The following is a 288,358-nucleotide window of genomic DNA, read 5'->3' on the forward strand; positions in this document are numbered from 1 at the left end:
CTGTGTAGTTTTCCTGCAGATGATCCAGACAGACTGGACCAGTGGAAAGTCAACATGAGGCAGAACTGAACTGGGCTCATCCCTTCAGCACTGACCCCAGGTCCACATATGGTTTGTGAATAACTTAATGGTCATATTTTTCCCAAGTGAAACATGAGAACAAAGGTGCCCGTAAGCTTTGATGACAATTAAATATTCTATACATACTGTACTGTACAGTCACTGTGATGGTAGCACTCTGTTAAATCTAAAACTACATTCAAATACAGTTGAATATCTACAGAACACAAGCACACTAACCTCTTTATTTACAAACCTATCATTCTATTTTTTATTTGTGTCTTTGTTAATAGGGAAGGACCTGCCTGAAGGACTCCACTGTGCTGACCATGTTCTGTCTCCAAGAGCAAAGAAGAAAAATGAATCACTCAGTTCTTATCATTACATGCACTGTTACAAAGCTTTTAAAATATATTTAAATCAACCAAACCTGTTATTGCTTAAGGTTTTATCTGCAGTTTATGAGTTATTTGTCAATTTATAGTCAGATTTGAATGTGAAATCTAACATATTCAGTCAGTATTAAAGACACAAATAGTTATGATATCAACATAATTCATTAGCCAGAACTAGAAGTTATAGATTAACTCTCAGATTTATTTTTAGTGAAGGTACAAAACACAAAAAGGTGGACAATATTTAAATTATAGAACACATTTAATATACAGACTGGGCCTGTGCAAGCAGTAACAGCTGAGCTCAGAATGAGCCCAGAGGTGCAGAGTCCATGTGGTGGGAGGAGAAGGGGATACAGTGTGGGACTGTAGGGGAGGATGAGAGCAGAGGTAATAAGTGTTGTAGCTATAGTTGGTATTTTATTATCAACATTGATGTACATAAAATAAACTCAACATTGTCCATGATAGTCAGGGACATGTTTAGACTTAGCAAAGTGTGTCCTGAAGGCCAAATTCAATAGCAGTGACGCTGCCAACTGTAGCAGTTCCAGGTCCCCTTCACAAGGTGCTGGAGGTGAGTCTGCTGCAGGTCGTCTTCATGTGGACCAGCCTGATGCTACTGATCTCCCTCAGGTTGTCGTCACCACAGGGATGATGAGGACGTCAGCTGCTGCTCTTCCTCACAGAGTGGAAACAGAGTGGAAGAAGACTTTTTTTCCACCCCAGTCCACCAGCCAAACACAGCACGCCACGGTCTGCAGCTCTCTGGACACCTCGCCGGACAAACTCATCACCACGTCCATATCGTGACTGTAGGATTAAAATTAATAAATGAGTGTGATAAATGCTTCAGATAATGAAAAATGTGAAGTCCACTAAAGAGTGTAGCTCACACTTTTATGTTGACAACACTGCTATGTCACATCTGTAGGATTAAATGGAACTAAAGAGCTACATCTCAGAATATGGATGACAGTCTCTAATACTTCATATTTTAATAAAACATTTACTGTATGCCAAGAACACTAACCATCACATGTAACTTCTGTTTAGTTAACGTTTATTTGATTTAATTTATTAGAATCAAAATATAGTGGTGCAAACTACCACTAATACAAATAAAAAAACCCCGTAATTTTTAAGACTTATAATGTCAGTCACAAATATTTATTTCAAACGTTGTTGCAGTGTTACCAACCACATGTCACGTTGGCTGGGACGACTGGTACCGGAGCGCACAACACAGTCTATGGTCGTTGGTTTACGTTGCACGTGGTGTGTCTTTTAGTATTCAATCGGCTGTGATATAATCAATCACTTTGTACTCACATCTGTTTTTTATTTATTTCTCGCACGGGCATGGAGGTTTTGTTGAATGGTGTCAATGTATACTTTTTTTTCGTTGTTGTTGTTTTTTTTTATCAAATACATATTCCACTGTTGTTCTAAAGGACAGTAAGATGAGTATTACTTTCTCTCTCTGCCCCCCACCGTGATAATAACACGGTGACGGCGGGACTCAGCACCCGCGGACCGCTCCGGCGCACCGTCTCACCGTCGCCCCGCCCCTTGCGCCGCGCCGCGCCGCGCGCGCGCGCGTCTCGCCGACCAATAGCTGCCGCAGCCGCAGCCGAGGCACTGGATGCGACCGAGGGGGCGCCTCAGACGAGCCCGTCCGCCACCGGAGAGCACCGGGAACCTCGGCCGCGCGCTGTGCTGGGATGCGTAAAGCGGCGGCTCTGCGGGCTGAACGACGCGTCGACGGGATCACAGAAGCCTCCGGCTCAGGTCCGAGCTGCTCGCTGTGCGCGCGTGCGTGTGTGCGCGCCCGCCCGCCCGCCGCGCGCGTGAGTGTGCCCCTCTGTGCGTGTGCGCGTGTGTTCCACGAGGACTAAAAGAAAACGGTCCAATGACTGCGTGCTCTGTTTTCTTCTTCACGTGAAAAGGCTCAAACTTGGAGCCGTTTGGACGTTGAGTAAGTTGTTTTTTTTTCATATCGTTTACTTGAAAGGAAGAAAAAAACCCAACATTTGAGTCGTTTTACTCGGAGCCCCGAGGTCCAGGACGAGATGGAGAGCGAAAAGTACTTGCCGGAGCTCATGGCAGAGAAGGACACGCTGGACCCGTCCTTCCAGCACTCCCTGCGGCTACTGGACCAAGGTAAACACGCGTCGTCCATCAGCTGAGCTGATGTGCGAAAAGTGTTCGGAGTCCACACACACACACACACACACACACAGACACACACACACGCACGCATGAACACGCGCACCCGCACGCCACAGTGTTGCGGTGGCACCACCAGTCCGCCGTGCGTTACTGTACGTACTCATTGTTGGGACACAATTACGCAGTGAGGTGCTTCTTTGTGGCACCCTGGCAGTTCTACACCTAAGGTATACAGCCCAGTCCTCTGCTGTGTACGACTAAAGACAAAGAAAAGACTGTACCCGATCCAAAAGATGAACCAGAGGATGCCAACTTTTTTTTGCATTTGATCTAGAAGATCAGAGGGCAAACATGGGAACAACGAAAATTGATTAAAAAAGAAAAGAAAAGAAAAGAAGAAGAACAACAAAAAAACTCATGTTGTTTGCACTTGTAGTTCGATTGCTCGGTTAAACTTGCAAAAAACAGAAAACGTTGATGAAGGTAAATGATGGCACACACACACACACATACACGGTTTATGAATGGAGGCAGCAGTGAGGTGAAAACCTCTGAAGACTAAAACCACTTTGACATCCTCAGCGATTTTCAGGCTGCACCTCCTCTCTAACCCAGTGCAGACACGTGTGTGTGTGTGTGTGTGTGTGTGTGTGTGTGTGTGTGCGCGGTGTGTGGTTCAAGCACATAGTGGAATAATCTCACTCGTATTCAAATAGTAGTACATGTGTTTTCCTCCCTTGAAGAGGTGGACGTGACCAAAATGGAATTCTGAAAGGATGGAGTGGCGGCGGCGGCGGCGCTTTAATTAATCCGTGGCACAGCCTTCTCTGCTTTGAAGCTGTCCGAAATGTTTGTGCAAAAGCACTTCCTCGGAGCTCCTCGTGTGGGGAAAATGCACTGCGATAGCAATCTTGGGTTTACCACTCGTGGGCTTTTGTCTTGGACCCACAGTCGACCGGTAGTCGTTGGCTTCTGAAGGTAACAGACAAGGAGCATTATAGTTCACTGTGAACGGTCCTGCTGCTGCTGCTGCTGCACTGTAACTAATTTCAGTGAACCTCCATGATGCAGCCGGTGCACCAGACTGTTTTTCTTTTTACTCTTACAGCCGTGTCCCTTCTGCTGCCCGGGGGACCTCGAGGGGTCCGTATAAAACATTCCAAAGGGCCCCCAGCGGCGCGAGGCGCCCTTTATTTTGAATCTCCTTTGCTCTCTTTGAGTTTCGGTGACAAACAGAATGACTTTTCCCCCTATATGGCTACACTGCCACATTCTGAACTGAAATATTGTCTCCATTAATTGATCCGGCGTGAAGTTATAAAAAAGTCTGAATCGGAAAATGGTGACAGTTGTCCCTCACCAATTGTCCCAAAGGCCAAGTTGCCTTTAAGCGTCTTTTGTCCGACGCGAGGACGCGAAAAAAGAAAATCGAGAGAAACCGCAAAATGCTCACACAGCGACTCGTTGCTAATCAGTCGTGACTTTAAGGACTCGTAGTTCGCCAAAACAGTCGGCGGTTGATTTTCTGTCGACGGAACTGACGATTAAGTGACTAATCGTTTCAGCTCCGAGTCCATCACAGCATCACATATGCAGATCTTCTCCTCTGACTTAATCGAATTGAATCACCTTTAATTGGGTTTTCGTGGCCAAATGAATTGCATTTTGAGCGCTGCCGACAGTTCCTGCTCTGTCCTCCAATGGCCCCGCCGCTAAAACAGTTGTGATGAATGAGTTTTAAAAACTCTTTTTGAAAAGGAAATATGTCAGACCCGCATGCATCCAGTTCCCATGCATCCGGCATCGTGACATTAGAATCACTGTCCTCTGTAGGAGTCATCGATGACACCCTGACAGACTTTGGTCAATGTATCTTTCAGCGAGCTGTGAATCCATTCCGGCATGCGAGGCAAACGAGGCCGCTTTGCTCAGCATTTTTTATTTTCCCCGTTTTCAGCTGGTTTCTTTATTCGAATCTGGGTTAGTCGTTTGTTTTTATTCCCCCCGCTGACAGAGAGAAGAGCGCAACACCGACTACTCGCTGTCATTCGAAAGACACTTACCTGCCACTTTTCTCTCAACAAACATTTACCATTTCCCCCCCCCTAAAAAAAAAAATGGAATAAAAGTGATGGAATACTCCGAATGCGAATCAGGACAAGCCCACAAAGAATATTTAGAGTAAACGCTCCCCCTCATGTTTTACATTGAAGTAGTTTCGCCGAACACAAGTTCCAGATAGAGAGGCTCCACTGTAGTTAGTTTGTGATATTTCTGGCGGGGGGGGGCAAAGATTGCTGTTGGACACCATCGCAGGCGGCGGCGCTAATCCGTGACATTTCATGAAGTACGGGGGAACTCTGCGGCGCACAAAAATTTGGCCGAAACAGTGTGCCGCGATTCCAAAAACTGTAAATACTGTTATCTCTCTCTCGCACAACAGATGGAACACGACGCAGCTTAATAGAGCACTTCTTCTGCCATCTTGCTGATGAGTTCTGGACTCGATTATGCAATTGGCAGGGGGGTGGGGGGGGGTGGGGGACAGAGCTAGAGCAACTAGAGTTGCTGCACTCAAACGGCACGAGTGTGTGAGATTACTCCGGGTACCGCAGAGACTTCCATTCAGGAGAAATTAGGGGAGCATTGTGTTCGCAGCTTGGGGGACGGGGCGGACGGCTTTGATAAGTGTTGGGCCATTCGCAGGGCTCTTCTCCCGCAAGGGCCGTATCTCTGCCCCTGTGACGAGCTTCATACAGTCAGCGGCAGACACTTGGAGCTGGAGAAATTTCCTCGAACCCAAAATAAGAGACGGGCAGGCCCAGCGGCCTACAAGGAATGAAAACCCCATCAGCAGCATACTAATGAGAGGCTCCTAGGTAGGGAAACACCTCGGGTGAGGCAAAGTGCAGCTGTTATTTACATTAAATCAGTGCAGCCCTGCCAAGTACCTGTCCAGGGCTGCAACTCACATGTATTTTTAATATTTATTTGTGTTTTTCTAACATTTCTTCTTGAACACAGCAGCTTGAGAGAGAAATAAAGATTAAACCACAGATCACAGTTCAAACGTGCAAACAGCCGATCCTGACCCATTGTCTGGCCCCTTTGCCCTCCGTAAACCAGTCCGTCGTCGTCATTGTCTTCGCCAAGACATACAGGAGGTCGTGACACCGGAGCATCTGAGTGGGTTTTATCTGGGCAACGTTCGCGAGGATCCTGAGATGTGGCTGAGCTCACCGGACAAAACAAGGAAGGGATATTTTCGATTCAATCGATTTAGTCAAGAACATTTTAAGGAAATAAGGAAAAATTATTTAAAAAAATAGTCTATATAAGATCCAATGAGCTGATAGACTCTAATAATAGATTTGATTCCAGATCCTTACAACCAAAGGTTTAAATAAGTAACCAGCAACATAAAGCAAGAGCACTCGGAAAGCTCCGCCAGGGCTCAGCGGTTTTCTCGCAATGGTGAAGAATCCTCCAGAGAAATTCCTGGATACAGATAGTGTAAATCATCTGTTACAGACCTATCTTTGATGAAATATTCGTACAAATTTTTCAATCAAAGGATTCAAGGTGCATAGAATTAAAAATAGAATATAATTAGTACATAAAAAAATTAAAGCTGCAACTAATGACTATTTGATCGTTTTTCCCATATGAGATATAAGGTTTTTCACATTAACGTCAAAGAGGAGCAAAGAAACCAAAAAATATTCACAGTTGAGAAGCTAAAATGTGAGAATTTAGACAATTTTTTATCTTCAATCTTGAATCTTTCTATAATCGATTATCAAAATGGTTGCTGATTAATTTACCAGTCAATTGCCAATCGATTTAATTGTTGCAGCTTTAAAAAATATTTATTATAAATATGTATTTTCGCCATATAACATTGACTGAAGTCTTTCTGTCTTGTACATTCTTTGGTTTTCTAGAGGCAGGTGTCATGTGCAGCTGCTACTCTCTCCGTCGATGCCACACGCCAGTCGTCGTGCACCTGCGTGCGCATGCGGCTGCGCGTCACCTTGCAGCTTCTGATGAAACCGATGCCGATTGAATCGAACTGCTCAGGCTCCGGATTGAAATGAAAGCCTGTATGATAGAAAAGCAAGAGAATCAATTGTTTGATGTTGCACTTTTGTATTGAATCCGTCATCTCTTGAGCTTCGCTCCCTCGTCACGCAGGCAGAAAGTGGAAAACACTGCATAAGTATTGTTATTAAGATTATTCGATTTTTTTTTCATCCTTTCTTCGTCATTCAATTGGAATTGCTCTAAAGTGTGACGAATTGCTCGGCTCCGCCGGGAGAGACTGTGGTTAACACTACCACGTTAAAAAAAAAGAAAAAGAAGTGTCCTTGCGCACCAGATGTATTCTGTTTGTTAAGTGTGTGGATTGCAGAGCAGCGTGGAGCGCACTCTGGCCCAGTTTGGACGTTGTAAACCTCAGTGCTACACTTAAGCCCCATATCGGGTGCTTTTTAATTGGACATTCCACAGCAGGAGCCCGGCGCAATGTTTGAATTACATTTACAGCCTCGGTCTGCTTACCCACAAAGAAAAACAAGCAAAGAAAAAAACAAGAAAAAAACATACACTATCTGCACGTACTGAGAAGGGCAAAGTGTCCTCATTTCAGACACGATGCCTCGCTGTAAATTCATACATCTCCATCGCACAAACAGCGCGGAAGGGGCATATTTTGAGCCGGGCTTGAGTCTTTGCGCCCAAGCGGTGGCAGTTCCTGGGTCGGAAAGCCCAGAAGCGAACCAAAAAAAATCAGCTCTGGCGTGGGATCAAGGGCAGAGATATCGTTTTGTTGGGGAAACATCGCCTGACGGCGATAAGGATCTGCGGATCCGCGGCAGGCTCCGACACGCCGAGCCACGCGGCGAGGTGCAGGCGCTGCCACCGCGGCGCTTGGACCAGGCGGAGGCCGAGGGCCGGCCGGTGATTTGACCCGCAGATGAAGTGAGCTCGCAAGTGAACCTGTAAGAAGGCAGATTGGAGCGGGGGGTGGGGGGCGGGGGGGGGTCCAGGAAAAAAACCCACTTCGCATTCGGTCGAGCATGGGAAGGCCGCAGAGGTGTTTGCAGAGCTGCGTCTTCGCTCTGCTGCAGCTCCCTCTGGAATCCAGGGGTGAAATGAGGGCCACGGTGAACACAGGCAGACTCCGGCTGTAAAACCCGGCTGCAACTCGCTTACAGACGCGGGGCGAGTCGCGCGGCGGCATTGATTTCGCTGCTAATGAGCGAAACGTGTTCTCACTCCGTATGGCAGGCGTAATGAGCCAATGATGCTGTCATTTGGCTCATCTGTCACTCAGATACGTCACCCGCGAAGCTTCAACAGGGTTCAAATACGAAACCTGAAGCACAGCCGCGAGTCGCCCGTGTTCCTCCGCACATAGTCAAACAGACGCGGCAGTTATCAATGAGAAGGCATCAAATTTATCGTAACGTACCCGTAACATCCTCGGAGGAAACTGCAGTCTTTTAGCTTGGACGGGCATACTTTTGTGCCTGACAACTGGGACGTAGCCTGAAAGATAAAAAGGTGGCTGAAATATATAAGCTTGACATGTACTGTGAACATATACTCAAGGTGCACTGATCAATGGTTTTCTATGACCCAATGAAAATCATATATTGAAGTAAGGAACCTTGTGAAAATTTTGTCCTCCTTCTAAATTTTTTTTAGAACCTTTCAGTATTGCGAACATAAACTGGATATAAAATGCACGCCGTCGCGGCGGCTGTAAAATGAAGCCAATGCGAACGCGCCAGTAGAGGGCGCCTCACTGGTGGCAAAAATAAGTCCATTTCTTTAGAAGTCTATCTACTTCTCACTTGCTTTTTAACGCCAGTACACGTTTTCCTAAGGATTTTATGGTCTCAACCTCCAGTGTCAAGTGTTCTTCATACAGCGCGATGATCATTTGGTAAATTATGGACCAGTTTAGGGTAAAATGGACGATAAATCACGGTTATGCTTTGGAGCGTGGCTACAGCGCGGCTACTTGGCTGGTCTGGCCAATCGCGGCACGGTTGCACGTGCAGTGGACGAGCTTCGCCAAATATGGTTCGTTCTGATTTAAAAAAAACAACAACAAGATGGCGTCGGCCCAAATGCCAAACTCGAGGCTTCCAAAACGACAGTTCACAAATCAACGGGCGACGTCACGGTGGGTTGTCACTCGATCGCGATCTGCCAGGCAGTGACAGTTGGCAGTAAAAACCTTCTCATTTAAATGTCAACAGTGAACAGTTTTAATTAAGGAATATCTCACTCTCCCTTAAATACGTGTTTTCTCGACTTGTTTGTCTGCTCAAACCATGTCTAAAAGCCACGCCGGGATCCGGCACTTATTTATTTGCGTTCGCTCCTCCTCCATCTGGTGGTCCACCGGTCTTTTCCCCCGCATATCTGTCATCATCCCCGCAATCTCATTGCCCCACATCGGCGTGCCGCTCTCCACCACCTGGCACGCGGCTCGCCTCCGGCACAGCTTGTTCATCTGATGTCGAGACTGTCAGACCTCCGTGTAGAACATGCTGCTCCGGAACAATTGCTGCATTCATATTTCAAATGCCACAAAGGGTGTGCATCCCCCGGAACCCCTTCCTTGAGCTGTCTCTGCCTGGACAGCTATCCAAGAGGACGCTCTCCAATTAAAGCGGCCAGCCAGGGCAGGTTAAATAATGCAAACTGCACTTGTTTGGGCAAGAGAAGTGCTGAAAGCTGATTCCGCATCTCCAGGAAGGAGATCATTTAGAGAGTGTGCGTGACCAGGTCTGGGTCTGGTACTGCTGGGTATAGTTTTTGATATAGCAATACAGTTTTTGTGACAGTTTCCTTGACAGTTTTTCCACAAACCCTTGTTTTTCAAATTTAAAAAAACCTGAGCATTGTTTCAAAGGCAACCTTTAAAAACCTGAGGGTGTTCAGAAATATTCAACACCGACTAAACCCCTTTATTTCTCAGCCTCTGAAGCAGATAAAAACATGAAACGGAAACAGTTTGAGGGGCTTTCATAGTGAATCATTACCGTTGCCCCGGGAACTCGACACGACTGGAAACAACAAGCGCATTTGTCAACATTTTCTGTTCTTCGGTTCAACCTCCTTTTTTAGTTTGTCCATGTTTTTTCATGTTGGTGAACACTCGGGCTACAGGCAGTGATTTGCAATGAATGTCAACGGTTTGAGCTCTTAAAAAGGTTTTTATTCCATGTTTCTATCTGCTTCGGAGGCAAAGGTGGCATCGTATTGGGTCAATCCCTACATCTGGCTTGAGGTGATACTCACAGAAATCCTGTGTCTCTCACCCTCACACCTCAACATCTGTCTACGAGTCTTCCAAGTCCTTATCGTCGTTTTCGTCCAAGTGCTCTGCCTCAGTGTCGCTCCCCTCCCTCGGGTCATCGGCCATTGTCTGAACTTCGCGTCTTCGGGAAAACTTTTTGATGGCTCAGGCCGCCGGAGAGAACAAGCAAAAATACCCCGTGCGTATTTTACAGCGAATCACAGTGCATCAGTCAAGTTTCTCCAAAAAAGAAAAATCCTATTAAACGTGCAGCACTGGAATTTCGGCTCAAGCGGGAGAAGCGAGCAAACGTTGCATACACGCTTGCTGCATCCAGTCTTAATGTGTTAACAAAGAGTCCTCAATGTTAAACATGGTCTAAACCCTTTGAAATGGGATTTAAATTAGTTTATTGAGTAAACAAGACAAGCTGGCGTTAAATCTTGGCCTTTTCACTTGACCTTTGTTCATACTTGACTCTAAAACCCTAGTGTTCTGCCTTGGCCAGACAGGGTAGGAGCCCAAACCATCACCTACACGATCCGAGGACGATTACGCATCCATCAATCATCGTCTCATTGGATGATAACGCGCGCCGCACTGTCGCCAAAGACGGGTCGCAGGCAGACTAGGATTACGCTGGATTAGTTTGAGGAACAGCCCAAAAAAGACTGCCAGACCGTGTCAATCTGCTTACTGTGCCTGAGGCACGAGAGACAAAGGGAGTTGGGGGATAAAAAAAGAGAGGAGCGGGTTGGCAGGTGGCTGCAGAGAAGGTAAGAGTCTCTTTCTCCCCCGGGGAAAGGTTATTTGTAAGGGGATTGTACCAAAGGCAGTGACAAAAGGGTAAATGCAATCTTGCGCGGGGGGTAGAATGGGAAGAAAGAAAGAAAAAAAAGGGTTATGAGGGTGACAGGTACAGGTGTCGGAGATAAATATGACAAAGTTCAGATGTCTCGGAAGAAAATATAGAAGCTGCCTGCTACTGTCAAATTAAAACCCATTTCTTCCGAACCACTGTCTTGACTGCCGTGAGCGGAGACGAGTGAGATTCCCCCCTCTCTCTTGCGGGACAGGGGCTGGTGTCAAATTGTCGCTTCTTCATTTCTGACACCGCGGAAGCCTTCCAAACACAGCCTGCGCCCCGCACTCGTACAGTAAACAGGCCCGTTTGAAATGAAATACCGTATCACTCGAGTTTCTCATACACTCCGCTAAACTGCAGTTGACTGTTTGACTTTGGAGCGTGTGTGTGTTTTTTTTCCCTGCACTCGACGGGGTCCTTTTTCCCCGTGCCCCCGCCTTGGTCCCCCTGTGACAGCCGCTTGCTCTCCCCTCCTCTTTATTTATGTCGTTTTGTGCGGTTGGCACCTCTATAGAGAGGATTGCACTGGATTAGCTTCTCCGCCTTCCCCACTGATCCGATCCATTTTGTGTAATCCAACTCAATTTAATTATGTTTATCGTTCCACCTCGCTGGTGGCGAGGAGCAGCGGCGGCGGCGGCGGCGGCGGCGGCACACCTCAGCCGAGATAAGCCCGGGGACCTTGTGCCTTTTATTTATTTATTTTTCTGGCAGAGTGTCTGCCTGCGCCTGTTGCCTTATAAACAGATGGTGTAAGTCACCCACGCCCTCAGTAAATAGGTACAATATTGTGTTGCGGAGCTCATCTCAAACATCACCGCGACATGGGGGGAAAAAAAAGGAATATCCAAGGTTGAAGATCACAACCTCTGGTAATGGGGCATTTGCGCGGTTAAGCAGCTGGCTCCACATCGCTCACCTCCTCTGAGAATTACAAATGCCCACTCTGTATACAGTCCTCTTTATTACGTCTGAGTCTAGTCCTCCGCGTTGGATATCAAAAGCTCACAGTAAAAGTATACATTTTCTCAAAGCACAGTAGAGGCACAGTTCAGGGGCTCACGGGCCGCCGGGCCTTTCTCTGAACGAAGCAGTTATGGAGCAAAACTGTAGAACAATTTGTTGAGAGGTTTTTTCGAAGAAATGCCTCCGATCCACTCGCGGACACTCGTCGGGCACCGTCGACTGCAGTGAGCTGCCCAGCGAACGCTGGGGTCAGAAAAAGGCCCTGCTCTGCTTTCTGTCCTGGATGCTGCTCCATCATTCACGCCGATGACTCTGTAGCGACTCCGGTCTAATGCCCTGCGACTAATCTATGATTCTAGACCGGCGCTGTCAAGAAAAAGCCTGTTTTATGCTACTCTCCTTTTCTAATTTTATTCCATATTCTAATAGTTAATCTAATAATAATCTTTTATTCTTCCCCAAAGGATCATTGTAATAGCACATCACACAAACAAACATGAGTTGTTTTTCCGTCGACAGAAAGTAGTCAGACCCCTTCAACTTTAGCACACTTTATTGTGCCGTTTTTATATAGCTGTGATTTAATTTTAAATCAACCAACCAACCACATTTTTTTGCATTGAAGGCCTATTCAGAGCCTTTTCAGCGGCGCTTCCCGTTGGCTTTGATTTTTCTTTGAGTCCACCTGTGACTCGATCGGACGTCGCGTGGCAGCGGGACAGGCCCGAGCGCACGAGGTCCCACGGTGTCAGCCTGGACCGACAGGATGACTGACAGGATGACTGACCCGATGCAGAGAGGAAAAAGCTGCTCCTGGTCTGTAGAGAGAGAGAGAGAGAGAGAGAGGGAGAGAGAGAGGGAGAGGGAGAGAAGGAGACGCCATGGGATGAACTGGCCGAAAAAACTGACACCACAAGACTCTGAGGCTGTAATCGCTGCCAACGGCTCTGCTGCTCCTGCTGCGAGCACAGGAGGAAGACTGCAAATAAGAGATTTCACTGATTACACAATGTTACAATCAAACACAGAACACTGTCTTTCCGTTATTGAGTTCATAGATACATTTTTAAACATTTCAAAAGTTAGAAGCCATTTTGATGCAATGGCAAGAAAACCATACCACTTTCAAACGCTGTTCCGTGCTCACTCTCACAAATAACGATCGACGGCGTCAATCCCTCTCATTGGTGCGTTAAGTACCGAACGAGCCTCTCCACCTTTTGCGGAACCAGACGGGGGGAAGCGCGGGGCTCTGGTGGCCGGCGGACATGAATCTTTAATGGGGTTCGGGGGGGGGGGGCATCAGTAAGGGAAAGTTTAAGTACATTTTTTCTGGGTTTTTGGAGCAGGAAGAGTTGTCCTGCGACGGGCCTGTGTGTGTGTGTGTGTGTGTGTGTGTGTGTGTGTGTGTTTGTGTGTGTGTGTGTGTGTGTGTGTGTGTGTGTGTTTGTGTGTGTGTGTGTGTGTGTGTGTGTGTGTGTGTGTGTGTGTGGGGTGCTCATTTACCACCGGTGCCAACCGAGACCCTTCCTCGTGTCGCACTGGGCCGCTCGCTTCGCCGTGTGTCCCGTCTCTATTTTAAGAGACCCGCTATTAAAGCCTAATTGTGTTCTGAGTTTTCAAGGGACAATCGCCCTCTGTTTTCCTGTGCCCCCCCCCCCCCCCCCCCCTTTTATATTTTCCTCTCCTACGGCATACCAACTAAATCTTTAAAAATAACATATAAACTGTATGTATTTACAGCAGTTTTAGTTTTTTTCCACTGAATGATCTAATCTCCTCATTTCCATTAGTGCAGCACAGACAACATGGTTCTTTTCTTAGCCCCCGGAGATGTGTCGCTGTCGCGATTGGCCATGAAGCATTCATTAAGTCTTATAGGCAAACCATAAACAAGGGGGTCAAGCCGGGATATATGACCCTCCTTAACAAGCCTAGTTATCAGCTCTCTCCGCTCGGCAGTAAAACAACACACCGCCCTCTGCCGTTCCCCGCTCACGCCCGTGGCTCGTGTGTGTCTCCTTCCCTCCGCCATGTGGCCGCACTTCTTGTTAAAGTTTGACCCGGGCTCTGCCCAATAAGAGTCCTGTTAGAGTTTGACCCGGGGGTGGGTTTCCCTGTCGGTCCTCTCGTTAAATCCATGTCTCCGTCTCTGCGGCCGTCATTAGTCCGCGGGGAACGTTTGGGGGTTGTCTTCCTTGTTTCCTTTTTGTTCCATCATCGACAAAACTCCTTGTCCTTGCAGCACACTGCGAGGAATGTACGGCTCTCACAAAAGCCACAGATTGGGCTTTTAATAACGCAGGCGCAGCGGAAATGATCTTGGCAAAGAACTTTCGTTTCTTGTTTGTACGTCGCGTAATGCCGAAAGAATTATATAGAAACTTAACAATATTTGAGGTGATTTAATATGCTAGATGCCCAGTGCGGTTCTCCTTGGGAGCCACATGAAACCATTAAATAGCACTTGAGCCCACTTGCTTTTGTCCCGTTTGACTTTGACATCCTACCGCTCACGGAGTTGAATGCATTCGTTAGAATGGTGCTGGGAGCGAACCGTTGTTTCACGAACACAGTGAACGGGTTCAAGGAACTAATTCACTAAGCACTCGACCGTCGGCGAGATGCGTTCAGACAATGGGAAATGGGAATGACGCGTGACAGGTTGAAGGATTCGGAGAAATCCTCGGGGAAATCCCCCATCCATAACACCCGGGCAGGCAGACCCCTTCAGGAGCCCTTCAGGAGACGAGGAAGAAAAGGCAGAAACAAAGGGGTGGTTGGGTAGCAAAGGTCTTCTCCTAGTGAAGACTGAAATTAAATATGCTATTTCACAAATATATATTTTTTGAAAGGCTGGGTAATTTTCGTCAAAAGCTGGGCACTGTAGTTTTTAAGCAAATTCAGATGGGAAAATAGAGCATTTCTTTTGGGCGGGGGGGGGGGACTTTTTTCAGCTGCGAATGAGTACACTTTTTGGGGGCTTTACCACCGGGCGGCGTGGCGTCTGAGCGATTGTGCTCACGGCGGAGTAACAGCTCTGTCGGGATTCGAATACACGGACAGTACTTTTAATAGGATCAATGCGTTGTTGTCAATAGTAGAAGTGTAGAAACCCCCCCCCCCCCCATAATGTCGCCATTCTCATCATCTCAGCATTATGGTTGCCCTCAAAAGGCAGATTGTAACTGTAATTATAAATGAAAAACTACTCTCTAACATATTGTTAAATATACGTCTGCATTTGATTATTATTTATTCAAGTGTACAAATACTGTACCTGCATTTACGTAAATGTAAAAAAATATATGTAAGCACATAGCTCTGTGTTATTATGACATAGATCCCTTTGATTTAGCAGGCTCAGAAACCCACATTACTCCATTCACTTTTCAAATGAATGACAAAGACAAATATCGAACACAAGTTATTACATTAAATCTGTTTAAAACTATTAATATCATGTAGATTCTAAGTGAAATGAATTACTTCTCTTTCGTGATTTAGATTGGTAGCTTTTTTTGCCGCGGAGAGCATCTCTGTCACAGACACGTATTTGTGAAACGTAAAACTGTTCATGAGGCAAAGTCATTAAATTGGCATCACAATCACAGCTCAATTCTTTGCCGTCATATGAAATGCATCTCCAGGCAAAATGTGATTGTAATTACGTCGAGCGGTCGGTCCCACACAGTCGATGCCTCCCGAGGTGGCGTGTCGATGGGAGGGCTGCAAGAGGTGAACGGATAGGAATCAAGTTTATAGATCTGCGGTTCGCACGCCGTCCAACCCCTCCCCTTTAATTGCTGTCTGACCAGGGTTGGTTCTGTGTGAAGATGGGCCCCGTTGATACGAGGAGTAGTCGGTCGGGGGGGGAGGAGGGCACGGTTTTCTTTTTCTGTGGTTGTTGTATTGACAGCTTCTCATCCTGGAGGAGCTGATAAGAACACGGGATCCGGGGAGACGCGCAGGGGGGAGTGGATTGCATTTCAGGGCCGGGAATCTGAGCTGTTTTTTTCCGGGGGAGCGGCGAGCCCCTCAGAGGTCCTGCGCTGACGGTCATACCCCGAGCGTCTCCGGGACACAGGAGGCTCGCGGATGTCTCCGCGGGCACACGGCTCGGGGACAAAGTGCGCAGGCGTGCAGGAGCAAAGGGCTCGTAACCCTGTGACATGAATGAAACGTCGTATTCAAAATCGATGAGGGGGGAGAGTGCATCGATCGGCGAGAACAAAACGCAAACGCTTTTGTGTCCTGTCGCTGCGTCGTTTTGCTCAGAAACAAAGGCGTATTAATGTCCCCATTCCCCGTTACTTAAATCAACACTATTATAAGTTTCAATGAAAGCTGATTGCCAATCATTTCTGAGTCTATCTCGGCAGTCATTACGTTTGACTGTGTTGCCAATGAAGGCTGACACCAATAATTTGATCTGCCGTCGTCGAATCTAATGTGCTGCTTCTCATCTTTGCCTTTTGACCTTGTTCCTGTATATGACACATTTTTTATTCTCGTCGCAGTGGAAAAAAGCCTCTGACAACTGCTTGTAGAACATCACAATAAATGCACAAAAACGTGCGATGAATTAATTGACTGAACAGTTTTGATTTAATAAAAAAAAAAAAAATGTGAGGAGAAGAAAACAACATTTCCCTGCGGACAAATTTTTTTTTAGGCCGATTCAGCCGCGCTCCGGTCGTGGAGGATCATATATCAGAGCAGGATCACATCACCGATCGATATTTGATGTGTAATGAAAGCCAAATATCTGGGAACAATAATACATGCACGCTAACCCTGTCATAAAGTGACATCACTCCAAACACTTGACTTATGGCTCTTTTGACTCTCTCACACACACACACACACAACGCCTCCGAGGCTTTTGCTGCCGCACGTGTCACCGATCTCACCATGAGTCGCTGATCTCCTCGGGTTGTCCGGCGAGAGGTAATTGTGACCCCCCCCCCCCCCCCCCGCCGCCGAGAGGGAGAAGCCTAAACTCACATCGCAAAGCAATCGTTCAAAATCCTTTTCCCTGAGAGTAGTTGGTGCGGCTGCGGTCCGGATCAGGCCTCTCTCATAACCGTTCCATTTTTGCCGGTTGTCACAGGTACAGTGGCCCTCTGGAGTCAGCGGATTTCCAATTCAGCTTTTTTAATTAACAGTATGCGTGGAAATTCAAATTTCGCGATTCTACCTCCTGTGAGCTATTTTAATCCTCGGCTGTCGACTTTGGAGCTTTATTCGATTTCCGCGTACCATATAAAAAAAAAGTTGCAGATGTAGCGCGTCCATGTCAGAATTATTTGTTTGCAAGAAAAGCACGTTTGATATTTTAGCTTAAAAAGAAAACTAATGAAGAAAGAAAAGGTTCCCCCCCTCCCGAAGAAAAAAAGAAGTAATGATATTCATCTATCCCACTGCTCCTTTCTTTTGTATTCATTCAAGTCTGCCAGTAGAAGATGCACTTTTATATTACATTTGGCCAATATTTACAAAAGGACGTCATGCAAATCCACTTGAGAACCTGAAATTGGATTTTTCTGTAATCTTACATGAGGATTGATGCATGTCTTTTTCCTCTTTAATGCAAGACTATATATCTCCATCCATCATCTACCGCTTTATCCACTTAAGGGTCACGGGGGGGGGGGCTGGAGCCAATCCCAGCTAACAGTGGGCGAGAGGAGGGGTTCACCCTGGACAGGTCGCCAGCCTATCGCAGGGCCACATACAGAGACGGACAACCATTCACACCTACGGTCAATCTAGAGTCCTCAATTAACCTGACCCCATTCTGCATGTCTCTGGACTGTGGGAGGAAGCCGGAGAACCCGGAGAGAACCCACGCATACACGGGGAGAACATGCAAACTCCACACAGAAAGGCCCATATCGGTTTGAACCGAGATTCGAACCCAGAACCTTCTTGCTGTGAGGCGCAAGTGCTAAACACTACACCACCGTGCAGCCGACTATATATCTGTTGATTAAAAAAAAAAAGAAGAAGAAAAAACACATTCTACCTCCTTTTAACAATTCTGACTCTTGAGCAATAAAAAAAGGACCTGTGATCAGTACATGCTGCCGCTGCCGCCTTATGGTCTGATATATGGCTCATGGTACCTGACGAGAAGATAAATGTAGTTCATGAACCCGTTTGTCACGCGGCCACTTCAAAAACTACTCAACCCTCTTTTGCCTTTCAAGAGAATCAAATGTCCTGTTTCCACTTTTTTTTTTCGCAGCACTAATAATAGCACTATACTTTACTATAATGAAATAGTATATTGTGTTATATCTTTCACAGTGAGCTGCAGTTTAAAAAAAAAATTCTCAAATAATTTGACCCCACCGGGTGACTTTTGTAATTTCACAACGCGCACCATGTGATTTTCAAAACGCAACGAGCTCATTCACACATCCGCTCCCCGTCTTGACTCAGTGGGCCACTCTCCGCTCTGACTGTGGCAGCATTATTCACCTCCAGTCCTACGTACAGCACCGCTCTCGCCCGCGCAACACAAATAACCCCCCTGGCAATCGCCGGTGTCTGCCTCATTATCATATTTATTTAAAGGATCGTGTGACCCACTTCGTTCCAACATGGGTTCCTCTCGTCATGATTGAGTAGTCCCATATTTAAGGGTAGTCTCCGGAGGATGCCGCCTTGTGCATAATGGGAACGTTACTATAAAGCGTAGTCGCGGGGCCTCGTCCTTGTCATTAAAACGAAAAGACAAACGCCGGTTCCGTTCCTAACTAAGCCTTGTTTTAGGTTACAATGACCGCATCATTACAGATATATAACAAGAGTATTTTTACGAGCCTGCCAAACTGTAAAAAAAAGAAGAAGGAAAGAATAGAAAAACGGAGCCCTCGATCTTTCCACGGAGCGATTGTTGGAAATCCAACTCACTCGATCAATGGTCTGTCATGTAAGCAATATGAGATGAAATAGTGAATGTGTTCGCCCCGCTGGCTGGTGATGTAGTACACGGAGTCGTGTTGGTGAAAGCACGGGGCCACGATGCTGCCCTATGTAACGTGACCACGCTAATGGACCACATCTGATGAACGGCCGTGATTGCGCCAATAACGCGTGGAGAAATCCGTGCTGATCGTCAGGTGCACACATCGGCGCGGGCTTTTAACGGCCGAATCTGTCACCGGACGTCTCAAGCCCCTTCTCACGACTGGCCCCGTGGCTGGTAATGGAAGATTAATGGCCGGGCTGCCGGCCCATCTCCGATCAAAGTTATCGAATGCTTTCCCCCTGGATATGTTTCCCAGGACTCGGCCGCGTCTGGGCCGTATCGATCCTCCGCTCGCAAAAATTTATGGTTATGTTTCGTCAATTTGCACAAAGGCAAAAACATCGCTGCCTCCGCTGGCACCAGTCATCGACTCCCTGCAGATCTGGCTGTGACAGTTGCTCTCAACTCTATCTGGCCCCTTCAGGTCCCAGAGAGTCCGGACCCTCTCCCTCTGTGACAACATAAATGTCATCACTGTTATTGCATACGACAATTGACCGCATGACCTTCTCGACTCGTTGCATTTAGCAGACATTTATTGATAAGCGTTGCTTTAAGTATGGCGCATGTTGATATGATATGGCAGTCGGCATGGGGAGAGGCAGCTCGGTGGTTTGTTTCAGGCATTCGCATTCGCGATGTGATCGGATCTCATGACGCGCTTGTGCTTAGAGCTGTCCGCCTGTGATCACTCGGGGCTGATGCTATCACCAGGTCTTAACGGGGTCTTGAGATTTTTCCGGTGCTTCAAAAAGCACACAACATCCCGAGTGCTCGTGCTCTACTTGGGCTGGGTTGATGAGAGTGTGTTAAAGGCTTTTGGCAAACCAAAGCCGTAACGTTGTCCCTTGGAAAACCCATAGCCTAACCCGCTCCACCCTATCCCTCCTAAACTCTATCCTCCCTTTGATTGAACCTCAGCTCCGGCTTAAGCCGCGGAGTTTCCCTCCTACCAACCTGGCAAACCGCCTTGTCCCGCCTTCCGTCTTCTTCGGCTCCATCGCGCCGGGGTTTCGTTGCCTTACCGATGAAACATCAGTCCAGATCTCCCATTTGCCATTTGACTGAGACATAATCACTGAGATGTGCACGGCTGGTTTCTTCTCTCTCTCTTCTTAGCAAAAGCACTGGGAGGTGTCTGCTGGGAGTGCGGTGACTAAGAGCAGCAGGAAGAGACGCATGAGAGTCTCAACGCAGCCACTGAGGCGCAGCGACGCTCGAAGCGCGATAACGAGCCATGTCATGTGTTCTGCAAGAGCAAAAGAGAAAAAACAGGCGAAACTGCATGGGTCTTTGAATTGCTTAACACACTTGTGCTGGTTAAGGACTACCTGTGCCTTGGAAACTGGATCTGGCTGGAGACAACCAGCGCAATAGTTGACATTTTCAGTGATAAAACTGAAATGTTTTAACTTTTCAAATCTGCTTCAGAGGCTGAGAGATGAAGGCTTTAGTGACCCTTTAACGGCATCATCATCATCACCATCGGGTCAATCTTTATCGCTGGCATGTTTTTATGCCGTTTTCCCAAATCCTCGTCCTCCTCCTCCTCCTCCTCCTCGTCTCTCTCACCCACTGAGTCTTGGCTAGCGGCTCGGCAGGCGCTTTGAAGTCTGACGGAATCTTCAGAGTCATTGTCGTTTCTTGTTTTACATCCCGGGTGGCTGCTGCACTCTGCTTCAGGTGGTCGGCCATTGTCTGACGCCACGACTGACGAAGGAAGTGCAGATGTGGAACCCGGGCTCAAGGGAGCGGCGTGGCATCCAGACTTCATGAAAACCCGAAGCCTGGATGGACTGTTCATTGCCCCCTTTATTTATGAAAAGTATGAATGAGTATGAATCAATTGTCCTTATAGAGTATTAGGTTTCATCACAATCTGTCATTATCGCCCTGATGAAGACACTGCAAGGTAAAAAATGGTTGGCAGTATGGGGTCGACCCATATGGCTTTTCCTGGTCCGATACCGATTATCAATAATCCAATAGACCGATAACCGATATTTGAAACCGATATTTTTTTTTTACAATTTTTTTGTTGAAATGCCTTTAAAGCATATGTTTAAGTCACCTTTGAACCTTTCATCGTGACCCTAACAAACAAAGCGCAGGGAGCTGTCAGCAGGATTATCATGAAGTTGAGCAGACAAACATGGACCGGACATCGCTGAAGTCCAGAGAGCCGTGACCGCGACTGCATCAGAGACGAGGTAGCGCGTTTTTAAAAGTGACATTATCTTATCGGCAAATCGGCTTGGAAAAAAATGAACGATGCCGATAATCATAAAAATAGTGAATATCGCGACCCATGGTTGGCAGTCAAAACCATTATGCCTGACCAACTCAACGCTCTTCATGTATCTTTTTTCCCCACCGTCTTCTGTGTTAGTGTCACAGTGCGAAGAATATTTTCTTCTTTGTGACCACAATTCCTGTATGAAACTAAGCTCTGTTTTCTGTCTTCAGTGAGAAAGGGTAACACGGCAGATACAGTTATTTATGGGCTCCGGCTCTGATCGGCGGCGATGCAAACATGAGAGCTGGGTGGACGTGTTCATTCTTGCCCCCTTGTTGCGTCGTCTTTCGGTGGACACACCCTGTAAACACACCTGTCACTGACCGAAGGTGTTGGATTCTTTTTTTTTTCATTTTTGTTTGCGGAACTGCTGCCAGTTATTCAGATCCAGGAATATACTGTAAGTTGTGAAACATTGCCATTGTGTGTTCCTTGTATTGAAAGCCAGCTGCAGTTCTTGGAGGTGGAGAGTGGCAACAGTCCAAAACAAGTTTTTATCATCAATATTTCATTCAGTGTAGACTGTCCCCCGCTTTTTTCTGCACAGTGTTGTAGTTGTTTTGCTCGTGTAGTTCAGTCATTGAGAGCTCTGGGAAGCAGGATGGTTAAAAAAAAACAAAACACAACAAATACAACAAAGCAACGTTCGCACAATGACTAAAACCCCGTAGCAGTGCTGAAATCATCATAAACAGCATGTGCTATGTTTTTCTGCATAATAATATGTAATGAGGGTTTTGGCACTGCTTAGCAGCCCCGTTCACAAGCAGTTTCTGGCCCCTAATCAACATTCCTTTTTCAATTTCACCAAATGACACATTGACACAATGTTTAAAATTTTTTGCGAATCTGAATTAGATACAAACACAGCTTATGAGATAGACTTTCACGAGTTCCACGCTTGTTTACTCCCGCCGCGTCAAGGACGAGTTCATCATTTGCAGAAGATGTGTGAGAGTGTTTGATGTTTGGTGGGGAATTGATCTTAAAGATCTGAAGATGCTTTTATAAAGTGTTTAAGGAGGCAGTGGCGTGTGTTAAAAAAAAAGAAGAAGGTTTATTTGGTTCTTTTTTATCTTGCACAATTTAAAATGGAGTAAATTGGAGTCCATTCTCCCCCAGCAGCGTGGTTAACAACACAAGGCGTGTGTGTGTGTGTGTGTGTGTGTGTGTTTGTTTGTGACCTTTAGCTGCTGAGATTCCATCCCATTATCACCTGCCTACAGTTGGCACGCACTTGCTTCAAAGGGATGTCTCACACACGGGCTCACAGCGATCATTTGAATGAGAGGGTTATTTCACTGCCAATTTTCATGCAAAACACGCTTTCTATTATTATGCCATTGTAGCGGCACAACAACATATGTCCCATATGTCTTGTGCCGATTTTTAAATAACCAGTTGCAACTTTTTACTTCTGAGCCACGGCTCAGACCCCGAAGCGGGTGAACTTGGACGACAGGCGGCGGCGGAGGCGGACGGCCGCCCTCCTGTGTTTTGTCCGACCTCGGAGCATGCCGTGCTAACGATGTGCAGTGGATGCTCGATGCACTGAGGCGTTACGCGCGCCGCTGGCATGGCGCGAGAATGGATTCTCACTTTCAGATGACATGAAAAGCGGCGTCTTCAACGTGTCACACTGCGAACTGTCATCCTGAAGAGTATGCATACCCTTCACAGTCCCCTGTTTTTCCATATTTGTTTTTCTTTCTCATTTTCACAGCCTAATTTGCTTGAATGCGTCTCAGGTCGCGGGTCTGACATTGACGTCGCCATCAAATATCACTGTCAGACAATTTACCCAGAGCTCGAGCATCGGCGTGCTTCTATACGATAAAGGACACTGGAGGGAACACGGACATATCTAACCTGGTGGTTAAGCCGCTCAGTAATTGGGAAACAAGACCCCCTTTATTTGAGCTTTTCCTTCCCTTTGGATTGTTACTCCTGCCGCCGTCTCCCCTGCTCTGGTCGCCTCACACAAGTAACGAGCCGCTGGGTGACAACACGCAGCAAAGTACGGTTTTTACATGCTTAATGTGACACTTCAATTTCCCATGTGTCAATCATCGCCGCCGCCGCCGCATCCCTCTCACTGCACTGCAGGACCGACAGCTCGCGATGTATCCAGTTCCCGGTTAGCGGCAGAGAAGTGTGATTACACACACAAACATGTCCAAACACATGTATGTGCAAGGGTGGCCTACGCGCACACACCTGCTCGTACAGCATATGCACCCGCATATTCTAAAAAACAATCCATCATAACAAGTCATTTGTGTCAGGATTGAGTGGTGTGATAGATTTAAAGCAAGACACCGAGGGTTGAATCGGACAATTGACTCCTCAATTCTAGCAGTGAGTATATTTAAATCCAGCATTGGATTACCTGCTATTTTTTTTTGTAGCGTACAAAAGGGCACTACCGCGATTTTTGTCAACATGGCTTGTTGTAAAGAAATCTGGAATCCCCCTCAGAATGGATTTTGTTTACAGTAAATCCGGCGCAGTGTGGGCACGGAGGTGACGGCTCCTGGGTCCTCCTGTACGCCCGCACTGGCCTCGCAGAGACTGTCATGAAAATGGCGCGTGCTGGAGAGATGGCCGGCGGCGTTGCTGAGTCGACAGCCCCCACTGTGTCCTCGAGTAGTCCATTAGCTCCACCTTCCCCTTTTTTCTCCACAGGATCCCCACAGCTCTAGAATGAAGCCGGGCCTATTTTCATCTTCCTGACAGCCGCGGCTGCAGGTGCAACCATGGGAGATGGAGGTCCGTGTCAGCCTGCACACATTCTGCCAAATTTCTGTTGGCACGATTGGCCCAGATGCTGATGCACAGACCACTTCATCATTTATTTTTTTTTTGGTTGCTTTTTCAGAGCCACAGATTTTTATTACAGTAGGGAAAAGGAAGCCGTGGTCACCACAATCCCTCCTGTGTAGCTTGTACTCTGCAGAAGAATGACATTGCGGAACACCTTGACGGTTTTATGTCTTTCGATGATGAAGTGCTCTGAAATTATGTAATTTCTAATGTTAAAATTCAAATAGAAATACCACATTAAACACAGTTTGTCTCCTTCTGTGCCATTGCAGAATTCCAAGGAAAAAGGCAAGAGGTTTACTCATTCCTTTAAACGTTTTCCCTTGCGCTGAAATGAGAACTGCTGAGTTGTCCAAGTTAGCTTGTTAACTTCTGAGTTCAAATGAGACGCACCGGCCTACAGCTACAGTGTTTGGGCAACATCGGAGAAGGGGAAGTTGCTGCACGTGTTCGCGAACCACCTACTCGTGATGTGTGATTTTTAGTTCTGTAGCTCATTTCAGTTCCATACTCGACGTATACTTCTAAAAAGATACAAGACTTCCACGGAGCTCTGGAAGGGGGTCATTGGAGGTCGAGCTGGCGCTTTTGTATCGTGTTTTAGCAACGCTTTGTGTTGACCCTGCATGCTGACCACTCGTGATGGGTTGAGCCAACTTCAACGTGAACAGATCAAAACCGGCATTGATTTCTGTTGTTGTTGCCATACGAGTGCAGCCCATCAAGCTAAAAACCCATTAGCAGCAGAAAGCATTCAATCAGAGTCATGTTTCTGTGGAATCTTGTTAATAGCATTTCAATATCCCCTCTCATCTTAGCTCTGTTTTGGGAGATATTGCATCGGGCCTGTAGAGCTAATGGGAAGTAGAACTTCAATGGGATTATGGCGAGGCCAAGAGAGGTAAGGAAACATAAGATATTTGGAAATGGTTCACATTTGTACCAAAGAAGACTGGAAACCTAACAAACCAATCCACCGTTTGAAAAATTGACTACAATTGTGTACAGAAAGCCGAAGCCCGCCTTGTTCCACTCCAGCAACCCAACGTTGTGGACACGGCGAGTGCAGTTTCATATTATATGACAGAACACGCGATACCAGTTACAGAAATACAGATTTCCCAACCAAATGAAGGTATTAAAGTCCCAGGATGAAAAGTGATAGAGCAGCTTTACAGGACTTTGCCACCACCCCTGAGATGTACCTGAGAGCCTTACATGAGCCCGACGAGCATAAATGTTATACCATATTGGTTTTGGAGCGTATCGAAACTGAATTCCACCCGACTCAGACCCGACACAGATGTTCACTTGGATTTAAGAATGAAGAATTCCATGCTCTAATTATGCTAACAAATTATTATGATAAAAGGAAGACAAGCGATGACCTTTTAATAGCCAAAGTGTTTAAAGAGCCTTGATGCATCGAGGCTCAGGCGTTCATTTGCACCTGAACACAGGTGATGAAAAACTCTAGGCCGACTTTGAGGCACATTAACTTTATGAACTAACGGTGTTGCTGTAGGTAAAAATGTTGGCGGCATTTGCATAGAGGGATACTTCCACCGCAACAGTGTTGCATTTTCATTTATATTCTGACAAAACGTTCTCCCTGCTGCCATTTTAACCTCACGTACCCCCACAGATTTCCCTCCGCCCCCCGCACACTGCGAGCTAACCAAAAGCACCTGCCACCAGCTATACCTGGAGTGTTTATGTTTGTAGCTCCGAGCTGCAGATGCTCGGAGAGAGAAAAGCTCTCCGCGGTGTGAGGAGGAGTCGGTGCGTCCGCTCCATCTCGGGCCGCGGCGGCCTTTGCGAAACGAACCGCCTACTCAAGTTGGAGATACATTTTAAATGTGCATTTGCCAAAAAAAGAAAAATCAACATTAAGTAAGAGGGTGAAAAGAAAAGAGTGTGCCCAGTCACGAGCGCACATTCACACTTCTCTGCGATGTTTCAACTACCAGAGAGGGTACAGTCAGTGCCTCTGCTAACAATTCACCATTTCTCCTCCCGTGAAAATGCGTCGATCATCTTTCTCCCGATGCAGCCCCTTCCACGATTATCACGAGTGAGGTTTTGTGCCATTGTGAACACAAGACACTTTCAGAGGTTTTCAAGCATACATAGACTCATGTCCACTTTGGGTGTTCGGTCAACATTGGAGCCGTCGATTCACAGGGTGAACGGGTCCTTACTGCCGCTACAGCCCCCCCCCCCCCCCCCCCCCACCGCCGTCGCTCCCTCTCCTGGTTCGGTTACATCTTTAATTTTCTTCCTCCTGATATTGTATGGAGTCGTGGCAAACGTAGCGGAGGAGGCAGGTGCAGAGAGCCACAGTGTCATTCCCTCCGGTGTGTGGTCCATAATGAGACTGGGGGAGCGGCATGAATAACTCCGTGAACTTCTTTTTCATTTTCTTAATCTCTCCCCGCAGGCCAGTCCGGTGACACAGAGTCATTATTTTCCATCAGTTTGCCCGCTACTTGATCACACACACATCACCTCGTATGGGGTGGGATAGAGAAGGGAAGAAAATCCACTGCACGAATGAAAAGCGCTCCGTAATTCAATATCTTTAATAAAGATGGTGAACAAATCTCCTTGTTAAGCCCCATGTAGGACGATTAATGGCAGACTTCTTTGCAACTTCAAGCCCGCGAGCAACTTGTGACCTCCTGGCCACCAGACCATAGAGGTGTAAGCGGCCGCCGGGCAAGCATACCCTCCGCTTCGGGCGGTGGCCAAGCGGAATGAAACCTCACAAAGGCCATATTCTTTTTTTAATCACTTTTTTTTTTCCTTCCTAATTTTCTTCCCCTTGTCACCAAGCCGGCTCCCCGCCGTGCTTCTCTGCAGTATCCTCTTTCATACCATCTCAGGTTTTGATGTGCTTCCCGGGGATGTGGTAGGTGCTTGGCAGAGCGCGCCGGGTGTCCCAGCGTGCAGCGGATTCAGAAGGCCGTCGCTATCGCGCCTACAGCACGGGCCCGGGGCGAGGCTAAGCACTCGCAATTGATTTAATCACTTGGAACGGGAAACGAATGTAAGGGAAGCTCTGGTCATCTCTCCCCACTGCTTACTTAAAAGCTTGGCCTCGGACAAAAAGGTTAATCAGATACGGTGACCTGCTGGAGACCGTGCTATCAAAGTAGCAAGGGGTTATTTTCAAAAAGAACAGCAGATTAATCAATCAATAATGCCATTCACTGGGTCCCTCTGAAGCGCCCGCCACAAAATACGCAGAGGAGGCGAGTAAGGCAAGTGAAAGTGGACGATGAGGGGTTAGATACATCAGATCATAAGACATTAGCAACACAGGAAGCGGACTGACCTTTTATTAATACCTGCTGGTATACCTGCTCAGCAGCAAGACACAGTTAGCGATGAGCTGGTTAGTAAAGTGGAGCCTGATATTAAATTCAGCTAGTTGAGCTAAAGGGACATAAATTCAAAAGACACCTGTCTCCAAATGAAAGTAACTGGTGCTGGCTATTCAAATAAACAGCCGCTTACTGACAATAGCAAGTTCACAATTTCAGCTTCAAATGTGACGCCTTCAATTTGCCAAAGAAACACTTATTGCATGTTTAAAGTAATCCATCAAGTACAAGCTCAGCATGTTCTTTTTCTATTCTGTCCAATGGGAGGATTTGCTTTATTCTGTCACGGTGCATTGAACGTCTTTGACTTTGGGCCTTTTGGTCTGATGGGAAAAAGAGCAATTTGACATCACTTAGGGCTGTGGAAATTTCGAAATTGGCATTTTTCGCCGTTTCCTGTCACTTTACAGGAGACTGTCCCACTGAGAATAAAAATAATAATCACTCAAAATGGATGAATGGATTTTTTTTTTTGGAAAATGCCTATGAGCTGTCAGAGTTGATGAGGCGGAGGGAGCATGGTTCTGAAAGAGCCTTACAGTCTTTGACAAAAACCTTGACATCCACTTTTTTGGGGGGGGGTTAAATAAATGTATATTTGTTTAATGATTTTTATCAATTAATGCAGCAGTATGCAAAGTATCAATATTAACTAACTTATTACTGTCCAGGCTCCATTATGATTTACAGTTAGCAATTAAAAAAGCATCAGAGAGGCAATGCATACCTTGCGCTTGTGTCAAATAAAAAGCTTTATACCTGCCACAATTTCATAATGATGAAACGTTTTTTAACATAACATCAAAGATCTCTCACTTAGCGTTTTGCGCCGTTGCTTCATTGCTACACAAACACACACACACACACGCACACACACACAGGAGTGTGCGCAGGGTAACTATGTCTGAGCTGTTGACTGGTGCCGAGGTGTCCTTCAGTATTGATGAACAGCCATTTAGTGTTGTTCATGAAAACCGTCTGTTCCAAACTACCCAGTGATGTTCATAATTGTTTCATCTATAATTTTATAGCTCCTTTGCCTCGAGGCAAACTCATAGGGAATTGGAGGAAATAACTATTAAAGCTTGTTTTTCCCCCCAGAATTATTATAATTAGTACTATATATTTTGAAATTTGGATCAACTTAAATAAAGGGTAGTAGTTAAATTGCACTAAGTGTAATTTGTTTCTCTCAAACCCAGCAGAGGAACCTGTTCAGACAGGGGCCGTGGGATTTGCCAGTTTTGAATCTCGATGAAGCAGTTGATAAAATGTCAAGGGCTTCACTGAGGTCGCAGTTTGTAGCTGTGAAACATGCGGGTAGTCCCTCGACATAGACACCATGAGAGGACACGTGAAAGCGCATGTGTGTGTGTGTGTGTGTGTGTGTGTGTTTGGCGCCGTTTTGCTTTTGCACCTTCCCATTTCTCATTATTTATTTAGTCGGAGAACACTCTTAAGCAGCGTGACCTTTTAGCGCAGAGCTGATTGAGGGCGGCCTGTGTCCGTATCAGCGGGCTCCTGAAATGCTTCCCTCATACCAGGGGAGGCAACGATGATCCCCGGTGTCACAACCTGTAAAACCACATGCCAAGCCACGGCCAAAGGAGTGACCGCGCGCGTAGCTGAACTGCAAATGACAACGGGATAGGAAAATATACGTATGAAAACAATACGGCCCCCTTTCCCGGCAATTAGTCTTGACTTAATCGATGACCAGCTGGACTGTCTTGTTTTTCCGCCCCGCTCGGGGCTCGCAGATAATATTTTGGTATCGGTTGGACAAGTCATTTCTGCGAAAAAATGATATCGGATTTGTTTGGAAAAATATCTTTGTGATCTCTCGAATCCACTGCCTTGTGGTGGAAAATGTAGCCCCTCAGATTAAGTGGCTCAGCTGCATGTTCACCTCCATCTTTGGAGACGTTTCAATGACGATACAGGCTGAGACATTGTTAAAAGGGGAGGGGTGGCGGTGTCCGTTTACCCAGGAGAGAGCCGGTGTAATCCATCAGCCTGGCTGCTGCCCGTTCAGCACTGCCGGCCCCAGCTGCCTCCTGCTAACCACCCCTCTGCCTCGCTCGCTGACTTCCCCTCCCCCCAACCCCAACCCCTCGATCAACATCTCTATTTTTTTTTTTGTCATTCTCTGCCTCCCTTGGCCTCGCTGCAGCCATGGCGCACACTGAAAGCTTCCTCAGATTGTAAGGAGTCACCAAACCCGATAATCTGCGGCCGCTAGCAACCGGAGAAAAAAATTCTCCGGGCTGGTTTGCAGCAAATCTTCATCACCAGTGGGAGTGAGATGAATGCTACTTTTGCCTACTCAAACCGAAATCTGACATTTTCCCAAATTTCCGCAGGGAAACACCAAAACGCCTCATCCTTGGCGCACAGCTTGTCTGAACGTGACCATTTTTCAAAATGGCTCACAATTTTTCAATTAAATTCATGAGTAATTACACCAAAGCAGCTGAACATTGCACTTTTTTTGCTAAACATTAAAAACGTATTATTGATGAACAGCGTAAGGAGCACCGGGAGTTAATCCTCTATATTTGCGAGGAATATTGTGTGTAACTTTATATTTACAAGCTAAAGTAAAGTAATTTGAGTGACCAAATAATTAGAAATTCCACCCCTGAATTAATGATTCATGGGTTAATGTCCAATTTCCTAATTTGTGTCCCCCCCCGCCTCGGATGTGGTCCCTTTGGTTTCCTGTACTGGAGACGGTCCCCAACGTCTGCTCCTCCGGTTAAATTTAGCATCTGGGCGCCATTGTCGGTGGCCTCAGTTTCAAAGTGAAAGCTGCACAAAAAAAAAAGTAAAAGTGAACAATGCTTTCAGTGTGCGTGCTTGGAAACAGGAGAGTGGCGGGTTTCAATTTCTTGTCCATTCAAGGATATCACTGACTGTAACCCTATACGCCGCCATGGGACGCTGAGTCGGCGCTCAAGTACTTTTCCCTGTTGTCCAAACTGTGTCCAAGGCTGCAGGGGGGCACATATGAACAGTAATGTAACATTCTTCAAAAAATATCTCTGTTGAATGGCTATGACTTAAGAGATGATCATACACATAATGAACTGTGCCCGCATGAATCCCGTCTTCAGACACAATCTTCATCTCGAGTAATTTGGCCCCGCTCCTTCACTGAGGTCATGGTTCTCGCAGACAAATGATATGCAAGTGGAAAAAATATCCCGTACAAGTCAACTTATTATGAAGAAATATGAGGGGCCTGGGAGGAATGATCACGCTGGCTGTATTAATATTTGATCGCTGCAAAATCATTTTAATCTCCTTTTTTGTAATTACAATTTTGACAGTGCCTTAATGCAGGGTTCGGCGAAAGAGAAATGTGGAAAATATCGCATGATTATTTAATTAGTTCCCAAACTCATTAGAGAGTTTCCGTATGTGCATCACCAGTCGATCTGATCGTTCCCCGGGGAATGACACGGTGGGCCTTTTTGCAGAGAAAAATGAAAATACTCAACACTGATCTCCTTTCTGTGTCAACGTTGAATAATTAAGATAAGTGCAAATAAATAATTACTCATGAACGAATCTATTGGAATGGGGGGGGAAAGGGCGGTAAGACAGGTGCATGTGCAACAAGCAGCTTTAATGGTCTCCTTTCCCCCCTGCTCCGCTCCGCTCCGTCTTGTGGCAGTCTCCGAAGGGACAACCTGCCGCAGGGCTACAGGAGAAGAGACACGAAATAGAGCTGTTGGGTTGTTTTTTTCTCCCCCGTCCACTGCGGAGCGGAGTTCATGGTCAAAACGTTCTCCTTCCGCGCGGAATCCATGAAACTGTAAGCCTGAGATTTGTCCCGCTGCGCACCCAGGAGCTCAGATCATGACATCCTCCACTTATCAGCGATGACAATTTTTATTTTATTTTTCACATTTTCGGCTGCCGCCTTCATCCCGAGTGACTTTGCCCCCGTCGACAGAGAGAGAGAGAGAAAAACGAGCAAGGAGTAAACCCAAAAGTACCTAGCCAAAAATGCTTTGGAGCCTTAGTGGCCGTAAAATATTCATGTGACCAAAGAAGGATCATGCCAGCGCAAAGTGAGAGGGGAGGAAGGAAAAGAAATAAAATAATAGCAAAGGAGGGGTAGAAGAGATCCCCCCCCCCTCCATCTGTGTAGCTGGACTACGCAACTCTGTTCAGGCAGCAGCATTGAGTCTTTCTTCGCTCTTCCGAGGCTTCGGAGACTCATTAGGACCTCTCCCCCGTAGCTGTGGAACTCGTCGCGGTCCGCTCTGCGAGCTGTACGCCTGGATTCCTTTTAGGCATCTGGATTCAAAAAATGTGGGCGCTGCCGATGGAGAGATGGAGGGAGAGAGAGAAGGAGGGAGACAGTGGAGAAGCAAGACGGAGAGGGCAAGTGAGAGTGGCAAAGATTTTTCATTTTTTTTTCATTTTTTTAAGTTAACTACTAGACTGCACATGATGGATTTCACTATCTATCCACGGCTACTTTCTAAACCTCAGCACGTTTGTCTGGTTAAGTGACCATCAGGGGCAGGGTTTAAACATTTTTTTAGGGCCCCACAAGCGAAGCCGGATCTGAGGCCCCTTCTCCGTTTTGTTTAATACAATCAATGTTAGTGCACATGATTGGAGCGTATTGGCGCGTGTGTGAAACCGTCTGATGTAGGCCAAAATTCAGCTCTGTTGCCTGGTTGGTGTCTTACTTTGACGGCCCAGTACAGATCTGAAGAGCTTAGACATTCCTCTACTTAGAGTAAACACAACCTACTGGGTTGGACCTGGAGAGACAGAGATTGGAATAGCAACACGAGGCAAAGGTAAATAACTCAAAGAAAAAAGGGGTCACATCACATTTACAATATCTCAAAGAATAATAAAAAAAAAAACCCACCTGAGGTTGTTTTTTTTATGAAGGGGAAGTGCACAACGGTTTGTGGTTTTGCTGTGATGTGCAGTTTCTCTGGTCCCTGACCTTCCACACCTGGACCCATATGGTCGAGGCTGCGCTGCCCTGCTGTCGGGTCGTGTGTGTTTCTTCTCTCGGTGCAGTTGTGCCCTCGATGTGTTTGCCGTTGTCGTCTGATCCGTTCGATTGAGTCAGTTTTGCGCGACTTGACACGAATCCCGTCCCGCGCCACAAGTCCTGAGGTTCTCTACGTTTCTACTCATTCGCAGGAGGTTCTGCACGTTCCCTCTGGTTCCATTCTACTTTGCTATGTGCTACTATAATTATCGTCCTCTGTGCTGCTCCGTTCAGTTCTCTCCTGCCGTCGGACCGCTACGAGAATTTCATCGGGGCAGGCAAACTCTCTGGGCCGCTTCCTTTTCTCGAATCCACTTTGAGAACGCTTAATTGTTATGGAGATGGTGACGTCAATTGATTTTAAGTACATTATGCAAAGGGACGGGGAAGTCAAGGCGGCATATGCCATTAAATGTGAAAAGTTGGCGACAATAGCAAATATAGATATTTCATTTGATAGTGCTCGTATTTACATGTAGGGTTGTATTTTTGTTCTATCTGTGACGGACTTACATTTGTTTGGATCGACAAGACAGGAATTATGTTTACACTGTTTTTTTAAAAAAAGGAAACAAATTCACTTTGCTCAGTGATTGCCTAGCTACTCTGTGCCATACGGTTCAACTACCTATGTTGAGAGTTTATGAATGAGATTACAAGTTCATATTTTTGGCCTAATGTTGGGCCAGTTGGAGCCATCGTGCATAATGTATGTAAATAATATCACGCGTCACGGACATGTGTGTTGCACCGACTGCAGCTCGCGGACGGATGCTGCCTCTGCCGCTGCAGTCGAGGCCGACGGGTCGCGTGTGTGTAACACCTGGAGCAGCAGAGGAATATTTCTCCTTTGTGGATTTTAAATAGCATTTTGGATACTGTACTTTCCTAACAGCCAACGATAAAGGTTGACACATATTGAAAATATGAACTTATCTTATACGCTTTCTAATGTATGGTTAGTTTGCACTTTTTCTTTTTCGCGGGCGGTCCACAGGGCCTGGGTTACTTTTAAAGGGGCATTCCGCCCGATTGAGCGCTGCATTTCTGTGAAGAGGAGGTCAAAATAAAAAAAAACAGGAGAGGTCGAGATAGCCTGACCTTTCGTTCCTGGTATGAGGCAGTTTCCATAAATTCTCCCATAATGCAATTTATTATTCCGACCTAGTAAAATGCCCACCTTTCTCAGACCTCACGCTCCCAGTTTGTAACTCTTACACTCTGGTAAAAAGCTGAGGCTGCGCTCTTCTCAGAGCACAGCTCCCTTCAGTAACGCTGGAGACACTCTAGGGCTATTTTCTCACCGACACTGCTTCACACCGAGTAAACTTTGCGTGTTTAATTGAGAGTGCTGCTTTGCGCTGCACTTCGGTTACTGAAAATGTTTTCAGCGTGAAAAACGCTGGATCTTCGCTTCTGCACGGTGAAATTGAGCCGGGCTGTTTGCGACTCCCAGAAGTCTCAGTTCATCTGCTGTGAATCATCTGTTCCTCTGTGAAGGAGCTAACGCAATTTGTTTCCTGAGTAAATAGAAAAAAGAACAATCTTTATTAGAGCCGCTTCCCTGCCTCGCTCTTACAGTCAGAGGGCGCTCGCTTAAATTAATAGAATAGGCGGATAGATTCGGACGTGCGGGTCTCCCCGTGCGACGGTGTACTCAGCAGCATCGACCCTTAATCCCAAATACGGAACTGCCGGATAATCTGTGGCAATAAAACAACAGAGGATGTGTTTGCAACAGCTGATCCAGAGTCTTTGCAGGCCCTCCCTCGCAGCTGATGCCAAACACCGTCTCTGCCTCTGTGCAGAAATGAGTGAATCTCCACTGAAGAAAACATCAAGTGCCTTATTTCGTTTGCAATATTGATCCCCCCCCCCCCCCCCCCCCCCCCCCCCCACCCCCACCCCCACCCCCATTCTTGAATTGTTTGAGGCACATGGGCACGGAGAGACGACAAACTGCATGGTAATTGATTTGGCCCAGTTAGGAACGAGAGGTTTGACGGAGCTTGTTGCGATCAGAGGACGAGCGATGCCGAGAGGCGGCATGTCGGCTAAAAAACCCGGCCTCGCCAAATGTCAAAAGATTGATATGCATGTGATCATTTCATAGCCGCTTGCGCGCTCGCCTTTTAATGCTTCCCTCATGCTCGCCGACTTGGTGTGGAAAGAATTTCTCTGTTTACCAGAATCGGAGACGCGGAGTGTGTGTGTCTCGCAGCTCCAGACCGGAGCCGAGCGCTTTTTTAAGAGGCACTTGCCCTGCCTTTAGTTTTTGCCAGACACACGATGAGTAATTCAAATAAGAAATGAAAGGTGGTCTGGTCATCACGAGTTACGATGATTCAGTGTATTTTGATAATGCAGCGCCGGGATGAGTTCCAAGATAATGATGTACATTAAGCAGCACAGTTTTCATTTCCATCCCTCCCCTCTCCCGGCTCCCCGCCCTCTTGCAGCCTAATGACAGTTTTATGGGAAACTTCATTAGGCAGCGGCGTGTCGAACCGATAAACATCGTCTCCTGTTAATTGCGGGATAAAGTGGCCTTGCTATGGTCCTATCATGTCGGGGTCCCCCCCCCCCCCCAAAGAAACAAAAAGGTTCGTCGACGAGGCCGGGGGTGTGACCTCACAGATGATTCATTATTAATTGATCCACATTCATCCAGATTCATCTCCCCCCTCCCTCCCGGGTTCACCGAGGACACGTGTCCACTGGGGCTTGATGTTTTGTTGCACACAGCGGTCTGCAGATCGCCTAAGGAAGAGAAAGCATCGGAGGACTGCGCTGCCACCGTGGACTGCTAAACACAGACGGTGATTCATCTGATTGTAATCTGAGCAGAGAAGCAAATGGGTGTCTTGTTGGTCTGGTCTTGTACTGGCCTGTAATTAGGTATCTGATCTATGATCAATCTGATCAAACCCTGTAGTCTCATTACAGGTGCTATTTATTCACTTTTTGGTGGTTCATACATCCCCATGGTACAAACTTTCTGCTTGAGACAAGGTTACGCGTTTCCACTCATTAATTTTTGTGGAAAATGTTTGGCGGACGTGAAAAAAGAAAGTTGGGCTATCTATTACAGAACTATGCAGCAAAGAGACTGGAGAATCAGCCCCAGCAGCTGTTTATCTTGACATGTCCCAAATCAGAGTATTCACATGATCGCAGAAGATGGACATCATATTTTCTTGACATTTGTTTTCAGCTAGGTCTGAGTGGAAACCAGTGAAGCTGTCAATCCAGCGATTTATTGCACAGTTAGTTTTGGAGAGGCATCGTTGAAACGGTATCTACTTATTCATTCGACTGAACTTCAGAGTCACGCCCGGCGTTACGGTCATGGCGTCACCACTGTAGGTGTTCTCTACCCTTTTATTTTGATTGTTAATATAAGAAAACAAACAGAAAACAGAGCTGTAGAAGCCAGACATATTCAAGTCTCTTCGGTGCAGTGAAGCAATTCATGTTCCAGTGAATGCAGGGAATATGGGTTGGAGCCACGATGTGAACAACACTGCATAGTTTAAAAGCAATTAGCCTACTGTATATCAAGGACGTACAAAAAATAAGTCTCTTAGATGCTTTTGAGCGAAATACTCGATTGCTAACCTTGCATGTTATAGCTAATACAGAATGCAGTTATTATATTCACTTTCTGCTGTAGCCATGTGATTTTAGACTGTTAAATGTTCAAAATTTCAGAACGATAAGCATGCGCTGTGATTTTTTTAAAGTGGGATTTCATACAGTAGTATTGAAACAGTAGTTTCCCTGATTTTAATTGATACAGTATTATCTTTAGCAACTCCTAGTGACAACTTCTTTTACACAAATACTGTAACCTTGGCAGACCATGGAAAAAAAACACCTAACTGAAAAACAGTATTACAGTAAAAGTGGTTTAACTTTAACTTTAAGGAGCTACCAAACCACGTCTATTGTGTGAAAACAGAATATTTCATGATGAGAAATACTTTGAATTATGTATGTGGGGAACATTATTGACCTATATAGGATGTTTGAGGATCAGACTCATTTCATATGCAGCATATTTTTAGGGCACAGTTTAAAATGTTCTATAAATTTGCTTTGGAACTCGCATCCACTGTTATAAAGCCTGGTCAGCAAGTTACACAGTGTGTCAGTGCTCTGATATTCATGAATACACTTAGCACTTCTGTAGCGGTGTCAAGGTCAGTGAAGCAGCTCAATTACATGCTCAAAGTTATGTTTTTTTTTAACAGAAGTATTTGTCTTCGCTGGTAAATACGCATTCATTAATCCTCTCAAAGTAGAGCAACGCACTCACACACGAGCCCTGTCTCTGGGCATAACATCTGTTGTTTCCTGTATGGCTCTGCAACCTGTGACTTTACATGAGACAGCCAGTGACCAGCTTTATTCAATTTTGGTTCATGGATGCTACATGCTTATTGGCCCACTGAGGCTCATGAGGTATAGTAATTTGATACCGGACAATAGGGCTGGGCGATTAATCGATATTTAAAATAGAAATTGAAACTGCGCGAGTTGCAATATAATAATAATAATATATAATAAAATTACACTTTGCTATATATGCCCACCAACAACACACCAGTGAAACCAAAGAAAAACATCATTGGAAAATGTAGTCCCAAAGAAAAGGCACACTTTTTGTGATACGGTATAAAGTATACTGTATTTCAGATGGTATTGTGCAAACCATGTCATGGAACAGTCGCTAGTCCGAGGCAACACCACCGACCTGTATCAGCACTGGAAAAAAGCACAACAGGCAGCTACATGCCGAGTGTACGGCCAAAAAGTCAGTGAAAGTAGTGGCGCACCGTCTAGCGAACAAAGTACCACATCAGAGTCGTTTTTTGCGACTGAGGTAACGAACGCCACGACTATTCCCTCGCTGAAGAGACAGACTGCTAGCAGAGATAGAGCTAAAGACTTACACCGTGACCGTACACCGTGTATGTGTGTTTTTTATATCGCTAATCAAATCGGAATTAAACATAATCGAAGTATCCCAAATCGTTCAGCCCTACCGGACGACATGGTATGTGTTGATACTCGATAGTATCTGAGGAATACAGTGCCATTTAAGTATTGATGCTTGGTACCCACAGCCCTAGAGGTGAAGGAGGTGGGTTGTAAAGTTCTCTACACCGCGACGCCCAACCAAATGCTCACCTTTCCTTTTGTGTCTCAGTATACCAAAACACCTTTGTTTTTTAATCACATGCAACCTCAAGCAACACTCCCAACAGCAAAGCGTGTGAGTTACTTGGAGGACATGCACCGTTGACGTATTATCCCCAGAAAACCTCTGTCTTTTGCTACTTCCTGTTCAATGCAGCCGCCCATGAAGTCATGGATGAAGGTAAATTTTTTTGGACAGCAAAATTCTCTGGCAACTTGAGCACACTTTGATAATCTCCTCGCGAGCAAGCCTTCAAAATGAACGAGTGCCAAGACAAATTCACCCTGCAACTATCCTAATGATAATGAACAACGCGGGCCCGGGGTGTTTGAAATGCTGACACACAAGGTGGAAGCCTGTAGCAATGCTGGCATCTTGGAAGCGAGCAGAACCTTTAATGGCCTTAAAGAAACAAGCTTTTGCACTTTGAACAAACCCGCCACCCAAAGGGATCTTCAGGGAACTTTAATGTTCTTACACAACCATTTCAAATGTGGGACTCACCCGAGGGCGACAAGAGAGTCCCTGAAGATCACATGATTATAATTTTTTTTTTGCAGTAAAAAATGCTCTTTTGTATTTGTGTGGTGCGGTAAGCCATTAACACTGAGTTTGGTGGATTCAAATCATATGCTGCCGTACACATCCATAATAGGACCGAGGTTGACTTCCGCAGAGATCCACAGAGTCCCCAACTGTCTGGGCGTATTTATGATGCTTCACAGGCCGGATGCTGAAATGAAAGAGGCACCACTCGAGGGGCTCTCTGTCTTAATCCGTGGACATTATCTCTACACTGTAAGCGGGTCTTGGCTCGTTACCTCGCAGTAGAGAGCCGGGCTGGCAGGGTTGCAGGGAGAGAGAGGCAGAAAAGGAGAGGGGGGAAGGAGGGAGGGCTTCGCCTAGCCGTCGAGAATGTAATCTCTAGATTACGGGGCGAGACGAATTCCTGCTGCCAGCCTGACCTTGTCAAGGTAATGGAGGAGCCAGAGTGAAATTGAGATTTCAGGACAGAAGCGTGTCGAGGTGCATTTATTTTTTTATTTTTATGATTCTTTCAGCATTAGCGTTTTCCCTTTCAAGGGTCACAGCCTTGACACCGCGATTCACGCTAAATGCGTGTGGTCACACTGGTAGCACACATGAATTGTGTGCGGGGCAAACTGTTTCTGGCACCGACCATACTGCCTAAAGCCCTCGGCAGTCAGTCAGCCTAGAGTCTTTATAGCATGGGTGAATAACATAGGGTGAAAAAAAAAAATGGTTGGAGCAACATGGAAATGGTAGTGTTGTCAATTTCACCAGCATACAAATGGATTTCAGTATTTATGCGTGGGTTCTACATTACATTAAGAATGTGCTGCCATTGTCATCAAGACAAGATTAAAGAGGTCGTTAATGTACCAGTATTTCGATTACCAACTTTTACATCTGAGCTTTGGCACAGAATCTGCTGCAGTGCTGAAATAATTGTTGTGATCTACCAATGATACACTCACGTCACAAGAATCTGGAAGCCCTTGAACACTTGTTTTGAATTATTTTTCTTTTTTCCCCCCATGTGGATTCCACTTTTAGAAGAAGGAAACACATGAATCCTTTCACACATACTAGTCTTTTTGATTGGATGTTCAATGCACTCTTGCTCACTTGAGTATTCTCAGAGGTGTAGAGCAGCTAGGGTCTTGGCTACTTGGTCTGATATGACCAGGAGTATGGCGGACTGGAGAGAAGTGACCAATCAACGGAGGGGGGCATCACTCACTGATCCGGCCTCCAAAGCCTCAAAACTCAACTTGTGGAGTGCGCGAGTTCAGCAGTTGCGAGTGAGGAGGGGAGGGGGGGGGCTCGCGGTGTTGATCTGCTCTCTTGTATTATATGTGCGCGTGTGGTTTGTGCGTGCGCGAGTTTTGAGACTAAACTAACGCAATACAGGAGCTTATCGTGGCTGACGTTAGCCATCGTTAGCAACAATTTGCTAGCTACGGTATTGATACTTTTGTTTTGACTCTTTTTTAACTTTCACCAGTACACTGTATCAATGCCACTTAGCAATAACCAAGGTCGAATTTAAAGAAAAAAAAGATACAAATGTCGCTAAACTCTGATTTGTGCGTAAACCAAAGGGGAAAAGCCCAAAACAGAAATCCAAAAGAAAACACATACTGTTCAAACTCCTATCAAATGTTTTGTGCTCCTGTCAAGGATCTCAAGCTTAATTTTTTTAAAGGGAGTTTTTTTTTTTTGGTAAAGAATTTTTCTTCCATTTATATTTCAACTCTCCGTGTGAACTCAGCGGCCTTTGATTGGGTTTGTACAAGCACATTCTCAAAGGGTGGAATGTGGAAAATGAGAATAATGATGTAACATTCCTGTTTGAACATTTCATTCATTTGACCCGTAATTGCAAAACAACAAAATAATGAGTCTGTGTGCCACAGAATGGGGCATACAGCATCAGTTGCATTGAGGAAGTGGCGGAAAGCTGCCACTAAACTACAATTGTGCCATTTACACAAGCGACTGTATGGTTATTGTCTGAGACGCTCGCTGTTGCAATAGAGAAAGTCGCTGTCTTCCAATTTGCAGTTCAATTATTTACGCGAGAGAGCCACGGCCTTTGGTGCACATTGTCTGAAATGAAGAGCGGTTCATATAATAATAACCCTTGTAAATTACAAATGATTTCAGAAAAAAAAATAGTTTATTTTCTTGCCGTTTCATGATTAGGAATGTCAGCAGCATCGCAACAATCAGTAAGTAACATTTTAAATCAAAGACAATGAAATATACCAGACCGTAATTAAGTATGGTTTCTAATGTTCTTCTAATGTTTTAGTCCAGAGGGGTGTCTATAAACTATGCATAAAAGCCCTTTTTAATGCAGTGCATGGTTAGATATAGAGCCCAAGGTTCCAATTTATCGGTTGGTCAATAGAAATCGGCCGATACAAGCCTTTCACAGATATATTGGTATCAGTGTCTATGTTTGCCGATATGAAAACTTTTATTCAACAGAATAAACAATGCTGAAAATTAGTGCTTTTACCGTGTTTACATTTGACATAAAAAGTGTTTTCTTTTTACTGTCAGTTATTTGCAACAAGGTTTATGGTGAAACCGTAAAATGTAATGCTTAAATTACTCTTCTTTGTCATAAGGGATTGATAACAACATCTTCAATATCACTTAAAAACAAATATATAATGTATATTCCGGTATCAGAAATGTTTTACTCCTCTTACTCCCTAATATTGGTATCAGCATCGCCACCTACCCAAAATCCATATCGGTGGGGTTCTACTTGGATACAGACATGTAGGTTTAGCCACTAAAATTTAATAAAAAGTAGCATGAGACACTTATGTTCAATGAATTCTAAAGTTCATATGACTCCTCTCTGAAAAAGGAAACACTTTGACTCACACCCTAGAAGGGTGTCAGTCCATCTGTGCATCAATGTCTGTGTTGACCTAACTCAAATTTGGAGACGCACGCTGACGTCACAACACCCTTAAACGTCCAAAGCAACAGCGAGCTCTCGGCTAATTAGTGTGTGAATCAGTCCATGCACCGGGGAGAATGTAGTTCTCATTATATTCGCTTGGCTGTGAACTTTGGCTTCACACATATTGTTTACCAAAGAGCCACCACTAAGGGCACACAGGCTGCCTTATTAGAGAACTGCTGACCAAAGGCTATTTTTTCACATTCAAATTAAAACAACACTGGCTCTTACCACTATAAGAGCCATATTATTGTTAATCTGTTCTTGGCAACGGCACTGAGGATAATCCAAAGAGTAAAACTTATACGTCCCTTTATATTGCAATGTCAAGCAGTTGTTCTCCAATTGTTTGTTGTACATGGACATCATTTTTATTTTATTTTTATGAATCTGATTCACCGACATTTTGGAAAATCCTTATTATTTGCAGGGAAAATGGCAGGATCAATAACACATACATATCTGGGCTTTAACTACATTTGCCATGCAGCCACCAAAATGTTGTCCATCAGGGAATAGTAACACAAGCATGCAACACAAGTAAAGTAAATAGCATACCATGAATAGTTTGGGAATTCAATGAGAAGTCCTTTTTGTCTTACTAAATCTTTTTTTTACTTTAATGTGATAGCAACTTTAAGTCAGCACTCTAAAAGTAAAAGAAAAAAAGAATAGTTTATATTAATTATCTAGGGACATAGCCCAGAGCAGGGTCGAGCTTTCACATCTGTCTGTGTGTGTACAAAATAACTCAACAAACATGGATTTTCATTGAACTTAGTAGGAATATTACTTGGGAGGGTATCTCCAGAAGTTTTTGAACTTTTGGACCTGATAGGTCCTTTTGGGACACGCACACAGTTGCCACTTACGGAGCAGGGCGGGTGTTAGGAACGAGTTCTGCCTGCTGCTGGGAACTGTCACGTGAACATGCACAGACCAAAATGGTATCGACAGAGTTTATGCTGAATCCTGCCTCCCTGCAGATGACAGTAAAAAAACTTTATGGATGTATTAACGGGACACAGTCCCGGTGCTGTTTGACTGTAACAACAGGGCGATGTGTTTCTGAGAGAGAGAGAGCGAGAGAGAGAGAAAGAGAGAAAGAGAGCAACAGCGGGGCAAAGAGCATTGCACACAGCTCTACACTAAAACCAAATACTATCACACTTTGTATGTTGTATGTTGTATGATCCTATTACTTGAAGTCTCCCTTCGTCTTGTCCACTAACAAGTGTGGGTACAGCCAGTGTGCAGACACTGTGTTAATGATCTCACCCCTCAACATGAAATTGGGGGACTTAATGACCCAATTGCCTCCGTCCCCATCTCGACTCTCCGGCACGCAGTTGAAGTCATGCATAATCCCACCAAATCTACCCGGCTTATGAATTTTAAATGGGAAGGCCTAAATCACAGAGCTGCTTTAAAGCGAGTGCATTTCTAATAGGAAGGCCGACAGCTGGGATGGTGTCCCCTTGTGGCGAGTCATCACGCAGACGGATGCATTTTATAGACTGCAAATATATTTTTAATGTGTGCAAAGGTTGTAAAGTTGAGATGTGTCATTAGGTGCAAAGCTTTCTCAAAAATTTGCAAACGTGAAGAACTCAGGGGGAAAACCAGATTCCTCATGATCACTTCTTAAAGGAATGATTTAAAAAAAAGTTGCTAACAACTCTGGTTTTATTTTTATAACTGTGAACTCAGTTTATTTTGTAAGTCTAGGAAAGGCTATGTGAATAATATTTTAACCAATATGAATCATCTGCTCAAATGATTAAATCAATGAAATATTGAATGAAATGTTTAATTTTCTTAAGTTATTCTTCGCTCAGTTTGCCTCTATGGGCTCTGGAGGAGCCACTTGGTTTATACAGCATATTCTTGAATACGTATGAGGAAGGTTGCTGCAGCTGGAACATGTTGGTTTTTTCCTTTTGATCTTTTGATTCATTTGATATAACAAAAATTCAAAGAATATTTTTTTATACCTTTTTTTGTTTTTAATTTTTTTAATTTTGGAGTGGTGTGCTTGGAACAAAGTACTTTGTCAAGTCATTGAGAACTCACTGTCCTTCAGAGTGGATTTTACACCAATCGGGATAACAGCAGACGGCTCAACAAGATAGCTTTGGTTTTGTACTTTTTTGTATGTGTGTATGTTAAGAGTAAAAAAAAAAAACTTAATTAAAAAAGTTCACATCCTGCCTACTTTCTAATCTTGGCCAGTTTCTACGGAAGACCGTTTTGAAAGGTAAAAAAATCACAAAGAGTGAACACCTGCTTTGAGTCCAGTATCCAGCTTTTAATATGTTTTTGTAATAAAGGTTCAATACTGATTTTTACTTTGTCCTCACTTTTCTTTACCCCACATGTACCTTGCCGGGTCAGACTTGTATTGTGGCAATGTCACCGTGTTTCTGAAGGATGGCCACAAATGCCAAAATAATCCCCCAAATTGAATTGCCCCAGAAATTCCCAAATCAGAAGGATGAAGGATCAAGTTGAAAGTTTGCTGCACCTTCCATCATCAAATGGAAGCAAAGTGATGGATATAAGTCAGCTGCTCTTCAGGAGCAAGAAAACGCATATTTCAGTAACTCTAGCACTCAACCAGGGAACGTGGTGTACATAATGTACATATTCAATAATATATAGACTGAGCTGCTCCCCCTGAGCTCATAGAATCAAACATATCATATCTTAAGGAAATCTTCAATATTTAATTTACTCAGTCCAGCTTTGGAAGCTTAATCTGACCCACTGTATCAATTTCATTGCTAACATAACAGATGCATATTCACCGAATGAACAGTAACCATAACGATTGACACAGAGACCCCTGTAGATGCTTTTTTGAGATACAGGAGTCAGAGGCGCCGATTCACGAAAGGTGATGTTGCTCTTCAAATGGGAACATCCCGCTACGCACAATCCATTTGCAGCTGGAAGAAAGGACCCTCCACTGCTGGCACACTGTGCCCTGTCGGTGATTCATGCTCCAATCTCTTTCTTTTGAACACTTGCTAATGACTGGAAGGTGGAGGGTGCTTCTCACTGTGGTTAGTTAATTCACACGAGCTGACTCTCAGATTCTCCATGTGCAGAGCGGCGGCTCATTTACTTTGGCTGCTTATTACGCCCGCTGACTGATTGAAGAGCCCTGCTGGGGTTTATTTGTGCAGAAAGGTTTGTAGTTGAAACAGTCTCAGTCATAATCTCCCAACATATCACAGCCTGAATGTTCTGAGGACAATGCCTGGTGGAAGGAGGAAACCATCTCGGCATGTTGCTAGGCGATGCATTAATATTAATGTTGTCTTTTCTCGGAATTTGTGCACTCTCTGGACCCCCTTGGGATAAACTGAGGCTTAAAGATATCTCCATCTCATGATACTTGTTTTATCCGTCGTTAAAACTCATATCAGAGGTTTTAATTACATCCTGCAAATGTAATGCTGCACGGCTTTGTTGAGAAATCACAACCTCCTCTTTAGTATGCAGCGCTGATACTGTATGCTTGGCTCATTTCTCATCTCGTGCAATTGGGGGGAAAAAATGGGTATGTGTTGTATCTGGTTATGTGATGTTTGAACATCTTTGAATTAATCGTGCTTTTCAGATAACAGACCTTATTTCTGCCTGAATCTAATCATCATCACGTCTGATTTCGAAGCAGGCTTCAAAAAAGCCAATCAGAACAAAAACTGAAAAGCTAAAGTATGATGATGGCTGATGATTTAATCGCATTTTCTTTTCTTTATTTCCACTTAAAATCATTTTACGTTGGAGTAATAAATCTATGATGGAGTTCACCTTCTGCCTCACCCTTTCCCCTTGCCGGGCCTTTCGCCCGGGGGTCTTTGTCATAGCCTCCACTGCACCTTTTTCAGCTGCCCTATCCGCAAAACAATTTCCCTGGCAGTCAAACACAGATGTTATCCATCTGATTGAACGTTCAAGGTTACATCTCCAAATACATCAAAGTCTACCTCTCCCAAATGAAGACGCGTAGCAGACAATAGTTTTGGTCGCCGGGGGTGCAGGCTCCCGTGTCCTCCCCTTCATTTTATTAAATTTTCTTATTTGGAACATAAAAGGGACTCTAGCACATGTCGCGTCTGTACCATAGACTGTATATTTGGAGTTGGCCCCTTGGTCTGTACAAGTGAATTAGCGTGTCTGCTCCACGTATCAAGATGACTGAGCGTCAGCCAATAGGTGAGATAAACGACTCTGAAGGAAACTAACAATTTTTGTCAAAAGACGCGTGAGGTTTATTTACTGCGCCGACAAATCTGCGGAGAATTACTCAACTCTTTCCCAGTGCCTGCCGGCTTGTTAAACTGGGTGTTTTAAAATTTGCAGTCTCCAGTCCCAAACAGAGATAACCCCATGACATCACCAGCTTACTCTCAGTCAGTCTTGATGTAAGTCCTCCAGAGCCACAGACGACTATTTACAGTGTGGTCGTCCTCATGACCAGGAGCCTGACCTTAACTTGTGATACTGTTGGCGTTCCCCATAGTTATATGGCAAGAGAAATGGCCAAACACGAGCTCCGACTTATGAAATACAAAGATGTTTCTGCTTTGTGTTTTTATTGTGATTATGAGATCTTTGGGTTTGAAGGTGTCACTTTGTATTCCTCCTGAACACTTCAGACACATTAAGAAATCATGCGATCAAAGGAAACAGTTCAACATTTTGGAAAATAAACTAATTTGCCTCGTTATCTAGTGAGATTAGAAGGTTGATACAATCTGACAAATTGGCCGGCAAAGAATTATGATGTTCATAAACACTTAATCAGTCGATTACGTTCTTGTTAAATCAATCAGCCCAAGCTGACATAATCAGATATCTTGGTTTGTAAGATGCATGCAGAAACCAAAGACATGTGGTTAAAACATAGGAAACAAGTATATATTCACATTTGAGAAGCTGAAACCTGTGTTTTGGCTTCTCTGGTTTGGGTTGAGCTGTAGTTTCATGCTGGAACCCTCTGGTAGCCACAGTGCGGTTTGGTACCAATGTGGCGGTCCAAAGCCAAAAACCAAAACCTGTGCTCACTGATATGGAAACCAGAGTTACAGCCTGAGCGGAGTGTACAAAAAAGGCTGGCGGACAGACGCACATAAATCTTCCTATATTTGAAAGCTGAGGGAAACGTGGCCAGTGTCATCTTGGAATCCTGATTCAATAAACGCTGAAGTGCACTTCCTGAAATTCAGAAGTATTCTATCAACTGATAATGGAGATATATGGTATTTGTTAAGTCCTGTTACAGACCCTTTTTTTTGAACTGCCGTTTGCCCCCCCGACTCATTACTTTTCTTCCCTTCTTTTTTAGAGATCGAAAAGCTCCAGAAAGACGAGGGGAAGGAGGAGGAGAAGTTCATCGACGTCGTCATCAACAAGAACATGAAACTGGGCCAGAAAGTTTTAATACCAGTCAAGCAGTTTCCTAAAGTAAGCGCCACCATCCCACCACCAGAGACTTCTCCCAAGAATGTGATGTGCACAGATAGAGAATTTGTTATAGTGTGTTATTTATAGATAATGAAAAACTGCTCCACTTTTTGATTTAAACTCCGTACAACAGCCACTTGAAAGTTTTTGTTGATGCTTTATGTTATTAGATGTAGCGTTTCTGGAAGACGGCATACAGTTGTTGGCTGACAGAACTGGGGTAGAACTATATTAGGGATGTTACTTCCTGCCGTTGGAATTGGCTTTGGAAATGTTACAACTGTAATCCTCACACCTTCTCCCTCATTCACACATACCTCTCTTTTACTCCAACCTTCGTAAAACCTGCGATCGTTATCTGTATATTAAGGGTTGGGCCAACATCTACTGAATTGGCATATGATGATATGTGCAGTGAAACATCGCACAGGATAGTGAGCTTAGCTATGATTAGCATTGGCAATGTTGGTAGGCCTAAATGGAACTCGACTGTTGTCAGATTGTTTGCTTTCCATCTCGTCAAAGGTAGTTTGTCCAAGAAGAACCGTCACTCTATAACACCACTGTCCAACCTTTAGTTGATTCTGAAGTCCCAACAAATCCAGCTGAGTGAGACGTCTTAGCGTTTCCTGTCATGTTATACTGTCAGGAATGGCATTCTCCAAAATGAACGCTCATTGATATCATATTGATGATTTAACTGTACAAACTACATAATATTACAACTACATGTTATAGTTTTGTACCATGACTTAAAAACTACAGTGTGTAGTATTTAGAAGAAACGTATTCACAGAAATTGAATATATTGTCCATAACTATGTTTTCATATATTTAAAATCACCATAAAGAACCAATGTTTTCTTTGTCAACTTTGAATGAGGTAAATATAGTTACATGAGGTGGACCTGACCTCCGTGTAAGCCGCCATGTTTGCTACGTCGTGTTGAATACGGTTGTTGCACAAAACGGTTCAGAATATGCCGATTTGTGTTGAATTTTTGCCGCTGCCAGAAAACAGAAATGTGTCCCCTGTCGGTTGCTCAGTTGGTTTTGGTTTGCAATTTTACCACCAGATGCCGCGAGAAGAGTACTTAGTAATTAGAACAACAAGGTGATACATGTTAGTGTGTGAGACTGACAAGTCTGCAGCTGTGTTATTTTGTCAGATACACAGGGGTTCAGCATCATGATCAGCTCATTTCTCTGTATAATTATTGGTCAATGAATATTTATTAACATGAGATTCAAAGGAATATTGTCACTGTGGATTTCATTGCCTTGAGTGTGCAAATGTCTTATGACATGTGCTTGCAAGTGTTTTTCAAGTTTGAATTGCCTGTAAGGTGAGGGTGAATTTGCAATGCGGCACCGAAAGTCACCGAATAGTATTGAGTCCTCGACAGTCAGCTTTCTCAACGACCTCCGCGTGAAGCCGCTTTTGAGCGATAACACAGTCGCCACATTTGAGAGCACTTCAGCCTGAGCCGCCACAAGGAGCCACGCAGCAGTTTTTATTGCCGCCGCACGCTTCTCTGCATGACAGGGATTTCCCACTGGGAGCACGATGGGGAGGCTGATGTTAAAGTGAGAGGGCCACTCGTATACGAGGACATCACTCCAGTTTTCACCTCAGCCCTCCAGGGGGAAGTGCACTGGAGACCTGTAGTGTGTGGATGGAAAGGGCAGCAGGGAGCAAACAGCACAGGAGTCAAATGCTGCAGTCAAACAATGCCCTATAGGAGCATTTGGGATTAGATTCCTCGTGCTTTTCTAATCACAATCACTAGGTTTTTAATGACATGCACGGTAAAATAATACGGTAAGCTGCTGGGTGTAAAATCAGCAATATGAGATTTTATGAGTCCACACCCACCATTTACTTGAAGACCCACCATTGAGTCATATCAGCTCGGCGACTCATCCTCAGTCGACAGAATCCTTGCTTTAAAATAAGGAAACATTCAGAATCAAGCTGTGGGAAAAAAATCACTACTATTATAAAGTATTGATTTTTGCAAATGCTAAACAAAAAGATTCTGTTCCTTATCTTACTCATGCCGCAATTGTGTTTTTTTCATCCATGACCCATGTTTTTTGTTTAAAAAAATGCACATCTGAGTAATTGACCAACAAAAGCTTGGTCTGAAGTCAGTGGAGCATTGCAATATTTCACTGTTAAAATAGTAAGCAATAGAATAAAAAAAAATGAAATAGTAACATGCACGTACATAGGCGGGTGCACAGCGCACCTTGCTTTTAAAGGAATTGGGAGATGGCACTGATTTGTTTATTGCATGAAAACACACCAAAGATTATTTTAGAGTGGATATTGGCATGAGTCCAATTTCTTTGATTATCCCATAACTGTGACGACTAATTCTGAAATTAACCTTCTTTCACTTTCTCTCCCAACATTTCCTAATCAGAGCTAAACGGAGGCTAATACCATTTAGTTTTTCTTCTGTCATTAACCAAATTGCTGGTCAAATTAAAGGTTTGCAAAATGTCCAAATATTATCACAATTCACCAGGAAGAGCACCAGTAGCAAACTTCATACATACAGCACTGGTTCCAGTCGGTCTGGACCAAAGTGGCAGACCAAGAGACATACATTAGATGCTGTCCATTGAGCCGTGCTGCTACAGTAGCCCGGCTAAACATGTCTGCACGTCAAGTTTAATCCCTTTTGTGGATGGTCCAACTAAGTTGTTGGAATGCCAGAAGCAGGAAGGGAGATATTTCATTGTAGTCGTGACCTTTTCTTCTCCGTTTGAATTATTAGCAGTCATTAGTCACCAGGTACTGACATGCACTCTTTTTTAAAGCTGAAATCAATCCTGCCGAAATAATCCTGGCGAGCACTGAGCGTTCACTACGTATGCACTGTATGCAGTGTCATCTAGAGGCTGATCGGAGTCTCCCAGGTTCGCAGCTAAACAGATTTGCTTTGACAGCTTTGATAAGTAGAGCCACTAATACGCTGTTTAGGGCTCCAACAAGCCACCGGAGGAAGACAAATTCAATTTGTTCTGTGTGACAGGTAGCAATGACAAGAGTGATCGGTTTGACTTGAATGTTGTAAAAAAAAAAAATCCTGAGCTGCGAGCATCACCTTTTGCCTTTTGGCATTGAAGTGGCACAGCCATTTTTTTTCCAAATAGACATTTACACGCATGTGCCGAGAGGTTAGAATCCGTCCTCTGCAAACATAGCTTTTCATCAAAATGAAGCAGGTAAGGACAAGTTCCACTCTGCCGATTCTCCAGTGATAGAGCTGTTCCTCAGGGGTGATTTTTTTTAAACCAAACACTGATGGATTTCTGGACTTTCTAAGACAGAAGAGTGATTTAAATAACAGTGTTGCATTGCACGGTTCTGTCGTGTAACGGACACTTAAATACTATGGAGAAAGTTCTCTTCCTCTTTTATGTCATATAGATACTTGCCCAACAGCTTTTTTTGTTATAAAGTGAGACAATTCCATTCACAGTTTGACAATTTCATTCAAATAGAAATTTCACATACGTCTATTCTTGCACTTGAGTCTATAAGTGCAAATGGCAACATGCACTGCGCCAATTTGGCTCAATTTTCAAAAGGTTGCTTGTAAAACAATGCACATGATGGACACTTCTTACTCTCAACTGTCACCATCTTGCCAATGCATTGGAAGAGTGGGGACCACAGACATATTTTCAATTTTGTGGAAAAACGCAGACATGTGGCGTAACACAGTCGGCACACATAATAAAGTGAACGGTTCATTTTCATGTTAAGCGAGCGAAGCAGCTGGAGGATATTCTTGCGGTGAGGGCACAACTGCCATGTTTGATGTGGGACAACACTTTCCCCTATCACCACGCCAGTGTGAGAGTCCTCGCTGTAAGTATCCAATTAGCGTCATACATATTTTAAATCGTGATTCAACTGATGTGACACGTAGTGTCACACCTACTCGGGAACCAGAACAATACCCCACGTTTTGAACATGGATTTGCTGTCAGTGCTCTTCTGTACAACTGTCAGAACCGTTGGCCCCCGTCTCAGGCAGAAAAAGCACTGCAGGCCATTAGCAAGGCGTGAGGAGTCCCACTGGTTTATTTCCAGTTCAGACCGTGGCGTTCCTCTGCGCTGGGAGTGGTGATTTATCCTCTTGCCGTCGTTCCCGTCCTGCTGTCCACGGCACGATGTCTGCACTGGCTCTGTGTGAGCACACCTTTCGCCAGTCTTGCACTGATAAATTCAGCACATGATGAAAAGATCTCAGATGCCCACCCCCACAAGTTAAGTGTGATTAATCATACGTTATCTCTCTACTTGTGTCCGCTTGTCTTTCCACTCACCCATTGTCTTTTCTGAATCCTGTTTTTGTATAGTTTCAGTCATGGCTTCTTATTTTTTAGTCAAATTTTTGCGTGCAACTGGCACCAGAGCGGGCGCAGCAGGCAACAACCTGTGATTAAACACATCAGCTTTTATTCTGGTGATTACAGACAGCAGCAGCAGAAGCAGCAGCATCACAATCCTCTCACAAAGTCTAATGACATGAACCAGGACAGGAGCCCAGGCAGGTTTTTGTAAGCCACATAATCCCTCGTGATAACTCAAGCATTAGCCAAACCCCAGACGGATTTTGATATCTGATAAACAGCAGGGATTACAGTTATGTGTTCGGTAAGACTTGTATATTTGGATTGTCCATATGAGGACATGTGTGTGTGAGCCTCCGCAAATGTATTGACTGGGAGATGATGTGTTTAAATATCAAGATTAAGACTTCTGTCTGACATTTACTGGCATTAGCCAACTAAATATGAAGCAAATCCTCATGATCTCTTTTTAAATAGTCGAGAACTTAAAATAATGCCAAAACCAATATCCCTATATCATGTATGGCCGCCTGAAGAGGATCAAAACAGTGTATGTCTAAAATGAGAATACGTTACAAAAGGTTATACCCATGGCCCCATTAACCTGCTACTGTTTAAAGCCTGGTTGCTAAAATGAGCTGTAGGGGCTCTACTTTCCCTCTGTTTCTTCTCTCTGCATTAACTACAATATTGTTCTGCCTCAATACATTTCTATTTGGTGATTTGATAAAACAAATTAATTTAGCAGTATACAACATTCAAGCACAATCAGCTGTAACAATGAAGGTTTAGATTAGATTAAAAACTAGTCAGGGCCTCAAGAGCCAACCTGTCCCTTAGAAATGTTATAACATTTAACTTATTATGTCACTTATATGAAAATTTGATAGCATTTAACAATATATAATTTTTGAGAAAAGCATATTGCCATATGAGATATGTTTTTTATTAACATAATGTTCAAACATCTTTTAGAATAGAATATATAGCATAGAATATATGCAAAGTCTCAAAAGTTTGACATATTTTTTTCATACGATATCTACTCTTGCAATGCAATAATTAATCTTAGCAATCAAAGCACAATGAACATTTTTATAGATACATTTAGGCATGTGATCAAAGTTAGAGAAGAATGGTGGCGTACGCTGACTTGAGAGATGACACCTTCATTGTTTTAAGATTTAAAACCGTAAAGCCAACCTTTCTCCAACCTTACCCAACGTGTTCCTGCAGTCTAAACCTGTGACCACAAACCCGTCTCCTTCTCTACAGCCTGCGAGCAGAAATATTTTTCTGTACTAGACTGGGAAGAAAAAAAAGATCCAGCCAGCAATTACGTTTCTCATCAAAACATAATTGGCAAAACGAATTAGTATATACAGTAAATGGGATTTTTAGGAGACGTCATTGCAAAGTCAGGTAATAGTAAAACCCAGATTACAGCCATCATCATGTCAAGCTGTTGTTCTCTAAAGGTGCCGTTCATCGTACTCTCGAACAAAGTTACAGTTAGTTACATTGCCACAAACTGACTGAGGCTTGTGAGGTGGCTGAGGCCCTTCCACAGATGCCGATTGTTTTGTAAAGAATCCAAGACCGTCTTTTTTTTTTTAAAAAAGCAGCATTTATTAAAGGTGACATATTATGCTCATATTCAGGTTCATACTTTTAATTTGTGTTACCACTTGAAAAGGTTTACATGCTCTAATGTTCAGTAAAGGCATCAGTGTTCTCATACTGCCCATCCCTGCAGCCCCCTTATTTTTAACCTCTGTCTAAAACGCCTGGATTTTCTTTTAGCCCCGCCTCCTGACAAACCCCAGTCCGGTCTGATTGGCCAGCTGGCCCAGTCTGTTGTGATCGGTCAACCGATTTAAAATATGTAGGAAATGCCACGCCACTTCACCAGAGAAGTGAAGATTCTCAGATTGCAGGTGGGGTTACCCCCAAAAGAGTCCAACTATGACATCACAGTGGGAGAGAAATCTGAACAGCCGGCAGGCTCCATAGATACACACTCCTATGAACACTGAAAAAGTGATTTTGCATAATATGTCACCTTTAATACTTTTGGGTGAACCTATGCTCAATTTTTCTTATTCTGTCCGTTGCCAGACTCTTACTGGAGACATCACAGTCTTAACCCCCAAGCATGTCAAACTCAATTTATTCAATGTTATGTAATTATTTTAAATTTAATACTGGCAGCATAAAACCAGATAACAGAAGTCAAACAGGTGTGGCAGGAAAGATGAGGTTTAAACATAGTACATACATCCAAATTAAAATTGAATGAGAATGAAAAAAAAAAACAGGTCTGCCAGTGAACACTACGTTTATGTTTGCGTGGAATTTTTTTTACAGTTTGATTAAATTAAAAACTTGCCCACAGGTCAGTAATTGGTTTACCTCTGACTGTTTTCAAAATCTGACATAATTGAATTCCGAAATTAATACAGTGGTCTTTAATTAAAAGAAGGTTTTTTGTTTCTTCAGGTGTCCTGGTCGATCAGTTATTTAGAGTAGATTTGGATTCAGGCTGAGAACATTTTCACCTTTTTCCCATTCAACAGATTCATTTCTATATTGTAAACTGTCTGCGACAGACAACGTTGCATTTTCTAAACTGGCCTCAGTTCAACAACAAGTCCGACTCTATTTATGTCCCTGATGAAACCCAGTCTGCAGACACAGTAAATGTATGTCTTCGTTAAGTTTCACAGTCTGTCTGATTTGCTTGTTACTGTAAATCTGCTCCCTTACTGCCTGATGCCAATGCCATTCACAGTGGATAATGGCTCCTACGCTATTATGTTGAAACCAACCCAGTTGCACTTTGTTCTTGATCGAAAAAATAAACCCAAGCTTTTCTCCTTGTTCAAGCGTTTTTATCCATCAGCACTGGGAGAAGCTGAGAAATCCACACACACACACACACACACACACACACACACACACACACATCGCAGACAGAGCGTCCCATTCCCAACCTGTCTGAAGGAAGCGGGTGCACAGGAGCTGTAGTAACACGGCGAGATGTCGGCTGTGTGATCTGGCTCTGCAAATCATTGTTCAAGAGACGGCACAGCTCAGTGATCAAGGCTCTACTCAGGTGGAAATGATGGATGCGCGGGACATCGGTTAAACTCAGCACATTTAAAGCGTTTCCTGACACCCTCTGTTCGCCCCGGCTCCGCTGTCTCCTTTGATCACCCTTTTGTACACTCAAATACATTAGAGGCGGGCCAGATTTTGTTTGCTTAGATAACTTTAAATTGAATTTCCCCGAAACAACAATACACGTCGCATTCGATATACTGTATTTGAAGTTAATCAGTGTGCAAATTTCATCGGAGGTGCTGCAGCTTTTTTTTGAGGATGGAGATGGGGCAGCTTAAAAGGCTGCACACTCAAAAGAAGTGGAACTTGTGAAGTAGATTTGTTCTTACATATTCATGGGACAAAGGTCAGAACTTTGCAGGAGGCCACTTATTCCCATTTGCAATAGCAGGGTTGGAATTAGCACAGTGGGGCATGGTATTTACTGTGAGGCGAGTGCCGAACAGGGCACTGTATGCTCGCGTCCAGTCTCAGGACTTTGTGGAACATTGTGGAACATACGGTAGCTGAGAGCTGCTGGTGTTCAGCCTGGCTGGGATAAAAACCAGACAGTCAGGATACTGCATTAGAGAGAATCACTAAGGCTCACCTCTCAAATCCCTCACCCAGGAATTGGCAGGAGCCTCCTAATAAGCACTTGCTTCCTCAACAAAAGGCAGGAGAGGTATGGGCGAGGTGTAGAACAAAACTGGATGGTTTTTTTTACCTCCTGCTGGCTAATTGATGACCTAGATAGTTGAGGGAGACAGCTGTATAACTCACTGTTAAAGGGAAACATGCGCAGGGGGAGAAAAGCACCGCTCTCCTTTTGTCTCTCTGACCACCTCCAGCTGCTGGTGGAGTTGTGCTTCGCGCCGTGCTAAGGTAGTATGACTTTGATGGCCGTCTGCAACGCGACTTGCCTCCACATATAGTCATTCGAAACATTTGTGTTTTCACGGCAAAAACACCACGGTGACCTTGAGGAGCAATCTATAGCCAGGTCGCCGGTGATGGACGAAGCAAAGCACCAGATGTGGTTGTGACGTGATTAGCTCGAACAAACACATTGTGATCATACTGAAAATTCATATTCAGATATTGCAATGAATGTGTGAAGTGATTGGAACTGATTCGAAGAGTAAAGCAATGGACAATCATGGTACCGTCAGGGTAATATGACTTTGGAGTGCACATGTTTCACATTTAAAGGAGACATATTATGCTATTTCAGTTTTTCCCTTCGCGTTAGTTTTTTATAAGTTATTTATGTATGTGAAAGGTCTGTAAAGTTAAAAAGCCCAAAGTCGTCGGTAAAGGGAGCTCCTCTCCCCGACAACACTGCTCCTGGAGATCTCGGAACGGTTTGTCAGTCCGACGCTTCCGTGCCATCGTGAAGTGCCCATACAAAGCGGGTGCGGAGGTCGAAGCGGTTGACCAATCACAACAGAGTGGGCCAGCTGGCCAATCAGAGCAGACTGGGCTTCATTAGGGAGCGAGGGCTTTTAAAGAGACAGGAGCTAAAACCAAGCGTTTCAGATGGAGGCAGGAAAGAGGAGATGCAGGAATGGACAGTATGAGGAAACTGATGTGTTTACTCAACATTAGAGCATGTAAACCTTTTCAAGCAGTAACTTAAAATAAAAATGATGAACCTGAATCTGAACATTATATGTACCCTTTAATGTAATGTATATCTTCATCACGTTTACATACATACATACACGCATGTACGGTACACATGGATAACTGCTCGGCCTGTGGAAGCAGTTGTCGTCTGCTATTTTCTGTGGCTTAGAGAGAGATTTTTCGAGTCTCAGAATACCAAAGTGGCATCCCTTGATCTCATACAACAACGAGCATTGTGGGAAGTGTGGGAGCCTAACCTAAGGACTAAATGTCAGGATATATCTTATTAAATTATTGTACGTGTTGATAACACAGGGTTCCATGGCGTTCCAAAGTCCTGAAAGGTGATTATTAAATCAACTTTTGACGATTTTAACTTGCTCTCACAAAATATTATCCTGTCAGCACAAAATGTCAAAGTCCTCGTGTTCACAAGTTGTACTCCTGTTTGCCCAGGAGTGTTGAAAGAGTATATTGATCTTTGAAAAATAATAAAAGGATATACCCAGTCTACCCTAGTCTATACTGCACTTGTGCGTACTGTTCACTGAGGATGAAGAGGACATGTCCGACTCACTTTTTAATATCCAGGTTCTGACGCAACCCAGTTTTGTAGTTTCAGTTTGTTTCTTCTTTATTTTCAGCGGCCTGTCGAACTTTAGGACTTCTGAGTTGATGAAAATGTTGTTATATTCACCTAGTTATTGTCACGATTATCTATAACATATATTGTTGATGGAGGCTGTAGGTGCAGCCTGAGATGGAGGCTCGCAGCACTACTACAGACTATAAAAAGTCCTGCCATCTCCTTGCAATTTTTGTAAAACATACATAATGTATTTATTGTATGTTTTTATTACATGACATTTTCTTTTGTTGGGAACATGGCAACCACGTGGAAACTCCATCATATATTGAATAAATATATTAAATCAATATCAAACACGTATGTATGACTGATATGTACCAGTAATAGACTTGTCCATTAGGGACACCAAAGGTTGGTTGATAAGGTTTATATTTGCAAGACTGATAAAATATGTGTTTGCATGCCAAATAAATAAAATTGCATTTTTTTAATGTTTGTGCATACTGGGGAATTTATTGTTAACTTGATGCTAAGTTGAAGTCAATCATGCAGAGTATAAGTGTAACCCATGTAAAGGTGACACACGTGAACCTGGGGTAAGAGATAACTCAGATGTGCTTTCACACTGATTCAACAGAGACATGGGCCAGAAAAAAAAAATTTCTCATAAGTTTTCATCGGCATCATTCACCATGGTTGAAAAGCCTTTGCTGTTAATCTCAAACACACAGATTCTGATTGATCCGCGCTCTCGCTCTTCTGTTGCAGTTTAACTTTGTCGGCAAACTCCTCGGGCCACGCGGGAACTCGTTAAAGAGACTACAGGAGGACACTCTCACAAAGATGTCAATTCTCGGGAAAGGATCCATGAGAGACAAAGAAAAGGTAAAACACTCCAGCCCTTGTTTTTTATTATTTCATCCCGTACTCCTCCTCTCCCGGCTCCTTCCACTCTTTGACCTCACTTTATCTCGGTCTGCTGCTCCATGTCTGTCGCTTCTGGTTTGAAGTGAAGGTGTGCTCGGCATATGCTTAAAGTTCAGAAAGGTACTTTTTTTATGACATCCAATGAAAATTCAGATTTTCTGACCAACTAAGGCATTGACACGGGGCGGCTTCTTCCTCTTCTTCCAGTTTTCCTCAGCTTTCCATAAGACAGATATGAGCCTCTCTGTTCTTGAATAGAACAGATTGATAGATTGTCAGAATATAATAATTATTAAGATAACCAGTCAATATATGTATAATTTTTTGGGGCATACAATGTTTAGAATAGTAAAAAATGTTGGGATGTGATGACTGTAAATACCATTTTTTTGTCTGACTAACAATCAAACATTCTAAATATTCACTTTACTATCAGATAAAACTAAGAAAAAACAAGTCCCATTATAGAAGCAGTAACTGGTGACACCCCCCCCCCCCCCACCACACACACAATTTTGGCTCATTAATTGATTTTCAGGATTGTCTCTAATTAATTTCCTGTCAGTCAACTAAATGATTTTTTATGTTTTCAACATTAGGGAGATATATTTTCCACTTAATTTGTTGAATTAAATATTCCGAAACTGTTTCATTTGCTGAAATTCTGACTCGACCGCGGCTCATTTGAAATGTAGTTGATGTGTCGTGGATAATTAGACGAAAACTTTAAAACTTCTAATTGAATTACGATTCTATCACAACTTGACTTCGAAATGGCCTCAAAACACTGCTTTTTTGTTGTTACATTTGTCTGATGTAAGCCGATCGTCCTCCGCAACTCGGAACTGCAAATGATTGACAGCGCACGGGGCTCTTGTGGACTGCACGCAGTTTTTGAAAAACGGCCTCATTTTGAAAAACTAATTTGGAAAGTTTATGGAAATGTTGGTGAGGTGATGCTGCTCTCCCTCTCTCTCTCCCTCTCTCTCTCTCTCTCTCTCTCTATGTGAAGAAAACACAGCCAGATCTGTGCAGCCTCTGCGCAAGACAGCGCTCCGTTGTTTTCATATGAGCTCTGACATGAGACCTCTGCAGTACACACTGTACTTGAGGCTTTAGCCTTAGAAGGAACGGATTTCATGAAAAGGCAATAACTGCAATCCGCAAGCACCATCCAGTGAAACGGCTTCTATATTCCATGATGGTGTTGTTGCATAAAGAGAGGATATAAATGGCTCCGAGTGGACTGGTTAACCCGGAGATAAATGGACTTCACTTAGCTGGTCTGCGTCTCACCTCTCTCTCTCCGTTTGTCAGAGGTGATTTGTCGGTGGCGATGATTTTTCGTTATTGTGCCGCACACTCGTTTTTGATCGCCGCGATCAATAAATAGTCTTTGATGGTTGAGTCCTCTCCGAGCGCCCCGTCACGGAGTTGTGCTGACCTCCGCAGCACTCACCTGTCTGCACGAGCCCCACTGCAGGGATTCATGACTGACAGTCTTCTCCGTGCAGAGCTGCTTCCCTCTTTTGAAGGGGAGAAGAAAGGGGACACACCCTCACCGCAAACCTGCTTCTTCATCCGCAGCCGCTTGCCGACTCTCGGCTTGCGGCTGCGCGGCGTGTGTGTCGTTGTACAATGCTCGGCACTTGAACATTTCCTCGCGCGGGTCAGACAGCCGGGCCACTGCGGAGCGAAAAGACCTGTCGACTTTTACCCACAAGGCTTTTCAAGTCGACAACAAAGCTGGTGTTTTTTTCAGAAGTACCAAGCGGGGCTCTGTCGCCTTGAGCAACATGTTTCTACTTATTTTGATAGAATGCATACTGTACTGTACTTTTGGGATCGCAGCTGACCGACAAGGAAAAGTAGATTTGAATGTGTTACAGTAGACTAGGATATGTTATCATAGTCCTGCTGCTCATGAAATACAGCTGTGTTTGAGGGTGAAACTGTACAGCATTCAGTAGATCCCCTTTATAAGCTCTTATATTTGGTGGAGACGCTACAGAGAGGCCCGAGAGAATTGCTCAAATATTTGCTGCTGCGGGACCTGGACGTAGCGCGTTGACGAGAATGGGCTTGCAGTGAGGTCGAAAGGCAGAGTCAGAGTCTCGCCACCTCGGTTCTCCTGCTGCTGTTAGATGCAGGATGATGCAAAGGCTCCGTCCAGCCCAATCCCCCTCCTCCTCGTCAGCGCCTTGATTAACTCATCCATTTTGCTCCACGGGACTTGGGACTCCCACTTTTAATTTTCCTGACAGACGAAACAATCAACACCACTCTCATCACGTTGCTTCTGGCGAGCGGCCGCGGGGAAATACTGTACCTTCACTGTGTGTGAGGACTGGTCTGTATAGCCTACTGTTCTGTGATAAGAACTATACTCCAATGAAAATATCAAACCAGGGAGGGCAAGTGTAATCATATTAGCAAGGATGTGAATCACGGCAGATAAAAGGTCAAGCAGTGTTTTGCGCTAAACTACAGCGCAAAACACTCGGTTCATAATGACCTATGTCATTGTCATATCATTGAAACCTAAAGCAGTTACCTTTTTCTACATTGTCATTATCATATTGTCATTGTATGCTCCTTACCCCTTTCATTACTCTGTCCTTTCACCCTTTGCAAAGAATTTGTTCTTGTCTTGCCCGAAGGATTTACCAGTCGTGTGCAGTAGGCTTTGTAGACTTTCATCGCTTCCTATGTGCCGTCTCCACACAGGTGGAGATCTATTTTTACATTTTTGATTCATTTGAAATGGATGACATAGCTGTGTAATCGGCGGAAGCCAAAAACTAGCTGAACAAAAATAAGATAAAAGGTATAATATAAAAGATCTCACGGTGTAAGTCATATCGTAACAGAGTGGTAGCAGCTCTGTGAGGCTGTACTTGAGCTACATGCTGAGCTCAGCATGCTAGCATATTCACTGTCATTATGCCAACATGCTGCTGTGTAGCAGGTGTAATGTTTCACGGGCCTGTGTTTGGTCATGAGTTTTGGACAATTCAAAAATTGTATCAGATGATGGTGCTCAATGAAAAGGACCAGCCATAGACTGTGTATAAAAAATGGACGTAGTCACCGGGTCTGGGAAATATAGCCAATGCAGAAGTGACTGGAGGGACCAGCAGAGGGCGACTCCACTGGTTTATTCGATAGAAGTCTATGAGAAAATTACCCATTCATGGTGCATATGAACCAAAAGGCGATCCATCCGATAGATGTCTAGACCTTCCAGTGTTGCCCAAAAGTGTTGGGCTACAGTCCTCTTATGAAACCACATTTAAATCTGCTGGATCAGGATTTTTATTTCTGAATCAAGATCCATGCATTATTTCGCTCGGAAATCTGTGGAAATGTCAACAAAGCCCTATCTATGCAGTGTTAAAGAAAGTGATCCGCCCTTTTGTCATGATCCTCACCAAAATTGAATTGTTTCTTTCTTGACCCATGTTACAAGTTTTATAGAAATCCTTAATTTCATTTTCACATAATCAAACGGTCGGGGGTGAAAACATACATCCTTGGCAGAGGTAATAAAAATAGCAATTTGAATGTATGTATGTATGTATGGACTCACAGAAGACAGTCTTTTTCATGGCAGAGGGATAAATGCACTTGTTGAACCCAACACTGGAAAGCATATATTACTAGGTTAAACAGGAAATCTGCCCCTTTGTGTTTATAAGCCACTGCCAATGTCAGAAGTGCAGACGAACATGGCTGACAGAGCAGAGCAGCACATCACCACAGTACACTGCCATATTGCACAGTGTGATGCGTCACCTGTCATTCAGACAGAATAATAGAATTGGGCCCCGTTCTCCAGTGTCTGTCCTTAAATATTTCACTTGAATGTGGATGCCCGGAGCGTTGACATCGTTTGCGTTCGCTCTCAGCTCCGTCTGCAGGAGCTCCTGCGTCCAGCGCGCCATGGCCCCTCTGTTTCCCGGGTGAGCGGCTTTTCATGAGCAGATTTATACCGAGAAAAGAAAAAAGTGTAAACTGAAGGGAGATGCTGGCAATAGATATGCCAAACAGAAAGCTATAATCTCCTGCCGTGGGCTGCTTAGCTGCTATAGCACTGAGCTGGATCATGAGTGCCTCTTATCGGCGCTGGGAGAGGCCCCCCCATGTAAGAAAACTGCTTCGACATAAACTATCCCATACAAATGATGTGTTCTCGCGTACAGAATGGTTTCACGAGGTATAACACTGACACTTGAACATATTAGATGGATCGTAAAGATGGAGCGATCCTTTTTAAAGAAAGCGAGTCCTCAGGTGACATATGCTATCATTAGACTCGATGGTCTGATGATAGTTAAAGGACAAAATAATGATTGTTTTTCGTGTCCTTTTTTTTTTCATGCAAATATCCCAAAGAACACATGAAAGGGAAGAGGAGAGACAGATCTGCATGAAGTTGTCTCTTTCTCAACACCCATACTTACCCACCCTGCTCATCACCGTCAGCGCTGGGGGTATGTGCAAAGGAGCCCTCTGCTCGTAAAGCGCAGATTTATGGGGGGAATTAACATATCATTAACATACCACAGGCATTCTTAAAAGAAGGTTATTTATAATTAGGTGACATGGCATGGTGCGGGAGAGGGAGAAGGGGAAGAGGAAGTTGCTGCCATTGGAAAGGCCCCCGAGAAGACTCTTTATTTTTATTTTTGAAAAGGAGAAACTGGGACGCATATAACCTGTTGTTTCCTTTTTGCAGTTCGGTGGCAGACATTTGGGGGGTTTTCTGTCCTATTTCTTGCCATCAATAACATTACACTGGCCCGCTTCTGTCGCGCCTGATTGGCCTATGTGGCCCCGTCACCGTTTACAGGGTAGAGGTTTCCATTGCACTCAAAACGAAGCAAGGAGCTAGGAGTTAATCTGCTCCACTTTCAGTGATTTTGAGTGGAACTCATCAACAGATGCATGCTCTTTAGGCCTTCATTTCTAGCTACGCCTGCTCAAAGGACCAATGTGTATGATTGAATGGCATCTAGTGCCGAGGTTGCAGATTGCAACCCACTGAATACCCCCTCCCTTTCCGAATGTGTAGGAGAATCTATACGGTGGCCTTCAAGTAACGTAAAAACGTGAATGTGTATACTATGAAGCCGTTGTTTGGTTTTATCGGTTCTGGCCAACTGTAGAAACACTGGAGTGCAACATGAAACAGGAGTCGCTCCTGATGTTGATGCAAAGGGCTCATTCAAAGGATGCGAAAACACAACAATTCCTCATGTCAGGTGATGTTATGCTAATTAAAATGATTATACAATTTCAGAAATTTGGGCCATGTTGCAACACTGCTGGCCTTCTTCTGGCCTGGTCAAAATGGAAGTGAGCCTGAAGTGGCCCACATGTAAAATAGAGAATGTGGCCCAAATATCCCAAATCCATTGTGGGCCTTTTTCTGACCGAGATGCTGTGCTCTCGGCTAGACTTGGGCCAGTTTTTGTTTATTTGGTTAGTTCTAGGCTGACATGTAGCATTGCTTGTGGCCCAGATCTCGCGAAAAAACAGTAGTGGGCCGCCCAAGTACCATCATTCTACGCTATATGTGGGCCAAATGAAGGTTTTGGGTTTGTTGGGTGGGTCAAGATATTTGTGGATCAAGTGTGTTACTGTGGGATCCATGTTGTTGAGTCTGACGTATGGAAACGAGGACGCCATGTGCAATGTAAGTCTGGTGCAGCAGTTGTGTTTTTGTAGAGACTATGTATTTGGAAGCGCCAGCCACAGCATGTCTGACCTGACAAGCCGAGCGTTCTCTTGCTGTAGCTGTTTACGATACTCCACCATACAGATGGATGGATCAGTGTAGTATTTGGAAAAAAAGGTCGCCGTGAGCGAGCTCTGTCTCCCAACAGCTGCGATCATACACACTTTTTTAATAGTTTGGAGCAGTAAACACATTTCATTGACATTTTAAAATTACATTTGTATCCATGCTGGTATCATAACTGTAGGGAGCGCTGTGGTGTTTGGTTTGTCCACCACCTTGGCGTAAATTTCTCAGGAACGATTTGAAGGATTGCCACAATTTCTTTATGACCCCCCAAAGGATGAATCCTAATAATTTTGACGACGTCCTGACTTTTCCCACGTCATTGCCATGAGGTAGACATCCGTGGAACTGAAATATATCAAAAACAATCAAATGGATCGCCATGAAATTGGTGCAGACATTCTAGACCTCTTTAGAATGAATTATATTCCGCAAAGTCTAAATCTTTCAGTTCAATACTTCCTTTCATGACCAAATACCTAAAATAAATCCAATGACTTTCCCATCATTCTCTGCTGAACTTGGCATGTGTGCTTATGTTTGCATGCTAACAAACTAAACCACGATGGCAAACATGGTGAACATAGCTAGAATTTGAATTTGCTTAATTTTAGAATATATTGATCCATCAATTTTGGGATTGGCTCAGGAGATGATGAACTTCATATAAGCGGTAATTATAATTCTGTAAAAATATAGGTGACAAAACAAATCGGTCAGATCTTAGTCCTTTAGTGCAACACATTCACTGTTAGTTCTTCAGCACTTCACTTCAGAGGTCTCCTCATAGTCGAACAGAGTGTCCATGACTTGGATCTGTTGATGAAACTGACATAGAGTACTTACTTGATTATCCTATACTGTTGTCTTATTATCAAATGAGATAGTGATTTGTTAAAATAGTCAATCTGGGCAAACCATAACTTGTACGAGTTTGAGGCTGAAACTTAGCCGGCAAATTTTTAATTGTCAGTTAATCACTAATTAAATTTTTTTTAACTCACTGTCTACATTGTTATTTCTTTACTTCAGGCTCTCTGTTGTTTAAATTTTTCATTTACAATATCGCTCTAAAACATACCCTGTCCCCCCAGAGTTGCTGTGTTAGTTCTGATGAAGCTACAGTCACGACACATGAGAAACAATGCAACAAAGAGAGCAGATATCGTGATGAAGAGCACGAGAGCACATACTCGGTCTGAACATTTGTTATGAGGACAGGCAGCTGTGCGAGGACAGAGGCAATCGGTCACGTTTGACACCTGCAGCCGAAAGGATTGGAGGGATTTCCTGTTTGCCGGAATAAAAGCATACAAGCGACCCACGCAAATATTTTCTGTTTGTCTCTCGGTAGCTCCGCGGCACCATGCAGCATCAAAACCTCTTCCTAATTCCACTGTAGAGGAGACGGATTATTCTTGACACTGTACAGGGGATATGTGACACCACACTTTGTTTCCTTGTCGCATCAGGAAGAAGAGCTACGGCAGAGCGGCGAGGCCAAATATCACCACCTGAACGAAGACCTGCACGTCCTCATCGAGGTGTTCGCCCCGCCAGCTGAGGCCTACGCCAGGATGGGTCACGCTCTGGAGGAGATCAAGAAGTTTCTCATACCGGTATTTTCGCTTGTCTCTGCCTCTCCACACACACACACACACACACACACACACACACACACCGAGACAGAGACTTGCGCTGGGTTATCCTTGTCCCTCCCCCTGAACCTCTTTGCTTTGCAGCTGCCCTTTGGCCCCGGCCAACTCATCCTCAGCCAGTTCACAGTGAAGCCAGTGAGCAACAGCGGAGACAACCCCGCTCTTTCACCCACTCTCTGTCTGTAACTTGCACCGCATATTCTGTCAGGACCATCGCAGTGTGTGTGTGTGTGTGTGTCTGGAAAGCATCTGATCAAGTGTGTTTGTGTGTGCACGATTCCGGTTTTGAATTTGAGGGTATAACAAGGAATAAAAGAGCGCAGGAGGGAACGTCTCCTGCAGCAGCCAAACCCTCCTTGGCAGCAACATGCGGCATGGAGCTTATTTACACTTCCCCCATTCATTATGGATGATCTCTCCAATGCTCAGAGCTATGATGATTTACATCTCATCATTAATTACCCCCACCTCCCCGTGTTACCACTTCTCAGCATCACCACGAAACGTATTCATCGATAGAGCAAACACATGACGATCATACCCGTCGTTTTACGATTGAGGCCCTACTTCCATGTTAATAACGTCTTTAAATTTAGTGGCAGAAAACACACAACAACAGCAACCGTGTGAGAAGATAAAGGCAAATAGGATCCCCAGGATTTATCAGCGGGAGATCTGAAATGTTTAGCCGCCTCAGGAACAGCGGTCACGGCAGTACTGTAAAGTACATTAATTAGATATTCCCGGGGCTGTAGCCCTGGAGATAAAGGACGTAATTTAATACAGAGTAACTGAAAGCAAGTCTATTGCTGTCTGTGTGTTTATGTGTGTGTGTGTGTGTGTGTGTGAACACAAGCTTGCCTCTCTGTGTGCAGGATTACAATGATGAGATCAGACAGGCCCAGCTGCAGGAGCTCACATACCTTAACGGTGGCTCGGAGGAGGCCAAGGTGCCATCGGTGAGGGGCAAGTCAGTCGCCCGTGCGAGAGTGACACCTGTTCCGGGGCCTCCCAGGTAATCTGCTTCTGTGTGTGTGTGTGTGTTTGTGTGTGTGTGAATGTATGCATTTGTTGTACTGTACGTACACTTTGGTTCAGCTGGGGACCAGGGTATTATTTACAGTTAAGCAGCGACTGGGAAGGCTGCATTTTTTTTTTCTTCTTCTGAAAATGGATGTGTTCGGTGTCCTGTTGCAGTTTCCTAGTTATTGGTGTCATTTAGAGTTAGAGCACATTTACGACCGCCTGTGTCGGGTACCATTATACGAGTAATCAATTATTTTTTCCCCGTGTGGTTTTTATTTTAACAGACAGGCATGTCACATTAAAGTGACATGCTATTTTTTACTATTTTTTTAAGGCATTATTTCTTGAAAGAGACCTTCCTTTTTTCCCCTCTGTATTTGTCAGGGAATGTCGAAATGCCTAAACAATTTGGACCAGATTTACTAAAATGTGTCGGCGCAAGCGTTGGCTCTTGATTTACTAAGGCAACAGCTCATTACACAATCAGCTCCTGTAGCGATCCCAGGGCTGAGAACAAATGAGACCTCACGGCACAGGTCAGCCTGTGAACTGGGATGCCTGTCAGTTTCCCAGGCTTTGGGGGGAAAAATGAATAAATTAGAAAAACGTGTTGAACGTGTGATCTTGACCCCGCAACATTTACTTCATCAGTGTTCTCATACTGTACATTCCTGCAGCTCCTCTTTTCACCCAGCGTCAAAAACACCTGGATTTCTTGTAACCCCTCCTCCCGATAAATCACAGTCATCTGTGATTGGCCAGCTGGCCAAGTCTGTTTAAAATGTGTAGGAAATGTCACGCCCCTTCACCAGAAAAGTGGAGATTCTCCGATTGCAGGTGGGGTTACCCCAAAAGAGTCCAACTGTGACATCACAGCAGGAGAGAAATCTGAGCCATGTATTCCTCACAACATTTTAAAATGACAATCTTTACAACAGAAATAAAAAAAAAGGGGGAGGTCGAACAAGGCGCAAAAAATATACACAGGAGTGGTGAAGGCAGAGGGAGATGGTGGTACAATCAGCCGGTCGTACTAGAATGTGCAGTGCATTCAAATGCATTACATGAATATAATGTACATATTATAAGACAGAGCTGCCTGTAAGATTTTATGTCACAATCATTGCCAATTTCACATTTTGCTGTATGTTTGAAGCACAGGAGCCACAACTCCCTGCTCCCACACAACAACTCCCCCAGCTCTAGTTTGGTACAAAATAATTACACATTGTCATTTATAATTATTGCTCTGCTTTTCTTCTTAGAATCAGATTCAGTTATAGGTATACCTAATTAGTTGAGTGATACAGTAAAGCTCTCTGGATATTTTTGCAGTGTAACTATATTTTTTATCTGAGGCCCCAGAAATTAGTATAATGGTGAAGCCAGTCTAATCTGTGCTATAGGTTTAGAGTTGAATTGTTTTTACCTTCGGGAGGCACAGACACTCAACACCCTCTGTTATTTAAGACTTTTTGGCTTTGGCTGACTGACAGCGAGAACAGTACATCATAATGCACCATCACCAACTGATACAGGACAAATAAAACTTCAAAGAGGCCCGACAGAGAGTTCCTGTTCAATGTGATGTGTTATCGCTGTCTCTCTCTCTTTCTGTAGAAGTTGTTTCTCATATTCTACAAGAATGAATGGTAGCAAAACAGCATCTTCCGAGGGCAGGAAAATGAGCCCTGATATTCCTAGTTATGCTGACTGTGTGCAGAGCTCTGCGGGAATTATAAAGGAGATGAGAAAACACAGATGATTGGCATGAAACTAACAAACCTGAGTGTCACTGCTATCATTTTAAAGTTGCAACTTTGCAAACGGCTGGTGATTTAATGAACTTACCAGGATGTTTTCTGTACATCAAAGTGATACAAACTGGACAGCAGAGGTTATACATCGTATGCAAGTGAGTCTAGTTTTTAGTTTTTTTGGACAGAGCTGTCAAAAATTATTGTAACGTTTCAATTAGGAAGAACTATTGCACTAATTCTGCCTTTTCCTTTCACTGATCACTATCACACCTCTTGGCTTCTCTCCATGCATAAATTGTATTCCTTCCCCATCCGAGGAAAATTAGGTTGCAGCCAGGCGTTAAAAAAAGACAAACAAGCCATCATGAATAAAACATTAAAAACAAATAGCTGACAGATGACAGGGAGAAAAAAAATAAGTAACACAGCACAATACAGAATCACAACATGAGGAGACAAAGATGAGCCAATGTCCAGTTTGCAAGAAAAGGTGTGCTGGTGCAATCATTGTGCAAATTCCACATATTAAATGTGGTAGATACAAAGGAGAGTTTGAATCTCTTGGTCCTATGTGTGGGAACTGTGGCTATCTTCTGCAATGGGCCCTTGACCTCCCTGAAGAGATGAAGGTCATAGATGTCAGAGAGCTGAACTTGAGTCACCCAAATAACTTTGCTGGCAACTCTTGACAATCGGAGCTCGTTCCAGTTCGCCAGATTCAGGCTTCCAAACCATGTCACGACAGTAAAGGACAGGACTGATTCAATGAAAGTCATAAAGAACAAAGTCGTCATTTTGGTGCACACATTAAAATGATGAAAGGAATTCATTTTTTTCTTGAGGTAAAGACATTGTTGAATCTTCTTGGAAATAGCCACCTTAGCCTGAATGCACAACTTATAGTCTAAAACAGAACCCAAGTATTTGTAATCCTCCACCCGATCCACCTCAGTTCCCTCAATAACTGTGTGTTTGGGAGTAGGAGCTGATTTCCTCAAATCAAAAACCATGTCCTTAGTTTTGGACACATTTCGGTTTGAGGAAAGACCCCTTGCACCATTCCACAAAGTCATTATCGAAAAAAACACATCCTTGTGGTGAATGGTGGTTGTCTGAGAGATTAACTCTCCCGCACTCTGATCTGTCCATCATGAAATCTAAAATCCAGCCAACGATAGTAACATCAAGACTGAATTCAGACAGAAGTTCGTCTGGGAGCAAACGTGGCTCAAAGTGTTAAAAGCGGAAGAAAAAAAAAAAATCTACAAAAAGGAGTCTGGCATGAGTCATGGGGCTCTCAAGGTGACAGGCCGTTCAACAGTGTCAGGGTGGCATCGTCTTCCCCTCCGCCCACTCTATAAGCAAGCTGCAGGGGATCGAAAGAACCGTGCACCTGCTTCTGAATACCCTCCTTCATCACCCGCCTCAAAGACGTTCATGATTAAAGATGTCAGTGTGACAGATCTAAAATCATTTAGGGTCTTCGGATTTGACACGGGGCGACAATAGTGTGTTTCCAGATTACAGGTATCTTCTGTAGTTCGAGTTCCACAAATTTGTATCAGGGGCGCAGACTCTTCTGCTTTGAATGCACTTAAACATCTTCACAACAGTGTCACCATCAAATACGACTTAGTCCTGCTCCTCAGCAACTGCTCTTTTAAATTATGTGTATCAAATAGAGCTACTATAACCATGACTGACTTCCTTATTTCCCCTCCCATAACACCCAGTAATGTTTGTTTTTTTTTCCATGCCATTCCATGCAGCTTTTGGGTTATTACTTCTTCTGTCTCTATCTTGTCTTGCTCTTTCTTCTTTTCCAGTTTTAATACATTAGTAACAACACCTCTATTAAAAGCAGCTTTCCTTTGACTGAAGAGTCCAAGAACACTGACCGGTCTCTGCACTCAAAACAACCCTGACGGGCAAGTTATTTGCCTTCAGACCAAACTTCAAACCACCCTTTGCTTCACCACCTTCTTATGATGTAACACGGTCTTATACGTCAATGGAAGGTGGAAGACTGTTCTGATGATCCAAGCTGGGTTTTCAGTGATGGATTTGTTAGCCCTATCACAACACACGGCACACAAGTCTAGAGTTTTCATACGACTCCTTGGACAAGATACATACCGATAAAAACAGAACAAATTTGGGATAGTCTGGTTTGATAGGTTTTTGGATCAGCAGCAGCTTTGGCATTCGCTTTAGGATATATCTAAACAGTGGTGACAAATAGTTCAGGGATTTCCCTCGGGCGGGAGAAGGGCCTGAGCAACAGGACATTGAGTGCAGAGCCGTTCTCTTACTGTAACGTTGGTTCACCATCTACAGTTTATATACAAGAATCCAACTCCCTATCAGACAGCCAAGTTATACAGGGTATAACATTGGCTTGCAACTTTTCCATTTTATTCCTAAGAGACTGCACAACAGTAGAAGGCAGTGGGATGCGGTTGTTCTGCAATTGTTGTCTAATCCGCCTGTGAACGCCGCCCCTTCTTCCTCATTTCCTGACATTAACTTTCCCAGGGATATATACATGATTTTTTAACATCCGATCATGGAACTCCACAACGGGGGGTAGATGTCTCCCCAACAGCGCGTAATCCATACAGAATTCTGCAGCTTGTCGAGTCCATTGTAGGCCCAAGAGAAATTCCCAGGTATGCTGGATTGTGATTGTTTGGGGGTGAAGGCCGACAACGATATCCAGGTGATCAAACTACAAGAATAGTCGGAACACTGAAAAATATGTGGGGCCAAGTTCTATATTAAAACAACATGAAACTCAGATGGTCAGAATGCACCACTGTAGCGTCCATTCTGCCTTTGTGGTGGTTTGTTAACAGATTTAATGTATGCGTACACAAAGCAGACTAGGGATGTCAAATTACCTGGCTACTGGGCAGGTAATAAATTTCAACTATAAACACCCTCAGGCTGTACAACTCTTTTGCGTCTGTTCATTGTTCCCGTCGTCCTGCATCCTCCGCATGATTAGTCATGTTGTTTCAGGTCGTAAGCCTTAAAAACAGTAGCTCTCTCTTGCAGACGAGACCAGTGGCATTAACTTAAACTCTATAATGTGAGCAGCAGTGCTCCTGGTGAAAATGAAGTCCTTAATACCATTATTCAGATTCAAGAAGTCAGATTAAGTTTTTGAAGTTGTTATTCAAAGTTGCAACAGGTGCAGCTCAAGAGACTCATACTGTTTGAACATACCTGTCAGTAATTGGTCTTTTTCGTCACACACTGCGATCCGATTTCATGCTTGCTGAGGAGTTGCTGATGGGTGTGCAGCTTGTTGCCTGCCCCTGCTCATCTAATAGCTGACCCACAGTCGGCTGTGAATGTAGGAACATTTTCAACGATGTAACTGTCAACAAAGGCCAACGTGACAGTGTTTGGGTTTTTGCCATCAACTAACGTGCATCACAAATCAATGTGACTCAGCAGCAGTAGGATATTCTGTAGCTTAACAGCGATCTGATAGGGTTGTAGGAAAACCGGATTACAACGGAATCCTTTGAATCCACTACAAGAAGGCGCCATTTATTTACTGAAAGAAAATGAGTTGGTGTAAACCCTGTGCGTCTTCTGCTCAGGCTGTTGTTGGAAATGACTATTTTGTTCCGTGTTATGCCGCCGTATTTAAGATGAGACTAGTGTCCATGTGTGCTGAAATAGGTTGGACTGGTCATTAAGGGAGCAGGAATCCATTCCTAGGAAAAACGGCACCGATAGTAAATAATGTCTTGCAGTGCACCGCGGCGCAGTGACTGGTGTCCATAAACATTAGCGGAGCTAAACCGGTTTCGCATAAAAGCCTTTATATGCAAATGACATCCAGCGGAGGCCTCTATCCCTTTGAAACCAATGCTAATATCCGGCCTCCTCTGAGACCCCACAAGACTACAAATAAAAATACTCGTGGCCATTAGACGACTTTAACACTCGCGTGCACCGGTGCCAAGACAGAGAGAGAAAAGACACAAAGCGCTGATTGTTAATTCCTCCGCATTTATGAAAGAAAAACACACTTCTTTCATCCGATTTTGAGATAAACAAGGTAACCGAGATGCGGTGTTTGCATCGCTCTGAGTCGGGGGTATAATTGCCCGTGTTTTTAAATTACACCGCAATTAGCATTTACCATGCCTAATTTGAGTCGCGATAAGACGCAAGTCCCACGGGCTGCTGCACAGGAAGTCGCACACGGGATTTTCGCTCATGTGCTTGATTTTGATCATCACCAACTGCTCAGTGGAGACTTTGTAGCCGTCACACATCGCTCTCCGCTTTGACTTTGACTGGAACTGCTGGAAGAGAAGCCGGGCTCCTAAAAGGAGAATAAACTTTCAGTGCTCGACTGTTTTTTTTGGTATTTTTGTGTGTCTCCGCTTGAGGGCAGCCCAATTCCTATCAAGTCAAACATCTACCGCTGTCCTCGTTAGACAGAAAATTTAATATTCATGTTGTTTGTTGTTTTCCCGTCCTTCTGCCCCAAATTTATGATGCTGCATGCCGCCGCAGTCTGCAGCACGGCTGAAACGGGGGCGGGGGGGGGGCGCAGAATGTGAGAATGACCCGGAGAGCAACCCTGGCGGTTTTTCCGCTGCCACCTCAGATCGGTTAGCTGCTTTAAAAAGAAAGCTCCGTCAGCGTAGGGATCCAAGACAACATTTCACCAGACCACAAGGTCAGACCGTCTTTGATTTCCAACAGAGGAGCTTGACCCTGGCTTCCATTTCGATTACGGAGCAGGTTGGGCTCCGGTTTCTGCGTTAATTCATCTAGATGACTGGAGAGATTGGTATCTCACAGTGGCTGTTTCTCTGCAGAGAGACACGCTTGTGTACCGCGGTGTTAAAGGTAGAGACTTTGACGTGCGCCGCAATATATATAGAGCAATTTTATTATTAGACAGAACATTTAAACAGTCACACAAATGTACAAGGCAACATTCGTCACTGAACTGGCAGAAACGCCATTTTTTATCAGTATTTATTTTTTTCATCTACATTTTCCTTAATAGACAGGAAAGCAATTCAGCCACAAGAAGTGCCGTGTTTTGAGTAACGGATGTGACTCACTTTTTTTTTCCTCTCCTGGAGGAACTTGCCCTCCATGCCGACCGTTCCTCTCACTCTCTCTCCACCTACACACATAACCTGACGCCGAATGTATCAAATTCGTCATCAGGTCATTCTGGCCAATGTGGGAAAACATCGACTGGAGTGGAGCTAGACGAGACAGCTCGACTGCAAACATAATAACTTGCCGCACCTCATCATAAATACTCGGAATGCAGTCCACATCCCATATTAATGTTGTATAATAGAATCCTTGTAATAGAATCCTTTGATGCCTCATCATCTAAACATGTGTGGTAAGAGGAGAATGTTTTAGCTATTGTCTGATACATCCATACTATGCATATATGTCAAATTCCCCCTACAGATTAAGATATATGTATAAAAAAAAGCGCGTTACTTTCTGCTCTTTCATTTAAACCTGGTGTGGATGTTTGTGTCTCGCGGCAGGACTCGAGGAGGAGTTCCTTCCCTGCATGCAGTGGTGCCCCGAGGAGCAGCACCCAGAGGAGCCCCGCTCAGCCGGGCACCGTCCTCCAGAGGGAGGGGGGTGCAGAGAGCCAGAGGTGCCCCGCCAGCTGCCGGGTACCGACCGGCTCCTCCCATAGTCCAGGACACGTACGGAGAATATGTGAGTACACTGAAAAAACCTCGTCGATGAATGGGGTCAAGGCCGATTCGCCTCTGAGACATCTGTTCAAGTCAGGGGTCGATGGACGATTCCTCTCACATAATCATTTAATCTGACTGTCGGAATTTTTTTTACAGATGGTCTCTTTGAGCTCATTGTGTGTGACGACCTGTTTGAAAGATTTTCTCCCTGGTTCATATCTGCAGTAAAGACTATGGACGATGCTTAAGAACGTGTTTTCCCTAGTCATGAACAAGTGGTTAGTTGCAGCAGCCGTCCGAGACTCCCGCAGGTAAAAACGGACTGACCAAACACTGAGTAACCCTAAAAAAAACTCACTACGGACAGACTGTTAGACAGTCCCTGGCCTCGCTGCATAATCAGGTTACAAATAACCCATGATGCAATGCTGCCAAAGACTGTAGTTTCGCGGGTACTCTTTCCATTCAAATAGAATATCTGTATCTATAACTTAATGGACACTTGTCTCGCGTGAAATATAAAACAAACCCCCACTTTTTAAAACGTATGCTTTAATAAAAATGATATTTGGACTAGTAAAATGTTCCCTTTGTCCAGAGTGGTAGAGACGTTTTACGTCAGATTGCGATAACGTAGCCCACACTGTTGTAACCTAAAAGTTATGTTTCAAGGAATAAACGTACGGGGAGCGCGAATAAATTGAGGAATTTGGCTCATTTAGCTAATCCCTATATCCACAAAGCTAATCCCTTTTAATCAATTTAAATCCCTTTTTGACTGACACCGAGCAGTGCGAATGTGTCTCCTTTGAATCGATGCTGCTGCTCCTTTTGTTGATGTCCTTGGCCCGTTCGTCGTGTCTTTGATGCTTTTATTGTTTTAATAAATGATTGTCTGTAATCGGGGTGCGCTTGTACAAGAGAGCTGGCTCTCGAGAGTCCTTCCCCGATTTAAAGTAAAGCTCATAATCACAAACACGATTATGATAATTTACACAGTTTAACTTCTACTTGAACGCTGGTCGAGACGTGGCGAGATTGTGCCGATACTGAGCGTGGTGGATGATATCGTGAAGTATGCGCCCACTGAAAAAGGGAGAATGAGTGCGACCCTCTGGAGGTGGCGCCTTATGTCGTTGATTAGCTGGCGGGTTGTAAAAATGCACGCATGTGTGTGGCATCATGTCATTCGTCTGTCTTTGCTCAACACCAAAGACTTCAACAGATACCTCACTGTAGTTTGGGTCTCAACATACCCAGCCTGGGTGCAGCTGAGATGGTGTAGCTTGTATCCATGGAGCCGCCAGTGCCACTCCAGCTGATCCATAAGAAGTGATGCCACCCCCAGTGTAACGGACGCATCACACACTTTTTAAATGATAAGTAGCAAACTGATTGAATGTTAGCGGCAGCTGAACAGCGGAGAAACAGATTTTTCTACTTGAAATAGTTTTATTCAGTGTTTTTACCAAATTAATCACCAGACCAGTTTGGTTTTTTTTGGTGAGGAAAACTCTGCGGATGAATTGGTTCTTTAAAAACCGTCTGAACATTAAAAACAAAAAATAATCCTAACCAGGAAAAGTGGTGAAGACAACAACCGCACACTGATCCCGCGCAGCGTCACCACATCCCCAAACTTTGTGTTTTCAGAAAATTATATATTGTGCATTAATGAAATCGACAACATGAGCCACATTCCGTAGTTCATAAGAAATGGTAAACGAACTGTATTTGTACACGGTGGAGCTTTTCTAGTCGGAGCCGCCAGGGGCAGTTTACGGTTAAGTGTCTTACCCAAGGACACTTCGGCACACGGACTGGAGGAGGCGGGGATTGAACCATCAACCTTCCGGGTTAGTGGCTGATCCTCTCTAACTCCTGAGCTGCAGCCGCCCACAATAAAATTTGGTTTCACATTGTTAAATGTGAAAGTATTAAGGGTTAGGGTTAAGTCTGACCAAAATTCCTTTTAGCTGCTTGTAGCTTTGGGAGTCAAATAACAGAGATGAATTAAGGGAAGAAAATGTATATTCTTTGAAAAAGGAAGGTGTGTCCTTTGTGTAGTGATGTTGAAAGCAAGGCTGCAAGTAATTTAAACCCCCTGGACATAAAACCAAACTGTCTATACATGACTGCAAACCCCGGTCTACACGAGAGAAAATAGGATGTTTTTGTAATATGAGTGAACTGGCCCTTAAAAATGCCCAGACAGCAAAATGTATGCGTGAGTGCTTAAATACCAGCCTGTATACGCTGAATTCAAACACACACGCAGAACCTGAACAGCCCATCAGACTGAGTGGTTTGTCTGGATGCACCGAGTGTTAGCATAAAGTGTGACTATGTTGTCCCCGATGTGGTTTTGTGGCTTACCTTCACGGCCTTATGGGAACCCTGGCTGTAATATCAACAGCTGCCAGAGATGAATATATTAGGCTTAGAGTCAGAGCCTTTGTGCATCAGCCAAGAGAGTCTCCCGCCGCACCGTCAAGGCACGTTCCCCCCGGGACCCCGGCATCAACATCGCAAATTTAGCAGATAGAAGGCGAGAGGAGGTGGCCCATGTTGGAAAAATTGCCCCAGCAGCCCATACCTAACCTCATCTGACAGGTTTATTCAGAGGTCGCAAATTCAGATGTGATGGGGTCGTGGGGAATGACTCCTGGACCAGCTGTTTCCCATCATTGTCACAGTTGTAAACTGCCTCCCCCGACACCTGCACCTGTGCAATCCGAGTGGGGCAGAAAAAAAAAAATAAAAAAGACCCCCGGCATCTGCCAGATGATAAATCGAACCACATCGCTGCAAATTAGTGGCTGAATGAGTTGCTTCGGTATCATCGGAATACATCACCATCCCAGGACGAGCGCTCTCCATCGGGCCGCTAACAAATAGGGCCTTGTAATCATCAATGAAATGACAAAGAGACGTTTCTTGTTCACGTTTGTTGCCTTCATTTATCACTGCTTAGCTTTCGCTCGTGCGTGTTCCCGCCGTTCTCTTTTGGCTGCGCAGCATCGCCACGGGCCAAAACATTTGTTCAGCCGCAGGCATTTGCTTCTTCCCTCTTGCTCAGACAAAAGAAGACACCAGGAGTTATATCTTGAACAATTTGTCATAGCAACAGAGGGGTGTACAGTATCTTTGTCTGTTTGGGGGGAGGGCGGGGGGGGGGGGGGGGGGGGGGGGGGGGGTTACGTAATCCATCCCTTTTTAAAGCTTCTGTTTGTAATAGAAGTATCACTATCAAATTACTCTGAATCCAATTGTTACCAAACAAAATCAGAGAAACGTGATTACCCCATGATCCGTTCTTGGCAGCCCCATCAGTCTTGAGTGGTTATTATGATCGCAGCCAAATCTTATTTCACGTAGTTCATTAGGCGCATATTGAGATCTGTGTCTTACCTGCTGCTAATCCCATTGGAGAAGAATTAGCAGTGATGCAATTTCTCCATTTCGGAAATTAGGTGACACGTCCTCTTTTAGTGCACTGCCAATATGGAAAGTACAGAGGCAAATCAAAGAGGTAGAACTTCACTCTCTTACTAAATCTAGAGCTATATGCTCACGTGACTGTGCCTGTTTGTGTTTACACGGAATCATAACTCCGTTGGGTGTGAAGACCGAGACATGTTCAATACACGCGGGGTGGCATTATTTATGTAAAATCCTCCAGATACATTAATCCGTTGTGAGCACTGTGGGTCCATGCTCACTGTTGCAGCAATAAAAAAAAAATAATCATCCGCCCTCAGGCACTTCTCCGCATGTCCAGCCCTGTCGACAGCCAAGCGTTTTTAATTGAATTGTGTTCTCCGTGGCACCGTCCGTGTAGTCGTTTGAATCTAAATTGGGTGTAATGGGTGGGAAAATATTTCAGATGCGGTCATAAAGGAGCTGCATCCAACTGGTGTGCCAGACAAGACCAGTCATGAAGATACGATTGAAACCTGTTCGCACGGGACAAAACCTGTGATTTGTAATAATTGCAGAGAAAATGCAATTATTTTTTTGTTCGCCTCTCAGTAATGTGAATCATCTATAATTTCACTAAACATCTCTCATTTCAGTAAACACAGCTTTAATTATAAAAAAAATTGTCGTGCAGGTTATATTTATTAGCTACGCATCCTTGCAGAGTGGCTAGAGTTGGTCCACAACTTTGGTCCATAATGAAATATCTCAATGGTCATTGGCCGAATCGGCATGAAATTTGGCACAGATATTCATGGTGTCCAGTCCACATGACCAAACCTAAGGCGTTGGTGATTTTCCGTGTTCCTTTTGTGCCATTAGCAGATCTTAGTTCAGACATTCATGGCGCCCACAGGATGAACCTCTCTTTGACCCATCCATTGTCTATCCCGTTGTATCCATTAAATGGGCAGTAAGCGATTTTGTTGTGATTTTACTGCACAACCTGGCCGTGAACCCGCGATCTCAGGTATGTGAGACTGACGCGCAACCATCTAGGCCAAAACCGCAGAGTTGCAGCGCCACCCGCTAGCACGTGTCTAAAGGTGTCGACGAGTGATGTTTACAAACTGCGATACAGACTGCACTCGCAGTTTTTAGTTTTTCAATGTAGAGAGCCTGGGCCGAGGAAATATTTGCCGATTTTTACAAAACGTGTATCGCTTTAGAATCGTTTACTGACGATTTAAGGGTGGCGGGGGGGACTGGAGCCAATCCCATCTGACATTGGCCGAGAGGTTCACCCTGGACAGGTCGCCAGGCTATCACAGGGCCAACATACTGAGGCGAACAACCATTCACTCTCACATTCAATCTCTTCCGCATGTCTTTTGGACTGTGGGAGGAAGCCGGAGAACCCGGAGAGAACCCATGCAGACGCAGGGAGAACATGTCAACCCCACACGGGAGGCCCTGGTTGGTTTGAACCGGGCTGCGAACACAGAACCTTCTTGTTGTGAGGCAACAGCGCTTACCACTACAGCACCGCGCAGCCCGCCTCACCTTGACCCTTTTCCCCCAATAAGTTTGTTCCTGAGCATAAAGCTGCACATTGTACTTTGTTTAGTACAAAAAAAGCAAATGTCTTTTTTTCAAACCCTCTCTGCAGTCATGGTTTGAATCCCAATCCCAAGTTATCTCCGGGTGGTCAAGTTGCTTGCCTTGTCGGATTGGTAAGCTGCATCAGACAAAGTGATATTGAATTTCATTTTTTCCATTGCAGATGTGTTTCTGTGGGGCTAATTCATAAATGACACAAATTGCTCAGATGGTACTTGGCAGACAGAAATAGAGCTTATCTAGAACCAAAGCTCCGAAGATCAAAACCAAAGGTGGTGAAATAACATAGGGGAAAGCAAAGACATTTGTCAAGCGTAACACGGGGTAGTGATACTTCAACTTGATGCATGGGGCCAACTCTTTGGCATCCTCAATCTGATAGCGTGAGTAGTATTTCCATCCCCGTGGCGGAAAAAAAAAAGCCTCAGCAAATTCCAGCCTGTTCGGCCGTCTGAAATATGCTGGCAGGAAAAGCTGAATAAGTGACACATGGATACTTTGAGAAATTTAAGCCCAAGACAGATGATCGAGGGCTACGAGTACCGGATTATTTGTTTCTCCTCAGAGCAAAATCACGGGGTGTCATTTTGCTTTTATCGTTAAGAAGTTAATAGCAGTGTTTGGCACAGCCGTATGGAGGCTCGACATTTTTCTTTGAGCAGATGGTATCATAAATTAGTCGTCTGGGATGAACAAGGATTCCCCCCCCCCCCCCGCCCCTTTTTTATTATCCTGATTTTCTTGCTCTGTTGTTCGCATTTGTGACACATTTTGGCTTTTCGCAGAGGCCACGTAGCATGCGCAGTTCCCCACAAATTTTCATAAGTGTGAGTGCAGTGTGTAGTAGAACTGATTTGGATTGAGTGCAGTGTGCAGGGAACAGATCCAGTGCCTCATATCCCGCTCTGGGCGTCAGTGCCATCCTATCTGTTACAGTGGTATTGTAGAGCAGAGTGGGGCGGCTGTGATACTGCTGTTGTAACATGCAGTGCCAGGCCCTCTGTTACTCTTCGGTGGCCTCAGAGGCCGGTCCTTATCTTTTAACAACACGCCTCTCAGCCATCCACTGGCATACAAATGAAAGACTCACTTAGGGGGCTGATCTCTCTCTTCTTCCCCTGTCTTCGCTCCCCTCCCTCGACCTCTCACTGTCACACTAATCCTGTTTGGGGTTGGAAACGCAGCACTGTTGCACTGGTGCCGCGCGATTGTGCTCGCCGAGATATTCTGAGGAAGCGATATATCAATACGAACAGACGAGATATGATATAATGGCCTCACTCGCGCGTCACATGTGGCACCGCAGAAATCATTTTAAATGTGCCAACATGATTTATAAACCCAAGCATGTGTTTCTCCTCTCAGATGGCTTGTTACTCAATTACAGAGCCGCTGCTCTAATAAATGGCAGTAATGTGCCATTGTTAAAGTTTAATGTGGTCCTTAATACAAGACCAGTTTTTCTTCCAAAGCGAAGGTGAGAGAAGGATTCGGTTCGCGTTCATGGCACGTGGCCTGCACTAAAAAGGAATCAGGACAAAGTCATAGTTATAGTAACAAAACAGAAGTCTTGGATGATATATTCATGTTCTGTTTTCACCTTGCTAGTGGCCTATAACAATGTGGATGTCGGTCTGTTGCACACACACTTAAAGGGGCATAAGCGATTCTCAAGCAATACGCGTTTTGTAAAAAATAGTGAATATTTCCTCACGGACTGTTAGCTGTCTGTGTGTGACCTGAAAAAGATCTGGGTTTTTTGCTCAGCCCTGGCTCTGTATATGGAAAACCAAAAAAAAAATGGTGCGGACTGCACCAGACAGCAATGCGAATGCAGTTTACTGACATCACTCGTCGACACCTTAAAAAACATGCTGGCCGGACATGGTGCAACTTGGTCTAGTGGTTAGTGCGTCGGACTCCCATACCCTAGGTCACAGGTTCCGGCCCGGCCAGAGCAGTAAAATCACAACAAGAATCGCTTAATGCCCCTTTACGTCCAGATATTTCATTACAGAACATGAAAACTGTGATGAATGCAACTTTAACTGTATTTTGTCCGTCCAAATATTTTCTGTACATTAGCTTTTGACCACTGTTTAATAGGTACAGCTAGTGAAAGCTAATGTGGAAATACAACAGTCCTGCAATAAATCCTTCTCCATATAGGTTATAATGTTCAGTCTGTATTGATATTGTCTCAGAGAGGTATTGATTCAACAATTTGATAATGTTGGCGGGAATGTTTTTTGTGCTGCTGTCTTACTGTCTTACTCTCGTTATAACGAGAGGTATTTCTGTTATTTAGCCTATACTCGTAGAGTAGAAGAACAGACACCTTTCCTCATTACACAACACAATTCAACAACAGTCTACAAAATTACCATGAACTAAAATCAACTGTAAAACACAAACTGATCATAAAGAGAGGATTTATTACAGGACTATGTTGTGTAAGACTGCAGTAGTTTAAGCTAGTTGTACCTAATAATAATGCAAAACACTCTCTGCCTCTCACTTTGACCTGATTGATCTGACAAATCTCTTAGTCTTCAGATGCTCTGGTGGTTGTGCTGACGGTCACCTTTTGTTCCCTTTAGTGTGTCAGGCGCGCAGCCGTCTTTTTTTCCTACGATGTGGCTACTGTTTTCCTTTGGCTACATAGACCTGACACTATACTTCTTCAGAGGCCGGGATTCAAGAGATCTAACATTTTCGCATTCACTCGTTCTGACATTTGACAGGCAATGTTGAAAACATAATGAAATGAGTCCCGTGAAATCAGCTGTGGATATTCACAGTCCCCAGAGGATGAATCAAAACATTTTACCAGCTATCCAAACTTTCCTTAGGTGGACATAATGTGTCACAAAAGGTGACACATTATGGAAAAATTTATTTTTCAGTGTTTGTGCAGATACACGTGTCTCTGGAGCCTGCCAGCCCACAAACTGTCAAAACTGTGTCAAACGGTGACCACCCTATCTTTTTTTTGTGAGCTGGCTGAACCCTACACCCTGGATCTGAACCACTGGTTCAGATTTCTCTCCCACTCTGACATCGCAGTTGGACTCTTTTGGGGTAACCCCGCCTGCAATCTGAGAATCTCCACTTGTCTGGTGAAGTGGCGTGACATTTCCTACACATTTTGAAATCGGTTGACCAATCACAACAGACTGGGCCAGCTAGCCAATCAGAGCAGACTGCGGTTTTAGGGAGGTGGGCTAAAATAAATCCAGGTGTTTTAGACAGAGGGTGAAAAGAGGAGCTGCAGGAATGGGCAGTATGAGAACACTGATGCCTTTTCTGAACATTAGAGCATGTAAACCTTTTCAAGTGGTAGCACAAATTAAAAGTATGAACCTGAATATGAGCATGATACGTCACCTCTTGCCAGAATTTATTGCCATACGATTACTTTCACACGTTCATGTTCATCAGAGGAGGAACCCTCTTCAACACTGACATTTGCAACTGTCAGTCCAACATTTGCCTGGAAAAATCGCCTCTATATCTTCTTGGCAGATTGCCATGAAATTCACGCACCAAAGTGGGCGAAGACTTTTGATTTCAACATCCCCCCGGTCTTTCTTTATGGCTGCAACATCTTTATTTTGTCCATTTCGTCCAACTTTTAATGCCGTTTAATGCGGCATAATTTCGGCCCTCAGGGGCGGCCAGTAGGCCTTTTTTTGAAAATGAGCCAGCGAAGCCGTGTTGTCAGCGCATAAAATCATGTAATGCTAAACGTTAGATTTTTTTCTGTGAACCAACTGGCAAACTAAGTCCTGACAATATGTGGACAGCCTCTGGACATCTTGCACAGACTGAGCTGGCAAAATAAAAAGCGAGTAAAGTCTGCTCGAGCACCCGGCTTCTTTCCACGCGTCAAACCGTCCACGAGCACGACACTGAGCCCCAGCTGCTCCTGACGCTTAGGCCGGTGGTTGTGTGTGCGAACTAGTGGATGAGAGGCAAATTGTGCAACACTTCGGATGAACGGTCCGTCAAGAAGTGCAATACAATTTTTAGATTATTATTCTTTTTACTTTTTCTATTTGTGGGAAAACCATATAATCACACTAGTACCTATACGGCACATACAATTAAAGATCAGAGTAGTCACATGTAGAATCAATATGTGATGATGGAGAATGTTACTAGAGTTATTCTTAATATCAAAGTAATAGTTGATGAATTACCTTGAAAAATGAAAAAAAATAATGTCAAGGTAAAGTGGCTAAGCACTAAGAACAAAGGGCTCCATATTTTCTTAACATGACTTACAGTCCTTCTCATAATGTTCACCTCGGACTGAGTTTATTTATCAGACGTAGTCTATTCATGTTGTTGAAAGAACCTATCTTTAAATCACCGAACGATGACACAGCGTGAATAATGGATAGTTGAGGACCGGGGCTGCAGGTTACTGATGATGAGGAAAATTACATTTTAATTGAGACGAGCGGTGAAACATTCCACCGCTGACTTCATAGCGCAGGAACACAATATTGTGTGTTTAAAAATAGCTATTTAATTACCATTCCTGTCTCGCATAAGGAAATGGAAATGCATCAAGCCAATTTAGAAACAAATCAAAGTAATCATTTGAAGGTGCTGGAGAGATATTTCCTTTATGATCTCCGTCGGGCTCCAGCTGTGTATTAATATGTGTACGACTAATGTTAAATAAGTTTGTGGGGGGAGAAAAACACACAACCTTTAATACAAGTTCACGACATCAGTCATTTACATGACTACAACAGCCTTCGCAGCCAGTTATTTGTAATTAACTCAGCCTTTTCCGACAGCGTTTCATGACAACTGCCGCTCCGTCGTTAAACGTTGAAAAAAACTCAGCCCTAAAGGAAATCAGATTTTTTTTTTCTGATTGCCTGATGAATGTTTCTCACACCAGATTTTGTACATCTGCAGCCAAGAAGTGTGGTCACTGCCTCACTGACTGTTTTCTTTCTTGCGTCATGTCCGACCTTCCCAAGTTCCACACAGGAGTCGTGTCTGGGGTCTGATATACTGGGTGAACTCCACCTCTCACCCAATGTCAGCTGGGATTGGCTCCCGCTCCCCTGTGACCCTTAATTGATAAAGCGGCATTGATAACGGATGGATGGATATATGACATATGGTCATGTCAAGGTCAAATTAGTTTTGTATTATTATTGTTTTTTTCTGAGGTTACCTAGTGGGGCCAGTTCCGATACCAATATTGGGGAGTGAAACATTTCAGATAACAACATATAATGTACATATATTTTGATATTGATATTTTAACAGTTTGAGCGTAAACCTCATTATGAATAATGATAAATACAAGAAAGCAGAAATTCAAATAAATATAAGCAAAATGTAAACATAAAATGCAATTTTTTTTCAAAAAGTAAGCAAAAGTATTCACATAGGTTATCATACAGTAAACGCAGATACCCATATGTCTGTGAAAGACTCATATTTGTCAATTCTGTCAGATGGGTAAAATTAGATTGACCCTTCCCCTTTAGTTATTATGGTTTGTCAAAAATATTCTATAGCAATGCAGAGCTATGGCCTTATTTCATGTGTAGAAAAGGGCTGTGGTCAGTTTGTAGTAACCAGTGCAGACACTTGACTTGATGTTTTGGTGCTGAAAGAAACTATCGCCTTCCCAACCTCAGCTACACGCTTTCCCGTGTTGTCCCGCTGAGACTGCTGTCCTTCCGTATTCATAACCATGCTTGTTTATTCCAGCCTGCGATAGGTACTGTATAATAGAGACACCTTTTAAATAGATTGAAGTAGAAGGAGTTAGAGCTTTGAGACAAAATAATTGGCATGTGTCTTACAAGGTACAGAGGCATTATTTCAAATTTCAGCGGCACTGACATTTCCAGCGACGCACTAAGTAACTTCAGTCGGTGCCTTTTAACTTCAAGCGTTTTCAGAGGTTTCGGCTTCAAAGGCTTGAGTTTGACTTTGAGCTAATATGTGTACGGCAATGTCTTTTTTTCCCCCCAGCACTTTCAAATGCTGGAGTATTAACACTCCGTGTATGAAAGCAGATTGTAACCTGATTCCCATATTCAGTGTGTGTGTGTGTGTGTGTGATATAAATATAAATAAACATAAATAATAATCTACTGCTAAGACTGATCTGAGATCTGGGAAAACCACTACAAGAATGCAGTCGTACTTTGTTTACAGTGAGAACATGGGGCCGGTTGACTTCAGTCCACAAAGTAAAGTAGCGTCAGTCGCTTTGGTCTGATGATAATTTTATACATATTCATGGTCGGATATAAAACGGATGATTCTAAATATCCAGCAAGCAGAACCTTCACATCATTTAATGTCCATGTTCAGAAACAAACGGCATTTGGGTTCGATCATCGCTGCTTATCAGTATCAGTACTGATCGATAGAGGTCTTCACACGCGGGGCCCGGTCGGGCCAGGTCTAAATTAGGGGGGGGGGGCATTATCTTTTGTCAAGCATCTATTAAATACCCAGTTGGCTACAGAATGATTTCTTGTTAGTGTGGGAGGTTGACACAAGACTTTCAGTTATTTGTATAAAATTGTCTTGGAAGCACATTCACAAATGATCTTACTTTCTATGACTTCATTTCTGTTCCTCGGACACTTTTGTTCTTAGGACAATTACAGTTGTTTGATTATGTAAAATTGTGCAGTAACATCGCTTTTAATTCTTTTTTTCATTTCTGGGACTGCGAACAGAACTGTTAATGTTCCAAAGGTTCAAGATTCTTTATTTACCTCATCTATTGTATCTGAGGTTCCTTTCCTTTCCTTGTTGTCTGCGTCGTGGTTGGGATTTACTTTGACAAGAACCGTTCAAAAGCTGCAAGGGTATTTCTTTTTTCTTTCGTCTTTGTTGCCAGCAGAAAAGGGTCATGTCCACAATTATATATGCCTGTTGAAAAGTGATTTTAACCAAATTCCTTCCTGCACTGCTTTTTAAGAACTGCTGCCCTTATTGTTTTTTAAAGGGGGTTCAAGGGGTTTAATATTGCCAAGAGGACAGTGGTTGACTAAACTTAGTCCTTGCATTAGCATGGGGAATTGTTGACTTTGCAAAAGCTCTTGTGGCTGCAGAACTACAAAAGCCAGGGGGACTTTGATTCCCTTTAGGCTGCGACTAGACAAATAGAACAGAGCTGCATGAAAACCAACGGACGCCCCACTCACACACACAATAGGACCATGTAGTCCTGTTTGCTGCCCTAACCCTAACCCTAAGAGTTTTGAGCATATAAATGCACCTGCCAGACGACCCCCCCTCAACACACACGCAAGCGCGCGCACACACACACACACACTGTAAGAAACCACAACTGTTGCACCAAACCTAATACATCACCAAGAGACAAGGGAGTCTCAACCGAGTCTCTTCGTTGAGTCAAACAGTACGTGCGTATTTCCTTCACATACTTCACTACTGGAGGATTAAAGATAAAAGAGTCGATTCAAACGCCGTCATTTGCCAAATGCATGTTTTTTTCTAATCAGGATTTAGGGCCTTAATAATAATATGGATGTGATGAGCACTTTCTTCTGCCGCTAAATCTTACAGCCATTCATTTCAAGCATGCAAATCAGGGGCAGATGGAATTAACCAGGACGTGTGTGTGTGTGTGTGTGTGTGTGTGTGTGTGTGTTGGTGGGGGGGGGGGCGTTATGAGAGATGTGTCGCGAGGGGTCGATGCCTTTTGTGGAACATAAGTCCCATTTATCCCAAATTAGGACGGGTGCGGCACTGGCTTCCTTTGATGTTCTTCTTGGCGGGGGCTTGGGTGTGGTGGGGGTTTAGATTTCTGCGGCACAAACAGATGTTAAAGGCTCATCCTTTGAGGTGGTGATGAAACGTAGCCACAGCAAGAGTCCTCACATCCCACTGTCAGTCATTTGACACGGAGACAAGGGCAGGGCTGCAGCTTCCACCGTCAAGCTGCCGCACGGGGTCCTGCGATGCCGACAGCAGCACGCGACACTGTTTGACCTACATCTGAGCTGAGTCGAGGGCTTCAGTTCATCGCAATGGATGCTGTTTTTTATATACATTTTATGGGTATGGTAAAAACAATCCACAATAGAATTACCAAAAACCACAGCACTAATCAGCTCTTATTCATACGTCCAGTTTGTCTCCTAGGTGATGGATGCTGCGCATGTCGTCATATCAACATCTCTGAGATGTCAAATTGGTTTCCCGGCAGTTGTACCCCATCTAACTTGTTTGTATTTTGTCTCTGCTCCTCCAGGAATACGACGATGGCTACGGAACAGCATACGATGACCAGGGATACGAATCGTACGACAACAACTACAGTAATCAAGGACAAAAGTAAGTTCTGCTCACTATGACTTAATCGAATGGATTATGTAAATAGTGGATTGGCAAGACACTGGCATTGAATCGTGCTGACTAAAAATCAAAGCTGCACTTATGAAAAGTTTTCATATTGATAATGGATCAAGTGACTGCGTAAGGGTAACGATCACAGATTAAATTAGAACCTGACTCTGCAGCGCCGCTCAGCTTCAGGGTGTGTCTTAGGCTGTTGCAGCTCCTCGCTTTGGTTTTACCGCCGCTATTTTACTGTTTTGGTTCACTCACCCACCTCAAGCACCGCAAGCTGTCGAACACAGTGGGACGTTTAGCAAATTACGAGCCAGATGTGTCCTTCAGGGTTTGGTAGAGACCAAAACAGAGCTAAAAGAGAGTGACTATTGGACTATTATATGTGTATGACACAGTTGGACACAACTTTACATTGGTGCGTGGTGGATGTGTAAATATAGTCTTCTTTTTAAAGAAGCATTCAATTTATTAATGAAAAAGAAAAGAACAAAAAAAAACATGGCTTATCTAATGTTGGCTTCTCAAAACCACAATAACCACAAACCTCTCACTAACATAAACCATGTTTCCACCATACTGTAGCTGTATAATATAATATAAAACTTCAAAGAAATCACAGAGAAAATATAAATTCACAGTACCTGCTATGAAAGAATTGGAACTTCTCTTAACCCCATTTATATCCGTGAAGATGAAGCCTGAATAACAAACACCCCTCTGTACAATCCAATGTTACATCTTCTGCAGTGACCATACAGTAGAAACAACAACCTGTACTGAGGTTGTATTTATTGCCCGACTGTCGAATTAGCTTTAGCTAATGCTATCAAGCCCCTAAGAGTTCATGAAGGCCAAAAACATGACACCGATGGTACAACAGACAGTTTTCGTGAGTGCAAAGAGTAAAAACTCAATTGGATAAGCATGGAATTTCGCTTATTCCCCTCCGAATCGAAAATAAATAAATGCACAGCACCTGAGAGCAGTGAGTTTTTGCCATTGGCTGGCTGTTCGAGTAAATGTAAAGGGTGAGACGAGGTAACGTCGAGGTGCTTTAGGGGTGAGAACAGCTGGATTATGGCGCATGAGCTGTTAGGAGTCATTTATGCTCATTTTCTGCCCCGTTTGAAACCGCCAAAATCTCTTCCTGTTAGTTAAGTATTCTGCAGAGGGTGAAATGAAGTGTTTTGACTGACCTTTGAGTTGTCCTTTAAGATTAACTCGTGGAGGCAGAACTTCAGTTAAGGACAAAATACACTCAGACGAGCGAAGAAGATTCGAAAAGACTGGAAACATAGCAGGATATGTAATGGTCAGTCTAACAGTTATTGAAGAAGCCAATCGTAAGACCTTGAATCAAACCAAACTCTGCGGACTCCGTAAAATAATCAGTTTCCCCCCCAAGGAATTAATCAGCGCTCATCACATTAAATGCATTATCTTTGTTTTATTCACCCTTAAAAGCGACATGGCCAAATGTGCATTGTCCTCAATGTGTTTCCTCAATGCTGAAACAGACTGTGGTAGTGGTATGCTGCTCCATTTAACAGAGGGTCCTGCACGCCTTAATGCAGAATATTGATTTCCTCATATCCAGGGAGCCGTCCCCACTCTCGGAGCCACACAAGGTCAAAGGCTTTTGTCTTGTTTGTCGGCGTGTCACCGTATTTAATCGGCAAATAATGTGCCCGCGTTTACGTATGCCCGCGCGTGTCCCACCTCAAAGGAGAAATGATTGACGCTACATTTGGGGCGTCAAAAAATTTGGATTGCATTGGCAACAGCAGGAAAGAAGGGGACACAGAAAAAATAAGACATTGTGTGTCTTGGCTCTTGTGAGTAGGATTGGTGAATGTTTTATTTTGTGGAGGTGTCAGAATGCGGGCTACCCAGGCTTCCATCCATCTTTTGTGTTATCGCTCCCCTGTCTTTTTTTACTTTTGGGGTCGGGGGCTCACAGAGCCACACATACACACATTCTTCTTCTCCCAACACGCTGATGTATGTATCGTGGAGCGGTGCAGAGATGCTCGCCAGGCGGATGCAGGAATCTGCAGCGATTTGTTTTAAAAGCAGCCACGTGAATAATGGGGGGGCGGGACAGGAGAACAATGGAGTCCATCACGTATAGGGGGCTGGAGGCTGGGTCGACTTGGGGAGATTTTCGTGTCTGTTATCTGGCGGGAGACGCAGCAACTAATGGGGACCAGGCTGTTAAGTCTGCGCCTCCAGAGACAGCTGATTCACTTTCTTCTTCTCCTTCTCATATATATATGTTCCATGTCCCTGGATTTGGTTTGAAAGTTACTGTGAGTGCAGGCTGACATTGTGCATGTGCACAACAATACAACCTCAACATAGCACTTCAGTGATTCGACTAGCTGGTGACTAGGGCTGCAACTAACAATAATTTTTTCATAATCGATTAATCTGTCGATTATTTTCTCGATTAATCCATTAGTTGTTTGGTCCATAAAATGTTCTTAAATGGTGTTTCCCAATTAGGTTTTTTTCTTCCACACACACAAGATATTTAGTTTTAACTTTCATAGAGAAGCAAGGACACCAGAACATATTTAGAGAATTTTTGACTTTTTTTTTTCATAAAAACTACTTGAACCGATTAATCGATTATCAAAATAGTTGGCGATTAATTGAGTAATCGATTACTCGATTAACTGTTTCAGCCCTACTGGTGAATGATCCAATTTTGACCATTTGTGCATGAACACAGGTTATACTGTATATTGTCAGACATCTATTGGCAGGACAAACATGTCAAAACTAATGTTTCCCACCTGTCAAGCAAGAACAGAGAAGCCTCCGCATCCATCTTGATGCCTTTTTTAACTCTGAGGTCTCTCCATCACAGTCAGACCGGCAAAATCACTGTGGGCCCGCTGCATCGGAGGGCCAGTGGACCATCAAAAACATCCACGGAGTTTTTAAAGTTTTCACAGGCCCCATCAGTCCCTTGACTGGAGAATATACTGGGCCCCTGTCTGTGCGCCTGACATTCTCGTAGCGTATCGTCTCCATCTTTGGAGAGCCTCGCTAACAGCAACATGGCCTTTTCGCCCTCGTGTGATCATAGCACTTCTCTCTTCTTCTGACCTTCTCCACGTTGACTGCTCCTCTGCCATTTCTTCTTCTCGACAGTGTGATTATGTTGTGGTGTATGCTTCGCTGTAACGCCGCCGGCAGTAGACCACAGTTCTTTCCATGCGCTGACCTTAAGGTCGATCCTTTACCTCTGCAGTCCGCATCAATCCCGTTTAAAACCGCCACATGGTCTGGCGGCGACAGAAGCGCGGACTGCGCCTTAAATCAGCACCAACTGTTGGCATGTGCCAGTTTTACCGCCTGTCGCCCCCTTTCTCCTGTTTTTTTTTCCAGCACACAGCTAGAGGAGATATTCACTGAACTTAACAAGTGTATTAGATTAGAATAATAAACTCCATCCTTTAATACAGCAACATTAGACTGTGACTCCATAGCTTCAGCTTTCACAGTCAAAATCCTATTTACCTTGGTGATGGACAGAGATGCATTATTTCCAACCCAAGCCTGAGGAAATTCATAGCAGGTCCCAGCTGCTGCAGGGCCTCGAGGATAGATATTGTGTGTGTATGTGTGTGCGTGCGGACAAGAATTCTCCTAACAATGTTTCTCGCAGCCTAAGGAGCTCCCACTCACCAATCTGAGCTCTGACTGCGTGGCAGGATTTCAGTTGCCGTAGGATAACAAGCAGAACAATTTATAGTCTCTCTGTCATGGCATTACGCCGATGGCTTATGCTGGAAACAGGGCTCGCCATATGCGAACATGGCGGGAAAGAGAGAGGGTTGTTTTCCGGGGCTGCTGCTCTTGAAAAGATTGTGACGCCGCGACAGTGGGTTTACTGATACCTTAATTAACTTGAAATGTATTTCCAAAGTTACAGTGAATTTAATTGTAATTGGTGTTCATGATTTGGCCTTGTAAGTCCAAAAAAAATCAAGTGAGTAAGTCAATGAGATGAACATAATCGCACGACCAAAGATAACATTTTACATCAACCGTTTATCTTGGTTTTTTTTCCTCTTTACCTTACAAAACCAGAAATGATTTGCCTCCTCAGTCACCAGACAAAAGATCAAATATTAGTGCAAAAACAACCTACAATTACAAACAAAGTTGAGCCGCTCATCCAAAGGGCCAATTTAATTATTAGCCTCCAATGATTCTATTTTCTTTGTGCTAAGATAATATTAGCATCGCTAATACTGTCTATTACTACTAAATAATTTGCTTCTGAATTTGTTTTGGGACATTGGACTCATTTATGGGACAACAGTGTAGGTATTTTGCTAAATTAGACTTTTAAATGGCACAATTTTTGCAGTATAGGTCAATAATGTTGCTTGAGTATGGGGTTAACTTATAGCACTCAGGGAATGCACCCCTAAATTAAAGCTACTATTGGTTAAATTTTAAAATTGTAGGACACATATACTTCACTAATTGTCTCAGGTTTAGCTGCTTAATGTTTTTTAAAATTGCGATTAGTATGTAAAACGCTGCACATAGTGGCTGTGATATTGTGCTGTACTCACTTATTTCACACCCGTGTCACAGCCCAACAGTGACAATGATAAAATATTAATGTTCTCTGCTGTGTTAAACTGCCACGCACATTATTGTCCACAAAGGCAAAAAAAAGAACCAGTACCTTCTGACAAATGAGACAAGACAACCTGTGTAACTACACTGTACACATTCTGTCACACGGAGCAGCAAGAATAGTCATTTAGACATAATTCAATTTGAAAGGCAAATAAGGCACTCAAAACCATAAGACATACGACTTAAACTGAAAAGCAGGTTTTTTTAGACACCCTGAAGACATTTCACGACATTTAAATCTTCCAGAAGGGAGCTGACGCCTGGTGGGAACCCTGTGGAATGCCGCCTCGGCATGACAGCCATGGCAGTCGGTCTGCCTTCTCCCAGATCACAGCCTCCTCTTACAACTTGTTGTTTGTACAACTCGGAGCACTGTGATTTTTCTTTGGAGAGGCCGCAAGAGGGCTTCATGTCGGAGCTATGGAAAGCTACAGCGGATAGGTACCAATCAAGTACTAAGGTCAAGGATGCCTGAGGACGGTGCTTCAGTGGAGTGCGTCTTTAATTTCATTAGCAAGTGAGAAGGTGACGTCTCTGTAGGGAAATGAGCGGGATGACAGCTGTGGCACAGCCCTGGCTGGACATTTGGCGAGGTCGCGGCGAGGTCGTCTCTTGCGGCTCGGGTGCAATCAAAGCATTATTTCATACTTGACACCTCAGAGGCTGCCGGCTGCTGACACCTCCCACCTTCCCTTGCACCTTGCTTTGGTACGCTTTGCGTCGCAGGCCAGATCCCGGAGGCCCGTGGGTACAAGGATAGCTATGTGACAGTGTTTTTAAGGGCAGAGACATCCCCAAGGAACAGCTGTAAATTTCAGTACAGGAGATGGGCACAGAGGAGAACAGGGAAGGAGAGTGGCTGGATTTTTTTAAGTTTCATGGTGTAGCACCTAAGAATCGATCGCTCAAAAGAGCCCCTAAACGACACAAGCAGGCATCAACACCAGCATGCACACAAACCTCCAGTTGGTATTCTTCAGTGATTTACTTCAGGGGTTATTTTTTACACAGCCAAATACTTCAAAATGTCTAGAATATATCTACAGGGGCCGATCAAACACTGAAAAGCAAGACATCAAACCATGCCCTGGACAGTTTGGTCAACGTAGAATCTTTCTAAATACACATTCAGACAGGAACACACAGGGAGGTGACTAACAAATTACAAATCCTAAGTTAAGTGTGCTTGTAGCTGTCTGCTTATTTTTGTAATACAAAGGGATACTACAAAATAGCAACCAGTATCCAGCTCACAGCTGTAAAATGTGGTCATTACGGCAATGAATCATGGGTTCTTCAGCAAAAGGAGTGCAGGGGCCTGTGAATACAGAAGTAAGGATAGATATACCATTTCGTATGTATGGTGTTGCCATGATAAGTGGTCATTGAAGCAGCTTAACAGCAACAGTATAGTCAGAAATGGTGAGGCAATGCCTTTGCACTTGAAAGTTGCCGACAGTTCTGGAAGTCAGTAAGTGTTGTGTCTGTATATTTTTATGAATCCACTGTTCAAAGCCAGACTTACTTAACTCCCACTTCCATTTCCAACCTCCGTTCATCCGTCACCGTCATCAGATGCACCTCCGTCTGTGTCTGTCGGCAGCTGATCAGTTGAGAGGACAATCGCCAACCAAACAGTCTACCAGGCTGACTGATGAATCTGAATAGATTTGACAAATTTACTCACATAAATAGTTTTCTAGTAGCTTGAATGCGGGATTGTGCAGGAAGAAAAAATAGCATTGTTCTCACTTGGTATGATTTCATTTTCCCACCCACAGTAGAAGGCAGGACTGATCTGCCTACAGTGAAACCAGACAGCTCACAGTGACACTGAGAGCCTTGATCAGGGGATCACCAAAGTCAGTACGAGTCATCCTCTGGGAACCACGAATGTCTGTAGAACATTTCATGGCAATCCAATCTATTTTGCAGCATGTCCAGAACCCCTGGTGCCCTTGACCTTGATCGAGTTAGGTGAAAGAGCCTTCTGACTGGTTGTTCAGTCTTGTTAAGTCTAGTCTTGCTTTTCTTTTACTTTTACAAAAGGACCAGGAAGTGACAACGGCAGACCAAAGCCAAGTAAGAACTGTGTTTTCTGAGCAGATAAGCTGACCATTTGCAATAGATTCACTGTAGGGTGTAAAATGTTTGGCAAGTTTTGTTTGTGTTATGTAATGTTTTTATTTTTATATTTTTTTGTTACAAATTCAGAGTAGTGACTTCTGTCCACTCGCACTGGCCCAGATCGTACATTCGTGTTTGCATTTCGTTATAGCCTCTGTTGTGTTCAATTGTTTGGACGGTTGGAATTTATCAGAGAGGCTACTTTGAGGCCTTGAGGCCTGTTGTGTCAGAGCCCCAAGGCAGAAATTATCCATTAAGTGCAATGCATTCTGTTTTTTTATTTCATAGCACAGATTGGCTGTATTGCTGTCTGCTCCTGAAAGACCTGCATTAGCTTCACAAATGCACGGTATCTAGTTGCTGCTTTCAAGGTGGATAGCTTTTCAAGATGAGAGACAGGTGCTGTGGTACGAATGAGACGATCTCGATGGGACGGAGGGCGGGATTCACACTGCAATCTCTGTCCCGAGACAAGGAGTGGCATATTGTTAATTTAATGTGCTTTCAATAAGACATAACAAAGGCCTTTTACAGATTTCAGATGGTCAAAATTTTGCAACACATGCATGTCTTGAGAGGGAGGATGTAAAGAAAGCTGGACACTGACTTGACTTGAAGAGGAGTTTCCCTGAAGGATGAGTTTATGTTTTTTTCCCCCACAAAATGGCAAGAAAGAAGCATATATGGTTCCGCTCAAAACCAGAGATAAGACCCATTTATAAAATCAAATCTGTGCCGCAGGCCATTGTGTCCCTCTTTGTGACTTTTCAGCAGGAGGTCAGCAGTGGAGATAGCTTTGCAATCAGCCACCACATTGAGCAATCACCATTGTAGGCATAAGAAGGGTTTCCATTTGAAATTATGTGAGCCTCATTTCATACTAAATGGTGAGAAAAAAAAGGCAGTGCTGCTTTTCTTTTTCTTTTTTCCCCCCATCCACTTTCATTGTATTGTTATCTGTGGAAATCACAACTGAGCCAGTATAATCAGAGCTTTCAGTGTGGGTCTTTTTTTCCGTCAGCATTTTACCTTTCCAACATTGCGTCAAGAATGAATGGAAAACATGATTACACGAGACGCATCACGGAAGTATTTTTTCGCGGAAGGCTTTGCAGTCATGATCAGTTTAAGTGAGCAATATGCAAGAAATGAGCTAACAGGAGAAAAAAGCAGCCTCTCTCCACATCACACCAGCGCTTGTGTTACCTCCGCAGACCTCCGTAATGCCCTACCAGATTTGTTCAAATTTATCACAGAGGACGGGAAGAGTGATGGCGACGTAAGAAAACAAAGACCGCTGGGGACGTGTACTACATCATTCAGATTTAACACGGCCATCTGTTCCGCGATGCCCAGGAACGGCAACATCAGTGCCTAAGACAAAGCTTTTACAGAGATGACAGATGTGTTAGAGAGGTTGGGTCTTTACCTGTGGAAAAGGAGGCCCGGAGTCAGATGCCTGATGAAAGAGACACACTTATCTAATAGGTGTTGTGTTTGCCTCACATGGTCCCGGCTGTCGCTTTAGACAGATGGATTTTTTTCTGCTTCTTTATCTCTCTTTCTTCTTGGCCAGTGAAGTTGAGGGAGACGCAAAGCAGCGGGCGCCTTCTGCTAATGAATGTCAAATCAAAAGCTGACCTATTTAGAAAGTCAAAGAACTTTCACACCTATGACAGGGAGATAGTCCCTAAAGCTTTGGGAATGTTTTAATGTGGCCAGCTGTACACTTCTGACTGGGTGAAGCTGTGATCTGGGTTCAAAGATGATAAACGATAAGTGTTCGCAGAGCTTCTTTTTTCTCCTGATGCCTATATCTAATAGCACCTTAAATTGCTGATGTGCTGATGTACTTTTTACTTTGAAATAACCTGGAATTTGCAACAGTGACAAGACAACGTACCTTAATGTTTCATCTGCATGATAACACAGTAAGGGCTGCCCCTGACTTTGATTTCCTAGTCAACCATTAGTCATCGGTTCAAGACAGTTTTTAGTTTTATTTACTTCTAAATGTGTACCACCAATATTATTACTCAAAAGCGTTCAATTAAAAACATTCCTTTAAGGAAAAATCAAATGAGAAATGTCAAAAATTACTATGGAGAAGTAGCAAGGAATCAGATACATTTTTTGTTTCATAAAACACATGCTTTTTTTGTAGGTTTGATTGCACATGCTGAAACCGCTCTGGCAAGCTAAGGAAAGCGAGTCCTCATTTTTTTGTCCCCCTCCTTGTCAGTGGACCTGTATGTACCATGTTCGGTCCTCCAAGTATGTTTGGATGTCATCTATGCTCTCCTTCTGCCTACTGTTCTTCATGAGTAGCCATCAGCGTGGATGTCACCCGTTGCTTTTCCTATCTTTTTCTTCCTTGGTGCAGGCTCACTTTCCTCTGCACTGCTGTCATGGTCCTCTCTCGCTCTCTCTCCCTGAGCAGCTTCTGCTGGAGATAAACTCTAAGCGAGATCCGACACCGTCAAGTAGGCCTCCTCCCGTTTCTCTGCGTCCGGGAACGTCAAGCTCTTGAAAAGTGTGTCTAGCGCTGCGGCTTGGATGTGCAGTCTGGTCTCGAAATCTCCCTGTGAGCTGCCACTTCTTGTCGATTTCTTCTGTAATGTTCCTTTTCAGCGCTTTCACTGTCGTGCTGTCATCCTCATGCAGCAACAACTGGCGTCTCTTCCTATTTATTAGCTTGGGCAGCACGGCAGGCAGAGATGCATTCACATCCTGCGAGGAATAGCTCAGTGGGAGTGATCACAGGCTTCAATACCGAGACGATGTCCTCCGCTGTCCTCCATTGTCTCCGCTCGCCGGTCGTGAGATCTAAATCTCGGTCAGACAGTAGGGTGGCACTGTGGTCTGAAGACACAGCGGTAACCAGCCACCTCTCTTCCAGCAGGCGCTCCAGCATGAGGTCAATTGAGTTCCAACGTGTGGAGACATCTTGGATGAGTTTTTGTTCAGCCATCGATGCTTTTCTTTGTCAGTAAGAGCTGCTGTGGTTTTGGCACTTTGGCAAAAAAATGTCAGCAACAGCAAATGCAACGCATGCCCCGCACATCATACAGCCTGTACATTACCCCGGGATAGGTCTTAAGATAGTAGTTGAGCTACAGCACCATATTAGCCTATTAGATCGGAAGGTATCTCAAAGTCCTTCATCACCTCACAGAGTCACTCTACAGTGCTGGCAGCTGAATCGCTCACCTCCAACAATTCTATTTCCAACACGAATGAATGTAATTGCCAATCTTCAGATATATATAAAGTGTGCCGTGATGGTCATCAATCCCTCCATCTGGTTAGAGGTCCATAGGTCCGTTGTCATGCTTACTTGTTGTTATCATATATGTGATATCTCGCTATAAAACATTACCATTGATCCTCTAATAGTTTGTTGGGGGAAACGTATACTTCATGTATGAAACTAATGTTAGGCTAAATCATACAGCTAAATTGCTCAGTCACTTAACATCCTTATGCTTTTTGTCAAGATGGTTTGGTCGCCTACATTAAAACAAACTTGAACCAATATTTATCCATTTCACATTGTGTGGAAAAAATAGCATTTACCAATGGTCCACCTAAATTCACTGGATGTTAGATGGTGATAATTTTAGTCTTGCTAACAAAATATGAGGTAAGCAGCTGCTCTTCTACTTGGATTGCCAAATATTAGTTTAGAATGCTTAAATTCCATAGGTATACCCCACAGTAACCTGACTGATGTCCGATGCTGGCGAACCTTTGGCCACAAAGTAGAATTTTACCAGAATCCTTGACCTTCGGGATGCATCGCAACACCCACCGGTCTCTGTAACTGAGATGAGAAAGTAACTACGCAGGGACGTTGTGTAGCATTATTGATAAAATGTCACCTCCCAAAGTAGAGGCGCCTAACAGCTTTTGTTACCCAGGTCTGCGCTGGAAGCTTTCCGCACAGTGGTCTACTATTATTGGGCCTTTTCTGCCTTTAGCAACAGAGACACTTGAAAGGTTAAGTGAGGAAATGTGTTTGTTTTTTCCAAGAACTTAGGCTCCCAGTTTTCTATATTTTTGTGTGAAATAAACATAGTGGAAATAAATAATGCGAAAAGCCTACAGCATGTGAGCAAGCCTCTGACATGATTTTAGCAAAGCTGTACCGTGGTTTGTATTATCTGGATGTTTTCCATTATTGGTTATGACACAGAGCTGTACAAGGAGAGCTCAAGATAATCCAGTATTTCACATACTTCACAATATGTCTACAAGCACCTGAGATTTGCGGCAAATTGATTTTCTGACATTCACAAAAACGGATGTTTATTTCAAAGGCGACCTCTCAGGAATACTCCCCCCTGCCTTTTAGCATAGTGTGAAATCTAATTATTTATTACTCTGTCAGCTCTTGTCTCGGAGTGCACAACATGACGAGCCGAAACATGCCTTCACTTGTCACATGTATCTCTGTCTCCCTCTCTCCTCCCCTCTCTCGCTGGCTCTGTCGGCCAATGAAGGGTGTCAAGGATATTCCAGTGACTTCACATCCGTGGCAGATGCATGGTGGCACCTCAGCCACGGGGGCTGACTGGAAAACTTGCGCTCAGAGCAATAGCAGCTGGCCTCGCTTCTTGGAGAGAGACACTGCATTAGCACAGGGGGGGGGGGGGCCTTGTTTGCTCCCGCTGGCTTGGCATTGTTTGTAGCTGAATTATGGACTGTGCAAAATTTATGCTAAGCCTGACTTCAGGCGAAAACCTCTTTAGGGGGCTGTCTCATGTCTCATTGAGCCTCTATAGCGCCCTTAAAATGATCCCTCCCACTGTCCTCAATTGGTCATGTTGTTCTGTTCGTCCTTAGCAAGAACATGTTGCAAAAAACAATAAACCCAATCAGTTTGTCAGGCTCCCGCTGTTGAGAGGCTGTGCGAGGGGAGGCTGCCAAAGTAGGCATCAAATTACAGGAGAGCAAATGTCTTCATTTACCTTTGGTGATGTCGAGCTAGGCAGAATATTTTTACAGTTGTGTTGCTCAGGATGTGTTTGTGTTGTTGACATTTTTGCTTTCACTCACTTCCAATACTTAGGAGGTGAACACCGTTTTGCTTGTGATGCCTTAAAGTATTGCGGAGCAATTATTTTTGTTTTAGTGTTTTGAGAACTGCTGACTGCTTTGTCTCAATTCAGTTGACCGCAAAGGCTGAACTGAAATGAGACGGTCTGGTCCACGCGGATTTCCCAGTTGCTTCCCCAGCTTGTCCCGCCCATGAGGGAGTGGCATCGTTAGCTTCTTTGAGACGCTTCTCTTAATGCAGTCCACATGGGGAGCTTGTAAGCTTTGTCACCAATTGCACAATGATTCCTGGGATAGTTTGGCCAGAGAGGCATCCACTCGTTGGTGACGTAGAATTTTCTACTCTCTTGTGTAAGAGACTGTGCTTGGTGCACTGCGCGAGGTCATCTTGTCTTTGGCAGGTCAGGACTATGTCTATAAGTATTAGATTATAGTCTAAACATCCTGATTCTAAGGAGCCATTCTATCTGTTTAATGACCACAGGATTCTGATAGTTAAATACACCACGCTGACTGGGAACGGGGAGGGTTTTTTTGGGACATCATGCACTTACACTTTTTTGATCTTTGTACCAACCGGATATCCCCTCAATATTGAGCTCCTGTAATAAATACTTCTGCTTAAGACATCGACAGTTGGATCTTTTGTTACTCTGGAAAGGAAGACAGAATTTTTTTGGGCGGCGTTTGAAGGAGCCTTCCCAATGGGACAAATTGGAAATTAATACAACAAATGGAATGTGCGTTATAATCACTAAACCATTAAGTCAGCCTACTGTACCCTCATACAAATATATGATGCCATTTTATGGAAACTAAAGGAGGAAACACAGAGAGCCATCAGAATTTCGCAGAATATAAACAATTTTCTGAATCTGAATATAAAAAATAACTTGAACTTTTTCCAATACACTCCAGCTACTTATCTTGAGGTATAGCTACAGAACTGCCCAGAGCTAAGTTTGTAGGAACTGATTTCATGGAGAGCTGCAAACCGGTGTAATCTGATAAAGCAGCAGGAGTGACTCGACCATGACTCTTGGAGCTCACTTTGGCCTTTCACACCGATCACACCGCAAAAAGCTACCCCATTACTGTAGCACCAGAAAAATGTAATTCGTTACTCCGACACCGGTGTGTCATTACTGTCACCTCTTTGACCCTCAGCAGTCGGCCGGCGTCGGTGTGATGTGTTGGGGCTCTGGACGGCGCCTTCGGCTCTCTGATCCAGAGAGCAGAAAGGTGCTGCTGTCGCTGACAGACTGACAGGCAGGAGGAGAGGACCCGGCTGTGACGGCTGGTGTCGGCTCAGTGGCAGCCTTATGATGAATTGCCTCTCTTGAATGATAGCGCTGTTGCTGAATGATACTGATGCAGGATTGTTCTGTCAGCGTCTCACCGGTGACTGGGGGAAAAAATAAAAAAAATAAGCAAGGAATGAACGGCTATGCAACTCGCATCCCCGTCTTTTTATTTTTCATTAAAGTTGCCACCGCTCATAGATCTCCATATGCAGCGATATGAAACTGGATGCTGGTGCAGATCTATGGCAGACGAAATTGTCTTGTAGAACCACAAATGTGGCAAAACTTTTGAGTGATTGAAAGCTGCCTCTTTTTTTTTTACTTTTCTTTTCATTATATCTTAAAAAATATTTGGTATATTTCTTTATTACCATTGCATAAATTATTGTATATGTGATGTGTGATTGCATCGTGTTGAATGTGACTTTGTTCTACAACGATAGAGAAAATAAGTTGGATTCCATTTGTTGCTTTCCATTTGCTGATGACTGCAATTTGTTTGATGCAGAGTGTATTATGTTTCTCTCATTTCATGAAAACTCTTTTGTTCACATCTGTCTACAGCTCTGATGACTACTATGAATACGGACACAGTGGGGAATCATATGATTCATATGGTGAGTCGCAGACATTTCTTTTGTCCAATAAATCTTTAGTTGTCAGAACAATATCAAATGTCTAGTTCCTGACTTCGCCCTGCTGGCTTCATATCAGTTGCCATAGCACCAGGGTAATTGTATGAAGTCATATACACATTCAAATTGAAACAGTCCACAATGAACCTTTGATTAATTCACAAATTAGAGCTTTTACTTCTTCGTGATACTGACAACGGAGCTGTAACAGCTTCGGAGTTCCACTGGCTCTCTTGAACTATGAAAGTTGGATTTCTATGTACAAATGTACATGTATATTTGTTATCAAACATACAGTTGTGTGAAAGGCCTTCAAGAGACAGACGATGACATCTAACAGCTAAATGAAATGAAGTGTGAAACTAATTACTGTAATAAAACACTATTTCTGCTGTTTTGTTTTCTGAATATCATCTTTATGGTGCTTAGTGAGTAATTTTTGTCAGTGTGACTTTAGCTTTAGCTAACAGCTGTGTGTGTGAGGCCCTATTTTAAATAACTGGTTTCCAGTTTGAAGGCTATTCACTGTCCAGCTGCCACAAAGTTCACTCAGCTTTAACGGCACTGAGCTGCTGTGCAACAGTACTGCATAAGCTTACAGTCAGATACAGTAATAAAGTGGGCCAAGGTCATTTCTGCCACAGCACTCAAATGACAGTAGAGCTAATGTCCAGCGCAGTACAGTAGGCCATGCTACTGCACAGCTGACGGTTGATTTATTTGCTAATAGTGAGTGTGTATACACGACTGACTCGTGCCGAATCCTTGATAACAACCCAGGTTTGATACTGGTACTGGACAAAGTAAAGGCCAGAACTTGACAAAACAAACTTGTCAAACTGAGAGTCGTCCTCCAGTCATGTTGGACCACTGACAACAATTTAACCGTCTCCCAGTTGATGACAGAGCTGAAAAATCTGAAATGTATTTTGAAATGTATCGTCTTTAAACCAAAATGATGTCATCTGCATAGCAGATATTTAGACTCCGGTTCTGTTGTGTACCAGTTAATTCTGTAGAACATACTCCATTCTTCCAATGCGGTTGCAAATATAAGAATACAGTGTTGTAACTATGTTGTAACAGTGTTGTAAGTCAAACTTATTTGTGTCCTTGTGTCTTCTGCGCCCAGCCTCAGCCTTGAAGATTTAATTCAGCTCTAATCTTACATGTATTATGTATTTTGTGCAAATGTTTTAAAGCGAGCAGATAACATGATAAGTTCTTATTTAAATTTCTAAAATGCTAAATTTCTGCGTTGTAAAGACGTGTATGTTGCACATTATTCATGTCAAGTGTAGAATGAACATGGCTGCTGGGATTTTGTTCTTAGACATTGTAAAATGGAAATATGAGTTCTCATTGCAAACGGCTGTCCTCTGCATCATTGCACTTATTGGAGACTTACTCTACAGTGTGTGTGCTACTTTCGTGCTTTAGAGATTTGAATGGGGGGGGAGCGAGTCACAACTTTTCTAAAAACTTCCCCCAACTTTTAGTGGCCGCACGAGTGGAAGGAACTTTAGCACCTTCGGCTCATTAGAGTGACGCGTAAGGCGGGCACACGAAATGAAACCTGCAGCCCGCGCTGGGTCACGCAGAGAGAAGGCGACGGTTCAAACGGAACAGATAAATAGCGCTGATGCTCATCCTTGCTCCAGAAACACAAGGTTACCTTGATCCGTTTCTTCAAAGTGACTGCCAGTGAAAGGGTGACAGGTTTAATTAAGGGGTATTGGCTGTGTGCTGCCAACAGAGAGAGCCTGTACATGTAAACCCTTTGTGGGCCTCAGCTCTGGGGAAGTCTCGGCACTGGCTGGAGATCAGGCAAAGGGTGCCATCGATACTGGCACTCTCACATTGACAGTAGCAGGGGGGTGAGCAGGAGCTGATTTGGGCTAATGGTAATTGTGACCTTTTCTGCTGGGAGCTACTAAATGGATCCTTTTCAAGTAGCTATTTGATCCTGTCTTTCAATTATCTGAGATGCATCTTCCCAGGTGAAGGGCAGTCCCCTCGCTGCGAGTCGCCCGTTTGTGTTCGAGTATTGCGGCGGCTCTTTTGTCACCGCGAGGCGCGTCGATTTATACCAGACACCTCAACGTGCGCAGACACAACTGTCTGCCGCATCGTCTTCACTTGCACATTTGCATAGAGCCTGAAAGACAACGCTTTTTTCCGCTGTTGCTTGCGAATGAATGATTTAAGTCTTGACGTCCCCGTGATCACTCTCCATCTGTTTGCTTTTGTGTTCTCCTTAATCAGGTCAGGAAGAGTGGGCAAACAATCGCGGCAAGGCACCGGCGGCACGAACCACCAAGGGAGTGTACAGAGACCAGCCGTACTCCAGATATTGAACTGTTTATACAACCCGCACCTGAGTCCCCATGGCTGTTTCAACCCAAGTAATGGATTTTTTATGGACGCTCCCACCTTTTTAGAATTGAAAACTAAACTGCACAAAAAAAATGAAAAACAAATGACACACTGAGATTCAAGACAATGAATTAGTCAAACTGCCCCCCCCCTCCCCCCAAAAAAACCCCTCTGATTTTAAAAACATACTCCCTCTGGGTAAAATGTGTAGAGCAATTAAGGTAATCTATCCTTTCCTCCAGGAAAAATCAACTGGGCGTCGAGATTAAGAACGACTCCATAGTACATTAAGTTTCGCGATGTGAAGAATGACATTGTATCAAGCTATTTTACTCGGTAATGATTAGTCAATCACTAGAAGCCGTTTGATACAATGTCTCGACTCAGCCTCCAGCGCAACTGAATCCATCCCCCTCTATTCTTTAAAACCTTGGACGGCGTGGGTCGATCACTTTAAAAATGTAGTAGCTTAGTTCTAGGGAAAGTGCAGTACAGTACATATTTCTTTCTGAGGGGGGTAATTGGTGAAATTGTGTCCCTTTGTAAATTGAACATTGACAAAAACTGAAGAAGACAAACGTCACACATGCTGTATACATATTGTATTGCTGTTCCCTCATTTTTTTTTGTAAAAATAATAGTTCCTTAGTGTTAAAGGGCTTATAGAAGCATGGTGTGCAACTGTGGATATTGTCGGCTGTTTTATTCTGAAAAGCCTGTGTAGTTGTGTTCATGATTATGCCCCCAAACATCCACTTTAATACATCTATAAATAGCTGCTCATACATTATGTACACCCATCAACCAGAGCTGCAAAACAGTCCAGGAGCTTTTTGATTTTTGTGATTTTGATTTAATTTTTTTTAGATGCTCTAAATAAGTAAGTTTTGATGTCATTTTTTAATTTCATTTAAAACAAGATCCTTTTTTTGACCTTGTAGGCATAACAATCAACGTGAAGATACTAAATCACACGCTGGAGAAATTCATTTCCATCTAGAGATTTGTTCCACTATATTGATTTTTGAGCTTATGTAAGCCCTTTAATATTTTCCTCTTTGTCGATGCTGAATAAACATTTTGAAAGAAAAACACTTGTGTTTGAGAGAATAATTATGGACTCATAAATAAGACTTATAATTTAAACTAACAAAACCCTGAATGATAAAAGCTGGACATGTTGTGGATCATTCTGTCATGGTGTAAACAGCGACGGACATCATTTTAAACATGTGAAAAACAAAACAAAACATCATATGCTCGAGCATGAAATCCAGTGTGGAAAGCGAGATTACCAAAAATACTTGCAAACAGTGCAAACGTCTGACGTCTGTTTGTGACCTTGCGGATGACCCTGGTAATCTGATAAGAGTGGTTTTCCTATTTGTATTTGGACACCGTGTGATGCATTTTTGTGGGAAATCTCTCCAACTGAGATTTGGGGGATTTGGCGGTAGCGACGCCGCCGCTCTTGCAACTCTATCCACAGTGTTTGTCCATATAATTCAATGTGAGGCCAAACACTGATCAAGTCGAGCATCATCGGTAAACACGCATTAACTTTCGGGAGTGTTTACCCCCGACGCCGCACCAAAAACCTTCTCGACCTCCTCCGGTCCTGATTCTGTGCAGTACAGGGGAAGGGGTGGGTGGGTGGGAGGTTGGGTGGGTTTGCTCTCTCTTCTTGTTTTGCTCTCTCTGTTCTCCTCCGGTCGTGTGACCCTCTCTCAGTCGCTTAAAGAGCCTGCATTTGCCCCGTCCATTAAAGAGACTCTAAATGACCCCCAGCTGACCTCCGCAGAGAGAGGATGGCAGTAGCTGTTTAAAAAGACCTCCGTCCCACAAGGTAAACAACCTGACCCAGTTTAACCTCTCCCCTAACGTAGTTGCTCATAAACCCTCTCTAAACTTTAATGTAATATGTTTTCCTGTCTCTGTTAAGTCCATAATCTACACGCAGAGCTAGGAATAATTAGACATATGTAACAAAAAAAAGGTATGATAAATAGCAGTAATATTTCCAGGAACTGTGTAGTAAAATAACTTCTATCCTAAGACTTTATAAAACATATCCTCTGTTTCAATAATTGAACCATAAAATATTGTCATGTGTTGATCTTTTAATAGATATTAAACATGTTCATGTTGCGAACTCACATGGTTACGGTGTTGCTTATATTCCTTTTGTAGGTTGATGTCCCAGCGATACCAGACCATCTATCCAGTTATCCCACTGGTGCGAAAGGTATGTTGTTTAACACTTAATTTTTTTACTCTCTTCTTGAATTATGCCATCAAATAAGAGTAAAAACATCTACTAAATAGGTAAAAATAGTTAAAATAGTTTCTTTTTAAACTCCCACAATTATGTGTTATAACTCTTTGCATGCAGACATAATGGTATAGTGACTCTTTTGGGTCAAATAATGGTCAAAAGGCTTCAAGGTAGAATTTGGGGATCCATGAGGATTCATCCAAGAAATACACAGTTGTTCTTTAGTTGTTATTAAGAGATGCACATTCTCGCCTATTGATTTTAACTAATGCAGCAATACAAACGCTGATTTTGTGGACGTAAATATGATGATGTACAAAATATATGGGGTAAAAATAAGAGTGAGAAATATTTGACGCTTGAAGGTTGGATCTGGAAGAAAAAATAATAATAATTTTGAGACTGCTCCCAATTATTGAAGTTGTTGAATTATAAAAGGAGTTATGTCTCCGATCTCTGTGATGATTTGCATGTTTATACATACAGGATCTTGGGGTCAAAAATATTTGAATGTTGGATCTTGGCATAATGTAAAATTCTCCACAGACACTTTGGCGTGAACTTAATCCGACAGTCGTTTCGGTTATTAAAAAAAGCATTTTATGTATTCAGCATTTCGGTTTTGTACATTTAAATAAGATAATGTACCAAAACTTCCAGTACGGGTCCAACGAGGGTCAGAAATATTTTTGAGCTGAAAGGTAATCTTCCGAATTATTTGGAAAAAGATTGTAAAATGGTCTCAAGCTCAATTTAAATCTCCATTCATTTATTGAAAGACGTGTGATCATATAAGAAAATCCTCCCAGGCGGGAGGGTTGACCCTCAGAGGAAAATTCTCAGATCTTGGTCGAACCTGTTTGACTATCAATTTAAAAACTCTCGGGGAGTACAAAACGAAATATTCCACAGAGGACACGGCGTTATCTTGACATATCAAATATTAATGTGACTTTGAGGCGACTTGATGTGGTCTCCTGACAGGTGTTTAACGGGGAAGATATTTTTCCTGGCGCTTTTGGAATCCGCCGGCCGCTCCCCTGGTTCGGAGCCTCGACCTTCAGCTCTCCTGTTCTTCCCCCTCGGGGGGATTCCTGTCCCGCCGGACTATCTGCCTCACTGTGTACCTCTGCAATTAGTGCAAAAGAACACTCTGTGCCATTAGAGCCACTGTGGGGCCCTGACCATCGCTGCAGTTTGAAAATGACCCCTCATGCTTGTATTACTGTAAGTGGAGACATGTAATGCATGATTGCTTTAGTCACGAAATAAAACTTGAAGGGCAATTAACCTGAATGTGACAGAGGACAGTTAGCACTCCTTTACCTTGCTTCTTTTTTTAATTTTTTTTTTTTAAATTTCTGCTGAAGCTCATATTGTTCTTCTTTCTCTTCCTTCTTTTTTCTACGTAGACTTGGCGAACCACACAAGAGCCGTCCTCCAAAAAACATTCAAGCCTGGACTTTAACATTCTCACAGTCTAGACTGGGGTTAACTCCTGCGGGTTGGGGGGTGGGGGGGGGCGGAGTGACCTGTTGAGATGCAGAAAAGGGTGGGGGCGGGGGGGCACTGTCATTTTCCTGGTGAAAGGGAGGGTAAGACGCAAATGGAGTTCCTCATCCTCTGGGACGACCTGTCGGGGGACATTCACTTCAGAGCTTCACCGGCTCTGTATGCATTTTACATATGCACAGGAGTGGGTCTTAAGTGACAGTGAGCCCCCATGTCGCTCTTGAATCAGACTCGTCGAAAATAAAAGGATGTGTCTACCTCTTACATTAGACATAACTGTCGCCTACTTGGGGGAAGGTGAGTTAATAAATGATGAAGATACGCCGATCTTGAAGATCTAGCAAAGACACCTCTGAACCCATTGTGTTGTGTTGCGTTCATTACCCTATATCCCATCCTCCTTCAATAAATCAATAATTCACCACGTGCCTTATTGTTGCATTGTCATGGCAGCTTTGAATCTTTAGTCCCATTGCTGGAGGGAAAATATGGGGCGGTACACTCTAGAAGGTAGCTGTCTTTTTCTTCTTTAATGCCGCTTCTTGGTTTTTTCTTCATGCGTTACCAAAGTGCTGGGAAACACCGCTCAGCAACACAAGAGGACACGTCTATTCCAGATGTATTGCTTAATCAGAATCGACTCCTGTGGATATTACAATGCCAAAATAGCCCTCCATCGGATAGAGCGCTTCATTCTGTCTTGTGCATAAGTCCAGATAGGGGCTGATCCGTATCCCGCGCAGTCCAATGTCCTTAGTGGCAGACAATAGTTTTCCATTAGAGGGAGTGATTCTCTCCGGAGCCTCGGGCCAAGCCTCAGACAATAACATGGCAGCCTGGCGCTCGCATCCCGGGCTCCCAGAGTGGACTCATCACCCCCAGGGGCTGATTCCCCCTCTGAAGTGGCTTAAAACCACAGGCTTATCTGGAGTAAGCTTGTCCGAGTTGATAAAGCAACATCGGCTTATTTGATTAAGAATGCATACAGAGGAGGATGTCGCTATCTGACACCGGGAGACAAGTTCATTTCGACACCCGCATACAGATGGGTGCGTCCTGATCTTTGTGCACAGGGACCACTGGAGATGTGTGTTGTTTTTTTTGAAATGCTTCAGAGAATCTGGAACAAAATCTGAAATTGTCTTTAGGCCCTGAAACCCATTTTTTTTTTCTCTCAATCATATTCTTACTGTGACCACTGAGGCCCTTTGTTAATAACACTATGATCTGCATAAGTTTGAACCATTTTGGATATTTCAAATGAGGAAAGTTAAGATGTAAATTAAGACGGACGACATGTCTCCACTTGCTCCCTCAAAAAAGAGCAAAAATGCGAGGTGAGAAATCCTGAGGCGCTGACGTTGACGTCATTCTCAGCTGTCAATCATGGCGATTTACCCCATTTTCGTAACATCAAATAATTCAGTAAAACAAAAACTGTTTGTAGCTGGTATCTTAGCTTAAAGGCAGCTAGGCTGGCGAAGGCCCTATTGTATTTGCTCTGTTTCTTCTTATTATTATTATCATACTACTTCCCACTTGAAGGCATTTTGCACTACCTCAACGTGCATGAAATGTCCCGAAATTTGCAGACTTGCTGGAAAGGTGTGCCATTCGTTTTGTGAAATTAATCTTATGCATGGGTGTGGCAAAATGCCTCAATAGCGACAATGGCAAATTTGCTAAAATTGAGCCCCTCGTCCAGGTTTCACCTACATGGATGAAATTTGTCACGCACATTTATCAGACACCTAAAAGTCTATTGGACCCATATCCCTAACGCAACAGGAAGTCCAGAGGTTAAAAAAATATTATAATAATCGATTACTGGCACCTTTAAAGCTCAATATTTTCTTTCAGTTTTACATGCCCAATATTGTACCTGTCCTCTCATTTACTGAAAGTTTCTTTTCTTCTTTTCTTAAAAAGCAATTGTGTTTTTATATGCGAAGCGAACTTGTGTTGCTCTTGCATCAGGGTCACGATCAGGTTCCTTTTAGTTCTGTAATTAACTGGAGAGGCTTGTAATCTCAATACGGAGATGAAAACACACTGATCAATGCTGACGTGTCCCTCCATCTCCTTTAGTGGGGGGCTCCGGGGGTGGCCACGGGTCAGCGTGCGTCATTTCCTAAGTGGATGCTCCGATTGTGAAGTAATCGATTATTACACGGGGGAACAAAGGGCAAATAATAGTGATGGCGGAGAAAGAGCGAATGTTCTGACACCGTGATGATGACCAATGGACATGATGATGATGCTGATGACAATAAACTTTTCCTCATTTGTATAGGAAATGTAATCACCTTTTGCAATTAGTATTTTGTTCAAATCTTAAATGAACGGGAGATGAAAAAGCACGCAAGAGAAATGAAAGCAAAGAGCAGCTATCAGACAAAAGTTGTTTTTTTTACATACAGTTCATGCGTATGTAAACTTATGTATGCAAAATATATGTGCATATACTTTGTCAACCATATGCTGAATACAAATTGTGCATATTGTACAGTATGTTTCCGTGTAATGTTCATGAGCTGTCATGTGTCGCCGTCTCTGTAAGTGAGTACATGTTTAGATCGCAGATATCCTCATCAGTAATAAAGTCGTGCTGATGAAATATTGTGATTGTGCGGCGGTGACTCCAATGCAACGCCCGTCTCCCTTTGATGCTGCGCTTCAAAGTCAGTATATGTTCACCTCAGTTTGTCAAGCTGGGAAACAAATCATGAAGGTAATTCCATTCTCCCGGCTCTTGAGGGCTGGTGTGTGTGTGTGTGTGTGTGTGTGTGTGTGTGTTGAAGTCCGGACTAAATATAGTTCCATTAACTCCGATGGGGGAAAAGCTCATGATGAGTTTTGGCAGTTGGCATGTTTTTCCAACTTCAAAACCTCACCACTGCAGGGATATTATTTACCTTGGTATGCCCTTGAAATCATAGTTACCGCTCAAACAAGTTTGTGTTGCAAAGGCTGTCTCAGTCTCCGAACTTTTAAATATTGTATGTTCCCCTCCACCGCAGCCTTGGATACATCTCTCCCCTCATGTAAATGCTGCTGTTCTTTATTCTTCCAGCTTTTTCTCTCTCTCTCTCTCTCTCTCGCTCGCTGCTTCCATCCTTCAGGCCGTTGCACTTTGAAGTTGTTCCTCCATCTGTTCGTGTTCCCAGCCCGCCATCAATACATCTTCGGATATATAAAAAAACAACAACGACAATAGGTCAATGGCAGCCGTCATATTACCGAAGCCCAAAATCGTAACGGCCCAGCTGAGTGAGCACTCTCAGCCTCGCTGGATCAATTACACCTGACGTTTACCATTGCAGACGATACATTTCATAATCTAATTGTCACTTGTTCATCAGCACAGACCAAAAGGCTGTTGAGACCCTAATCCTTGAAGGAATTGTGCAGGTCTCTGGGCCTATAAAGGCGAGCCCGGGCTTGTCAGTTTTTGTAGTGCAGCACAAACAAATCATCAGCTTTTTATATCTTTTTATTTTATTTTTTTAAGGTGAGAGCAGCAACACACTATATTTCCCCAATAAACCCAGTGTGAGGCTGAGGCTGCAGTAGTTTTATTGGCTTCTCCACTGGTCAGCTTGGTTAATAAACCGACGTGTCCCGGTGATTACCCTGTCCCGCCTCTACTGTATTGCTGGCTTTTCATTCCCACAGCAGCAGCAGCAGCAGCCGCAGCAGCGAGGGAGAGTAAATATTCTCCGCGTAAATATTCTGTGTAAACCGCCAGTTCGAGCAGAAACGGGAGATTAAAACAATTGTTTATTCCTTTTAAGTGTACATGGGGCCAATTTTGAGCCTGAGTGCTCAAAATGTAATAACACACAAATTATGCTATCAGGTTGCAACTCAATATGAATAGCCACACGAGAGTAAAAGGATTTTGCAGACACCGCTGTGAGGAAAAGTTAAGGGCCCATCACGCATAGTGTTTACCTTAAGACCCGTTTACAATCACTGAACATTGACCTTCTAAATGACATTTGCCTCCCGTTAAGCTGAGCATGTTTGGCATTTAAATTGTCCTTATTCCGCCGCTACACCTTTAAGTCGGCCCGGGAACGTGGTAAATAATGGAGGGAGGAATCAATGTGCTGCCCTCCTGTTTGAGAGGAAAGGTCTGATTACACTTCACGGCGCTTTAATAGTGGTCTATTAACTCATGCTGTACGGCCTAGGTAGTACAGTGCACTTACACAGGCACAACAACAGCGGCATAATGAGACAGTAGAAATGTTATGACCCAAATGGCTGCTTACAACGTACAGTAAATGAGGATATGACGCCCCACTGTATTGGTTTTGATCGGTCAAAAAAGAGGAGACTAAACAGGTAGAGCCTGTTGCAATAGTGTGTGTGTGTGTATATATATATATATATATATATATATATATATATATATATATATAAAATGGCATCCCAACCAAGTGGGAGTCAGAGAGAGGGGCTTTCACAGTGTCAATCCTGGCCACAGTACAGGTTTATAAGGAGGCTGGGAATGGAACTTAAAAATGTGTTGCGGAAACTGGATCAGCACAATCGGCGAGACTAAATTTCATTGGACCGTCAGAAGATCGAGGCATCAAACTTCGTTCTCCGTGAGATAGTAAAGCAACTTTATCACAGACACAGAATTTGCTCCAATCAGCCAAATACTGTCAAGATAAAGCCATCTTGCGGTAGTCTCGGAGGACGAGTAGCAGTTTCTAAACCACTTCTCTGGGGGGGGGGGGGGGGGAATGAGGCCAAAAGCTTGGGGTGGGCTTAAAAAAAAATACCAGCATTTCACAGTTTTACAAGAAGAAAAAAAAGTCCCATTTACTGACAAAGTTTTAGATTGATGGCTGTAACAGAAGGCTGTATGTAAGGAGACTAACATGAGAGGGAACGATATCAATGTATCAAACTAACATTGTAGTGGGAATAAGTCTGGGGATGTTTTACCAACTCTGGAGCTGCACCAATCTGACTACACCCTGACTGAGGAGGAGAACCACTCCCTCTTCAGAAACATGCTGCACCCTCTGGATTGCATCTTTGTGGAGAGAGATTTCATACTGCAGCAGGATAGCAGGCCCCAAATAAACCTCAAAGCTTTGCAAGAACCTCTTGAAGACCAAAGAAGGAGTGCTGAATGCCCGGACATCCCTCCACAGTCACCTGACCTTAACCCCACCGAACATTTAGGGTGGCACTGAATGTTCTGTGAAACCCCAAGAAACTTTTTGCAACGTTGTCAAATCATGGCGGGATAACATTGGGTCACCCTGGTGGAGTCCACGCCAGCTCAGGTCCATGTTGAAGTCCTGTGTCCTTGACTAGTCCGTACTTCTGTCCGATACTAGTCCAAGTGAGACCTTGGTTCATTCTAGCTGCTATACTGCTACGCAAGCTGTTACAGTTTCAGTGCAAGAATGCCAAACACAACTAGCTACAGGAGCAAATGTAGTTCAACCTTGCAGAGGAAACCTCAGAGTTGGGTCCAATCGAGGTCAGATCACCTCAAACAAACTGCTCCTTTATTCTGGTGCCTTTTAATGAAGTGTAATGGAGGCCATCCTGTCGAATGCTGTGCATTGTGTATAAACGTGGGTTTTGCCTCTCTAATAACCCTAATAGCCTGAAACGATTACCACATACCTGGCAAAAATGAACACAACAGCATCTAATACTTACACGATGCCTTTAAAAGCAACAGGCGAACAAATTATGAACATTCAGTTCAATGCCAAGCTTCAATCTTTACAGTATGTGAGCGAACATCCAGCCCTACCCGGCTGAGAAGCATATATGCATACGGTCAAGGTGCGAAGAATTAAATCACCCTTCCAAATACTTGTGCTTGAAGACATTCTGAAAAGCTGTGCACTGATCAAGGCCAATGGAACCAGGATCATTAGTTGAATCATCCATTGTCTGGCGAACACGAGCGCTGGCAGTGGGTGGTCACGGTTTTGTTACCGTAGTATACCTAACTGCACGTAGAATACTCAGCTTTGGATACATCTGTATGGTTTCTCAAACTGTGGAATAAATGTTTCGTTCGAATTTTGAGCTGTTTTGAGTCAGAAATCAAAACAGAAATCAATCAAAGGCACACAGACTCCTGTGATCTGTGTCCTCTCATCGCATATAACAGGGAGTGAATCCTCTCAGAATCCCGTTTGAATTATAGAAGACGCAGAGGTGAGACACTTTTTACTCGACCACATGTGAAAATACAAAACCAGACAGAGACCACCACCCGAAAAAGACAAGCACAATTTCTTGAGGAACTCTTGGCAGAAACGTATGGTGTGCTACATAAAACCGGGTACCTCCCCCATCTGCTCCAAAAGCAGAAAACCTATCGAGTCAGGGATCAGCTGCAGCTGAAGGTGAATGAGAACTTTGACAACTTTCCAGAGATTGCAGAGGACACCGATTTGATTTTCTGGTACAGACATTTTTGAGTGACTAGCTCATGGAAAGGACATTATCCATGAGCAAACCAACATTGATCTGGACTACATGAATGAGACATCATAATTAAGTTCATAGTAGAAGGACAGTTATATTTACATTACATGGCATAATGCTTAGTCAGACACAAGCACTAGGGCAATGGAATTATGATGAAGGCCTTTAAAACATATATCGTTATTGGTGATTAGCTGACAACTAGCTAATAGCTGTTTGCTTCCATAGTCACTTTGTGTGAAAGAGCACAGAAGTTCGTACGTATTGATGTCAAAGTTATTAATGAAGAGTGAAAATTGTGGTAATAGAAAAAAGGGTTGAAGAGAGATTTTTAAAATCAGTTTAATGTAGCTGCCATGTGGCAGTTGGCTGGCACACCTCTCACTTGAAGGCCTGTAGTGCCAGAAGTGTAAGTCTGTTTGCGTCCACAGTCACATTGTGTGAAAGAAAACAAAAATGGGATTTGAAAGTTGAATGAAACCTTGAATGTCTCAAAGATGTGAAACATTTTAAGGGTTGAATGGAATCTGTAGCTGAAATTATATTGAGTTGATAAGATTTGAAAATGTATGAAAAGATGAGAAAATGTGTAAATTTTGAACACTCCCTCCATTCATTTCAATGGAGGAAAAAATGCAGAAAGCGTTGACTATTTCGGAAAGTATGTCAGTTATGAAAAAGGTTGAATACCAACCGGAATGTCCTAATTGAGCTGAACATATGATGTTTGAATTCAGTTTCTAGTTCAAAAAAATGGAGAAGGAGAAGAGGGACAGAAAAAACAGGCCGAAAGATTTTGGAGAATATGTTTCCAGCATTCACACCAGTAAATCAAATGAAAAGAAATGAGGATGTAATTGTCCTACGTGAAATATTTTGCTTAGTATTGAAACTTAAAAGGGTGTGTACTCTCCTAAAAAGAAATTCTCCTCTTGTTTATTTGTAAATTCTTTTATTATTTTTGTATTTTTGCCCAACTTTATTAGAGTAAAGTTCTCACTGAGGAAACACAATCACATCACTCTTGTGATTACTTATCCCCGTTTTTCAGAGGCATAACGTTTGCAAAAGATTATTAGGTTTCTTAAAAACAACTGTCTGATGAGCATCAAGACTTACCTTTATTTACACGGGGGCAAAATAAATCAAAGAGCACAATAGTCAAAGCCTCTCCAGTCAACGCATTCATACCCAAAACCATAAATATGAATTTATTCTGCTCTTACGGCATTAACCTTGACTCCTGGAACAATTCATCATCTCTACAGTTTGAAGATAGGTGAAACAAACGTGGCGAAGTGTAAGAGCTGACAGATGGCGTTGTTGAGATCAGAGCTCAGACTAGTTCCACTTCCAAGACACTGAAATTCAGATAGTTGTCCGTCACTGAGAGGTTAAATGGCACAAAAAGGAGTTCAACTGGAGCACAAAACCATCTTTTGTTCTATCTGTCTGGATCTACTGGAGGATCCTGTGACTATTCCCTGTGGACACAGCTACTGTCTGAGCTGTATTAAAACCCACTGGGACATAGAGGATGAGAAGATAATCCACAGCTGCATGATGAAGCGATGAAGCAGTGGAGGACAGTGAGAGGGTCTCAGAGCCGATCCGTCTCACGGAAACAAGCTCCGATGTGAAGCAGCAGATCAAATCCCAGCAGAAAAACGAAGTGAGTCGAGTCAGAAAGTTTCAGGAGTAGCTGGAGCAGGAGCTCGCTGAGCTGAAGAGGGAAGACGCCGAACTGAATCAGCTCTCACACACAGAGGATCACAACCAGCCCTCACTGCAGGGCCGAGTTTCAGGCCCACCTCCGGCCCATTTTTCTACGGTGTGGTGGAAATTGAATACACGAAGCAACACCTCAGCTCTTACTACCGTGTAGTAAGCAGCTCTCTGAAATACTTGCATGTGGATTTTTCACAGTCCGTCACAGCGACCAACTGCTCATGAATGGCATTTGTGACATATCTGACAATGATAACAGACTGTTCCTTTGATGTGACCTCTTGGGTTGTATCAATTTGAACTGAAAATATTCCTGCCTCTCTAACCTCGTCTGCAATTGTGTCCTTTATCAACTCTCTGAGAACGTCCACAACTTTACCAACAATGTCCTTTGAAAGTAGAGTCACAAGAGAACCTCTACCTTTTGCACCAGTTGCATGAAGCTTCTTGCTTTTCTCAATAAAACTGCTAATGTGCTGTTGAAGGCACAGTATGATTCACTATGGGCGATACAAATAGGCTAATATTTTAGGCTAAACTGTAAGCCTAATAATTACACTGCTAATCATTAGGCCTATATCTGTCTTTACCAGATGCCACTTGAGTCTGTCCAAGGAAAAAGTTTTTGTGAGTTTGGCACGATTGGCAGCGCCCTCCTCCAATGCCCTTTTCTCTTGAACCTGGCCTCTTTCGCCCCTCCCGGCCACTTTCTACCGTCCAACCTCGCTGACACTCGTCGAGACGGTGAAGCTGTCGGTACCTGAGAAGCTATATGGTACTAACCGACTCTATCTAGGAGGAGGGGGGAACTCCCTCAGATGGTACAACCCATCTGAGGGAGTTGTCATGCAGAGGCTGCGCTGTGAACTTTGAGAGCAGGGAGCTAACGGGACAATTGTCAGTTGTTGTTTTTTTTGTGTGAAAGTGCCCGAATCTCCCGGTTACCCCTTCCGGCCCTGCCTCACTGTCACCACTCAGTCCGTCTACACACTCATCTAGCATCAACATCCATCGTCTCGGGACAGAAGCTGTGTCAAAGGTCATCGGTCAACTACAGGTCATCCTGTCAAAACCCAAGGCCAGAGCTGAATTCTTAACATAGTCACAGGAAATCACACTCGATCCAAACACAGCAAACAAAAATCTGTAATTATCTGAGGGAAACAGAAAAGTAAAAAGAATGAAAGGACAGGTTTATTGAGACACCCAGACAGATTGACTGTTTTTTTTTCAGGTCTTGAGTAGAGAGGGTATGACTGGACGCTGTTACTGGGAGGTGGAGTGGAGAAACTCAGTTTATGTAGCATACAATAATATCAGCAAAGAAGGGTGTTCTCATGTATGTTCATTTGGATTCAATGACAAATCTTGGGCTTTAAATTATGATAAAGACAGTTTACTTTTATACTTTTATAACAACAGTATCATCACTCCTGTCGCAGGTCCTTGGTCCTCCAGAGTGTACCTTGATCACAGTGCAGGTGTTCTGTCCTTCTACAGCGTAGCCATGGCATCTGACACCATGACTCTCCTCCGCAGAGTCCAGACTACATTCACTCAGCCTCTCTATGCTGGAGCTTCGATGTATTTTGAAGGATCCACATCTGAGTTCTGTAAACTCAAATAGACTTGAGTCATTTAAAGAGCAGTGAGTTAAATTCTGTGTTTAAACCTTTTACTTCTTCTCTCCATGTTAGTTGCGCAAAGCTCGTTGTTGTTGCTGTTGTCGAGATCAGCTGTCAATCAAAGTGTGGTGTCAGTAGTTGGTGTAGCTGTAATTTTTTAAATTTTGCTCAACTGCTATTTTTGCTTTGTAATGCTCTGGATAATAATGGGTCAAAATATCTTTCTATTCGGCAGCTACAGGTTTTGGACAGTTTGTCTCCAAGGTTTAAACCAAACAGTGAGAATCAGTGCTCACTTTTTCTGCCACCACACATTACTGTATAGTTCTGCCTTTTATTCAATTAAATTTGTGGTTGTTTTTATATATATTTTAAATTTATCACGTTATGAATCTTTATTCTATTTTGGTCCATTTTATCTCATTTTTGTCTTTTATTTTATAATGAAGCACATCCATGTGTTTCTATACTGCCTAGTATCTTTCATTGGTCTGATGGAAAGTACTTTTAATTGCCATGTTGTTGAATGGTGACAGAAAATGAATCAGTCGTGAATATACTCCGGCTTACTTTTATAGCCTAAAATGATAACCACGTACCTGGCAAGGTTTCCCAAAAAATGAACACAACAGCATCTATTACATGATGCCTTTCAAAAATCAACAGGTGAACAAATTATGACGTCCCGCTATATGCCAAGCTTCTATCGTGACAATATGGGAGCACCCACTCGCCTGAGCAGCATACATATGCATACAGTGCTCTGAGAGTACCACAGAGTGAATAGACAGATTCGCTGAGTTAGAGACAGTAAAGTGGGTGGATCCAATATTACTTGTCCTAAAAAGTGGGTGGGTCCAATATTACTTGTCCTTTAAAGTGGGTGGGTCTTACCCCAAGAGAAGATGCAGGACAAGACTTTCTTAAGTTCGATTAGGAGGAGACTTCGGCAGGGAAACTAATGTCAGTTGTCTAGGGGGGGTCCCTATGTTCCCTCATTTCTATTAAATCTCCCACATCAAAATTTGGCCCTATGTTAAGGTTAGGGTGAGGGAACATAGGGCCGAGGGAACATAGACATAATCCCGTCTGTAGCTCTCTTTGTAGCAACTGCTTTCTGGCTCAATGTGACTGCTGATGAAACGGAAATGTCACAGATTTATGCATATAATTGGTTTAAAGTGAGAGACATAATATCAGGATACCACACTGACATTTCTCACTCTACCAAATTGAGAGTTTATTAGTTTTAACTCCACAGTAGCCTCTCGAAAAAGTAAGTGGGGGGACACCAAGGGGACAATGGAAAGGACTGGCCCCCAATCGGGGTCCAAGAAAGAAGCCTTGGAGCTTATTTTGGAGACTTGGCCTGGTCATGTCTCATCGTGACCATCTCCAGAGCAGATCCTCCTGTGGCCGCTTGTATAACGACATCATACCATTTACCTAGTGAAAACCCTTCATTAATGGTGTAACTAAAAGTTGTTAATCGCCTATGAATAAGTTTAAATCATTAGCAAATGATTAATTACCTGTTATCAAAATCATTACTTACAACTAATTTACCAACTATAAAAGCGCCCTGATTGGAAGCTTGTACCTGGAGAACTTCAGATATGATCATTCCTTACTGATGCCAGTGTCTGCGGTCTGTCATTCCTCCCGGCTCAGTCCAGCAGCCGCTCACTTTGTCTCAGCCTTTGGGGCAATCCCCTGGGCAGCACATCTCAGTTTCGGTGTTACATCAGTGTTGGGTGAGATGATGAAACTGTCTGCGCTCCTTTTTTCTCTGTGCCCTCAGAATAAAGGCGCATCGATGGACCTCCTGACCTCCGAGATTGTCCATCTGTGCGCCTTCTTTTTTTCTGACAGGTTCGTGTAGGATTTCGTGCACGTTCATCCTCTGCACCGGAACGACCTCTTCATTCCTTTCTTATAACTTTCAGCCATCCGTTTTTATTCTCCTTGTTACTTGAGGTCAGCCTGATGATGTTGATTAGATAGTTTTCAAAACCGCGAAAAAGTAACCGCTGGGCATTTGACCTCTCACATCCCGCCACTGTGTAAACTCAGTACATTCTTACGAGTTCAAATCCGGGATAAAAAAAAGACAAGACACACATTCTTTCAAAATTCCAGTTCTGTGATAAATATCTGCCAACTCAAATGCTGCCATGAACTAAACACAGTTAGTATAGTGTGGTACTTAAGTTAAACATTGACATACTTTAACTTTTGATTTTTGATTTATTATATACTATAATATTTTCACTATTATTATTATGATTATTATTATTATTATATTTTTGTTGTGAATTAAACAAATCAACAGTAATATAGTGGTAAAGTGAGGCCACCTAAAGGTGTGCTGTGAAGTCTTCCTAAAAACTTGTTTCTCTGAAAAACCCATCGACTGTATCCCGAATATCTGACACCTCAACAACATTCTTTTTTTTGTTTTTGTTTGTACATTTTGACACCTGTATTTTTTAAATCCATGTTCACTGGCTAGCAGTCTTCTTCTTCACTGCCTTTGTTGGGAGACTGTTGCAACATCACTGCCACAGACTGTACATCAGTGGAATAGCAGGACTGAGAATCACGACACAAACAGCGTTAGCAGGTCTCTCTGTGCGCTTAGATTATTCTCATTTGTTAATCACCCTGCAACCATACAGTAGAGATTCATCGTGTGACCGTCAGGTTTGGAACTATTACATGTAAAGGCGACATTATGCTCATATTCAGGTTCATAGTTTTAATTTGTGTTACCACTTGAAAAGGTTTACATGCTCTAATGTTCAGAAAAGGCATCAGTTTTCTCATACTGTACATTCCTGCCGCTCCTCTTTTCACCCTTGGGCTAAAGCTGGATTTCATTTAGCACCTCCTCCCGATAAACCCCAGTCTGCTCTGATTGGCCAGCTGGCCCAGTCTTTTGTGATTGGTCAACCGATTTCAAAATGTGTAGGAAATGTCACGTCCCTTTACCAGAAAAGTGGAGACTCTCAGATTGCAGGCGGAGTTACCCCAAAAAAGAGTCCAACTGTGACATCAGGCTGGGAGATAAATCTGAACCAGTTGTTCAGAGCCCGGCTGTAGGGTTTAGCCAGCTCACAAAAAACAACAGGGTGGTCTTTTTTCATAGTTTGTGGCCTGGCAGGCTCCACAGATACACACACAAACACTGAAAAAGTGATTTTGGCATAATATGTCACCTTAAAGCATCAGGAATAATAATACAACTATATGTAGTTAAATGTATAGTCACCCACTGGCTTCCCACTCACTTGTTTTTCACTGGATTACACAACTGCATTGAATCAAGGCTTGTGTGGTGGCGGGTGGGTGTTTTTCCCCCTGTGCCATCCTTTAAATTTAAAGTTGATCTCATTTGCATATTACTTTTCTTTTCTCTGTCTTTGGAATAAAGGCAGACGTGGTTCTTTCTCTCACGCAGACTTGAGCAGATGCCAGCACAGGGGACAGAATGCACAAACCGATTTGAAGATCATTATTTGAAAACTGTGTCATTTTCACTGCACACTCAAGGGAAAAATATATTCAGATCACTCTTCATTAGAGGGATGTGTTTAATGGCATATATTTAGTCCAGGTTTTAATTAAACGCTAAGCTTCAAAACTGCAAAGAATGACAGTTTTTGTGACTGCAAGCCGCTGGAATGGTCAGGATGGCTGCCGTCTGGGGGAGTGGTGAGATGACATAAATCAGCAATAAGGAAGTCCCTCCCCGCCCCAACCACCAACTCCTCAGAAACAAAAGACACTTTTTGATGTTAATATGTCACATAGCCGTGTGCACACACATCCAGAGGGAAAATGATAGTGGGCCTCCCCCCGATCACAGCCCTCCACTGTTCCACACCCGGCCCCATTTAGTCAGCTGGGGGGAAAAATATCCCATCTCTGGGGTACCTTAGACAAGAAATCCTCCCCTGGATTTCCAGCAGGGTCACGTTCGAACAAGAGCTGGTGAAATTAGCTCTTTTGTTTTGTCTGTATCCAAGCAATTCTTCACAGGGAACAAAACTGTTCTTCTTCAAATGACTTCCACAAACAATGCCAAGGGGTACTCTGTGCTTTTACTGTTTTTGTTAAAGGACAACTTTATCCTAATTTCAATTTTGCTATTTCTCCCCCCTAATGGGGGTTGGGGGCTTTAGCATTTGTGGAAAACTATAACTGCCTGTACATGGAAGCCAATGTTTTACTTTTACAAATGTCAGTGGCCTTATTGACTCGTGTTCCTTCCATAGCAGGATACAACGACTGGAGACTTCAAATGCAATAGGTAACGTTGATCCATCGTTGTGGATGAAAATAACAAAAGACATATTTTGCAAAGTGGCATCACAACATGACTACGGGAGTCATTTTGTGATACAGAAACACAACAGGTAATGAAACAGGGGGGGGGGGCACCTTACTTCTCGTCACTGCTCCACGGATTTCAATTTTTTCTTCTAAATAACCGTTTCATACGCTATCTAGTAGTCTTACTTTAGTCAATCATTTTCCAATCAATGAATAAATAAAAGCCCAAAGTGCTCAGACATACTTCTTTGCTCAGCAAATGTGATGGTACTTAGCATGTTGGTCTTATATCTGAATAAGTTGTGCCATCCTCTAAGCCTAACCAAGTTTATTATTGTACATATACCATTGCATAACGATGGCAGTCCTGTCTGCTGGTAGCTGCTCCCATGGGTCATATTCTTGTTACCATGACAACAAAGCCCCATTACGCCTGCTGCTGGTACACTGCTATGTTTTGTACTGAGGGTAGGAACAAATGACCAATATGGTCACATAAGTTGAAGGACTTTTTGGTGATCACACTTGAATCAGGGACGTTGCAGTTCATGTTTGCTGTCCTAAATACCACTCTCATATCTGACTGTTAGAGACAGGAGACAGTTAGCCTAACATAATGACCATGCATCTAACAGGACTTATAAATAATGTTATTAATGATAAGTTACTAATGTTGCGGTTTGACAATGTGATCATTTTTGGCCAGCAACATGATTTCCTTAAGGTTAGCAAAGGTCACCATCTACCGGCTGCAACTTCAAGAAATGGTCAGGACTGAAATGGTATCAACTCTCATCATGTAGCCTAAAGTATTTTCCAAATGCTATAACTATTGTCCTTGTGTTGTCATTTTATGTTTAAACACTGCCAGACATTATTAAAAATGAGCGGCAGAGTTCTGTATTTAATTTTTTTTAAATGGGCTTGATGAGAACAATTTATCAATAGATCCACCGGTTAAAAGAGGGGGCTGGTCACTTTTTGATTAGGATTTCAACAGTTTAAAGTATGTTTTAAAAGTTCCATGTTGTTTTTTGTTGGAACACACAACCAAAATACAGGTATTGTGGAGTTATCATGGAAGTAGTTCAAGCCTTGAAATCTGGATAGGCTAGAAAATGAAATAAAAGAATACCTTTTGTATTTAGACAAACTTGTTTAATGTGTACTGATGAAAATATCTCACAAGATGAGTCTATATGAAACAGAAGCTAGCGAGTAACTGGTAGTAACTATAGGATGTCCTCCAGTGACATTTGATGTGTAAAATGGGAAGGTAATTGTCTCTACCTCTTGAAAAGGTTAAAACGTGACCTTCACCTGTCAAACTCGACCCTACGTCTGCATGTAGCTTGCACACATCAATCGTTTTTCTCATGTTATGCCCCAGCTGCGGAGGATCTGACGTGTCTTGTGACTTGCTCCAAACAGAAAAAAAAGCCTGTTTGATTTTCTGAAAAATGCAATTATTTTAATGCCTGAGAAACAATCGGCTCCTCTCAGATGTAATTAAATATGACAAAAAGAGCAAAATTGCAGATGAACAAAAGTGCTGGGATGATTGCCAAGGGTTGAGCCCGCGGAGAGCCCCTCCGGAGGGGTTCGCATCCAGGCTGAATGGCTTCCGCTGGTCTGGTGGAATTTGATAGGACTACCATGACCATACTCTCAATCCTTAATGAAGGCTTTGTCTTCGTCACATGCACATGATGTATAGAAAAAAAAGGGGAGCTTTAGAGTCCATCATATTTAATTCCCCCTTCTGTCAAACCAAGAAATGAGCAGATTTCCAAACACACACATATATATAGGGTCATTAATTCTTCAATTTTTTGGGTCTTGTCAGCAGGACAAATTCCAACACCGTCACTGGGTGTTTGGCACAGACCCTCCCCGCCCTTTTACAAGCACCGTTTGTACGATGTGGAGCAGCATGCTGGTTAATTATAGCAGGGATCTGACAGAAGACGCCTGCTGGAGAGGAACTATGTTGCCATGATGAATGCTGGTGTAACAATGCGGCGTTGTCAGTGTCAGCTTCACTTTTTAACCTTCAGCGCTGAAATGTTTTGTGATGCCATTTGGCCGCTCCTAGCGCTGCCCTGCTTCGCAGAATGGCTGAAAGTACCCATTGGGAGGGTGTGTTTGTGTTTGTGTGTGTGTGTGTGTGTGTGTGTGTGTGTGTGTGCGTGTGCGTGTGTGTGTGTGTGTGAGAGAGAGCAGTGTGGGGGGGGGGGGGTTGGGTTAGGGGAGGGAGCCAGAAACCTCAGGTCCATGCCAAACAATTACTGAGTTATTTTGTATTGATCAAAAACCTCTTGTGGACACATCATGATCACTTTTGTGCTACGGGGCAGGAAACCCCTCGCCTATTTAGTTCAAACCGAAATTTTCTGGTCTCATGACACACGACTCAGGCTCCGTGTAAAGGATTTGATGTGCATCAAAACAAGCATTTGAAGTGGGCTGATGGAAAGGCGGCGTGCATTAAACCGACTATATTCGGCAGGGCGAGCGCCGAGGCCACAAGCTGTCCCTACCAGGCTACTCTCACATTGGATAACTGACAGCACAGATTCTCACTCCCGCGCACTGCCAGGCTGCTGGCCACAATTCAACATGGGAGACGCTCATTAACATAGGTTGGGAAGGCGCAGGACGCCAAGTGTTCTGCTGTGAACATTTTGACGTTACATAATGTGAAGATACTGGTGTGCATCAAAATCTCAATTGTGGATCTGGCTGTTAAAAAAATAGCATGGATATTTGGGTGCTCCCGATACTTTTAATTATGGCTACTTTTCGTTCTTTCCTGTAGCTGTGCATGTTATTTTAAAGACTCAGTGTAACGTAGGGTTTTTTAATGTAAAATCTGTATCTTCAAACTACTATATGCTATTGGTTACAGATCCAGCTGCCTGTCCAGTTCGCTTACATAATCGAAAGGTGTTGAGTAAAGATTTGGTGGTAATGAAGTGAAGATCATTCACTCCTGTGTGATGCCTGTGATCAGATGACAAATCCAGTGACCTTGGCGTTGTACGTACAATACTATACACTGGGGCACAAATACTGAGGTCCTCACCTCAAGGTGACCTCAGTGGTACAAAGCCCAAGATCAGAGTGAACCGAGGCCAAAAGGTGTCGTGGGAGGAGTCATGAATGCGATCGTGTGATCGCGGGATCTGCATCAAGTCTCTCATGAGTCTCACTGCTTTGTGTATTATCACCATCATCAACATCTACCTGTTTTACTTTTAAGTTTCTTTCCTTTGGTGCCGCTTGGTTTGTTTCTCTCTTCGTCTCCGCAGGCTTCTCTCGTGTCTCTGTTCTGCTCCCTCTTGCCGCCTTGTGCCTCAGCCCAGTTCCTTTGGGCTCTTTGAGCATTTTTGGAGTTTGGACGTTCTGTTTTCCCGTAGACCTGCCTACCGGAGAATCTGTAACTTCTGCTTTGCCAAGTGTATACGGGGTCCATAACCCTTTCTCGCCCGCCCTCTATGAAACAAATGCGAGCTGTGGTCACCCAGGGATTTTCCACAGCCCTGCAGTTGCTCTCTACTAAAAGTATAGCAAATATAGTAGAGCTTTGACTGAGTATGAGCATAAACTGTTGAACTAAATGGAAAAAGCTTAAACTGCGCCCACGGCTCTAAAGGTCAGGATAAATTAAGTAGCAGCACTTTGTCTACATGGATACTTTTTATTTTTAATCAATTTAATCCAGCCAAATTCACAGGTCTTGGTGACATTATTTTAGGGATTTTCCCCTTGCCCATGTTTTAGTGCCTTTACTTTTACGGTTAGAATGAAGCACAGTGATCTGCTCTCCCGGCTGAGACCAAGCTGCGCCAATAGTCCCTGAAAAATGAATTGTGTGCACATGTAAGAGAGTAAGAGCATCACAGGGAGAACAAATGTGACTCTGCTTTTTCCTACCTCCGACCACGCCACAAGCCCACGTTGGTTGCTATGGCGCCGTGCAACGGAGAAAGTTTGACAAGGGGTTCCATACATTTAAAAAAAAAAACAACCACTTATTGGCATTGCCTCAAAGGCTGCACCTCGCGCTGCCCTCCCCTTCAGCTGCTGTACAGCCACATCAGTGTCAGGCCACGGCTCCCTGGAGGAGGGCTGCCACGGCGGGCCGGCTGGGACTCGGGAGCCTAATTGGGGCCCGAGGACGCCTCCCTCTGCGGCTACAGCTGCGCCGCCGCTGGCTGACGGTGGGATCAAAACCCCGCGACTAGCCAGAGGTCAAAGGTGGCCTGGTGGCTGCTCAGCATGCAGGGCCAGAGGAGGACTTCGCTGTGATGTGGTGGGGGGGGGGGGGGGGATCAGGCAGTGCTGTCCTGCAGTCTGGATGAACTCTGACTTGAAGCCCTCAGCTGCTCAGTGTGGCTCCGTCTGTAAAAGGAAACCACGGAGATAAATGGAGGTGATGTATGTGTGTAAGTTTGGAGTCTCTCACTTGAATATGCATACGATGATGATGGTCGACTCGATACATGTTTACTTCCGTCTCACAAACTGTTATGATAATATTTCTACGTGATTTCTATGGGAAGAGATTCGTGTTGTACGCTCTTTCCATTTCAAATATATTTTTCCATTTCAACTTGTGTATCGCAAGTATATGCATTTCATATCCAATTTCTGGATTTCTTGACATGAAAGACACATCGGTTGCCAACAGTATATTATTAGGCTCCTCACAGTAAGTGGGACTTAACTTATATAGGAGGGAATATCAGGCTTTCAGCCCCAGATGGGCCAAACTCAGCGTGGATAAGTTTACTGAGAAGCCATTATAAACCCTTAACACCCCATTGTTAGAATCAACTAGCTTATGAAAAACTAAATTAAACCCGTACATGGATTTTTTTAATAATAATACTGTAAACTAAAGAAAGTCTCGACAATTATACATCCACATGTCCCTCTGCTGCTGAACTAATGGCTCTATTTCTGAAGAAAAAAAACACATGAAAACACATTTTACAGAAATGAAATGAAACCTTGCAAAATTGACTGAGGGTTATTGAAGCACACCCTTTTTATTTTCAAGAAATGAGCACAATCCCCATTCAAACAGCCAACTCTATTTTCTGATAAGAGCCACAACAATAAGCTCCTGACAACCACCATGTTCCAGAGCTCAGCATTCCTCTATTCCATATGGATATTTGCTGAAATCCTAATTGTTTATTGCCCAGTTTTTGAATAGACACCATCATTTTCATTCATGTATTGAATTTATTTAACACAGTAGAATGTCTGAGACAGAAAAATAACGATTAAATTAAAATATTCGAATTTGCATTTGCATGTGAGCTCCCGACCCTGACTTTGGCCTCGCACGATTGGCTAAAAAAAAACAACAACCAACTCTCCTGTCGCTGTCCGTCGCATCTCAGAGGACTTCCTCTGCTGATTCAAACCACGAGATGCAACTAAAAGGCTCCCTGAGATATTCAGTAAGTAAACATGAAGTATTTATTTTATTTTCCCCTCTCTGGTTGGACTGTTAAGAATGACACAGGGCAACATATTTCTTCTTGAGTTTTCAACACATTGACGTTACCAATTTAAAAAATGTGCTTGTGTGTAAACAGCTAGTAGAGTCTTTATAATATGCTGCACGGATTTGTTCATGTGTAATCATGTATCATAATATATAGCTATTTTAGAATGTAAATCCATCAATCTGTGATTGTTTCTAGTTCCAGTTATGGATGCATCATGTGTCCTCATATCTTCTTGTATTTATGGTTGTGGGTTGTTCACGTATGCATATATATAAATCAACTGTAACCCTTTTGACAGCATACCAACATCATCGGGTCATAATGTCATCTCGTGGTTCTCTCAGCATTGATTATTGGCTTTACAGATAATGCACGAGCTGGAATCAATGCGGCCCGGTGAGCGCATACATCATAATCCCGCTCAGCTTTCAAAAAGAAAAATCTGCCTTTGCCTGGGACAATCACACAGGTACTGGGCGACATTTGTCTTTGTGAACAACATGGATCCGCCCAGACCAACAATCGATACAACATAAAAACAGAGTGTACGAGAGATACGTTCGGGCCCGACTAAAAATGAATTTACTGTCACGCTTAACGTAGCCTTTCGCTTACAGTGCATGATTATTGCATTCGCTTCACGCGAGAGATGGGGGATGATTCATTTTTATTTATTCAAATAAACTGTGTCAGTGCAGCCGTCTATGACAAATACTCAATTGAATTGCTATTGTGATAAACAAGTTACTGCTCAGACCACCTCCACCACCCTTTTTTTAAACAAGGGAGGAAAAACAAATATCAAGTATTGCGGTGACTTCATTTCCATAGCAAAGTTATGAATGAACTCGGCATCACCCCCGACGATAGCTGCTTTTCTCAATCCATTCTTCTCATGTGTAGAGAATATATCAGTTTAAACGCTGTAATTATCAAGCAAATGGTCTATATTCACGCACTGCCAGTACATCTACTGTATATGCAGTGTGTCTATAAAAACATCTCAATGTGACGTTTGTATTAGTGCTGGCATACCAATATCCTATAAAAAGAAAATAAACTGTGCCCCCAAAAACATAGCCCACTCTGTTCCGAATCCTCTGCGATTTACATATTTTCCATTTATTTGCCAATTATGGGTTACACTTCTCCTGACCTGTGGGCAATGTCTTTAAAAAAAATATCACACACTCCTTTAATCATGCTTTTTTTCCCGGTAAATAAATACTTGGCTAGGATAAATCAAGGATTAAACTAAAAAGTAGGAGGAAATAATTTGGCTGAGGGATGTTATCAAATGTACAGAGCATGTTAGATGTAAACAAAAAAAAATTAAATAGACACATTGTTCACAAACCTTAGTATTTAATATTCTGCAATAAATAAACTCGAAAAGCAATGAGTTTTTGATGGAGAGATTGAATTTTGGCATTTCTGTTGCATGAATTCAATTGTTTCTGATATGAACACTTAGAGACATCTATATTGAACAAATCTGTAAAAACACCGGGTTAGGTCCAATGCCAATATCTTACAAAAGAAATGGAAAATACAGCATGTCTACCGTAATTGTTAGGCAAAGTGTCATGAGCTTGTGGTGAACTGTGAGCTTGTTTTCCTTGTTGACGATATCATTTAGTTGTGCTCAGTTTTACCGATTCCTCGTGTCTCTCTGTTAAGTCACTTTTGTTATCCATCGTGTTTCTTGTATTACGTTTGCCATTTCCTGTGTTACTTTGCAGTTTCTTTCCTCGCGTCTCTGCACTTCCTGTTCCTGTGTGCTCCTGCCCCTGTGATTGGCCACACCTGTTCCTAACGGGTCTCACCTGTGTCTCGTTACCTGTGTGCCCTCTTGTGTTCTCCCGTTGTCTGCGTCAGTTCTGTTATGTTATGTTCACGCCGATCTCGGCTCAGTTCGCTCGCTTTTGTTCCCGCCTTGATCCCCGTGGTTTGGTTCGTTATTTTGCTCCCGTTTTTGCGATTTCGTTCTTCTCCCTGAGTTTGAGTTTTGGATTACCTGAGGCTGGATTTTGTTTGATCAAAGTCAAAGTCATTCAACGTTGAAGTTCCAGGCCGCACCAGGCGATTGATGGGAGAGACATTTCCATTTTATGGACTTTTCTTATAGATGTGCTTCTTTTAGAGAAACATTGGATTATGTCTGCCTCTTTAATATTCAAACAGATATTTTAAGAGAAAACGTGTTGAGGCGTCTCGAGGTAAAAGGTCATTCAGCATTTAACAACTGAAATTCAACGTTCCTCTACAATTCTGTGTCTTTGGATGATCTTTTTAAAAAACCTCTCTCTTGATCAAACCCTGGCCACACGCAAAAATAAATAAAACTGTAAATAATGAATAGATAATTAATTTCCACCAAGTTGGTACTGAACCCTGGAACTGGACATAAATCAGAGGTACAGAACTGTCCAATACTCAGTTGTCAGTAAATCAATTAATTCCAGTGTTAACCCGTGTTTTGGTGCAAAGTGTCTATTCAGATGTGTCAGACTCAAGTTAGTGCTTACCCTCAACTTTTCCCAATCACACTTCCTGTTTTTTTTCTTCTTCTCATATTTACCATGGTCCGTACTGTAAAGGAGTACAATTTCTACAAAACACCTACGGTAAAATCCACGACAGCTCCCGCGCGGGCTTAATGACGGAGCAAGCAGAGATCTGAGGGGAGACATTATCATCCCAGAGGACGAAAATGCTATTATAAACTGATTAGGTGGAGGAGAGTTGGATGGAAATCACTCTTGAATCTTTTTTTAACCATTAATTAGTGGTTCTGTCAGCGCGGCTCATTCTGCGGGGATGACTAATGCACAGAGCTCTCCCACTGCTCTTCATGACCAGTCGGTACATTGCTGTCACATTTGCATATGTTACTCTGACAGGGAAAAGGAAAATCCAAGTGCCTATTACTGTAGCGGGAGTTTTGCGTGTGTTCCGGTACAGACTCCACACTTTTCTCTCTGAAACAAGATGACAAAAAGCGAAGCAGCTTCCATCACTAAATGACTGTAAAAATGAATCGCAGCAAGTTGTGCAAACGTGGCACCGCTGAACAGCGTGAATCTATTCACATTTGAAACCTCTACTGCTGCACGGAGACGAGCAAAGTGCCGTATCAAACTCTGATTAGATTTGATTTAAGTCTGTTTCTTATCCTCTCTGATAAATAAAAACACATCCCCCTGGACCCCATCATCTAAATTATGAGTCTATGATGTTTCGTAAGATGCTGCTTACAGGCTGAGGCCCAATGAAAATATTACTTATACTTACAGCCGACCAAATATCTGAGTGGATAGATAGACTCCTGGTGATATTTGATTCATGTTTAAAAGTGTTTTAGTAGATACATATTCCGTTTTCATCCTCAGCTTTACCTTTCCTTTAAAGGCCCCCTTAAATCTATTTTTCAAATTTTTGATATAACTGTGAAGCATGTGAAGGGTTTTCACCAGAAGGCCTTTGTTACTTGCCTCTGCTACAGCCAGAGACTCCTCCATACTTTGAGTTGGTGATGATGCACGAGCGGGACCTGTGACGTCACAAATGCTGGGAGCAAGTGATGCACTGTTCTGCAAATGGTCGATTCTGAAATTAGAATCCAGCCATTTACGCTGACAGAAACATATCGTCACAGGCTGCGCTTTAAGATGCAAACCAAGTCCAAACCAATAACTACCAGGGTCCTGCTTATTTGAGGGTTTTGCATTTGGAAGCTGTTCCTCCAAGCAGCTGGTTCAGCTTGTGTATACCTTGCGCTGCTTGTACTGTACAGTATGTTCCTAAAATATTTATGGGGGGTTGGGAGAAGTGGAACTGGCTACTTATGGCTCATGTTCAAGGGGAAGAGAGCCACTGCGAGTGGAAGCAGCAGGAGGAGGAGGAGAGTAGCCCCCCGCCCTATAATTTCAGCATTGTCATTATATTTTCATGTCTTAGTTAAAAAAAAGTTGTTCATATCAATATTTTTCACATGAATAATAGGTCACATGAACATAACATTCAAGGTCAAAGACAGCTCCAATGACTGGATGGTGATGTTACTTAATGTCTGCTGGATGTGAATACAGTAGTGGACCTGAAAATAATGTGCTCTACCGTATGTAATTTAATACCAAAGACACACATCGGGGGGGAACTTTTCTTCTCTGGGATCCATTTGTAACAATATTTTCCTCTCCAGCCACTGAACCGGTACCTGACCTCTCTGACACCATCTCTCACGCGGACAGTTTGTGCTCTCTGTTTTGCCGGTGGGCCTCGTCCACCGCAGTCCCCGGCCCGTGAGGCGAACGCCGCAGCATCCCTCACTCCATCCTGTCCAGGAGCAGCTTTATTACAAGCCAGAGGGCTGTTTGTAGACACAGTAAGCAGGCACACACACACACGTGGCCCAGTGTGCTGGCTGGGACGAGCCCCCACGAACGAGATCCGTTGTGTTGTTGTCGACTTACCGCCGGCACCAAATCCCAATGACACCTTTGGGTTAATATGTAAGACATACAGTGCAATGCATCTGTGATGCTGTGGTGGTAAAAGGAGATTTATGACACACAACAAGCTATTAAGGAGCTGTATGTGGTGGGGTAATCAGGGTGGGAAATGGGGTGGAAATTCTCTTCTTCATGCCACATTGATTCATCCTTCAGTGAGAGAACCCTCCCCATTATGCACACCTCATCTAAAAGGGCCCTAGGATGATCATGGCAGGGCCCACAGTACACTGATCCCAGGTCTGCTGTGAGGTCAACAGAGGTCCTTCCCTGCAGCATCTGGACTCTCAGGAGGCTGCCACGACTGCCGGATCCACGGAGTGTTGATAATATTGCTGCATGGGCAAAGAGTGTGAGGTGTGCTCCAACATGCATCATGTCTCGGTGGACCGAGGGAGAGGAGCCTCTCTTACGATATGATGTTTTCACATTGTGTCTCTCTCCTTTTTTTTTTTTTAAAGATGCTGCCTAGTTTTTGTGATGATCACTTTTCTTGTGCAGTTAAGTCAACCAAGTGGCTTTCAGGCAGATGAGCTCAAATCGCCTAAAGCTTACATGTCGGAAAAAAATGGTAAAAATCTGTAAAATGGTTTTGAAATTCCATGCACATCAGCGAGATTTGTTAGAATAATTTACATTTTGTATCTCGGGTGTTTAGCTAATATACGTGGAGACGCATGTCACAACTGTAGCCACGGTAATCACAACAAACGAGTTCAATATTTCCACTGAACCTCTGCATTAGTTTTTGATGAGTAGTAAATTGCAGAATCTGTCATTTTTCATTAATAACGAGAGAAAGGTGATGCGAGAACCCAAAGGCAGTTAACATTTATCATGTCCTTGAGCCCTGATAAACATGCAAGACATGCATGTCCTTCGCTGTGTGAAATTAAAACTCACAAAACACTTCGAGGAGTCAAAAACTCAAATTAGAAATTGGGGAAATTGCAGGACAATAAATGTTATTATTGAAGTACAACATTCAAAAGTCAAATGTATTAAAGCCTGTTTGGATATAAATAGGGTTTGGGGCCTAGTGGTAATATCTTCCCCCCAGGAACCAAACTTGGTGGCGCTGGGGATTTATGTTTTAATCTACTTATTCACTAGGATTGCTTTGTTTTTCTGCAAACAAAAACTTATGTCATCAGTTTAAAAAAAACCAATCATACATTTAATCAATTTTATGTATAATCACATAGCTGCTCGGTGGCTCTACTGCATGTGTGAGAAAGTCGTATAGAAGTTGGATAAAAACTTTTGTGTCTCCAGAGGGAACGGATAAATTACCCCGAGTGATGTGACATGAGTCAGCATTGGTTGGGTCCAGTGCCGTTGAATGAGAGTCCAAAATGCTTGCACGTCACGTGACTCATGTAGACTTCAGAAAGATCCCGGGAGTTCTCTGCGCGCAATTAGAATCCATTATTCGGTGAGCGGCTGTTGTTCTGATGTGTATTGGGTGACCTGGGTTGGCAAGAATGTTTGCCACAGGGTGCAGACGAAATATCCTTCCTATCTACTATTCCTTGACCTCAGTGGAAAACGTCATGAGGTCAAGGAAAGGTGTAAAGGAGAACTGATAGGACGTAGGAAAATCCGACAGCGGTGCTCAGAGACTCCGACTCCACTCTCACTAAACAACGTCATCAGGCGACGGCCGATGTTGTTGACGTGCGTCTGCCGTGATGAAACTTCACATTTCTGAAGATGAACTACAAAAAACGCAGCGGCTCCATCAGCATGTTTCAGTGGGTTTGACCCCCGTGTGACATCAGATTTAAATTATTAAATGCAACGGTAACTTACATGATGACGTGCGTCTTTTTTGGGCCATATTCATAATCTTCTTCTTCGGATAGAGTCGCTGGGGGGCGTCTTTATCTCCTTTCCTTTGGCATACGAAGGTCCAGGTTTTCTCAGGCACACGATGGCACGTTTGCTCCAAATTACAATGTATAAAAAATGTTTTATCAAGTCAGTTTGAGTCCATTTATTACCTATCCTTTGGAAATAACCATACAATACTACTTTTCTAGGTATGTGGCATTTCCATCCATGTCCACGGTGCTGCACCTCTTGGGGAGTGTGGTGTGTTAGCCTGCATCGATGGAGACTCTGTGTTCGAGGGCTGTATAATCCACTTGCACCTCAGGGTAATTGGTTTGGAATAACCCTTGATGTGGCGGACTGTCCATGCGAATGCGCAAATGGAGTTAAAGTGGCTAGGGGAAGTGGGTGAAGGGGGCTGGATTCAGAAATGGGTCTACAGTACCAGTGAGCTTAGCAGCCAACGGTAGCCTGCTCCTCATCTCTGCATGGGGCCTGAAACTGCAAATCAGAAACCATTTGAACGTAAATTGGTTAAGAAAGCAAAGTACTGATTGGGCATCTTAGTCTCTACAACTGTGTTATGAAATTATAAACCTAACATTTAGCAGTTTTATTTAAGTTCAAACCCTGGAAGATGTTGGTTCTAATTTTCTTACAGGAATGTTGAAATTTTCCCCAGATAGTAATGAAAAAAAAAAGTATTCATGTGAAAATCCTGCATGAAGCAGTCAGCACCATGGTCCTTGTCACTGGATGACTGTTTAGCTCGTACCCCGAGTATGAATCTAGCTCAGTCCATATTTCATTGACTCAATTTGCAGCGTATCTGCCCAACACAGAGAATAGCAGCAGTAAATCCACTTTTCCATTTCACTCAAAAATCTAAGCCCTGCGGTAAAGACCATTCTCTGTCCTCTCTTTGATTTGACATTTCATTTTTATTATTTTTTGCCACTGGGCTCGCTGCGCTGTGATGGCAGGGTGACATGGAGGGGTAATACTGGCACAAAGTGGCCCTCGAGTGCATCAATGGCCAAAGCTCAAAGCAGAGCAGCCACTGCGGTCAAGGTTATGATGCAATGAAAGCCATTTGCCTCATATTCCTGCGCTTCAGGCCACTGTGGTACAATATCAGGGCAGTGCTGCTTTGTCCCAGACCCCTAACATGTCATTTAAATTCTGACTGTGAAACCAGATTGGTCAAAAAAAAACAACGAGATCCACTGCTAATGCACAACCTTGGAGGACTAAACTGACAGATTCAGGGTGCATGATACCAATTCTTACTGATTTCGGTACAAAATTGCTCACTGTTAACATTGTGATTAAGATCCCGTGGTTTAATTTCAACGACGGCTGTCTCGGTCATGTGGCGTGGAGCTGCTTCAATGTTACTAATTAACAAGAGACAGAAGAGAGAGAAAAAAACACTCTTCAAAGTGAGGATCTTTAATTAATACTGGAGAATTAAGAGAGAGGGACCAGGAGCTTTATTGATCTTTTACCAGTTTTAATTAACTAAGTGAGGTTTTTCTGGATGCTGTGTAACTTTCTGTAAAGCAGCTTTTTTATGTAACATAGCGCCTTGTCTTTGAGATCACTCAAATGTCTGAAGTCTGTCAAAAGTATTTAAATGTGCTGTTTCCCTCATTCTTAATGTTTTCTTATCTTACCCAGGGCCAGTGAGTTTGTGAGTGGGTATGGACACGTCAAAGTAATTAAACAGTGACTATAGACACCTTTGAACTAGCATCGTGTTTGCAGCTCATTCCCGATTCCGATCACATTTTTTTTCAGTACATGAGCCACGATTCTCACAGTTCCTTTTACAGATAAAACTCTGCTTTTTTTATTGCCCCCCAAAAAGACACGTTAAAAGAGCAAAACCAACAATGCTTTAATGCATTTTCAATACTTTCCCAAGACATTCCCACCCTCTCTGGTCCTCAAACTCAAAGACCAATTGTTTCCATCTTCAATATGACTACAATGCTGGCAGCTCTGTACTAAAGCACAGTGGTACTGTGATATAAGCTAAGCTCAGCATGCTAACATGCTCAGAATGGCAATATTAACATGCTGATATAAGAAGAGTAGCATTTAACACAGTAAAGGCTGATGGAAATGCCATATGTTTTCCAAGTGCATGGTCACATACAAAGCAATGAGCAAATCCACATAGTAATGTCTGTTTATTCTAAATGTCTGCACCAGTTTCATGTAAATCCATTCAATATAGAAAACGGATATAGAGAAAGGCAAGAACCAAAAGCGGTTGACAAACTGACTGATCGACAGACCAACCGTTGCCTAAGCCACGGTGCTAACATGGGGGCAGAAGCTCAGTCATTTACCTGAAACAGCTGGGCACTGTAGTTTCATCCAACAGAGTGAATTGTGTCTTTCCTTGAGACCGTCTTCAGATGCTAATTAACACAGGTTTGGCGCAAAAGTGAGTATTAACCATGGGAACGTATCACCCAGGTTGACCAAGTAGTTCACTGATGGTATTTTTAACCGTTTCTGGGCAACAATGGAGCTTGATGGCACAGAGTAATTAGATCAGATTTTGGATACACATACAATATTTGTTAGAAGAATCAATTCATTGTTAGTTTTGGTCCTGTCAGAGGAAAAATACCAAATGCAATTTGAAATCTTTTCCTACGAATTCATTCAGACCTAATATGAATATCAATTATGATGAGAGTGACTGTGTGACAGGACATAGTCTGGTCATTTAGGCAATGTTGTGCTGAAAAAAATACAAAACATTGGTTTGGGTGTGCAAATATACATTTTGGTCTGGGGCTCAAGAAAAGCTCTGAGAGTCCAAAATGATGTGGGTTCATCCACTGGGGAGTATGAATATGTTAAGTAAAACTATACATTATCTGATGATTGGAGGTAAAGATGAGAGGTCAGGGATCACAAAAACGAAGCCATACACAGGTGGCAAAGTTTCCATTTCAAATTGAACGGCAGTTTTCCCTGTTCACTACATACCGTGTCTTGAACACAAGCAGATATTAATGTCTAAGGGTTTTAGGGCAATCTGACCTTGTGTTCTTGCTAAGTTCTTCTCCAGTGCAAGTACAATTTATGAGCTGATTGTGGCATAAGATGAAGGGTTGAAAAGGGAAAAGATTCATCCTCTAGGGACCAATAGTGCGATTCAAATCTAATGGCAATTTGTGCCAGTGGCGGTTGAAATATCTTCTGGATCAAATGCTTGATATGGCACATTTGTGGTGCTCTCAGAAAGCACTCTTATGTGACTCTTGTGACACCCCCCCCTCCCCCCCCCCCCACCTAAAAGAAAAAAACCTGGAGCCCATCATTTCATTTGTTGACTTGGGTCATATCACTGAAAATGATGCACATGTGTTCTTTAATTTGTTTGTTAACTAATTCTAAAATTATTGAACAAATTCAAATGTGTCAAGTAAATAAATAATAATTGTGTCTGTAGTACATTTTGTGTATAATTTTTTTTCTTCACCTTGAGTGTTTTATAAGAAAATGGATCTGTTTCTGTAAGATCTTTTGATTGTCTTTGTGAGCTTTTTTGTAACTCTCTGTTTGGACCTTTTCAGTTGTTTCTAATTTGAGTTTACCATTTCCTGTTTAACTTTGTAATTACTTACCTTGTGTGTTGTTTGCTTATTTTACCTCATGTCTTTATCACCTGTGCCTATAGTGGCAATTATCCCTACAGTAGCTACCTTGTGTATTTAGTCTCTGTGCTACCAGTCTTCCTCGTCAATTCGTCTGCTGTGTTTTGCTGCCTGAGTTTTGAGTTGTTTTTAAGGTTTTCCTGCTAATCTGAAAACAGAAACTGTTCATTGTTAACTATTCTTCACTTCACCAACCAGCTTTGTCCTGTGTCTGCACTTTTAGACCAGAAACCATGCAAAACCCAACAGGTTATTCAAAAGTAGTTAATCATGCCAATCATTTTGGTACAGTGCGACTAATCTGGTGCTGATCTCCATTGAAGTCCATAGCCTCACTGGTAGTTAACCAGATCTCCGATTTTTGCGAACTCAAACACAACAGCACTGATATTAACATCTCTGTAGATGTATTGGAGAGTTTTACTGCATATGTGGAAATGAAAAAGAACATTGGAGTTTGGAGTTAGAAGAAAGTGAGCTTTCCACACCTCTGTGGTCCGCTGCTCATCTCTTCTTGAGGCTATAGGGGTTGGAGGCTACATTAGCTACTAATGTAACCCACCGGAATCGACAATTCAACTGCTGGCGGTCGAGTTGCAATGTGGGAGCCAGATTTGGACTAGATAGAGGAGGGAAAAACAGACAGATACCCCACTGGTTTTGCCGCACTGATTTTGCTCATTCTTCTAAATGGTCCATCGCGAGTCCAACAGTGTTAATCATAGTGAGTATAATGCTAAATCTACAGAGTGCTCTCGCAAACAGTGAGGTAGTATTTGTTTTCAGGACATTAGTAATTCAGTGGACTGCGACAAACCTACAATCCCAGACACAATTCTGTAGCTACCTATTTACGTCCAGCAGCAACTTGCCATAACCCTTTGCTGCTGTCACACCCAAATTGTGGGACTAATAAAGGTATATCTTATCTTACCATTCAGTGAAAACATAAGAAGTGGTGTGTCCTTTAATGTTTTGAGACAGATTGGAGTGTGAGACCAGAGAGACTAGAGTTCACTTCCAATAACAGACCTGCAACCAGTGTTGTTTTTGTTCACTGTAACTACAAACTCTTCCTATACTTGACCAATTGTCTTAGTTGTCTATCCTGAACCATACTGTATCATATTAAACCATGAACAAATCATCTATATTTTGGGACAACCTGGCAGCCACATACCATCTAAATGACTCTGAGAGAAATATTTGTACCATTATGAGGTGAAGATTGGCGACGCCTTTAATGTACATTGCAGGAATGCAACATGCTTGACAAACACTTTTGCTTCCACCACCTCAATCTTTCCCAGCCTTTTAGAAACACTGACAAGCAGTGCAGTGTGATGCTTTTATTGCTTTTACCCAAGTGGTTTTATGAAGAGCAAAGTTGACTCGTAGATGAATCCATCGCTAGTACTATATCACAATGAGTTATATGTGATCAGCAAACCCACTTTTTACGAACCAGGCCACACTGTGAAACACTACATTACCATGGGTCATCTGCAAACATCACAGTATTCAGCTCTGCATCATTAACAGACCTGCTACCTGCTACCTACTTTAAGGTTGTGGCTGATTGGAGCCTTTGTAAATGTGTACATGTTTGTAACCAACCTGCTTCAACATTATGCAGAACAATCGGATCTTGGTTATGTCTTGTTTGACTTTTTTCAATTTTAGGTTATGATTATTTCTTTTTGATTGGCAGTACTGTATATAGCTGTATATCGGGTATACTGACTCTCCCCTATGTATGAGTGAAACAACTATCAGAAACATACACATTCATCCATTCAGTGGTTTTGCAATTGCATTTCGAATCTTGACGCAATCACCCCTGCTGACATTGTGGACATCCATGTACTGCATAACTAAATAACAGACACAAACCGAAGAGACACCATGGGAAAATATTTCCTGTCCAACGGTGCAGGTTAAATTCCATATAGGTGATAGGTAAAAGGGAGAAATGTGAAATCTATTTTTTGGGGATTATTTTGGTTAGTTTGACACAGGATACTGTCTTGCCATCGCCCTCTGTCTCTACATTGCAGTTAGTATAAAACAAACAAATGTTCGTTAGCATTTTGCTTGAGGCAGCTTTTAGTGGCTGCTAATTTGACAGCAGCCGCACATTGTTAATGTTTTTACTCGAGTTGAAACGGAATCTCTGGCATGCACAATGTGTTTCAATTACATTTAGTGACAATTTGTATAATAGCTCTGTTTCAAACATGCCTTCCCCTTCATCTGGAGAACCTGACACAGACAAAATGCTGTTAGAGAAAAATGCTACTAAACTATTAACAGGCACCAATTATGATGACAGCATTGGAGACAAATACCACAAAGTAGCTGCTCTCGATGAAAGTGAAAGTGTGTTTCCTTTACAAAGTTTGCATCTGAACTATACCAGAAATCGAAATTGCCATGCCAATACACAATATAATCAGTGCTTTGCATCTTTATAGCCTATTTATTTTGTACATTTGTGTTAATTTGAGCATGTGTTTTTTCTTCCTCTAAATTATATTTTACAGTAACGTGAGTTGCTGCAAATCTGTGAGCATACATGAGCTAACGGGGAAAATGGCACACCCTCAATGACAATGTGAGGGTATAAATAAATGTTTTATTTGCTAAACTATATAAAAGACTCAACAATAAAAATGCACAGGCCTCCGTCTCCGCTGAGCCCCGTGAAACTATGCTGATCCCGCGATGAGTGATGCTGAAAAATAAGAGCTGACCGCTTCTATAAAGAATCCATGTCTCTCAGTATCGGCACATAATAATAAACATTGATTTGGATAACATCACTGCACGTCGGGACGGACGTCAATTTCACAATTTTGTCACTGTGCGGAACATTTAAGAGCTCATTTCCTAATTTAAAACAGTCTTGTTGTTCATGTCACCTGAAAAATGATTTTAACGGCCCAAATATGAGCTCGAAAGATCCAACAATTCTAAGGAGCAGCGTGTCAGATGATCTATTCATCTTCCTGCAGGAGTAAAGAAGCTCCGTGTCCTTTTCTCTATGTACACTCAGACCAGGCCCCGCCTCTGAAACCCGCACTGTATCTTAAAGCTGCTCCACACACTGAATCCTCCTCCATTATACGTGTTGAGGTGCAGTATATGATAACCACCCCCCCCCCCCCCCCCCCCCCGTGCTCGTCCTGACCCTCTCTGCTCCCCTGATTGGTTATTGATCCTGCTTTCTTTAAGCATATTGCCGCGTGCACTGCTTTCTGTCTCGTGTAGACACAGTCTCACCGGTTGCGTCGTAACCCGTTGCATGAAAAATGCTGGACGGGATGAGCCGTGTCATCCCCCCTACCCCCGCTCGCCCCTCCCCATGAATAATGATCGCTTCAGAGGCCCGTCAATTTAGCTTTGTGGGGCGATATTTTTCGACCGCATTTATCTTTCCCCAATTCAATAGATCCTCATATTTCATTCATTTTCTTCCCCTCTCCTCCGCTCTGACAGTGAGAGTGCGGACATGCGGCTGTAATCCTCAGCGCAACGAAAACACAATCAATAAACATGATAAAGAGACTCTAATCAATCAATACCACTTTTACCCGGCATCTATCTTATGATAGGAGTACTGTCTGGATTTCTTTCTTACAGATGCTCACATTCTTAAACATTTTATACAGGTAGTGTGCAACGTGATGGAACCCAGTACAGCAGCTCAGCACTAGATACATTTTCATAAAGCTTGCATGACCTTTTTTTTTTTACTTTGTGGTATCACTGTATTACTAACCCTAAATTGAGCATAATATTGTTAGAGTTTTAAGATTTTTAATTATAACACGGTGTCTTGTATTAACATCCGGCAGCAGCAGCGTCCTACAGTGCTAACCTTTACTTGAGTGTAGCTCTATTGTGTTTTCTCCCTCTAATGATTGTGTCTGTACTAAAAATAAGCTACGAGATCGCGTGTGTGGGAGTATCTTGCATTTCAATATCACTCTGCTGCACTCTGGTCTCGGTATTCATTAAAAAAATAAGGGAGGAAATGGATGGTGATTTGATGCCGAGGTGGTTCATTCTCTGGCAAAAATGGAAAGTGAAATTAGGACCTCCGCTGTTTTATCACTGGAGGTATCTGGTTCAGTAGCTGGACTTTGACGGGCGTGAATTAATAAATCATTTTGGAATCGTTGGATGCCCGCTGAGCGGCAGGGGCAGGTCTTATCCTCCAATCCCCACTGCAGAGGTTGTTTCCAGAGCAAAACAAATGTGTGTATGCGATCAACAGTCGCGAGGCCAAAAGGTCTTTGGATACGCTTCACGCACTCGAGAAAATGAGTGAACGCAGACACACGAGTGGAGGGGGCCCCCGGTACCACCTTGCAAATATGGGCGGTTTTGGCTTTGCTTTGGACGCGGATCCTCATACATCATTCAGCCGTCCCCCTGCTGACAGGCGGCCAGCTGTGTCCGTGTCAGTGTTCTGTCAGAACAGCGGTTCTCTTCAATCCATCATCTGGTTGCCCGTCCCAACGTCTCCGGGATCAAAAATAATGTGGTGACTGGCGTCTCTTGGTAGAATTAGTGAGCGAGTAAAGGGGCCCCTGCCTGTGGGCCCTGCAAACTGGCCCAGCAAACATGGGCCCTTTTTAAAAAAATTTTTTTTTACAAAAACATAATTAGACTGACGTGACACTTCATGGTGTAACCCCCCCCCCCCTCGCCGGTTGTTGGTGCCTCACCGGGAATCTCCGTGATGAGCCGAGAAGCCGTGCCTTGTTTCTCTCGCTGTTGTACAACAAAATCGATGATTCGTAAACAGCGCGCGGTGACCCGAGACACGGCCGTCGCCGCCGCGTGTCACTTAGACACCCCTGCCTGCTGCGCTCAATGCGATTATTCATGGCCAAATGAACACTAAAGTCGCTCACTTCAGTGAAAAGGTTTCACATGAAACACTCGCTCAGGAGCACTCGGCAGTGTTCGGTAATTACTCGATCATGCCATTCGCGGCCTTTGGTAGGCCACCCCACACACACACACACACACACACACACACACACACACACAGGGTAAATGACAGCTCAGTTTCATACTGAGCAGCCACTGTGCTTCAGCTGTTCTCCCGGTGACTCTCAAAAGTCCTTTGTACATCCTAACTGACAGACCTATGCGCGCACACACACACACACACACACACACACACACACACTCTCTCTCTCAGACTCTGGAGGAGCACGGGTCTGGCAAATGCTGCTCTGCGTTGAAAGGGATTAGAAAGATTTGTAAGTGCTCAAACTGACTCCTTCATGTCAGGATTGCAGCGGTAGCTGGAGGGCTGGAGTCTGATTTTTATTTTTTCTTCTCCCAAAAATGGCGCAGGCAACTTCTTGCTTTTTCCTTGGCCATCCTGCTGAGGCTAATGTGAGGCACAAAGGGAGCCATTCGAAGCCCACAATGCCCCCTGGCCCCGGCATTCTTCTGGCGCTACGCAGCCATGTTTGGTGTCGTCCGGTGGATGATTTTCTCTGCGGGGATGTGACGTTGTTAAGACAATTTTCCTGACACAAAGTGGCCGCACGCGGCGTTAATGCGTGGTCTCATCCGGGCCGAACTGTATTATTCCCCCTCAAGGAACTCCGCCTTCCGCAACACTCAAGCAGAGGCATGCGGTGACTTGTACTGATAAGCAAGCGGAGCCGAGGAACCCACCAGACCCCCTCCAGCCCCCAACCCAAGGGCATCTTGACAAGCACTCTTGTCCGCTGCCGACTTTGTGTGGTCACCTGTCAAAGATCCCACAATTATCCACCAAGCGGCCTGTGCAAACCTTCGGAGTATTGCCGCGCAAATTACAACAAGCATCCATATGAAGATGCTATCATATCCTTCATGGCACAAAATGTTGCTCTAAGTGTGACGACAGATGTTGCTTCCATTTCAGTATTTTTCTCATTTATACTGATTTTTCTTACCTTTAGAAAATTGCCTTCATGGTGCTGAAGACACAACACCGCACCGACGGCCTATACTGTACCAGCGGGGTGAAGTTTTTATATCAATATTTCAATTTCCACACCACCTGAAATAGTTGTGTCAAACAGCTGTGATTGAAAATCCCGCCGTTCCCTGAAAAAAAGAAAATGCAGGTTGTTATGAATGAGGGAAAAATATAAAAAAAAATCTATCTTCCGGCTGCAAAGTGCAAGATTTATCCTGAGTGAAGCGCTCTTGTCTGCATCCCGCCTAAATCAAATGATTATATGAACAGCGAGGAAAAAACCTATTTGTTTCCCCCTCACTCTAATGTTCCTCCCCCTGGCTCTTTCCAGCCCCCGCGATCGCAGCCTTCACTTTCCTACATGGCTCCCTGCCACGGCACAGGTTTTATGAATAGCGCGCAGGTCGGGCACATCCCATCCAGCATTTCATTATTCATTGTTCTCATTTTTCCATGAGAGATTCATTTCTTTCAGGAAGTCATCTAGAAAGCATTGAATGCCTATTTCCTGCTTGCTGATGCGATGGGGCTGCAGGAAACAGCAGGGCCGTTTGGGAGGGGAGGGGGGTATGGAAATCAGGCAAATAGAGCTGACAGAAAAGGCTGCCTCCACACAAATTGCCTGCGTTTTCCGTTGATGGGAATCACAGCATGTTTTTGTTGACCATAGTTGTTTATTTATACATGCAGAGATAAATGTGCACCATAATACCTGAGTTACTTCATTCTGCCTTTACATTCTGAAGAATACAAGAGCCCAAACAGGGTTGGCAATAATATATCGCCCCGGTCAGCCCGCTCATTTTGTGATTGCCCCTATCCAGCCCAATAGTATTGGGCTGATTTTCCACTTGCGCACGCCTGCCTACAGTGAGACTGATGCAAGGCAGCGACATACAGTCGTCAAGACGACAATACCCGAAGACAGTTATGCGTGTGCATCCGGTGCAACTTCCGTTCCAGCGCACAGTGACGCGACAGGCTTCGCACAGATGTTAATGAGCAGAACTTGTGCTGCTTTGGTCGCCTAATTGGTTTAAGTAGCTTACAACTAATTAGGCCGGATACTGCGAACATCTCCTTAGAACCCCGTTCATTCGTCGGCGCATCGATCGCCATGCCACGCTTTAAATTTTTCTTTACAGTGACTAAACACCCCATCGCTGTAGAATTCTCTGGCCCCTGTCCATAAAGAAAACCAAGCAGATATCAATACAGGCCGCGGGATGCATTTTATTTTCCTTTTAATCTTCGGCTGTTTTTAAGTCGTTTTCCGATATCTCGGTGGACACAGCAGTGCGAATATGAGTATGTATTTGTATTTATAGTGCACAGGTGCTATCATGAATACTCAAGTGACCAGAACAATATGTGAAGCTGATATTACTGCTCCATAACTGAATACTAGTGTTGGCATTGACGCATTACTCGTGTTGCAGTAATTTGATTACTCTTGTCCAGTATAGTGTAAGATATTACATCACAGGACTAGGGATGTAGTCCCCCATCTCTGACTGTTTGGTCACAATAGGAAGGAATCAATTAATGCTTAGCAACCAATATGTCTTTTTCACATGCAGTGCATATGGCATGTGGTTATTGTACTAATACAGCTTGAACCTACCCTTAAATATATATATAAAAAATGTGGTTTTCAAGCAACATCAGCCTCAAAGTTCTATAATACTGCTTCATTAGTGGAGGTAACTATGGACAGGTTTCACTGCTACAGGGCTGACACATCCATCATCTGTGCTATGCTATTTACCGCGCTATTTATGTCACATTCAAACACTGTTGGAAGGAAATTTAGGGTTGAGTGTCTTGCCCAAGGACACTTCGGCATGTGTTCCCGGGGAAGCGGAGATCATACCAACCTTCTGGTTAGTGGACAACAAGGTGCAACCTCCTGATTCACAGCCGCTGAGTTATTATAGTTGGGTATAGAAAAATGATATAGTTAATAAAAAGGCTCAATATGGATTCCAGTTTTCTACATCCATGTAGCACTAAAAACCCAAAACCTGAACATTTTCCACAGAGGCCACACATCTTTCATGTGTCGGCAGAGGGCATTGCGCTTTGATGTGAATTGTCAGTTGTGAAATCGTCGAGTGCTGACCGCTCGCTGTCAAAAACCCCTTTACAGCGAGCAGCAAAATGACTTACTAAAAAAAAAACCTGCATCATGTACAGAGTCTTTTCTGTGCTGGTGATGGACTTCAAGTTTCCAGTTAGCTATTAATCAAAAGACACTCGACCCTTTTAGCCTTTACTTTTACCATCATGTCACTGAAGCATATCAAACCATCAATTTCTTCCATTTGTGGTTAAAAAAAAAAAAAACGAGGGGATGATTGCGACAGAGTGAAATTGCTCATACTTTTAGCTGTCATACTGTGGGTGACACATTCCTTAGGGGTGTATTGATCTGTCAAAACTGAGTGACTCCGCTCGCTCCCTTTGATCAACAGAACAGGACACATTCCCGGACGGGCAGCTGCAGCGGAGGCCAGTTATTGTGGTGCCGCCACGTCGCCGCGGCGCCTAGTCGTAGCAAAGGTAATGTGGTGACTCGCAGGTAAACCGATACCCCACCGGAGCCAGCATCTGGTCGGTGAGCCAGGCAACAGCGCGGATCTGATAGCAATCAAAGTCACATTGAAGACAATCAGCTGATATCATGCACCTCGCGCAGACCGCAGGAGAGGATCGGAGGAAGGGGATACGGACATGCCGCAGGTATAAGACGTGGTGCGGGATCCGTTATCACATCTCCCCTTCAGAAGGATGTCACCTGCCATTTCACACTACTCGGGGTATTGATCACTTTGCACCACCTTTAGAGGAAACTCCGCCCAAGGTGACACGAGAAAACACCACAGACAGACAGAGAGCGGGTTGGACTCCATCCTCTCCTTTTGCAAATGAGCTCTTAGATGAGTTAATTTAATCCCAGGACTAAACAAATTAGAGCCGAGATGTATCGTGTTCTCGGCCAGGTCCTAATGGCCCCATCGCTTCTGGAGCGCCATGTGAGAACGGGAGAGTCCCCCGGTGCTGCCTCATAAAATGCAGCCACAAAAGACAGGTAAGTTGCTCTCCCGTCCATTAGTCACACAGCTCCGGCTAATGGATACGCTATGAATAGGCAGGAACGGCTGCCGACCGGCGTGTGAGAGTAAACATGATGCTTGTTTATCTAATGAGGAGCTACATAAAGTTGAGTTAACTAATCAGTAAATTGCCTTAACGTGGGAATGGCAGCGACTATTACTGGCAGTCAGAAATGTGCATGGGATTCTACCAGAGTTGACGGAAGATAGCTTACTTCAGAAATTGGGCTCCTCTCCCTTACAAAATAGCCGTTGGGTTTGTTTATAACATTATGCGATTATTAGCTAAAATTAGCGTTTCCCATTCAGAGATTTGATTTGGCTGACTTCCAAAATCGAACATTCATATTTCGTTTTTTTTATTGTTCCGCGCTTTCATAAGGACATAAAGGACAAAAAAAACTGAAACTCATGTTTACTGCAATTATACAAACTGGAGAGCTAAGTAACCATCTTGTACCGTGTTACGTTATACTATGCTAATGCCAAAAAAACATGGCATACTGTCTGCAGTGTTAGTGCGCCCGCTTACTTACTTAAAAAGAAGTCAGTCAATTTCACATTGCACCTCTATAAAATAGCACACTCATGATTATCCGGTTTTTTTCTGACTATTAGTCCTTGTTGTAGACTCAATTACTAACCTGACATCACTTCAGGACATTTTTCAAACTTTGTCTGCATTTTTATTTTATGGGACATATTTTTTTCCCCTCAAGGTCTGTAAACAGACCTCACAGATTTATTAAGTTGGCAGAGTTTCCTTTAATACATCCGTACTCATGCACATACAAATACTGCATTTCTTAGTGTTATCAGTAGTAAACAGTTCGTATCAATGACTATGTATATGAAGATGGACTATGCGTTTACACCTCCTCCCGCGAAGCCAAAATATCCTAGATGTATGCATCATGACCTATGGGGGAGAGACAGTTGTTTTGGCTTCTTTACATTTCATTACATTCCATTCATTCAGCAGGCACTTTTGTCAAAGCTCACAGTAAGTGCTCTTTTTTTGTTCTGATGTCTCATGGACTACGGTTCAGTTTGAACAGGGGAGTTTTCAATCTGCGTCGGAAGTATGTCGGGCTTGCTGCTGTCCTGATGTCATTGGGGAGCTCGTTCCACCACTGAGGAACCAGGACAATAAACAGGCGGGATGTGGTTGAGCAGTGGCGTCCCACCCCTCGCAAGCAGGGAGTAGCCGTTTGGCAGCAGCAGAGGGGCATGGACCGGCTCGGGTGAAAGGGCCTGAGCCGTTCGCAGCATGGTAGGCGAGTACCAGTGCTCCACTTTTGGGGAGATGTCATGTCGTTTTGCGAGGGCCAGTTTTGTATGCCCCCATTTAAGCAAAAATAAACTCTGTGTGATACTGTATTTTAACAGGGTGTTTTTCCCTCAGACTGCCTGTTTGTTGCTCCTGACCTATCTTATACTTTCTGTACTTTCTGATTGTCTGGAAGCTCCTTGCAGTTCTTATCAGCTTTAGAACTATTACAGTAAGGCGTTTGGAGTGAGTCCAGTTCGAAGGGGACTAAACCAAGTGTTCCTTTCAGAGGGAGGAGGCCACCAAGAGGTCCCACATAGTCCGTCAAAGGATCTTTTAAAGTCAACTTACTCGTAATACTGTATTTGCAGCATTTAAAACGTGTGTCTCCTGCAGATACCGAAAGTCTTTTAATTCCAGACTCCATCTGTATGGAGGAGAACGGCTCCTCGAAAAACGGTGAGCTCCATCCCGTTACGTGGTCCGGCAGAAAAGGGAAATCACAGAAAAATTTGAAAAAAACCCTCGGCATTTCACCAAAAAAAGGACGTCCATGCTCGGAAGCACTCAGAAGCACTTAGGAGCACTGAAACCTTGCCACAAGTGCGCTAACATCACGTTTAAAAAAAGACTGGCACTCCGAGGGGGGGGGGGAGGGGGACAAATACCTGAACACGCTATTGTCACCATTAATAGCAAGTTTTTTTGGAGAGGGCAGATGGAGCAGATGGGGGATGGCTGGTTGGGGGGGTGGTACGGTGCCATCCCATCACAGCATAGTAAGGTTGTTGAAAAGATAATGAGGTGTATGCTCTGAACTTATGCGGTAGAAAACAAACTCTTAACATTGACGTTAGCAATGCTAACGTTGCTTGCTGCTCCATCACAGAAGCGGTGTTGGTGCCGTAGCTGCATGCGCTCGCTGACATTGTGTCTGGACTTGAATTGTGTCCAATTTGTTGTAATAGTCGGAGGCGCGAGTGGCAAAGTTTGTGGACAGTACAAATGTAAGGACAAGTGCCACGTTCAGTTTACCAAAAGGATTTTGCCTGGATTCCATCAGGTTGCGTCATGAAAATGTTCACTATCGAACATGTTTCAGTGTGAGTCCTTTTACCCCCTCTACCCCCTGGAACGCTTAGAAAATGGGAAACCTGTCTCAAGAACATTGAGATTCAGAAACACATGGTGAATGATGCAGGACTTTTAGTGCACAGCCAAAGATTTGAACTGATATTTACTGAGCAGATGTGACCTGACAACCTGAGACAACGTGATCATTCTCAATAGAAGAACAGAGCATCACTAAAGTTGTGTTTGGTCCATACAGCTGGATATATTAATAATATTATCATTTAAAGACATTAATAATACCCAGTTTAAAAAAATAAGGATAAATCGGTATAGAGCATGTTCTTGAGCTTTCTCGCTGTAAAAGGATTTCCATCCTGCTTTGATGGAAGTGGACTCTGTGCTGCGACTATGATTTTTTTTTTTACCGCGCTGAGCACATATTTGCATTTGGAGAAGTTGTGCTAGATTTTGATGATTTAAGTGATTTAAAGTTAAGTACTTCTTCAGGATTCTGTCCACCCCTGGTCATGACTGATGAAGCGATTTTTCTTCAGATTGTTCCCCTGCACTGTAAGTGGCTATTATAGTAATTCGAAACCCACAGTATGTGAGGCCTGCTCCTGCACCTTTAGCCCCAGGCAAGAATTCACAAATAGACACTTCACACCTCAGCCTGCTCAAAATGTCACCGTCTGGCAACTTTAAGCAGCTTTCAGTTCCCTTTTTTTCTTTCCTGAGCCCAGCCGACACCTGTCGTCTTGATTAAAGAACTAATTCAGCCTTTCGTTTTCTTAAAAAAAAGAAAAAAGAAAATAGAGCAGAGTGAACGTAACTGCTGCTTCTCCAGATCTATAATTAATGTGGTCACATCCAGCGCGGGAGGAGGAAATCTGATGTTCGTCCCTCTCTCCTCTCTCCGGCACCGTCCTCGGCAACCCAATAATCCCAGAGAGAACAAAGCGAGCGATGGAAGCATAAATATAACTGTAGAATCCAAACTTTCAAATCTCGGCCATTACTTTTCCTGACAGCTGCCTGCTCTAATTAGCCTTCAAAGGTCTCCCTCTTCCACCAGCAGCGAACACGCGGTACCATTGCCGCGGTCAGAGCCTTTGTCTCTTTGGACAAAATGTAGGTACAGACAAATAAAACAGCATTTGACTTGGATTTGAATGTGCATCTAAAATCATGCTTTGGACAAGCAGGAGGCCTGACGTGTACAAAAGAAGAATATGATAAACCGAATGAAATTACTGCGGGCTTATTTGGCTTCTGTGGCGACGGCGATATGTGTGGCCACTTTCTATGTCACGGATTATTAATCTGCAAATGTGAATCACTGCCGGTTGCGAGCAAGGCCGCGGCGTATTGCTTGTTTGGCTTGGCTTCACCAAAGTGTGTCCCGTTGTGACAGGCAAGACCGTATCTCTTACGTCCGTCACTGATGATAAGTACGGCCCATTTAATGCCAGTTGCCCCTCGGACACCGGGGAGGAAGACAAATGATCTGTCTCTCACTCTGAATCTGAAATCATCTTGTTTGGTAGGGCACAGGTGGTGATTCGCCTACTGTAACTCCATTTGCTCGTGAAGACTCTCATATGGTCTCGTCGCCGTCCAGCTCTGGGGCCGAGGGGGACCCAAAAAAAAAAAGGGGCATTAATCAGCGGCAACTCATCCGCCTGGCTCCCTGAGCTTGCCGCGTCGCCCTCCAAAAACCTCCCGCCCTGACGACTGTCTTGTCCTATTAATACGGCCGGCAGGCAATCTGATCAATTATGTAAATTGTGAATAATAGATTGAATTCGGCATTAATTTCTCATAAGTGCGTCGCATTGACGGAGGGGCTCCCGTGTAACTCCCGCCGTGCGGTTTTACTGTCAACAGTTGATGAAGGCATTTACACGGCAGCCTTTGATTTCTCCTGTGTGACTGTCACAAGCCATAAGATGAGTTTCATGTGCTTTCTCAGTATGACACTGAATCTTGTGCCATGAATATTCCTTTTTTTTTTTTTTTGTTTACGCTTAGCTTGTTTTTCTTTGTTGTCAGGTTGTGCACCAGATCTCTCTCATAATGTCAGGTTGCAGACGACAGTCAGTGCAATTAATAGACGGGCGAGTTAATGCCCCCCTTGGCTGTCTATTATTCTCATACATGTCCTCCCAGGGTTTCGTGCCTTCCTACTTGGCACATTACAATGTGTTGACAAATCAACTTTTGAGAGCTTAATGGCACACAACAAGATAATGTCACACACCAATAATGTCAAGCACACTGAGAAATAGCAGCTGCAGGAAGGGTCCTCGGCCACATGGTGCACAAGGCACAATGTGATGATCAAGATTGTTTTTCCCGGCCATGTTATGCATGAAATACCAAAACATATTAGAGCATTAATGCCTAGTTTCCCTATTTTCCAGATTGTTTTTGGAGGTTTCAGTGGCACTCCCTTACTGCACCCACCTCTTCTTAAATGGCAATGGCGATGCACTAACTCCAAAAATTCACACAATGCGGGTGAATGGAAACACACATTCATTAGCACTTTTTTTTCATTTGTATTTTCTGAAATTGTGGTTAAATTCAGATGGAAACCTGGCTAAAAGCACAAATCCCAGCAGAAAGCGAAGTTAGCACTGAGTGCTAAGTGATAAACTATCCACAGTCTGTTCACCATGCATGATGAAACAATTATACCTTTAAATATGTAATACATTCTTGCAAGTGTTTCGATAAAGTTCTTTGTGTGTGCACAATCATCAGTGAGAAGTTGCTTTCAATCTTCCCTTTGGATGCCACAGTGAAATAAGACTTTGTTTTTTTTCCCCTTTGGAATTACAAGGTTATTAGCACATAATTGGCAAATCTGCAGCTAGAAATTACATTTAAAACCTGGATATTCAAGCGAGGAAAGTTTTGTTGTTGTTCATTGTTACAGTATTTAGAGAACTAAGGACTTGAACATTAGTTCACGAACTGGCGAGCTGAATTAAGAGAGACTTGTGTGGGAGGGTGACCGTCTTTATTCTTATCAAAATCCAAACTTAAACTAAGCCATGCTTGGAGAGCACGAATTACCATCACCAAACCAATTTTATTCCATTTGCCACATACCCATGTATCCAGTTGTCATCCTGCAGAAGGTGCAGGGTTTAACTGCTTTACTGAGAGTGTAGAGGATGGAGCTTTGGAGAAAATAAAAGCCATCACATCCCCGATGTAAGATGACACGGTGCTCATTTGCTTCGGAGGTGAGAAGTACTCTGGGCCGTGGTGCTGAATGACCTTGACAGTCGCGTCCCCCGGGCGAGAAGTGAATTAATAGCTGACCTTTAGATTATATACACCCCTGCTACTCTCTCGCTCTCTCTTTTTTTTAGGCAAGTATTTGCTATACGTACAATAATGTAATCTTAAGGGAAAATGTCAGGAAAAAAATTACACATTCAAATGAGCTTTTCAAAGACGATCCGTTTGCTGGCAAATATGTAACTATTACAGGTGTGAAGGGAAAGTGATTATCTGTGTCTGTGTCAAAAATATATAAAACCCCATCAAAATTTATACTGCATTTTACACAGCATCGGATTATTTTATGTTAGTTCTTGGGGTGACAAAATTTACAAAAATATATCTAAATGAATCAAAAGAAAGGGAAAATAAGCTGATCACCAAAACTCAGTGTAATCCATCCCTCTCCATCTGTAAGTTGTTGAGATACTTTAGTCTAGACCAAAGTAGTGGGCTGGCGGTCCAATACCAGCCACCCCCGTGCTGCCAGCGCGGCTGAAAAAATGAGAAAGCTACTAAAAAGAAAATATGAAAATTTCTACTCATTTAGAGTCAAGTTGTATAAGGTTCCAGGTTAAATAATGGATCTTGAAGTAAAAAAAAAAAAAAAATTAATTCAAGGTTTTGAGCTCCTGAGGTATTTGCCTCGTCTTTTTGTTAACAGTACATTACATAAATCTGTATCATAAATGTCTGTCTTGAAAAGGACAGACCCATTTTTTTAGGCCAATAGCAGGTCTTGTACTGATGAAAATCGCTTGTATTGACATGTATGTTCATTTCTCTATTAACTATATGTCCCATAACACTTCAGAGCTACAGAGCCGTGCCAATTCACCCTTTTTTCCTCTTTTCCTGCTTGGCAGTTTGGCTGCCGACGGCCGGCCCCGGACCGTAATGCCTCTGTCACTCACGATGCTGATTCCATTTACCCTCATTTCCTGGTGTCTCGATATCGAGGACATGAGAGGGATCATTCCAGTGGCGGCGTCTCGGAGCATTGAAGGAGCACGGTTTACCAGCACAATATCAACCAAGAGCGAGAAGGACAGAGCAAATGTAACGACATTGTAATACGTGGCGAGGAGTGACATTTATGTAATGTGCGATATAATGTCAAGGGGTGATATAAAAAATAAAAAAATCTTCCTGTGAAACACACTTCCAGGCAGGAATATCAGGATGTGGCGTTCACTGACCTCTCAAGTCCTCCATCAGTTCTCCCTCAGCCTGTAAATATTCAACTATATGCAGTCGGCTCTTACAGTCAATATTTTATTGATGGGTGGCACGGTTAAAGGCGTGGCAGGACTGATCTTAAAACTGGGGCAAACTAGTGACACTGGGGTCAAACTGAGTTCACCGGTGGCATGGACGAATGGCAGCTATTCCACACAAAAAAAGACATCCATTATTCGGCGGCTTCTATACAAAGTCATGCAAACATACTTTACTTTATGGGTTGTTGTTTCTTTCATTCCCATCACCGCGGGTGATTCAGCGTCTTTGTTTTTTCCACTTCACCTTTTTTGCCCCGCTGGCATTTCTTCTCCATAGTGATTCATATTCACTTACCCAAAGATGTTTTATAGGAAATAGTTTTGCCCTTTGAAAGAAAACTAGTGCAGTAGTTGATGAGGGCCCTGTTCAAATTTACTTCTCCTCTCTAGCAGACCACGGGTACATTTGCATAACATTTGCTGTAGCCGGAGTGGGGCCCTGATGAGGCGGAGGTCCTGCTCCGTGAAGAATATGGCAAGCCAAGTGTGAAATAAAGCGGCAGATGAGATCTTGTTCTCTTGCGGTGGTGAGGAAGGCAGATGGAGATCGTGAAGCGAGGGGCTGCATAGATCTTGTGACTGTCTTAATAGATACCAGGAGTATGAAGTGAGCAAATATCTCGGCTTGAATTTCTCTCTTCTAAACATTAGTAACAATATATTACACTCCCTTTCATAATCACATTCGTCAGATTCGGAAAAAAAGACGTCGTCAGGAACGTGCTGTGATTTATAGGGATTACGGCAAACAACTACGGGAAGGATTAGCATTTAACGTGTGATCACATTTACACTCTTTGCAATGAATGTAGTTAATCAATTTGTAGATTTTGAATAAACATGAGCAGAATTGCTGCTATACAGACAGTATAGTCGCGGGGTGATTTTTTTTATCCGGCTATGAAATGAGTCATGAGGGAAATGTTGAAATCTTAATGTGGTCGGTGCGTTTGCAGTGTGTAGTATTGTCTGCATGAATCACACTCATATCTTAGTAAGTCATTAATCATATCTGCACCGACTTTCTAAACCCCTCAACTCCTTATCAAGCCCCAACGGAGCCTCGGAAGTGAATATACGCTTAGTAATGTTACATTTTATTTATCTTTTAGTCTCTTATCTCCCCACCAAAGAGAAGTGTTTTTTTTATTCCATTGACCTGCAATTTTCTGTCATCTCTCATTTAAAATACATGTAGGCCTAAGTAGAAACCTATTTGTGGTTAGGGTATTAGCTCGTTAAATTTGTCAGCTTTCACTACTGTTAGAAAAGTTTTGTACAACATTGCTTTGGTGGCACAAAAGGATCATTCCTACGTCACTGGTGTATTTCCTTAGGTAAAGTTACAGCTTCTGCTACATAGCTGACAATTTGGGACGGGTCAGGGAAGAACCAGCTAAAGTTTGGTGTGGATCCTGTTGAAGGGGCTGGACCCAGGATTTCTTATTGCTATTTTCTAAACACTGCAAGGCCCTTTTTTGGGGGGTCGGGTGGGCGTTTTTATCAATATCCAGGGAATAATGCATGAATCAATCAACAATCAAAAGAAAAAAAACTGACTTGTAGTACTTTTTGTTGGATATTGCCAGACAACTTCTTTCTCCTTTTATTTGTGTACGAGCAAGACAGACGTGTGTAGGCTGGCAGGAGGTATGCACTCTTCTAGTTTTCTTGTGTAAGTAATTTATATCTTTAATGCGTTAACTTTCACTACATATAGTCACGTGCTCCATATACTTAAAGTCATTCAAGATATACGTTCAGTCAGGTTCCTATGTGCCAGAAGCACATATGAGGGGCACATGAATGAAAAAGAATTTCTGACAAGTAATAGCGAAAGGAAGGCATGGGAATGCGAGGAAACTAATGGTCTTATGGCGACTCAGGAGTCGGTTTGTGATTAGACCACGTGCAGGCACCGCGGAGGGAAATTATGATCCCGTCGTTTGTTCTTTGAGTCGAGAGGAAAAGGGGTAGAGGTTTTTCCAACAATGCATGAGTGCGAGGGGCCTCTCGGAAAAAGGTACCGCTCTGTAATTAGAGAGTCACCGATATCAATCACCCTGCAGTGGCTAATTTTTCCATCATCAATTACCTTGAACATTCTGGACGCTGATCAGACGAGACCCGTCTCAAGCCCACTGCAGAGCTGTCAGTGACACTAATGGAATTTTAAATCTTCCCCACACAGTGGAGCTCTGCTTAAGTGCAAGTCCTAATCACGCGGAGGGCAATTTGGCTAATCTCCTTGAGAGGCAACGATAGGCTGCAATCAATATCAAAAAAATTGACTCTGCTTAGGAGTGAACGGCTTCCTTACATTGTGACACACACACGCACGGTTGCCACTTTGGAGCTTCATGCAAGCCACATGTGGACATCATGCGTCTACCTAAAAGATTCAATCAAATGTGTTTTCTGTCACGCATTCTTTGCGGCTGCTTTATATTCAGTAACCAAATGTCAGTGGTGGACAGTGACATTTACTCTCGTTACAGAATCAAAGTCATGCATTATAAGTTTCATGGAAAGCAGTAATTGTCACGGTTTAGCAGGAAGCAGGACCCAAATGCAGAGGTGGCGAAAAAGGATATTTAATAATAAAAGAAAACAGACTTACAGTGTCTCAATAAAAGAAAAACAATCTAAGACTAAAGGTGTCCATGAGCACGGGAACAGAAGCAATGTCTGGAAGCACTGGGGAAAAATCACAGGAACCGACTCCGCAGGAACCGACTGGGGGGGAAACAACACGAACAGACCGGGGAAGACAACAAGACGACCCAACCCAGACGAAGGGAAGCAAAGAGACTAAATACACACAAGGAGGGCGGGGCTAATAGAACACAGGTGAGACAATCACAGGGGCAGGGGACACAGGCAAAGTAAAGAGGACAGGGAAAAGACAGGGAAACAGGAAGTGCGGAAAAACACAAGGAACTACTTCAAAATAAAACAGGAAACAACAACAAGGGACCAAGAAACCAATACACAAGGAAAAACAAGGGAACAACCAAATCAAAATCAACTGTCCATGAATAAAACAAAAAAGACTTAAAGAGTCAACAAAAAAGTCATGGGGCAGAATCATGACAGTAGTATCTCTGTTATCCATGTATAGTTTTTTTTAACTCACATGGGAGTCAGTGAGCAAAATCGTTGGAGGCTTTTCATGAAAATGTCCCCGTGTGTCCGAAACACTTGACGCGGTACTGTATCTCAAAGAACACAATGGCTACAGTAGATTTCCATGAAATGCGCTGTGTGCTCATTGATTGATTGATTGACAGTTCATGTCGAACATGTGAAAGAAAACGGAAAGGTGATACAAAAAATAATAATCTTTCACAAAATAGATAGCTTACATGTCCGAAAAGGAGTGGGAAGAAGTATACACTGATTTAATCCCACCCCTTCTCCAATTGGTCATTGTTAATGAGCTTACAGGCTTCTTCTGTCATATACATTTACTCAGGAATTCAAAAAATACAATAAGTAGATACATTCAAAATTAAAATGGAAAAGAATCAAAAAATAAATTACAAACTAAATGAATAAACCATAAACAAACAGTGCTAATCAAACACCTTCATCCTTGTACCCTGTGAGAATTATTTCCTTATGTCTCTTTTTGAACTGTTTAATGTTTGGACATTGCTTAAGTTCTTCATTTGAGCTGTTCCATAATGTGACACCATAGACAGAAACACAAAAACTTTTTTTTCTATGTACGCACCTTTACAGTTTTGAAATTAAACAATCCCCTTAAATTATAACTCCCTTCTCGTTGAGTACACCTCAATCATTGTCCACGTGTCTAAAAGTGACCCAATAAACTTTTTTTGTAATTCCACAAAAATACACTGATTAATAGTAACTGAATGTTGGTGGGTTAGTGGACAGTTGGAAGTCACAAATAGCCTTGAAAGGTTAAACGCATTTTTCCCAATCCCGACTGATAGCCAGTGTTATGAATGCATTTAGGAAATTAAGATAATTTAGGCTGGTTCTAAGCTAATGTCACCGTAAGCTTCACACTACCTGGTTCTGGAACCATGATGTCCTGTTTAACAATGTTCTGTTCTTTTTGCAGTTGCAAAAACAATCGACCAAATTCACATCCGTGAGCTGTTTGCTCTGCGTGTTGCTACTACAGACCCCTTTCTTCTGTGATCTGGTATGAATCGGAACGTGGCTATAGATCACCAAAGGATTCTTCGTGACGTACCCATTGTATTGTCTTGAATGTTGTAACATGCCATGAGCACTGCAGCCTTTAAGGGCTGCTAGTAAGCTCTGGGATTCTCAGTCTTGTTAAATTACATGTCACATCAGTGGTATCAATGATTTACAACTTTCTATTTCATAGGCTCCTCAGTTTAGCAGCTATTATATTCCTTATTCCTCAACCTGACAGGCTACTGTAGAACTTCCCTCTATGAATAGAAGTCATATCATCTCTCATCTCTATTTCTGTCCACCTCTTAAATTTAGCATCAGGTTCTTTTGATATGAAGCAGTGAGTGAATCTCTCTGCTCCTTCTGATTCTGACATTTGGAATCAATAACCTCAGGTAACGCATTTGATTCATGAATGTTTTCAGCTTGTTTATCCTGGATTGATTTGTCTGCCCCATGGCACGTTGTAATCTGCTTTAAGATATTTAGATATTGCCTCAAGTAGTGACGTGTGGTGACCCCCTGCCAATCCCAGCTGACATTGGGCAAGAGGCGAGGTACACCCTGGACAGGTCGCCAGCCCATCATAGGGCCAATATACAGAGACAAATAACCATTCACTCTCAGATTCAGAAAGAGAACAGACACACATGAATAACAGAAATGATAGATGTACAGTTGTCATAGGTTCAGGAAACAATAGTCTATTGTGGCCACACTAGGTCGGTAAATTGCAAGATGAATGCAAACAAGCAATATCAAATTGTTTATGGGACAGAACTGTAAGCCGTATATAAAAACGGATGTAGTCATTTGAGCGATTGTAAATGACGGTCCTGTTTAGAGTAAAATAGGCAATAAAGCACGGTATGGTATTGGAGTGTGAAAAGCATGTGATTGACGGCTAGTACCTCCCAATGGGTGCAGGTTGCAGTTGTAGGTGGACATGCAGGAGACAGGCTCTCAGTTTACTGTAGGGCCTCCAAATATGGTCATTCAGTTCTCCAAAAAACACAACGTGGCCAAAATGGTCAACTCCGGGCTTCAAAAACGCAGTTTCACAAAAAAATGGGTGACGTCACGATTGGTTGCCACTTGGACGGAACACTGTTCTGAGATGTGAGGAGAGGTACTGTTTCCACTTCATTATCATTGTAATGGGTGTCTATAGTTTAACATGTACAACTGCTCCAAAAGGTGTCACATTGAAGGCATGCAGACACTGCCAAGGCTGAAAACAATGAATCTGAAATTTGATTGGAGACAGTATGTGTGACTGAGATGCCGTTTGCTTCTGGAGGCGAACCATCAGCCATTTTGACATGCTCCAAGTAACTTAGCAACTGTCTTCACTCCGGTTAAGAGCTCAGTCTGGTTAAGCTGTTAATGTGAACTTTTGCTACCTTGTCATTTAGTGTCTGTAATGTCATGAATAAACAACTGAACACAATGTTCCCATCTCACGGTCTGACTCAATGACAGCTCACTCTTTTTCAAAGAGGGTCTTGAAAGTGCTCATCAAAACACTGAAATTCGAACATAAACAATTCCAACAACTCCCATCTACTAATAAGGCTCTTATGATAATGTCATGGTCGGCAAGGACCAAGAAGTCTTTTGGACATTTATGAGAGGACTCTGATGAACTCTTTGCCTGTTGTGGACCTTGTTTAAAGGGATAGTTCAGTGATTTTGAAGTGGAATTGTATGAGTTACTCATGCATAGGTAATATGTTACCTTATGGAGCCGGTGATCAACAATGTCATATTACGGAGTTTGGAGGAGAAGTGGAAGTAGGGAAAGTCTAATGTGTTTGAACAGGATCACCATGATACCATGGCTGAATTTACTTCATATTTATGTCCAACTTGACGTTGCTTTTTTTTTTTTTCATTTTGGGGCAGTGATGCAAAGCGATAGTAGAAGTAGCTTCACAATATAAAGTCACGTACAGCAAAAACCTATTGGACGTGTCTGGCTTTTGCTAAATGTTTCACTATGTTGACCGGTTAGTTGCTAACTGTGTTGGCGGCTTGATGCAGCAGTGATAAGAGAAGTGATAAGCAGTGATAAGAGATAAGTGAAACCATATGAATAATGTCAAAGGCCCTAAAATGCGCTGTAGCCTAGGGTTACTGTTGAGTCCGTTATAATTCTCTGGGGGTTTTTCACCACAAGCCACCGTTCGTCTATCTACAGAAAGTTTCTCTGAAAGTGCTTCTACACACTCAAAAGTTTGCATAGTCGTTGAAAACTGTGCTCTTCAATTTAGTAATAAAGTTGCAGGACAAAATTTCTCATAAAACATCAGCAATTATTGATGGTTTTGGTTTTCTCTGGCCCCCTCCTGCTTTTTTCTCTTGGTTTGCAAATGCTCCCTTCAGAATCTGCTCACTCAACACCACCTTAATAGGACCACACAGCTTCTCTAACCATGTGTCAGCCTCTTCTGTCCTGACTGCTTGCAGCCAGACCGAGGAGAGAAGGGAAGCTCTAAAATAAAAGAAAATAATGAAATAAATTCGTAGTGTGTCACAAATCATGTAGGGCAGAGACTTAAATATGTTTAATAGTGTCTTACTAGTGTCTTAAGAGCAGGCATTTGCATTTTTTTTCCAAAAAATATTTTTATCCAATGTAAAAAAAACAATGAAAATTTAAGGTGAACTGCAAAGTTATGAGCATTTATGATGTTTAATCATATTTTCTGATCATGTAAAAAACAAACCTAACATTCCTTTTTGGACAAATACAATGCAGGGAGGTTTTTAATATTTTAGTCACAGTGATGTCACTCGTTGGTTAGTGAAACCTCCGTTTGAAGCCTTGAGATTCGCATTTTGACATGCGCCATGTTGGTACAGTACTTTTGAAACCAGACGTAGAACTGGGTGTTGGGTTCTGACAGAGCTTGTCCAATGAGGGCCCACCTACACCTGCAACTGTGGACCTATTGGACGGACCAGGTGTCAAGCACACTATGGTGCTTTATCGTCTATTTTACTCAGAATGAGATGACAATGTACAAAATGAACTTCATGCTGTATTGAGGAAGACTTGAAACAAGCGACTGAGTTCATAAACTCCTCAGGAAAATGTTCACTGACGTTATAAATCAAGTGGGAAGTACACTAATTTTCAGAGTCCTCTATAGAAACAGATTTCTTCTTGCAACCACTGGAGTCGCCCTCTGCTGGTGGTTCCAGAGAATACAGGTTTCAGGCACTTTTTTGCGGACCCGGTGACTCCGTCCATTCTTTATATACAGTCTATGATTTTATGTTATGCGTATTCAGTGTTTTAAGAAACAGCTAAAAGAGGCAGTGGGGCAGTGTGAAGGAGAGACCTGCACTAGAATCAATAAAATGGTGATGATCATCATCGGAGGAGGCGCCAGTAAACATCCTGGGCATTATGGGCCATACATGGTTGGATTGTGAGTGAGCATAAATCGGTGGTGGTGGGGGGGAGGGGTCTCCTGCGAGGATAATCCAGCCTCCGTCATTTTATTCCAATCTCCTCCGTATTTGCGCTGACTCCATTTGGATGCATGTGAGACACACATTCACCTTTATGCACACGGGGTTCCATTCACAGAGTCAACACGGGTGTGTTTAAAGTTGCTAATTAAAAACACACACCAGCACACACACACACACACACACACACACACCAGCACTCGGCAACGCATGTACTTAGAAAGCTGTCTTTCTCACTCTTTACCTCTCATGGAGCCAAATTTCCCCTGATTCTGATCGATGTATTTAAGGATCCTGTCGGCTTTCACAGATCTTTCAATATTACCCAAAAGACAATCTCTTACGGATTCTATTTCAGTTACAGCTGTGCACCTTTTGAATGTCTTCCCATTAGTGGAAGTGGTCGTCGTCGTTACGCAGCGCTCGATAATTGGCTTTGTAGCTGCGAAAACAATTATGAATTGAAGTTGCCGCAAATGAATACCTCAATCCTGCGAAAGCCTTTTCACATTCCTCGCCGACTCTGTTTCGCAACTCATCATATCAGCAGCCTTCGATGCTGTTAACAGAGAGTGGCGCTCCATGGAATAGGGACGCCGCCTGCCCCTGTCTCCAAAATACGCACACAGAGCCAGAGGTCGAAATAAATAAAAAGCAATGCTCCTCGTGAAACACTGCCTTGGATGGCTGTGAATTCGCTGGATGGTTTTCTCTGCCGCCCTCCTCCTTTACGGCTCAAATGTATGTGTTTCAATAGGAGGACCTTGGGCTGCGAAAGAAATGTTGCTGAAGATGTGCTCAAATCTGAGGGAAGACATATCTCATGCTGGGACAGGTAGGAGTACAGAGAAAAAAAAATATGTGGTCAGTGGCAGCAGAGCAGCGGCCCATGCTGGGAGGTCTCACACAGGTGGATTCCAGAGAGACACAGTGAAAGAAAAAAAGAAAAAAACCTCACTCCAAACATGCCAAGGTATTAGTACACAATGTCTGCTATCATAATCGCTATTATTCTATTAATGGAGACTTGGGCGCACTTCTGATGAAAATGTCAACGACAAGATGGCAAAAACCTTGCCGTGACCTCCCTGAATTTGAATTAATGAGACATTTGACTGGGGTTTTTCTTCGCCCACTGCCCCAAGGGCTGCGTGATTATCCTAAGCTGTGGAGTACATCTGTGTCTATTAATTTTCATCTGACACTAAGTAGGCAGGCACATATTCGGCGGACACGCCGGTCACACATGGTGGAGCTCTCAAACCCGCGCAGCCGTCACTTTGGTGAAGCTGAGCTCCGGAGCTGACGGCCACTCTGACACTTCCGCGCCCTGACTCCACTGTGGCTCGTCGCCGACCCAATGGGGAAAATGTCTCGTTACCTTTTTTTGAAGATTGTGTTGCACAATGCTGGTCTAAGCTAATGATTACGAAGAGAAACGTCAAAGTCGCCCGATATTGTACATCACGGGGAGTGATGCAAAGAATTAAACATTCAGGTCAAATTGAGGCCATGTTGTCAACAGTTCCATTACAATGCCCACGCTGCACGTCTGTCTCCTCGCCGGCTCGGACATAAATCCCCTGACACTGGCCCCACCCAAAAGACATTTCTCACAAAATGACATTGTGACAATTGCTTGGACATCAGCAACGCCTATGTTTCTCTCCCCGCTGTGTATTAGACCCGCAGTGCAGTGCTGAAATCAGCCTGTAATCACTCTTTAGTGCCGCTCATAGGTCCTCGCCGTTCTGTGTGGTTCTGTAGCACTACGCAGCCGTAACTAATGAAGGGGTCTTTTCTGCTCTCTCATCAAGCCGTGCAGCAACTGGTGAGTGCTAATTTACATTACACTGTAAAACATAACCAATCTTATATTGACTTTTACAGCCCTGAAACGCAAAGTATCAGTTACAGGCAAGTCAGATAAGAATCTCAGTCGATAATATTGATGCATTCAGGTCCGCCAGATGATCGATCAATGAAACATTGATGATCCCACATCTTTGCAGCATTATGAGGTTGGGAATCCGTTTTGAGTGAAATCATTAGGCTACTGCTTTCACTCTGTCCAATACTTTGGTTTGGACCAAATAACTAGTACTATGGTGGTTTATACCACACATATCTACAAAACATTGGCTGTCAGTGTACCTTTGCATTTATTGTCATTGGTATAGTTTATTTCTAAGGTTTGGATTGTGTTATAATTTGAAACAGTGACATAAAACCTGACTTCCTGTAACGATCCGCCCCTTTCCCCTTGTTCTCCTGCCTCCCCTACCCTCTTGCCTGTGTCCCCAGTCTCTGTGTGTGTGTGTGTGTGTGTGTGTGTGTGTGTGTGTGTGTTGGAGCTGGGCGTCGCCATGGTCTCTGCTCCTCTAGATGCAATCAACCCTGCACAGCTGTCAATCCTGCCATCATCTCACCTTCAGTCTGCACTGCTTAAGACTGGCTCATTCCTCCACTCATCGCCAGATCGTACAGTCACCTTCCGTGGTATTACGTCAGGTCTCAGGTTATTTCCTGGGTCTATATCTAACATCCACGTTTAAGTCAACTTACCGTAATTCCTGCGTGCTCCAGGTCCAGTCCCATGGTTTATGCTGCCTTGCCTCGTCCAGCGCTCCACCTCCGTCCGTCAAGTTACCTGCCAGGATCAAGTCCCCGGAATCGCTCCCCAGCCCACCTCTGGAGTTGAGGCCACCAGTCCCGGATCACCGCCGCATAGCCTGGAACTCCAGTCCTCCTTTGCTGTGTGTAAATATATGCCCTTTACTTACCTCAAACCATCTCCCTGTCTTCTGTGCATGAGCGCTCTACAATTGAGTCCAGGCCTTCCCCGTGAGAGATCACAACACTTCCATCATTCCCTAAAACCATAAATCTAACCACACAAGGGGTGGGGGACCACCTTTTTTAGCATATGTATCCTGAAAAAAGAATTTGTGTGGATCAAAAACCCAATACAAGTGTTTTCTTTTGTTGCAAACTCATCTGCCACAAAAGGTAATGGGAGCAGATTTTTTTTGTTCTTCATTTGAATATTTTAGCCACCCGACTTCCTTCTCACACACATTAACTTACATTAACGTGGACAATTTTACAAGGCCGTTAAACTTGGTCAGCGGTAAAACATGGGGATTATGGTGAGTTAGGTGACGAATCAAAATCATAAGTGAGAAGGCCCACAGTGTGATTTCAAAGCTTGTGATAGTGCTGCGACAGTGCTGTGTGTTTGTGCTGACTTCGCTTGCGCCTATAAATCCCACATGACCCTGGAATCGAAAAAACAACCCTGTGTGTGTGTATTACTACTGTTGTGTCATTATATTGTCATGTCATTATGCTGACAAAAAGCCCGATAATGCAAATCAAGGAATTTTAAGGTTAAGGTAAAGTTAGGTCGTGTGTGTGTGTGTGTGTGTGTGTGCTCGCACATGGAGGACCACTGCACCAATTTTCCTCTCAGCCTCGTCTTAGTCACTGAACCGTCCCCATGCACACACATATTACAGTTTGTTTCATTTGATCTACAGAGGAAATGAACTATTCAGAGGTAATCAATCCACACACGCTATGCAACGTTCTCCCGTTCGATCCAAAAATAAAGTATCTTTGAGAGAGTGACGTTATACAACCCCTGCCGCTTTTTTTCTGTTGATTTCCCTGCGGATCCCTAACGCAGTTAATTTAATAGAGTTAATTTACTGTCAACGGAAGAGAAATAAAAAAGCAAAGGGAAATGGAGGGAGGGGGGTAGTAGAGAGGAAGAGAGCAAAAGACAAGCTACATTAATAGCTGGTTGCCATTGGTTTTCTTGTGATATACAATACTTTGCTTTGAATGGCGGTCAAATGCCATTAGTCTCAGACTAGCTGTTTCTAGTTTCAGGAAAACAAAGACTCCCTGTCAAATAGAGTTATTCTACTTAATGTGTGGTGTTGCAAAAAATGAAAAGGTCTGACATTTTTTTTTTGTCAGACCTTGAATAATGAAAAGGTGAGAATACTTCAAAGATGACTACTACTACGATTTCCTGATTCCATGCTAATCCAAGGAGTTAAAAAAAGAAAAGAAAAAGAATGGAGCATGAAATTAAAGAGTATCCAGTGAAATTTAGAAATGGAGCAGCTCGATCCAGCCTTGCAATGAAGGTACAGTAGCCACGAGGAAACAAACCCTTGTTGCATTTTACATCAGTGATCAATCAATGTCACATAACTGTATTCCTTATTGGCCATTTCTCTAGGTAATATGTTTTATTTCTACCATAAAGTACAAGAAATGATACTGAATGTGAAGTGAGGGCGGACAACCAATCTGACCACTGGACAGAACTGTGACAAATATTTCTGACAATTCAAACATCGGGCCAGAATAAACGTTTGTGTATGCACATATGTTTTCTCCCTTTGCCTGTTTCCTTTTCAGGCAATCTGTCTCAAATATTGTTATTGACGGCATGGAGACCTGGTATTATATACCAATGAATTTACATTATTTTTATTTCATATTGTAAATTGTAGAATTTATTTTTGAGAGGAAGAGAGATAAAACTGTATGACTTGCAGGAGTGCTGGCCCCAAAAACTGTAACATGGTAGAATGAGGGAACAATTAGGATGCATTGCATTATTCAACATCTTATTTACACAGAAATAAGATGCACATACATTGTGTTTGTATGATTAACTTTGAAAGAAATCTATATATCAATCTTTCTTTTCCTTATTTATCAAAGTAAAACTCCCTTTTACCAGCAGCTTTCTTAGCTGTAAACTTTACATGGGGACCTGCGATCAGTGTCCTCTTTCACAAGGAAATGATTGGATGTTTGGAGACATACATTCTAAAAATTGACTTCAAACTAATGCTGCTTATTTTTAAAATCATGTATAAAACAGAGAATATATATATGAAAAAGACAATTTATCTCTAAAGCATACAAACATGCGCATCATGATATAACACAACATATACAATGCAATGACAATTGTTGGTGATTAATAGTACCACAACTGAACTGCTTTGAAATTATGACTCGGTTGACTTTTCACCTCTATAAAAGCCCACAGAAAACTAGTTCCCTCATGAATAACATAGGTAAGGTTGCATACATCCAACTTTAAACTGCCGCAGCTGTCTGACAGATCTGAGCCAATAACAGTTTTCAGTCAGACATGAGTTTTCAAACCAGGCTTCTGTAGAATGTAATGCCGAGACAACTGGGCAAAAATAGAGAATATAGTTCTAGTAGATACACAAATAGTGGTATCGTCTGCTACATCTGAAAACTTGCTCCATGACATGGCCCTGGACATTTAGATATGAACAGAAGAGACCCGGCCCCAGAACGGAACCCTGTGGGACTCCTGTGTCACAATCTAAAACTCCCTGTTTCAGAGTGTGGATGTCCTTGTGGGTTTGCATGTGCACATTTTGTGGCTCTAATATTATTCTGATCACCTTGGCTTGTGGTGTTACCCTTGGTAACAATCCAAATGAACTGATTTCACACAATACTCTTATATTTGCAGTGTACACTGTTGACGGTACAGCAATTCAGACTTTAATTTCACTGGGGAAGGTAAACGGCCCTGGCAATTTCTTTCTGCACTGCAAGTCAAAAAAATTCCAGCCCATGGAAGGACAGGCCAAAGAGAATTTGAAGTGATGTCTTCCCAGTTCATATCCCCACTTTGCCTGGTTGAAGTCTGCAAACACACAGCCATAAACGGCACTCAAAAACACTTAGCTGCATCGCTCAGAAAGGCCTGTCAGCACATGCATGTAGCATCCCAGATGAGGTGACACTGTGTCCCTCATGCGCTGGCTGTGGGGAACAACAATATACCGACACAGACCAGTTGTACTTAAATCACTGCACTCAGAGTACTTGACAGTGCTGCACAAAGGACACGGAGGAGTGGAGGCGACAAAGGAAGGGCAGGAGAGAGTCTTCAGGCCATCAATATATGATGACATGGAGCAGAGTTTGCAACACCAAGAAGATCCATCAACCGGATCAACCACCAAAGGTTTTTTTATTTCTTCTTGATTCATACTCCTTAGACCTAAAAGTTGTCATGTCATAACAGCCTTCAGAACACAAGACACTTTAGGACCCTCCCAAAAGGGGTCCTTTACACACATGATGTATTCACCCCGCATGTTTTCGGCACATTGCCTCCACCAACCTGTTTACACTCCAATACTGCAGACTCCTTGACAGCTACCCAGTGAAGAGTAGAAGGCCATATCCTCTGAGGATGATGCTCCTCCATCGCAGAAGTTTCAAATTAAGAGACAAGTGCTGAAGAATCAATGTATGCAACCAACACCATACTGTAGATGCGTCACAGTGCATTGTCCATTACAAAGTAAGCTGCTGACATTTCTCAAGCATTCGGTTCTCATTTTTTACCAAATTAATTAATTTAATTGTTTACTATAAGTATTTTTACTTGATAGTAAAATGTTATTATATATTTTTGGGTGATGATGATAAGGTATTAAGACTTAATTCTCATAAGGGGCACAACTTATGTATCTGTAACTTCTTAAAATTGCAGATACTTAACATGATATTTTCTCAAAACAAGCACTAAAACATTGCGGCTTTTACCTCAGAACATTGAACTAATTCTGCGAGCTCATTTTTAATTTGCTCTGCTAGACTCAGGTCTGGATCCCCCTCCATTGAGAAGTAATTTCCCGACCAGCAGGAAACTTGCCGGTCCAATCGCAACCAATTATCTAATGATGGGCGGCGTTTATACCATGACGCGGTGAGAGGTGTTTACTGAACCATCTCGTAGTTATGCTGCTATAGGCCTAGACTGCTAGGGGAACTGCCACAATTTTCTTTATTAGCATGTGCTACTCTCATAGATGCATGTTATTAATAATAACAGTATCACATAGTGTCACCAATAATAATATCATTATAAAGTGTCTGGTGCTTTTGGAGGTTTCTTCCTGTTAAAAGGGAGTTTTCTTTTCTCTCTATTGCGGCCAAATTATTATTAATTGTGGGAACTGTTGGGTTCTCAACTTTGCTTTGGAAAGTACCTTGTGAGAATGTTATGTGATGCAATACAAATGTGATTTCCAAAGTAATAGGCAGTGAGTTAAACCTTTTTTCTTTAATGTTTTTTTCCTTTTAATACTTTTCTTGTCTATATGAGCACATGTGTTGGCCTTTTTGTGATTCTCACTCTAGCACAGGAAGCGAAGCAATAATTGAGTTGACTCCACTAAAAATGGAACAAACTGTCACAAATTGCGTTGAGATGGGCGACTTAACTGTAGGTCACGTTTGCATACAATTTGCCTCCATTGACTTGTAACCTGCGCAACTGCTGGCTCGGTGAGGTGAGCATTCCCACTGACAGCGGCAACATGCTTGAGTGCCCGGCGAGGAAGCCCTGGGCTGTGTAAAGACTCCCGCTAAAGTGTTTGTCACACATGCTGAAGGTTGTTTTTTTTTTTACAATCCCTTCAGAGCGTCGCAGGCACGCACACCAACAATGACAAAAAAAATTGCCTTCGGTGCAGGAAAGTCATGCAAAATCACCGAATGCGGAGTATACAGCCGCATTTGCCCGGTGTGGAGTTTAAAAAGGACCCCCCCCCCACCCCCCGCTTGTGTCTGTACAGAGGGAAAATGGGGCATTGATGGCCGGTGCCCTCCATCTCTTCTTGACACAATTAGAACCTGAAGTGAAACTGCCCAGGCGCCTCGCGTACGTGCATAGTGTGCCATCATTATTTTAATTTCCTAAAATCCTCTATAATGCCCTGAGTGTTGATTTCTTTTCTCTTTTTTTAGTCTTTTTCATTCACACCGAAATATATTTTGGGCTCTTTGCCCCCATGAGCGATATGTGACCGGCTCCCATTAAATTAATCATACTCTTCACCCGTAGTACTTATCACCAGGTCATGCCCCATTATAAATACAGTTTTCTCTATTCACGCACACAGTGATTCCCAGTAGGGCTGAAGAGTAAGTGATTAATTTGATTGGTTTCCCCCTCCGGCAGTACAGCGTCAGACATAGCAGGAGCTTTTTCATTGTGCTGAACAGATGGGAGCTGTTACTGCGCCCCTGATGAAATTTTACATTCTCCCCTCTGACAAACACCTGGTCTGACATGTTTCTTTTTTTTTTCTCGTGATAAAACTAAACACTATGACATTTTGAATAACCATGATGTGTGAATCATTCAACCATTTTTATTTTTCCCCTTCGTAAGCATAAACAATCCATAAAGGGGTTTGACGCACCATAGTGCATAAGTTGTACATCAATATAAGGATCATTATAAGACTCTGTTAATGTGATATAGATAATGTATTAAATAATGAATTTATTAAGCCATTATACCAGCCAAAATAGTAAGAAACTGTGTTTACACAGTAAATAGCTGCATACATCTTATATTTCAGCAGTTTAAATACATGGATAACGCAGTTTAAAGGGTAGTTTTAATATGGAATGTTATTCCACATGTACAAAATAGTTAATATGTTCATTTTAACACAATGACTAATTGTTTTTGTTACCTCACATTTTAAAATCATCTTAAATCCACATCAGGTTATTATAACAGATAATGTTCAATTAATAATGTGTTTTATTATTAAACATGATAAAAGATTCCCAGCCACCACATTTAATGTGCATAAAATACAATATTGGATTTTTTTCCCCTTGTCCATTTTTTAAACTTCATCTCGGCTTTAGGACTATATCACTGTTCCTGATCCCTTTTTTAAAACTGTCCTTTGTGACTGATGATACTGTACAGGAGGGCAATGCGAGACTGGTGGATGACTCTTGAATTTAATTGCTAATGCAAACCACAGAGTTTCTGCTGCTCCAGCTTCACATTGAAATCGTATAAACCGTTAATCAAATGGTTAATAAATATATTTGTGAAAATTATTAAGCAATACTTGGAGAATGTACCAATAGGATGAAAACAAAGGAAACGTTTCCATTACAATGCACAGAGGCACATTCCTGTTCACAGCTTAAGCGACTTAAACACACATTTACTGTCTGACCTTTTGGATGAATTGGTTATGTTATCCCCAGAAGGAGAAGAAGAAAAAAAATATGTTCCAGTTTTGAAGATGTCACAGTCTGCTCACCTCCATACTGGCTCCAGTAAATAGTAGTACTCGTCGGAGACGTCCACCTCCATCCTCTCCTCTTTGGCTCCAGCGAGCGCGTCATCCTTGTCAGAGGAGGGGTCCTCGGAGCTGATGTTGTCGGCTTCGGGCTCGTCGTTGGACCGGTCGAGCAGAGGAGGTGGCCGAGGAGGCCGACACCGAGGCTTGGGGATAAGGCCGGTCTTGGTGGGTTAATCCGGGTGCTCCTGATGGAACCTTCATATGAGGGCATGGTCCAGAACGTCTCTCGCTGGGACCCAGGACCTTACCTCGGTACCGTAGCCTTCCCAGTCCATCAGGTACTGGAGACCCCTCCCACGCCGGTGGGACCGCAGACGGTGTACACGGGGCCCCCATCGATGTGGTGGGACCTCGGGAGCCAGAGCACTTTCCTGGACCGGCTTGATCCTGGAAACATGGAAGGTGGGATGAACCCGCCACCGGGTTGATGACCTTCTGGACCTCGAACGGACCAACGAATTGGGGAGCCAGCTTCTTGGACTCGACCCTCAGTGGAAGATCATGATGGGTGGAGAGCCTAAACCTCTGACCTGGCTGGTACTCCGGGGCCCAGGAGCAGCGACGGTTGGCAGCGGAAGCATAGCGACCAGTGGCTCGGAGAAGGGCTGCTCGGGCTTGAATCCAGGTCCTGCGGCAGCGGCGGATGAAAGCCTGGACGGACGGGCAGGACACCTCCCTCTCCGGTGCCGGGAACAGAGGCGGCTGGAAGCCGTAGGCGCACTGGAAGGGGGAGAGAACTGTGGCAGAGCTGGTCAGGGTGTAGTGCGCGTACTCTACCCACAAGAGTTGTTCGAACAAGGACGATGGGTGCTGTGATGTCATGCACCGAAGAGCCGTCTCCATTTCTTGATTCTTTCTCTCCGTCTGGCCTTTGGACTGGGGGTGGTAGCCAGAGAACAAGCTGACAGTGGCTCCCAGGAGCGAACAGAAATCTTTCCAGAAGATTGAGGCGAACTGGGGGCCCCGGTCAGAGACCACGTCAACCGGGATGCCATGGATCCGGACGACGTGGGTCAGCAGCAGCTGGGCAGTCTCTTTGGCCGATGGGAGCTTGGGTAGAGGCACGAAATGGGCCATCTTGCTGAACCGGTCTACCACCGTCAGTATGGTGGTGTTGCCGCTGGACGGTGGCAGACCAGTGACAAAATCCACGGAGATGTGGGACCAGGGGCGATGAGGAACCAGCAGAGGATGCAGGAGACCAGCTGGAGCCTGGGGCGTGGGTTTGTGTTGGTTACAGGTGGGGCAGACGTTGACAAACCCTCTGGTGTTCTCTCCCACCAGAAGGTGGACGACCTCCTTGGTCCTCTGGATCCCAGGGTGGCAGGTGAGTTGGGAGCTATGGACCCACTGCAGAACCTCGGACCGGAGGTCAGGCGGAACAAACAGACGATTCGGAGGACATGAGCTGGGACCGGGCTGGTCCTGGTTGGCGGCTTTGACTCTCTCCTCTACCTCACAGGTGAGCGTGGCGACCAAACGGGAGGGTGGAAGGATGGTGTCAGGGCCAGGAGCGTCCCCATCCTTCTCTGGGAAGTGCCGGGACAGGGCGCCGACATTGCGGGACCCTGGCCGATACGAGAGGGAGAAGTTGAATCTGGTGAGGAAGAGCGCCCAGCGAGCCTGCCGGGAGTTCAGACATCTGGCAGACTGGATATAATGAAGGTTCTTGTGATCTGTCCACAATAGAAACGGCAGCTTTGTTCCCTCAAGCCAGTGTCGCCACTCCTGCAAGGCCCACTTGACCACGAGAAACTCCTTGTTGCCAATGTCGTAGTTCCTCTCGGCCGGGGTCAACCGCCTGCAAAAGAAGGCGCAGGGGTGAAGCTTCTGGTCGGTGGCGGCCCTCTGGGACAAGACAGCCCCGACTCCCACATCGGAGGTGTCTACCTCGACCACGAATTGCCGCTCCGGGTCAGGCATGACAAGAATGGGGGCCAAAATTAAACATTTCTTCAGGGCCTGGAAGGCGTCATGGGCGGCCGACGTCCACTGGAAGGGCACTTTCGAGGAGGTGAGGGCCTTGAGAGGGGCTGCCACTGTGCTGTAACCTCGGATGAACCTCCGGTAGAAGTTGGCAAAACCCAGGAAGCATTGAAGCTGTTTGCGGGAGTCCGGTGGGAGCCAGGTAGTGACAGCGGAGACCTTGGCTGAGTCCATCTGCACAGACCCCCTCCCTACGACATACCCCAGGAAGGAGACAGATGGGACGTGGAACTCGCACCTCTCCGCTTTCACGAAGAGGGAATTCTCTAGAAGGCGTTGCAGGACCGCTTGGACCTGGTGGACGTGTTCGTCTTTGGATCGGGAGAAGATCAGAATGTCATTGAGCTAGACGAACACATCGTTCATCAGGGCTTGGAAGATAGCCGGGGCATTGGTGAGGCCAAAGGGCATCACCAGGTACTCTTAGTGGTCGGAGGGGTTGTTGAAAGCCGTCTTCCATTCGTCCCCCTCGTGGATCCGTCGCCTCATCAGATCTCGATGTCGAGGAAGGGGCCTCCAGTAACTTGTCGACTGGGCGGGGTATGGGCCGGAAGAGAGATTCTGGGTTCCGGCTCGACACATCCCGGACTCCCGCCTCATCAGGGATTTTCATCAGCAGCACCCTGACCAACCCACTAGGACCTTGGCTGCCCCTATAAATCCCCGGTGGGAGGCTCCCCCTCCTCCTTCTCCTGAAACCCAGAACGAAGAGGAACCATCCTCGGAGGGGGAAGAAGCAACATCCTCCAGACCCCCTCCACCCACCCTGCTGAAGAAATGGACTGGTCAGGCTCAGAGGAGTTTTAGGCCCGCCTTCCTGACCCCCTCCTCAGACCCAACTTTATTTGTCCTTTTTTGGGACGTCAGGAGACGTCCCTTGAAGGGGGGGTTCTGTCACAGTCTGCTCACCTCCATACTGGCTCCAGTAAATTTCCACTCACCCCACCTCTGCTCCTATCTGCCAGCCAGCCACACCCACCTCATTAGTTCATTCCCCTCACCTGGTCTCTCAGCTGTATCTCATCCACAATCAGACCCAGTATATAAGCCTCTCCAGTTCACAGACTCAGTGCCAGATTGTTCTTTGCATCGATGACAGACTTTCCAGCGTTTGGACTGATTTCCCGGCTTCGACCCTGCTTCACCCCGACTTTCCTGCCTCGTCTCTGCCACGGTAAACACCTCTGCCTTCTTTCCCCGACTACAAGCTTTGTCAGTGTGTTTCTGGAGCACTGTCTGCCTGTCTCCTCGGTGGCCTGGCTTCTCCCCGTACCTGCTCTTCGTCGTGAGTTTCCAGCCATCAATGCGATGGGTTGCCTCATCTTACAGACTCTAAGCTGTGTTACAACCCGGCCGTCTGGACTGCTCCTGGGTGCCTGCTCTTCCGCCTGGTATACGCTACAAGCTGCAGTTAGACTGTTTTCTCTGTCAACCTGCTGGTCTGCTGCAATACAACACATTGCCAACTCTCCCTGTGGTGTACTGCACTTGGGTTCAATTCCCCCCCGTTACAGCAGAGGTTTCAAATTGAATTCAGTAAATCCTGAAGCCTCACTTCTAAATCCACAGTATGAGGATGTGCTCTGCAAAAACACACGCTGATAGATACAAATCATTGATGTCCAACTGCAAACTCCTGGAAAGAAATTCATATTCCCAGTAATTTATTGAAGCACTTGCAAAAACCGAACCGTGAATTGATGGATGGATGGAACGATGGATATGCATTCTTGATTAAGCTAAACATCTAATTATACGTTAAGTCTTGCACTTAGCTCTATAGTCTGTAATAGACATGTGAACTGTTTATGATGAAAGAAGAATTTTTTCATAAAGCATTTGTTACTGTTCTTACACATGTATAGGAAAAAAACATTGTACAATTTGGTTATATAGCATTTTTTTTAGTGTTTACATTTAAATATGTATCATGGATACTATATAGGAGCAATTATAATGATTAACAATAAAATGTCCTCTTAAATTCTTACGCAACGTAAAGTTGTAATCACTGATTGTTTATGAGCTGCTTATGAATGCGAAATAAAGAAGTGAAAGCAAACATTTTTGTTGGGAATCAACACCCCCCCCCCGCCTCAAGATTCGTCCCCAGACAGCCTGATGGGCAGTTTGCTTAACCCACGAAAATTCGCCGAATTAAACATTGCAAAGCGCTGCCTCGTGTAACGTGACACCTTCAGTGAAAACCCGGACAGAGAGAGAGACACCTGCGTCTCTTCGCTTCCCATTAATCTTGTTATAGCCCTGTCCCCTTTCTTACTGTTAAATATGCATTGAAAAGAATGGAGTCATTGGGTATATTTGGCACATAAAAGATACGGGCGCGCCATTAAAAATCCATGTAAGCCCTTTAAAGCTGAAGAGAGGTGATTTCATGCTTGGCTGCATCACTTCGTAGGTGCTGCACTCCACCACAACCGCCGCCACCGCCACAATACATAACACACACACACACACATACACACACACACACGTCCTTGGTTCTGCCTCCCCCGTGCAAGGCTCGGCGGGATGGATGTGGTGTCTGAACTAATGGAGCAGGGAGAACACAGGCTGGCTGTGAATAGAAGGAGGTGGAGGAGAGATCAGGGTGCTCTTGTGGCACCTCTCTGCATGTGCACAATGGCGGGCTAGTGTCATCGCGCTCATTCGGAGGGCAAAGTTAATATTTAGCGGCGAGTGCGCGGCGGATCCTCCCTGGGAAAAAAATTGAAAACGGGAGACGCTCCCTCTGGATTGCTTTTTGGGCTGCGATTTAAAGTATACCCCTTTTCCTCTTGTTTCCCTCCGACTTCATGCTCTCACATCGACCCCCACTGCTGAATATATGCTGCCACATCAGACTCGCGCTAATGGCGCGATTGTGCCAAAAGAGTCCCCAACAGAACATCTGCGGTTCCATAACCATAAAAAACATTTTGCCTCTGATTAATGTGGTATTCTTAGGCTCATGGCTCTCCTTAGCAGACCACCAGACGAGATGTTCAATCAACTATGCATGACTTGACCTTAATGGATTTTTCACTAGGAGGCTTGGTTTGGTTATTAGGGAACCAGCTCATGTGGAACAACCTTGTCCCCTTGGGAGGGGAATTACACCAGTTCAGAGGCAAACCCACATTATGGCGCGAGGAGAATAGAGGAAAGCACCATTTCCTCTTGGCTTTGCATACATCTTTCAGTTTAAAATGTGCCAACCATGTGATCTCGAAAGAATATTTTCCATCTGCTGCCTGATTATGAATCCCCTGTCCGCTCTCTCTCTTTACTTTACAGTTAGTGCTGTCGGCCCTTTCTTTCCACCGTGGCACTCTTCACTTCACTCGTCGGTGGTTAATGTCGTCATGTAATTACACAAATGTGCGCATGTGTTTTGCGAATGGTTGGTCGTGTACTATAGACCTCGTGCATTTTTTTAAAGCTTTTGTTGTGGAATTCAAATGGCTGCATTGTGAGCACGGTCAAAATGATGTCCGTCGCCGCGGCGCCGACCAGGAGCTTTCATCGTCGAGCACTGTTTACCCCGTTCCAAATCGCACACATCAGTAAATAAACACACAAAATGGTCCCGGTGTTGAATTAATTTCCTCCTCCAGCTGTGTACTCTAATTGGGATAATAAGCTGAAAGGTTATCAACACTCCACGAGGCATTATTCAAGCACCTAGCCTAATCTCTGCTCCCCCCCCCCTTGCCTCCTTCAGTGGTGTCAGAGTGCTGCAAAGTGAGAAAGGACACATTTTCCTGTATGTGTGACTGCGTCCGATGCAATGCATGCTGAATAAATGCTGTTTGTTTTTATTCAACACAGATAACACAGCTAAGAAGCATGTCAGAGGCTTGAATCCTTAGGACTTAGTAGAGCTCATACCTCCACCAAGGCCAAACAAGCCTTGACATCTGTCCAGCTTTTATGATAGAAAAATTAAAGGGAAAGGGAGGTTTATAAAGAAGTGTGATTAAAAAATCTAATTAGATCCTGGATCAACTGGGTTCTTCCTGGGCCCAGGACCCCATCCAGCTCCAATCCACAAATGGTGCACAATGGTTCAGAGCTTTTTGCATAATCCTGCCGACTAAGGAAAAAAAAAAAACACACAACATGACATAAGTTCAGATTTCAAATTTTACTTTTATAGGACAGTCCTATATATTTTTTTAAATGCAGCAGGGGGTGAGATATCTTGACTTTTAGTCCTTACAATCAGGGCCGGCTCTAGGATTTTGGTCCCCCAAAACAGTACCAGCTCAACCACAAAATCACACACACATTCTAACTGAATGAACATACACACACGCACCCATAAAAAAGATGGACAGATGAATTAACAACAAACCTCTCACTTAATTTGAAAATAACGTATTTGAATTATACTTAAATTTGAGAAGTCAAGAAACATGCAAGTACTTAAAATAATAATATATAATAAAGTTAACATATTTACACCAGTCATTGTAAGTTACGATGACTGGTGACCCTAAAAACCCTGGGTTTCCCATAATGCAACAGTGATAATAGTCTCTTTCATTCGACAATTCCTTTCTAGTAGTAGTCTTAGTTCCATGGCACTTATCTGGTTGTGTCATTTGCCATAGGTCCACAGCTGGATGACCTCCAGGGTGACAGAGCGAGATCTCACGTCCTGCCGTTAATTGCGTCATCAAATGAAAATATCATCCTCTCCGGCTTGGTGATGGATTCTGCCTTCTCGGGAGAATGTTAGTTTTGACACTTTTATTATAAGGTGAGAAGGAGTGTGTCCGAGGAAGTTTTATTGTGGAAAGTCATAGGGGCCACTTGGCGTGTCAGGAGTCCCCGAAAGTTTATTAAAAAAAACACAGTTTATCTCCTAGTGGAATTTGTATTGGGAAAAAGAAAACCTGTCCTCACTACTGCTCTGCTTCCACAATTCCCGTAATCAATTCTGATATTTCTCTCGTCACAGCCACATTGGCTTTATGTTGCCCTGTGTCCCGTGAATAACTATCGTCGGCGCATCTGCTTGATGGAGAGACACTAATATGATAACAGACCACCAAGAATGAGGGACATCGCTCATGAAAAGACCATGAGCTTGGTTGCATTACACGATACAGATCAGAGACATGGCGTCCCCCCGCTGCTGCAATTATGCCCAGCAATGGTGCTAGTGCATTTAAAGCAGCCACATTATTACAACTGACAGTGGGCTCATCTCTTCATCACTTATTCAGTGCAAGGCAATTTTTCAAGGCTCCTCCAGATGGTTGTCAATTTTTATGCAAAACGGAAAAGAGATTCAGTCCAGCCAACCTCAAACTGACATGTCCAAGTCACAGGTTGGGTGATTATTTGAAGCCTGGAAATAAAGTATGGGGTCTTGGTCTTGTGTGTGTCTGACAGTACCGTGACAAGAGAAAAATACAAGTTCTCGGCGAAACATTTTTCAAGAAGGATGACAAAACATCCTGACCGGCTTTTACGGAACCATTTATTCCAATTCAACATCAGCCACACTACCGCGGGTCACGTAGGTCGTCCTTAAAAGTGGCCATTAGCGCGGCTTTCACAGACAGGGACCCCTCGTGCGAAGTGCACCACTTGATCCAAAGAGCTTCTCCTCCTCTGATCCGTCTGTCTGAATGCGGCGCTTCGGCCCCCAAAAACAAACATATCGCGCTGGGTTAAATTAGAATGTGTCCAGATAACAGATTTCAGCTTGTCTGAAATGCATTAACACAACAGGCATCGAGTGTGTTCACTCTACTTACGTTCAACAGCTTGTTATTGTCAAGTAGGACTTGCTTTGTTTAAAAAAAACAAAACACTGAGTCCGGCTGTGCCACTCGTGTACATATTGTAATTCCTCATCTTTTATTCGATGGGGTTGTTTTTCTGCAAGTCAGTCTGTGTCGGCCTACTTTGCTTAAAAGCCCACAATGAGTAAGTTGGACTTGACCTGACTGAACCGCTGGTCCACAGTGTCCACAGCTGACTGACGTGCAGTGCTGTCAACTAAAGTGTGCAATGGTGAGATAATTATAAAGAGAAAATAATTGCTTTTCTCAATAACGTTACAAATAACAAATAGTTTTTGTGGTGTTCATTTTGTCAAATGGTTTAGACGTGATACAAAGTGATATAAGTTCCTTTGAGTTGACCTCAGCTTTATTAACATTTGCACTTTCACGTAGTTTCACGTCAACTAATGCCTGGTTCACACTACACAGAATTTTACACGATTATTCACCCGCCAACCAATTTTGCCCAACAAGTAGTAGTGTGAAATCCACAGTGATCCAACAAAAGTGAGATGAGATTTATTTCTGCATTTTTTTGTATTTTACAGGTTAATTAAGGAATTGAGATAGTTTGATTAATTATCTATATTCATATATGTGTATGGTATGTTATTTTATTGAGGTCAGGAACTCCAACGTAGGGTGCACCTTCCCTGTAATGATGCTGTTAATGTTAAGATTCGCAGGCATGATATGTCAGGTAATATGCCGAGTGTTCAGTTGTTTCCTCTCACCCACAGCCCGGAACTACATGCATTTACTACAGGTAAGAGTGGAAAATAATAACTCTTAAAATTTGTTACACATCAAGTTTCTAAACTTGAATTAAAATACAAAGAAAATGTCTCTTTGCACACAGAACAAGCTGATCATTAGACAGCAAACAACTGTCCGAGCAGACTTTATTCACGCACAAAATATTTAAAAAAACTACGATTGACCTGTTAACATTCAACTGTGTTTGCTTTAACATGAATAACATCTTTATTGCACCAAAAAATAAAGTAAAACGCCAGCCAACGTAGCTGATTGGGCTACTGACTTTGTTAGAGACCATATATCCATCTGTGGAATGTGTAGCGACAAGCTATTTAATGTGCTTTTAAGATGGTAATAGATGTTACATCACAGATTTCAGTAGTTGTAGTATTATGGCCTTCAAAGTATAGAATAACCTTACGTGTAACATCGTAGTTTGTGGTTTACTTGTGGGTTTGTAGCCACGGGGCTTCTGCACCGACGATACTACACACTCGTTAGTTATATTTGAGGTGGGTCGCAAATGTCATCCAGTTTAGACGTTGCCTACAGTATTTTCGACAGAAACAATGGGACGATCACAAGGTATCGGTGCCATCTGGTCATGGGTATACAGTAGGCCTATGCATACCCATGAGTCCCATGTCAATTGAGTATATTTGTTAATATGCCTGTCATCACATCGTCCCAAACGACGACCATGGTAACGGGGTAAAGTACATTATGATAAGAAAATCCAAGACATCACAGTACACAGGAACAAGGACCTGTTCTTATTCTGCGCCGGAGACTGTGCTGAGAGCCCCGGTGGGTTGCGTCGATGTAATGACTGTAAAAGATGCGGTATACCCTTTTGCTTTGATTTATTAGCCGCTGTTCAATGTAACTGTACCCATATTTGAAAGGTACGTTTTGGTCAAAGCCCGCTATTGATTTCGCCACAGTTAAATGGATGGCTTTGTTTAACAGTGAAAAAGTGAGCAATTTTGCCCACACTAGCGAGCTGTTTAATAGTCTCAAATCTATATTTCATTAAAATGATGACACATTGCACCCCTAGCCCTCTCCTTACCGGCGTTCTATTGATCTCCAACAGTTTGGGCCCGGTAGAGAATAATAAATTGTCCTGGCATCGGTGGCACTCCTTTCTGAACACTCACCTTCCATTATACATGTAATAAAACACATGAATTACACACTGACATGGGGGAATTTGGGGTCACCGCGCTATGAATCTTTATCACTCGAAATGTGTTACAGCCGCACTTTTGTCTCCGTGTTTGCTGTACACAGCAGATGGACATTGAATACCACATGATATACCGTACGTTCCCCGAACAGAGGAGGTGAATCCGTCTCACTTATCTTCTCATAGATGCCCAATTTTTGTTTAGTGGATAACGGTGAGGAGAACAACAACAATCAATTTTATCTTTATTTTTTCTCTACCCGCACAAACTTTGTCCACACCATGCGTTGAACAATCTTGGGTACAAAAACTAAATGAAGCGTGTATAGGCTCGCAATGTGTCATCATTCATGAAAAGATAACCTTTGCTGTTTCTAAACGGCACATAGCGTTTAGCTGTAAAAAGAAATGGAGAAAAAAAACAGCGCTGCATCTCCTTTCTTTGATTTCATTTTCACACAATTAAACCTGAGTAAAAAGACCCCGAGCAGTTCAACATGGGTTGAGGGAATGTTTCCGTAATGGGAACCTGTTGTGTTTATGATGAATACTGGCCAATCTGTCTGCCTCTGGAGGGTAAACAAGTTTGACATTTAGTGTTGACCTTATCCCTTCTATTAGGCTGCTTGTTTTTTCTGACAGAGATGGATAAGGGCGCTTTTTCTCATTTCATCATATAGAATGATGCTGGTTAACAAGGTGTCCTTGTTAGGTCAAAGCGTATTCCAATTTACATGTTTCACTGGGACTGTCGCGTCGGAGGTGAGCTGGTAATGAACACGAGCTGCTCTGGCCGCTGGTGCGCTGAAAATAAGGAGGCCTAGAAAAAGAAAAAAGAAACATGTTAAATTCTATTTTTATTTTTGTGCCGGTGTTGCTTAGAACACGTCTTCCTAAGAAGAAGGAATTGAGGAGGAGAATTCTGCTGCGAAAGAATAGAGCGCTGCTGCCTGCACAAAATCACACGGCAAGTCAAAGCGACGCCACAATCCTGGCTGACTGACAAGTGACCTCTGGGAGGTGCGGTGCGGAAAAACGCCACAGCAAGACGCTGATCGGGGTTTAGCAGCTGGGATCATTGACTTGTGATAGAAGAATGGAACGTTGACATTTGACCCAGATGTACCGACATCAGCATCATCATCCTTACACATCGCAACATGGACAACATGATCAGTTGACACTCAGTGTGTCATCGTCATGTCAACATATGGAAGGTTTATTTGCATGGTGGACTCATCAAGTCAAGATGTATTTGGCTGTCATACCTGTTATACAAGAGCAATCATGTGAAAAACTTTTACAAGGGATCTCCGTAGTAGCAAAAAATAAAGTAGTATGTGAGAAATAAAAGACACTAACAACAACAATAACGAGACCCCTAAAATATGCAATTTTTCACCAGTTCTGGTGCGTGCGCAAAGTTTCACGCAAACCGGAGCACATTTAGCGCCTCAAATTAGCAATTTGTTTGCATAATAATAATAATAATAATGAATTCCTACGATTGCAAGAGGTCGTTCCACTGCGCTCGGGCCCTAATAATAATAATATTAATAATAATAATAATAAATACACGTGCCTACCCAATTTCGTTTATCTACATAAAATTTAAAGCAAGGGGGCATGTGGTAAGGGGCTTGATTGTGTTATTTTGACATGGCCATCCCCGAGACCCCTAAAATGTCAATTTTATCAAATTATTCACCGGTTCTGATGCGTGAAGTTTTGGGCAGGTCGGAGCACGTTAAGTACCTCAAATTAGTGATTCATTTGGCGTAATAATAATAATAATAATAATAATAATAATAATAATAATAATAATAATTCACTAAATTACAATAGATCCTCGCTCTGACTTTGTCAGTGGAGCTCGGGCCCTAATAATAATTAGATAAATATACAGAATAGAATAAAATCTGTATTTACAACAACAATATACAATAAACAGATAAATATGTCAATTTTTTGCCTGCCCACAAACACAATCAACCCACCTGTCAAATTAGGTTTAAACTTTGAATTATGGAAGCGCATTGAATCATTTTCTTTTTTACTTTTCTCTTTTTCTGTGTCATTGGAATCTCTAGTGGATCACAATGTGAACCAGTCTGCTCCACTGCTCCACATGTCCGCAATAGCTTATGTCTTTCAACCTCCCGTCCACTACAGTGCTTAACACGCTAAACTAAGATTATGGATTTAAATCATCATCGCTGCATTATCATTGTGAGCAATGTGAGCATGCTGGCATGCCATTGCCTTAGTGGTGATTAAATGGTGGAGCTCGTTCTCCGGCATTGTGGCGTATTTAAATCCCGCACTAAAGGTCGTATCACGCCACACGTGTACCATGTTCAATGTTCCCTTTGCTCAAGAAAGGTATTCAGACGAGCTACAACCAACAATTAAAATCAGTTGTCCACAGAATATATCTTAGTCGGGGCGGTCGTATAAAGACGCCTGATCCAAGAGTCAAGATGGATTTTATGTTCTCGTTGTTTTGGCCAAGGTTAACATTCCCGAGTCTCTGGTACTTCTTTACAGGCTTGAGAGACTTTGTGAATCATAACCATCTTTCTTTTGTCAGTTCACAGACTCCGGGGCGCTGGGGGAACACATTACAAGGGCCCGCGCCTCCACCCGAACCCCGGCTTTGATTACAGCAAGGAGCAGGTGTGAATTAAGCGGGGCGCAACGCGATAGCTTCCTGTGAATAAATGTATTTTGATGATGGGCAAACATTGTTCTCCTTTGGCCCTCATTATGCAAATGAGGGATTGTTTTTTAAGGATGAAGGGAGGGGATGGAAGGCACGGGTGATTTGTTTGCGAGAGGATTTTGTGCAGCCTGGCAGTCATATGCCGTTGATTAACGGACTAATGGACAGGCAGCAGAGTGGGGTGAAGTAATTTCATACCAATCACTATTCATTATTTAATGAGAGCTGATGACTCGGGGCACTCTCCAGCTCAAACGGCAGCAAAAAGACAAAGTTGATGAATCGCAATAAAAAGCGCACATCATTATTTACCTCTTTAATTTCACCAGGGCCAAGAACCATAATTAAGAGGCACGCGCGAGGGAGATGGAACAGGGTTTTTTTTTTTTCTTCTTCTTCTTTTTCACAGAGAGACAATCATTCATCATGACCTAATAGGGTTTTTGTTTACAGCACGGGCCATCATAATAGCCATAGTCTTTTTACCTGTTGAACCAAAGTATAATCTAATCAAATGAAACAACCACAGTGCGTTTCACGTTTGTGACGCAGCACTCGGTTATGCGTGGCGGCTCTGCACATGAATGAATCAGAAAAGGGTCACCTTATTCAGCGATTTCATGCAAATTAAATTTCACAGAATTTCATTTTAATGGCATGTTGCTTCTGAGGTTTGTGCAGCTGATAATGAAGCTGTGGTGAAAGGAAACATGTATTTGAGCTGCTAAAATGGATGGATTTCATTTTTTGGGGGAAAGAGACTGATAAATGGAGCGAAGCTCAAGTTCAGGACACCCGGAGGTACTGTGGTTTTCTTTGTCATGCATGATTTTTGGCAAAATTATATACAAACAGAACTCTTCAAAATGTTAATTATGGGCCGGATCGCTCTTGCATATTTGCTCAACCCCATGGCCCCTGCTGCTTATTATTTGAAGCGTTAATAGATCAATTGTGCATAGTCACCACTAAATTACAATACCATCTAAAATAATTTTTAAAAAAGTCAGTATTCCTCAATCTGAAGACCACGTCTTGTTTTAGGCCCATCTAATATTTTACATATCACTAAGGCCATAGCATATAGTTATTTACATGACACCAACGGTTTTTAAAACAACATCCGTTGATATAATAGAGCTAGACAGACGACCAAAACCATGTACAATATTGATGAAAAAAATCTTCCCCACCATATGATGTATAAGTGTCGTCATGAAGAAGTCACAAGAGTCGTCCAAGAGGACTACAGTCACGACCAAAACTTGGATAGATCAAAAGGTAATTAATAATCATAGGATATTGATGAGTTCATGAAGTCCCTACCTTCTGCAAATTTGATCAGAGACACCGTTACATTCCTTTTGCTGACGCTTTTGTCCAAAGCAACTTACAATTATCAAGACAGGTAGCATTAAGGATGCCCTGTAATCGAACACAGGCCTCCTGTACCAAAGTCAGCGGCGTAAACCACTAAGCCATACTAGGTGCTTTGACATTATATATATATCTTCTTTATATTACCTAATCATTTGTTATCCTATGGTATAAATGATGTAATGATTACATCATTATGAAATGGCATATTTCAAAAAATATCTATTTTTGAAAAAAACATGATTCATGCAACTTGATTTCTAAATCTTCCCCTTTCTTTGTTTGGCCTTGTTTGCTTGATAAATAACCTAAATGTTAATATGAGTAATGATTATTAAAATTGTCATCTTTCAATAGACAAACCATCTAATTGCTACAGATTGACACATGATTTCATAAATATAAGTGTTTGATTTGATTCAGTGTTTTGGTGAGGGCCCTTCAGCTCAAGTCCCTCATGCAGGGTCGTCTTGCAAAAAACACACATATTCTTTCAAATACATCACCCATCCAGGCAGAATTCAGCAAATGTCATCTGCGCTGAGATCACAATCAGTACCTTGTATTCCAAAGCAAAGGTGCTCTTTTCCTCTTCACCTTCAGCTTTCTTTCAGTCCTCGGAAAGAGTACGAAAGTGCCATAAATCTGTTTTTGGTTACTAAAGGTCTCCTGGAAACTATTTGACAGCATATAAAGGATTTATGTTTTTATTTCAACAACGTGTTTTACCTCCCCATTTTTATAATGAGATTTGTGTTTGATTTTATTTGCTTTTTTCGAAGTAGCTTTGATTGCTCTTCTGCAAGTCTTTTTCGTGATCCCTTACTTCGGGATCTGAGGAAACCAGACGAAGCGGCGCAGTGCATATGGTCCAATGATATCTAATCCATATGGTTGACGTTATTCCTCATGTAAACATCCAATTAAATATGCTGCATCATTCTCCGTGCAGTCTTGATCTATCATTACCGAACAGGTGCTGTTTGAATAGAGAACCGTGTAAATTTCCGGAGCTTGCCGAATCTCTCCTCTCCCTTGGCGGTTGGTGTGCAAGAGTGTGCAGAAAGAAAAAAAAAAGGGAAGGAAGGCAAGGGAAGTAAGTCATATTTCCTATCACTTCACCAACATGCAATATTCCCCTGTGGGAGGGCAAAGATACGCCCACACCGGATTGATTTTGGTCATCACAGTAGATCACATTGCAGCTATCACGGTATTGGCCGCAGACGACTCCTCAAATGTGTGGCCGCGAGCTCCACAAAGGTGTAACAGTTATGATGATAATCATGCTTTCGCGTGTGGATCTTCAAATTTATTAAAAGGCAACATCTGTAATAATGTAGATTACAGCCTGCAAATTGCGGATTATTTAGAAAAAAACGTCTAATACTTCTACACCTGGACAAAGAACAAATATCGTAATAAAAAGTACACAGTATAAAGCAGAAGCCAAACAGATATCCATCACTAACAATAATACCAGTTTTCTGCTTTTGCCAACTTTTTCCCATCTGAGGTAATGGCCTTTGCTTTTTTTTTTTTTTTTTTAGAGGCAGTGCACAAATATCAGGACAAAGCACTGAAAATCCGAGATAAGGCTCCAATTTATTACACTTTAAGTCCGGGGTATACAAGCTGTAAAAAGAGAATAAAGCAGCCACGGTTGTTCACTGTCACAGTAAAGTAGTCTACAGCAAGTAGAATGCATTGCATTTGCTTTTTTGGTTGACGGTGCGTCACAGTGAACTACAGATGGAAGCCTCCAGATGATGGGAGTTAACCAGCTAAAAAGTCAACCAGTTGGTGACTTTGCTCAGTTGTCCAAAATAAACACATCAGTACTGAGAATCATACTGTTCATATTCACTCAATGTAGACTCATTTCAGAGGTTTGATGATCTCCACAGCACCAAAATGTAATGACGTTTTATAACTCGGTTCGGCAACAGTACCAGGCCTAAATTCTAGGTCACGACGACCTCTCACACCTCTGTCAGGACGACCTCTCACTCCTCTTTCAGGACGACCTCTCACTCCTCCGTCCCTTTGATCGCTCATTCCTCAATCCCTTCATCCCTTCGAACCCTAATTCCTCCATCCCTTCGACCCCTCATTCCTCCATCCCTTCGACCCCTCATTCCTTCATCCGTTCGAACCCCTCATTCGTCCTTTCCTCGACCCCCCTATTGTCTTCATCATTGCAAGATGCATTGTACTCAATAAACTTTAATATTCATAAGTCTGAGGCGTGGCCCTGTTAGTTAAACGGTAAATATTTCCTGACTTTCAATATATACACCTCGGACAATTACCAGAGTATGGAACTTCTGTAATTTACCGAGGCATGATGGGGGGGGTTAGAGTTTGGTGGTGTAATGGCGTGGGGAATGCTTCATTGACACCCCTGGGCCATTAATACCAGCCGATCATAGTTTGAATGCAACAGCCCATCTAAGATGACCAGATTGAGATGTCAGAAATAAAGATGCCATTGTAATTATTAGACAATGCATTTGTCAATGTTTCCGAATAAAATCAAATGAAATACCATTGTGGACCCCACAGCCAGCATCTCCAAGACAACAATGGTCAGCAGTTCCTTTTTGGTGACCTTCGTTGGTCACGGGACGCTAGCCTTGCAGGTTCTTGTGGCCCGTCAAGTCTTCCTGCAGTTACCCCGTTGAATCTTTTCATGTATCCAACCCTTCGTTGTATGAAGGATTTGTGAACTTGTAGAATTTAATGTGAGAACTTGTAGAAAAAAATTTGAACCTGTATGTTGAAATTTTGGTGAAATCTGTCACTCATTCATAAACATATTACTGGCAATTCAATTTCAATGTCGCATATCAGGTCTACCACAGCCTATACGGTTTTCAAATCAAGCACTCATTCACAGCCACCTAGGAACAAATGCATTTAAGAAAATATAATTCTTATAAGATTGCGTGGAGCTGAATTCGATCTCTCCGTGAGTCACGCCCACTTAACGTGCCGGTGTCGGTCACATTGATACGTTACGTCACCATCCAGGTAACGTTCTGATCTGGGTTCACCTAAATCAGTTACCCTCGGCTCATCTCAGGAAATACCCGAATTGATCAAAATGGTTTTCTCATGATGACAGAAATACTTTAACGATCTAGTAACTCAAGACAATACTGTCAAAACGCACAAAATAATTGCTAACACTGATCCACAGGAGAAGAGTCAAATATAAGTGGTAATGATTGAAGTGAAACTATGAATAATAAATAAACAACCTTTTTTCTAATGCCTTTTTCTTAAAATAAATGCTTGACAGTAGATCTTTTAGTCGCTTAGTACGGTAACGAATTGATTTACTCCTTCCTCACACCCACATGAAACTGCTCTGTATTGACGCGCAGCAGCCCGCAGGCGCTCAACCATCCTCGCCGAGGTCCGGGGTCCTGCTGCAGTACAGGTATCCGACGCGCTCCCAACCGTCGGGCGATGCAAAATGCATCGCCATTGATCTCGTCCCTGTGGCCAACCTTGCGTAACGCCGACCCCGCTGAACAAACCCCTCCTCTCGTATCTCCGCCATTCATCCTTTGTCCCCCCTGGTTACCATTAAAAATGTGATCGTGACGGCCGGATACCCCCGACATCAAAAGCTGCTGGCATCACTTCAGCTCAAGCGAGATGAGGCCACTTTTCAATTAAAACCAACTCCTGACTGTTCTTTGCGGGGCTTCCTGTGTTCTTGGAATTCCTGGTAACCCTTTCATCACCTGCCCCTCATTAATTCACCTCGCAGGGTTCCCACTGTACGGCGTCCTCTCCCGCTCTCCACGTCTCTGCCTCTGCGTTACCCCCGCGTTGACGCCACGGCAGGCTCGAAAATTAGAATGAAACGTCGGGCGGTCACAACCGTCGTCCACACCCCCATGCAAGGGCCGCATAATGTGGGCTCCGTTTCATACAATATGCACGGCTAAACCGGTCGCATCAGCAATTCCGCAGCCTTTCGGTGAGCATAATTTATTTTTCCCCCTCCTTCCAAATAAAGTGGACTATCCCTCTCTCGTTGCTCAAATCCCCGCCGGATGTCTTCGCTGAGGTCAATGAAGCTTTGTGTCGAAAAAGCGAAAGCATTCATGCTAATGCCTCTCTTTGATTCCTCTTGCAAGTGTTTTTTGCCAGCTAAATGCAAACTGTTCCGTCCCACACGGACATCCCATAGATACCATAGATGACATTTAAAAAATGTAATCCCTGGTATAATCTTTGGTCTCAACTATCTATACGGAGGATCCACATCTGGTGGCAATTAAACGGCTCAGTAGCTTTTAAAAATTAACTCAGAACCGTATTACTCTTTTATTAATAGACTTCTCCCTCCTTGTGTGGAGAGAGAAAACCATATCTCTGTAAAACGAAAAGGATGAATAGCCAACTTCTCAATTCAATTCTGAAATTTAATCAAGTCGCCAATTAACTACATTAGCAGGGGAGGCTACATGTTTAGAATTGATGGATCCCAGTTGCCCGTCTTCCTCGTTCTTAATGAAACTGTAAGGCAAGTGGAATCTTCTGAGGATGACCTTCGTCGGCTAATCTGCTAATTAACTACGAATTAGACTTTGATGCCTAATTATTTACCTGCATAGGTACAGCTAAATATTCTCCGAGTATGGGCGGGGGAGAGCATCAATAAAGATGAGCAAATTTGTGTACCGTGTCTTATTATGAGGTCCTGCAGAAATGACTGCCGGCAGCTATTATGCCCATCCTCCCTCATCTGTCCCATCATCCATCTCAATCCGCCCATCCTCCACTTATTCCTGCCGCAGCCTCCATGTCCTAAGGAGGATAGGTGGGTTAGGGAAAAAAGGGTAAGTCGAGATTTTGTTTCCATTGAGGACCGAGGGGCTTGTGAATTGTACGCTGCATTGTTTGACCCATGAATACAAATATAATCACAAAGACTGAACAGGGGAAACCCCAACATTAGTTTAAAATAACCAATAAAATCATGTTTGCTAAACCTCACATTTTAACTTAAATTGCTGTTTTGTCTCATTCAGGTTTTTGCCCAGGTACAACTTTGAAAAATGGCTTTGTATTTATTACTGAAATACATGATTTACTAGGTAGAAGGCTTAGTTACCTCAGTAATGGCAGTAGCAGTTTGTTCAATTTATCTTTGAGCTGTAATTGAACATTGATACTTTGTTGTCTTGCTGACACTAATGCTTCGTTCACACACGAGCGCGCTGCAAATATTTTTAGCCCGACGAGATTACACACAAAGTCAACGCAAAGACACAAGCAGCTGCAAATTTCTTGCCAGGCGACGCGATTGGCCTGACCGAAAAATAGCGTGAAGTCAGGAAATTTTGGTTGGAATTCTCTCACTTTTCGGAAAATCTAAACCCTTTGTCCTTGTGTCCACAATCGAACTGATTGAGGTGTTGCAGATTTATCATTTTAATGTCAAGTTTAGATCCGTCTCTAATCCTAGTCAAATCAAAACTCTCTTACACAGCCGGGAGCCATATTTAGAAAAAAAAAGCTGACCCACATCAACGGTAGATCAACCCGTTGTCATTGTATGAAATACTTGAATACTCAAGCAAACAATATGAGCCAGAGTTCTGTTTTGATGTGCTTTGAAGCTCAACCCTCTCCCCCTGCTTTCTCTGCTTTCTTTGCATGAATAACTATCCTAGAGGGTCAAATATACAGTAGATGACTGGTTCATTTTGTAGTTACCATCTTAACTCGTCACTTCCGTCTCGCGCCCGTATCTCCTCAGCGGTTCCTCTACCCTGAGGCTGGACAACTAAGGCTCGAGCTCTCCGGGCCTACATTGCAACTCTGAGCAGAGTGAGTTAAAGTTGACACCTTTTGCAGCTTTTTGCAATGCCAGGGGGAGAAAAAAACAGGGGGGGCTTGAGACAGCAGCCAGAATCACAAATAAACAAGAATTCATCTGGAGGACAAATGCTGTGTGAGAAAAGCATCTGATTCCGCCTCGGAGGAGCTGTGTGATGTTCAGAGGACGATCTCAGCGGCGCCTGACATCTAAAGATGGCGTTGTCGATTCCCAACAGTCCTCACATTGCTGCACATCAGCAGATGAAAAAATGAAAACGTATGAATACATGTGGCCGGGACGGTGGATTTGAATGCATCTCGGAAAAAGCACACCATATGCACTTGTCGCCGAGTGGATAATCCTGAGATATTGCGGGATCAAGGTTAATCTGTCGTTAAAAATGAGATGGATTCGGAACATATCAAGACACAATATCTCAGCGCTCAGCGTGTTTGCGGTTTTGCCAACGTGGCACATTTAGTTGAAGGGCGAAAGTCCTGATGCCTTACTTCGGAGTCCAGACGCAAAGCCCCATATGGATATTCCTCCTGAACAGTATATCCTCTTTCACCTTTCTTTCGCTGCCTTCCTTTTTTGCATAATAGAGTGGACCTTTGTTAAGGATCATCTATCATTACATGGGATTACCATTCCTTTGCATGGGATCTCTTGGGATTACAGGGAGATTACTTCATATTTCTAAAACCCCCGTGTCAGCTCCATCCGGCAGTTTTTTCGGTAAGACGCTCAATGTCCACCACACTGGATGTTTCTCAGAATCTCTTTTCCACATTCTCTGCATTAGCACGTCTTTTTTGATTCATGCACATCTCCCTTCATTCGGGTGATTTCAGAGAGAACGCCCAGCTACTTGAATTCTCTCTGTTTCAGTCTTTACTTTTTTTAATAGCGATGAATGAAACGATCACAAACCATCAGTGAATTGGTCAATGTGAAGGTCGTTTTCTGATGACATGTCGTCAATGTAGAATTGGTATGATTATAAATTTGGTGACAAACAGGCATTTGTGCTAAAAGGAGCCGTTTGAGGGAAAAAGTTACTATTTTACATTCATACAACAAGATTCATGGGAAATAGGCTTTTTTTGCCTTTTTCTAAGAGTGAAATCAGAATATTCATTAAAATGTCCGTGTTTAGATTTACAAATGCACACAAGTTGTACGTACATTAATCATTTCTAACGCCTCTGAGTCTTCAGACACAGCGAAGGCCATGTGCGTTCTCGCTATTCTTTGAGTCAACAATGACCCGTTTTCCTGCATTTTTACAGTGAATGTCAAAGTGCAAATATAAGCAAGACCACAAAGCCATTGTGGCTACTATTATGAGAATAAAAGAAGAAAAAATTGGCACCCCGTATTTCAATGTATGTGTGGCAACCAATTCACACATCGTCAAGGCTGTTGCTACCCTATGCATGACGTGTGGGTGTTGGCTATGATGCGACGGTGCATGGCTCTTCCTTTATTTGCAGGAGGTAAAATTCGGTGATGAAAGGTGCCCTCAGTAGTATGTGCCAAACACTGAAATATGTATCCTGTATCCTGTAAAAAAAAAAAACACCCACATATTTCTTGATATTAATCTAACCCTGCAATATTTGTAAACATAGAATTAACCACCGCTCCTTCCTCTCCTCTTATTCTGCCTCTCTCTTCCTTGACAGCCTGTCGTCCGCCACCGATCTACAGAATCCCGTTGCCCTGACCTCTACGGTGACAGCCCAGCCCGGCTGAGAAATGACACGGATGGTGGAGTGCGTTCACCGGCGACGCTTTGCGAAAAAATTGGCGGGTATTGTCGGAAAAAAAACACTTTTGGAAGTTGACCGGAAAAAAATGGCCGGTCACCTCGAGGAGCGGTGAAGTGAAGAAGTTCCCCTCAGCCGCCTCTCGCTGGCTTCCTCGACGCTGAGACGAATGGAATCGCGCGCGTTCTTTTAATCTCACTTTTGTTCTCCAGAAGTTTTTCCCCCCCCTGTTCCTCTCACCGCTCGTCGGAGAGACGAGGAGGCAGCTTGACACTTCGCTGCCGGCGCGAGCGCTACAGTAAATGTTAGATGTCTCTGGATCAATATCCGTTGCCTATGGCTCTGCACTGTGCCGAGTCTCTCGCACCGCTCTGCTCATTAGAGATGTGTCTGACCTATAGGCTTACATCAGCTCGCTGGACAGCGAGAGAGACCTGCTTACACACACACACACACACACACACACGTTTTGCCTATCACTCGTCCAGCTCTAAAACTGCGCAAAGCAGGATCTACCTAAACACAACGCAGCAAGAACAATCCATCACCGCACGGACGGACTCGTGCCACCGGCAAAATGGCTTCATTGCGGGACCTTTCCAATAGCTGGATCGTGTCACATAACGGGCAGGAACAGAGAGTAGCAGCACCACCTGCTGGGGGGGGCGGGGGGGGGGGGGGGGGGAACTGGCCATGAAAAGTGAAGCAATAATAAAAAAAAGAATATGTATGTCCGAACAGACTGTAGTATATATATACAGTGTGTACACCACTAGATATCAACCTACGTATATGATAGTTGCCACCAGCTATGGCCAGGGGTGGTGAGTTTAGTGTGAATGAGGGAAAACCTGCAAGAAATGATTGATGCGAACAAGAGTTTTTTTGTTTTTTGGGGGGATTTACAGGAATGTCTCTGGCATTTAGAGCCACTCGTGGAATTTTACTTCTCTGTGAAAATAGCGCCGGTGTTTTCCTGACGCGATAATAGCGCGGCCCATGTTGGCGTCTGTCTGAACGGATGTCAACCCATCAGCGGAAGACGAAACTTTCATTTTTAAGTGTCCCCGACTCTACAGCGGGCTTTGGAGGCGCGCTTGTCTCAGAAATGGATGGAATCACAGCATTTTTTTGAATTAGACGGCAAGCGCTGACAAAAGTTCAGTTTCTAAGTTTAAGCTTTTACTTTTTATTCAAGGGGGGCAACACTAAGTTTAAACAGAGATCACTTTGAAAGTCCTTGTACTCAGTGCGTAGAAACAGAACTTGAACCTATTATAATGTCAGCAGGTTAGTCTCACTTTAAATCTGAAAGAAACGTCAAAGATGAAAAAAATTAAAACATAAAACAACAACAAGAATAGAAAACAATCATTACTTTTTTTTTTTTTACTTTGTGGCGAGTTGGTTTTTCCAAAACTTTGGTCTCAAAAAACTAATGTCACTGGATGGATTGGCATGACGTGAATGTTTTATCCCATAGGAAATCGGGTTTGCATGCAGGCATTAACACAAAGGTCAGCTTTACTTTTTATCAAGTGATAATTAATAAATATTAATGTAATATGCTGATTAGCATTGTCAGCGTCGTGAGCATGTTGGTATGCCCACATTTGCATTTAGCTCCAAACACACCGCTGTGCCTACATGCAGATGCAATGCGTCATTACCTGCTGTCATCTTAGAAAACAAGTTTAAGAAATCTTGTGTATTGTGTTGCAGACACGTTTCATAATGTAACACATGAGACGCCAAAACCGTCGATACCAGGACAAAATGTGTTGAATCGTCAGACTGCCGAGGCGATCGACGTCGCCATTTTCTCTTGCCGCGGCATCAGTGCAGGTTTGGGTAATTGTTTTTTTTTGTTTTTTCGAAAATATGATATTCCAGTGACATGACAGCAGGACAGGAAACGAGTTCAGAAAGCCAAAAAATCAGCTACTGGTGTCGATTTTTTACCGCCCCCGTCAATCCTCATTACGCTCACTCGGTGTTGTGGAGTAGCGCCTCAAATCAGAATGTGTCTAGTCTTCCTGGTCTGCTGGTCATAGGAGAACATAACACTTGTATTTTGAAAAGAAAAAAATTCCCAAATCCACAATTGGAATGATTGTGCAAAAAGACCTTTAACAACTTGGTTTTCCCCTGTAGCAACTTGGACTCCTGAAGAAGACATCAACCAAATTGAAAGGGCTCATCCAGAGCCGTCCTGAGTGTCCAGCAGCTCCGCTGAGCGCGTGCTGTCTTTGCATCGCTGAGATTTGGGTGTGAAATCCTCGTCAGCGTCAACGGGCGATAATAAGGCCATGTGAGATCTTATTACCTTCCAGCATCGACGGTTCCGTGCAGCAATAATTACTCCCACCGGCGTCTCGCTCGCTGACGACGCCTGCCTAAAGTGTCACTCTGGGACTAATGGCTTCCCTCCTTCGCGGGGCAAAGAATGGAAATGAACACCGCTTCAATCAAGACCGAGTGATAGATTTAATGACAAACTCATTTTTTCCCTCCACTTTATCGCCGAGGAGGAGTGACATATGTAGAATATGATAGGTCTCGGGGGGGGGGGGGGTGTGCTGAGCTGGAAACAAGAGCGCCCCTTTTTTATTTGCTGTGATTTCATTGCATTTGATGATAACCGATTGTGACCAACCTATCGGTGTTAACCTGCAGCAAATGGACTGCGTTACCATTTGTGAGCCCTGTTACCTCATCAGTTCTCAGCGAGGGAGTGATGCCTTTAGGGTCGGGGGGGGGGGATTTGTTCTATTGATTTCAGGGAGGGGAATAAAGGGGGGTGCGGGCAAGTAGAGGGACTAAAGCAGGCCTCAGTTGTACCATGAGTTCAACATGCAAGTGACAAATGGACAGCGGAATGAAAAAAGAACACCCTGGAATCAAATAGAGTATGGATTGTTGTGGCCTGGATTTATAGCTCTGGGGTGTCGCAAAAGCTGGAAGCCATAAATTGATGCAGTTGAAACAGGGCATCAGCGGGGGATTGCTGCTGTGATTCGTTTGCTGCGCATGTCACTGGCGGACAATACAGATGGCGAGTCATTGTTGTCCCACAACAGCGCTCGTTAATACAATATACACAGACAGGAGTTAAAGGCCGTGACAAATCTGCCTCGGTGGACGGCCACGGACCTGACAGCCAGCCAGGGTGAGACCGGTTTATTGGTGTGCAGGTGCAGTGGTCTCTATTGGTCTTTTAGGGGGGAAAAAAATCACAGTCTGATATGATAAAACTAATCAAGTTTGGATAATTGATTACAGAATCTGGTACAGAGTGGATTAATCCCATAAACATTCCGCTGTTTATAAAGAATTATTACAGAAAGCAGAAAGTTTACATTATTTTTTTATTTTTCTTTGGTCTTGATTCCAAGATATTTTTGAGGATCAATATGATAATATTCCCTATGTCCTTATTTATTCCTGCACTGACTGACATTTTGGTTAATTCAGATGAACTGTGATTTGAGCCGTTTTGAATGACAATTATAGTTTGGTAATGCTGGGGACAATCGTACATTGTTGGTTTTGTCTTGATTTATAACAATTAAAATTGCAAATGGCATTCTCCTTAGATTTCTCTTTTGTAAAGCTGACAAGGTTCCGTACGTTGAGCTGTTTGTGACATTTTAATCAAGTTCAAGAATCTCCTCAGTTACTGGAGAAAATGTATTGGTTGGGACCATAAATACGTGATGTCTTTCACAATGGACACTGCGTCTGAAGAGATGCTGTAAGTGATGCGATTACTGGAAGTAAAAGAAGAAAAACTAAACGAACAATTTCCTTTGAGGTTGACAGTACCTGAGAGCACGCTTAACAAACCGCAAGCAGGAAACGTACAAATTATTAAAAAAATGATTTTTTTTTTATTGTAACATCATATCTGTTATAATAATGCTATGCCATATACATATATTTGTATTTATAATTTTACATGGAACACAAGCTAGTAAGGAGTACGTACAGTACAGTCAGCGACATAGAAAAATATTAGTATTGGCACAGATGAAGTAGTATTTACTGTACATGGTATACATTCAGCAAAACAACTGGAGAATGACACAAACACACGTTCCTCACAGTGAAGTCAAAAGTCGTTCTATTTTTTTACATTCAGTTCAAACACGAGGCCGACGAGCAGACTATGATGACACATCGACTTCCATTCACATTTCACACACTGTTCTCCGACAACCACACACACACACACACGCACGCACGCATGCACACACACACACACAGACTACAAATAAACGCGCAGTAAAGGGCAATCAAATACAAAAAGGTTCAAGTCAGCTACTTTTGAAGGTTGACAGCACTTGCAAGGATCTACTGTTCACACGGATCAAGTCTGACTTCACTCTTATGACACCAGCATTGATAGAACACCTAACACGCTCGGAGACATATTCAGTCATTAAAAAAAAAAGGAAACAGGACAGACGTCCATCTCGTGGAACAACTCAGAACCTGCATTTGCCCGTCCCAATACCCCAAACACGTTTTTCCCTCCATCGATTCCTCCTGACCCCTCTCGGTAAACACACAAATGGCCCTAAATGCACATTTGCAGGAGAGGCAAACAATCTAAAGCCTCATCCACATACAGCGTGTGTGTGTGTGTGTGTGTGTGTGTTTCTGTGTTATGGGTGGGATGTGCGAGTCTGTGTGTGTTTGTGTGTTGACGAATGACGCGTGATGCTTATGCAGCTTTGCTTTGTGTCTTTTGGGGGAAACGATCTCGCCGTCCTACGGGGGCCCATTTGATTAGAGTCAATCACGGTGACACCCTGTTTACCATGCGGCGCCACAGCTTCTACGCAGAAAAAAGAGCACTTGTTCTCCGAGACAGCACACTTTGAGGACGACACAATGCTCGAATGGCCTGAGACGGACAGCCGAGGTCAGCTCTTACGACGGGTACGCGACGCAACCTTCAGATGCAAGGAAAAGAAAAGAATAGGGCACGTATAAAACTTGAGAAAAAGAAGGAAAAAAATGCTCTTTTGACTTTGTAAAGCTGGTGGAGGTCGACACAAGGTTGTCAATAAAGTGCACTTGCCGTCGAACCAGTGCAAAGGTTAAATATAGCTCTCGCTATGTACACGACTGCACATGCACAGCCAACGCACAGCCACCGCTGGATGCGAGACGTTCACGATAACAGTTCTCTGATGCCGGAATGTAGGCATCATTTGATGGACAGCACAGTGATGAGGAAACGCTCCTCAACCGTACGCTGGACAACCACGTCTCCCGTCACGCTTGGAAGGTGACAGCAAAGGTGGTGGATGGAGGCAAAAAAAAAAGGAAATTTGCTTCAGCCGATGAGACGAGCAACATTTGGCATCATACATGTCGAACAACATGAGGCAGGGTCTGCTACGACGGCGCTCCGCCCGCTCCCGTCATGCATCGTACCGAACTTAAGTTTATAGAAAATGACAGTGCGTAAGAAAAAAGTCTTGGCAGTGGGTCGGTGTTTATGCGAAATAATCCAGCTTTCCAAAAGTAATATCACCCTGATTCACGACGTTTGATAAATAATGATACATTTCAGAGTGCCTTATACAATCCATCCAACGTTGTGTAGAGGATTTTTCTACAATTGGATATGGTTCGTTGAGACTGTGATGGCCATTAGACCGTGAGATTGCACTATATAGCAGTGGATAATGTGCAAATACACTGTACATTATGTGTACAGTACATTTGCTGTTGATTACATGATTAAGCCCGGTTTTCTGCTTCCCTGTCACATGAATGAAGGACAAAAATGGGAAGTAGTTGTTTATCTCAATTGGGATATCCTAATTTCAGATCCTAATTTACATCCTAAAGTTGTAGATTTACTTCTGTCAAGACGGTTTATGCAAAGTATTGTGTGTTCTACACATAATCGCTACACAGCATTCTGTTACTTTAAAGGTCAAGGGACACGTCTTTAATTAACTAGGTTACATTACTTACAATACAAAAAAAACGATTCTTCAGGCCATTCTGCAAAGCCTGACAGGTGCAGCAACGGGAGTCAAGGAGGACGGGGCCGTGGCAAACGATCAATTGAATTCATGGACCCTAATCAATCGGCCTTTCCAGTCAGTCAGTGCAAAATCAGTTCAACAATAAGGCCAACATAGCAGCTGTGTATCAATGATATTGGATATTGGAGCCATTGGTATCAATGATACTGTAATGCTCATGGTGCTGCAGCTCAACGCTTAGCTGATCGTGGTCGATGAGTTGGGTTTAAACCGCAGTTAAACAAAAGGAAAACGAAAAGGAACAGTAAATGTATGGAAAAGTTGATTATTTTACAATATACTGAATCATAGGCTACATAGTATAACATCGTATAAACACTCATTTTCAGATTTTCTCATGATGGATTCGAGGACGACAACACAAAATATCACATTTAGAGGAACTACTTACACTAGATACATGAGCAGATAAAAAATAAATAATTTTTAAACAATATACTCATTTCTGTATAAAGGACCGTTCATGTTTTTTGTACAACAAAAACCATGTACAATCAAGAGGATAAATGCCGTGCATCGGTTGCCCCAGGTCTAAGGGACAGTGTAAAACTATCATCCGTGTAACCCCTTACAACCAACCCCTAAAATGTAAGTAGATAAATGCTGCAAGTCGCATCGGTTAGAGTTCTGGCTGAGAGGTTGTTCAAGAGGCCAATGGAACGGCCCTGCGTTAAGGTGTCGCATTTCTTGTTTTGCATGGCTTACGCGTCAAAATCGGACGAGTTAGCAATTGAAACAGTCACAATGCACGATGACCTTCTATCAATCCCAACCAATGACATAAACAGGTCTTGCCTCCTGGATGCCTGGGATTATATACATTAAATACACTGTACAAGGCGAAGGTAAGGACCCCCCCCCCCCCCTCCCACCAAATCAGCTCTGCCAGTCACCAACGGGTTTTGACCTGTCCGCCTGCGGCAGTAGCACCTTCATTTGAAGTAGTTGAGCCCCGCCACTAAGAAGAACTTCTCCAGGAACAGCTCGGAGTCCAAGACGGCGATGTGGGCCGCGCGGCCAATCAGGGTGTTGGCCGTGTTGGGCAGGGCATGGAACACATTCTGGCGGATCAGCCGGCACTCTTTGGCCTCCATGAGTGGCTGCAGCAGGTTGTTGATCATTTCAGTGTACACGGGTCCTTCGGAGCAAAAGGGAAGAAAATTAACGAGTGTTCTGCAATTTACGAGATACAACTTTTAAACATGATTTATGCTAAAATTGATGTTCTTATGACCATTTGCATCCATATTTTTTATCATGGGTGAGGTGACGGTCACTGTTGTCATCATTGCATCCAGCCAAGAAATACTGTAGTCCAGCTTATTACCTCCCCAAAAAAAAAACATAATTTACGTGTCTTAATCCCTTTTCTTCTTTGGATTCAATAAACAGGATATCATTTTCTGATAATTAAAACTTTGTCAATTTGTGTTATTGCTTTCTTCTGTTGCTAGATATGTATAGCACTTCATAACCCGGTTTAAAAATCTTTAAAATAAATTTCTGGTACTCACCTCATTATGGGGACCGAGTTTTGTCCCCAAAAAGACTACAATAATTTTGAAGTGAAGTGAAATGTACCTACAGCCTCATATTACACTCAAAGTGAGCAGAGGTACCTTATATTCACAGGATAATGTACTTTATATTAAAACCTTACAGTATAACACTTACACAAGTCGGAAAGAGCCATTAAGCAGCAAACTGACTCAGTGCCCAGTACTGGCGTTGGTATTGGAAGAGAAAAAGTGTGATTGTCTTTGTGAAATATTGAAAGGTGTTGCATATATTGAAACTACAGATAAGAGAATCCGGTATGGCACTATTATACAGCATGCACTCCTCACCTGTGGTTCTATCTTTGAGAGCAGTTTTGCACATCTCTATTCTTGCGGAGTGGAACGGCACATAACGGTCCTGTGGAGATGCCACCAACACCACGTTCTTGAAGAACTGGAGCCCTGAAAATCGAACAGTGCAAACAAGTCAATGAGACTGCAGTGTGTGTGTGAGTGTGTGTCTGTGAGAGAAAGGACAAGAATTGGTTGTAAAACGCAGAGTACAGTCAGAAAACACAAGACTGGCTCGATAAAACTGTGTTTTCCTCTCTTGTCTCCCGTCATTGTGCTTTTAAGAGAGTGCACAGGTGGGGCTTCCAATGACAGGGTTTGGATCATTTTGTCAGCCTGCCACAGCTCTGGGGGAGGGGGGGGGGGGGGGCTTTTTCAGGCTTATCTTCTTCAAGCCTGTGTGACAAACGACTGCTTTGTTCCAATCACACAGCGAGGAGGCCTCTCGCAGGCCTCTCGCGGCTCGCCGGCAGGGGCTCGCGTGCTCGCGGGCTGACGTAACAAAGGAACGACAACGGCATTTTTTGGTGAATATTTGAACAGACTGCCCTTCAAGTAAGAGCTGGCGGAGAGGGGCGGTTGATGCAGCGTTTCAAGTTCGCTTCGTCACCGTACCTGGTTTCTGACTCAGGAGATAGAGGAACGTTTTCCGTGGATCCACGTGATCTCTGAAGGTGAGCTGCAGCAAGGATCCCGATTTCTTCAGCTTCTGCATCAACCACAGCCCTGAGCAACACACACACACACACACACACTATCAGGCCCCCTGCTTTTTAAAGACAGGCGATGAGCAGTATGGATGGTATGCTTGGTTAGATAACAGACTAAGGGCATGTTACATCAAAATGCAGCCCTCAGCACCATGGTAAATATGTGTTTTTCACCCAGAGCCGAGCACAGGCCTCACCTGTGCTGACCAGTGTGCTGTTGTTGTACAGCGTTCCCAGGTGGGGGCCCGACAGCGAGAGGAAAGTGTGCAGTTTGGGCAAGTAGCAGCGGAACCGAGGCCTCGTCAGCACAGAGCGGATGATGACGTTCCCCAGAGAGTGGCCGATGAAACTGTTGGCGGAAGACAAACAACTTGCAGGGAGATAAACTCGCAACTCGAGTGGGCGGCTGGAAAAACAGTGCCTCCAACGCTGCCCACCTCTGACACCGGTGCGATTTCTTATTATAGACTAAAGCTGCGAGTAGGAAGTGCAGTAGTTCCAGCGGAGGCTATTTGGAGAATTTTTGGCCACAACATTGGCAAGTACAGAAAATGCATCAACTTGCTAACTGTTTAAAACATTCTCTAAGGGCAATGACAACTTAATGATGCTCAAATAGAGGACATATTATACGAATTAATAGCATCTCCGCAGCAGTGGGAAAGATTAGATTCATGAAGCTATGTCTGTCACTTACTTTAATTACAGTACTGCTGCAGCTCTACCCAAAATCCCTCATCGCCATGCCTTCTCCTTCTCATCTGTCTCCTGCCAAACTAAATATAGAGGTAATATGGAATGAACCAGATGCTGCTGTGGCAGTTCATTGCTTTTGTCTTAGATTCTTACCCTCTGGAGAAAAAACGTCACAATATAGAAAGTTAACAAACTTGGGAAAGACAAAAACAAAAACCAAATAAATTTGGCACATTGAGGGCAATTAAGAGGGAAGATAAATGGCTTAATTTAACGGGAACCGGGCAACACGGTGCTGCTTAAAGGAGCATCGTCAATCAAGCGGAAGTCAGAAACTTATTGGCACTGTATGATAAGACCTTTTCATCAATTTTGTGCCACTTATCCATTTTGAGTGTGTAGAGTCTATTCATTATCATAATGCAGGGACTCCTATAAGCTGAGACGTTCATGCAAAGCCCAAGCATCAATGTACAGACTATGCTGCCATCTACTGACCAAATTTTTGCCTGCTGTGACATTGCCTCAAATAATCAACCAAAGCCAAGACTGACCTTATCCTGCCTACGGTGAGATTGTAGAGCTGGATGTGCTGGATGATCTCATCCAGCAACCTGTCTGTCATGGTGTCGAAATCTGCAAACGTGTCAGTCTGCAGGGAAACGGGAAAAAAAGGAGAGCACACACGTCGGCACGCTGCAAATAAGCACATGCACAGGAATGCGACGGAACATTTTCTCAATTTGCTCCCCGTTGCTCCCCACATCTACCTGGTTCCTCTCGGACATGAGGAAGTCGAGCCTGGACCCCGGCAGCCCCAACTCGATAAAGGTCTTAACCAGCCGAAGGTCTGCACTGTTTCCTGGAAGCAGAAATGAAATCATACACACACTTTCTCAGCTCTCAGGAAGATTGCCCTCTGATCATTAAACAGACACCTGGAATATGTTTAAAAAAAATTGTATTCACAAGCCATATGGGGCGAAGTGAAAGTTGTTGGGACATAGACACAGATACCATATTACAATTGAAATGCTAAGAAGGACACTGAAGACTAAAAGAAAATGTAAAGTATGCTGCAGACATGTCAGTTTAGTACTTTTACCGTTACATTCTTGTGGTGATGCTGACCGCAGACTCACCATCAAGCCCATGGACACACACTACGAGGTGTATGCCGTCATCAAACTCCTCATCGTCCTCCTCCGGGGGGAAGTAGGGCAGGTCTGACGCCAAGAGAGGAAGGTCGCTGTACAAGTTGGCCTGAAAACACAACTCTTGGAACAGCTCCTCTTTAGCCTTGTAGAATCTGGAGAAAAATGAGATAGTGGAAAGAACATGAAGGATTATATTCTGTATGTTAGCAATAAATTGGAAAACAACTTTCAAATGATGCGCAAAGACAACAATCCCTATTCCCAAACCCCTCAGATACATACTGAAAAAAATGGTGATATAATATTCAATTTTACAAAGATGTTGCACCCCAACCAACGCTTAAAAAAAACGAAAGTCTCTCTCAGTTTTATTATCATGTTAATCAGCCAGGTTACAAATTTTAGCTGTGCAAGAGTCCAAACAAATCGGATTCCAGTTCTAGTACTTTCAGCAAATCATGACGGATTTGCCTGCACACACTTTGATGTGATTTTAATACGTTCAGGAGGCATTTCACCTCGTCTTGACTTCCCTCGCTTTCAAATTTGCCCACATTTTGTTATGCTAGGCTTTCCAAGCATGAGTGACTGCCAGTTACCTCACCAGATGTCAACAGCTGTCTCCTGCACGCCCAGAAAACTTTTGGGGTTGACCTTGTTTCCAGGAGTTGGATTGGATTATACTGTTACTCATCCAAAATTTTTCCTTGGAATAAAAGCGTGCATTTTCAATTTAATGCATTATTTGTTGACATCCAGGTCAGGAAGGACATGATTCTCACCTGCCTGAAAAGATATAACTAACACTGCAATGAACATGCTTGAGATGTGTCGCTGAAGTCATTTTGAGGTTTTGTCAAAAGCAACTTTCAAATATATGGTCAAAATTTTTATTACAGAAAAATACAAAAGGAGGCATTGTCAGACCAATTTTCACATTTGCGAATAGGTTTCTCCACATCTGTGGTACCTATCTTACTTCAATTCAATTCCATTTTATTTATATAGCGCCAAATCACAACATGCATTGTCTCAAGGCACTTTACATAGTAAGGTAAATATTACAATATAACAGGGAAAACCCAACAAATCCCACAATGAGCAGGCACTTGGCGCTTGTGGATGAGAAAAAACTCAGGAAGAAATCTCCGGCACAACCCGACTCAGTTGTGGGCGGCCATCGGTCTCGACCGATGGGGTGGTTGACCAGTTGTGAAAGAAAATATTTTAGCATCAGTTGCTGCTTTGTCAGTTATGAGGGGGCAGAGCTTGCTCACTCGTGTTGCTTTCAGGCTGTGAAAAAGACCTGCATAACCTTCAAGACTGGTGTCTTTCATTGACAATTGAGCAGACAGGACCTTGACAAATTAAGTTGAGCCACTTGTAGCATATTAAGCTTTGGTTATTGGCTTAATTAGTAGTAATTGGACAGGTTGCGATTAATAGCAGCATTACCAGTATTGAAGAAATGTTTGCATCTAATCCGACCATTTTAAAAATTGCAGGTACGTTTTTTAAGGTGCCCAAAGTGCTCTTGAGGTGACGAGCTCATTTGCCATCTAGTCTGCTAATGTCCGGTCTTTCTAAGGTATGTACTTCCATTTGGGGTTTGATATACATTTAAAGCACAACTTGTCCCTTGCTGGCTAAAACTCACTTGAGCATGCGTTCGTTGGTCTCATCATCCATGTTAAGGGGGTTGAGTGAAGATGAGGAGATGATACCAAAGGAGCCTAGGGGCTGATGGGTGATAGGTGAGGTAGTCTGGCGAGTGGACATCCCACTGATGGATGGCGAGTCTCTCAGAACAGAAGAAAATGGCAGACAGGTCGGGGCACAGGACACTGACATGTTCACCACCTCCGTCATTTTCTTGTTCATAAAGGCCAAACCCGAGTTGGGGATATTAGTGGACTTCGTCTGGCAGTCTAAAGGCGCTTTCTCACTTGATGACATCCCATTGCGGTCAAACGATGACATGATATCGCTGGCTGTCAGCCCTGTGAGGTCGCTGGGCCTCCGTGTGGTGGTGGTGCCGTTGGAGAGGTTGTCGGAGTATTGAAGTCTCGAAGGCTCGAGAGGTGCTCCGGTGGAATCCAGGCCCTCCTGGTCCTCAACAGCAATTACTTTGGTCCGATGGAAACCGTGGCACTCATCTCCCGCGTTAATTCTCTCTTGATCCGCGGCACTTTCATGCGAACATGGTTTGTTTCCACAGCTACAGGGCACTGCTTCTGATTCAATGAGATGCACATCCTCCGCTGAGGTGCTTACTCCACTGATGTGTGCTTGATGATTTATATACTCCCCGTAGCTGCCAATAACAGCACTTTCCTTCGCATGAGGGCTTTCCACGGACTCTTGTAGATGCAACACTTCAGACACACCACTTAACACAGTCTTAGGTCTGTATGTCTCTGCGCTTGACTTAACTGAGCTAATACTCTCCTTGAGAATGTTGCCAAGATTTGTAACTGAACTGTCTAATAGAGATGATACAGATTGCTCTGAATCTAGGTTGCTGATCAAGGAGGAGCAGTTGATCTTACATGAATCCTGTTGTTGCATTAAGTTCTTAGTATTTGCTTCCTGGTTGGGCAGCACATGGTCCTCCTCTGTGTCCTCTGGACTACTTATCTGCGGTGCTGAGACTGACTTGGTCAGTTTGCTGAGCTGCCTCTGTTGCTGGTCCTCCTCATAAGGCAGGGAGCTAATGGAGGTGAGTGAGGCCTGTATCCCAGCACTTGGAAGGCTGCCGTTACTCTCCATCTGCAGGCCTTCCAGAGAGCTGCGGTGGACTGGGCGGCGACGGACTATTTGCTGTGGGAGCTCCCGTTCGCTGGAGAAGTCAAGCGGAGGTCGCCTACGAAGTGTTGCCTCCACAGGCCACGCTACCGAGCTGGGGTCACTCTCAATACCTGAGTCGGAAATAACGGACGACGAACGCTTCATGATTTTGGAGGCGGCCAGGCCTCCACGGTGAGTCACGTCTTTTCTGAGATCACCAGCGCAGGGAGACGTAACTGGATGCACAAAGGCAGTGGGTAGGCTAATGAGAGAAGTATCCTCACCCTCGCCATCATTGGAGTGATTCAATGGCATTGCAATGTCAGACTCCTCTTCATGGTTTTCGTCCTCTCTTGCATTGCTGTCATTTGTGGCAGCAGAAAGTTGGACGGTGTTTTCTGTGTCACGGTGAGCTGGAGACTCCTCGCTGCTGTCAGTGAAGACAGGGAGTGGGTTGTTTAAGGTGTGAACCAGGACTGCTTCACCTCTATATGGATCATCACAAGGCTTCACTGTGATGTACCGCAGACCCAAACCACGGTTCTTCTCCACCTGGCCTTGTTTTCCCCCTGGTTTCTTCGAGTTTTCTGCCCCTGCTTGGGGGTGTTCGGCTCTGTCTTCAGGAGGAATGGGTCTCTGGATACTCCTAATGTTGGTGCATGTCTTACTCTGCTCTGCTATAAAGGAGACATATGTGGGCAGGTCCATGCAGTCGTCACTGTCCAAGGGATCCAAGGGTATTACTGTTGATTTGGCTCCCTGGCTGCTTTCAAGAATCTTTTTGGAAGAAGTGATGGCTGCATCTGAGTTGGTCCACTCCTCCGTACTTGCAGGCATTGGCACATGTGATACCCACTCTGGAATAAAAAGAGGCATTAGAAAAGCATGAAAAAAATATTAGTAGTAAATAAGACAAGAGTTTCAGTGTTACCTGTTTGAGGAGAGTCCACATATCTGTCCTCAAAGATGATGGGCAGGCTGTTCCAGTCTCCATCGATGTCCAGGCACTCAACCGGTAAAGGAGGCATCTTGGTCAGGTAGTCCGAGCTTCTCACTTCTCCAGCTATCTGGCCATGTCTGTTGATTCTGAATTAGGACAGTAATATTATAAATAACACACTTCTCTCCCCTCATAGAAAGAATTATTCGTTCTCGTACTCAGAAGACTTACAGTTCCTCTTGAAAGGTAAGAGATACTTCTTTGGGGTGTTCAGTGAAGAAGTATGCCTCCGAGAACCTCCTGACCTGGTGTTTCCAGAAACAGACATAGCAGTTTTCAGTTGTTGTTTTTCATTAGGGGTGTCTCAATCTCATTTTAACTGCTATTAAAAATGTGGATGGTTACAACAGTCATTCTTATTCAGTCAAGCTTTTGTGGTAGTACACTTTGTGGTGAATTTTCACCCCACAGTGATTACAACGTATGTGTTAATTGAAATCGCCACTGGTGGGTGGCAGCATAACAGTATCCCCAATGGTTTGTGTAAGCAAACGTTCATTATTTTTACTCAACTGAGAGGAAACAGAGCCACCTAAGAGAGCCTGGAGAGCTACTCCACTGTGAAGCACGCATTCATATTAAATAGCCCAGTGATTAGATAGAAACTGCACTGAAAACTTTATGGGTCCGTTCACCTGGGTTTAAGCTATTGAGAGATAGAATTCAATTCAATTCAATTCAATTTTATTTGTATAGCGCCATATCACAACATACATTGTCTCAAGGCACTTGACATAGTGAGGTCAATATTACAACATTACAGGGAAAACCCAACAAATCCCACAATGAGCAAAGCACTTTTAAAACTCCCATTTAACAGGAAGAAATCTCTGACAGAACCGGACTCAGTTGTGGGCGATCATCTGTCTCGGCCGGTTGGGGTGAGGAGAACAACAATGGCATCTTATCCTTTCGCTAATTCCCTTAGTAGCATTAATAGATCCCTCTGTAAATTTCTGTCATAATTAAAGGTAGATAGGAATGAGTTACATTCATTTTATTGTACATGTAATTCAGTGATTTATGTGAGCATTGAGTGTGTTTGATCAATACGGACGAACCAGAATTTTGCCAGCAAGAGAAACAATGTTCTTCAGCTGAAGAGGTTCAGACAAGATAAGAGTTGGTATACTTATAGAGGGGGGGGGGCACACAGGGGACCTGCTCCCCAACCACCCACCCACTCAAGCACCCAGTCCCCCTTACAACTTCCCCTCCCTTCTCCTCTCTCATTCCCATTCAAAGTGATTTCAACTGCCAAGCACCTCAGCAGAAACATCCAAAGCCAAAAGCCCCAAATGTCTACATCTCCGCATTTTGACATCTCCGCAAATTTACAGATGATGGAGGACTTGCTACTCATTACGTGTTTAGGATCTGCTTTGACTGGTGTGGCCGGCAAAGTGTGGGGTTTTTGTTGCATTTGTTTGTTTGAGATATTGGTACTAGTATGACATCTGGTGGCAGTGATTATATATAGCGCTAATCAGTTCAAATCTATATTCAAACAATACACTGTGCTTTGAAATGACTTCAATACCTGTTTTCTGTCATAATGCATATATTTGAGCTGACAGTGTACATCTTTGTTACTGTATTAACTTTTTAAAATGTCCATGGTCATCCATGTGGCCTGATGAAGAGAGACAGAGGAGTGGAGAGTGAAGAAGAGAGATTAATTGAGCATCGCGTTGTTCAGGCAGGCCACGAAGTCAAACCCAGAGCCTCCCTTCAATCTGTATCTGATCTAATCATGTGTCATGTGTTGTCATTGTTGCCTGCTCTGTTCTGATGCTGGGGGTCTTTAGATGCTGCTCTCCGGGCCTCACATTCCATGAAGGCTCAAGGAAGGGTAGGGAGAAGTGCTCTCCCCTACCTCAGGCTTTCCAAGTATGTACGTGGAAGGGCAGGGAGGTCCCAGGACAGAGCCATACCACCAAATATGACAAATTGTGATTATTGAAAATAATGACTGTTGACCATAGTCGTGCTTTTTTGTGGACATGATGATGATATTAGGTTTCAACACAAATGGTTTTCCTAAGGTAAAAGTAAACGAGTGGAACGGTGTTTTATTCAGAAGTTACTTTTGAGCTGTAAGATGTTGTTACTTGTAACTTAATTGAAATATGTTCACTTGCGTTAACTTTTTGGCGACTCCACCCACCTCTGGTCATAATTCCGACCTTTTTCGTGGTCCGAGGTCCCTTTCTTATCACAATGGGTTTTAATGTTGTTTTGACTATATATGTCTGCTCACAGAGATTTCTTTAGTGTGGTATGAGAGAATTGTGTGTCTTGAGGAGTTGCTTACAGAGCTATAATGTCCATGGTTATGAAACCGTTTTTCATTGTTCTGTATTTTCCTATTTCTGCGTGGGTGCCGACGACAGAACACAGCAAACGGCGAAGTTTGAGCATTGTGCAAATCTGCCTTTGATGCGGCGCGATTCTCACCCTGAGCGTGTGGTGTTCCTGGGCCAGATAGGAGAGGATGTGGGGGTTGAGCAAAGCGGCCTCCAGGAAGCGGCTCCACAGAGCAGCCAGCTGGGAGCAGAGCTGGCTCACGTCCCTGCTGATCTGCTCCGCTACCTTCTCGTGGCCCTCCTGCAGCTGATTGGCGACAGAAAAAAAAAAAAGCAGATCTCCGTTTATAATAAAACTGGATGCATGAGATGTCAAGGACTTCCTAAAATATGTCTTCTATTTTAGGATCCCTGGTAGTCTTGATAGCATATTTATACCTCCTGAAAATAGAATACCTGCTCTATTCCTGACTTTTGGTCATTGTAGGCAGCTCATGGTGTTAATGGTGTAAATCAATCAACCCGTGCCATTCTCTATGTGGTAACAGCTGGGCCGTCATGCCATTCCACAGATGCATTAACAGTCGAAAGCCATGATTATTTAATCTATTAATGATCCCTCTTTGCTCGACAAAGACATATCATCCAACTAATGACTCATTCGTGTTGTCCCACAGCATTGTAAAACAATACATATTGATGACTTTTTTTAATGCCAGCGTTCATTTAGATGCTGTAGGTGTGATCTAGTTTTCTTGTAGAACAAAAAAAAAGACAAATGAAAGCACTTTACTTGACATGCAATACTTTCAAATTTTGGAGGTATAATTTTATAATTTCTGGCCAAAGATAAATAAAAAGCATAACAGTAAATCACAATTGGATTAGAAAAACAAAATTGTCCCTTGCAAGGGAATTCAACATGCGTCTTTGACGTGGCAGTAACGTACCTGCAACTCTAATGTGAGCTGACTGAGAGTTTCCTCTACAGGCAGAACCTCTGTTGAGAGAAAAAAAAGGGTTTATTGCAGAGTTTAGAGATTTAATCACACTGTGCGTACCAAGTGAGGGGATTACAAATGCAGCGCAGATAGAGTATTATATTTGAATATTTGCAATACGAATTATGAACAAACATCAGACTGAATAAAACACAAAGTTCTTTGCTTTACATGTGTACATTTCACTTCACTATAATTTTGACAGTTGATGTCAGAACTAAAAATGGAGCGGCAGCATTCAGTTTCTATGCTCCACAGATCTGGAACAAACTCCCAGAAAACTGCAGGACAGCTGCAACTCTCAGTTCTTTTGAATCAAGCCTGAAGACATTTCTGTTTGCCGCTGCCTTTCCTTAAATACTATTTATGCATTTCTTCTACTGCACTGTAACTTTCATCTATCGTCTTATTCTATTTTAACATGTTTTTATTTTCTCTTTTTAATTTTTAATTATTATATTTTAATGTGATATCATCTGTTTCTTCCCAATTGCTTTTAACGTTTTATGTAAAGCACTTTGAATTGCCTCCACAAGAAACGTGAAGTAACAGAAAACCAGACACAGGAGAGGACAGGAAATTAATTACAAAATAAAACAGGAAACGCAAAACTCAAGATGAACAAAACACAAGGGATCGCAAGAAAGTAACTACATAAGCAGAGACACACAAGGAAGGGCAATCATCACAGAAATAATCCACGATAAAGTCCACAGAGTTCACAAGAGTGTACAAAGAGTTGTCAGTCTTTCAAAAAGGTCCAAAAAGACGTCTTGGTCCCCGCGGACCCTGACAGAAATAGTACAATACTGTTTACACGCGAATGTGTCAAAGGTCACAATGTCAATATGCATAAGGATAACCTCTACTTTTGATTTGACATATATATATATATATATATATATATATATATATATATAGTTACTGCTAAATCTTTATTCAAAGTAAACTGTTGAATGCAAAACAGTACATTTTCTTCCTCCACGTGTGGAAATGAAGAACAAGGATATGTGGGTTGTTTGATAATGGGATTTCAGACATTTGAATTCTCAGTGGACCTTCCAATTTAATTATCGAATTTAAAACTTTTACAGATATTCTTGGGTGGGTGGGGGGGGGGGGGGGGGGGGGGGACTCTTTGCATATGCTCACCAGAGTCTAGTGGAGTCTGCTGGAGCTGCGGGATGTCCTTCAACAGCGCGCTGTGGTACGTTTGCAGGCCTCTGTGTGCCGCCAGCAGGAGGCGACAGAGTCTCCGGTGCCACGTGTGAGCTCTCTGCAGGCAGTTTTCACTGGCCACATAAAAGCTCCCCTGCGGAGACGGGGACCCAGAGGAAAAATGTCAGCCGCTATGTAGGTCAGCGCTCACCCCTCCCGACAAACGGCCTGCCTTAATAACGGGACGGCGAGAACATGCTTGAACTTTATAGCCTGCGCTGCGACAGATGTATAGGCATGTCTCTGACCTTGTGTTAAATTTCTCCCCTCATTTTTTCATGCGTTCGGGCAGAGTCATGATCGTTACCTGGAAGATCAAATGCGGCGTGAGAGACAAACGGGCCCTAAACACAGCTTGCTGGGAGCTGTAAAAGAACCTCGAGATGGGCATGTAGCATGGGAGGATGTAACGCTTCCTGCTACGACCTTTAAACGTTCCCGAGTGTGGGAGGCTGACCCAGGAATCCAGAGTGTGAGGATCACATTTGCTGAGTACAAATCCTGCGCTTGAAACATTTAAAAAAAAAAAAAAGAAGATACGCGAGGTACAAAGAAAGTGTCAAATCATGTATGCTGCTCAAACACCGTCTCCCCGTGCATCCAAGTGAATTAGCTCGATATGTGCCGCAATATGGCCCCTGTTTCCTGTGTACGGCTCTCTCTATCAACTGTACTTCACCATTGCGATATACAGCCGGCATTGAATGCGAGACACGTCTCCGGCCACAGCGCGACAATTTCTCCCAGCCTCCATGCTTTAATTGTTCCTCCCGATGATCTCCCTCAAGAGCCAATGGCCACCCACTCAAACTACTATCATTGTGCACGTCAGCCCGTCACAATTTGCAGTCAGCGGGCCTTGAATGTGACCAGCGACCGACCCTCAAATCTGCTGGTCCTTGACCCCTGAAAACTGCCCGCCACCCGTGGAGTTCTTCCCGCGGCAGGGATGTTTTTCCACAGCGCCAGCGGGGCTCGGAGCCTTGAAAGGCACGCATGCTTCCCGAGTATCTGGGGATGTACTGTAATTTTGGCCCCCCGAGCAACTGCGAGTCTCCGGCCCTATCATCATACTTGCGCGCGCTCTGTAATTGCAGCGGCGCGTTATACCCAAACCAGGAAGGAACATCTGTATGTTTACTTTCATAATTCCCTCTAGCTTTAGAGAGAGGCCTGCCGGGATCAGTCTGCGGGTGAAGGGTGAAGAAAAATTGCAATTTTTTCAGTATGAACTAGTCATTATCCGAAAACAGTCGTTTTCTCTCCCTGTGCTGACAATGCTCGCGATGTTGCCCCAGTTCTTATTCACCTGACATGAGAGTTTCTTTTCTTGCTGTCGATGCTTTTCTTTCAGCTCAGCATCGCAGTGTATCATGGGGTCTAAGAATCCAGTCAAAGTAGGTTTGTACTGGCAGGAGGAGAATTTCCGTCGGCATGATTTCTCAGTTGTATTCCTCAGAACTGTGCTTTGTCCATCGAAGATTTTCTCCGGTGCCTCACATCTAATTCCTCCCCTCAAAATATCCCTTTACACCACTGAAGATGTAACCGTTGTTATCAATGGTAATCTACAACAGGTTTTTTTTTGTTTTCCAGAAATAATAACCTTATAACATGACGCGGTGTTGAGGGGGGGAAAGTGCTGAAAACACCGAGCGTGGCCGCAGGTGAAAAAAAGCTCTGAAAAAAATAACGGTGGAGGAAGTGTGCGCAGATTTCACCTGCAGCTATGTGGTACGTGGCGCTTGTGAGCAGAACTCATTAATGCGATCAAACGAAACCCCCCCGCCTGGCTAAACGCAGAGCTTACCAAAGTGCCCAGCCAGGGGTAGGAGTAAAAACCACGAGGGGGAGGGGACCGGGTGCGCTCATTAAGATTTACAGTGAAGACTGGGACGTCCGCAAGGACCCCGAGAGATGCGTGTTGTAAAAAGGGAGGAGAAAAAAATAGGGAACCTACAGCTTTACAGCTGTATATTCAGTATGTATGAATAATTGGCAAACACAAATTAAAACTACGGATGAAAGATGATGGCTGTATTCAGAACCAGTTACTTGGTTGGGTGGTGGTAATTCATAACTTATTGCTACAAATACTGTCTGTTAAAAGAGTCCAAATAGGAGTTCTCATAGATCATGGCTGTGTCCCAGGGCCGTAGAAGATTTTAATTCTAAGCATGTTTGAAGTATGTTATGTTGACCCAGGGAAAGGTGCGAAAATGCTTTTTTAATTTCGGCTTCATGTGGGGCTAATTAGTAATATACTGTATTCACACTGTATATGGTTCTGCTCACCTATTTTAACCATGTGCATTTCATACTAATGGTCATAGAATGCTGTTTAAGCAGTTAGTTCAGATAAAGCCATACGCACATAATATACCATTTCATTGCAGTGACTTCATTGACTATTTGTGAATAACAGTCAGGTTACACTTACAGGCTTTTGTTTTTACTGCGGGTTAAACAAAAAGTAGATTTTACTTGTGAAGATTATAGACAGTTTATTAATTCATAGTGTATTTCATTTCTGTAAAGGAAAAATAATTTCGGCCATTTGTTGAGCACAAAACCCGATCGTGTGAATATGATTCACCAAACCGAATCATCATCCGTCCCTTGGGAAAACGTTAAACCAGTTAAGAGCAGATTATGTGCCGTGTTTGCCCGAGCAGCTTCCTCAAAATGATTTAAGTTATTCATTTTCATGTTAATAATAATGAGAGTGACGAGATTTTTCCACCTTCTGCTACTCGGGGAGACTGAAAGATGTTTAACGCTTTGTCTCGGCAACAGTGAGTGTAATGAAATAATCGAGTCCCAGTAGATAAAACATCCGTAATCCTGATTAATAATCACGAAAACAATAATTGCTCTATCTTTTTCTGTTATCATGCACTTCTGCATGAGAGGAAGGTGACAGGTCGATGCCGCCATTTCCTGCGAGAGCCTTTACCACTTCCAGATGCCGAGCCTGGAGCCCTCGGGCCCCGGCAGGTGGGCCGATCAGATATTATTAAAAAGCCACAGCGCAGCACGCTGGTAATTTCTGCGTCGGCCCCTGAGGCTCCACGGGGACCAGACAAATGACCAACGCTGAGGTACAGACATGTCGGGGATCTGTAATCCAGACCAGGGGGAGATCTGTTGTCAGCTCTCATTGGACGGAATCCTGTTGCCCATGGATGACATGGCAAAACAAATCACAGGCGAATCCATCAGCCGATTACGTTGCAGTCATCGTCTGGCATTTAGCCGCTCGCTTACCAAACCCCCCCCCCCAAAAAAAAGGAGCAACCATCTGAACAGGGACAACGGCCCGGCTCGGCTTTGGTCTCTCTGTGCCTTTTTCTGCTTTGAGCGCCACTGAGCGGCCGAAGAGGTCGACATACCTCCGAGATGACAGGTTTGCAGTAGCCGGCTCCGAACACGAGGTTCTCTACGGACATGGCGGACAGGTCGCTCTCGCTCTCCGGCGAGCCCTTGCCCAGCCAGGAGCCCTTCCCTGCACGTGCAAAGCTGGAGAGAGAACAGGCAGGACACACGCAGAGACAGACCATGAGTGTGTGTGTGTGTGTGTGTCGAAAGACATAAGCTGGGGGACGGGAGCTGCTGACTCTCTAATCATTCAAGTGCTGCGTTAATCTATGTAATGCACGGCTGAAGACGGACTTTATGATATTGACCGCTGAATTCATCAAGTAAGTGTTTGGAAAAGTCTCCATGAAAGCGGTCAACTGACAGACTCCCTTGAGTTCTTCTCTGCTGTTGATATCCATGCAGGTGCAAGTACGTCGTTCTATCGGCTCGAAGACTTCCTCCGCGGTGTTAACAGTTTGACAATTAAATAACCAACAAGGAAGACGTATTCCATAATTGCTGAACTCTTTCCCCCGAATCATAATTTCACAAACGGAGCTCGGCACAGCAGGACCGTCAAACGCTGGTCACTCCGGCACTAGCGTGAGTTACAATTCCTGGCCTGCTTAAACGTGGTAAGCAGGTATCTCAGTTTCTACATGAATTTAAGGCCTTGCCCGCTCTTTATTGGATTTGGGGCAATTTTGCATCTAGCAGCCACAAATGACGTTACCGCACAACAGTTTGTTCGTCCTCGTGAGTCCAAATTTGCCTTTTTAGTTGTTGTTAGAAATTATTGTACCGGAACACATTGGCCTGCAATACAAAGCCAATGCTGTTTTTTTTTTGTCCTGTCCCTTACATGGATGATCGGCTGGTGAGGATACTGTCTCTTTGCCCCAGAAATGTGGCTTTAGCTTTTTGGCAGCAGAGGGCATAAATAACACCCTTTTTGCCGGATCCACATTTTTACAAACAGTAGAAATCCAGCCTGTTCAGACTGTTGTCTTCAAGCAACTCGTGTTAGATTGATTAGCAAACTAACAGCTCATTAAATGTGCCAGTCGATATTTTAACTCATTCAATAAGTGGTTACCACTTAGAAATATAATAATAATAATAATAATAATAATAATAATAATATAAGCCTGCCTTGGTCCACGTCTGTCTGGTTTGCAGAAATTTCTTATAATTTCGGGACGAAACAATTTCCGCTGTTGAGTCTGCAACAAGGGCCGAACTTATTGAACAGTCCCTGTGATTGTATCATGATCATTAGGGGTTTGTCCTTTGTGCAAATTTGAAATCCATCATATGCAAATGATCAAAACGTCTCTTTTTGCTGCACCTGATTAGCGGCTGATGTAAGGCAACCAGTGAGGCGTGTACGGAGACAGAAATGACGGACAGGTGGAAGTAGTCGAACATGACGGGGACGTGGTGGTGGAGGCCCCGGCGTGGGTGGAAGTGGAGGCTGAGGGTGCGACTGCTGATCAGCGGGACAGTCAGTATCTCTGCCAGCCTGAGACGTAGAAGGAGAGAGAGAGAGGTGTTTCACCAGTGCACAAATCACAAAATATAGATAATTGCACTTGGCATGAATCTGAATACTTATTTTTCATAACTAAATGAACACTATTTTTAAAAAAAACTGTTAAAACCAGACTGACACTTGCAAATGCAGTTCAAACATTTGCGAGGTAAGTGATTTCATTCCATATGCGGAAGAGGAATGTTTGCGAATATGACTTGGGGAGCAGGGTATCTTGATGATGAAAAGGTGCAGCTTTTTTTGCGAGTAGGAGCCATCATGGACAAAAGTCTGTGCCTCCTGTCAGATTCATAAAAAATGTATGGGAACGCGTTCACCACCAATCTGATGTGAATTATTCAAAACATGTTTATTGTCCTTGCAGCTCTGAAAGACAGAGTCTGAAAAAAAAAAAACAATCCTGCGCCTCGACTGGAATGGTAATGGCGACCTTGGAGATATCCTACAGTCACGGCGTAAGGCGACCAAAGGAGACATGTGTTATGATACAGCGAAGGTGCTCCATAATTCCGTCTTTTGGAGCGCTGACAAGTACTATAATCACACAGGTATGCCAGAAACGGCGACTTACAGTAAATGTTTAAACACACAAGACGACACCAACTGCACTTCAGTAATGCCCAGCTGCTGGACACGAGAGCAGGGTTACAACAGGAATTGCGCTTTCATAGGGCGTGCTAATACCTAATGATGGTTTCACTACTACTTATCGAATATTTGCCTATTTGCCGGCAAACGATCAAATCAGCGCAATCATATACTTCCAGCATTTAAAGAGAGCAGAGAACATAACAGCCCCGATCAATGCCTAGTTTGACTCTCTCTCGCTCACACACACACACACACACACACACACTCCAAAACCTACTGTTGCTCATTTTCTGTGAAATGAAGATCCAGCTTCAACTGAAAGTCCACCTCACTCATGGCTTCCTCCACCTGCAAAACAATGGTAGAGCTGTGAATGCATGAACAACATGGGGATAAGGTGACCTAATGAAAAATAATGACAGTCTATTTGGAATAGACTTTATAATTACTTAAACTCCCCCTCAACTCAAACAAAAAGTATTTTTCTTCTGTTTCTGTCCTCTAACATGTCTGACATTGAATAAAGGGACTCGTATCTCAGCAAATGTTGTCACTAGGGAGGTGTTTTCACATTCCTCTCTGAAATTTGAAATCCAAATGAATCCTCGGCGAGCTCGATTTGGTACGTGACAAATACAGAAAACCAATCGCTGTCGAATATGCTAATGTGAGGCGAAGAAAACAATGTTAAACAAACAATCAGGCATAGCAGATTATTTTGATATACTTTCAAACGTGACTGGAGGTGTTCTTTAAAGTGAACTCGCCACTGTGGGACAAGCACTGTCGCAACCGTGTCCTGTTTTAGTTCGAATTCCTATTTGCGCATTGGATACTTTGCAGTTTTTCGAGGCGAAATGGCCAATGGGGAAGCGGACGGACGCATTTTTGTCAGAGGAAATCTGTGAGATGGTGTGGGGAACGCCGACAAGAGCGAGAGTCTGCAGCACTGGTTGTGCCAATATTTACGTTTCCGTTCAAATTTAGCACAACATTTGACTGAATTTAGTTGTGACAGCACCTGGTTTAGCCTACATGCTAACAATTACAAGTAAGCACACAACTGAAGTCAATGGGATTGTCATTAGCAATACACTAGTATTGGGCCGATTTTTGACCAGATGGAGGAATTGAATTATCCAGTTTCCCGGCAATCCATCCAACATTTGTTGGATGTACAACTATTGAAGGCTGCGTCAATGTGGTTGATCAACCAACCAGCAACCTGACCTTGCCAAGCTGCTATACCGAGGCAAAACCAAAAAAAAGGACAAAATCTTGACTACACACAGATGACGGATTAAAGGAAGTTTCAATTCTCCTTGTTATGGGTCGTCCAACTCCCAGCAGCTCGTCTGGAGGGTTGAGCACCATTGTACTAGAGGATCACGCTGTTCCCTCATTTGGTGCTTTGATGGTCGTGGTGGAGAGAGAGCGATCGCTCCAAATACCCCGGATGGGTTGAGCCGAGATGATAACTGTGAACTCCAGTCGTATAACACGTGTCATTTCAATAGCCGTCAAAGCATTTGGTGACCGCTCGTTCTCCTTTTGATTAGCGCCATCAGCATTTCAAGTGGGGAATCAATCAATCACGGAGAGGAGCCGTCATCAAGCATATGGTGGATAAACAGTATGCATGTACATATTGATGGGTGGGGATGGATACTGCTGTTTGCCATGCAACCTGCTGTGACCAACCCCATTTCCATTGCCAATTTAAGTAACTTCAAAGTTCTTTTTTTTCAATGGAGTGTTCATGTTCTCCGTGCGGGCTTCCCCTTTAATTTCGGCGTGGCCCTGAACATCATTGAGTTTCTCTCATGTTCAGAGGGCCATAGAATTATTTAAATGTGCTCATTTAAATTTGAACAAAAAAGTGGAAAAGGTATGATCAAACAGAGGCGGCTCCGACGCTGGCCGTAATGGAGTCTTTTGAAGATTGAGGCGCAGTGCTTGTTATGATAAAGCCTTCGCGCGGCTCTTCCTCACACATATGCAGTTAGCATACAGGTCTGCAGTTCTTTCTAACGCTGATGTTCTGATTGTTTTAAGCCTACGTACGGGTGCACCCGTGGGAAATGAGGTGGCTATTTTTGTCCGCGCCACCTGTAGCTGTCAGCTGCGCGTGACCTCTGGGAGGTTAATGAGCGAGGAGCCTCCGGGAGAGCTTACGGCTGGAATTCTGATATGCCTTTTAAACTCCTCCGTCTCCATGTACCGCCACGCGGACGTGTCAAATTAGCAGTCAACCAAAGTCACGTCGGACTGAATGTCCACGTTGTGACCGAAGCGCGGGCTCCCTCAACGCCGATCCAGGCATCTGCAGTATCCACGGGGATATACATTATGTCAGAGAGCGGATGAGGGGTGGTGCAGGGTGAGTGTCACTCTCATATGGGCGATTGGCTTCGAGGAGGGGGCCACCTTCACTTTCCCTGCACGTCCCTGCCCCTGGCCCGTCTCACCGCTGTCACCGCTGATCAATTCGAGGGTCCATTGGCTCCCACCGAAAGAACGAAATGAGCGGGCACAGTGGATATATTTCGAGTTCGTGCCCGCGGTTAAACCATGAAAAGGCAGCGCATCGATAACTGTGCCTGATGGTTTGAGTTGAACATGGCGCGAGCAATTTGCATTTATCAATTAAAGATGTAAATTCTACACAGGGGAAGTAACTTTACTCAGCCAATCATTTAACCACAGACAGGAGCTGTTGGCGGCTTCAATTTTTACTCATCCGTTTGTAACAGTGTTGCGTCTGCATGGTGATCAGAAGCCCCGCAATAAGCATTTTTGGGTCTTGATATGAGACAAAATTGTTGAGGCAGGGGATTTGTTTTCTTCCTCCTTCCACTTTTAGCAGTTTTCAACGGAGAGTGACTGAGCCCACAAGGGTCAGCGCTCGGCAAAATTTTGACTTATTTGCAACACATGATGTGAACAGACTGAGAGTACGGAGCAATGCAAGCAGGTCTGTGAGTCTGTGCGTGGTACCAGAGGACCTTCGAGCTTAATTCAAGCATGCTCATATGCTCACTATGAAAATACTAGCAGGTTCACCAATTTATTTGAATACTTTGGCACGCTAGCAGCTGTTATAACTATGGAAATGGACTGTATTTATATAGCGCTTTTCTAGTCATATAGACCACCCCATTCACACACATTCATACAGCGCTGCTATTTACCACGCATTTTTCTGTCACATTCATACTCATTCATGCACTGTCGGAAGAGCCGTTAAGTGTCTTGCCCAAGGACACAACTGCATGTGTACTGGCAAGAGGCGGGATCGAACCGCCAACCTTCGGGTTGATGGACGAACGACTCTACGTCCTGAGCCACAGCCCCCCCTATGTGGGTTACACCAATGACTTTGGTACAAAAGGTCAAAGTTCAGGCAGGTGGTCCCAGTGTGGGCCCCTTAGGCAAGGCCCCTAATGCTACCTGACTCGGTGATTTAAGGTCGCGTTTGGACGAAAGCATCGGCAAAATGCGATGTAATGTAATGTCATTTGAGCCAAAAGCGATGAGCGATTGGCTGAGACGCTTTTTCTCACATCTGGCGAATCACTCGGGATCACTCATGACCCGCGATCGGCATCGAGCGCGCAGATTTGTCGCCAATAATTTTGGAGTAAGCATAGTGGAGTTGGCCAAAAAAAGGCAACCGAATTCATTCCTAGACGCTTCTGATGAAGACAGTTACTCAGCAAGTCCGAAAAGTTGCTCATGGTGTCACAGATTCAACGAGCCGGCAGCGCTTAACGGAGCGAGACTATTTCATTATTCAGCATAATGATGTTTTTTTTTCTCCTTTTTACTACATAATTGGCTTAAATCTCTGTATTGTTTGAGTCAGATGGCAGTTTTATCTGTGTGAATGTGTGTGTGTGTGTGTGTGTGTGCGTGCAGAGAATGTCGCCGGTGCGACTCACCCTTTCTCCGTCCAACAGCAGGTGGACTTTGAAGATCATGCAGTCATTCACGGCCATCTCCTCGTTCCTGTAGAGGATCTGAAATATCCGGCTGAACGCGGTGCCATCGTAGACCCCCGCGGAGCTGAAGCTGCATTCTCCTAATGTGAGACACAACAGCATGCAGGGTAACAGTCAGCTGGGCGCTGTATCACGGACTGACTCGACCGCAACAGTCGGCACATAAAGAAATACTACACATGAATCATTTTGCACTCTGAAAGCCACTGATCGTCATGTAGTCGGAAATGAATCTGGTCAAATGCATCATCTGCAGTACGTGCTTGGATTTTTAAATTGTATTAGAAAATGCCTAACATGACATTTGCAAATGTTTACCGGGATTTGTGATGGGATCCCAGTGTGTATATTCAGATCTGGGAACATGTGCGGAGATTTGCCCATATTTTCCCAGGTGTAAAAAAAAAAAAAAAATGTGTACAGAACATCAATGAAATGACAGCTCCCAAAAGTGACGGCAAAACGTATCCATTGCCCTCTGGTGGCTGGCTGCAGTAAAGGCCATAACCCCCCCCCCAAATTAAACAGCGAAGTTCATGCCAATAAATCCCCCCCCCCCCCAAAAAAAAGAAAGGTTTATGTCACATTAGCTCGTTCTTATCAGGGTTATATGCTCAAGTGTTAATTTTCCTGATAGGTTTGGTTTTCCTTTTCTTTTTTGATGCTATAAAAAGGGTGTTTGACATCGTGATTGACTGCTGTTCAAGTCTGTTGCATTGCTACCCGCTCACCCGTGTGCGCGCCGAAAACCCAGAACGGACAGCTAACAGACCGTGACGAATTATTCGCTGATTGTTGCTAAAGGTGTATTGCTTCAGAATTGCTTACTGACCATTTAATGGCCCCGGCAGCTTCAAATGAATACTATTTCCTGGGAAATACATTTTTATTCCCTTGCTGGGAGTTATACCGCTCTGATAAATGGTAGATTTGTTTTTCACTATCTCATCTTGAGACTTCCTCTTTTGGTTAGGATAAACAATCAAAATAGAACATCACAGTGCATGAAACTATGTGCGCCCTTATTGATGAATGAGTGTTTCTCCCATGTCCCAGCTCTTTTTGGGGGGGACAGCTTTCTCTTCGCTACTACAGCTCATTCTGCCTGGCAGCACTGCAGTCACCGAGGCGGAGTTGCCGTCCAGCTGTGAGCCGCGAGAGGTCCTTTGACATCTCCTGCTGAGCTTGTGCTCTCCTCTGTCTCGTTTCTTCCCCTCCCCTCCCTCGGCAGGCGCTCGTCTGATGATGCCGCGACTGTGCTCGCAGCATCAAGGCCCCCGGCGAGGATGACGGACGTTCGGGAGCATGACTGTTGTCAGGGGCTCGGTGGATGTGTGAGGGGGACGGCGTAATCCCACTGCGGATGTGCACGGAGTTGTAGTTGTAGCTTTTTTTTTGACACGTGTCCTCGTGTTCGTCTGGGTTGCTGCCCAGCGGCCAAAGAGGATTAAAGACTCATAATTGATTAAATATCAGTCTAAGAAATGATTCTGTGTGCGTTTGACCTTTCAAGGAGTCGAGGCCTCGCCCACGGTGCATCCACGCCCCGTCTCCTGTGCCGGGTCGCCCTTCACCGTGGCCAAAGACGCAAAAATCCACAAACCGTAGCCGAGGCAGTTTCCAAGTTTGCTGTTTTTTGCAACACGCACATGGACTGTACTTCTTTTGAATAACAGTTTGCTGTACTGGATTGATTCAATGTTACACCCCGCACCGCGGGAGCAACAAGATAAGACCTCGATAACAAAAGCTGCTTTGACATTGACAGCAGTACTGTTTGCATGAAGAGAGAAAGCGGAAAAAAAACTACCCGCATATGTATAATGTTCAGTGTAAGGCAATCCAATACAGCTAAGCACACATATATTATATTTGTAATCTTCTACTGTTATGACAGACATGTCTGAGCTGTGTTTGTTGCTCTTTTAGTTCACATTTGTGTTGCACATTACTTAATTTGGTGTGTCTACAAGGATGTGCCGGCTCTCACATAAATTGTCCGTAAAATGTGTTTTCCCAGTAAACATTAAAATGAATACAGCAGCCACTGTGGCCACAATATAGGTAGGGAAGAGTCAAACAGCAGGATTTCTCTAAATCTGCAGAGAAATTAGTATAATAACACGCATAGAAATATCACCAACATATCAAAATTATGAGATCCAGACTGTGACAATTTAAGTCAGTCAGACTTATTCATATTTCATCCTAGTATCCCAAGATATGGACTGTGATTTTAAATCACACATGACTTATCACCGCATGCTGCCACTTGCTTCATGATGGGGTCGGACTAGAAGTTATTTTTCGTTTCTTCAGATGGTCACTGTGGGAGATAAGGGAACTAAGCATTCTCGGCGTATGGTGGCCAAGAGACATGACAGACTCTACCACGACGTGCTTCGGCGGAAAAAGCTGTTGCCACAAACTCAACGAACTGTTTCACAGTTCCACCTTGCAACGGCGACGACGCCGCTCTTCTCTTTGTTCACCACGTGAACACTCAATAGTGGTACTTGATGCACATTGATGATAATTTCCAAACCCACCGACGCCCTTCGTCTCTCGGGTCGGGTCGGATATCATGTAGTCGCACCCCAGCATTAAAGAAGCTTTCGAGAATGTAAAACACATCTAGTTTTCCTTGACTTAGCACTTTTAGATATATATCCAATATCACGAATGACAAGAATAAAAATAAGTGATAATTCTGACTTTTAAAGTCACCATTACGCCATTACCAGAAGACTTTAGAGCCATTCCACTTGCCCGGGGATTGGCACTTCTAAATATAGCAGAACTTGGATGACCGAGAATTTTTTTCTCTCCTATCCTGGCAGAAATGCTCTTACCATAAATGCCACAGTAACTTACGATTTCCAAAAAGATGTACATGACACATAAATATGCTAACGCTATGAAAAAAACAACACGTAATGTTCAACTGCATTTCCACGTGGTTCTTGTTGGACGTGAATGTGATTACTAGCAAGACACATTTAGGCACGTCCCATTGATATTTTGTTAGTGAGCCAGACCAACAGGAACTGTTCTTGACACAGAACAGTGTAAAACTGCAGTTCTCGCAGGTGTCGGAGCGTTATCACATCCTGCACATTAAAACTTGCCGAAATTTCATTAGGAGCTCGAGCCACAGTGTGCCGGAAATAATCTGCTCTCAGCCTCTGGTGCTCTACATCCGCTGTGTGTGTGTGTGCGTGTGTGTGCGTGTGTGTGTGTGTGTGTGCGTGTGTTCACGACTCCTTTGCAGAATTGCTCTCCGTGATACTAATATGAGGGAGTATCTTGGAGTAGTCGGTTAACAGTCTGACACGGAAAAAATCACTGAGCGTGAGTCACGCCCCTTCAGTGCCTCCGCTGAGAGCGTGGCACGATCCTCCACACAAAACCCATTTGTGTGAAGGGCGCACACACACGACTGAAATGTCAAGCACACACTTTCACGGAGAAGTAGGGATTTATAGTGAGGGATTATTTCCTGTGTCCGCGTATGATGAATGCCTTTCCCGTCCAGAGTGCTGGCTGGTGCGTTCATGCTCAGGGTCCACAGGCTTAATACGTGACCTTGTGGGAGGAGGTGCAATAAGGGGGGGGGGGGGGGGGGGGGTAGGTTCACAAACCTACACGCTGGCACATGGCCACCTACAAAATGGCAATCGTTTTGAACTGTGCCCTTACACAGTAGAAATACATCTTCTAATGCTTTTTTCCTCGTCAGGAATTAGTCATTATAAGGACTGTGCTCACCTCCGCACGTATGAATGTTATAAGATAAGATATATCTATATAAAGATTTGCAAACATGCCAGAGGCTAACTGTTTAATGCTGGTTCTGGGCTTCATGCTAAGCTATTTACATCGTGATTTCAACCAAAACCTGCATTCACTTATTTTTTCAGCCACCTGGGGGCAGCATAGATAACCTATAAGCACATCAGTGCATATTACCAGCTTAAAGTTGACAGGATGAACTTTTTTTCAGCGACCTATAGTCCATTTACAGATCAGGCAGACGTGAATCGACATTCGCACTCATTCAGAGTGACGTTCCACATCTTAAAACAAGATGTCAAAATTCAAACAAGCAACTGACACTACAAATACGAGATCATCGCTACGAGTGACCACTTTCACATACAAGCAGTCATTGGATTTATCTGGTATGATAACAATATCGTTTACAGCCACTTTAACACATTGACATGCTATTGATTGGAATCTTCTAATCTAACCTTTAAAAAAAAAGAAGCAATTATGTTTCATTGTGCGCACAGCAACAAAACTCTATTTTATACCGAGGCCTCCTCCAGCTGGACGATGCTTTGCCTCCTGTTCCTCACCTGACGTTAGGCAAAAACTGCACATCCCGAATTAAGCACCCTAAAAATAACACGCCAAGAGCAAGACTAGTGGACCGCTATTTCCATCATCTCCATTGCAATCCATCAATATTTTTGCCTACTTTCTCTCTATCCGCAATGAGGTGAAGAAATTTGTCTTACCGCCTGCAGTCCTGCCCTGTCAGACACACACACACACACACACACACACACACACACACACAGCTCCTCTATAGCTGTGACATCATTGAACATTTCTCTTCGCTTATACCGGAGCCATGGGAAGTCCACAACCTGAATTCATAAACATCCTCACATGAACAGTGCAAATGTAGACCTCACACATACAGCTAGATCTGACTACACACACACACACACACACACACACACACACACACACACTGACACACACGGTGCTCCAGTCTTGACGAGCTAAAAATAGCCATTATTCCTGTGAATCGGCATTGCCGGTGAAACGGCTTCCTGAAATGTCAGTAATCCGAATGTTAACGCTTGGGTAGGTTCAGAGACAGTGCGCCACGACTAATGAATGCAAAAGAGGACAACGCATGTGGAGTCTTCATCATGAGTAGAAACCATCTGCATGTAATTGTATTGAGAAAGGGACAGACATAAAGACGCGTAGCGCAAAGTACTATCTTTGGCATTCTTAATTAAGAAACATGACGAAATGAAGTTTTAGAGGAGGAAATTATTAAACTTAAATGTTCTGGCCATAAATTAATATCACACATACCCACCAGAGATAGCTCCAGAGTTAGGGCCAAACGTGGAAAGGGTATATTGCCTTCTTCGAAGTAAGACATTGTGAAATTGACTCTTGGACTCTGAAATTACTTCATCTAAGTTTTTGCTATTGCTATTTAGTCACTATTAGCTCACAGCTGTGTATTTAGCAACCTATTGTCGATGTTAACTCTTGCTTTGCTTCTTGCTCGAGCACCCGGCCACCTGAATTACACATTGCACCTTTAAGCCTTTTCTGCCATATTCCAGTCTTGAATCCTGCATTACAACACAAGAGGTCGTGTCACTACTGGAACACATAAATCCCAATTGTTTTATTTGTTTCTATTCATTCGACCTTTCTATTCTAGTCATCGCACAGAAAAAAAGGACAATCGCCCAACCAGGAGGAAATCAACAACCTTGACTACCTGAAAGTGATTTACATTTAAAGGACAGCCATCTTGTTCGCATTTGCCGTTGGAGGACACCCACGTACAAATGGGTGCTATTTATTCTGCAGCGGGAGTCAGTCAGTCTTCGATCCAAAGAGCCAAAAGTCCTAAATCACGTAGACGAGGTGGAGACATAAAATAAACCCCCCCGCACCGCACCGCTCTCAGTATCTGATGTGTAACTGAAAGGCAGACAATGCATTTTGCATGTACGTTGTTGAAAATGTATATTTGGTTGTTTTTTTAATTCGGTGGCTTTTATCCACAGTAAATATTAAAGGGTTCTGGCGCATGCTGAGGGAAATCCACTACACCTCAATGAGCCGATGACAGGATCTGGTAGCCTATTCTCGCATCTGTTCATAGCTCTAGTTTAAGAAAGACATCCGTCTAGTTATCTCTAGCCAAAGTGCTTCTGAATCCACAGATGTCAGGAATGTAGCCGCGACACAAAGGTCCGGAGACCACCGTTGGACATGTTCACATTATCCCGTTTCTACATTAATTCTGTAAAATTACTCTCATATTTTTTCTCCCCCCCCCCAGGACAGGCACAGAAGAAGACAGAGCGACACTCGCCGCACTAATACGCGAAAAAAATTGCGAGAGCACTTCAAAGACAACCGCGATCGATCCACTGATATTTCAGGCACGAACGATTCCCTGTGTGCAGGGAGATTTTCACACACTCAGTCCCCTTTGGGCACGAACCACTGTGGGTAAAGCGCAACCTGCTCAAACAGGATTTACACTGTGGGGAGTCAAAATAAAGTCATTATTTGATGCCCATGATGATATCTGATGTGAATTCAGTGATACTAGAGGGTGTTAAAATGCATTTAAGCTGCCGTGGTTCAGCGCTGTAGAGTCTCTGATATATTAGTGTTCTTGTTTTTGTCCAAACAGCATTTTATCCTCATGAAGTTCATGTATACAGAATACATGGATGGATTATTAAACAGGCCGACCAGGCACAAATCGAGGTTTGTCCTCAGTCGGAAGTCACTGTTAACATTTATGGTTTGAACTTAAATAAAAAAGGAGCACAAGCGAGTGCAAGATGACCGAAAAGAAGCGACAAAAAGATGCAATATGACTGCAATGACACAGAGAACAACCCCAACATAAACACCAATGCAGAGACACAAGAATACCACAAATGGAAGCAAAACGTCAAACATAGCTGCACACCACAAAATGACGACCAAGTCACACAAAGTAGTGAACGATTAAAAATGTTCGCCATTAACCCTTTCAACGCACAGATGTAATTTAACACTATGGGACGACAAAACTTGACCAATATCTCTCTATAATTTCATTAAAGGAAAAAAGAGAAGACACAATTATAGCCTTTTTGTTTTAGATGCAGTAGTTCCATTTAACTTTCATCAGTACGATAAGATAAAATCCAAAGTAAAAAATACAAGTTTGAGTGAAACGACAATGAAATGAAATGGAAAAAGAAAAAGTGAAACGTTTCGTCTGTCTGGACTGGAATGACTGAAATGCTCAATGTAACCCGGAGACAACAAAGAGCTGAATTTTCATCAGTTAGTTGACTGTGATCAGACCAAAATGCCCAGACTGTTGGTCAAGTGAAATTCCACTAAAGAGGAACATTTGACACATGGACTAAGATAAGACGAAATAAAGAGAATAGCTAACAAAAGACCGCAGAATGACTACAAAGTGATTTAACAAAGACCACAAAAACATACAAAATAAGCATTAAGACATTCTGAATGTCCACAAGAGAAGAAAAAAAACCACAGCAAACATTGCCTCCCACCCATAACTGAATTAAAGCTGCAATGGTTATTCGATTAATTAATTAGTAATCGATGACCAAATTAATCACCAACAATTATGATAATTAATTTATTGGTTCAAGTTGTTTTTATGTGGAGAAAATTAAATATTGGATGATTTCAGCTTCTTGAACATTTTCTGGTTTCTTTGCTCCTCGGTGACAATGAACTGAATATCTTTGGTGTGTGGACAACACCAAACATCATCTTGGAGGGTTCGGGGAAACACGATCGACATTTTTCAGCATAAAATAATCGACAGATTCGTCGATTATGAAATGACTCGTTAGTCGCGGCCCTAAACTGAGTAACAGTACTAGATTCTGAATTCTGCACAAGTTGGCGTGGCTGTGAACATCACTGCCCCCTTACCTGTGTTGCCTTGAGTTGTCGCTGTCAACCTGTGGGGCACCCGGGGCGAGACCTTCAATCCTGCTCGGACCTGGTAGAACCTGAAGGGGAGGAAGCAAATCGCCGAGAGGTGTCTCGGAAGGTTATACATAATAATGCTGACCAGGTGCAGCATCAGACGTGGTCTCTTTATGACATGGACGACAAGTTAACGATGTCATGCTAAGCCAAATCGGCCGTGAATTGTACAAACGTAGTTAAATTATTAACGGATGACGGGCAAACGGTTGTTAATAATTAAAAAGACATAATAATGCGCCCTCTATTCAAAGGGAGTTAAGTGTGTGGCATGTGGTATCAGATGCGCGCTGGTTGCTAGATATTCTAACAAGCATATATTAAACGCAGGATGAGGATGTTTTGAAAGGAGGTTATTACAGCTCGAAGAGCCACAGGGAAACGGAATATGAGCACGGTGCATGTGAGAGATGGTTGACTTGTGTATGGATAGTTCAGGAGACGGTCCAGACCACGGGCAGCGAAGGAGACGCCTCTCCGAGGAGGTCACTCTGACCGCTCAAGCCAATGCAGCTTTGCGCAAAAGCACATCTCGGGCCCTCAAGGGACGCGTTGGCAGCCTACAGCAGGGGACCGAAGCATGTTGGCGGTGAACACTGTCACAATCAGTGCGTCCGTCGGCGGGCTTGACGGAGAAGGGCGCGGATAAAAGGTTTTAGAAGGTTGATGAATAAATAAGGACTGTTGCGTGGCATGAAACAGGTCAACTATGGGGCTGTGGTAGCTGGTCAGAGGCTAATCCACAAACCTCTTTGAGCAGACATATACATGCTCACACTTTACCACATTTGAAATTGCTCCCGGTGAATAGATGCTGGAGGACAGCGAAACTTATCATCAGTTTTGCCAAGTTTCACTAGACTACATTACGTCAGGAAAATGCAGCGCTGGGTTCACAATCTGAGCCTCTGCAGCGGTCCGACTTGGCCTCCATTAGTGGAGAGCGAAAGTGCCATGTGCTCACCGCCATTCGTCCTTCTTTACAAATCAAATGCAGATTTAATCGCAGTCCGGTGCAGGGATTTGGTATCGATCTCAGCAAATTCCATTTTCAGTGTGAGGAGATGTATACAGGTCCTGGTACCTAGGTTATCCTTCGTCAGGACAGGGCAAGGCATAAAATGGCCCGGGAAGACGCCGAGACACGTCTCAAGGGTGGAGACGGAGACATGTGACCCTGCACTGGGTTTAGTTTATATGTGACCCAACCAGCAGAAACACTGCCATTCCTTTTCACTCTGTAGTACTCATTTGCTCATTCGTGTACTTGAAGATCCTGAATCCCGAGGCGTCGCCTCTGCTCTTTATTCAAACGGGCTCTGCGGTGCTTTCTGAAAGCAACGTGGAAACCCGGTAACAAAATATTAGTGCACTCGGCTGAAGGGATTATCATGGTAAGGCTTTAGCCCAGGCCCATTTGAGGGAAAGCTGGTGTTTCAGAGAGCCCGAGCCCGACCAGATGAAAGGATTTTAATCTCCCTGCACACACATCGTGACAGGATAAACACCAACATATCATGGAAATCTCAACTGGAGTACAACTTTTGATGTCCACTCTTTTTCATCGCAACACAGACATTCTATAGATGCCTTTGTTTCTGTGACGTCATTTTTTTGCGGCTCATTATCTCACTCCAAAAATCAACCTAATTCACCGAATAAATGGAACTGTGCCGGCATCATTCCGGGATGAGTCATACCTTCACCAGTATTTTCCCTTCTTTTTTTTTGTTTTCCTGTTTAGCAATGTTATAATTGGGTGGACGGGACATGGGTCTCATACAAAGGTCAGAGCAATCGGACCTTTGGAACAATCTGACCTTTGGATCAATAAGCAAAGATGATCTGAAATGCACGGGACATGTTGCCAGTTTGTACCGAATTCTACTGTATATGTGTCTTAGGAATTCATGTTGTAGGTATACTTTAGGAGAAAAAAAGTCACGAGATTAAAATGGCCGCTTCTGAATACAAAATATTAAGATGTGTGTATCCGAATATGTTCCGCGAGTTTGCCCGCTTGCTAGTTTTGCAAAGCCATGCAGGTAATAAGCAAAAGTCAGAACTCCAGAGATGTGATATGGCTCAAAGAAAAAATTGCTTACCCCCTTTGAAAGAGATCCACATTGTGAAACTTATGCAACTCCACAGAAAACTCCAGCGTTCCCTGTACTTCAGACATGGTACATTCCCGCTCATCACCTGTCGAGAGACGAGACGAACCCAGTTAGTGTGGCCACGTCAGACAAATTGGCTACAATCAAACAGAATTCACCGGGGGGGAAACAATAATACAAAATGTTTTCTAGAAAACTAGCTCACAGCGTTATTTTCTCCTGGCTGCTGAGATTAGGTGACTCACACAAACCCGGCGTCGAGAACGGATGTATGAGACATCCAGGTCTGAATATAGTTTTCATCATCGCTGATCACATAAATGTCAGAGAACGAATGCCACCCTGTGATGTGAAGTACTGATGTGTGCAGCTCTGCTCTATCTATCTTAATAAAGCAATCATTTAGGAAATTTGATTTGAGCGTCTACTATTGTAAATGTCAACCCCCTGTAACATTTTTATTTTTACCTGTATAACTCCAAAGTCTAGTTCCATAATTAAACGTAAAATACCTGCAAATTTGGCAATTATACGTCCATGTCACCTGCCTCGTTCATTTACATTATAATTTTATCATCCCAATTATGTGTGGCCTAATGTTGTTATGTAACGGCTTAATGTATTCCAGAGGTGTGTCTGTGTTTCAAGGGCAAGTTTTATTGTGCTGACGATTTTCTAAGTGTTGTTTCAGAGACGACTACCTTGAGAAAGTGAGGGTCCCCTACTGTTTGATGCAAAAATGGGAAAATATAGGTTCACATGGTACACAGAAAATGTGCAGGTTATTAACACAAGCTAGAAGGATTATCTTTGACCTTTAGAGATCAACTTTACTATTCCTATTCCCTCAGCCGTTAAGACAAGGGATTCACAAGGCAGTGATTGAAATGAAAGTTATCTTTAGGAGCTGAGAGGCACAAGTACAACCCCATGTAAATACATGTGGTACCATTAATGGTACCCATTAAGACAAATGCAGGCAAATCTGTGTGCCCGGACGTACCACAGTCTCCCTGAAGCAGAGTTCGCACCGACACGAGTTTCCCAATGATAACAGTTAAAGCTCAGTGGTTTCCCGACACCTCATATACAAACCATCTAACTCAATTCTAAATCTGCGACGTCTGCAACCATCAGGGCCGAAATTACGCCAGATAGGGACTTTACACTTCAGCCGAAACACGGTGAAGCCGAGCTGCGGCCGACCGCAGCCAGACAAAACACTGACAGTGTTTACAGTAAAGAGTATCAGATAACACCCCCCCCACCACCACCCTCATTCAATGCTTTTGGAACACAATCCCTGCACGTGTATTCAGCAAATGTTCCTGTTAGCCCTGTTAAAAAACACTGGAAGCGATCTCGGGCGAGGAGGACGCACGCACACAACTGAAGAGAAAGTCACTGCTGTCAAAAGCACTGTTTTCAGTCCACTTTCTTTAAGCAGTGAAGATTCATCCTGCACGCTGGTTTATTAATATATATTTATATATATATATGACACTGGGATAGTGTGACACGTTAATTCTTTGCTACTAAAATGCAAAACGTACCTCTTGTTAGAGTTAAGTCCACCTTGCAGAAATCCTGTGAATACAACTAATCTCCCATCATGGCCTAGAAAAGTGAAAGCAATTCCCTACTTCATTGGCAGACAATTTGCTAAGTTGAGTCAAGTCACTTTACCTGCTACGATTATATATTACCTATTTTGTACATGTGTTAAAAACAAGTGCTCCCTAACACTGGCCAGCAGTTTGTTTTATCCGTCAGCTAGTTTAATCAATAATAAACGAATATTAACAGCATTCTTGGTTGAAAGCACCAATGGACGTTTGTTAAAGGAGTAATGTTTAAAACTGACTTGGCTATATGATAAAGACTGAGGCCAAAGTTGCATGTCACGAGAACAAATGTTCAGCATCTCCATGAACCCATAATTAACTCTGAAATAATGAAACGTCGTTGTTGTTCTTGTATCATACAAGAACATTATACTTACAAGCACTGAGAGGGTATGTTAAAGTTGGTCAGTGGAAATGAAATAAGTCTGACAAACTTTTGCCGTTTTTCGAAGCAGCATGTTGTCACGTCTACCAAGACGCTATAGTCTTTGAGGATGAGGACATTTTGGAAGCCCAATGGTGTCCTGGGTGATTATTGGAAGTTGCTTCGCAAAATTCTCTGTGACCGCAGGTGGCACATTAGCTGTAGTCCCGCATGCACACAAAAATCAAATCATCATAAATTCTCTCTGAAGGTTAAATAACTTTGGCGTTGGCACTTTTATCCCCCCACTTTTTGGCAGGATTACCCACCGAAATGTAGGAAAATATGCTGATTAGGCCGACAGCCCGTTCACATTTGTCACCTATGTGAGCAGAGGAATCTATTCCCGTGTCCTTTCCCAACACCGGAATTTCATTTGAGCAAATGGGGGCGAGTGTGCCGTCTCCCTCACTTGGCAGGGAGGGTCTCCGTCAACCTTACTCATGCTGATAAGATGTATTGTAAGACGCTTGCCAAGCGGAGAAAAAGAAGGGAGGGAGCCAGGAAAGAACCTGAGTTGTTTTTTTTGTTTGTTGTTGGCTTTTTTGAAACCAGCCGAGTAGAGGAGCATATTTCGCTTCAGAGCAGAGCGGGACTAAGAGCCAGCAGGGCAGACAAACCATCCTGACTAACGCAGCGACTCTTTCTGCTTCTCTTGTTGTACATTAGGCGGCCACTGCTGCGAATGGCCCCGAAGAGACGAGAACTGACACAGTGAAACTGCTTTTTTTCCCCTCTTCCTGCTGACTCTGCGTGTCGCGTCGCATTGACACACACACACACACACACACACACACACACACACGCACACTAGAATAACAGTGAAGCTTTGTGTGTGCCGGCGTTGACAACAGACACAGTCATCATAATGTCACGAGCCAATTATGGGTCATTAATTTCAAAACTGCGAGACGGTGGAGTGTAAGCGGCCCGTGATTTCTCTGCAGCTGCCTCGTTGCTTCCCTATTTTTCGCAGCGTTGAGATTCAACACCCCAGTTATATTACCCGTGCTGTATCAGAGATTCACGAGACGGAGCTGCTCACTCTGTGTCGGTGCGGCAGTGAGGCCGAATGAACACTGTGTACCTGATGGAACTGAGGTTTTACGTGTGCATGGGGCCTGCGACTTAATGTGCTGCCTCTTTCCCATCGAAAACAATCTGTGCGTACACACACACGCGCGCGCGCGATATGCACTGATTATCAGCCTCTGCTGAACATTCATGTATAAGTGAATCAAATCAGCCAGGGCATCGACCACAGTGCTTCAGAGGCGTCCAGCTGTCCTTCATCCAAGCAGGATGCGCACTCCGTTCCCTCCGATGACAACGGCGGTGGCGATCATGAAACGGCTCTCCGGGCTCTGCTATAGCTGACGCATTGGGTCATATCTTTGAGGGTAAAAGTAAGTCTTCGTTTTCACGCTGTGAACAAATCCCATGGGGGGGTTATATTTTCCGACCTCTGACCCACGGCAAGTCTGTGGCACTTGGCCCGATTTGAGTTTTCTCAAAGAGAAATGCTTAGGGCAACACAAAACACTGCGCGTTGCTGAGAGAAATCCTTCATTGTTTCTGTGGGGGGGGGGGGGGGGCTCCAATAGATTTGCAGAAAGAAAAAGAAAGTCGCATTTTGGCCGCCTTGTCCTACCAATATCGCACAAAGGGAAAAATTTCATTGGGCTGTTTCCACTATAGGCCCCTTTCTTTTTCCGACTTTTTCAACCAAGATCCAGAGTTTTTCCTCACCAGAATTTGACAGGGTTTCCGGACCTTCAAGTCCACAAAGAAACTGGTAACACATCGCGTTACATGTCGGAAATCTTCCGGCAACTTTCACGGGAACGGCTACAAGGAACGAGGAACAAAAAAGGTCAAAGTTATCGTCCTCAAGATGTTCATTAAAAATCGTTTCTTGTCAATACAGTTCACGGGGCACTGCTCATACAGCTTGCCCACAATTTGTTTCTCTGTGCTGTAAACGGATTGCGCCTATTTTCTCCTCTGCACAAACCCTGGGACCTGCAGCATCAAACCACACGTGACGATACCACTTGTACCTTGAAGTTTCAATCTCTCGAGCTGAACGGGGCTCGTTTCGGCTCTACGTGGGGGCTACATGCTTCGGCCGCGACCGGCGGCGGCGGCGGCACGAAAGACTGCGGAGCAACAAAAAAGAATCACGACGTTGATCGGTAAAAGCCTTTGTCCATCCTTTTTGTAGCACGAATCCAACGGTGACACCAAAAACCCATGCAGTTCGGTATCGCCCTACACGTAGCTGCACAACCCATAGCCTACAGTAGCTGAAGGTGGTGATTTGCTGTTTGTGCACTTTTGCAAACTAACTGATTTTGTTCTCTCTGCAAGTCATTAAACACTAATCATTACAAAACAGCCATCTGCTGTGTGATTACTTTTTAATGCAGGCCACACACACACACACACACACACACACACACACACAGACTGGCCTTTCCTTGGATGACTACAGTTCGCAGCTCCAGTAATCCCTCCAACCTCCCAAAAAATCGGGCCTTAAGCTGCTCTCCTCGCGACCCAGCTGAAACCACTGGCCCACATCTCCAGTCCCGGCCGGGTGGACGGCGAGGAGACGGAAACACGTTCGGACGGTGGCTGAATGTGGACTGAGCAGATTTTTTGCAGTTAGGCATAGGTGACATTGTGGCACAGAGTGTTACGACTGCAGCACAGGTACGACAAAAAAAAAAAAGAAAAGAAAAGAGAAGGGGCCGGAAATTAATCTCAGACAATACTCCATTCACTGACATCCAACCCGCCCGCTGCAGAACACAATAACAGACGAAGGGGCTATCACCGAACAGCGTGATACGTGGCAAAATAACACCCCCTTCAAACAGGAATCTCCAGATCTGTCGAATCAAAGTGGAAAAAAAAGACCATTCTTGACTATTTCACGGGGGAGGGGGGGGGGGGATATGTGGATACACAGTGCCCTTGACAGGAATCCACTGAGACAGCCCAGCAATCATGTGATGGCATAATCTAGCATTGACTAAAACCATCCATGATGCCGCATCGGGCTCTTTGTTCTTAGAATAACAAATCCAAATCCCTGTAAAGGCAAAAGAAAAAAAACCAAAACGCGTCCGAGCGGCCCGCGTATTCCAGTGAAATATTCAGAGTATGACTTTGAGAGGATGCGACTGGCATCCTTACTTTCTCCAAATGACATTCTCTGACGATGATTTGAGGGCTTCTTCTTCTTCTTCTTCTTCTTCTTCTTCATAGTTTTTAACTGCTGCGAAATCCAACTCGACCGGCGGCGACCATGAAGAGACTCGACCATGCATGTCGTCAACTCAGGATCAGCATCCACTTGTTTGTCGTGAAAAAACCGAGGGCTGGTTAGTGTGTGTGTTGGTGTGTGTGTGTGTCATGTGCGTTCTTGGAAGAGATGACCTCGAATTAGATTAAATCACTTCAGTTCAGTTAACTGCTGACACGGCATAGTCTAGTAGGCTGTGCTCTGACATGGTCTTGTGGTTTCCTGGTTTCTAATGAAATGTTTACCTCAGTCACGAGTGCCCGAGCAGCCTTGTGCGCTGTTATCTATTTGGCCTTGCATCATCTTCTACTTCTATTTTTATCATCAGCCCGCCCGCAACAAAGGCAACAATTTGACAAGCTTCGCTTTGTTCATTTTTTACATTTTTTTTAATAAAAACACTGTATACCTCAGACACCGTGCAGCATCTGTGCAGAACTGTCAATGAGCGGTAGTGCAGCTCTGACAAATGTCCTCCAGTAACTTCGATTACACTACGTTTCATTTGAGCATGAGAGTGCAATTGAGTGCATTCATGAATACCTTTATTGTGAAAAAGGCTCTTTTGGGTCTTTAAATGGTCCCTTCTTTGCCTCGTTAGCTCATCAGTGTGTGAGTGTCCTCAAGAGGTCTCCTCACTGAGGGGACACATGCTCCCATTCGAACGCGCGGACTATGGGTCAAAGACACAAAGCAGCAGCACACATGTCTACAAATCAGATTATGTGTCCTGTGAGATCCATCTCCAATCAGCCTACAGTCTGCAGCAGCAGCAGCAGCTCTCTCTCTCTCTCTCTCTCGACACGGAGCGACCCCAATACTCTCATGAACCCCCCTCTCATGTGCCCATGCTAACATGCAGACAATAGCCCCCCCCAAAAAAAAAGAATGCAGGCGGACGGTGTCCAAACGCAGCCTCACCTTGGCACTGATGAAGTGTGTTATCCACAGAGGGGCTCGGGGTCCAGCCTTTTGCGCGGCGACTCGCCGTTTGCGGATGGATGCGCGCTACGCAATGTTTATACCGCCGCTTCTCCTGCTGCTGCTGCTGTTGCCATGGTTATTCATCCAGACCCTGTATGTTCTGCAGTCGTCCCCCCCCCCCCTCCAGCCTCCCCCTCCTTCTCCTCCTCCTCTCCTCCTCTCTCTCTCCCTCTGTTTTTGTCTATGTGTCTCTCTCCTGGCGGGGATTTAAATTTGGGAAAGCGCAGCAGCGTCCGTCACGGGATCTGGACGCGTGTTCATCCTCCGGGTCCGCCCCGCGCGCTCTGCGCACTGTGGCTGCATTTATGGACAGTGGACAAATCAAAGGAAATATTAGTAGTCAGCAACCAGTCGGTCGGTGTGTGTGTGTGTGTGTGTGTGTGTGTGTGTTCGTGTCGCTGCTGCCGCACCGTAGTGTGCGCGCGTCCAGCGGGCGAGATGACGTCACTGCCCCCCCATTAAAAGCTGGAATGAACCGTGCAGACGGAAATCACCGTGCAAAGAGACAAGGGGTCAGTGTTGTGCAAACACAGACGGCGACGATGATGGAAGACGAGCGGTGTCACGTGACCTGGGTGGCCACCACCATCATACTGTACACGTCGCCCGGTGAGGTGCAGGGGACAATTCGTGATGAACCACTATACATTCCCAGTATTCATTAATTGAATGTGCTTGATAATTAAGAAGCTCACATGCCTGGCCAACTGTGGAGTCGCCAGCTTCGGATTTTTCTACTGTAGTCGACATGACCCCATGGGGGGCCGCTGTCTGAAAAGATCCATGCTGTAGGTCCAAATATACATCGTCATAAAATGCCATAACTGTAGCTTTTCCAAAACAAACTCCCAAAGTGAAATTTCACAATGTCAATGAACTTCTAAGCAAAAACAATCATCCAACAGAAAGCACCTCAATTTATCACCCCACAAACCGGCATAGGTCAAAGGTCAAGGTCAGCAAAAATATGAGGGGCAAAAATACACATTTTAAAAAGATATCTCCGCAAATGATTAAGCTAGAGACAAATTTTTATATTGATCAGAAAATGGTTTTCCGTATGATAAATGAAATCATGAAAAGGTCACAAAGAAGTCAAGAAATTATGTCATGTGTAGTTCAAACAGACATGTTTTCAAAGTATCTGTGAATCCTACGGGACCGTAGACACAATCTGAAGCTATACAAATCCTAAAATAATTCATGATCACGTGAAGATCATGCCATTAAGTGTAGTAATGCATTTAAACACTTCGCAAAAATAGATATTAAAAATGTGTATTATAATTGCACCATTTTAAGACATTACGGAATAAAACTGTTCAGATATTTTAATGTTACCGCTGAAGAAACAGTAAATCAGTAAATGCAGACACGACCACTAACCAGCACCGTCTCCTGTGTTGCTGGCAGTGAGGTGCTGCAATTTAAAAGCCATCTGTCCTGGTTAAACAACTCCTCGCAGCCCAATCACCCGTTAGATAAGGGAGAGGGGGAAGGATTATGTAACAAACGAAATAAAAATGTTTCGCTCGTCTGTGGTAACTGTGTGTTTAACAGTTATCAACGGGAGGAAATTGGTTTCCCCCGACCGGGTCGTTTGCTTCTTTATTGTGTCTCCGACTGACCAAGTGAGCCCACGATGTTTACTCCTCCCGTTTCCAGCTTCACCTTCTGCAAAAAAGAAAAAGAAAATATATATATATAATAATCCCAAAGTCAATTGCTGCTTTCGCTCATGGCGTTCTGCCATAAGCTCAGAGCACTCTTGATTAAAAGAGAAGCACTATTGATTTTTTTTCTTCCTGTTTCCGACGGCTGCCTGGCAGAAATTTCTGAGTGATTACACGGCAAAGACACCAATTGTCTCACATTCCAATATGAACCCCTCAGATGAGGATTTCTGGTCGGCAAAAGTTACATCACGTTACATTTGGCAGACGATGAAATGTGTCACAGACACGAGCAGCTCATACTGTAAATACTACCTGTTGAAAAACCAACGTAGAGTATAGACAGATGACAAATACATATAGGGGAAAAAAGATGGACACGTTGCCACTTCCCCGCCGTCGTACGAAAAAATTAAGCAACTAAAATTTGCAATTTAAAGCCAAACTCACTTGAAGATACATCAGTGTGATGCAAACCCCTTACCCTAAAATGACAGAAACCATATATGAGAACAAATTTATTAAATGTGTACTTTAGTTTGGTCCATGTCCCATCCACTAATATGGACGAGGTGGAGCTTATAATAATAATAATAATAATAGTAACTTAGTTTAATGTAGCGCCTTTCAAGGGACTCAAAATTGCTTTACAATTCACAAAACAAAAACTTTTTTTTTGCACACGTTCAATTTGGGCCTAAACAAAAAACACGAGTGGAAATGGACAAAAGGTGGTAAAGTGGGTGTATCGATCAAACAGAATGTGACAAAGTTCATTGGGACTTACAGTAAGCATCAACTGAAGCCTACGCTCCATTTAAGAGAAGACAATCAGATGTACAGTACCAGGATTTTTACCGTTTACAGATTAATATCTATATAGAACACTCAGAATCAGCCCTGGAACAAATAACTATGAATTGGTTAAAATAATGTTCATCATTTCACAAATATTTATGCAGGAAATCTCAAAAGTGGAGAGAATAACCGACAGATTAGCAGTAGACTGTACATTATGAAACAAACAGAAATGCATTAAATGCTTTCCACATCATTTGAGGTATAGCTGCGTCTCTTTTAATTATGTCATGTTTAGGTACCCTGTTCTTTGCCAGTGGTTTAACGGCAACCAACTAGAGAACTAGAGCTACCAGCTATTCATCACAAAAAGGACCAGCTCATTTACGTAACCATAAGAGGTTGAAATGCATATTTATTAGCAGTTCCCAGATGCTCTAAAATTAGTTTATAATCTGCATTAAATTCAAAGTAAAACTCACAGAGTCATCTTAGCCTATGTTGATTATTTCTTTAATTTGCTGATGGTCTATAACTATAGTGCAATTCTTCGTTTTAAGCTCTGCGGGATTTAGTGGCATCTAGTGGCGAGGGCGCAGATTGCAACCGGCTGAATACCTTTCCAAGGCTACAATTTAGCATTGCTAAGGTAACGTTGCTTCACTCACTATCGCGGGTTACTTTGAGTTCATCTTTATTAAGTTGCAGGTTTGGAAATTGTGTAATTGTTTGTTTTCTCTGTCCATACTCACAATTGTTTGTTCCTTTGTTCAGAGCCAACATGCGGGTCTGTTGTTTGAAAGAGGCCACGCCCAGAATTTCCCAGTTTTTATGGTGTTGGTGATGTCGTCGCTGACATCACGGGTTAAACCAACTGGTGGGGGGTTTATTTTTAGTCAAAATGCTCAGTTTGATAGTTTATTGTTTGTTAGTAAAAATCTGTTAGGATGTGAAACCTTTCAGATAGTGATTTAGAAATGTAATGAGCCTGGGAAAGGAGCTGAATGATCATTTATATTTCCTGGTGGGACGGTCACTGTATGTTTTATCCCTCAGTAAATACTGGTGCGGGCTGAAGGAGTGTAGGCGTTAAGTGAACACCCTATATATTCAGTTGCAGTTTTTTTTGATTCTTGAGAGGAAGAGAGAACAAGGTGAGGCCGCGCTGCTGTGAACAGGTGCCATCAGATTTATTTTCTTTGATTTTGACAAGTTACACGTGCAATAGAGAGCACTGTGAATAAACCTTCACCTTGAGTAAGTCAACATGTCTGCTGAGTCTGCCTACCTACCACCTACCTTCGACATGTACGGCCAAACTATGTTACAATCCGTTACCGACAGTAGTGTACGGAGAGACACGGTGAGCAATAAACTCAGTAGTAAGTAGTAAGTTAATGTGTCAATGCTTTTTTTTTTATATCACCTCACTGTTTACTTGTGTCGTGTTGAATGAGACAAAACAATTAATATAAAAATATACGCATTGTAGGAAAAAATAAAAAGAATAAGGAAATAAATATAAAGAATTTACATGAAATAGTGCAGAATGTGCAATCAGTCAGTTACCAGAAATGTGCATAGGAACCTGGTAACGTTAAAGGGATAGTTCAGTGATTTTGAAGTGGGGTTGTATGAGATACTAATGCATGGTTAATGTTATGGAGATGGTGATCAGTGATGTCATTTAAGGGGAAGTAGTCCCACTGTCGCAGAGGTGACCACCGAAAAACATCTTTTTCACCACATTTTTAAACGTTACCCATAAAAAAAATATACATATATATCCGTTCACTTGTACGACAAAGAATGAATTTTTTTCGCTGCTTTGTTTGCACTTGTATTGCCATGTGTCACTGCGCCGGTGCAGAGAACCAGCGCATCACTCCGCAAATCAGCTGCGAGTTGGCGCAGTAAATCCATGGCCAAAGTACGCTTGAAAATTTTTTTTTAAACTTAAACGTCTGTCTGGCGGCAAACAAAAGCAGTAAAAAAAAAAAACATCCTTCAGCGTACAATTGAACGCATATATATTTTTTTTAGGTAATGTTTAACAAAGCGGCGAAAAAGACGTTTTTCGAATGTCAAAATGACACTGCTGACCACCATCTCCATAAGGTAAAATGAACTATGCATAAGGAACTCGTACAACCCCACTTCAAAATCACTGAACTATCCCGTTAAAGGTGCACATGTGCCGGCATTTGTGTTTTTAAACAGAGTCCAGTGTCTCTGTCAGACAGTGGCTGAGGTGCTGTTTATGAGAACAGAGATCGCACCACTGACATTTATATTTATAACCTCTCTTAAAATTGCACTGCAAAAGCCTTTACTGGAATCCGATCAGTGTGCAGAGGTGTCGTTTCCACACGGTTTGAATTCGGCCGCATCACAGCTTGTTATTGTCCCTCTCTGTGACCATAGCACAGAGCTGTAGTCTCACCGGAGGGCCGCGGCCTGCGTGACTCCTGGTCACACGTGTGCTAGTCATGAGGATGTGTGCCACATGGACGAATAATGTCACTGTTTTTCTCCTCCCCCTCTGCCTGTTTTACCACGGCTGGACACATGACCCCCCCCCCCCCCCCGCCAGATCCCAGAGGAGGGCCTGGTCGCCGTTGTCTCGTTTCCCCGCACGCCAGCACTGTCAGACGGCCACTGCAGCGGCGCTACTGCAATTCATGTAATGTGATACTGAAACGGAAGACTTCATCCTCGACCTTTATGTTGGAGTTTCAGCTGGCTGTGTGAGTTTATTGATCTCTACTATGATGTAAGCAGGTAGAGCAACTGCCAGGGTCGATAAACCAGTAATCCGAGATTTACACATAAAGGAAAACAGTCTTTTGAATTAAAAAAAAACAACCCATGCTGTGGTATGCACCCTTGTAAAAGTATATGGCCAAGTCAAAACTGTCATTATTCTACCTGGACAACTGTGGTTATCACTATTTCACATTAAAAGTGGGGTTTTTTTCCCCCTGTTAAAGCAGATGTTTGCCAAACTTTGCAGCACATTCATACGTTTCAAACACGCACACAAAAAAGAACAAAATTTGCATTAGAGAGATTTGTGCCCACAAGAAAGCAGCACCTGTCACTTCTGAAACATTTGTGCACCGCAGGAGGGGAAGAGACAGTCACGTACGTGATAGAAATGTCAAAAATTCCTGTCCGGGCAAAACAAACAGAGCATTGAAGAGTGTCACCGAGTGAGTTATGATTTTTTGGGTTGATGCGATGCCCCCGCGAGAAATCATCCACAAACCTTCGTCTCTCGGAGCTTCTGAAGTGCGCGAAAGAAAAGAAAAAAAGAAAATCACACAACAGACACCACAGAAATCAATGGCTTAACATGCAGGATGCATAAACAACCCGTCCGCCCGAGGGCCCTTCCAGGTAATAACATGGCAAAAAATCCATGTCAACACCACAGGCTGACATGCATTCTTTCAGCTCCGCTGATGAGAGCACGTGATTGCGAAATCCACATTTTTTTTCATCATTCGTTGGCTGGCTCTTCCCGAACCTGACGATAATTATTAAGAGAATTACATACAGGCGGCACATGTCATTAGGGGGCACTGTAGAAGTAAAGAAAAAAAAAAAGAAAGGGGGTTAGACATAGAGGCCCGTAGGCTTCTGCATCTGTTTAAGTGTTGGTGATAAAAAAAAGAAAAGTAGTCACCACCTCCTGAAGAAGTCCTGGCCAATGGGAGGCCATCGGACAAACTTTTATGTGCCCTTGGAAAATGCTTGAGCATCCCCTGCGCCGCTCCCCCTCACTCAGTCCTCAACATGCGCAGGTAGGACTGACGTTTCACTGCTCCTGCATCTCCAGCCACCAGTTGCCCCGTCGCCGCGCCTCAGTCTGTCTCCCGTCACGGAGGGGAGTGAATCATGGCCCCCAACTGCTCCGCTTCCACAAGGTAAATATCTCATCGCCAAAATGTTGTTCTCAGAGCTGTTTTTGTTCTCTGTACCAACAGCGACCCAGACCAGGTGTTCATTAATAATCCATTTCCAATCTTCATTTGGGAAGAGGGAACATTTTTCATTTTCCTCTGTGATAACTGAAGGACTTAGCATTGACTAAAGACACACACCCACATACACTGAGTCTATGAGCTTCTGCTGCACAACAAAGTTTTTAGGGTCAAAAGGCCTTGAGCGATGGACACATGGAGCGTCCAGTCTTCAGCCTTTCGGCGATCCAATTGAGGTTTGTGAGGGAAGAAGCCGGAACGTGTGAACTTTGAAAACGTGATTGCAGCGTCCTCATCTCCGCAGACACGTTCGCACACGCGTTAATGTTAACATGGCTGAGCCGCGCGGCTGATTGCGTTCACGCTCGGCACAAAGGACAAAAATGAGAGGGCAGCGTGGGCTCCTGGGAGCACCTGAGCAACATCACAGCACGGGCTGCGGCGAAAAAGGGAAAGTCCCGCCCGGCGTTGATGAATGTCGGGAATGAAAGTGGATTACATGTCATTACCTAATTGACCCGAATGATTGATTTCACGACAGGATCTTTACTGGAATACGGGGGGGGATTTCTCCCTAGGAAGTGGTTCCATCACTTTTGAACTGTGGCAGCAGTAAACGCCTCTGTGTGTATGTTGTGCTGATGTTTCACCTCAGTGCTGGGGGGAATACAGATTTAGGAATCACCGTTTTCACCTTTCCAAATCCTTCACATGGCTTTCATTTCATTACTAAGAGTGAAATTACTTAAACAAGCATTTCAAATTGGAGGTGAGGAGTAAGAGAAAAATCATTTTGATTTGCTTTATATATCATATTTTCTAGATGACAGTTGTGGGCTGACTCGTGCGTCACCGTTCACATCGGCCTGTAATGCCAAATTGGAGATAATGGGACTTTTTTGACAGCAACATATCTTGTTTGATGAAAAGAAACCACTCGCATCTCAATAATCTGTTAGTAAAATGACAGGAAATGTACCAAATGCTGGCAGCGGCATTAAAGTAAAATCTAATATCAACTCCAATAAGGAATAAGGGGTCTTTTCCCCGTTCTTGCCATTGTGACAAAATTGTGTGAACAATGAATTCTGGTGTAACCAACCTTAAAATATCTTTGCAAAAAACAGGCTGCAGGACGTCTTAGTTTAGTTTAAAGGTTGGAAGCCAGGGGAGAAAAGCTCGCCTGGCACAGTTCACGTGTTGGAGAAAAAAAGAATCAGCTTACCATCATTTTCTAAAAGTCACTAATCAAAGAGTTAACTCTTTTTTGATCTGTGCAAAATGCTGATGTGAAAAATCATCACAGGTGGATATTTTTCAACTCTGAGGAAAGACAATGGTTCTCCTGGCTTCAGCTTCAAGTTGGGCGATTGGGGGAGGGTATACTGTATGTACCCAGGGTAACAGACATTAAACTTCCTATATAACCCTGACCCCTATCCATAGTAAGCTGATAAGTTTTCTTCAGTGTAGGTTTTTTATATTGAGAGCCCACGACGGCCCGTGCCACATAAGTTCCCATTATGGACTAAAGAGCCGGAAACCTGGGACCCTGTGAACATTCCATAGGACCTTGGGAACCCAGGAACATAAGGGTGACCCCTGCGATTGGTATCAATCTTCTCATCGTCGGACTGTTTAGAAATGTCCATGGGTTTTTGTCAAAATTTGAAGTTGGCGGCTTCCGTCGTGCCGCATGTCAACAGTGACATGTAGGCGCACCACTGTGGATGGGTCGGGCTGGAATGCAGACAGCGAGTCCCTCTGGGGCCCCGGACATGCTCCCTCGAGTGAAGGGCACAAGCCCGACGCCTCCTCCAAAGAGACCTTGCTGACGCAGCCATTAGTCATTTCTCTGACAGTACACACACACACACACACACACACTGCACATACTACACATACTACCCAAGCAAATGACCACGTTTGCAAGAGAGTCACCCACTGGAGATGGACTATGTCTTCAGTAACACACCTCCTACCTCCTACCTCTTTGTGCTCAATGTCAGTCATGTTGATGGTGGGTTTGGGGGAAGTGAAGTTGTGGATCCAATGTACCACTGCTCAGTCACGTGCTGCTCCGTAAGACCACTTACTTAAAATGCAATGTGTCAACAGGAATGCAAATCAAGCACATTTGAAGGAACAGTGTAAACTTCTCTTTTCCCAAAAAATTTCTCTCCATGTGTTTGAAGGTCGCCAGCGGAGCACTTCTGCTCATCCCGATGGTGTTTCATCGATTCAGACACACAAGCAACTGACAAAGCGAATTAGATGCATGACCGAATACTGATTTTTCTCCATCCTTCCCGTACAGAGGGCAACAACCGTGGCGTCCGTCGATGTCGGCGTGCTCCCCCATCTTTATGGCTCTCCTCTCCCTCCTCCTCACTCCGGCACTCGGACGTAAGTCACCCACAGTGCGACGCACAAGCACGGACACGAAATCAGTGCAGCATGAGAACCGCAAATCACTGTGAGTCTGTTTGCCTTGTACACGCAGTCAAAGAGGACCCATGGTCAATGTTAACGCCTGCACGTTGGCTCGTTGCTAGGTCATTCTCTTCATCGGAGCCCCGTGTAGCAAAGGCCAGAAATAGGGGACACACTGTACTGGTCTGTGCCATGGGATTAAATCAGATTAAATGTCCCCTCCGATGATCTCAACAAGCCCGTTCTCTGCTGTTGTCTGGGGAGCACAATAAATCCAGCATGAACGAGCAGCGGGTGCCACATGGAGTAGGTGCGCTGCTTTGTGAAGCTGTCCCCGCAGAGAGACACACACACACACACACACACACACACACACACACACACACACACACACACACACACACACACACACACACACACACACACACACACACACACACACACACACACGTGACATCTTGATTGTGGTTCATCTCCTGCTCATTGCACTAATGACTGGCTCTCTGAGCGTAATGCCGCGGCAGGCAGTAACTTTAACAACTTGCGGCGCACATGCACAGTCGGATAAGTGTTTAGGGGTAGTAAATGTGGGACAATAAATACCGTCTCACCGCTTGATCCCATTTCTCAGCAGTTATGCGGGACGAGCGGAACAGCTTCCAGATGCGCTGTGCCCTCGCTGCTCACGGTGAATGAGCTGACTCAGGTTATCGACCGGGGAGCCCCTCTGGCGGTCACAATGCTCGTACAGTATCATGGAGGCTTTTATTTTTTAAGAGGCTTTTCCCCTTCAACCGTAGTGTCGGGACTCAAGGATAGCGCCCTCTCCTGACACGTTCCAGGAATTGATTTTCTAATGCATGAATCCCATTGACAGTGACGTGGACGTCTTGGCACCAGCACATTGTCTGTATGAATATATATTATATTATAAACTAAGCCATTCTTTAATTTTAGAGAAAATATAGATTTTTATAGATTCAAACAACTGAGAAATATTAATGACATGATATATTGCAGGTTACGGTTTCCATTTAGGAAGACTCCAATCTTGATAAATCATGTACATAAATATGAGGAAAGTGGACCAGGTTGTCATATTGACCTTTTGAAAAGGTTTCTGTGTGACGTACTGTATGGCTGCGTCACATTTCCATCTCTGGTGACATATTTGGATCACGAGCGTCGCGTTATGAAACTCAAAGGATGTGTCGATTAGTCTGTGTCCATGCCCTTGGAGTGTGTGCATGTGATGTAAGGAAAAAACTGCACGTTGGAAATGCCCGGCGGTGCGGCGTGACGCTAATCCAACATTAAAGACCTCGCTTTTCCCCTTGTGTTGTCTCCTGCACTGAACCGGCGAGTGATATATTGCGTTTGTCAAATTCTGCAAAGAGCAGGCATAACGAGATTGTTTGCCTTTTTGATTCGTCCTATCAGAACTCGACCTCAACCGACTGGACGGTGACACCGTCTGCCCACCAATGAGGAGCGGACAAGACGACCTTCCAGGTAAAAGACTCTCAGGAGGAGCGGAAACGCTCGGGAATGATCATTTAAAGCTGGACCCTGTTCCGGCAAAAGCGGAGGCAGCAGTTGGACAAAACCACAAACGCAAGCCTTGAAAAATTCCCAAAAGAGAAGATAGACTTTGTGGAGTGAGGTGGTGAGTTTAATTAGTGGAACAGGGTGGGCTGCCTAATGCCCCAAGACACCTCTAGATTTCAAATGAGGCAAATAAAATGTTCCACTTGAGCTTTTACAGAATTTTGCTTGGAACAATCCGAACTCAGCAAGATTTTAATTGCTCACCACTGCGCCGTTTCAAACAGTTCTCTCCACCAACAACATCTGCACACGTCCTGCTCGGTGCTTTTATGAAGTTTGTTCCAAAAATAGTTAAAATGTTAGTTTTACACGGGATTAATGGTTGTGCGTTGTTTTGTTTCTCAATTCTTTATTTTATTTCAACATTAACTTAATGTAATCATGGACCAATGAAGTCACGATCATGACTCAATGTTCTAACACCATGCTAGCTCACTAAAAATTTATGAGTATGTATAATAATGGGTGATATCCATATTGAGCACCTAATGAAATGACCCTCATAACGGGATAAGCAGTAAACACAATACTCATTTTTTTATTTTATGAGCTATAAAAATCATGAGCACGGAAATAGCATGAATCTGATTCCATTCAGTCATATCCAGCAGCACTGAAATGACCAATGCTACATAGTAATGGCTGCAGTAAGTCCTGATTCTGATTCTAATGCTAATGCTAATACTGTTGCTTCTCCCTCTACAGATAGTACAACTGCTACTGTTGCCATTATTAATCCTAACTGAATTAACAGTAGTAATTATTATAATCATACATTTCATCAGACTATAAACTATTCTTTAAGTAGTTGCTTTATCATTTGAACAATTACAATTCACTTAATGTAGTAGTTTAGTGTAGTGAAATTCTACACGCGTTAACAGTAGGCTATAGTTCTTGCTGCTACTATGAATGATGATTATTACCGTGTTATTTTTAGAATAGAATGGAAAACTTTATTCATCCCGCTCGGGGAAATTCACTTGTCACAGCAGCACAGTATCACACAGGGTAGCAAAAATACAATAAAAAATACACAAACAAACTGTTTTCAAAAGCTATGTACATACAGTATATACAGAGTGCGGAAATTATGTGCAGTGGGTTGAAAATAATAAATATTGTTATTATTATTATTATTAAATATGCATAAATATATATATATATGTATTTCACTGAAATATACAATACATTGAATGGTACTGAATAAAGAATATTACATTAAATATTGTTATTATGGAGTCTGACAACTGTCGGGATGAATTACCATGCATCATACATTATCCCCCTGTAGGTTTTGATCTGATCACTCAGTTCCAGCTGGATGTGATCCCCCTGAAAGGTGTGAGGAAGGTGGACGGCTCCACTCCCCTCCAGGTGGCCTACCGCCTCGACCGGGAGGCCAACTTCCAAATACCAACCATGTAAGTACAGTAGAGAGGGTTAAACAGAAAACCAGATAAAAAAATGAATACTCACTCTCACACACACACACACACACACACACACACACACACACACACACACACACACACACACACACACACACACACACACACACACATGCTGGAGAGCAGCAGTGGTCTCCCGATGCAGGTGTTGCGTTATTACAGGTCTGGCGCAGATGTTACTGCATGGCGAGCAGCGTGTAATTGGCAGAGGGGAAACATGTCTGAACCTATGTGTCACCTCTTAGACGCCGAAACGAGAGTGGAAGTATTTTTTGCGAGTGAGTCAGTGAGCGAGCGAGCGAGCGAGTGGGCAGGTTGGAGAACCAGCATTTGAAGCGTTTTGTGTCTCCAGGAAAATGTGGGACATGCAGTACAGACCAGTATTTTCTCCAAGGATTTTTCGGTAATGATTTATCTTCAGCTGTAAAGCTTCGGGATGAAAATAAAAGAACAGGTCCCGACATTAGCGGCTCCCTGTGAAGATATTCCCTAGTTTGTAATTAAGGGTTGCTGCAGCGATGTGGTTGGATTGGGAGGCCTGGGGGAAAAATATAAACTACGCCACCCCTTTGCAAAAAAAAGGGATGATGGTTTTAAACAATAATAAGCCGAAACAGAAAACTGACACCTATTTGGATTATTGTTCAATAGAGTAAAATACACTGGGTCCTACATGTGAGTGACCAGACATAAGCACAAAAATAGACATAGGCAGAAACAGAGACGTCTGACTCGACTCAATCGTCAACTGTTGCCATGCAAGCTATTTTTCAGATCATTCACAATAAATGCACCACTTTCTGCAGGCGATTGAGGTTATGCATAAACTCATGACACGGCACCCGTGACATGGTAGACTGTCACTAACATTTCATCCACGTCAGTCACGGTGACTTCCCCTTGACCTCATTCCCGTGGTTATAACCATTTTTATATCGAACCGTTCCTTCTATATTTCAGTGACAGTGTGACCCACAGCTCTGCTTAAGTCCGTCACTTAATTCCACTCTGCTGATACTGAAAATTATAGACTTTCCTCTGACAGCAGGACTACGATCTCTGAACCCTTAAAGTTCTTCTCACTCGTTGATGCCATTTCTCATGAATGAACTCCTTCTGACGTGGGGCAGGACGTGCAGCCTCATATGCATGTTCGCTCAAATACGCATGTTGACGCAGGTTACCTAAACACATTCTTGAAGATAGAAGTGTTTTGCTGAATCTGACTTGGCATGTTTCGAACGAACAGGATTAGAATAAGAAACTGTTCTTGCATGAGGCCCATTTTCTTACGGACAGGGCGTGTCGGTTGAGGGGCTTCAAGACTTTACACAACCAAAGACGTCGCTGGTGTTTCCCCGTGTGCCTGCACCAGTCTGTTTTCGGCCAGTCTTTTCCTGCAGGCCAGCTTTCTTTAAAAGCTGTTACGTAACTAGCTGGCACCCTTGCATCTCCACCACTCTGGCCCGTCAGACTGAAAGTGAATACACGTTTATTACCTCTACAACGCCAATGGCAACAGACTGAGCTTTGAAGTCCATCCTTGTTCGAGCTTCACGCCTTCTCGCCTGCGGGGCAAAGGCAGCACATACTCTGGACTTTTGTCACCTCGGGCAAAGCAAGAGAGTGGTCTTCATTTGTTTTACTGGGTTACAGGAAACTTTTTTATCGCCTCACCTTGATCGTTTACAAGATGGTAAAAAAGTCAGGCTGCAGCGCCCATCAATGAATGTACCACCTACTGAGAACCTGGCTTGTTAAAAACACAGAAAGCACCAGACTGGGAATACTAACCACGACTGCATGCTGTAATTGAATCAGTGATTTATGCACTGAGGCAGTCCCTTACACAGGGGCTTCTGTGTGCTACAATAGCGTGCCTTAAACCCTACAATATCTATGTTTCTGGGTGAGAAATGTCTTTGAGCTTTCCCCTCCGGTATGATTGAATAAAAAGCAAAATATATCTCAGAGTTTGGTGAACTCGAATGTTCTGCCCTGATACCTCAGCTGATTTGCACCCCTGTTCTCCATCCCCCCTTCCAGGCTGAACTTTCCTCGTGGCTTCCCGGACGAGTATTCCTTCATGGTGACCTTCCGCATGATAAAGAACACTGTGAACAAGGTGTGGAACGTCTGGCAAATAGTGGACGAGGATGGGAACAAACAAGCCGGGATGAGGCTGAATGGTGACCAGCAGGCTCTGGAGTACTTCCTGATGGGCGCAGATGGCAACCTGCAGACCGTCGTCTTCCCTGGCCTCTCTGTGCTCTTCAACACCAAGTGGCACAAGGTGATGATCGGCGTGGAGCGCGACCAGGTCACGCTGTACGTGGACTGCCAGCCCGTGGACCGGAAGCCCATCAAGGGCAAGGGCCCCGTCAACACAGAGGGAGACACTCTCATCGGCAGGCTGGATGCTGATCCTGACGCCTCCGTGGTGGTAAGCGAAGACGGAGAATTGCCCACTGCATTCAATCACTTTCACAGACTCTCCACACAAGCTCCCTGTGAACAAACACAGCCAGGTTTATATGTGTGCTGAGCTCTGCTGTAATTCTAAAGTGCTGCTGTCACAGCAAAGCTGCTCAGCTGGGTTCCAGTCGGGGGGGGGGACGGACTCTTAATCCCTGCAGAAAACGGCATTGGTGGAAAATCAAACGCAACAACACATACAGGGGGCATTGATTCCAAAGTACAGAGAAAAAAAAATGCATTTCAAGACTCTTTCCAGTACGAACATATGAAAAACGAATGCACAACAAGGGTTGTATTTGTAATAACAGTAACATCTCTTTTCAGTTTGAGCTCCAGTGGATGTTGATCCACTGCGACCCAAAGAGAGCCCAGAGAGAGAGCTGCAATGAGCTGCCTGCCACCGAGGTACAGTAACAAGGACTGCTCAGCATCCGCTGTGGTTTGTGGTTTTTATTCGGGTTGATACAGTAGGAAAGGGTGAAAGGAACACAGGGCAGAAAAATACAGAGATGGAGCTGCAGACATGAAACACATATACCTCTTCATCCAGAAGTTAGAATTAATCCAAAACACTTTCCAAAACAATTCCATTTCTTTTTTAAATTGTTAAATTGCAGATTGGAGTTTTCTTGGAGGCAGAGCGGTTCAGAATCTAGGCAGACATGATGTCTGTGCTAAACCTCAGTGCATGAAGCCCAAAACACAAAGGCAAGTTGGCTGAATGCAAAAATTTAATAAGCAAGAGGAATTGTGATCAAAATAAATGTGTGAGATCAGAAACCCAACTGAAATAAAATAAAAAAAAGATTCAGCACAGAATACAGAATGTAACAATAATGGTTTCGGCAACATGATCAAAAATAAACAAGTACAAGTAAACATGCTCAACCTTGTTCTTGTTGGTTGGCTTTATCTACAAGGTATATATCTCAAAAGTTATTGTACTGAGAAAAATAGGATGAGATGAATGAAAAGCCTCGGTGATGGGTACTGTATAATATAATATAATATAATATAATATAATATAATAGACAATTGTTGCCCTTCCTTAAATCACTTTCCCTGGCTTAGTATTACTACCTGCTGCTGCTGCTTGATTGCAGGGATGCAAACCTGCCCCCTGCTGTTTTTGTAAAAGTGGTTTTCTACACCTTCGTTAAAGAACACTTTGGTTTCTAAGAATAAACTACGAAACATTCATCTCCCTTGCTACTACGATGGCGGGTCGGCAGGATTACTGACTTCATTATTACATGCTGAACTAGCCAACAAAGAGTGTACCTTGGCATCGACTGCTTTTATAGATAGAAATAAAATTGGCTGCACTTGAGCTTAGCAAACTTTAGCTTAGCTCACCTTTTCTTTTTCCCCAGGGTTTTGGTTTAGCCAGTTATATTTGGCTCAGCTTCAAAAGTTTGCTTATCACTTCAGTTCAGTTGTGCAATTTCGGAATCGCCGACCTTCTAAGATAATCGGATGATCAGTTGAACCCCAGTTCTCTGTTATTTTCCTCCAGTCATGCTCCCTTTTTGTCTTCTTGTCTCTGTATGTTTATGAAGAAGATACATACGACCCCCGGATGAGCAATTTTCTGAAACAGAAAAAAATTGGAAGGAAATTCCTCTCTTTCAATTCGCATAGCCCCAGGCAAAATCACAGCCAATCTCTTTCCGCTGAGTTGACATGAAAGTGTTCCAGAATGTTGCATTGTGTCTCAACACCACAGAGAATCGAGCCTCCGTAAGGCGATTTTTCACGATAATGCAGAGTTTGTCACGTATTTGTAATTTCCCACTCGCCGAGTTGTACTGAGGGCAAACAGCCATATCAGATGATTCAAAGTAATGACTCATGACATTTTCATGGTACGGCAGTCTGCGCCGGATCTTCAGAGAGATCGATTTGCATATTTATACGTGAACGCCGTCACATATGCAGTTTTCAGAAAAGTTAGTACAAAGATACCGACATGAAAAATCTCCGGTTGAGTTTTCCGACGTGTGTAGGGGCTAATCTACAATGAATTAATAAATGTAAGCACTTGAAGTTGGGTGGGGGAGTCGCCGACACACACTCTGTGTGAAGCCCGCGCGGAGAACGTCTGTCCGTGAGTAACTTAAACATCATCTATTAAGACGAACTCCGGTTGACTTTTCCATTAATTAAAGAAAACACTTTAGAAACAGGTTGCCTAAATTATATGCAATGCGCGGTCGGAAAAATCTGTTGCTCTCCGCCATCTAACCCGCAGCAAACATTTAATTCATAAAACTTAAAGGGCACCTCCTACCCCAGGAGGCACATCACGTGTTTCACACAGGGATGTCACCAATCCGCGACTGACCAATTTAACTAAACATATCTTTCCTGCCATAATTCAAAACTGATAATATGGCTCCAACAACAAGCCTTGTTTCAGGTACCTGTATTGTCAGGCTTCTGGCGTCTTTGGCCGAATATCATCTTTCCCTTTTTGAGTAGCTTTGGCACAATTGATGAGATTTCTGCCTCTGAGAAATACTTTTACTCTGCTGTCTCCCATCTTTTTTGTGTGAAGTCTTCCGTGCCAATTAAAGTTTTTTTTTTTCAATCAAGATTGTGTTCCACAGTAGACAGGAATATTTGCTGGCCCGGTGCGCTCTATTAGATTCAGGCTAACACGGGGGAGTGTTTTGGTGAAACCACGGGCTGTGTACTCCAATGACAGCATGATATACTCACTAGTGTGACTGTGAACAGGTACGCTTCTGCTGACACTTTTGGTGAGGGTGGTGTGACTACTTTCACTAACTCTCCCTTTTATCTGATTTCTCTTGCTCCTTCAGATGTATGCCAATGCTGAGGTATTTATTTTTTCTACTCTCTACCTTCTCATTGCTTTGTGATTTTGAAGCCGGAGATCTATACTTCAGTGCTTTGGATGCCTAATTGCCTTAATTGCTTTGTTCTATATCTAATTTATGGTGGTGGTTACTGTATTTTTGTTTTGTTTTGCAACAGTGACTTCACACTCTGAATCAATTGAGCACAGAGACATAAAGCATATAAATGAAATGTTCATGACGAGAAGTATAGGTACTGTAAGAGGCTCCATTTACAAGCATAACTGATAAGTCTTAAGACTCTTCCTTGAACCCTATTTGAATGTATTTTCCAAGATGTAGTCTTCAGTATCCAGCCCAATTGGCTGACTGTCTCGTCTCCTTTCTCAGCCCGACAAATCAGTCCAAGGCCCCCCAGGAGCCCCTGGCCCAGAGGGCCCCAGAGGGTCAGCAGGAGAAAACGGCAGAGATGGAAGAGACGTAAGTGTTACCTCCCTGATCACAGCCATTCCCATCTGCAAATGGTCTTTGTCAGACCCATTTCTGTCAACATGCAGCGTCTCTTTTCTTTGACCGTGTTGTTTTATTCATCCGGCCAGGGTCTTCCGGGGTCTCCTGGCAGTCCAGGCGTTCCTGTAAGTATAACGCGCTGAATGATTCACCGGCAAAATACTCGCAGGCTCTCGATGCATTGTCCTTCTCTTTCTGCATTTACTTGTAGTGTGTTTGCCACCTGATACCACGGGGGGAAGAATTCACTTTACCTCTGAGTTCAAGGAGTCTCACAGTATCAAAACAGATTTGTCCATTAAAACACGACTCAATTCAATATACTATTATTTCATATTCTGACAAGGTTTTTTTTTGAATAGTCAAGAGGTTATTCCTCCCATGGGTCAGCGGTGCTAGCATGTCAATTAATATTTAGGGTGAAATTTAGGGTGAAATTTGCAATTACACCGTTTGCAAGGTAACCTGACACAGATAACAGATACAAAACTTTATGCTTTTAGTGACTGAACTGTGTAACTGACTGCTGTGTTTACGCTCTGACCCGTTTGTTATCTGCGTCGCCTCATGCAGATCTCGCCAAGAACGGGCGAGAACGGCCCACCTTCCATTGATTAAATGTTAACCGTCACTGCCTCAGTGTATCTTAGCAACAGGGCGGGAGGGAAGATAAAGCTGTTTTATTGGTTGTTGTGTCTGTTTCCCAGGGCAGCAAAGGGGAGCAAGGGGAGATCGGTCTTCCTGGACAGAGAGGCCTGCCTGGTCTTCCAGGAGTTGGTGTATGAAATATCATCTCACACACTAACAAGCACTTTTTTTTAATAATATCTGCGCGTGTGAGTGCGCGTGTGTCTGTGTGTGCATGACTGAGTGAGTTTAATGGTGTGAGCATGTGTGGTTGTTGTCTGCAGGGTCCTGCTGGCCCAATGGGTCCCAGAGGGATTGTAGGAGAGAGAGTGAGTAAACGTTTCGATCACTTCAGAATCACCTGTTGTAATTAAAAAGTCATTACTTTTTTTCATATATACAGTGACAATATTACTAATTTGTTTATTTTCCTGTAGGGTCTTCCAGGCTTCCCTGGACCCGCAGGTCCTGCTGTGAGTGGAAAAAAAATCTGTTGTCACGGCAACATTCATGCAGATGACAGTGTTCGTTAAAATGACGAAACTAACTGCGACTTACCTTTAATATAAATATCTGGCTCTGCCTCTTGTTTCACAGGGACCAGCAACTGAAGGACCTGCTGTATGTGTTGTATTTTATTCTCAGACTTTCATATCAATGAATTGAAGATATGGATTACCAGCAAATGATCGCCTGTCTCCACTGCTGTGTGTGTGTGTGTGTGTGTGTGTGTGTGTGTGTGTGTGTGTGTGTGTGTGTGTGTGTGTGTGTGTGTGTGTGTGTGTGTGTGTGTGTGTGTGTGTGTGTGTGTGTGTGTGTGTGTGTGTGTGTGTGTGTGTGTGTGTGTGTGTGTGTGTGTGTGTGTGTGTGTGTGTGTAACAGGGACCACCAGGGAAACCAGGAATCCCAGGAGATGAAGGAAACATCGGGCCTGAGGTCAGAACAATCAGAAAAAAACAATTTTTTTACTTTGAATAAATCGATATACAAATATGAAAATAGTGAGAGGAGGAAAGTAACTAAGTACTTTCATTCCAATGTTTTACCCCCCCCACACACACACACACACACACCACCACCTAATAAAATAGGTGGTGGTATAGACTACAAATGGTTTTCAACAAGCTCTAAACAGATTTTTACATATTACACATGAAACCGTCTGATATTTGGAAGGTATTCTGTGTTTGAGCACGTGTTGATGTCAAATGTTGATGTTCTGATGGTAATCGTTGTACTGGCAGGGTGCACCCGGACCCAGAGGGGGAGCAGGCACCCCAGGGCCTCCTGGTCTTCCTGGTCCACCAGGGCCTGTGGTAAGAACCAGATCTAACCAAGGTTCTGTTGGTTGACACCTAATAATCTTTCCATGGTTTTTTGACATTTCATATTTCATTCAACGGGGTCTTGAGGGCCTTGTACAGATATCTTAAATTTTCAATATTTGCTAAAGTCGGTTACTGAATTTCATAAAAACAGAAATATCTGGTGACAGTATTGTGTGTTGTGCAAAAGTTGACAAAGCACTATCTGCATGCCTTTCACTTAGAGCTCAATATCAGCCACAGTCTGAATATTGATCGTCTGCTGTCTGGGTGCAACCTTAACAGCCCTCAGACTAATTTGTCTTTGCTATTTGGACACTCCTGAATTTCTTCTCCAACTCGGATTTCCGTGTGTAATCCTGAGTCTCGTGATGATGTTGCATGCCGCAGTCTCTTTTCACATGACCTCCCTGGGAATCTCTCTGCTGTGGTGGACTGCTTTAGATGTCACTCTGCTGTGTTTTAGGGACCGCCTGGTGCCAGCAATGAGGGAAGTGGGGAAGCTGTGAGTGTTTTACTGTCTTACACACTGCCAAATGTTTCCGGGATGCATGGCAATTGGATTGGTGACAGTGAATTTCTTACCCGAATGAGTCACTGACTGATTCAAGAGGCTGTGCAGTAGCAGCATAAGCATCAGCCTAGTCCCATGTCTCACTTCTGTCCTATCTGTGTAGTGTCCTGCTGCCTGCCCTGCTGGACCCCGGGGAATGGCTGGACTGCCAGGGATGAAGGTGAGGCAGTAAAGACAAAACACTACATTCACCCTAGTGTCATTCTGTAAAGGTTGACAGCTCCTCCGTGTTTTGGCCCACAATACTGTTACTGCTGCTGCAGTTAATGCAAACATGATATGAAAATCAACCTTAAGTTTGCTTGAGATGGTAAATCCATCACCACTTTATTACCTTTATATATTTTTGTCAGAGTTGCAGTATTTTAATATTATTATAGTTTAAATGTTGAGTTTTACCTTTCAATCAGCAAATCAAACCCAGACACCTAGCAACTAACCAAACGTGGACATCATTGAAAGGATCGATAAGGATTGTTTCAGGACATAATATCGATCCTGACATGTCACCCTGTTTTCATAGCATTACTATAAATACATTATAGTAAGTAATCTGGGTTTTGTCCCATCCACTAACATTGAGGAGGCAGGACATATCATAAATACTGCAGCCAGCCACCAGGGGGTAATCTCGATGATTTGGCTTTACTTTTTATATAGTCTATGGTTCGGAGTAACCATCAACTGTACAGACAAACGTTGTATCTTGTGTCATCATCCGGTCCAAATTTCATGTTGTCCAATACTGTGGTTTGTGACCAAAATACCCCAAAGCATGCTCACATGCTAAACTAAGACAGTGAACGTGGTAGATTATATCTGTTTAGCACTGTCATTGAGAAAGTGTTAGCATGGCAATGTTTCCTTTTAACTGAAATGGTATAACAAGAGAGTAGTAACTCGCTCAGTGGTAACTGCCAGTACTGCACCAAAGCATTTTCCCCACAGACAACCATTATAAAATATTGTAACCGTCAACAAGATTCCTCATATTGCAAACAAGATTGGTTATAAATCTTTCTATTATGAATTTGAATCCATGGAGGTTTTATATTTTGTGTATTAACAATGGGGGGAACCCTAATGCACACATGGAGTGCTGCAAACCTGTAAGTTAGAAATGATCTGTTGGTCGAGGAATTTTTTATTCAGGTGAGTGGGTGCCATCTTTGAGTTTAGTATCCAGTTCATGTAATACATCCAACCCGTCTCAGTACAGCTGCAAAAAGCTGCTGGCATAACTGTAGATTTTATATTGTTTCTTTTTATAACCCTAACTCTAACCGTAACTCTTAAAATCACTGGAAGAGAGAAAAACTGAAAAAATAATAACCTTGTTCTGAAATGTATATACTGTATCTGTGTCTGTAGGGCAACCTATACAATACATTAAGACTTTTCATTTTCAATTGCTTTTTTTTAAGGACCCATAAATTGTGAATGTAATACGATAACGTATCATATTTTTGTCGATACAGTTATACAAAAATGTTGATTGAATTCTTTGTTGCCTTAAGGGTCACAAAGGTTTGGCTGGTGAGCCTGGAAAAGATGGAACGCCTGGAGAGAAGGTACGTGACAGTGAAATCGAGAAACATCTTGTCAACAAAAGGAGGTGTATATTTGTATGACATGTTCATTTACCTTGACCTTTGAAATGGAGTCCCTCTGCATCTCCAAACCACTGTGTGTATCCTTATTTCCAGCAACAGGTCACATGCATAGAACAAGATTGATGCCAAAAGCTATTAGCACATACAGTAATTGATTTGATTGCAGCCAATAAATGGCTTAATGTGATTATCTGTCTTCTCGTACTGATAAATTTGCTCTTGTTTGTTATTTTCCACAGGGAGAGGCTGGAGCAGCAGGTGCTCACGGGCCACCAGGTCACATGGGAGATGATGTAAGAGAATTCATTCTCTACAGTTCATTGTATTATCATAGTACTCTGTACTCATTCTTTATGAGGACAATATACATTTTTAAATGCCCTTTTGTTGCTGTAGGGTCAAAGAGGGCCCATTGGATTCCCGGGAAGCGCTGGAGAGAAGGGAGACAGAGTAAGTTCAACAAACGCTTTATAGTTGTTTTACCCAAACTTTATGTTGTCTTTTATTCAAACATATGGAACATCGTGTTTGTGAATAAATACTGGCTCCTTTCTGTTCAAAGGGTCCTCCTGGTTTCAATGGTGTCCCAGGACCCACCGGCCCACCTGGTGGTCCTGTAAGCAGTCTTAGTTTGATTATTTCTATTTTCCTCTGCACTTTGGGATTTACTGCAAGAACAAAAGAGCAGGAAGTAGTTAACAGCTAAATATCCTGATGTATTAATCCATCCCCTTCTCTCAGGGTGTGGAAGGAATCCGTGGACGCCAGGGTTTGCATGGACCCAAGGGTGACGATGTGAGCTCTACATATCATTAGATTCCTGATTATATCAACTAAAATACTATTTCAGATATGAGAACGATGCTTTGATTTTGATTAGGGAGCTGTGGGACCGCAGGGAGAGCAGGGACCCTCAGGGGACAAAGGAGAAGTTGTAAGTATCCTGACGACATTGTGGTTCATTCATTCTTAAGCACGCCATTGTCTGGATTGTAACTGTACTGTACAATGTGACCTTACAGGGAGAGCCTGGCTCAGACGGCTTGGATGGACTCCCTGGAGTTGATGGCGCTAAGGTGACTTCAAATTTTGAATAGCCAGAATTTTGTTCCAATATTCAAGCACTTCACATTTTCTTCCTTTGAAACAGTCTGCATATTGAGTTTCAAACTTTGAGTGTAAAGCCTGTGATACAATCTTTACTGGCACAACTCACATAACGCAATTAATTGCGGCTTAGTGTTTGAACGCCACATGGGTGACTGACAGTGATGTCAGTTACACAGTGATGAACATTACCCACCACAAACTCGTGGTCATACCAGAGTAAGAAGGGTTACTTAAGGATAGTATAAAAATAATCAACAATCACTAACATTTAACAAAAATAGCTCAAAATATATTTCTTATTTTCTTACCCATGCTCAGTTCAACACACTGGGGTTACCCTGGTAACATCTTTCTTGCTTTGGTTGCTAATGTTAGCTAATGGCGGTCTAGCTACCATTGGGAAGGTTTTGTCGATTGACGTTTGATGATCACAACGCCAGTTGCTTCTGACATGCCCCATCCATACATCTGCTACTGCTACATTAGCCTCCTGCATACATTGTGAATCTGCTCAACAGGGCGAGGCTGGAACTCCTGGATCCGTGGGTGTCAGGGGGATTGTGGGTATTCCGGTAAGTGCAACATCATTTTTATTCATTGTGTTTTCACGTCAATAACGTCCATTACAGTTTATGGTTACCATCAATTATATGTCATGCTGCTAATTATGAATTTGGACCATTTTATTTTTATTGCAAAGTGAGTAAGTGAAAATGAATAGAGGACAGAGCTCCTCTCTGAAGCTACAGAGGAGCTCAGATAAATCAAACAAAGAGCAGGGAGTAAATCTGATGCCACTAAATCTGTGAGGTGGGAGGCAAGAAATATGGCTTTAATGGTAAAATGACTCTAGACTGAACAATGGAGAAACTACATCATGTTTTATACTCTTATCTCACAGTTCCCTCCAGCAAGCTGTGCAGCCTTCTCTTTTACATTATTTCTCACTGCCACTAGTATTTAGATGTTTTGTAAGTGTTTATATACACTGTATGCAGGGAAGTATAAGAATAAACAGATATTTAAAGAAATGAATATGAAACATTTGACATAAGTCAGCATGGATCCCTGAAATGGAAGGCTTTTCCATTTGCACAAGAAGCACCTTGACTTGTGAATTTTTTATAAAAAATATGTCAATGCTAAACTGATTTGGTAAAGATTACCCTCTGTTTAGCATTCTATTAACATTTAGCTTGAAGCATGGCTCAGCCAACTGGAGAGTTCAGATCATACAGTGTGAATGGTAAAGATTGAGATTAACATTTTGTGAGTCATGAAGAAAGTTATAATCTGATTACTGATTTGAGGATTCCAATACTGCGAACCATTATAACATTATATCTGTTAACATTCTGTTTTTTTACACTGGCTGATGTGAGATATCCACATTGCTCTGGATTCAAGGCACTTCTGTATTAGAAAATTGCAAGTGAGGCCTGTTGGACTTTTTCAGAAACATCTGAGATTCTCAGCTTCCAAACTTGGAAGTCACAAACTCATAGTTATAACTCAGATTATGTAATTTAATAAGAAGTTCAAACTGGGATTTTCAATTAAATGTCACAAAAGACAAGCAAAACCTTTTATTTGAGAAGCCAAAACTTCTGCTGTAAAAAAATGTTTATTATAAAATGTGATATCGCTTATTCTACCTCACTGACCGTTTTTCTTACACTGGACTGAGTGGTGTGGCAGCAGACACAATAATTTTAGTTTCTTTTCATATGATATATTGTTTTTCCCAGGGCCTGCCAGGGAAGCAGGGAGTCGTCGGACCCCCTGGTGAAAAGGTAATTGGAATTATTTCCTATTTAACATGACATGTCCACAGAGTATATCCAAAATGTCATTGCTGCAGTCAACTTGAGTAGAACTCACAAGCAGAGATTAAAAAAAAACTAAGAATGTGATGACTATTTCAGTGACATATTCCTTTTGTGGATTTAGGGTGATATCGGTGCTGAGGGACCCACCGGGCCAGTTGGAGTTCCTGGAAAGATTGTACTATAACCCCATTAAGCCTCATATCATATTTTAATTGTATTATTCTGTCAAGTTGTTTTGAAGCAAGTCAAACACATCCAGACTCCTTTGTTTCCAAACAGGGTGAGCCTGGAAATGATGGAGAAGATGGAAAACCAGGAGATAAAGGAGCAACTGTGAGTTAACATTTACTGTCCATTTATCCTATTGATTTCATTTTTAATTGATGTTAGTTGACCTTTCCCTGATACAGGTTTCAGATATGTACAGTATTACTAAGTTGATGTGCAAGTTAACATATTAACTGTATCTATAATCAATTTCCAGGGTGTAACAGGAAAACAAGGGCCATTGGGGCCTACAGGTCCTCCAGGCATCCAGGTGAGACATTATTACTGCCAACTAATACTAATTTTTGAATCATAGGAAACCTTATTTACAGATTATAGATGTTTTTTTAAGCAAGTCCTGATAATGATTAAGAAAAGTCTCAAAACGTCATAACTAATGTTTGAAAAAAATAGTTGATTATTTTTTATAGAATGGATGTGTACAACATAAAAAATGTTGTCTTTCCAGGGTGACAAGGGAGATAAAGGTGACACTGGTGCCAAAGGATTAAAGGGTCATACTGGACTCAAAGGTGATCAGGTAATCTTTCTCATTTGACTTCCTTCTGTTAATTAAAAACATTGATGATGATGATAATGATGATAATGATGATGATGATGATGATGATGATGATGAGAGTCTGAAGGTGCAGTTAAGTAAATAACTTTTTTCCCCCTTTTTCTTTTAGGGACCTGTGGGACCTATGGGACCAAAAGGAAGTCTGGTAAGATCTATTATAATCTCTGTTTAAATGTATCTGTGAATAACCTTTCATGGCCATTTCAACAGTCACTCACGATGGTACTTGCATGAACAGGGGGACACAGGCATGGCAGGAGATTCCGGGGTGAAGGGAGACCAGGTATGTGGAGCCAAGTGTTGTTTTTGAGAAAATGCAGCAAGCTTTATGTCATGATGAGTCAGCTGATGGTGATTTGAAAGAGGTCAAGTGATCTTTGTACTGTATGTTTCAGGGCCCTCCTGGTATTCCTGGAATCAGAGGACAGGTAAACAGACAAAAATCTACTATCTATATTTAAACCCACACATTTGTTTCTAAATTGCTGCCTCAGGATATTTTCACATAGATACAGATAATTTCACTCTTGTGCTGTACCTGCTATTGTGGTTCTGATTGTATATGAATATAATTACCACGAAACTTGATTCAAAAGATGAAAAAGTTAATTGCCGTACAGTAGGTGTACTGTCCGGTGTCAGAATGGGCTCTGTGTAATGATTTTCTTTTCAATATAAGCTTGGAGAGAAGGGCCAGAGAGGAGCAACAGGGACTGATGGCAGACCAGGTCAGCCAGGCCACGAGGGTTTGGCCGGTCCAATGGGAGCCAGAGGGATGGAGGGAGAACCAGGCCTCTCTGGAGCACCAGGTCCCAGAGGTTTACCTGTAAGTGTTAACAGTTGCCAAAGACAAAACTATCCACACTATACTACAAAACATCTCAACAACTTCTGGGATAACTGCAGTGAAGTTGCATAAAGACATCATGATCCCCAGAGGATGTATCATAATGACTTTGGCAATCCCGCGACTTTTCCTCTAGCGACACCATAATGTTGGCATTCGTGGCTTTGAGTTGAAGTACTTTGGACAAATTATAAATCATTTAGGGTGATTCCCTGACTTTTCATTCCAAATGTCAGTTTGCACAGTACTTGGTTTTCAACCAATTGCCTACAAAACACTCACCTTTGAATGATTTAATTATGATTTTAATCATTCTTGTTACCAAACCCCACCCACATGAAACTTTAATTACCATTTCACTGTTACTTCAACACATGCGTGTTAGCATTGGGTTTTAGCATGTTAGCAAGCTGATGATAACATTTTGCTCAAAGCACAGTCTTACAGTACTGCTAGCATGGCAATTGACTTGTGTTAATACTATTCCTAGCAGAGGGGTTGTTTTTATTTTCAATTTTATGTCACCATGATTCTGTTTGTATTCTGCTAATGCAAGGTCTTATACACCTACAATGAAAGAATCCGGGATTACAGTACATGACTGTTAATGTCCACAGGGCCCAAAAGTGAGTGACGATAAGCTTCGAGAAATGTGCTCAGCTGTTGTAGAAGGTTGGTTCATTTTAATTTGATCTCATCTTATATTAACTATATGTTTACCCCTTTACAAGACTGTGTTATTACGGGTTACTATAGAATAAGTTGGGTTTTAATTGAATTTGTAAATTGTCCATGTAGAACAATTGGCAGAATTTAGGAAAGAGCTTCTGCAGAAGCCAGCAGCCCTTGGTGCCCCTGGTACCCCTGGACCAGCAGGACCTCCTGGCCCCACAGGACCAGCTGGAGCAGCAGGAGCAGCAGGAGCTCCAGGCCTCACGGGTCCTAAAGGCCACCCAGGCTACTTTGGACTTCCAGGCATACAAGGCAAGAAAGGTAAGCAAGCCTTCTAGACCCAATTTCCACTTCTCAATACTGAACTCCAACAAAGCCAGTCTGAAGATAACCAAAGCCACTGACTTAAGCAATCTTTAGAAAAGGCTCACTGTATTACTGTATGCATTTCACCAGCACAGTGGTAAAAATGCAGTGCTGCTGTGAAAGTTTTTTGCTTTTCATTTATTTCCGAAAGAGCCTCCAGAGCTACAGTGGCTGGAGGGGCAAGGCATTCTATAAAGCCTTCAGGGAAAACAAGGCTAAAGGCTGCAGCAGTACACCTTTGCCACACTTCACATTAATAGAAGTCATGTAATGCAGATAGAAAGATTCACCCATGTTTAACATCATACAATCAACGATTCTCTAAACAAGGCTGAATTAGTGCAGTCATTACGTTTCAAAATGATATCCCCATAACTGTGAGAACGACAAGCCTCAGAATTTGATCTCAGCATTAATTTGTGTGTCCTCTATGTGCTCCTTTCTTTTGTAGGTGATGCTGGGGAAAAGGGAGACAAGGGAAACAAGGGAGAGGATGGCATAGGGGTCAAAGGCAGCCCAGGCGCACCTGGTGCACAAGGTAAGGCTGGATTCTTGTCATTACTCAAGCATATGTCTTCTGAGAAGGAAACCATGGGTCTTTGAAATATATAGACACTTAGGAAGTGAGAAGGCTTGGCTAACTAGTCTTTAATCATTTTTAACCTGCCCTTTATCTCCACCTCAGGTGCTCCAGGGGCCCCCGGCATTGGGCAAGATGGCAAAAATGGAGAACGTGGTGATGCAGGAAGTCCCGGTGTCCCAGGAACATCTGGTCCAAGGGGCCCCTCAGGACCTCCCGGCCTTTGTGACCCATCAACCTGTATAAGCCGACTTCCGCCCCTCTATATGGTCAGCGGAAAGAAATCTGCCAGCTACAAAAACCCGTGAGACATTGCAGCTCATTGACACATTCCAGATCTCAATCCTGTCGTGCCCAAGTTTAAGGGCTTCTCAGAAGTCTGACCTGGGTGATCTTTGGGAGTCCATACATGTCTCCACCTGAACCATGGATCTAAGAGACACAAAGGAAAACAGAGACAAGACACAAATGTAGAATACTGTATAGATGTTTTAACTTGTTTGTGATTTGAGAGAAAGCTTATTTGGTGGTGCATATACAAAGATAGCTGCTACTGATGCCAAAGCAAAGTCTTCCAACTAACGACAAGCCTGCAGGCACATCAAATGCCCAATTACAGCTCCAGACCTCTGGCCCTCTTTTAGTACCTTCTTCAAAACAATATGAGCAGGTTGTGAAATATAAAAAAGATAGATCTCTCTTTTCCACTTATGCATGTTCTTTTTCCATTTCTTGAATAAGCTCACAGAAGAAATTTCTTCAAACTCAAGCTTTTCACTAATCAGATGCCATTTGACCCACTTATTTTCTGTGCAGTCATGAGCCAGTTAGGAAAAAAAATAGTTTTAACTACAAAAGATGTTCACGTTTTAAAACAATTTCAGTACAAGGCTTCACTTCACGTAATGGAGCTGACATCTGCAACAATATGCTTCTCAATTTAGGATCATAAATTCATTTTGCCTGATTTTGTCTTTTTTTTTTTCAAACATTGCAATAAAATGATAAGTTTGGGATATTACTGAATTTATAACTTATTTACTGGAACACATATTCCATATTCTATTAGAGAATACTGCATTTCAAAGCTGTACAAGTGAGTCACATTATAACATAGCAGAATTAAGCAGATTTTTTTTTAACATGGCAATATGCCTCATCAATTAAATTCAACAGCAGTAAAATTGGTTTGTATTGAAAACATGGTCCCTGGGTGGATGTCGTTATAATGTGGATTCAGGAAGACTACATCGTTGCTTGGTGACAAAAGAGGGTCAACATCATCCCTACAGCTTTCTGCACAGCACTAATACATTCACATCAAGCCTGACCTTTACCAAGCTGCAGGAAAGATTTGGCATGGCAGCCATCCAAAGGACAGAACTTTGATTTAATAGATGTTATCATGGCTCACAGTCAGTGGCTTTTAAGTTGTGTGCATAAGTGGAAAGATGCACAAGATTCATAAAATTTGATTCAGCAAAAGATCAGTGATCGCTTTACATATTTCGCCTCACAGATATTAAACATGATGGATGGGAGAAGAACAGAGTACACTTGAAATAATTGAAATCTGTAAGTGACAGAGATGATCTCTCAAATTATTTGAACACTATGAAAATGTATAATTAATATTTTTAATGATTGATAAAAGCTTAAAGTCGAACTTATTGCATTTTAACTTTGCCAGTAATACAATTATATATATATATATATATATATATATATATATATATATATATATATATATATATATATATATATATATATATATATATATATATATATATATATATATATATAGTCACAAAAGCTGCTGTCACGGTCCCCCTCAAACAAGAAGGTAAGTGGTTGCATAAAGTTTTAGAATGATATCAAAAGTGAGACGAGCACTTATTCAAAAAACATAAAGCCTGTTTTATAAAATGAATCGGTTCCATTCTTTATTATACAGTACAGTACATGTATTTCCAATACTTACAATATGCTACTTATTTGAGATATCTTAGCACCAATTTATCAGGAAAAAGGGAGACTTTTTTGTTGTTAATGCGTTAAAACACATTTGTATAATGTTCAAATTGTGAATAATTTATTAATATAACTTAAAAGAAACAATCAGCAAAAATAGCTAAATTGAATTATTAAAGATGTATGACCTATAAGCATTACAAAATATTGGGCTTTCTGCATCCCACCATGTAACAGACAATTGGTAACTGTTGCGAGCATTTACAAATCTAATAAACAGCAATACTGATATGGTTCAATAGAGAAGCAGCTAACAGATATATTAAATGGCATGGTTTAAAGAGCAGGTCTTTAATATCCCACATTTTTTGACCAAGTTTGATTTTGAACATAATATACATTTGAACTTCACTGCATTTAAACCTGCTCTTTACCACTCATTACTCAGTTGCGCAGCTCCTTTTAAGGCCAAAATAATTTGATTGGTTGAGTTTAATCTGTGTAACAGTTACATTTTTGTTGTCTTTAAGGTTAGATTGACAATTGAAATCAGTGATCAAAAGGCTAAAATAATCTATTATCTGTGGTGAGCTGACCTGTCTTAGCTAGCCAACTACAGTAGCTAAGACAGGTCGCTAAAACAGGCCATTTTAGGTATTCATGCAAGATATTAAGGCCAACCTGCTAGTGTTTTGCATTCATTCAGACATGGCCATGAATTAGTGAAAAAATATCTATTTTCAAACACCACTTTGGCATATACGGTATAGCTACTACTAGTAAGCATATAATTTAAATTTTACTTATGTAACTTTTTAACTGTAACTTTTGCTATAGTGAGACCACTGACCACGTGGCGACAAGAGAGAATTAAAGGTTAACAACTTGACATTCTCCATGAATGACCCTGCATTAGGTCACCTGAGCAAGTGATACACATATAGTCATAACTGTTGACCTGTTGGTCATATTGAATGATTTCTATATGTGCTTCCTCAAAACTGGAACAACTTCCATTTTGCTGTAGTTGGCATCTGTGTTTCTTCTTGTTTCTGAAAGGCAGACAAATGTGATTTACCTTTGTGGATGCTATTTTAATAGGTTCTAGATGACCAGTATGTCTGAGGTTGGCGAGAAGTTTAATTGGTCAATGAGGGATGTGAAGCAAAACATCTTTCAAATGGTTACCACAATGCTCTTGGTCATCGGGATGCAAGGGAGCAACTCCCTAATTTTAGGTTCCAGGGAACGAATAAGAAAAGCAATGTCTTTTCAGAGCAGGGCCAAGTAGCCCGGGCCGTGACACAGTGAAGCCACTTAATAAGCCTCAGTGAACTGAAAGGAAGTGACACATTCAGAGAACGCAGTGTGAAACAAACAGCTTTTCAAAAAAAGGGTATACAAAGGCTGCAATTATACCACCTCCTCATAGCCATTCACTGCTCAAGTCTAAGCATACCTCATAGAGAGAATGGCCTGAGCCACCTCATTAAACACCATAGTACAAATCTGAGGGGGACATTTATTCCTGTCTTGACGTCTGGGGTTAATAAAAATCACTGTGGGTAAACAAATGATTAAAACAAATGGGCCTATACTGGATGACTTGTGCATACATGCCATGTTATAAAATTAGATATTCTCTTCAAAAAGATATGTTTATACAAAATTTATATTGTGGGTCCTGTGTTGCATTTTTTTAGGCAGATAACCTTCATTTAGGAATAAAATCCTTAAATCTCTCCCAAGTTTGAAAGAACAGGGCCAAGTCTGTAATTAATGGCTTGTGACAAGAGGTACATTTCACAACCACCAGTTCATTCCCAGAATAAATTTTGTTCAATGTCAGTCTAAAGAAATCAGACCTGTTTGCTAGTACAAATTGAGCATAATTCCAATTTATTTAAGGGTGGATTCCTCTAAAAGTTATTTTATTTCACGGCCTGTTCTGGAGTGCCAATGCAATCCAAAACAAACCTACATCAGAACACAGCTACCAGTCTGGAGGCACAAATGTGGTCATTCATCAATCTCCACACCAAATCATTAACACTGCTACACAAAATCCCTATTGGTATTTGAGATTGTGCCCCACACTGTCTGCCAACCCCCCACCCCCCTCCCCATCCAGTCATTCCCTTGACTAAGTCATTACCAATAGACTTTTAGAGGATCCCCAGCAAGAGATGAATTTAGTGAGCAAGAACTGACAGCTATGGCTTGATGTAGTACAGTGTGTGCTGCGAAGGGTGATTGATGCAAAATGGTTGTGAGGCAGGAAAAAGAAAGGCCGTGATGCTGAGATATTCCTGCGAGAAAATGCCCGGCGAAAATGCCCGGCTGTACCTTTGAGCTAATTACAGATGAAAAAATAAAATATTAGGATCCCAAATCTTTACTCCCAATCGGTGTGTTCAAGAGGAGGGAACAGCGTCACCCTTGTTGTCTCCCTGTATATTTTACAGGAAGCGAGGAAGTGAGGAAATAAAACTGTTTAGCTGCCCTCTTTACCCCATTATTAAATCTTAAAAAGTCCCCCGATGCTCAATTCCTGTCCGTCCCAAGCTTCATACCAAAAACAAACAAAACAAAGAATCTGACCGGCAGCACATTTTGCTCTCCGCCCTCCGTACTGAGGGTATCTTGAAAAAGGAAAAGTTCTTGATTCAGGCTGACACAACCGCAAGTTCATAAATACAGCTGGACTTCATGCTCTGTGTCTCTCTTCTCCCTTAAGTTCCCTTAACATTTTTGCTGTGGGGTCTTTGTGCCAGGCTGGCGTAGTAGGCACACTGGCTGGGGTCACATTGGCCAGGAGGACCCGGAGGTCCAGGCTGACCGTGGGGGCCAGGGTTTCCTGGCTCTCCCTGGGCTCCAGCTTGTCCTGGGCTCCCGTCCTTACCGTAGCCCGGCAGGCCAGCGGGACCTGGAGCAGAGAGACGAGCAATTAGGGACCAGGTGAAACCAACCTAATGATAATGAATACAGTATGAAAGAGACCGGTTCTTACCTATCGGGCCAGGGGGGCCTTGTTCTCCTCTTTCACCAATACCAGGTTCTCCCTTCTCTCCTCTTGTTCCTTTCTCACCTGAAAGTAGTCATTTAAGCAATTAAAAAAAATACAATGTCTCTTCTGGTATGTGTTTCTCCAATGTGATGATTCGCAGTTTTTCTACATGCATATCACTGTAAGCCAAATATCCTGGGGCTTGGTACAGCACATTGGAAAATGTTAGCTTGAACATACAATACAATCACTGAGCGAAGTCCTACCTGTAGGGCCCATAGGTCCTCTGGACCCTTCTCCTCCATTCTGCCCAGGCATGCCAGGCTCGCCAGGGGAGCCAGGTCGTCCAGAACTGCCGTCCTTACCTGAAGGGCCCGGCGGGCCTGGACGGCCGGCTGTGCTCTTCACATGGGCTGGCTGGATCTGGGCAATGATGTAGGCCAATTTGGCTAGAGACAAAATCAGCATATACTTCTGTCAAGGTTATCCTTAATAAACCCACATGAAGCAAATATCTGGCTAAGATGTATAACCAAGATAAAAAAAATTGCCTCCTCACCATCTAATTGTTTTGCGAGCTCCTCCTGGATGAGCCGTCTCATCTGCTCCAGTGACACTGACTCTCCCTGAGACAACAGAGATGTTAATGATTAACCCATTTATCAATACCTACTGTAAATCTCAGTGGTCATGGCTGTGCCTCACCCTTGGGCCTGGGAGACCAGGGTTTCCTGAAGATCCTTGTGGCCCAACAGGCCCCATTTCTCCCGGTGGTCCTGACATGCCCATCATTCCAGTGTGGCCCTTTCTGCCTGGGGGTCCAGGGTTTCCAGGCATACCTGAATCTCCTGCGTGTCCTTTATCTCCCTTTACACCTGAGTCACCCTGGAGAAGATAACATATTTTTTTTAAGGCAAGAAATCCTGTAAACCAACTGTTGGATACAGTAATATACTGGACAACATGGACAACCATAAGAGAAGAGTAGAATATGTTTTTATGTTTGCTACAGCTGTAAAGCTACACAATAAATATGAACATTAATTTGTGTTTTTTTATTTATCATTGATGTGTTTCATACTATACACAGTATATTGTGACAAACATACCACAAAGTTAAAAAAAAATGAAATGATAATTGAGCAGCCTATTCGAAGCCCCAATTTAAAAAAAAAAAAAAAGTTGAAATAATAAAACTGAGAATGTGTAGCTGTTGATGGCCAGGATGAAACTTAATACTGAAAAAAGGAAGGGAGGATTTAACATTGGGAACATTTAAGTCAAGGGTTGTATTTAGTCATACTGCATGATCCATTCATTTAAAAATTGGAGGCTGTGTTTATACATATGAATGTAAAGTTGGTCTGAAGTGTAAACAAGTAGAAAGCTACTGACAAAAAGATTTATTGACCTTCTGGCATGCACTTTTGAGACAGTCTCTAACCCCAGGTTAAAGCCACAACAGATTGGATTTATTAAGGATAGCCCCTTGAGAGGCAGCATCTCATTTTCAAGGGGGTCCTATTTTTTTATATTGATTTAATTTGGAGGCTTCAGTAAATATTGGATAATGTGGCAAAGTAACGAGCTTTGATGAACCTTCCTGAATCCCAGAATATCATTTCAACAAGGATTTATGAAAGATTATGATCATTAGAGTAAGCACATTTGTTTGTCTACAATTGTGACTCGGATGAAGTTCAGATCAGATTTTATGACTAGTTAATCGAGAAAACCAGGTCATTCAGAAAGGTTCATGTACTTTCTTTCCATTGTATATATACAGTTCATCACCAATCACTTATCACTTTTAATATTATAATGTGTTGCATTGTTTGCGTTCCCGTTTAGTTTGCAGAAACTGCCCTGTACATAGACATTGTATGTTGTCGTCCCCTGTATATACCTGCATGTTTGCTTATATTTGTTTTCCGTTTAGTCATCCTCGTACAAATACAAAGCTCATTCTGGGTAAGACAATATATTTGTTTATGTCCCCAGTACTCACCTTATCTCCTCTGAGGCCACGATCACCAATTCGGCCTGGCATCCCCTACAAATTAAAAACAGTGATAAGATGTAAGATGTAAGATACGATACGATACGGTAAGGGTCTTGGAACATACATACCTGTTTTCCCTCTGGGCCAATAGGACCAGCTGGACCCTGGAGAGCAAAATAAAAAGGAAACATTACCAACAATTGCACAAATCTGGGGCAGACCTAAAATTAATATTTTGATCAAGACTCCCACTCACCGCAGGGCCTTTAGGTCCACTGAATCCTGGTAATCCTGGGTTGCCGGCCTCTCCCTTGTCTCCCCTGAGACCCTGTGTGACAGCAGAGACATGGCTGTTCTTCACATGGCACACGTGGCGTACTGTACTTGTACAACTAAAAGCCTTGCTCATTACCAGGAATTCAGCAAGATTGAGATTAGCCCAGTGCCCCGGATAAAAAAAATCTCATGCACCACTCTCGCGGTGGGACGCGCCACAGCTTGAAGAGATTAAAAGTCATATTTACACGGAACACGTGTGCCGGAAGACAAGCTGCATTTGAAAAAACCACAAGGTGCAGGAATTTTCTAACGTTTGCAGAAATAAGAAAACACTTTTGATCATCTCCACTTGTCAAGAATTCTCTGCTTCATGTTCTAGAAATGATCTACCTATGATACTTAATTTATCTGCCTCAATCCACTGTTCACATTCTTGGTGATATCTGGTCCTGCCTCAAAATACAGTGCCACTCTCGCCCTCCGCTGAAATCACTCACTTTCTCCTCTTGCGTCCTTTATGCATCTGGTTCCCGCCCTCATTCCTCCTACAGTCTTTTCCTGACAATCTGCTCCCTCTCAGACAACGGCAAGTCAACTGCCCTCCTGTCACACCCCACAAGATTATCTGTGATTATATGCTGCATTTCATTTCCCTGACAAATGATCTCCGTCATTGATGACCTCTGGACTGTCCCTCTCCCTCCACTTCGTCTACAGTCCCAGCAGATCCTCAGTTTACGGAACCCTCACGCAACTTAATTAACCTCATCTGTGTGCTCAGCATCAAATTGTGCCAGTACATTTATTTTAAGGACTACAACAGCACTTTGAAATGACCGGCTACCAGGGCAGAGACCTTTCTGTGGCCAGTAAAGGGAAAAGTGTGCATTCCGTAAGTAGTTTAAGCTTTGTGGAACAAGCTTGTGCAATGTTTTGTCTCCTAACTCAACCTTCTTCCAAATTAAAGATATTTATGCATTTTTTGCACAAAAAAACCATCTGAGAACACAGGCCTGTCAGGTATGTTACCCATCATCGTTTGATTTTCATGTAATTTACATCGAGACGCTGTGGCTCAATCACACAAATCAACGTGTTAAATCCGCCACAGCCTGTATTGTTCCTCGAGGGTCGACACATTACAAGAGAGCAAAGAAAAACTGGACATGGCTCTGTTGTCAAGCTACTCAAACATAGACATAGATAAATAAAGACTGACGCCAAGACAGCTCCCAAAAGCAAAGCCAAATTATCTGGATTGCCCCCTGGTGGCCGGCTACAGTATAGGTCATTAACCCTGCCCCCCCCCCCCCCCTTTAGTGGAGGGGGCATGGACCGAACTTTAGTCTGAAGTCCAAGTACAAGTTAAATTGATGTTTTCCAAAGATGGCTTCTGTCATTTCAGGTAGTTATTATCAGTGATTATCAATGTTCAAATGCAAAAGAATTCCTGTACTGTATGTATTGTTTGAGTTTGCTATTTGATGCCTTATACACAGGGTGAAATGTCATGATTGACAGCTGAGACTGACTTGCAATTGGTCGAGCATGCATATCGGCGGGACCTCGATACCATCTCTTCTGTGCAGACTCTGGCGCAGTAGTGACGTCAAAAGCCCAAAATGGCGGCACCAGTTAGCCAGGATAGTTTAGGTTCATTTTGTTACAACGGGAGGAAGTGGAGACAGATCGTCCATCTTTGTTTACGGCCGTTGTTCAAGTGGCTGAGATTCTCAAGGCAATGTTTTTTGTTTTTTGGTTCGAAATGGAATTTTCTTTGATTAAATTTTCCAACCCTGTTAAGACCGTTTGTACAGATGCTTCATAATATTTACAGATTTCCTCCTCACACACTCTGCTTAACCTTTGCATGATGGTTGACACCTCTGAGGGCAGCATGGATGAAAAATTCAGCTTTATCATGGTGGTCCTTGAGTTCAAAAGTTGCACGATCAGATGACACACACCCGTTGTCACCAGCGCAGCTCTGTGTTTGTCTGGGGGTGCCCTTATGAAATTCAAAACCCTGTATGAGAGGCACAAACCTGCTGAGGGAATCTCAGGCCGACAAACGCTGACACCTGACCCCTGTGCTCTGATATTACTTGGCAATCGGTTCTCGCCTGCTGGCAGCAACCTGGCAGACTCTTTTCAATCGCTCAGGGGAGAGTGATGTTCCCACCCCGGTCAGGACAACATTTACGCCAATCTTCCATCATAACCCGACATCTCGTCGCTTCTAGAAATACTTCACATCTCCCTCTCGCCTTCAGTTACATCCCACACACAAGCAGCTGCTCTATTAACTAAAAAAAAAAATGCAATTTTTTCCCTATTCTTCCCCCGGCTTCTCGCTCACTCATCTACTAAACTTTATCTTTCTGTGGAACATAGAATAACCGCCACAGCTTTGAATCCACGTTCAATAGCCATATTCATGCGTTTCTATTTTACTGATGCAAAAAGCTGGACAGAGAGAGAAGATTATTATGCAGAGGAGAAGCGGACCACTCACTGGAGTTCCAGGGAGACCCGATTTTCCTGATGGTCCTGGTTCACCTGGCTTGCCCTAGGACGGACAAGGGAAAATTGAAAATTGATGGGGAAGGACAGCAAGAGAGACGACTTGAGTGCCTTTTCACGTCCATATCCATCCGTCTGCTCGACACCGGGCCCGGTCTGTCTTGCGTTTGCGTCAGACAGCCGGTGTCCGACAGTGACGGAAAATAACTCACCGACTCTCCTCTAGGTCCGGCAAGTCCTTCTGGACCTGAGGATCCCCTTGAGCCCTGCAAAGACAAAAAAAAACAAAAAAAAACTCAGACACTTTAATCACACCTTCGACATGCTTAAAATCCCTGTGACATTTCCTCTCCAGGTCACGCTTCGGGGCAGGCGTGGCCGTTCTCAATCTACCGCAGAAGCTGAGCTGAATTTGAACACCCCCTTTGTTGTTGGCGTTTGGTGAAAAACATCTTCTTGCCTTCGGCTTTTCATGGACTGGTCCATCTCTGAGCCGCACAGTCGGAGAATGAGTTAGGTAGAAAGGTGGTTTAGGTGGAAAAGTGTTACACCCTGCTACGACATGTAGATTCTGGGCTTTTAGGTGGATTACGTTTTCCTCTGAATTTAATTAATAATCACTTTAATGCACCCTCATTTTCCCTGCATGAGATGAACTGAGCGAAATACACTCAAAATACTAAGTTGGCAAACGCAGAACATACAATTGCAAGCCATGGAAAAAAAAGCCAAGGGCCTAATTTGCACATCACTGTTTTTTCCCTGACCGGTTGATTTTCTTACTAACGTGTCACTGGACGTGTCCGTCACTGTCCCACCACCATAGTCCAGAAGAGGGAAGATCGAAGTGGATATAAAATATTGAATAGTCTCTTCTGCATTAAGATATCTTTCCGCCCTGGGCCTCGTCTCTCAGGGCTGAGAGTAATTTGAAAACACTATGACGACAACTGTGTCAGGTTGAACATACCTCCTTTCCAGGTTTGCCATCACGCCCGGGTGATCCAGACTTTCCGTCTTCTCCCTGTCCAAGAAATAAGAAATAGATTTAGACAAAGTGTGAGGGAAGGGTTAACTCGATTGTCTCGCATCAGAGACCAAAAAAAATTTCGACAAAGTTTGGTTCATGTTTGTCAAAATCTTATTTCAGCCAAGGAGTGAGAGTCTTTACCCATCACTTCAACTAAGTGTTTAGTTGTTTGCTTGACCTCATCTGACCTTTGACTGCCGCGCGTCAGTTGTATGTGGGGTTCAGTCAACAGAGGGAAGATCATGATGAGGCTCTACACTACTGCATGTGGGCCTTCCATAAAAATCGGTGTTTTTTTCATGTATCAGCAGTTAGTTTCCTGAGTAATAAAGAAAATAATTTAGTGAGAGTCATTAGAAGTATTGAAGGGGGATTCTCAGCGCTTCTATGGAAACTCTCCGCAGTTCTTCCCATACGTTGCCCGCTGCTTCGGGGCCGAGAGGCTTGCCTGTCAGAGCCGCCTGTAATGAGCCGTGCTATTGGTCACGGCGCCGTGGAACCAACCCCATCCTGCGGGTGTGTGCTGTGCGAGGGACAAAAAGCGGCGATTTTAATCCCCTTGAGAAAAGAAAAAAAGGAGCAGGTGTCAGACGCGGCTCGACATCGCGGTGCGACGTGCCAAACACCGACTATGGCTGCGTGCTATTCCCTGAACTCCTGCGGTGACCGGTGGCAGTTACGGCTGCTGAGCGGTTTGCGTGCAGTTATTAAACGGGAAGATGCCACAGTTTTTTCAAATGCAGCAGTGACGATGTTTATGGTACATTTCCTCTGTCTCTTTTTACTGGCTGAGATGAGCCGTCTGTCACATGATCAGTTATGACAACGTGTATTGTGTGTTTCCGAAGCTTTTAAATACTGGATGTGAGAGAATTGATAAGGATGACTGGGATACATGACATTACGCTGCCAGTTATTACATTGGCGTGTTTGTTTTTCATATTGGAAACATGACTGCACCGGCCGGGCCTATAAAGAAAGGTAGCTGCTCCAACGTCCGACTCCACCGACTTGCTGTCTGGGAGTGCTTTTTTGTTCAGACAGATTCCCTAAACAATTTTGCACTTACATTTTTTAATCTGTTTAAACCGAACACTGCTGTCAGAGGGGAAGCATTCCCACTGTGTGGCACTTGTCAAGGTAAGAGCAAAAGGAGAAATGTTGCAGCTCCTTGTTCTCTGTTATGTGTTCTGTTTTTTAGTCACGCCGTGGCAGAAATGGGTACAATTCAATTGCATTTGTACAAATGTGTAGTATGGAATTATTTTGATTAAGTAAATGACATATGACAAGTCCTAAAAAAAGATTCCAGCCTACAGATTCTTGACCAAAAATGCTGGCAGAGAATAAATACTGGTTGTGTTTGCGCTCATGTTCTGATACATGAGAAATAACAGGTAGCGCACTGACCTTAGGTCCTGGGGCTCCAGGTTCTCCTCTGTGGCCCTTAAAGCCCTGTGCAAGAAGAGGAATAACATTAAGTAAGCTAGAACAATTTGCAGTGCCAGCTTCATCCATCAGATCCGTTTACCGGTGGTAACTTACTGGGAGTCCCCTGAGCCCAGGGTTTCCTGTTGGCCCTGGTTCACCTTGCTTGCCCTGGAAGGAAAACAGAAAAATACTTACAGCATCATGTCAGGGCACATTACACTGTTAAACGTATCTGAATAAAGATATTGCTTTATAGTTGGTGCATTTCCATCAACTTACAGGTTCTCCTGTTTCACCTGGTCGGCCATCCTTTCCCATTTTTCCGGGCTGACCCTGCAGAGCAGCAGATGAAACGTCTTGACAAACTGCTTTTTAGGACTCAGACTGTTCACAAGAACTGCATGCAAACTCACGAATATTCATGATGTGGCACTTAAAATCCTATTTTTTCTTACTATCAAGCCGGGAAGACCCGGTGGTCCCTGGATCCCCTTGAGACCCTCTTTGCCCTGGTGAAGGCAAACAAACACAAACAGGTCACCATCACCAAAAGAAACAAAATGATTAATGGCCACTATTACCACACGGGCTGGCTGACCTACTTGCTACAGGGAGGAGGTTTTCACGATAATGACACATGGGTAATACAGTTGGGGGTTTTTTTGAGGGGAAAGGGCACAGAGTGCATCCTGACCTTTTCTCCAGGGGGCCCTGGGGGACCGGCAGTGCCAGGCTGTCCGTCGTTACCCTGAAGAGGAGAGAGCCGGTGTCAGTGGAGGTCAAGAGGAATGGAAAGCATGACTTTGAGATCAAATCCACTTTAAAAAAAAAAGCTTAAGCATCGAGGCCAATCTGAGTGCATGTGCTTGAAAACAAATCAGCCACAAATAGAAACGTACCGCTGTACCCATCAAGCCAGGAGGCCCTGGATGGCCAGGGGGCCCTGTGTGACCCTGTGATTACAGAAAATAGTGCTCAAGATATAATAATGTGCCTCATACTTGAAAATATTTTAATCAAAATGTTTTTAAACAGAGAGAGTTGAGTTACAAACGATAAATATACCTTTTCTCCTTTGTCTCCAGCTGCTCCAGGGGGTCCTCGATCACCTTTTATACCCTGTGGTGAAAAGAATGATTTCATGGCATGTCACATTTCAAGAGGGAAGCATCCATCTGAAAAACTGAGAGGATGTCGTTCTATCTTGCTTTTAGGGTTGTGTTTTGATATTAAACAGTTCAAATTTGAGAAAAAACAGCTGTGGACCAAAGCAAACACTTAGCGTTTCGACCGTTTACGCGTGCAAACTCACCTTTCCTCCATCGGCTCCAGGGGGCCCCTGGGCTCCGACTGTCCCCGGCGGGCCCTGTAATGACACAGCAGGGCATCGGTCACTGTCTAGCCAGACAGCGCAGAGCACAGTCCTAATTGTTCACTGCTGCCCCCCAGAGGACGCCGAGAAAATGACGCGCACAGAGCCGCTCCATCCGCCACACCAACGGTGACTGACGGAGACAAAAGCACAGCTCGCACCTCATGCGTCAGACGGGGGGGGGGGGCTGACTTTGTGACACTCCGTCGAAGATGAGCAGAGTTATCATAATGGACATCCCATTACAGGAGAGCGGAGGTTATGAACACCGATGATGGGGTGTTAATGACTTTGTCCTACCTGGTAACCATCTTGGCCATTTTTCCCTGGAACTCCCGGGTGTCCTTTATCTCCGGGGACTCCTGGAAGACCGGGTGGTCCGGCCGGGCCTGCAGGGCAGTCTGAGCATACGTCCTGAAGGAAAGGACACATTTGTGATAAAGTGACTGGTCGCAGCATCCATACCTGAAGTGTTCGCTCATTCAAGAGGAGTGGAAAAGACTCCTTACCTTCAGATTGAGGTCGGAGAGGTCTGCTGCTTTTCCCTAAGAGACAGGAGATGAGTAAGTTCAGAGAGGGAATGCAGGATCTGTTTTTACTGGGCAACGTAGAATTCAATTCCAAAAAACACCCTCATGTGTTTAGTGTAGGCTGTATGGTTAACGCACACATTACACCCACAGGTGACTGCTGAACATTCAGTGCAGAGACCATGGGCGCTTAAACTGTCATCACTCCACTCTCCTGCTCTCAGACTTTACAGAATGCGACAGCCGGCTACAGCCACAAGAACATGAGCCTTTGATTATTGGCTATTATGGAAATGCAGAAAATACAACATAAGCTAATAAAGCTTATGTTGCTAATAAAGCTTATGTTGCGTAAGGCTGCACAGCTACAAGCTGGATAGATTTTTCCTAAATTGTATTGACACGGTTAAATTTCACAAATTACGAAGTTGCCTCGAGAGAGAATCGCACTCATGAGAATCGCACTGTCCACTAATCAGGAGAGTGTCCAACAAACCCATCAGAGCAACATTTGCCTTCATTTGTCTCTTTGTTTGTGTGCTATCTTCACAGTGATAGAGTTGAAAGACCATGTGGTGCTGGACAGGGAGCATGCAGTCAGGTTTTGGAGCTTTTTTTGTTTTACAGAAACAGACAAAGATGATGCCACGAGAGTGTAAAACAGGTTACCCTGTGAACAAAAGCTGCGAAAAACAAACAGCTGAAAAACTGAATATCTCATCTCAATAGATCTGAGGGGAACTGCAGCGCTTGATGATTATTATCAGATTTTTGTCATTTTAGGACATGATTATGGCTCCTCTGCTATCCAAACACATCGTCAGTGGACCTACTACAGCACATCATAGCAAACACCTAAAAAGGAAAAGATCGCTTATTTTATAACGCGTGAGTAAGGACAACAACTCAGCGAGTACCGGGGGTCCCTGTGGGTACTCACAGGCTCTCCAGCCGATCCCTTCTCTCCGGGCCTTCCTGGTAAACCCTGCATTTGGAGCAAATTTACCGTTTCATCATTTGCCGATGAATGCATTATTCATAAGTCACGAGAACCCAATTAATTGATCGATTCATAATTTATGTTTGCCCTTACATTGTGTCCTGCTGGGCCCTGAGGACCAGCAACTCCCGGTAGACCCCTCAGGCCCTGAAAGACAGAGAAGCACATTTCAGAGAAACACTTTTGGTGAGTGTAAACATTTTCAATATTGATCGTTTAAAAATATTCACCGCAGGTCCAGGTTCCCCATTATTTCCTGGTGGCCCCTGTGAAGAACAAGCATTGTAAAAAAACATATTCAAAATGTATAAAAAAAAGTTTTTTAAAAGTATATAGTATATTAATAAAAGACAATAATATGCAGTAACCGCCGTCAGTGGCATGGATGTTCATACCGATGGGCCCACTTTGCCTTCCCCTGAAGAACCCCTTTCCCCTGGTGACCCTGGTTCTCCGCGTGACCCTGGTTGACCCTGGCAGGCAAAAAAAACCAAACAAAGTTTACCATCTTGCTCTTCAGATAACTTCAGTTCAGCCATAAAGTCTGGCCGAGAGTCTCAGTCGGCACAGAAACTGTCACATGCAGCGATGCCTGCTGATCCCAGAAATCACCGCATTGTTTTTAATCTGCGCCGAGAGAGAGCAAACACAATCTGCGGTTGACATTTTGGTGCTCAGAAGAGAACGCGGTATCGGTGATGAGGGTGAGCAATTTGACACCATAAATCCAGCAAAATGCCCCCTGTCCAGCCTCTTCCACTCTGCGGTCATAATCAGTGCAACGGTCACAGTGCAGTGGACATAGAAATTGCTTTTTTGCTGCTTTCAACAACAAAAAAATTAATAGTTTTTTCCCTCATCTGTGCCGGAGAAAAAGTCTTCACATCGACAAAAGAGCACCTGTGCATGACAAAAACAAAAGAAAACAAAAACGCCTCGGGCAAAAAGCACACATACACACACACACACACACACGCACACACACACACACACACACACACACACACACACACACACACACACACACACACACACACACACACACACACACACACACACACACACACACACACACACACACACACACACACACACACACAGACACTTCTAAAATGATATTACCTTTGGCCCCTGGGCTCCTTGAATCCCCTGTGGTCCTGGTTCTCCCTATGATACCAACAAAATGACATAAATCATATGACTTGCCACTTAAACACTGAAATCAAGCTTCTTTCAAATGAATCATTTGGAGCTGACAGTGCGTATGAGCCGCCATTCTTCATGCACATAACTGTTAGCGAGGCCCCGGGGGCCACACCTGGCAGCTGTAAAACAAAACACACACACACACACACACACACACAAAAGGCAGAACCGCTGAGAGCCAGATCTGTTGCTTTTAATGTGATCTGTCTTAACAGAGCTTTTCCTGTTTGTTCCCGCCTCGTCAGCAGCGCGGCCACATGTCTCGGGTTAAAAAAACCTGTTGAGCTGCACGGCTGAATGTGCCTACTCAGACTCATTGTCCTCAATTAATTTCCCTCGAATATCTTGCAGTGGCTCAGGCAGCGTGATGATTAGGAGATTGAATACGTGTGGAACACAAAAAGATGATGTTAACGATATTTCTATTACCAATGGCTGAACGGGAAGCTGACAGATCTATCATTAAATGATGGATACACATTGATAGGTTGATCACCGTCCCGTCTCATCTCTCTCTGCCCTGCTGGTGGGTCCAAACAAACTTTTACTTCAGATTTTAGTAGAGAAGCAAAAAGTACACAAACGTAACGAATTTCATAAGGGGATGTGCGCAAAATGAGGCCCACGCTTTTAAAGATTTTCGTGTCTGATGTGATGCTGTGTCTAGAGTAAAAATTATGATTTTTTGAAGAGGTTATTTCACACTGATACAGAAAATATATCACACTGAAGATAAGGTCTAATTAGAGGATTCTTTTTTTCTCAAGGTTTTTCCTGTCCTTAAGTTGTTTTTAATCACTCTTTTATTTCACTTTATTTTTTTATTCCTTTCATGTTCAAATCTGGCTGTGTTGAATGAGCTTCATAAATAAACTTGGCCTTGTTGTGCTAACAGTGGCTAATGTAGTCTGTTGCAGAGATTTTTCTTTCATTTCTAAATCTTGTAGCAATTCATCAGACGTCACGCAGCGCCCTCTAGAGCCAGACGGCTGTATCATCACAAATTGCATCTGCAGAGGAGTTTAATAAAAGTGGAAAACTGGATATTAAGTGCATTCCTGTCGACCAAAAAGGGTAAGGGTCGGGTTTATGAAGCGGCTGCACAGTGGTTATGACCTGATAATGAAACAGTTTGAGTTTGTAATGATGAATAATAATATATTATTATCAAATATGTCGTGAAATATGCATTATTAGAAAAAAAGGGACCCTTTCCTTTAAACTCAATGGTTTTGTAATGAAGAAAAAAAAAATTCAAAAGGCTAATGATGATTAATATAAAGTGTAGTTTAATTTCTTTAACTCAGCTTTAATGTGGTGGCTGCATACTGTGAAATGGTCCGCTGCCGTGTTACTTACATATACTCAGCAAACACCTTATGGCACTAAAATGTGGTTAAACGTCATTATGAATTATTACAATAAGACAGGGATACAATCCGGTTTAATGATGATCAAAAAATACGTGTCTTACGCTCTGCCCATCTTTGCCCTTCCCCGGTGGTCCAGGGGGTCCAGTCAAACCGGGATCTCCAGGGGGGCCCGTGGTACCTGCTTGTCCAGGTTTACCCACTTCACCCTGAAATAAATGGCACAACAGAGATATAAGCTCATTGTCTCTCGAGGCTACAACCGGTGCGTCGCCAGGCGTCTTCGTAGCTCTTGTGTGAAACCTTTATTGTTGAGAATTCTCTAAAGTGTGAGGATTCAACTTTGAATGGCAATATTCACATTTACTGCATCACTGTATATATAAATACATTTACTGTTCCATGTGTACTACTGCTGTTGTTACTGATATTGTGGCATTGTGTATTGTTTAAACTGCTACCCTCTTATCATGTAACTCTTGGTAAGCGGATAGAAAAGAACATGGGAACAAATGTTTTCCATATTGCACTTGCAAAAAAAAAGACGAAAAAACAATAAAGCAAAGAAAATGAAAAAAAACAACACAGCAGGTGGAGGAGAGTGTTGTGAATGGCTAGTACGAAACAGCTTCTTGTAGCTGCAGTTGCGGGACTGAAATGTATTCTCGGCTGAAACAAAACAACAAACGGAGGACGTTCAAGGTCACCATCTGTCTTCTCTGCAGACTTATTCACATTCGGCACTGCCAAAACCATTCTCAACATGGCATAGCATTTTCATCGCTACATCCGACCGAATGGACTTTGAATAAAACCGCAGACTGACCTTGTCTCCTCTCTGTCCAGCTGGACCAGGAGGCCCGATGATCCCTGGTATGCCCTGGAAGACAGAACACTCTCGGGTTCATGCTGACGTGATTCATTATCAGTGGCAACTGTTAGTATTTTATAAACATCAGGCTCAAAGAGAGTCATAGGAAATGCAAGCAGGCATCGATAACTTGCACCGCAAGTCAATTTTGAGTGGTCCAGAAGAGGCCTACCACATTCCCTGGTAATCCGCGAAGACCCTGAGGACCAGCTAGGCCGGGTGGACCCTGGGAGAAACACACCGGCCATTAAGGTAAGCAAATCTCCCCTCCTGGTGTGGAATGGTGGGTCACATTAAATCAGACGACTCACCGGGTCTCCGACGCGTCCCGTCTCTCCCGCAAGTCCAGTGTCACCCTTTGGGCCCTGGAAAAAATATTTCAAAAAATGAAAAATAACGCCGGCAATTCAGAGGGTACTCCGCTTAAAACAACTGTACGGTAAAGCCGGTGAGGGATGGGGAGCATGTTACCGCTGGTCCGGCTGGCCCCTTGAAACCTTGTTCACCAGGTAATCCTCTTTGACCCTTCAGAGAAGACACGAAAGTTCACATGTCAGTTTTAATAGTTCAGGTCTACACGCCAAAGGATATTTCTTGTTACGTTTGTATTCTTGTGAAAAAGTCATATTTGTCATACGGCTCTAATGCTGGAAGGTCTGTCACGATCCCCACATTACAAAGACATGAAGGTTGGAGATGATGTCCAATGCAAAAAAATGAATATAAAGTATTCATTTTATACCGTCACCCTCACAGGGAGAAAAGTCGTAGATGATAGAAATGCATGCCTGCAGTTTTTAAGTGTGTGTTAATTATAGTACATTGTTTATTTTAGAAGATTTTTTATGCTGCTTCCAGGCTTCCTCATCCCAAATATACCAATAGTCCCTGTATTCTATTCTGGTCTCTTTCAGTTTAATTTACTCAGCCAATTTAAAGCAAGTCCCCCAGAGCATCTCATTTCATGTCCCTCCTGCTTTTCACACACCAGGTCCTCTACTGACATCTAGTGGATTCCTCTGCACACTAGCAGGTGTAGAGTTGGGCCTCACTTTTGTTGAAACTGGAGGGGAAATAAGATTGAGCGTCACAAAGAAAAAAACTCACCATCTCTCCTGGTTTCCCTTGTTCTCCCTTCTCCCCCTTTTCTCCAGGTATCCCCTTTGAGGCGAAGACAAAGAAAGCAAATAGAAGTTTAAAAGACGGAAGACGCAGCGTTTTAATTCCAAAGTGGATATAAACCCAGAGCAGGATAAACATCTTGACCAAATAACCAACTTCCTATAATATGACCGTAGAGTTTGGTTTGTCTACTCACGGGTTCACCGGGCTCGGGGATGACGTTTGCCACCTTAGAGGTAAAAACAGGTTATAATTGACTTACATCTGGACAGTCAACTGTATCATTCACTTGTACCTATTGTACAGTATAGGTTTCAGCGTATTAATGACAACAGAAAAAAAACATGCACACTAGTAAGAGCAGAACGTTTACTGACATTTCCTGGAGCGCCCGGCAGTCCTCTCGCTCCCACGTCACCCTGAAGCAAGAGACAATATGTTCATTGTCTGCATACTAATGACCTTATTAATACCCGCGGCGTGACTATTACAGAGACTGTGGAGAGGACGACTCCACCGTACCACCGTAGCAGCATTTATGTCTGCATACATTCAATTTTCCAACTGTTTTTTAATCATAAAAGTTGTACAACGTGTGGAAAAATTGGTGCCTTGTTTCTGATTACCTTGTCTCCCCTTTCACCTTTCGGACCAAATGGTCCCTCCATTCCTCTCTCTCCCTGTGACAGAGAGGCCGACCATCAGCATGTAAACAAGCCACAGACAAAATGTATACATTAAAATGGCCTAAAAGATGCTTTTTTTAAAAATTGTAAGTAGTTAAATGAGAACAGAGGCTCTCCAATTGGCATTTAGGGACACCCAGTGGCCCTAGATGGGGTCGCAGGAGGTTACCCAGGCAAACTGGAACTAACCCAAGTTCATTTCACCAGAAACGATTAATGTTGCGTAAAATGAGTGACCGTCAGAGGACGTCTGCCCATGCACAGTTGCAGAGATTGTACAATTCAACATGAAATCAATAAAATGGGCGTCTACAGGCGTGAATGAGCACAGTCCTGGTGATGCAGTGAGTCACACCCACCGGAACGCCCCTTTCTCCTCTTGCTCCACCATCGCCCGGTTGTCCAGGGGAACCTGCCTCTCCCTGGAAATAAAAGAGAAAAACAAAAAACAAGAACGCATTGGACATGGTAAAATATGTTTCATTGTGTGAAAAAAAGAAAAGAAGAAAAAAACAAAACTAAAGCAAAGTCAACGTCTGTGGACTCACTCTCTCCCCTGGAGGTCCTCTTGGTCCAGGAGGCCCATCATCGCCCTGGGGACAAGACACAAGGACGTTGAAATGTCAGATTTGCATTTGGAAAGTTGCACACGCGTATATCTCATCAGGCGCATGCTTCTTCAGTCATGTCCAGTATGTTTCTGGGTAAGATTAAGTCGCAGCACCTTGGGTCCAGACTTTCCAGGAAAACCATCTGTTCCACGCTCTCCCCTGGGCCCCTGCAGAAACACACGATTACGACATAGATGACATACATTCAAAAATAAATGGTATGTGGTCAAGGGTAAATATAATATAACTCAGTTCAGCCACCACATTAAATTTAAGCACACCGTTTAAAATGTTTTACAGAAGACTTGCTCTGATATTCAAACTAAATCTTCATTTTCATCTCACGTTATACATAAATAAATGTAGGCAGTGATTCACAGATCTGAAACCAGGCTGGAAGTTGTTAACTTTACAAGTTAAACTATCTTAGCTTACACATTCCGTTTGTATGCAATTCCCCAAACTATTTATAAAGTATACATGCTACTCAAATGAAAAAATGAAATGAAGAGCTCAGCAGAACTGTGGATAATGTATGAGTGAGAGTCCTCTGTGGTTTTGACCCTTTCACATTACACATTCATATTTGAGCCATTCCCAAAAGAAAATTGGGGGGATTGATTCAGCTTTGAAGTATCACAATAGAGAGAGGAAAGAAAATTGATTTAAAGGTGATACAAACCATGGCACCATCATTTCCAGGAAGGCCGTCGAGACCGTCTTTACCAGGAATACCCTTCAAAGACCAGTGACAGAGGGTTGACATTCAGTGACACGGGCAAAGAGACGACAACAGAGGTTGAACACCGGTGACTCAAAGAACTGTTGCTGACGAACAAGGTCTGACAATAAAAGGCCCACTCACAGCCTTCCCCGACTCTCCGGGTTTGCCCGAAAATCCAATTTCACCAGGTAGACCCTGCATTTAAAAAGAAGAGGGGAGTCAACATATATATATATATATATATATATATATACACACATATATATACACACACATGCATATATATACATATACATATATACATATATATATATATACATATTTATACATATATGTATACATACAAACCGCCAAGTCTTGATTTGGGTTCCTCGTAACTTACAGGAGGTCCAGTGTGTCCCTGGTTTCCTGGCGACCCAGATGGACCCTGGGGACCCTGTAAAATAAAATACAAAATGAATAAGCCGTTTGGCCTACTTTATAAATGATTATGCACTCTCAAGATTCTTGCACTCCTCAGTAATATCTTCACGGTTGAATGCACTTATTGGACAAAAGCGTCAGTCAAATCAATGTAATGTAACGCATCATCAGTGAAAATGTCCATCACTTGAACAGTTCACATTCAAAATGCAGTTTTTTTAATACTTTTTGTCTTAATTGAAACGATTTAGCAGTTTTTCAGGAAATTATTTTTTTTTCTTTTTGACACATATAAATTCAAAAACTACTATGTGACTTCCAAAAGCAGCCACTAGAGGGGGATATTGAAGCGCTTTAAACGGCTCATTAAGCTTTGGATAGCACTCGGAGACAGGTGTACTTCTATGGTGCACGAGGGAGCAATTTAGAAAATAAACTGACATAACCTGTTGTTTTTAAGCTACTCTGTTTACTTTTTGCCCCTCAAGTAAAACTTACACTGTGAGAGCACCCACGACACCTTTGAGAGCGCAACCTTTTTGTGCTTTGTGGGTCACATTGAACACTGAGCACATGGTTAGAATATGAAATGAATCCACCTCAGTTCTCCTTGAGAGGTTATTGGGATCAATAAAAAAAAAAGACCTTTAGTGTGTTCCTGCACATTGTGACATTCAAATTGTTCTTACGGGAGGTCCAGGAAGGCCGTCAACTCCAGGCAATCCACCTTCACCTTTCTTTCCCTGAAAAACAGTTCAATTAAATTAAAAAACACATAAATAGACATTCATAAGGCCAAATACGGGGAGCTGTTTCCAAGGTCAAAGCCAATACTGAGGACAGTAGTGACTAGGATTTTTCCTTGGGAATAAAAACATGTAGCCTAATCTCGAACAACATATTTAATATTGAAACTCTTTGATTTTAGCTTATGACTCTTGAAATTCATGTGAATTGGGTTAGTCAAGCAGTGTTAAGATCACATAATTGTTGATTTCAACATTCGCTCACATCCTCACAAGCCTGTCGCTTTCCAAGGGGACGAAAAAATCAATTAATACTGGATACGGCCCATTCATCCATCTTTAATTGGCATGCTTTTTTTTGATGCAGCCTTTTCACGTTCTCATCGTCCACATTCCGGCTCAGGCTGCCCTCCGCCTGTCATCTCGGGATGAGGGTGAACAGACGGGCCCTTGCCAGCGGTGACATTGACGGCCGATGAGGGCTTTGCTGCGCTGGAGGTGTGAGCGGCTCGATCTATACCAACTCAACCGTGCAGCCGACTCTATTAGCCGAGACCAGCATATTATCGCAGCTCTCAGACGGCCTCCACCCCCGGTCTCGCACCCTCTCCCCGTGCATTGACAGCTGAGGTATAACAGACCCAGACCTCGACTGGAAGAAAGGTGGAGCCCTTCACCATCTGTCCGTTCTTTGGGAAAGCATCCCATGGGGCTGTAAAAATGATCCCATGGCACCTCCAATGACATTACAAAATAAAAGCAAAGCTGCACACTGAGATTCCAACATGTCGCTATTGAGAAGATAATTGCTCGCAGAAATAAAAAATGAAAAAAGGAGAGGGATGTCACTATCTGTGTTCATGTTTTGGAAGAACAAATTGTGTAGAAGCACTGTGTCTGTTTTCATCGCACGGGCCCAGTGTGGCGTGAGAAAGAGGGAAAAGGGATATGAGAGACGAGGGGTGATTTGTTTTGTAAAGATAGTTCTACAAGCACTGATAACAGTGTCAGCATGAAGAATAAATATCAGTTTCCTTTCTTCTTTAAAGTGCCATTGGAATATGATAAAAGAAAAAGTAATATGGACTAAAGCAGAGTTTCATTTTAGACAATGAAGGAAGTGCAGGAACACAAACATGCATGAGGCGTACGAGCATGATGTAACTTTGCAGATACATTCATTAATAACATTACCTGATTGCAGTATGATGATAAACACGTCGCATTATTTTGTTCAAGTGCTCTTGCATTTCAGTGGAAGGTAAATGTCATTTTTAGGAGTGGCATGAGGGCCTGTAATGTTCACGGATCATGAAATAATACAAAAATAAAAGTTTTTTGGCCATTTAATGTCTCGCGGTCTTGCAGTGCAAAGTTCATGGTTCTTTCAAAGTCGAGAATTGCCATAATTAGACAAAATCCTTTTTTCCCCCCTCAACGAGATAACCCAACAATTCCACCTCCAGAGCCGCTGTGCTTCTGAGAAATGTTCAGGAGTCAACAAAGTCTGTTAATGTGCTGACAACTCAGGCATAGATATGATTACAGTACTACGAACCCCCCCCCCCACCCCCCCCCCCCCAAAAAAACAGAAGAAAACATTACACTTCCTATGTGACTACTGTATACTCTGTTGGGATCTCCTGGTATAGTGTTGGGTCTGCCTTTTGATGAGGAAATGTAGTGAAGCATTGTTCAGATTTGACCAATCACAATGATTTTCTTACCCTTTGGCCGAACTCTCCAGGCTCCCCGGGCAGACCTTGCAGACCGGGAGGACCCTGAGGAGTCAAATTGTGCACAGTCAGCACGAGTTCGCACAGCGTTACTTTTCCGCAACAAGAAATTATCAAAAGCTGAACTGCAAAAAAAAAGAAAGAAAAAAAAGGAAACACGCAGGAAGGGAGTAATAAATCATGATTCTTACAGGAGGCCCTGCGGGTCCTTCAGCTCCTGGAGGCCCTGTTGGTCCAGCTTCTCCCTGAAACATGTCCGACACATGACTGTATGCAAGACATAATATTATACAGACAGGTGTTGACAGTTACAATTTACACTTTGAAATTGTATAACTAAAACAAAGTTTTCTTTGTATTCATTTTGATTCCTGTTTTTTTTTTTAAAAATCTGCTTCTCATTTCAATTCCAAATGTACGGTGGTGTGGTTAATTACACTTCTTGATAATTAAGAAGTACTCTTTAAATCT

General features: G+C 43.5%; 4 protein-coding genes and 1 long non-coding RNA gene across 12 annotated transcripts in view; 2 read left to right on the forward strand and 3 right to left on the reverse strand.

Annotated features, from left to right (window-relative positions):
* The first annotated feature begins 2,057 nt into the window (after positions 1-2,057).
* On the forward strand, positions 2,058-106,475 carry khdrbs3 (KH domain containing, RNA binding, signal transduction associated 3). 2 transcript variants are annotated; one of them, XR_007030806.1, is made up of 11 exons: positions 2,058-2,618; positions 46,414-46,532; positions 56,995-57,111; positions 64,432-64,578; positions 65,493-65,632; positions 72,953-73,133; positions 86,430-86,512; positions 100,249-100,301; positions 102,585-102,724; positions 104,886-104,940; positions 106,383-106,475. XR_007030806.1 is itself a non-coding variant. In XM_035635412.2 (10 exons), exons 2-10 carry the CDS (start codon positions 2,528-2,530, stop codon positions 102,674-102,676), a joined length of 1,023 nt encoding a protein of 340 aa, XP_035491305.2. In that variant the 5' UTR covers positions 2,058-2,305; positions 2,470-2,527; the 3' UTR covers positions 102,677-102,873. The 2 variants fall into 2 exon arrangements, 1 of the variants encoding a protein (XP_035491305.2); XM_035635412.2 differs by lacking the exons at positions 104,886-104,940; positions 106,383-106,475 and having other exon boundaries at positions 2,058-2,305; positions 2,470-2,618; positions 102,585-102,873.
* On the reverse strand, positions 12,309-20,084 carry LOC118311490. Its single transcript, XR_004793996.2, has 2 exons — positions 19,770-20,084; positions 12,309-12,591 (listed from the first exon to the last, which is right to left on the reverse strand). It is a non-coding gene; the product is annotated as an uncharacterized LOC118311490 (long non-coding RNA).
* An 87,969-nt stretch (positions 106,476-194,444) lies between the features above and the next one.
* On the reverse strand, positions 194,445-235,203 carry fam135b (family with sequence similarity 135 member B). Its single transcript, XM_047332248.1, has 20 exons — positions 235,036-235,203; positions 228,744-228,840; positions 226,582-226,661; positions 218,776-218,915; positions 215,112-215,182; positions 214,040-214,213; positions 212,724-212,850; positions 209,266-209,425; positions 208,063-208,112; positions 207,264-207,419; positions 204,978-205,051; positions 204,738-204,892; positions 202,677-204,663; positions 201,005-201,171; positions 200,633-200,724; positions 200,417-200,514; positions 199,364-199,515; positions 199,072-199,182; positions 198,454-198,567; positions 194,445-197,744 (listed from the first exon to the last, which is right to left on the reverse strand). The coding sequence occupies exons 2-20, from the start codon at positions 228,818-228,820 to the stop codon at positions 197,539-197,541; spliced, it is 4,191 nt and encodes a 1,396-aa protein (XP_047188204.1). The 5' UTR covers positions 228,821-228,840; positions 235,036-235,203; the 3' UTR covers positions 194,445-197,538.
* A 4,989-nt stretch (positions 235,204-240,192) lies between these two features.
* Positions 240,193-263,937, forward strand: LOC118311301 (collagen alpha-1(IX) chain-like). 4 transcript variants are annotated; one of them, XM_035635049.2, is made up of 39 exons: positions 240,193-240,316; positions 241,376-241,498; positions 243,873-243,961; positions 245,429-245,500; positions 246,891-247,020; positions 249,094-249,490; positions 249,850-249,930; positions 252,351-252,368; positions 252,738-252,827; positions 252,947-252,982; positions 253,565-253,636; positions 253,769-253,813; positions 253,922-253,957; positions 254,082-254,105; positions 254,367-254,420; positions 254,729-254,800; positions 255,276-255,314; positions 255,487-255,543; positions 256,901-256,954; positions 257,236-257,289; positions 257,393-257,446; positions 257,559-257,612; positions 257,738-257,791; positions 257,877-257,930; positions 258,019-258,072; positions 258,625-258,678; positions 259,855-259,899; positions 260,057-260,110; positions 260,215-260,268; positions 260,420-260,473; positions 260,672-260,743; positions 260,892-260,927; positions 261,021-261,065; positions 261,178-261,210; positions 261,462-261,608; positions 262,247-262,301; positions 262,428-262,622; positions 263,119-263,205; positions 263,353-263,937. In XM_035635049.2, exons 2-39 carry the CDS (start codon positions 241,470-241,472, stop codon positions 263,553-263,555), a joined length of 2,853 nt encoding a protein of 950 aa, XP_035490942.2. In that variant the 5' UTR covers positions 240,193-240,316; positions 241,376-241,469; the 3' UTR covers positions 263,556-263,937. The 4 variants fall into 4 exon arrangements, with proteins under 4 accessions (XP_035490942.2, XP_035490940.2, XP_035490944.2 ...); XM_035635047.2 differs by lacking the exon at positions 240,193-240,316 and having other exon boundaries at positions 241,348-241,498; XM_035635051.2 differs by lacking the exons at positions 240,193-240,316; positions 255,276-255,314 and having other exon boundaries at positions 241,348-241,498.
* A 1,203-nt stretch (positions 263,938-265,140) lies between these two features.
* col22a1 (collagen, type XXII, alpha 1) overlaps positions 265,141-288,358 on the reverse strand; it is a 46,437-nt gene continuing 23,219 nt past the window's right edge. For all 4 annotated transcript variants that reach the window (XM_035635044.2, XM_035635043.2, XM_035635045.2 and 1 more), the window contains 44 exons: positions 288,079-288,132; positions 287,879-287,932; positions 286,095-286,148; positions 285,365-285,418; positions 285,124-285,177; positions 284,941-284,994; positions 284,372-284,425; positions 284,196-284,240; positions 284,007-284,069; positions 283,588-283,641; positions 283,339-283,380; positions 283,158-283,190; positions 282,947-283,000; positions 282,311-282,364; positions 282,151-282,204; positions 282,012-282,065; positions 281,795-281,848; positions 281,073-281,177; positions 279,515-279,559; positions 278,788-278,865; positions 278,623-278,658; positions 278,486-278,539; positions 278,333-278,377; positions 277,372-277,407; positions 277,163-277,276; positions 276,803-276,856; positions 276,556-276,609; positions 276,390-276,443; positions 276,185-276,238; positions 275,946-275,999; positions 275,770-275,823; positions 275,605-275,658; positions 275,470-275,514; positions 274,000-274,053; positions 273,242-273,295; positions 273,022-273,075; positions 270,484-270,555; positions 270,356-270,391; positions 270,234-270,278; positions 268,931-269,110; positions 268,785-268,851; positions 268,492-268,674; positions 268,229-268,306; positions 265,141-268,144 (listed from right to left, as the gene is read on the reverse strand). In XM_035635044.2, coding sequence (XP_035490937.2) covers positions 267,951-268,144; positions 268,229-268,306; positions 268,492-268,674; positions 268,785-268,851; positions 268,931-269,110; positions 270,234-270,278; positions 270,356-270,391; positions 270,484-270,555; positions 273,022-273,075; positions 273,242-273,295; positions 274,000-274,053; positions 275,470-275,514; positions 275,605-275,658; positions 275,770-275,823; positions 275,946-275,999; positions 276,185-276,238; positions 276,390-276,443; positions 276,556-276,609; positions 276,803-276,856; positions 277,163-277,276; positions 277,372-277,407; positions 278,333-278,377; positions 278,486-278,539; positions 278,623-278,658; positions 278,788-278,865; positions 279,515-279,559; positions 281,073-281,177; positions 281,795-281,848; positions 282,012-282,065; positions 282,151-282,204; positions 282,311-282,364; positions 282,947-283,000; positions 283,158-283,190; positions 283,339-283,380; positions 283,588-283,641; positions 284,007-284,069; positions 284,196-284,240; positions 284,372-284,425; positions 284,941-284,994; positions 285,124-285,177; positions 285,365-285,418; positions 286,095-286,148; positions 287,879-287,932; positions 288,079-288,132 — 2,838 coding nt within the window. In that variant the 3' untranslated portion in view covers positions 265,141-267,950. The remainder of the gene's footprint in view (positions 268,145-268,228; positions 268,307-268,491; positions 268,675-268,784; positions 268,852-268,930; positions 269,111-270,233; positions 270,279-270,355; positions 270,392-270,483; positions 270,556-273,021; positions 273,076-273,241; positions 273,296-273,999; positions 274,054-275,469; positions 275,515-275,604; positions 275,659-275,769; positions 275,824-275,945; positions 276,000-276,184; positions 276,239-276,389; positions 276,444-276,555; positions 276,610-276,802; positions 276,857-277,162; positions 277,277-277,371; positions 277,408-278,332; positions 278,378-278,485; positions 278,540-278,622; positions 278,659-278,787; positions 278,866-279,514; positions 279,560-281,072; positions 281,178-281,794; positions 281,849-282,011; positions 282,066-282,150; positions 282,205-282,310; positions 282,365-282,946; positions 283,001-283,157; positions 283,191-283,338; positions 283,381-283,587; positions 283,642-284,006; positions 284,070-284,195; positions 284,241-284,371; positions 284,426-284,940; positions 284,995-285,123; positions 285,178-285,364; positions 285,419-286,094; positions 286,149-287,878; positions 287,933-288,078; positions 288,133-288,358) is intronic.

This window comes from Scophthalmus maximus, chromosome 5, assembly GCF_022379125.1.
Source record: "Scophthalmus maximus strain ysfricsl-2021 chromosome 5, ASM2237912v1, whole genome shotgun sequence".
Taxonomy (NCBI): domain Eukaryota; kingdom Metazoa; phylum Chordata; class Actinopteri; order Pleuronectiformes; family Scophthalmidae; genus Scophthalmus; species Scophthalmus maximus.

Bases quoted from the DNA above. Each gene is read 5' to 3' on its own strand.
- fam135b (XM_047332248.1), bottom strand. From the start codon at position 228,820: ATGTCTGAAGTACAGGGAACGCTGGAGTTTTCTGTGGAGTTGCATAAG. The intron at 204,664-204,737 runs GTAACACTGAAA...TTTTTATTCCAG, and splicing joins TGTGGACTCTCCTCAAACAG to AGTGGGTATCACATGTGCCA. The intron at 200,725-201,004 runs GTGAGTCTGCGG...TTCTGCTTCCAG, and splicing joins GTGTGTCCATGGGCTTGATG to GAAACAGTGCAGACCTTCGG.
- LOC118311301 (XM_035635049.2), top strand. From the start codon at position 241,470: ATGGCCCCCAACTGCTCCGCTTCCACAAG. The intron at 253,958-254,081 runs GTGAGTGGAAAA...CTTGTTTCACAG, and splicing joins CTGGACCCGCAGGTCCTGCT to GGACCAGCAACTGAAGGACC. The intron at 257,792-257,876 runs GTGAGCTCTACA...GATTTTGATTAG, and splicing joins ATGGACCCAAGGGTGACGAT to GGAGCTGTGGGACCGCAGGG.
- khdrbs3 (XM_035635412.2), top strand. From the start codon at position 2,528: ATGGAGAGCGAAAAGTACTTGCCGGAGCTCATGGCAGAGAAGGACACG. The intron at 46,533-56,994 runs GTAAGCGCCACC...CTTCTGTTGCAG, and splicing joins CAGTCAAGCAGTTTCCTAAA to TTTAACTTTGTCGGCAAACT. The intron at 57,112-64,431 runs GTAAAACACTCC...TTGTCGCATCAG, and splicing joins CCATGAGAGACAAAGAAAAG to GAAGAAGAGCTACGGCAGAG.